This window comes from Macaca fascicularis, chromosome 7, assembly GCF_037993035.2.
Source record: "Macaca fascicularis isolate 582-1 chromosome 7, T2T-MFA8v1.1".
Classification (NCBI taxonomy): Eukaryota; Metazoa; Chordata; class Mammalia; order Primates; family Cercopithecidae; genus Macaca; species Macaca fascicularis.
The window spans coordinates 118,474,194-118,762,551 of NC_088381.1; the positions used below are offsets into that span (position 1 = coordinate 118,474,194).

Consider the following 288,358-nt stretch of genomic DNA (forward strand, 5'->3'; position numbering starts at 1 on the left):
TGACTGCCACCTTGTTCATATCACTTGGAACAACATAATGTACTACAGAAGGTCCAGACTATGATGCAACCTGCCCTGACACTTAGGCTTTAGGATTCAGCAGTCCCAGTGGTAAATAGGATACTGTATGGAGTCTCTTGCAAGCCCAGTAAGAGAATCCCAATGCAGACCCCTAGGATTTTGGGATAAGAATATGCCTTTATCTGCTGACAGCTATTGTCTGTTTGAAAGGCAACTCTTGATTTACTTCTAGGCCTTAGTAGATGCTAGACTCCTGACCATAGGATACTAAGTAACTATGTGACATGAACTGCTCTTTAGAAATTGGGTGTTACCCTGCATGTTCTCACTCATAAGTGGGAGTTGAACAATGGGAACACGTGGACACAAGGAGGGCAACATCACACACGGGGCCTGGCCTGTCAAGGGGGGAGGGGTTGGGGGCAAGGGGAGGGAGAGCACTAGGACAAATACCTAATGCATGTGGGGCTTAAAACCTAGATGACGGGTTGATAGGTGCAGCAAACTACCATGGCATGTGTATACCTATGTAATAAACTGCACATTCTGTACAGGTATCCCAGAACTTAAAGTAAAATAAAAAAAATAAAAAAGGAAATTGGGTGTTACCTAATTTACTGGGTCATAAGTTGAACATAGGCAGCAGAATTCCATTGTCAAATGGAAGAGTATACACTGAGGTGGCCTTAGATTATCTGGAAGACACAAGTAAATCACATGGAACAAATGTCCATTGGACCTGCCATTACTTCTTTGCTATGTGTGTTTTTTTTTTTTTTTTCAACCCGTTATCTATAGGCTCATAGCCATTTAGCAGAGGAAGAAAAAGTTTAGGCCTGGTTTATTAATGGTCTGCATATATGCTAGCACCAACTTGAAGCAGACAGCCACAGAATTCTGTGTCCACACCATAATGGGGTGGCCCTGAAAGATAGGGAGGAGGAGAAATTCTCCCAGTGGATATAACTTTGAATAGTACATCTGGTTGTCCTCTTTTTTAGGAAGAAGAGTTGATCTGAGGTATGGATCTGTACTGATTTATGCACAGTAGCTAATAGGTTGGTCAGTTACTTGGAAGGAAGAAGATTTGAGATAAGGAAGTCAGTGGGAGAAGTATTATGGATGGATTCTTAAAATTGCCCAGAATGTGAAAATATCTGTGAACTACAATACTGTCCAGCAGAGGGCATCCATCTCGATAGTTATACAAGAAGATCTGTCCTACAGGTGTCAATCAGTCTCTTTACCCAGTCACCCTAGTGCTTGCTCAGGGGGCCTACGTGACAATAGGAACGTAGGCTAAGAGTAGATTCAACAATGTGGACTTCTACTTGCCAAGGATAATTCAGTTACTGCCACTATGGAGTGATTAATCTGCTTATAGCAGAGGCCATTGCGGAGACCCCAGTATGATACTGTTCCCTTGACAGATTAGTCAACCATCTGGTGGCAGTTTAACTACACTAGATTCCTTTCATTATAGAGGGAAGAGTGATCTGTCATCATGGGAATAGATACATATTCCAGGTAGAAGTTTACCTTCCCTGCTTGGAAAGTTTCTGTTAGTGCCACAATTCATGGGCTTATGGAATGCCTTGTTTTATCACCATGTATCACAAATATCTTTGAGCAAGAAAGTAATTTTATTATGGGGGAAGTGTGGCAGCAGAGTCATGCCCATGGAATTAACTGATCTTACCCATCACTCAGGAAGAGCTAGTTTGATAGGATGGAGGAAAGTATGCAGAAGGATCAATCGTGGTGCTGGCTGAGAGAAAACCCCTGTAAGGATGTAGTATAGGACTCAACCCAGTCACCATTATATGTTGCCATCTACTCAATATTCAGAATGCATGGTTCTGTGAACCAAGAGGCAGAGGTAGGAGTGGCTCTTCTGTTATTCCTAATCTCTCTCCTGTATTTTTTTTTTCTCTACAACTTTGTCTTTATCATATTGTCCCTATAGCATTGGACTTGGTGAGTTTGGAGGCCCCAGTGCCCAAGGGATTGATACTTTCCCCAGATGACATGGTCACAATTCTATTTAATGGGAAGCTGAAACTACCACCTGGCTATTTTGGAGTCTTCAGATCACTAAATCAACAGTTAGAGAAGGGGGTCATTGTACTGGTTGGGGTGATTGATTCTAACGACCATGGAGAAATTGGTTACTGCTCCACAAAGGGAACAAGGAAGACTATGTCTGGAATCCCAGGTATTCACTATGGTGTCTCTTAGTATTCACATCTCTAATATTACTGGACAGTGGGAAACTGAAACAACACAATGAAGATGAGAGCACTAAGGACTTGGATCCTCTGAGACTAAGGTTGGGTGACCCCACCAGATGAGCTATGAGTCAAGGGTTATGGGAAAATGAAAGCCATGATGATCACTTTGGCCCTTAGGCCTAATAACTACCCTCTTTTCTCTGTCCTTACTATCAGAACCACAGTTTTGTTGACCTTTTCCAAGTGGCTATGTCCATCAGGGGAGACTGAGACACTCCCCCATCTTAGGGAATAAATCTTGATTGGTCTAGCCTCATTTTTCTTGTTAAAGGAATGGTTTAGGCTTGGATAATTCTGGACAATGACACGGGAGGAAAAGTCTGCTGGAGTGCTTCTAGGAAGGTTTTCCTTGCTTTTAACAGGGTACACAAGCCACAGACATGACTTTTTCTGTCTCTAGGCATGGATGTCTGCTTCTGATGTGACTAGAATGGCAACTGCCATTTTGAAAACATAAGACGAGCCAGCATTAGAAAATAAGTTGGCTGGGTGGTGGTGGCTCACACCTGTAATTTCAGCACTTTGGGAGGCTGAGGTGGGAGAATTGCTTGAGCTCAGGAGTTTGAGACCAGCCTGGGGAACATAATGAGACCTCATCTCTACTAAAAGTTGGGAAAAAATTAGCCAGGCATGGTGGCATGAGGCTATAAATGCAGCTACTCAGAAGGCTGAAGCAGGAGGATTGTATAAGCCCAGGAGATGGATGCTGCAGTGAGCTGTGATTGTACCACTGCACTCCAGCCTGAGTGACAGAGTGAGACCCACTCTCAAAAAACAGGCAGCCAACTATAATGTGACAGGTCCCTCATCAGATTACTGAAGGGTGTGTGTCCGTCCACTGCTTGAACTTGGAAGGCCGGACTCTGAGCCAAGGCCATGAGGCCCAGCCAAGGAACAGGTGTTTCTGAGAACCTAAACATCATGGAGAGTATCTCAGAACCTGCCAAGAAAAACAGTCTCATTGTTCAAACACAGTAGGCAAAGAGCCAGAAAATTAAAGGCAGTTTGGAGATGGAAAGTAGCACATATCTCTAGAGCTGTCCTGCTGCTGCTCAGGAGCACCCTGTATGTAAGTCCTAATAAATTCATCTACTTGCCAATCGGCACTGTCTGAGTCACTTTTTGGTCTCTCAGCTCCCTCCCAGTTTGGGAGACCATTTTTCTATACAATCCTGGGCTTTTCTTGTAACAGTTGGTATCACAAACAGGATCTAAAAGACCAAAGGAAGATTTAGGAAGGGTTGTCTGCAGTGGGAATCCCAGGGTGGTCGACAGCATCCATGTGGGGTGAAATTGTCCAACTGCTCGACCTTTGTGGGCTATTGCTTGAGTACAGGGATGCTTAGAAAATTCCAGTGGGGAATAAACATGTAGTGCAAGGACCTAAGATGTTAAAGTACAATAAGGATAGCAAATGTGCTGTTGCTGTGGTTAGACTGGCTACTGAGAAATTGTTAAAGCAGGAAAAATAGATACAAAAGTTAAGGGAGGAGCTACAGTTAGAAAGGGACATGCGAGTATGCATGTCAGCCCTGGTTGGGGATTTGGTGGAGAAGGTAGATAAAAGGGAGGAAGGGTTGGAACTCCTGTGGCTTATGTTTCCAAAAGCATGGGAAAGTTCAAAGGCATGCCAGGTTTTCTAGGACTCCAGCTGGTTACATATTATGACTCACCCTTGTGGACCTTTTTAAACTGATGGCCAAATTACAGCAAGAAAAATCCAGAGCTCAAATGTTTCACCTTCAATTACAGTTAATCAGATCTTCTGAAGCTCTCTATTTCTCTTTTCTTTTCTGCCTGCTTTGAATCTGTTGTTATTAAACTCCTGGTGTTGAAATAAAACTCACTGTTTATGGTACTGCTAATTCAAAGCCACTTGGGGATTTTGTTTTTCTTACACAGTTCAGACAAATCTAACTAAAATGTAAATGTTGGAAACTCATTTGAAACTGAAGAAAAAAAGGAGGTAAAAGAAGTTTTTTTTAAAAATCAAACTGCTATGAAAACTACTTTACCCAAAATTTTTGTCCACAGCCTTCATTGGATTACCTGTTAGGGTAAATAAAATTTAGCCATGTGAAGGGGTCCTAATTTTGTCAAAAATAATTTGGATCCAGGTATCTTTTATAGGCTGATGAGTTTATAATACTGTCTCATGGCTAAAGTTCTGAAGTAAAAGGTATTGGGTGTGTGCGTGTGTGTGCATATGTGTGCATGTATGAGTGTGTGAGAACATACATGTTTAAATATGTTTATATGTATGTACATGTGTTATATGTTATGTCTGACATGCTACCAACTTAGCTTATAAGTAAATGAATACTCATACATTAAGGTAAAGTCAAGTACCTTTTAAGGTTTTGTAAATTTAGTAATCTTTAATAAACAAGCTGGATTTAAATTTTTTTTTTTTTTTTTTTTTTTTTTTTTTTTTTTTTTTTTGAGACGGAGTCTCACGCTGTTGCCCAGGCTGGAGTGCAGTGGCGCGATCTCGGCTCACTGCAAGCTCCGCCTCCCGGGTTCCCGCCATTCTCCTGCCTCAGCCTCCTGAGTAGCTGGGACTACAGGCGCCCGCCACCGCGCCCGGCTAATTTTTTGTATTTTTAGTAGAGACGGGGTTTCACTGTGGTCTCGATCTCCTGACCTTGTGATCCGCCCGCCTCGGCCTCCCAAAGTGCTGGGATTACAGGCTTGAGCCACCGCGCCCGGCTGGATTTAAAATTATTCGTAAAATAAAATAGAAATGTCTTCAGAATTGTCAGCATACATTTTTGTCTGGGTTTACTGATTAGGTAAGTTTTATGTTTGCCTCTGCTAGATATTTTAAGATGTCAGAATTTGACATGAAAGTTATAAGACTGTAAACCCAGCCAAAACCAGAATGATCGTTGTGTGGGGTTTTTTTGACAAATTTAACATAGTTGGTTCAGTGAAAGTAGCAAAATCTTCTAAATTATCAGCAAAATGCCCATGTGTTTAAGGTGTTTTTTTTTTTAATTATTATACTTTAAGTTCCGGGGTACATGTGCAGAACATGCAGGTTTATTACATAGGTATACACGTGCCATAGTGGTTTGCTGTACCCATTAACCCGTCATCTACATTAGGTATTTCGCCTAATGCTATCCCTCCCCGACAGGCCCCGGTGTTTCTCACTTATAAGTGGGGGTTGAACAAAGAGAACACATGGACACAGGAGGAGGGGGGAGGGGGGAACTTTAAGGTTTTTACTTAGGTGAACATCTTATATTTACAGGCTATAAAAATGGTTAACAGGAAAATAAGTTACAATAGTGGTGAGGTTTGTCTAATAATCTGAGTTCTCGTGAGTCATCCAGATAAACTGCTAAAAACGAATGAATTGAATAAATGTGAATGAGATAAATGCTTATAGGTGAACTCTTGTGTAATTTAAAATCTTAAAATGATTTTAGTTACTCAGTGAATGTCTGAGGGATTTCCAGTTGAAAAAAAAATGTTATATAGAGGGCGTTGGTTGTACTTCTGTACCCACTAATGGGAAATAAAATCTGTTATGTGGGAGAAGCATTGGTGGACCTCTGTGAGTTGAATAAAAGTAAGGACGGAGTCTGAAAAGAAATCAAGGAACAAAAAGGGGATGGGCCAGATGGGTCCCTGTACACTTGCCTTAGCCCAGGCGGGCAATGAAGATGAAATAATACTGCCTACCAGGAGAATATTCTGAGATCACCCAAACAATCCAGAAGTTATATAAGGTACGGATAGGCTAGAACCCCTATAACAGCCCTGTGTGGCCTCTGAAAAAGCCAAATGGCATCTGGAGAATGATGGTAGACTACCATGAGCTAAATGAGGTGGTGCCGCTTGTATCTGCTGCTATACCCAATATTGCTCAACTGCTACAGCAAGTAGTCCTTAAGCTGGGAAGTGTCCATGCTATGATTAACTTGCATTATGCCTTTTCCAGTATTCTTTTAGCAGAAGATTTACAAGACCAGTTTGCCTTCACTTGGGAGGGCCAATAATGGACTTCCCAGGTACTACCAAAAAGATACCTGCACAACCCCACCATCTGTCACAGTATAGTTGCATAGTACCTATATAGACTCACTTTGCCTGCCTCAGTCTGTGTTTCACTGTATTAATGATATCATGCTAACCTCAGAGTCTCTTGCAGATCTGGAGACTACCCTACAAACCACCTCGGATGGCCTAAAGGACAGGGGATGGGAAGCCAACCCCAAAAAGATACAGAGGCCCAGGGTAGCCATCAAATTCCTGGGAGTTACCTGGTCTACTAAGATGTGAAACATACCTGGAGCTGTCATTGATAAGATAGTACAGCAGCTTGTTCCCCAGACAGTAAAGCAACTGTAGGTTTTCCTAGGTTTACTGGGCTACTGGAGGATATTCATTCCTCATTTGGCACAAACCCTCAGCTCATTATATACCCTAATAAAGAAGGGTAAAAAATGGGACTGAACACACATAGAGCAAGAGCCATTTGACAAAGCAAAAATATTGGTGAAACAAGCCCAAGCACTAGAGGTCCCACTGCCACAGGATCCTTTTGTATTAGAAGTCACTAGAGATGCCACAAGGATGGCTTAGGGTTTGTGGCAAAAGCAGCCAATGGGAATGGTAACTGTAGGGTTTTGGTCTCAATTATGTTTCTTTGTTTGTTTGTTTGTTTTGAGACGGAGTCTTGCTCTGTCACCCAGGCTGGAGTGCAGTGGCACACTCCCGGCTCACTGCAAGCTCCACCTCCCAGGTTCACGCCATTCTCCTGCCTCAGCCTCCCCAGAAGCTGGGACTACAGGCTCACGCTGCCACACCCAGCTAATTTTTTTTTGTATTTTTAGTAGAGACAGGGCTTCGCTGTGTTAGACAGGATGTGGTCTCCATCTCCTGACCTTGTGATCCGCCTGCCTCGGCCTCCCAAAATGCTGGGATTACAGGCGTGAGCCACCACCCGGCCTGGTCTCAATTATGAAAGGGGGCAGAATCCTACTATACAGTCCTAGAGCAACAGCTATTAGCCGTGTATAGAGCATTGCAACAAGCAGAGGCCATCACCACCAGAAAGAAGACCACACAATAAAAACTGCCTACCCCATAAAAGGTGGGTGGAAGGCTTTCTAACCAAGCCCACCTCTGGGGTGGCACAATTACATACCCTGCAGAAACGGCATGCCTGTCTACAACAAAGGGGTGTCCTGTCTACTAATCCTTTAAGTCAGCTTCTACAGGAGGTGCCTGGACCCATCCACTTTGAGCAAGTGGAGGGAGCCAAGATGGCAATAGAACCACCTACTGGGCCAACCATTGTATATAAGGGGACCCCACCAATACCCCCTAGGGCCTGGTACATTGATGAGTCTAGCAAAGGCACCTAACACCAATGGTCAGTGGTCATGGCACAAATGGATACTGACACCATATAACTGTATAGGTACATCATAAGAGCAGCCACAGGGTGGGCCACAGCAAAGGCAGCAGGCATCTCCATCCTCTTTGTAAATATTCTAGCAGCTGTTCAGAACTGTGAGACCTACTCACAGCTGAGACCTAGAAGGGTTCCTTCTGCACTAAGTCACATACCTAAAGCCATACGGACTGACAAGTCAATTTTATTGGTCCTCTGCCCTGGAATGGTGGGGAAAGGCATACCTTAACCTCTGTGGACACAATAGTGGGGCTACTACAGGCCTTCCCAATAAAACATGCCACCCAGCTGGAGACCGTTAAGTGTCTCACTGCTCTTAGTGTCATATATGGCATGCTATGAAGAATATATAATGATCAGGGCTCCCATTCGTGGGCCACACTATCCAACACTGGGCATCAGAGCAAAACATAGACTGGAGGTTCCACTACCATATATCCCAATAGGGGCAGGACTCAGAAAAAAAAAATGGCCTGTTAAAAACCCAATTACATGCACTGTCCCAGAATGGCTAAGTTTCTGGACTAAGAATCTCCCTGAAGCCATACAAATTTTAAATGAGTTACCCACTAACACACTTGGCATCACTCCCTATGAATGGGCCTGTAAAGTATGCCCCGCAAACTCTCAGCGTTACCTCTGAGACACTGAGTCATGCTTCTGAAGCAGAAGCCATGCTGTGCTTCTAAGAACACCAGTGGATCTGCCAACTGGCGATGGCTACATGGACCTGAAGTTGAGCTGGAAAGTGCCCCTATGCTGGACTGGTTTTATGATGCTGGAGGGTGAATGAAGACTGCCGGAGGATAGGTGATCCCAGCTGTATGTACTCTTAGAGGGAGGTCTGAGAGCCTTATGGTATCAACATCAGCAGCACTGATACCTGCTGGAGTGGTCATAGTGCAGAGTGCATAGGCAAGGCTGGAAGCTTACCAATTGGCTAATATGCCCACTCTTAGAGAGGGAAGCCATGTGTGGTACTGTAAGCCCGAACTGAAGCCTGTGGCAGCCTCACTAATAGGGCCAATGGGAGAAAATATAGCAGTAATAATGTTACAAGGAGTGGCTATACCCTTGAGGGTCTCTGTTGAAGACCTGTGTTTGCCTTGTTTCTGCTACCCATGGCAGCTGGTAATGTCTTCTGAACTAGGCTGTGACTACAACAGCAGCCAGCAACCAGTCCTATTGTGGAGTATGTGGATACCTCCCCCTATTAAGTGGTAATAGTATGCCTTGGGATATTCTGCCTTTTGCCTGACAGAACTGGAGTGACTGGTTCAATAGCACCAATAAGGCAACCCAGGCTCACTAAGGATTGTCTCTGCATGGAGGCCTGATTGCCAATGCAATGGAGACTCAGAGATATGTGCCATTAGGCCACAAAACAAGTCTCAATAAATTTAAGAAAATAAAAATCATATCAAGTACCTTCTCAGACTACAGTGAAATAAAACTGGAAAATAACTCCAAAAGGAACCCTCAAAATTATACAAATACATAGAAATTAAATAATCTGCTCTTGAATGATCTTTGGGTTAACAATGAAATCAAGATGGAAATTTAAAAATTCTTTGAACTGAACGACAGTGACACAACTTATCAAAACCTCTGGGATACAGCAAAAATGGTGCTAAGAGGAAAGTCATAGCATTAAATGCTTACATCAAAAAGTCTGAAAGAGCACAAATAGACAACCTAACATCATACCTCAAGAACTAGAGAAACAAGAAGCAAACCCAAACCCAGCAGAAAAAAAAAAATAACAAAGATCACAGCAGAAACTAAATGAAATTGAAACAAAAAAGTACAAAAGACAGATGAAACAAAAAGCTATTTATTTGAAAAGATAAAATTGATAGACCATTAGTGAGATTAACTAAGAAAAGAAGAAAAAAGATCCAATAAGCTCAATTAGAAACAAAACAGAAGATATTACAACCAATACTACAGAAATACGAAAGATCATTCAAGGCTACTATGAACACCTTTATGTACACAAACTAGAAAGTCTAAAGGAGATGGATAAATTCCTGGAAATGTACAACCCTCCTGATTAAATCAGGAAGAAATAGAAACGGAACAGACCAATAACAAGCTGTGAGTTTGAATCAGTGATTTTAAAATTGCCAAAAACTCCTTTCAGGACCAGATGGATTCATAGCCGAATTGTATCAGACATTCAAAGAAGAATTGGTACCAGTTCTGTTGAAACTATTTCAAAAGATAGAGAAAGATGGAATCCTCCCCAAATCATTCTATGAAGGCAGTGTTACCCCAATACCAAAACCAGGAAAGGCCATAACAAAAAAAGAAAACTACAGACCATTATCCCTGAGGAGTTACTGGGGTTATCCCTGAGGATAATGGTCTGCATTATCATCAAAGATGCAAAAAATCATAACAAAATACTAGCTCTCCAAATCTAACAGCTTATCAAAAAGATAATATATCATGATGAAGTGGATTTCATACCAGGGATTCAGGGATGGTTTAACATATGCAAATCAATAAATGTAATATGACACATAAACAAAAATCATATGATCATCTCAGTAGGCACAGGAAAAGCACTTGATAAAATCCAGCATTCTTTTATGATAAAAACCCTTAAAAAATTGTCATAGATGGGACATACCTCAAAGTAATAAAAGCCATCTATGACACATCAACAGACAACATAATATCGAACAAGGAAAAGTTGAAAGCATTCCCCCAGAGAACTGGAACAAGACAAGAATACCCACTTTCGCCACTTCTACTCAACATAGTACTGGAAATCCTAGCCAGAGCAGTCAGACAAAAGAAAAATAAAGAGTATTCAAATTGGAAAAGAGGAAGTCAAAATGTTGCTGTTCACCGTTAATATGATCATGTACCTAGAAAACCCTAAAGGCTCATCCAAAAATCTCCTAGACCTGATAAATGAATTCAGTAAAGTTTCAGGATACAAAATCAATGTACACAAATCAGCAGCGCTGCTCTACACCAATAATGACGAAAGTGAGAATCAAATCAAGTACTCAATCACTTTTACAACAGCTGCAAAAAAATTAATTAAATAAAATACTTATGAACATACTTAACCAAGGAAGTGAAAGATCTCTACAAGAAAAACTACAAAACACTGCTGAAAGAAATCATAAATGACACAAACAAATGGAAACACATCCCATGCTCATGAATAGGTAGGATCAATATTGTGAACATGACCATACGTCCAAAAGCAATCTACACATTCAATGCAATTCCCATCAAAATACCATCATCATTCTTCAAAGAACTAGAAAAATATCCTAAAATTCATATGGAATCAAAAAAGAGCCCATATAGCCAAAGCAGTACTAAGAAAAAGAACGTATCTGGAAGCATCATAGTACCTGACTTCAAATTTTACTGTGAGGCTATAGTTACCAAAACAACGTGGTACTGCTATAAAAATAGGCATGTAGACCAATGGAACAGAATAGAGAACCCAGAAATAAAGCCAAATACTTATAACTAACTGGTCTTCGACAAAGCAAACAAAAACATAAAGTGGGGAAAGGATACCCTATTCAATAAATGGTGCTGGGATAACTGGCAAGCCACATTTAGAAGAATGAAACTGGATCCTCATCTCTCACCTTATATCAAAATCAACTCAAGATGGATCAAAGACATAAATCTAAGAACTGAAACCATAAAGATTGTAGAAGATAACATCAGAAAAATTCTTCTAGACATTGGCTTAGGCAAAGAATTCATGACTAAGAATCTGAAAGCAAATGCAACGAAAACAAAAATAAATAAATGGGACCAGGCATGGTGGCTCATGCCTATAATCTCAGCACTTTGAGAGGCTGAGGCGGGTAGATTACTGGAGGTCAGGAGTTCAAGACCAGCCTGGACAACATGGCGAAACCCTGTCTCTACTAAAAATACAGAAAATTAGCTGGGCATGGTGGCGTGTGCCTGTAGTCACTGAATAGACAATTAGACAATTCTTGAAAAAATATATACAGACAGCCAACAAACATAGGAAAAAATGCTCAAAATCACTATAAGGGAAACACAAATCAAAACCACAGTGAGATACAACCTCATTCCTGCAGGAATGGTCATAATTTAAAATTTAAAAAAAAATAGATGTTGGCTTGGATGTGGTAAAAAGGGAGCTCTTTCACGCTGCTGGTGGGAATGTAAACTAGTACAACCACTATGGAAAACAGTATGAATACCCCTTAAAGAACTAAAAGTAGAACTACCATTTGACCCAGCAATCCCACTACTGGGTGTTTACCCAAAGGAAAATAAGTCATTATATGAAAAAGACAAATGCACACTCATGTTTATAGCAGCACAATACACAATTACAAAGATATGGAACCAAGCTAAATGCCCATCAATCAATGAGTGGATAAAGTAAATGTGGTATATATACACCATGGAATATTACTTGGCCATAAAACAGAACAAAATAATGGCCTTTGCAGCAACTTGGATGGAGTTGGAGGCCATTATTCCAAGTGAAGTAACTCAGCAATGGAAAACCAAATATTGTTATGTTCTCCCTTAAAAGTGAGAGTTAAGCAATGAGGATGCAAAGGCGTAAGAATGATATAATGGCCTTTGGGGACTCGGAGCAAATGGTCGGAAGGGTGAGCAATGAAAGGCTGCATGTTTGGTACAGTGTACTCTGCTCCAGTGACAGGTGCAGCAGAATCTCAGACATCACCACTAAAGAACTTATTCATGTAACAAAAAACCATCTGGTCCCCAAAAACTATTGAAATTTTTTTTTTTTTTTTTTTTTTTTTTTTGAGACGGAGTCTCGCTCTGTCGCCCAGCCCAGGCTGGAGTGCAGTGGCGCGATCTCGGCTCACTGCAAGCTCCGCCTCCCGGGTTCACGCCATTCTCCTGCCTCAGCCTCCCGAGTAGCTGGGACTACAGGCACCCACAACCGCGCCCGGCTAATTTTTTGTAATTTTTAGTAGAGACGGGGTTTCACCATGGTCTCGATCTCCTGACCTTGTGATCCGCCCGCCTCGGCCTCCCAAAGTGCTGGGATTACAGGCGTGAGCCACCGCACCCGGCAAACTATTGAAATTTTTAAAAAGTTTTTTTTAAGCCACAAAAACCAATATGTACCCTTACAGACACTACCTGTTGTGCCTATATGCCTGATGAAGAGAACAGTGTCACAAATGTTTTAAATCATTTGTCAACTCAAATCCATTATATAACCTAATTAGGCTTCTTTGACTCATTCTCAAATTGGTTACACACCTTACCTACTCATTGAAGTTACATTTTGCTAACAGGCATCATAATTGTAGTTAGTTTCTGCTTTTTATGATGTTTTGTATACTGTAGATGTGGCTTGTACACACAAGCCATGGCTATACATTATAGGTCTGTATAGTTCTTCCCCTCATACCCCACTCAAGAACTTTCATGCAAGATTGGTGGGAAGAATATGAGAGCTGGGGAATGGGGTGGATTGTAGTGTGATGTGTCCCCACCAGGTTACTTAGAGTGTACGTCCACTGCTTGAACGGGGAAGGCTGGGCAGTGAGCCAAGACCATGATGCCCACTGGAGGAGCAGGTGTCTTACCAAGGAAAACAGTCTCATTGCTCAAACGCAGTAGGCAAAGAAGTTACAGAAAAATTGTTTAAAAGCAGTTTAGAGATGGGAGGTGGCATGGATCTCTAGAGCTGTCCTGCTGCTGCCCAGAAGTGTCCTGTATAAGTCTCACAAACTCATCCACTCGCCGGGCTGGACTTATCTGAGTCATTCTTCGGTCTCTTGGTTCCCTCCCAGCTTGGGAGAACATTTTTCTATATAATCCTGGATTTTTTTCATAACATCAACACACTGAAGATGGTAGAGTGCACCTTTGTCTTTTTGGCAAAGTCTTCTGGTTATTTTCCAATGTGTATTTCCCTTCTTTGTTTAGTATTAGACCCCAAAATTTTTGTTGCATACATGGTATGCAACAAATTTTTCATTGATAAAAATATTTATCAATGAGGTGGGACATGGTAAGTCAATGGTATTTGAGTGGAGATGATACGTGCACCTTCTGGATTGTACTCTTAGAGAGAATGGATATATTCACTTCTTCCCTTTTACCCCTCTGTATGGCTAGAATGAAAATGTGAATGCCCACGCTAGAGCAGCCATCATGGAACATATGATGGAAGCCCCGAGTGAAAGATGGAAGAAGGCATGAAGAACTTCCGTTCCTTCATTTTGTTGTTGTTGTTGTTGTTTTGTTTTGTTTTGTTTGAGATGGAGTCTCGCTCAGGCTGAAGTGCAGTGGTGTGATCTCGGCTCACTGTAACCTCCGCCTCCTGGGTTCAAGCAGTTCTCCTGCCTCAGTCTCCTGAATAGCTGGGACTACAGGTGCACGCCGCCCAGCCCGGCTAATTTTTTTTGTATTTTTTAGTAGAGACGGGGTTTCACCGTGTTGCCCAGGCTGGTCTCGAACTCCTGAGCTCAGGCAATCTGCCCACCTTGGCCTCCCAAAGTGCTGGGATTACAGGTGTGAGCCACCATGGCCGGCCAGTTCCTTCATATTTTAAAGCCACAGTATTATCCCTGGATGACTTATGCTCAGGTTATTTTCGTAAGACCAAAATAAATATTTGTCTTATTTTAGCCATTGTAATTTTTATAGCAGCCAAAGCTATATCCTAACTAGTATAGTCCATGATACCACTGAGCTGATGAATTGACCACCATAGAACCAATCTATCTTTAAACAAATTGTTGTGTGAATGTAAATGTCATTTTTTGGTTAAGCCATTTTGAGTTACCACCAAAAGTATTCTAATTGACATAAATATTTTTCTAAGATTGCTATTTATAGAGGGAAGGAGCAAATTGAACCATCGACTATTGAGAAACTTCTGATTGAGGGACCCCTTTACTTATGATGGAGGAAAATGAGCATGGTGAAAGAACCAATGGAAGAAAAAAGAATTGAGGTTACAGGGGGAAGAGAATAGTTTGTGGAGTAACATCCCAGAAGAGTCAAGAAGAGAGAGGATTTAAAGTACTAAAGTTCAAATGGAGTAATACCTTTTCTTCTTTTATTCTGATTTAAAATGAACTTGACCTTTGACTTTTAAAAAACATTTGTATTGAGACATAATTCACATACCATACAATTTACCAGCTTAGATTTTACAATTCAGTGGAGTTTTTTGTTTTGTTTCATTTTTTGAGACAGAGTCTTGCTCTGTCATCTAGGCTAAAGTGCAGTGGCCTGAATCCTTGAACTCCTAGGCTCGAGGGATCCTCCCACCTCAGCCTCTTGAGTAGCTGGGACTACAGGTGCACATCACTGCACCTGGCTAGTTTTTCTATTTTTTTTTTTTTTTTAATAGAGATGGGGTCTTTCTATGTTATACAGGCTGGTCTCGAACTCCTGGCCTCAAGTGATCTTCCCACCTCAGCTTCCCAACGTGCTGGGATTACAGGCATGAGCCACTGCACTCAGCCTAATCCAGTGGCTTTTAGTATACCCAAAGAGTTGTGCAAAGTTGATTTCATGATGAATTCTAAAACATTTTCATTGCCCCCCAAAGAAACCTCATACTCATTAGCAGTCACTCTCCAATTTCTCCCCAACCTCCCACTCCTTTCCTCCATCCCTAAGAAACAATTAATGTACTTTCTGCCTCTTTAGATTTACCTATTCTATAAATTTCATATAAATGGAATCATATAATATGTAGTCTTTGTGGCTGGCTACTTTCATTTACTATAATGTTTTCAAGGTCCATCCATGTTGTAGCATATATTGGTACTCAGTAACTTTTTATGACCAAATAATGTTCTAGTATATGGACATACTACTTTTTGTTTATTCATTCACTAGTTATTTGGCACTGGGATTGTTTCCACCTTTTGGCTATTATGAATAATGCTGTTATGGATATTCCTGTACAAGTTTTTCTGTGAACATATATTGTAATTTCTTTAGAGTATATATCTGGGAGTGCTAATGTATATGGTAATTCTATGTTTAACTTTTTGAGGAACTGCCAGACTTTTTCCCAAAGTGGCTGCACCATCAGCAGTTTATGAGGGTGCCAATTTCTCCACATCTTCACCAACACTTGTTATTATCTTTTTGATTATAGTCATCATAGTAAGCATTTTTAAACATATTCTGGAGAAAGTGAAACATTACTGTTCTAAGACTCAGAGTTATATAAAAGCATTACACTTAGAGAAATATCAGTCCCCCTAGTCCCTACTAACCTCTTACCATTCTTCCATTATTTCTACCCTATTCCCACCCATCTCCCACAGGTGACAAATCTCATTGGTTTCTGGTTTATTCTTGCTGTAGTTATTTTTCACAGATGAATGGATACTTTGTTTCATATCCTTTTCTCTTTCCAGGACTGGTGTACTATTTGCACTTTTTCCTTCTCATTTAACATTGTAATCTGGAAATCACTCTGTATTAGCTTATAAAGATCTTCTATATTCTTTCTCACACCTATGTAACATTTTATTGCATATATATATTATAATGTATTCAACCACTCATCCATAGATGGGCATTTAGGTTGTTTCCAGCATTTTACAATAACAAAAAGTACTGTAATAAATAACCACATATGTTTATATTTTCATAGTATTGAAGGTATTTCTTCAGAGTAGATTAAACTTATGATTTAAAAAATGTGTTCTAGCAATGTCCACTGAAACGGTCTAGAAACAGTGATACTTCAGCCAGCAATGAGCACAACTAGCACCCACGTCTTGGTTTCTAAACACCTTTGGGAGTCAGAGCATCTTGGAGAAATGGCTATTTTAGTTCTAAGGGAAAATACAAAGGACTCCTGAAACATTTTCTTGTACCAGAATACAGGGAACTGCTCAAAGACAAAAAGGGACAATGTTAAAAGGACACACGAGCTGACCCTCGGCTAAATTTAGGGCAATTTAGGCATTAAAAAGAATGGTGATGCATAACACAATTTTTTAAAAAAGTTTCCACTAATTTATAGTGGGACTCAACAGAGAAAGGTTGGAGAGGGAATGCCAGCTACTTAATTTAAAAGACATGACATCAAGAGGCTGAGGTGGGCAGATCGCTTGAGCTCATGAGTTTGAGACCAGCCTGGGCAATGTGGAGAAACTCCGTCTCTACGTACAAAAACAGCCAGGCGTGCTGGCAACAGCCAGTAATCCCAGCTACTTGAGAGGCTGAGGCATGAGAGTCGCTTGAACCTGGGAGGCAGAGGTTATAGTGAGCTGAGGTCACGCCACTGCACTCCAGCCTGGGCGACAGAGGGAGACTCTGTCTGGAAAACAAACAAACAAACAAACAAACAAAATACAATTATTTTAAAGTCTCCATTTAAAAATCACTAATATGAAATTGATTCAGGCAAGGATCAATGAATGCTAAAATCAATGGATGAAAAGTTATTGGCCAACAGTACAAAAAGTCTTACACAGAGAGCTATTTATTTAAGCTTTTTTTTTTTTTTTTTTTTTTTTTTTTTTTTTTTTTTTTGTGATTCACACAGTCTCGAAGTATTCACCTGCAGATTACTTACTAATTATAAAGGCAACAGTTTCTTAAAAAATTAATTTCTTTTTCAATTAGGCATAGGTGTTGCATTGTATAAATTTTTCCTTTTTGTGTGTGTAATCTATTGTACTCTTAAAAATGGGATTCATATGAAAGGGATTTTCAGCTGAGAATATAAGCTGAGAATGATAGTAAAGGAATATAAGAAGAAAAGCAGACCACACTCACACTTCTTTTTTGTTCTATGAACTTGGTTTATAGGTACAGGGATGAGATAATGTCTTCCCATGTTGTTTCATTATTGTCATTTCAACTCTGTTGAGCACAGACCTCTTTAAAACCATGGTGTAAACTCGATTACGGTGTTCACAGCTCTGCGGTCCTAGAACCAGTAACTGAAATATAATGCATAAGATTTGGCAGTGATGGGGGAGTTTATTTTCAGATATGTTGATGTTGAAATGTCCGGAGGAAAACAATGTGAGGATAACCTTAGGCAGTTATAAACACACCTCTGGTATGATGTCCTCTCTTCTAGAGGGCAGAAGACTAGAAGTATAGATTTGGGAATCATCCGCATGGAGGTCCTGTCTGAAGCCATCAAAGTAAATTACATTGAGAGAGTGTAGCGTGAGGAGTTGCTTACGATTAGGAATTAGCAGAGATCGTGGATCTGGTAATTACGAGGCTGGCAGTGATCTCCTAAGAACCGATCAGTAGAGAGTGTGGGTAACAACCAAATGGCAGGAGGAAACTGTAAGGGACGGGATGATGGTATCTTACGGTTGAGGTAGTATAAAGGGAGAGTGTCTCCAGGTTACTGAAAACAACTAAGTTTGTAGCAGAGAGAAAGAAAGCAGTGAAAAGGGAAAGATTGAAAATATTTTTTTTTTTTCTTTTCCCTTCAAAATTGTCTGCAACCTTTATGGCTGCCAGGGCCCACCCAGACTATGTAGTATGATTTCAGCTCAAATAATTGCTACTGGACTATCAGTCTGGACCTTATCTTTGCAAATCTAGTGGGAAATTTTACCCATTGGATATTGAGTTACAGATTACAATGAATCTACAGCTTTCATTTATCTTGATCTTCTTGATATAAATTTTGCTATTCTAATTTTAAGACAAACTACTCAGTATACATATACAAAAATGCATGATACCCTCTTTACTAACATGACCTTGCTTTTAAAATGGAAAAAAAAAATGGATGCCTGGTAGATAAATGCACATTATTTTAGCTACTTTGGCTATACGAATGTTGCCAGCTTGTTTGTGCTAATGTATAACCGTGCTTGAAACAGGTATTTGAACATCCAGAATCATGCAATATATCGGTTTGTGTATTTCTGATAATGCTGTTAAATTCTTTGAGAGTGGGTGCGAGGGGGGTGCTGTTTATTTGTGTGCGTTTTCCGTTGAAAATGTTGCAGTACATGGTCTATCACTGTCTTCACGCTCTGGGGGTGGGCTGAGGTAGGGAGGGTGTGACGCTGGTATTTGTGTGAACTCGGGCTTGTGATGCTGAGCTTGGTTCATCTGCTTTCTCCTCCCTTTTCCTCCCCACTCCTTCCCACCAGCGCCACAGCAACATCCTCAGAGTCTGAGCGAACTGCGCCCAGCGCGGGCACGGAGCCTCCCACCGCCAGCAACCTGCGGCCCCGGAGAAGGCAGCGAGCGCAGTGACAGCGCCTCACCGCCACCAGGTCCTGGACCACCATGGCCAAGAACCGCAGGGACAGAAACAGTTGGGGTGAGTAGCAAATGAGAACTTCTGCAGCCAGCACGGGGTCTGGCCCTCCGCTTTCTGCTTCTGGAGACAGGGAGGGCCAAGGACTGCTCGGTGCCTGCGTCCACGGCTGGGAGACGGGCCGTAGCCGAGCTGCTCCCTGTTTGGGCGGAGGAACCATGGCCGAGCGGTACCCGCGTCACCGAATCGCGCTGTCGGGGCGAGGGCTGCAGCTTCGCGCAGGCCGGGCCTCCAGCTCCTTCTTCCCCACCCCCCTGCCGCCTCCTCCCAGCATTTGGACAGCACCCACCAGGCGCCTCCGGGGACTTGTGGTTCCGCCTTAGCGATCAGTTGGGAGGAAGGCTATGGGGGTGGGCAGGGGGCTGTTGTTACTCGGCCCCAGAGGGGCGATGGGTCGGGGATCTAGAGCAGGCCAAGCCCCAACCCCCTCCCCGGGAGCCGCCAACTCGCTGGCCCTGCAGGGCGCGGGCTCCCGGCGGCGGGCGGCGCGCTGGAACAATGAGGCGGAGCGCGCGGGGTTCCCGACGGACCGTAGCAGACCCGAGCAACGGGGAGAAGGGCCACCCTCTTGAGAATTCCTGAGCACTGCAGTACTCCTCTTAATTTGGGGGGTAGGTGGGGAAATTGGGGAAGAAGGGGAGCAAAGTTGTGGTTTCCAGCCTTCTGCCCCACCCCGACGCGGTACCCCATTCAGACCAGCCCCAAGGGTGGCTTTGTTCTTTGATTTTACCTTTTGGAGACATTGGGCTCATGATTCAGCACCAGGCCGAGGGGAGGGGAAAGGAGAGGCGAGACCCAGTATGTTCACACCGCGAGTGGGTGGGCGGTGCTCACGCAGGCGGAGAAGAACGGGCGCAGCGATGCGGGAGAAATCGCGGCCCCGCCCGCTTTGCTGCTCCAGACCTAGTTCTGGACGGTTAGTGTGGGCAGGCTGGGCGTCTTTTTGTCGTAGGTTCCCGATTTCTTGCAGTCACAGTGCTAAACTCACCAGCATCTTAGGAACGAAAGCTCTCTAAGGCATTTATTTTATTATCTGAACCAGAGAGTGTCTCAGGCTACTGTGGCTTGGTGGGTAAAGAAATATTTTGTTCATCAGCTTGTTATTTGGAAATTGTTATTTGGAAATAACAGTTGTTATTATTTGAAAAGTTCAGAGCTGCTTGATTCTCTTCCACATCTCAGTGAGAGCTCTTCTATAACTGTTTATTTGACCAAGAGGAACAAATGTAAATTTTAATTAGTTATTTCAGTTTACTTTAATGAAAAGACCGTGTATCTCCTTGCCTCTGATTGTTCTAATGGTCACAGGATCCGGTAGGCAAGGTTTACATTTGGGAGATTATCCAAGGTTTGTGGTAGGCATGGAGAGTTGGAGCAGAGAGGTCTGTCATGACTTGGCTGAGTTTAAGAGAAAGTGGTTCCATTTTCTGAGATCATGAAACTTCAGGTTTAACAGATCTGACTATTGCGATACGTTTTATTTGCTTCTTCTGAAATTTAAGTAAACATTTGCAGTGTATCCCCATTTCCACCCGTTCTCTTGGCCTCTAGAGTAGGAATTTATTGAACACACAGAGTTAGGGTGCATATATTCAAGTCACTTTTGTTCTCAATCTCCATGAGTTGTTGTCTCCACCCTATTAACAGAGGCGTGTGAAAATGTATTCTGAGGATTAAAATTTTTCTCCTTCATGAAGTTTTGGATCATTATTGCGCAGAATTTCCTTTGGTTATAAACTTTTCTTTTTTTTTTTTTTTTTCTGAGACGGAGTCTAGCTCTGTCGCCCAGGCTGGAGAGCAGTGATGCCATCTCAGCTCACTGCAAGCTCCACCTCCTGGGTTCACACCATTCTCCTGCCTCAGTCTCCGGAGTAGCTGGGACTACAGGTGCCCACCACCACGCCCGGCTAATGTTTTTGTATTTTTAGTAGAGAAGGGGTTTCACCATGTTAGCCAGGATGGTCTCGATCTCCTGACCTCATGATCCGCCCGCCTCAGCCTCCCAAAGTGCTGGGATTACAGGCGTGAGCCACCACGCCCGGTCTTATAAACTTCTTATGTAGTGGAAGTTTTTTCCTCTTGGGAACATGGTTCTCACATCGGGTTTTCATAAAAATCACACAGAGACTTATTAGAAATGCAGACTCTCCCATCTTCTAGCCAGAGCTTTGGAATCAACAGATCTGAAAGAGGGCCTAGGAATCTGCCTTTTAATTAGCATTTTAGGTGATTGGGAAGCAGATGGTCTTTAGGTGTTATTTTGAGAAATACTACCTTGGATTATTTACATTTGATAGAAACATCCCAGATAGTTTACCCAGAAATCATCAGGAAAGTTTCAACTGAAGGGATGGATTAAGAAAAGAAATACTAGAATCACTATAGTGTTCACTGGAAATTATTATAGAAAAGAAATAGTGGAATTCTGGACTCTTACCTTGATGTTCTGTGGAAATGCTTTACTACTCAGATTTTTCTTTGCTGTAAAGAATATATGACATAAATGACTTAGAAAATGTAGTAGATGGAGTAGGAGATAGAGGTTTTGGCAAAGATGTTAGCCCTGTCAGTCTTAATTCCATTTTATTACCAGTATCTAGTAGAATGACTAACACATAGTAGGCATTTAGTAACAGCAATAGTAGCCAACATCATTAAGCTAATATCATATGAAATAGATGCTGTAATCCTCATTTTACATGTTAAAAGGTATAGCTAGTAGATGATTGACCCAGGATTCCTGCTCTTCAGTTTGAATTCAGATTCCCTTATCTTCTATTCTATCTCTTTGTTGAATGGTTAATACCTTCTGTATTATATTATAGAACTACAGTTTCAGTGCATATTCATCTGCATTATTGCATTTGATCTTCAACCTCTTAAGTAATTATGTGTCTTAGGGCATATCACTATTTTGCAGATAAAAAAACTAACTCAGAGGTGAGTCAAATGATTTAGTGAAAGTCACATATTTGGTAAGTAAAAGGACTGAAATTAGAACCTGGGGTTTTTTCCTAATTTATTTTCTATAACATGATATTGTGGAATGTTTTTATGGAGAGAATGGGGTGGGGTGTGAAGATAATACAGAAAACAGATCCTCGTAGTAGACAGAGGTCTCATGAGAAAAATCTTATGAGAGCTTAAAAAATAAGCCAGTCGGCCGGGTATGGTGGCTCACGCTTGTAATCCCAGCACTTTGGGAGGCCAAGGCGGGTGGATCACAAGGTCAGGAGATCAAGACCATCCTGGCTAACACGGTGAAACCCCATCTCTACTGAAAAAAAAAAAAAAAAAAAATACAAAAAATCAGCCAGGCGTGGTGGCAGGCGCCTGTAGTCCCAGCTACTCAGGAGGCTGAGGCAGGAGAATGGCGTGATCCCGGGAGGCAGAGCTTGCAGTAAGCCGAGATCGTGCCACTGCACTCCAGCCTGGGCGACAACGAGACTCTGTCTCAAAAAAACAAAAAACAAAAAACAAAAAAACACAGCGAATTGGCCTTATCTAGCTAAGTAAGTATTTTTCAGACAAGTTAGAAAGAAAAAGGCATCAAGGTAGACAATCCAGAATGGGAAAATACGGTGATTTCCAAGAAAAGGGCAAGAAAGATATTTGCAAAATCAACCTGAGAGCTAAAATTTAGATAAGGAACCTAAGGACCATATAACAGGTGTTTTTATCTTAGTAGCTACAGACCTGTAGGTCTTACAGGGACCATGAAAGCTAGACAGCAGAAAAGCATCTCTGCTGACTACTAGAATTGAGGGTGATGTTTGAAGACCATACTCAGAGATAAAACCGGGAAGCAAGTCTGAGTAGAACTGAGCATCCTACCACCTGTACCTAAATCTACCCTTAAGATGTTTGAATAAATTTAAGCATATGCAAGTCAATTCTTCCAAAATAGGCATTAGTATTATTATGAATCATTTGAATGTATAAGGGATCTGAGATTCAGAGAGCGTAAGTGACTTGCCAGAGGTACCATAGTTTCTAGGTTATAAATCTAGTATTCAAATTCAGGGTTGTTTGCTTCTACAGTCCATGTGATGAGGGCAAGGACTAGTATGCCAAAAGGTACCACAACAAGCTTATCTAGGATTAAGCTGATATAAGAAATCGATGCTCTATAAATGTGATCACTTGGACTAGAGAAGTAGGCAAAGAATGTGCTAGTGTGGAAAATAAAGGGGACAGGTAAGTGTCAGAAACAGTAGCCCAGAAAGCAGTCTTTCACTGCTGGGTTAGAGCTTAAGTACTACCAGAAACAAAACAGAAATGCATACTTTGTTTGTTTGTTTTTGTCAAAGTTGCTTAAAAACTTGGGATACCACCTGGGAATTTGAGTTTTCTACAATGTGACAGAAACAGATAGTGCGAAATTGCTTTAGAAAAATAGTATTTGCGCTAGGCGGGGCGCGGTGGCTCACGCCTGTAATCCCAGCACTTTGGGAGACTGAGGCGGGCAGAATCAGGAGGTCAGGAGATGGAGACCATCCTGGTGAAACCCCATCTCTACTAAAAATACAAAAAATTAGCCAGGTGTGGTGGCATACACTTGTAATCCCAGCTACTTGGGAGGCTGAGGCAGGAGAATCACCTGAACCCTGGAGGCAGAGGTTGCAGTGAGCCAAGATCGCATCACTGCACGGGCGACAGAGCGAGATTCTGTCTCAAAAAAAAAAAAAAAAAAAGAAGAAGAAGAAGAAAAATAGTATTTGCACTAAAGTGCAGCTTTGACTGCCTTTAAAAATCACTATCTTGGCTTCATAGTAAGTGTAGGAAATGCCCAGTTGTTGAAAAGGCGTTTGTGGAAAATTAATTTTTAGGTTTCTGGTTTTGAGGAAAGATTTAAAACAATCTTGAGTGTGCTATAGTTACCTCATGATATTCTTTCTTTTCCAGTTGGCTACATTCTATTTTTCTTGAAATGAGACTGTTTGTCCCTTTTTACCTACCTCATCTTCTATATACCTAATTCTCTTAAAACAATATAAAATTTCTACTGGGTCTTGGCTGGACACAGTGGCTCATGCCTATAATCCCAGTACTTTGGGAGGCCAAGGTGGATGGATCACCTGAGGTCAGGAGTTTGAGACCAGCCTGGCTAACACGGTAAAACTCTGTCTTTACTAAAAATATTAAAAAATCGGCTGGGTGTGGTGGCGGGTGCCTGTAGTCCCAGCTACTCAAGAGGCTGAGGCAGGAGAATGGCGTGAACCCAGGAGACGGAGGTTGCAGTGAGCCGAGACTGCACTACTGCACTCCGGCCTGGGTCACAGAGTGAGACTCCGTCTCAAAATAAATAAATAAATCAAACAAAACCACCCCAAAATAGCTGGGCATGGTGGTGCACACCTGTAATCCCAGCTACTAGGGAGGCTGAGGCAGGAGGATCACTTGAACCCGGGAGGCGGAGGTTGCAGTGAACTGAGATTGCACCGCTGTACTCCAGCCTGGGTGACAGAACGAGACTTCATCTCAAAAAAAAAAAATAATTTTCTACTGGGTCATACATGTACTGTGTGATGTGTACTGTATATAAGACATGTACTGTACATTTTCCTTCCCTACATTTTTTAACTTAAGTTGCCTTCCCTGCATCTTTTAAATTTACTTTTCCTATAGTTATATATTTTTTATACTTAACATCTGCTTACCTTGTCTTGATGACTCATGGGTTACACCTTTGTTCCATTTCAGACTCTGCAGCCTTTATTATCTTTACAATCAGTGACTACACTGTAGGCAGAACCTATGATCACCAGGGAAATAATCCACCGTGTGGTACTTCCAGTAATAAAAAAAAGATTTTAGATTTAGAGGGTCTTCCTCTTTTACATAAAAATTCTTATGAAACATATGTATACAAAAGAACATATAAAACATATGTGTTCAGTTTTTTAAAAAGAATGAGCACCTGTGACCCCCAGCCAAAGAAATGGAACATTATCAATATTTTGTCACACCTTGTATGCCTCTCCTTAAGGACAACCTGTTTTGTTTTGGTTTTGAGACAGAGTCTTGCTCTGTCGCCCAGGCTGGAGTGCAATGGTGCAATGTCAGCTCACTGCAATCTCTGCCTCCCAGGTTCAAGCAATTCTCCTGCCTCAGCCTCCCGAGTAGCTGGGATTACAGGTGCCCACCACCATGCCCGGCTAATTTTTGTATTTTTAGTAGAGATGGGGTTTTCCCAGGTTGGTCAGGCTGGTCTCAAACTCCTGACCTCAGGTGATCCACCCACCTCAGCCCCAAAAAGTGCTGGGATTACAGGTGTGAGCCACTGCACCCGGCCAGCACAACCTGTTCTTATCCCTCTCCAAAAGTAAACACTTTCATTAAATTGAAGTTTCTAATTCGCTTGATAATTTTTACAGTTTAGCTAAAAATAAATATATATCCCTAAAAAATACACTATTTAGTTTTACATTTGAAGTGCCTATAATAAAGAGAATCTGGAGTGTGCAATTTTCCACAAGATATTTTGTTTACTCCACATCCTTACCCATAGTTGGTATTGATATATCTGAAATGATATCTCATTGTAGTTTCAGTCTGCATTTTACTGATTACCAGTGAGGCGTGAGCATATATTTATTGTCCATTCATATTCCCTCCTCAGTGTCTGTTTGCCCTTTGCCCATTTTAAAATTAGGTTATCTTTTCTTCTTGCTTTGTAGGAGTTGTATACATATTTTTCATGTAAGTCCTTTGCTGATTGTCTTATAGATATCTTTTACCATTTTGTGCATGACTTTGATCTCTACAGTGTATTTTAACAAATAGATATTATGTGTTTAAGTGTAGTCCATTTAAACAATATTTTCCTTTATGGCTTGTACTTTTTATATTTTTAAAAATATCTTCTCTTACCTCAAAGTTGTAAAATAGTCTTTTATATTATCTGGTTTAAAAATTTTACACTTCATTTTTTATCAGGTTTTAAAATTTGTGGTAAAGTACATATAACATAAATTTTACCATCATAACCATTTTTAAATGTACAGTTCCATGATACTAGTACACAAATAAAATATTGTTGTGTAGCTATCACCACTGTCTATTTCCCGAACTCTTCATCTTGCAAAACTGAAACTCTGTGCCCATTAAACAGTAACTCCTCATCCCTCCTTCTCATGGCTACTAGCAGCCACCATTCTACTTCCTTTAACTATGATTTTGACTACTCTGTGTAACTCACGTTAGTGGAATGATACAGTTTTCATTTTGTGACTGGCTTATTTCACATAGCAAAATGTCCTCAAGTTTCATCCATATTATAGAATATATCACAACTTCCTTCTTTTTTAAGGCTGAATAGCATTCCATTGTAAGTATATACCACATTTTTTAATCCATTCATCTGTTGACAGACACTGGGTTGCTTTCACATTTTAGCTATTGTGAATAATACTTCCATGAACATGGTGTACAAGTATCCCTTTGAGACCCTGCTGTCAATACTTTTGGGTATATACCCAGAAGTGGAATTGCTGGATCTTATTATGGTAATTCTATTTTTAATATTTTGAGGAACTGCCATACCGTTTTCCACAGAGGCTGTACTATTTTGTGTTCTTATCAACAGTGCACACATGTTTAAATTTTTTCACATCTTCGCCAACACTTGTTATGTTCTGTTTTTTAAAAAAATAGTTGTCATTCTAATGGATGTGATGTGATATCTCATTGTAGTTTTGATTTGCAATTAATATTATGATTTCTCTTGTGATTTTTTTCTTTGATCCTTTGTTGTTTAAGAGTGTGTTGTTTAATTGTCACAAATTTGTGAATTTTCTAATTTTCATTCTGTTGCTAATTTCCAACTTCATCTCATTGTGATTGAAGAAAATATCTAGTATTATATCTATCTTTTAAAAATGTATTGAGATTTAATATGTGACCTCCCTTATAGTCTATCTGGAGAATGTTCCAGGTACACATGAGAAAAATGTGTATTCTATTGTTGTTGGCTAGAGTGTCTGTATTTGACTGTTAGGTCTAGTTGGCATATTGTGTGGTTCAAGTTCTCTATTTCTTTGCACGTCTTTATTTCCTTTTTGTTTGTTTGTTTTATCCATTGTTGAGAATAGGATATTGAAGCCTCCAACTATTAGTAGAGAACCATTTCTTCTTTCAATTCTGTCAACTTTGCTTCACATATTTTGATACAGTGTTCCTAGGTACATAGATTTTTGTTATTGCTATATATTCAAATGCTGTATTAAAACTTTTATTAGTATATGACTTCCTAGCCAGGTATGGTGGTATGCGCCTGTAGTCCCAGCTATTCCAGAGGCTGAGGCAGGAGGATTGCTTGAGCCCAGGAGTTTGAGGCTGTAATGTGCTATGCTTTTGCCTGTGACTAGCCACTATACTCCAGCCTGGACAACATAACAAGATACTGTCTCTAAAGAAAAACCAGTTCTTGTTTTTTGTTAACTTTTTTGATTTTTTAAAGGCTATCTTTTCTGATATTAGTATTACCACCTCTACTCTCTTTTGGTTTATATTTACATGGAATATCTTTTTCCACCCTACCACTTTCAATCTGCTTGTGTCTTTGGATCTAAAGCAAAGCTCTTATAGACAGCATATAGTTGGATCATGTTTTTAAATTCATTATGCCAATCTCTATCTTTTGATTGGAGGGTTTATATCTGTTTACATTTAAAGTAATTACTAATAAGGTGTGACTTCTTTTGTTTGTTTTGCTGTTTGTTTTCTGTGTGTCTTACAGCTTTTTTGTCTCTCATTTCCTGCATTACTGCACATTACCCTCTGTTGTGTTCAGTTGATTTTTATAGTGTAATGTTTTAATTCCCTTATCATTTCCCTTCTAGCTTTTTTTATGGTTACCATGGAGATTATATTTAACATTCTAAAGTTGTAACACTCTAATTTGAATGTATATTAGTTTAATTTTAATAACATACAAAAATTCTTCTCCTTTACATGTCCATCCTCACCCCTTTCAGTTTTTGGTATCATAAAATTATACATATTAAGTGTCCAAAAAACATAAACTAGTAACTAGTTTCTCAACTGGACATGGTGACTCATGGCTATAATCCCAGCAGTTTGTGAGGATGAAGTGGGAGGACTGCTTGAGCCCTGGAGTTCAAGACCAGGAGTTCGGGTCAACATGGCAAAACCCTGTCTCCACACAAAAAAAAAAAAAAAGCAAAAATTATCGAGGCGTGGTGGTGCATGCCTGTAGCCCCAGCTGTTCAGGAGGCTGAAGCAGGAGAATCACTTGGGCCCAGGAAGTTGAGGCTGCATTGAACCATGATCATGCCACTGCATTCTAGCTTGGGAAACAGAGAAAGACTCTGTCGGAAAAAAAAAAAAAAAGAATACATTAGTTTCTTAAATTATATAGAAAAGAAAATGTGGAATTACAGACCAAAATTACAATTATTATTATAGTAGCTTTTAGACTTATAATTATTTTTTAAAAGTATTAGTCTCTTAAATCATATGGAATACCAAAGATGAAGCTACAAACTATTATTAAAATAATACTACCTTTAATAATTGCCCATATATTTACCTTTACTGAGATTTTTATTTTGTCATATGGCTTTAAGTTACTGTGTAGTGTCCTTTCATTTCAACATGCAGAACTCACTACCTTTAGCATTTCTTGAAGGGCAGGTCTAGTGGTAACAAACTCCAGCTTTTGTTTATCTGGGGATGTCTTAATTTCTTCCTCATTTTTGAGGGACAGAGCTGCTGGATATAGGATTTTTAGTTCACAGGTTTTTTTTCTTTCAGTGCTTAGACTATGTCTGCCCACTGCTCTTTTGCTTCCAAAGTTTCTGATGCGAAATTTGCTGACAAATCTTGTTAATAATCCCTTCTATGTGATGTGTCACTTCTCTCTTGTTGTTTTCAAATTTTTCTTTGTCTTTGGCTTTTGACAGTTTGATTATAATGGGTCTCAATGTGGGTCTCTGAGTTAATCCTACTTGGAATTTGTTGAACTTCTCAGATGTCTATCTTTCATCGAACTTGGGAAGTTTTCAGCTGTTATTCTACAAATAATCTCTCTGCCACTTTCTCTTTCTTTTCTTCTTCTGAAACTATTACAGTGTGTGTGTGTTGGTTCATTTGATGGTGTCCCACAGGTTCCTTAAGCTGTTTTCAGCTTTCTTCAATCTTTTTTCTTTCTATTCTTCAATGACTTGATAATTTCTATTTTCCTAATCTTCAAGTTTGCTGATTTTTTTTATCTGCTCAAATCTGTCTTTGACTCCCTCTAGTGAATTTTTCATTTCAATTATTATATTTTTAAGCTTCTTTTTTTCTTCTTTTAAAGATAGGGTCTCACTCTGTTGCCCAGGCTGGAGTATAGTGGTATGATCAAAACTCACTGCAGTCTGAAAATCCTGGCCACAAATGATCCTCTCACTTCACCTTCCCAAAGTGCTTAAGTTACAGGCATGAACCATCTTGCTCAGTGTGGAATTTATTTTTGGTTTACTTTTAGGTTTCCTATCTTTTTACTGAAATTTCTATTTTGTTTGTATGTCATTTTTCTTGACTTTCTGCATGTCTTCTGCTGGTTCTTTGAGTATTTATAAGACAGTGGTTTTAAAGTAATTATTGAGTAGGGCTGCCATGTTGTCTTTCTCTAGGACAGTTTCTGTTTTATTTTTTCCCGCTTAAATGGCTAGTACTTTCTTATTTCTTTGTATACTTTGTGATTTGTTGAAAACTAGACATTTGAAACTAATAATGTGGTAACTCTGGAAGTCAGAATTTCTCTCTTTCCCAGGGTTTGCTATTTTTTCTTTTTGTTTTAATTGTTGTAGGATGTCTCCATGTCAAGGATCAGCCTGACATGTAAACTTAAGATCTTCATGGTCTTTTCTGAGCCTATGCCTTTCCCTGGGCATATGCGGTAACTAATTTCCCCTGTGTATGCAGTTGCTTTTGAATGTCCTAGTCTTTAGTGTCTGGTTTCCAAAAGGGGGGAAAAAGAAAAATGAAGGGGTAGTTAAAGGAACCTGCCCTTTAAGTCCCCTGAAAGTCACTTGAGCTAGAGTGGGTGGGGCTTCCAACAATGAGAGGTGGGGTGTGCAACAAGGACAACTCACCTGTATCTGCACCTCCATGATCAGAAGCAGCAAATTATCAATCAGAATACAGATCTCCAAATTTTGGAAGACAGGGTTCTTTTTCCCACCTTGGGTCCCACAACCTGCATTCAAGCTGCTCCAGGAACACATGTATGGCTGCATATGCCATGAGACTGGGAGATATGGGATGTGTAGCTCCTGCTGAACTAAGAGCTAAAATTGACTGAAATTAACTGCAATTTATGTCCAAGCTTATCCCTGGAAGTTTCAAGTCTTCAATGGATTCCAGAGTTCTTCTCAGAACTCTTCCCAGTCTCACTTCATCAGATTAAGACTTCATCAGATTTCTCCTTTATTCATAATTATTAGTTTTTAAAAATCATCACTGGATATTGAATTTTAACAAATGCCTTTCCTGCATTCATTCAAATAATTATATGGTTTTTTTCTAGTTTGTTAATATGTTTAATTAGATTAATAGATCTTTTATGTTGAAGTGATCTTGCATTTCTAGAAATCCAGGATAGTCATGCTGTATTTCCTTTTTCAATACATTACTGGGTTTGCTAATCTTTAGATGACGATATTTGCAAGCATGTTTACAACTAAATTTCTTTTTTTGACTATTACAAAAGTTTATTTAACAAAAAGTCTAATAAGAAAATGTATATGACCTAATTTTTACATCATAGTGAAATAGGCCCTTTGGAGAGGCAACATGGATTTCTCTTCTAAATGGTCATTATTTATACTCATTTCAAGGCTTCTAACATGATGGTACTATTTCCTTGTATTACCACCATTCCAATATTGTTCTGCTGTCCACTAGTTGCCATCTCCACACATTTATCTATCACAAGATTCATAAAGGGATCAAATCCCCACAATATTCCTTGGACATGTCTGCCACCATTTAATTTCAGTTATAACTTCTTGTTCATACATTTTTTCAACTCCAGAGGGTGAGCTTTGCTCATGGTGTCTTTTCCATGGGCTTACAGGTCACTGAATTTCCTTTCTTGCACTTTCTTTGTCTAACTTTGATATCAAGGTATCAAGGCTATACTAATTTTATAAAATGAGTATGGACATTTCCTTTTTAAAAAAATTCTCTGTAAGAATTCTTGTAAGATTAGGATGATCTAGTTTGAGAAAACTAGTCTATTAAACCTCCTGGACCTGACATATAAGATTTTGAACTATTCATTCAATTTCTGTTTTGGTTATAGAATAATTAAAGTTTTCTATTTCTTCTTGAGTCAGTTTTAGTAATTTACATTTTTCTTGAAATCTATCCATTTCATCAAGCTGGCATAAGGTTGTTCTAAGTTTTCTGTTATTTTCTCTGCTTAATTTTGTTTACATGTACCTTCCTTAGTATATCTTTTATCATGTGATTTCTCCTTTTTTCTTTTCTATTTATTTAATTTCTGTGCATCTGTATTATTATACTTTCTTTTGGTTTATTCTATATTTTATTCTTTGTAACTTAAGAAGTTGGATTCTGAGCTCATATATTTTCAGCTTTTCTTCTTTTTCTGATCTATGCATTTAAGGCTATAAGTTTTTTCTACATAACAATTTTGCTGTATCCTATATATGTTGATATGTAGTAGATTTATTATTGTTCAGTTTTAAGTATTTTAATATGTAATTTTAGTCCATTCTCATCCTGTAATAAGGACATACCCTAGACTAGGTAATTTATAAAGGAATTATAGAGGTTTAATTATAGAGGTTTAATTGACTCACAGTTCTGCATGACTGGGGAGGCCTCAGAAAACTTAAAATCATGGCATACGGGGAAGCAAACACATACTTCTTCACGTAGCGGCGGGAGAGAGAAGCGCAGAGCTAATGGGGTAAAAGTGCCTTACAAAACCATTAGATCTCATGAGAACTCACTCACTATCATGAGAACAACATGGGGGAACCACCCCCATGATCTAATTACCTCCCACGAGGTCCCTCCCCTAACACATGGGAATTACAATTCGGATTACAATTCAAGGTGACATTTGGGTGGGGACACAGAGCCAGACCATATCATTGTTCATAATATATTTTTTTACTCATGAATGTGGTAAAAGTATGGTTTTTTCTAAATTAATGTTTTGTTATCAATTTCATACTTTATTTTATTATAGTCAGAATATATGTTGTATTGCACCACTTTCTATGGTGATGGAAATGTTTTTTGTCTGCACTGTCCAGTATGGTAGTCACTAATCATATGTGGCTATTGAGCACTTGAAATGTGGCTAATTAGAATGAGGACCAAATACACTTAATTTTTGATTGATTTAAATAGTCACATATGACTACTGGCTACAATATTGAGCAGTTCATGTTTATAGAACACCCATGCTTTGAACTTGGTTGAAATTTGATTTATGTACTAATGCATTTTTAATTTTTATGAATATCCCATGTGCATTTGAAAAGCATTTCATGTTTTCTGATTTTTGATGCAGTATGCAATATATGTCCATTAGCTCAAACCTACTAAATGTATTGTTCATATCTTCTATACTCTGATTTTGAACTGCTTGATCTACCAAATACTGATATCTGATAGATACTTTAAAGTTCTCAGATAAGTTTTTAAAAAAAACATGAAGTGCATTTGTCAATTTCCCCTTCTGTTCTGTTATTTTGCTCATAGACCTTTGAGCTATGTTAAGTGCACACAAATGTAGAATTGTTATATCTTCCTAATGAGTTTAACCTTTTATTTTTTATGCCACAAACCTCTTTATCTCTCATGATGCTTTTTGCCCCAAAGTCTATTTTATCTGATATTAATGTAGGTGCTTTATATTTCTTTTGCTGGGTTGGTTTCTGGTACTACTGAGCTGGGATAGCTAGGGAAGGAGATTGACTGATATCCATAAAATGAGTCACCTTGTGTACCTAATTACCTTGAGGGTCCTCAGCAGTGAATGCCCTTTGGAGGACATTCACCTGGGACTGAATATCCTTATACTCCATGCCTGTTCCAAAGCTCTATCACATACTTTTTCCAAGTGCCTGAGTATCTGGTGGACGTGTTAGCTACTGTCCACAAATTGGTGTAGTTCTGTGCCTTTGCCATGTGCTGCAAGTCTCATGGCTGCTGTCAGTTCACATATCTATTCTTTCTGTTAGAAGGCAATAATGGCTTTTCCTTCACCCTGTCTTCCAAATGTCATTAATGCTTTTCATTGGCAAAATCTAAACAAGAGCTCTCCAAGAATGGATTGTAAGAATTGTAGTGCCGTAGTTTCACAGTCTCTGCAGTATATTTCCAATCTTTGCAATGTAGAGAACAGCTTAGAATGATGGAGATAGAATTGAGCATGACACAGACAAAATTCAGCAAAAGAGTAATCATCCATTTTCAATATAGCTGACTCAAAGATGATTAAAGGACTAGGTATTTCTTTAGAAAACAACTGTGTCTAAAACTGACTTTTTTTCAGTGACTACAAAGGTATATGTATTTGTTTTTCTTAGTGGGAATTATGCCTTCCATCTGTTTTTCTTAAAACATGTGAACATATTTTCTTATGATGAGATTTTTTTCTATACCATGATTTTGAGTGGCTCCATATCTTGTATAATAGAACTGTGACATAATTTATTTACAGTATCCTACAGTTAGACATTTAGACTGTTTCCAATTTGTCACTATGTAAATAATGTTGTTATGAACCTCTATGTAAATAAATACACATGGAATTGTTTTATTAAAAGGTATGTGTATTTTTAAGTGTTTTTCATTGTTTTCAATACTGAGTGTGTGTGTGTGTGTGTGTATATATACATATATATATATATTTTTTTACTAGTTATGATAGCCAAAAAGGCTATCTCTTTTTCCCCTCTGTCTAGTCCTTGATTTAGGAAGGCTGTTTTAATTAGTTTGTCTTTAATTACTAGAAAGACTTAACTTTCCCCTCATGTCTATTATCCATTTCTATTTCTATTTTTATTAGTGACTTACTTTTCTACACACACACATACACACACACACACATGCACACTCACAGTGCCCTCATCATCATGTCATTGTTCTTCTAGAGACATCCATTGAATGGTTTATGGAATTCGTTTGTGTCCGATATAAATAAATAGCTTGTTATATAAATGACTGACTTAACCTCTTCCAAGGCCTTCATATTGCAGGATCTGCATTAATCCTTTTAACCCTCTTCTTCAAAGGCTATCATTAACAGCAGAACTACCTGAGAGTCTGTACGGAAGTGTTTTGAGATCTATTACATATAATCCCATATCTCTATTGTTGCTCTAACATTCTTAAGATTCACATTTATGAGTTAGTATTTTGTTTTTGTTTCCTTATCTCTGTTTGTCTCTGTATAAACTCTTTTGCTGTTACTTTGGAAGTCATTCTCAGTTTTTCATTCACACAATGTTTTTTATGTCATTCTCTTTGAGTTCTACTGCAAGGAAGAGATATAAATAGTTTAAGAAAAAGTAATAGTTCTTTTTAATTTTAGTTGCCAAGAGATAGTTTCCTTGGTGGTATGTTTTTTTTCTGTATAATGACTGCAATATGCCCAGAGTGTGTCATCTTACTTAGTTTATGCTGGAAAGATAGAATTGTTTTTTACAAAGTTTACAATTGAGAAAATTAGAAATATACTTCCACAGCATTTCTAGTATATAAATATGATTATTCTCCACATTTGACATTTTTGAAGATTCCCCTTCTACATGGCTAAATTCAGTAGTGAGTGCCAGCTTCCAGTAACTCAGAACAGCACACAGAATGAAAAAGTCCCCAAAGTCCCTATAGTGATTGACTATAACACCAAGTATATAAAAAGGTGAAATGATATACAGACTGTCTCAACTTATGATGGTTTGACCTATGGGTTTTCAATTTTACAATGGTATGAAAGCGATACCTATTCAGTAGAAATCATACTTCAAGTACCCATATAACCATTCTTTTTTCACTTTCAATATAGTATTCAATAAACTACATAAGATATTCAACACTTTATTATAATATAGGCTTTGTGTTAGATGATCTCACCCAATTGTAGGCTAATGTAAGTGTTTTGAGGATGTTTAAGGTAGGGTAGATTAAGCTGTAATGTTCAGTAGGTCAGGTGTATCAAATGCATTTTCAAAATATATTTTCAACTTACGATGGTTTTATCAGGATGTAACCCTATTGTAAGTTGAGGAGCATCTGCATAGTTGGTTCTTTCCTTCCTTGTGAGCTGTACATTTGTATTATTCATAGTAAAGTGCTAGTCTCCATCTGGTTTACTTCTGACCTGTTTCCTGCCCCGTCTCTTTTTAGGATTTGCATAGTATTCTGGGAATTGAAACTGAGTTTAATTTAGCAAAACATGTTTAAGAAAAAAGAAATCTGGTGCTGAGGAAACTTGTTATGCATTCCAAAGGATTTTTGAATTAAAAAAAATTTAGAGACAGGGTCTCATTCTGTTTCCCAGGTTGAAGTACAGTTGCATGATCATAGATCACTATAATCTGATATTTCTGGACCCAAATGATCCTTCTGCCTCAGCCTCCCGAGTAACTAGGACTACAGGCATGTGCCACCATGCTTGGCTAATATTTTAATTTTTGTGAAGATGGCAGCTTGCTATGTTGCCTAGGCTTGTCTCGAACTCCTGAGCTTAACCGATCCTCCTGCCTCACCTTCCCAAAGTGCTGGGATTACAGATATGAGCCACCATGCCCAGCCTATTTTAGATTAACAAGGATAATATTTATTGTGTAGATAATATATAGTTACGAATAATGAGTCAACTGCATAACATTTGTTCTTAGTAATACCCTGCAGTCCAATATTTTTCAGTTATTTATATTAAATATATGTAAATAAATATTTATTGAGCACCTACTGTGTGTGAACTTCTGTTATAAGTTTTCATTTGTTTGTTTTTGTTTTTGAGACGGAGTCTTGCTCTGTCGCCCAGGCTGGAGTGCAGTAGCGCAATCTCAGCTCACTGCAACCTCTGCCTCCCAGGTTCAAGCGATTCTCCTGCTTCAGCCTCCCAAGTAGCTGGGACTACAGGCCCATGCCACCATGCCTGGCTAATTTTTTGTATTTTTAGTAGAGAGAGTTTCACCGTGTTAGCCAGGATGGTCTTGATCTCCTGACCTCGTGAACCACCCCGACTTGGCCTCCCAAAGTGCTAGGATTACAGGCCTGAGCCACTGTGCCCAGGCTGTAAGTTTTTAAGAAATACAAAGATGAATAAGACGGTCTCTGCTCTCTAAATATTTTTAGTCTAGTTTTTTGGTTTTGTTATTTTACAGAAACTGAAGTTTTTCTAAATAGTTTTTTAACAGCTTTATTGAAATATATATTCCACATAATTCACCCATTTAAAGTGTACAATTCACTGGTTTTAGTATATTCAGAGTATATTTAGTATATATAATTCTGAAATTATTATAATTTTAAAACATTTTCATTAGCTCCCAAAAGAAACCTTATACCTGTTATACCCTCCATACCCTTCCTACTCCCCAGCTCTGGGTAACCACCAATCTACTTTCTGTTTCTATAAATTTGCCTAATTCTATACGTTTCTATGTAAATGGAATTACACAACATGTGGTCTTTTGTTACTGACTTTTTAACATAGTGTTTTCAGGATTCATCCTATTATAGTATATATTGGTACTGCATTTCTTTTTATTGCTGAATAATATTTCATTGTATGGATATACCACATTTTATCTGTCCATTTATTTGTTGATACACATTTAGATTGTAGCTTTTCTAAATACTTTTATATGTAAATGTTGATTACCATAATTATATGTATGGGCTGATGTTAATGATAGGTTTCTTTCTTAACTTTAAGTTACATACAAACTAATGGCTATATATTTATAAATATTCCACAAATTCATTCTATTCTATTATTTATTTTCTCATTTAATAACAAATTATTTTTGTATTTTTATAAGTCTCTACACCAAGAAGGAATATTTAATATGGTATTTTGCTTACATTCACAGAATGAGACTTCTTTGTATAAAGCATCTCAGTATTTGATACTGAGTGATAAAGAACTATCACAACTCAGGTATTTGTTTTATTTTGTAGCCTGTGTAAGTCATGATTAATAGACAATATCCCTCCTTTTCATTAATTCCATGTGTAACTCTTCAAGAGCCTTGAACATATAAACATAAAGTTCAGTTATCTACCTAACCCACACCTAGTATACAAAGGCAGAGAAGGAAAGGATAATCAGATACCAATATGCACTGAAGTCTTTTCCATTACTCTCACCCATAATATCTACTCTCTTCCAAATCCTTTCAGATTTGTGCTCTGTCTTATCTTCCTGACCTGGCCCCTTATAACCTTTTCAACCTGCTCCATGCATACTGTACTACTTGCTATTCTTAAACATGCCAAACAGACTCTCCCACATACTTTTTTTGAGTTATGCCATACTGTACACACTGTATTATACCTTGAGTTATTTCTTATGATATATATTGGGCAATTGTTCCAAATGAACTTCCTCATTCTTTACAATTATATTTAACAAGAGGATGAACCATAATTTATTAATCAGTCCCTCATTGATGGACATTTACATTGTTTCTGGTGTTTTGCATATGTATGAGTATATCTGCGAATGAATTCTTTGAAATAGCATTGCTGGGTCAAGAATACATGTATTTGTGCTTTTCATAGTTATCTGCCAAATTGCAGCCCAAAGATGCTGTATCCATTTTAATTCCCACCTGTAGTATCTGTGAGTACAAGTTTACATCTGAACTAATGAAAAGAATTATTACACTTTTGATCTTTGTAAATCCAATATGTGAAAAAGTTATCAATGTATTTTTTCATTTTTATTTGCATGACGGTAAATATCTTTTTATATTTATGGGGTCATTTAATATTGTGGGTTTTGTCAATTGCTTATTTGTATCTTTTGTCCACTTCTCCTCCTCCAGGCATAGGTCTATGATTTATTTGGAACTGGTTTTTGTGTATGCTGAGAGCTAAGGGTGATGGCTCATTTTCCCCACACATGAATATTCAATTGATTTAGCATCATTTATTGAAAAGATCTCCTTTTCTCATTTATTGCAGTGGCACCTTTGTTGTAAATCAGATGATTGTATATGTATGGGTCTGTAGTCTTTTCTATCGGTCTGTTTGTTTATACTTGTGATATCACTGTGTTTTAATTACTGTAGATTTTAATTATCTATTGGTGTCTGTTAGTGTAAGTCCCCCAATTTTGTTCCTTTTCAAGGTTTTCTTTGTTATTCTTGGCTTTCTGCCTTTCCATATAAGCTTATTAATTTGCATAATAAATATTTATGCAGCAGAGAAATAAGCTTGTTAATTTGTACAGGAAAGATTGCTGAGAATTTGATTTTGGTTATAATCAATCTATTGATCAATGGGGAGCATTGACACATTTACAATACAGAGTTTTCTAATCTGAGAACATGTATATCCCTCTTTCAGTAACGTTTTATATTTTTCTGCGGAAGTCTTCAGTGTCTTTCATTAGATTTCAGTGGTATGTTGGAGCCAGCTCCTACTAGTTCATGAGAGCCGATCGGGTACCTCTCTTCCTGGCTCCACATTCAGTAAATCACATTGTGAGATTGAAGTGGGCCATGGTGGTAGTATTTATATCACAGAAATTGGCAAATGTCACAAATCAGGACTTTTCCCCACCTACCCACTGCTAAGAACTGGTTGTTAAACATGTGCCAACACATCACTTAGACTGATTACTAGATGATCAGGTTTTATAATGCTACATAAATATTTTTTCTCACTAAAAATAATTAAGTTATAATCTGCATACAGCAAAATTCACTTTTTAAATCTACTGCTCTGTGACTTGTGAGAAATGTGTATAATCACATTATGACTACCACAATCAATATTTAAAACTGTTCCATTACCCCAGATAATTTTCTCTATCTCTTTAGAGTCAGCTCTAAAATTGAATGTATCACAGTTATTTATCCATTTGCTAGTTAAAGGAAATTTGGGTTGTTCACAGTTTTTAGCAAATATGAATAAAACAGATATAAACATATTTGTGCAGGTTTGTGTCTGAACATGGGTTTTCACTGACTTTGGGAGAAAGCCTTCAGTATTTTAACAATAAATGTAACATTAGCTGTATTTGTAGATACCATTTATTGAATTAAGGAATTTTTCTTCTATTCCTACTTTTTGAGAGGTGTTTTTGGTTTTGTTTTCTTTCTTTAATCAGGAATGACTATTACATTTTCATACCTACTTTTATGCATCTACTGAAATAATCATATATCTGTCTCTGTTATGCAATGTGGTGAATTACATTCATTGTCTCTGAATGTTAAATTAACCTTGAATTCCTATAATAGATACCATGTGTTTGTGATATTTTAAAAATTTATGTCTAGATTTTATTTGCTATATTTTGTTTAGAGCTTTTGAGTTTATGTTGATGAGAGATAATGGCTTATGACTTTCCTTTTTTATAATGTTCTTGTCAGTTATTGGTATCAGAGATAGTCTGACATTATAAAATAAGTTGAGAATGATCTCTTATTTTCTGTTTCTTAGAAGTTTAAGATTGCTCTTCGCTGTTTTCTAAATGTGTAGAAGAGATCACCAGGGAAGCTGAGCCTGGAGTTTCCTTTGCATGAAGGTTTTAAATTATGAATTAAGTTGTTTTCTAGGTATAACAGTATTCATAGTTATTTGTCTTATGTAGTTTTTTTGTTTGTTTGTTTTTTGTGTTTTTTTTGAGACGGAGTCTCGCTCTGTCGCCCAAGCTGGAGTGCAGAGATGCGATCTTGGCTCACTGCAAGCTCCGCCTCCTGGGCTCACGCCATTCTCCTGCCTCAGCCTCCCCAGCAGCTGGGACTGCGGGCGCACGCTGCCACGCCCGGCTAATTTTTTTGTATTTTTAGTAGAGAAGGGGTTTCACCGTGTTAGCCAGAATGGTCTCGATCTCCTGACCTCGTGATCCACCCGCCTCGGCCTCCCAAAGTGTTGGGACTAGGGGCGTCAACCACCGCACCCGGCTGGTTTTTTTATAAGTGATACTTTTAATTTGTTCATTTCATCAGTTATCAAATTTATTGTCATAAAATTACTCATATCTCCATATTATTTTTAAAATATCTGTAGGATCTATAGTATCTTTTTTTATATCTAATATGGGTAATTTGTGGGTTTTTTCTCTTATTTTCTTTGATCAGTCTTATAAGTTAATCTCACTGATCTCGATTTCTAGTTCATTTATTTTTGACCATTATTTCCTATCATTTCTTGTCTTTGAATCTAATTTGATATTCTTTTTATTGTTTCTTGACATAGATATTAGCTTATGATTTTTTTCAAACATCTTTACTACTTTATACATTTCAAAGTATAAGTTTCCTCTAAGCAAGTTTTGTATATGTCATCTTTTTAATATTTCAGTATAAATAAGATACTACAACCTAACATATTGATTCAATATTTATATGAAAAGGGTCAAAATAGCCAAGATTGATAGTAATTAGAAGATAAGAGGGCTTGTCCCATTAATATATAATGACTTTTCATAAAGCTATTTTGATGAATATAGTATTGTATTGGTGCTGTCAAAGACAAATTGACAAATAGATCAGAACATTCATCAGGTCATTTAGTTTACAATATTTTCTAGTTTTCAGTATACTTTCTTCTTTATTCCATAGGTTATTTAGATTTATTGCTTAATTTCCAAACACTTAGAGATTTTCTTAATATCTTTTTGTTACTGATTTCTAGTTTAATTCCTTTATGATGAGATAACATATTCTTTATTATTATAATTCTTTGAAGTTTGTTGAGATCTGATTTATAAACCAGTACATAGGCTATTTGGTAAATGTTCCATATGAACTTAAAAAGAATGTGTGGTCTATAATTACTAGATGTTAGATAGGTAAGGCTGGCTAATGATACTGTTCAAATCTGCATATTTACTGATTTTTGTCTGAATTTTAAGACAGTGGAAAGAAAATTCCTAGAAAGATAAAACGAACCAGAAGTATCTCAATAACTATCGAGCTTTATTGGTACTAATATAACAATAACAATCATAACTATTAAAGAAATTGAAGAGGGCAGGCACGGTGGTTCACGACTGTAATCCCAGCACTTTGGGAGGCCGAGGCAGGCAGATCGCTTGAGGTCAGGAGTTCGAGACCAGTATGGCCAACATGGTGAAACACCATCTCTACTAAAAATACAAAAAATTAGCTGGGCTTGGTGGCAAGTGCCTGTAGTCCCAGCTACTCGGGAGGCTGAGGCAGGAGAATTGCTTGAACCTGGGAGGCAGAGGTTGCAGTGAGCCGAGATCGCGCCACTGCACTCCAGCCTGGATGACAGAGCGAGACTCCGTCTCAAAAAAAAAAAAAAAAAAAAAATTGAAGTGACAGTTAAAAATCATCTCACAAATAAAACACCAGGTTCACAAAGTTTTACATGTGAGTTCTATCAAACTTTCAAAGAACTGTTCACTCCAATCTTTTATTACAAACTTTCTTTTCTTTTTTTTTTTTTTTTTGTAAGACGGAGTCTCACTCTGTCACCCAAGCTGGAGTGCAATGGTGTGATCTCAGCTCCCTGCAACATCCACCTCCTGGGTTCGAGTGATTCTCCTGCCTCAGCCCCCCAAGTAGTTGGGACTACAAGCATGCACCACCATGCCCAGATAATTTTTGTTTTCTTTTTTTTTTTTTTTTTAGTAGAGACGGAGTTTTACCATCCTGGCCAGGTTGGTCTCAAACTCTTGACCTCAAATGATCTGCCCACCTTGGCCTCCCAAAGTGCTGGGATTACAGGCGTGAGCCATCATGCCCAGCTGCTAATTCATTTTATAAAGCTTGCAAAACTTTTATAATAAAACCACCCAAGGACAAAATAAGAAAGTAAAGTTATAGGCAACTCATTTATGAATATATATGCACAGTTCCTAAACAAAATCTTAGCAAACTGAATCCAGCATTATACTATACCCTGAGACTATTAGGTTTATATAAAAAATGCAAATATATATTATTTGCTACATTGATATGTTGGATGTAAAAAGCTATATGATGACCTCAATAGATGCAGAAGAGATTATTTGATAAAATCCATTATTTGTTTGTGATTTTTAGAAACTCTTAGTAAACTATACATAGAATTTCCTTCATTTGATATGATAAAATGTATCTATCAAACCAAGCCCAATAAAACTGTAACAAAAGTAACCCCAATAGGAAAATATTGGAGACATTCCCTTTAAAATCATGAAGTTATGCCTACTGAAATCAAAAGTTATGCCCATTATGACCCTTTCTATTCAACATGGCATTGAATGTCTAATAATTTAAGAAAAAAAAACATACATAAAGATTAAAAAGTTGGAAACTGTCATTACTTGAAAATTGTATTTCTGTTTCTATATTTTTAAAAAAAACCCAAAAGTATCTACATAAATTTTACAGGAAATAATAAAGTTTAACAAATGCTTCAATGTGAGACCAATGCATTAAAGCTAATTACAGTTTGTTATCCAAGCAACAACTAGAAAATATAATTAAAACAACAAATAAACCAGTCATAGCAACAAAAACTACAGTGCACCTGGGACTAAATGTAATAAACCTCTTCCTACTCCCCCAAATTATAAAAACATTACTGAAGGAGTTTAAAGACCAAAAATAGATGGAGAGATAGATCATGTTAATGTATTGGAAGACTTAATACCATGAAGGTATTGATTCATTTCAAATTGATCTATAAATTTAATGTAACTTCAGTAAAGAGTTCAACTAACAGATTGATTTTAATATTTATATGGAAAGGGTTAAAATAGCCAAGACCAATAATAATTAGAAGGATAAGAGGTGCTTGCCATACTATATACGATAACTTTTTATAAAGCTATTTTGATTAGGATAGTGTAATATTGGTGCTGATATAGACAAATTGATGAATGGATCAGAATTGAGAGCTCAGAAATGAGTCTGTGTGTGTGTGTGTGTGTGTGTGTAAAACTCTTACTTATGACAGAGATCTCATGGCAGACCACTTGAAGAAAGAAGGGGCTTTGACAGAGCTCTGAAAAAATTTGTTTCTCATGTTTAAAAAAAGTGGCTTTCTGTCTTCCACCCTACAAATAACAACTTCTGATGGACTAGGAATTTAAATATCAAAAGCAAACTTTAAAATTTAGAAAAGGCTGGGCACAGTGGTTCATTTCTGTAATGCCAGCACTTTGGGAGGCCAAGGCAGGTGGATCACTTGAGTCCAGGAGTTTGAGACCAGCCTGAGCAACATGGTGAGACCCCATCTCTACAAAAAATACAGAAATTAGTGGGATTTGGTGGTGGCGTGTGCCTGTAGTCCCATCTACTCGGGAGGTTGAGGCAGGAGGATCGATAGAGCTCAGGGGGTGGAGGTTGCAGTGAGCTGAGATCACACCACTGCACTCCAGCCTGGGTAACAGAGTAAGACCCTATCTCAAAAACAAAAACAAATACACTTAGAAGAATATATGTGACTATTGGCTGGGCGCGGTGGCTCATGCCTGTAATCCCAGCACTTTAGGAGGCCGAGGCCGGTGGATCACGAGGTCAGGAGATCGAGACCATCCTGGCTGACACGGTGAAACCCTGTCTCTACTAAAAACACACAAAAAAATTAGCCGGGCATGGTGGCGGGCTCCTGTAGTCCCAGCTATTCAGGAGTCTGAGGCAGGAGAATGGCGTGAACCCAGGAGGCGGAGCTTGCAGTGAGCCAAGATCAGCTACTGCACTCCAGCCTGGGCGGCAGAGCAAGACTCTGTCTCAAAATAAAAAATAAAAAATAAAAATAAAATATATGTGACTATCTTTCAGATCTTGTATATGGAATCATTTCTTAAACATGGCATACAAAATGTTAACCATGAAAGAAAATATTAATAAAATCTATTACATTAAAATTAAGAATGCCTTTCATCAATTATAGCTTAAGGAAGGAAAATGAAAAGGCAAGCTCTTAGAAACTAGAAGACTTTTGCTACGCATATAACTAACAAAGGGCTAGCATTCAAAATACATAAAGAACTACAAATCAATGAGAAAGACAAACTACCTAATAGAAAAATGGATAAAAGGAGATGCTTACCTTATTAGCAATTAGAGAAATGTATATCAAGACCACAGTGAGATACCAATTTATACCTCTGCAATTGACAAAAACAAAGTCAGATAAAACCAAGTGTTAGAAAGGATATGGATCAATAGGATGTTAAACTGATGGTGGAAGCAAAGCATTTATATAGCCACTTAGAAAAAGACAATTTTGCATCATGTGTTAAAGTTGAATATTTGAAAAACTTGCAACCCAGAAATTCCATTTCTATGTGCATTCTCAAGTACCTTTTGCATATGTGTAGTTTGTTACAAACAATTATTTCAGTCTATAGAAAGTTATGATCTAGTTTTCTGCACCAAAGATGTTTGTCTATCCAAAATATTATGTCTAGCTTGGGTCCATGATTCACATTTGTGTGCTCAGGTCATAATTAAATCATAGGCAAGGAGCATCATCAAATAAAATGTGTATTTGCTATTCTCAAAAAGGGCCTTTGTACTGAGGCTGAAATTAGATGGTAGGTAGGACTGTAATCAAACATGAATAGATAATAGCATTAATAACCATCACCATTAATTAAGCATGTACTGTTTGTCAGATTCTTCAATTTTTATTGAATGGAAATTACTTTGTTTAGTCTTCACAAAGGCTTTCTAATATGGGTACCATTATTAATCTTTTTAAAATGGAGCATACTGAGCCATTGGGAAGCTAAATAATTTCCACAACTTTATGTTGTAAATTGTAAGGCTGGGGTTTAAACAAAGGCTCTCTGACTCCGGCACCTGTGATACGGCAATAGAGAAGCTATTATCTTTCAGATAAAAAGTCAACTTTTCTTAACTTTGCAGAGAGAACAACTCTGATTCGTGGCTATAGGCAAAGGTCTGTTGTCTCTAGATGCTTTGTACGATTGTTCAGAAAGTAGTGGTGTATGTTTATCTCTACTCATGCAAAACTAAAATTATATATTTTCAGTATTTCAATAGCATTATTTTATAGATGAACAGCAATAAAGTTATCAATGTGATATATATGTCAATGTGATCTGAAGACTTATTTAAAAGTATGCCAAGAGATATGATTGCCTTGCTTTTATCTAGTTATAAAACTTCTTATCAAATAGACATCATGAAGAATGTCTACCTAAAGATATTTTCAAAAATTTAGATAAAAGATTATTTAAAAGTCCAGTTTGTTTCAAAATTAGTATTATTGTCTTAGTCACCTTGGGCTGCTGTAACAGAAAATCATAGACTGGGTGGCTTAAACAACAAACTTTTATTTCTCACAGTTCTGGCAACTGGATGAGATCAGAATGCCAGCAGAGCTGGATTTTTTGTAAGGGTCTTCCTCCTGGTTCATAGACTGCTTTCTTCATGTATCCTCACAATTCAGAGAAAACAGGCTCTGGTTCCTTAGTTGCCTTATAAGGGAACTAACTCTATGATGGGAGACCCTCATTACTTAATCTAAGCCTAATCTAAGGCCTCCCAAAGGCCTCATCTCTAAATACTGTCACATTGTGGATTAAGGTTTCTACAATAGCAATTATTGAGGGTTTCTTTGAGGCTAGATCATATATCTGATCTGAGGAATTAATTGGTGTATGTATAGACTTTCTGTTCTTATGATACAAAGCAAACGAGCCTATGTATGTATTGTCCAAAAGTTATTGGATTGCTACCAAAGAGGCAGAATTTTTTTTTTATTTTTATTTTTTATCGTAGTAGGAAGATCTGGGATGAAAGTTTTGACTCTTGCAATCTAATCCCAGGTTGGCAGTTACTGTCCATGTGAACTTGGACCTGTAATCTGTCACTTTCTAATAGTTGTGCTCCTGGGAAATTTAATTAGATTCTTAATTTTCTCATGTGTCAAAAATACAGATAATAAATACCTTACTGGAACATTACAAGGATTAAATAAATAACATGAGAAAGATATAGAAATCCTATATGAGGATGTCTACCATTTCCTTCCTTCTAAATTCCATTTCCATCTCTTGGGCAAGGTCAGTCACGTCTTTGGCTTTAATTTCCTCATCTATAATAATGCCAATAGTATGCTTGAGAATCTGTGATTCCGAGCCCTTCTATGTATTTCTTCCTATGTATGTTCAGCTTTAAAAAGTATTGCAAGGATCCTTTATGTAAATAAGCTATTTCTGGGGGATAAAGAAAGTGTGAACTAAAATCATTTTATTCCTCTGCTCCAAAAGTAGAGTGCTTTGCTTTGATTTTCTTTCTGACTCAGCAAACAGAGACATCTGCACTGACTTAGAGTTTTCTTGAAAGTTTTTTTTGTTTCAGTCATATGATCAGAAAGAACAAATGTAAGTCCTTCTGGAATATAGTGTGAATGACATTAAAATATGTCACTAAAACAAACATTTCTTTTCTTTCTTTCTTTTTTCTTTTTTGAGACAGGGTCTCCCTCTGTTGCCCAGACTGGAGTGCAGTGGCACGATCACATCTCACTGTAGCCTTGACCTCCTGGGCTCAAGTGATCCTCCCACTCCTGCCTCCTGAGAGCTGGGACCACAGGCACGCACTACCACACCTGGCGAATTTTTAAATTTTTTATATAGACAGGATCTTGCTATGTTGCCCAGGGTGCTCTTGACTCCTGGGCTCAAGCGATCTTCCCACCTTAGCCTCCCAAGGTGCTAGGATTACAGGCATGAGCCATGGCACCCAGCATAAAGTGAGCATTTCTAATTCCAGTATGCTCCTGTGTCAGATGTTTGAGAGTTGAGAGATACATATACATTTCTTGGCACTTTGAATGATTAGCTGAACCAGTCACTGCTCTGTTCAACAGGTGGATTTTCGGAAAAGACATATGAATGGAGCTCAGAAGAGGAGGAGCCAGTGAAAAAGGCAGGACCAGTCCAAGTGCTCATTGTCAAAGATGACCATTCCTTTGAGTTAGATGAAACTGCATTAAATCGGATCCTTCTTTCGGAGGCTGTCAGAGACAAGGAGGTTGTTGCTGTATCTGTTGCTGGAGCATTTAGAAAAGGAAAATCATTCCTGATGGACTTCATGTTGAGATACATGTACAACCAGGTATGCAGGAAGTACTTCAAAAAGTTTTCTTTCTTCTGTGCTTCTGTCACTTCGTGTTTTTGTTTAATGGTGTTCAAAATGTTCATTTCTATTATTATGTACCCTATATATGAACCAGCTAAAGAAATGCTGTGGTGTAACCATTCCAACCTCAGTGCTTTGGGGGCCAAACTACACAGACCAATTTTCTCTGAAGCTGCTTTGTTGCATTTCCCTTAGAATATGACTTATATTTTTATTCTTTAAAAAATAGACACAGAATATCCTGATTATACTTAAATGTTATAGTGTTTAAAATGTCACATAACTTTTGTATTGTAATCACTTTTTTCCGACATTTAGTATGACATATTTCAAGCATACAGTGAAGTTAAAAGAGTTTTATACTAAACATCTTGGTATCCACCACCCAGATTCTACCGTTAACATTAGTATTCCTGCGTTATCACTTATGACTCCATCTATTCATCCCTCTTTCCAGCCATCACTCCAAGTTATTCTTTGATGCATTTGAAAATAAATTGCTGGCCGGGCACTGTGGCTCACGCCTGTAATCCTCAGCACTGTGGGAGGCCGAGGCGGGTGGATCATGAGGTCAAGAGATCAGTACCATCCTGGCCAACATGGTGAAACCCCATCTCTACTAAAAACAAAAACAAAAACAAAAATTAGCTGGGCATGTTTTCCTTGTCCTTCAAGGTTATTTTTCAGGCTTATGGTTTTTATGAATATCTCAATGTAGATCATTGACTCAGAGTGAATGTTATAGAAATATTATTATGCTAATTAATAATAATCACAATTTATTCATTGAAGTATGCATCCCAAGACATTTTTCCAGGTAATACCTTATTGGAAAAATTTCAATTTCCACCTCAATAGTAATTATTTATTGACTACCTGCTAAATGTCCTAGATTGTGCTAGGCACTATGGTGGATACCAAAGAAAACATACCATAGATTTTGCATTTAGGCATCTCACGGTTTGGCCAAGGAGACAGAATAACGATAGGTGAAATATTTAGAGTATCATTACATGGTGATATGGTGATTGATATATTTCTTTCTTTCTTTCTTTCTTTCTTTCTTTCTTTCTTTTTTTTTGAGATGGAGTTTCACTCTTGTCACCTAGGCTGGAGTGCAGTGGCACAATCTTGGTTCACTGCAACCTCTGCCTCCCGGGTTCAAGGATTCTCCTGCCTCAACCTCCCAAGTAGCTGGGATTACAAACATGCGCCACCACACCTTGCTAATCTTTTGTAGTTTTAGTAGAGACAGGGTTTCGCCATGTGGGCCAGGCTGGTCTTGAACTCCTGGCCTCAAGTGATCTGCCCGCCTCAGCCTCCCAAAGTGCTGGGATTATAGGCATGAGCCACCATGCCCGGCCTGATCGATATATTTCTAAGTGTAGTTCAGGGAAGGGCATATAGTGGGCAAAAGTAACTGGAGAAAACTTTATAGAGATATTGGGAGTTAGAATAGATTTTGAAGATGTGTGGATCTGGATCAGAAAAGGAAAAATGGACATTCTGGACTATGAGGAAAAAGTATGATATATGTATTAAACAGTGTACACCTTCTTCCCTCGAGTGGAAATTAAGTATTGGAGATGAAGAAGAAATAAGATTGAATAGGTTATTGAGGCAGATAATAGAACAAATTCATAGAAGAACCAAAGCGCTTGGTAAGGGTTTAAAATGCCTTTTAGAACAAGATAAGATATAATTAAATAAGTTTTTCTTTAAATTAGTTTATGTAGATATTTTATCAGTCCAAGTAGTCCTCTCCAAAATTCCTCTGCATTCGTTAATGTAAGGTTTTAGATTGGAGAATTATCTAATGAGATCTTCCAAAAAACTAATAACTTATTCTCTGTAACAAATATCAAAATGGGGGTAACTACTATCAACCAAGGTCACCAATTACTGACTTACTAAATCTATGGGATATTTTCCATTCCTTATCCAACTTGATCTTCAGCCTTTATACAATTGATAGTTTTTCCTATTCTCTCTTCCTTTGGCTTCTCAAACCCCACTTGTAGCAGTACTTGTCTACTCCTTCCTGCTGTCCCGGCCCTGGTCAGGCCCTCAATCATATTTTTGACCTTTATTATAGCACCCACCCCTTATCCCTTCTAGCTATCATTTCCCTTCCCTACTAACTACCCCTACCTACTTCTAGAATAGTATCTCTCTACCACAACTATGATGATAATTCATCTCTGCTTCTTCATAACTTTCCATTGCCTGCAGGATAAAATCTGACTCCCTTAAGCACCTTACAAGGCCTTTCAGAATCTGGCCATCTGTCCAGCCTTTTCCTGCTACTTGCTTCCTCCTCCCCCAAAACCAAAGCATAATATGCTCTCTACTTCCTTCCTTCCTTTCTGCCTGCCTGCCTTCCTTTCTGGAATGCCTTCTCCAAATTTGCTCCCCTGGAAAATTCCTAAATATTTTTCAAGTCTTAGCTCAAACATCCTATGTGGTCTTGCCTGACCAAGGGTTATTTCTTTTTTATGCTACCATTTATGCATTATATATACTTCCATTTTGGCATGCATTTATTGCATCATAATGGTTTGTTTGCATGTCTGTCTCACTGTTAGGCTGTGAATTTCCTCTGGTCTGCAATGATATCTTTTCATTTTTATATCCCCAGGACATATAAAAAATGTGGCAGATGGTTGCTCCTCTGTAATTATTTTTTGGATGAATAAAGTGATTGTATTGATGCATTAGATGTGCATATGTTGTTTCCTTTTAACTAGAATTGGAGAGGGATAAGAATCAGAATGGATGAATGGAAAAAAAAACTATACACACATATCAAGTTCCATATCACAGACTTTATTATTTTATAGGAATCAGTTGATTGGGTTGGAGATTACAATGAACCATTGACTGGTTTCTCATGGAGAGGTGGATCTGAACGAGAGACCACAGGAATTCAGATATGGAGTGAAGTCTTCCTTATCAATAAACCTGATGGTAAAAAGGTATGATGCTAACTTCCTAAATAAAATTGAGTTTTCACTTATAACAGTTACTACTTTTTAGAATCCTTGAAGATGCGCTTTTGAAAATTAATTTTGATCATTTGATATGAAGCTTAAAGTGGGGTAGCATCCTATAGCATGATCTTTGTTTCCCTTTCTTGTGATCAGGGTGGGCAAAATTATAAGGATGATAGAATAGCAGATCAGCAAGTAACATCTGTATTTTGTTTCACTGCTACATAAAGTTTCTGTAATGTTGGATTACTAGTAAAAATTACTTATAATAGTAATCAGCAGTTAATATTTTTATTTTCTGTGGCATTCATGGTATGTGTAAGAAATTATCTAAAATAGTATTCATTAACAATGGTTTGCTTTAGTTCTTATGATATTAATATTATGGTAACCCTAATGACCTAGATGTTCTATAAAATATCAGTAATGTACTCTTCTTGCCTGTAGGTTGCAGTGTTATTGATGGATACTCAGGGAACCTTTGATAGTCAGTCAACTTTGAGAGATTCAGCCACAGTATTTGCCCTTAGCACAATGATCAGCTCAATACAGGTATGAAATAAAATAAACCCATTTTGATGATGTTTCTTTAACTAAAAATTATGAATATATGTGTTTCTATATACATGTGATAATGAGATAAACAACAGAAATTGGGAATCATATATATTATTTGACTCAATTAGCATGCCAGTTCTTGTGATTTCTGTAAGAGTAGAATTGTTTTTGTTATTGTAGTCTAATTACTGACAAACTTTCAAATTGACTGCTTTGGTTAGAAAAGGTCATATTATCTTATTGGGATTTTTGTTGTTGTTGTTTAAAGCCTACAATAAACTCAGTAACATAAATTTTATATGAGTGTACATTGAGACCATCTATTATAAGTTACGTTTAATGAAACAGGATTTATAAATATAAATTTTGTTCTACATAGCCAGTAGAACTAAATGTAAAAACATTTACATGTGTTCATAGCTTTTAAAAACACCTTAATGTACATTTAGGAAAGCAAATATCTTGTATATAAAATTTATCTTTCTTTCCTTTCCTTTTTTCTTTCACTTTTTAAAAAGTTTTATTTTTGAGGTTATTGTGGGCTTTCTAAATTGTCCTGAAAATCCTTGTAGAGTTTTATTAGAACCATAGAACCCATAGCATAAAAGATTTTAAGACTATTTTTAGATATTTTCAATCCACTGGCAAAAGCAAAAAGAGAGAGTGGCCAAGGAACAGGGCAGATCAATAAAAAAAAGTAAGAGAGCTTAAAAATGCAGAAAAGGCAAAGTAATTAGGATGAGTGAGTCAAGGATGAAATTATAAGCAAGCATAGAGAATGGAACTAGTAAAGCAGCAACAAGGGCATCATATATGGTTAGGACAAACAAGACAGGGTAAACAGAAGGAGGAAGGAAAGACTGAATTTATTAAATAAAGGACTTTAAAGTAAAAGTCATAAAAAATGTTATGGTTATAACCTATTTAATCAACTTTTAAAAATTAACTTTTCTTTCAATTGACAAATAAAAATTATATATATTTATCATGTACAATATGATGTTTTGAATACATACATTGTATAAGCCTTTAAAATACCGACTTAATCTAATTTATTCATAATTTACAGTGTAAGCCATATTTATACAAGCCTATTTAAACCAGATTGAGTTTGCCTTTTCAGTATTACTCATTATTTATATTTGACCTGAATACATTGAATATTTTCATAGAAAAATCTGCTAACTCCTTATAATGACTATTTTTTATTATGTGAGAAATGATGTTATTTAAATAAGTATACAAAGTATTCTTTTTATATCACCATATAAACATATAAGCCTCCTTAACTTTTCTTTGAAGTTAATGATATTTATTCCCCTCAAAAAATGTCATCTTAATGCTGTGATCTGTTCATGAAGCAGCAATGCATATGTATAAGGCTGTGAGCATGATATTCAGAACCTAACTTCCATGTGATGAAACTCTGTTCAGACATAAATAAAATTATTAATTGTAAAGAAGTCAACATGATTTTTCTTTTCTTTTCTTTTCTTTTTTTGAGATGAGTCTCGCTCCGTCGCCCAGGCTGGAGTGCAGTGGCGCGGTCTCTGCTCACCGCAAGCTCAGCCTCCCAGGTTCATGCCATTCTCCTGCCTCAGCCTGCCGAGTAGCTGGGACTACAGGCGCCTGCCACCACGCCCAGCTAATTTTTTGTATTTTTAGTAGAGACGGGGTTTCACCATGTTAGCCAGGATGGTCTCGATCTGCTGACCTTGTGATCCGCCTGCCTCGGCCTCCCAAAGTGCTGGGATTACAGGCATGAGCCACTGCGCCCAGCCAACATGATTTTTCAAAACAAAATTTTCCATATGGCTTGCTGAGATTTAGATTGCTATTATTTTGTCTTGCTTGGAAGAATGAGTTTTTTTGACTCATTCTTTAGGTTCATAAAATAATTTAAATATTCTGTCTCCAGAGCAGATGGCTACTGTATTTGTAGAACCATTTTATAATCATTGTACATTCCTTATTGTCTCTCAACCTTCTTTTACTTCTCTCTCAAGGTCTTACAAATATCATCATGTAAGCAAGTATATAAGAAAGTTCATTTTTGTGATAACTGATATTTTTAAAAGTAGGGAATGATGAAGTAAGTGCTTAGGATGATGCCAATTATCTTATCATTGTGATTTTATTTCTTTATCAAGGTATATAACTTATCCCAAAATGTCCAGGAGGATGATCTTCAGCACCTCCAGGTAACAATATTTTCTTTTTTGTGTACCTGGTAGTCTTTGGAATATATATAGCAGAATTTTGGGGAATGATTTCAAAACATAATCAGATTCTGATTCTGCTGTTTACACAGGAACTATTGGCCCAATTAGGTGCCTGGTAATTACTGCCCCAGACTGGTTAATTTATAAAGGAAAGAAGTTTAATTGACTCACAGTTCAGCATGACTGGAAAGGCCTCAGGAAATTTACAATCATGGCCGAAGGCAAAGGGGAAGCAAGGCACTTTCTTCACAAGGCAGCAGGAAGAAGTGCTAAGCGAAGTGGGAGGAGCCCCTTATAAAACCATCAGATCTGTGAGAACTCATTCACTATCACAAGAACAGCCTCCATGTTTCACTTACCTTCACCTGGTCTCGCCCTTGACACGTGGGGATTATGGAGATTATAATTTAAGATGAGATTTGGGTGGGGACACAAAGCCTAACCATATCAATAAGTAACTACCTTTCTCCCTAGTTTGACATCAAATTTCATATATTTTTTAGAAAAAGAGTCACACTGCAAGTCACAGACATTTAAAAAAAAACACAACTGAGGTGGTAAGGCTCAATCTAGCCTCAGGAAAACTACAGAGCAATCACTGCTCCAAAAGGAGCAGAAACAAAGAAGCAGAGATTCGGTTTACAAATAGTGACAGTACTGAGAAAGTTCCCAGGATTAGCACTAAGGAGCACAACTCTTCAGGTTTTATTATGCTCTGGGCACAGTGTATGTTTCTTCTCCTCTTTCGAATTCATTTCAAGATTCTCCAGGGCCGGATGCAGTGGCTCACACCTGTAATCCCAGCAGTTTAGGAGGCTGAGGCAGGCAGATTGCTTGGGCCCAGGAGTTTGAGACCAGCCTGGGCCACATGGTGAAACCCTATCTCTACCAAAAATGCAAAAATTAGCCAGGCAGGCGTGGTGGCACATGCCTGTAGTCCCAGCTACTCAGTAGGCTGAAGTAGGAGGATCACTTGAGCCGGGGACATCAAGGCTGCAGTGAGCAGAGATCATGCCACTGCACTCCAGCCTGGGTGACAGAGTGAGACCCTGTCTCCAAAAAAAAAAAAAAAAAAAGAAAAGAAAAAAGACAAAGAAAAGGACTTTCCATTCTTAAACTAAATGCCTAATGTTTTTGTAGTAATCCAAGCCATTGTGCCATTAAATTTCCTCAGTCAACAGCTTTTGTAAATATATCCTACATACTTTACATCTCTCTGGTCTAATTTATATACGTTCTGCTTCTAAAGGTCATTTAGCATGTTTCCTTCTTCCCTTTTGTCTCCCACAAAAAATTAACCCACATTTTAGATATAAAAGGTGTTCATTTTAAAACATAAAAGGTGTTAATTTTAAAAATAAAATGTAAATTTTATTTTTAAATGTACTTTATGTCTTTTATTCTTAAATATCTAATTACCATGGCTCTGCTTTACCTATTCAATGCTTATTTCCTGAAAATGATTATTATAATCTTCTTAATATAATATTCTGTTATAGCTAGGGGAAAAAGTAAATGAAAGAAAGCCAAGAATTAAAACTTTGCAGATGCTAAAGTTCTCTCTGTCTCCTCTCTCTCTCTGTGTGTGTGTGTGTGTGTGTGTAATTTTTTTTCTAGCTTTTCACTGAGTATGGCAGACTGGCAATGGAGGAAACATTCCTGAAGCCATTTCAGGTGAGTGAGGGTTAAATGATGGTAAATTCTTACTAGATTTTCCTGAAGACTGTAACCAGGTATATTAATTAGGGTCATGTTTCCTTTTCTTTTTATTTCATTGAGAAAACATTTTTGACCTATTTTATGCTATTTGATGCAAGATAGAATGAGATAGAAATGAGGAAATAGAATTTTAAAGAATGATTTTTTATAAAAGAAATGTGGAAATGAAAGATGAATTAGGCATTCTGGTTCCCAGCAAAATGTCAGCTTTTTTTTCCTGAACTCAAAGTGACTGTCAAAGTGCTGGGATTAGAGATGTGAGCCCCTGGGCGCAGCCTCATTTATGTACAAAAATTAAACATCCAGCCATATCTTATGAGATATATTAAAACATAAGAACGTGTTAATTTGAAAATAAAAGGATGGAAAAAGATATATCAGGCACATACTAAGTAAAGGAAAACAAGTGTCTATATTTTGTCAGTAAGAATTATTTAGAATAGAGAAGTTCATAATAATAAAAGGTTATTTCACCAGGAAAACACAAGAATTCTAGTCAGGCATGGTAGCACATTCCTGTAATCCCAGCTACTCAGAAGGCAGTGGTGGGAGGACCACTTGACCCCAGGAGTTCGAATCCAACCTGGGCAATATGGTGAGAGACTCTGTCTCTTGGAAAAAAAAAATTCTAAATTTTTGTGACAAATAGCCTCAAAATATATAAAAATCAATAGAACCATAAGAAGAAATGAGTAAATCCACTGAAACACCGCTCTCCTAAGTATTGATAAGTCAAGTAAGCAGAAAATTAGTAACAGTAGAGAAGATGTGAAACCTAGGGCTAACAAGCTTGCTTTATGGTGCATGTATAGAATAGTGTAAGTAACAAAGAAAACACATTACTCTTAAGCATGCAAGGTGTATGTACAAAAATTTACCACGTATTAAGCCACAAAGCAGGTCTCCACAAATTTCGAAGCATTGAATTCATACTGACCTCATTTTGTAATCACAGGACAATTTAGTTAAAAGTTAATAAGAAAGTGCTAATTTTAAAAAGCATATTTTGGAAATTTAAGCACACAATTCAAAAATAATTCATGGGTTAAGTTAAACTCATAATAGATATAGGAAAATACTGCAAATTGAGTGCTTGAAAGAAAACATACATATTGAACATTAAATGCTATCATGAAAATGGTACTTAGAGGGAAAAAAATATAGCCATAAAAGTTTTCTATTAGAAAAAAAGAAAGGCAGAAAATTAGTGATAAGTACAAATTAAGAAGGAAAAATAGGCCAGGCGCACTGGCTCACACCTGTAATCCCAGCACCTTTGGAGGCTGAGGCGGGTGGATTGCTTGAGGTCACGAGTTCAAGACAAGCCTGACCAACATGGTGAAACCCCATCTCTACTAAAAATACAAAAATTAGCTGGGCGTGGTGGCGGGCACCTGTAATTACAGCTACTCCGGAGGCTGAGGCAGGAGAATCACTTGAACCTGGGAGGCGGAGGTTACAGTGAGCCAAGATCGCACCATTGTGCTCCAGCCTGGATGACAGAGCGAGACTGTCTCAAAAAAAAAAAAAAAAAAAAAAAAAAACAAAAAAAGAAAAAAGAAAAAATAACAGACAAAAACTAATGAAAATAAGAAAGAACATTTATAAAAGCTATATGTCTCAAGATGGATCAATTTTAAAAACATAATGTGGATTAGAAAAAAGCTAGTTGCCAAAGACTATTTACAGTAGGATAACATTTTTTATAAAGGTCCAAAATGAGCAAAACTAAACAATATGTTAAGAATATAAAGACGTGTGATAAAACTATTAAAAAAAAGCAAAAGTAAAGTAGTATTTACTACTGGAGAGGAGAAATGGGGATGTATCAGGAAGGGACACACAGGAAGCTTCAATATTATTGGTATTTTCAATTATTTAAGCAGGTTTGTGGGTTCACGAGTATTTATTAATCTGCTTAATAGCATACATATATGTTACATGCATTCTTTTGTAGGTATCATATTATGTAATAACATTTTTCAGTCTAAAAAATCAATAGCATTTCTTAAAACCAGCGATTACAACTAGCAAATATAAGTTTTAAAATATATATACCATTCATAATAGCAAAACAAAACAAAAATCTTTAGTAATTAGCCACCAAAATATAAAGACCTTTCTGGAGAAAAATTCAAAGGTCTGTTAAAGACCATAAAGAAAAAATTGTATAAACCAAAGAGATATAATATGATCACAGATGGTATGATTTAATGTTGTAGAGAATTTAATTCTCAACAAATTAGTCAAACTCAGTGCAATTATAATTGAAATTACAACAGGATTTTTTTTGTATATCTTCTACAACTCATATGGAAGAATTAAGCCTTGTTTTGATTTGTCAGGTTTTCTTTTTTTTTTTTCTTTTCTTTTTTTTTTTTTTCTTGAGACGGAGTCTTGCTCTTGTTGCCCAGGCTGGAATGCATGCAATGGTGTGATCTCATCTCACTGCAACCTCCGCCTCCCAGGTTCAAGCCATTCTCCTGCCTCAGCCTCCCAAGTAGCTGAGATTACAGGCGCCTGCCTCCATGCCTGGCTAATTTTTCTGTGTGTTTTTAGTAGAGATGGGGTTTCACCACGTTGGCCAGGATGGTCTCAAACTCCTGACCTCAGGTTATCTGTCCGCCTCAGCCTCCCAAAGTACTGGGATTACAGGTGTGAGCCACTGCACCTGGCCTTAAGTCAGTTTTTAAGAAGGAGATCTAAATTAGGGGGCTCAATACACACTGCAAAGCCATAGCAATGAAAATGGTGAGGTCCTACACAGATACAAGAGCAAAGCTCAACGGAACTAAACAGTTTAAATACACTCATATATATATGGGAGCCTGGTAGTCAATAGAGGTGGCAGGATAAACTGGTGGGAAATAAATGGGTTAATAGTTGGGTTTGGAAAAACGAGTTGACTATTTGGAGAAAGAGCTGGATTTTTACTAAATACCATAATAGAAGTAATCTCCAGATAGATCAAAGAAATAAATATGAAAGTTAAAACTATAAAGCTAATAGAAGAAAGTGCTGGAGAATATTTTTCTGAACTGAGGTGAAGAAACATTTATTAAACCCTCCAAAATAAACCATGTAGTAAAAAATTGATGCATATTACTACATCAAAATTAAGTATTTCTATTTATCAAACGACTTTATAATCAAAGTGAACAGATTTGTAGAAGATATTGACAATGTCAAAGTCAACAGAAGATTACTAGACAGAACATACAGGAAACCTGCAAGTAACCAAAACCTGGTTCCCAGTCAGAAAACAGGCAAAGAATATTAATAGCCAACTCACAGAAAGGAAACCTGAATGGCTAATACGTTTTTGAAGGGATGTCAAGTCTCACTGATAATGAGATAAATATTAAAACAACGATGAAATATCACTTTATACTCATTAAACAGGCAAAAAGTGGAATATGGAGATGATACCAAATGAAAGCTAGGATTTGGGCAAATGGGAACACCCAGGCCGTATCGTTGGAAGTGCAGATTGGAGCAGCCATTCCGTGGAGCAGAGGAAATATGTAAGGATATTTACTGATAGAGTAATAGTAGCAGGAATTTGGAGACAATTTAGGTGTCCATCACTAGAAGAACGGATACATTAAAATTTGGGGTAAACATGCTCTGGAATACTTTGCAACATCTGAAGGCAGTGAACCAAAAGTACATAGAGTAGCATGAATAGAGCGTTAAAATTTGTACTGAAGTAAGCAGGAAAAAGTATGAGATTTATAACATGATACTATTTATGAATATTTAAAATGCTATACATATACAAAATAATATATATTAAAGTGAGTGTGGATGGGAATGAATAGTTGAGGAATGGGAGTGAGATCTGGGAAAAATATGGTGAAGTGAAGTAGCACGGAGAGACGATGTATGCTGTGATGAAGGAGTATGAATTCTCCCCTGAGGGCTCGGGAACCTGGTGCAGGGAGGAGGTGAGGTAGAATAAAACCAGTCTTGCTTGCAGTCTTCTATATGTTTTACAATATCTACTAGACTCTGTTGTCTTTTTTATTTTTAATCATTTGTTAGGTTGATAGTCTAAGTGTTGTAAGGCTATTGTTTTGATTTTCTTCTTCTCTAACTTGTTACTGAGAACCACTGGCAAACCAGAGTAGGGAACTCCATTGTAAATTACCGAAAGGGACTGTAGGTCTAACCAGCAGATGTCACTGCTCCTTACATTTTGCCAGACACGCGAATACTGGAAAAGACCAATCAATGCTGTGATAAAACAGATGACAGATAGGTAAATATTGATAGAGTTACTGCTTTTGGTTAAAAAAAAATGAGTTGAAAACAAACAATGGAAAAAAACTTTAAGAGATTACCCTAGTTAGTAAACTGTTGGCATTATGAAATATCAGTGAAAAGAAAAAGATTTTGCTGACTGAGTCAACAATGACTCCTAAACATGTTTGGACTTGTAACTCTAACCATCTGAAATTGAAATGAGAAGCTCATTAAGTAGTAAAGGTGGCATCCAAAGCCATTTTATAATATTTTAGATTAAAGCAACCAAATCCAAAACAAAAAATACTATACATTATAAAATCAAAAGATAAAATGCAAATATATTCAAATCTCAAAACATACATGAGTTAAATAATTCACATTTCAATTAGAAAAAGCGTAGAGAAAAACTGCAAAGTAAAATAACTTTTAAATGAAATTTCAATTAGGCAATCTTTTTCAGCAGGTCACCACCTCCACCCTCTTCTCTTTGAGAAGTTAACAGCTTTATTCATTTGGGTAAAGGTGTGGGGAAATTTTAAACATTGCCCGAGACACTAAGGTGAGGGGTAATGAAATTTTAAAAATAATTTTGTATTAAAATTAAACTAAGGCCAGGTGCAGTGGCTCATGCCTGCAATTCCAACAGTTTGGGAGGTGGAGGCAGGAAAATTGCTTGGAGCCCAGAAGTTTGAGATGAGCCTGAGCGACATAGTGAGACTGTATCTCTACAAAAAGGGAAAAAAGAAGAAAAAAAAAACCTCCACAAAGAACTACAGCGCCTGTAGTCCCAGCTCTTTGGGGGTGGGGGCTGAAGTGGGAGGATGGCTTGAGCCCAGGGGTTTGAGGCTGCAGTGAGCTATGATTGCACCGCTGCACTCCAGCCTGGGCAACAGAGTGAGAACGTGTCTCAAAAAATAAATAAAATTAATTTAAACGAATTTAAAATAGAAGAATTCTTAACTCTGAAACAGAGTACAATTATAAATAATAAACAAGACCTATAATAAACAACAAACATGAAGGCAATTAGCTGGGGAAATGAATAGCTAAATTAACAGATTAACTTTATTCTTTAAAATACCAATTTATATCAAGCTGTAATCAAACACACAAAAATATGTTAGTGTATTTAAAAAACCATGGTTTAAAAGAGAGAATTAAAAGCTAAGCGATTCAGTTTAAAAGCAATATTGAAGTGCAAGTTTAACCAGTGGTGTGCTGGTAAAATGTTTAAAAGTGGCTGGGGAGAAGGGAAGAGGTGAGCCTGATATATATTATTTGCTAATTTTTATGGTGTAAATACTTTTACCATGGCCAATTTCAAGCTACCATGACATCAACCAACTTGCAAAAATTCCTCAAAATTTAACAAATGCTTTTTGCAAGCTCTAATGAACCAGTTCTAAACTATGTAGCATACCCTGGAAGTATAATTCATATTAACACACAGTATAGAGTTATCTAAGTGACATTAGTTATTTTCTCACCTGTTTTGCTCACTATGAGTATTTGAATTTAAAGTATAAAATCGGGCAGGAGCTACTTTATCAACATATCTATCTATAAAATAACTAGGTTCTTTATATTAGCTTCTCTACCTTAGGAATTCCAGTTTTTGTTGAGAATGACAATATTTTTTCATTAATTTAGACATGGCTGTATATAATAACTGTGCAAGTTTTATTTGAGTAATAACACCCAGTTTGCTGTAAGAACCTAGAGAAAATATCTTGTCATATGCAATAGATTTGTGTCTATATTGGTATGTTATGAGTGTTTTTTTCTTGGTCATTTAGACTTGCATAAGCCACACCTGGCCCCACGTTGCTCTGTACTGGGATGGTCACATCCTTGGGTCAGGATCCCTATGACTATTTCTGGATGTTTTTCATGTTGTCAGACATTATTTGAAGTTCATTCTAAATACAGGCTGCTTATCAACACCAAGCAAGGCTGCCTTCCTCTAATGCTTTGTTAAATGATCAGCCACCAGTTACTTGTTTCCCCAGGAAAGGCTCTTTTTCCACTTGTATGGCTCTGTGGCTCTCTCTGTGTGTGCTTGTCACTCTTGTCCTCTCAGTTCTGCTGGGCTGTGGTGGTGGAGAGGGTTTTCACTCTGTCATGTGGTAATACAGTAAGCTTGTTATAGGGCCTAGGCTAAAAACAGACCCCCCTTACTGGACCCTGCATTATACCTTTAAATGTACCCTTTGGCAATAGCAGCCCAGGAGTTTATGATTTAATCATTTCATGCCTTCTAATTATGTAGGCTATAAAGAAATAGAAACATTCCTTATTTGCTAAAGTGTATTATAGTCTCAAGATTCGCTTGAGTCAATGTTTTAGATGTCAATACATTTCTCAGTGGCATTTCTACATTGTGGGTCTGTTTCTAGTAGGCTAGTCTTCTAAAGCCCGTTTAATCTACAGCAGATTTAAATAGTGACCACGATGTTCCTGAGCCTTAGTTCCTTTAAGCCAGTCCTGAATATATCTGATGATTCCTGGATCTCTTTGAGGCCCAGAGCCCTGAGGTAGTTGGGAATTTTAGCAGGATTTAGGCTGCATGACTCACAGAGAAGAGATGGGGCTGCAGCAGCATATCTGTAGCCTTGGTGATTGATTCCTAATTAGGTGTTTTAGACACCTGGGTTAGAATCATTTCTGAGCCATACCACAGTTCTACTGAATTGGAATCCCTGTGTTTAGACCAGGGAATCTGCACTCTGTATGTCATTCTTGAGCACATATTTGAGGACAGATTTAGCCACTGGGCACACTCCAGCAGACAGCATCTATGGCAGAAGGTTCTGGTAGCAGAGAGATAGGGCACCATTTCTATGTACATTTCTGTGTACAGGTAGTTAGTAGATTAAGGTTGGCCTATAATAAGAAAGTAGGAAGCATAATCCCTAAAAAACTTTCCTTCTCACAAACTTGACTTCTCTTAGAAGCCTTATTTCTTTCTTGAGCGTATACTTTAGGACTATTTACATTTATTCTCTTTTCTTCCATCTCCTCAGTGTCAAGTACTTCACTTTCTGGAATTAATTCAGCCCAGTTTTCACCCATAGCATGTTTATTAACCATTTTCGTACACTTAAAAGCCCAGCAAGACCTTAAACTTTAGAAAGAGATTCAAATTCTCTTTGTGAGATAAAAGTAAAAACTCAATTCTTCACATTCCTTTCAGTGGAGATGTAATTATTAGTGAGCACATCAGCCTGTGCCAGTTTTAAGTTAAACTGAAGTTTGCTGAAAAATAATAGAAGGGGAAGCATATAATAATACTCTGTTACATTAAGACAGGTACTCTGTTTCTCACAATTTCTCATTCAAATGGGGCCTACACAGGGCAATTAGGAATTATTTTACTCTAGTTTGCTTAATTATGTTTGAGGACCATTTATTCCCATTATTTGAGAATATCCATTTGCACAAAATTATTTGATAGTGATTTAAGCTACTTTGAAAGAAAACATGTTTGGTCAAATATCTGTGATGATTATAACTGACAAGTCATACCTGATAAATGCATGACCTCACTGAGAAAATGAAAGGCTGATGTCTGTCAGCTTGGGCTGAAAATGAAAGGAAATGATGTGGAAAAAGACAGCTGAGGAAGTTATCTACCCTATCCCATGTTCTCTCGAGAGAGCAATTTAGGTGATCTGAGAGCTGTATGGATTAGAAGAAATACTTACCTGGCTACACAGAACTAGGTCAGTGGTGTAGACTAGGATTCTCCCAATTTCTACATTTAGGTACCTGAAATGTCTAGAAGAGCAATAACAGCAGTTTATTGCATGCTTATTCTGTGCCATGCACTGTGCTAAGCATTTTTCTTACATTGTTCAAATTAGTGATCATTACAGTTCTATAAAACAAGTAATGTTACCACTCCTTCTTTATTCTTATCTTTAATTTTTCTGTTCAATGAGAAGTACTGAGGCTGACAGTAGTTGAGAAACTTACTCCTGGTCACATGTATCTTTAAATTGTAGAACTGACCTCAACCTAGGCCACAACTCAGAGTGCTTGCACTTAATTACCATCTTTTAGTGCTTCTCTTTGCTATCTTAATCTGAGTCACTTACTGAGCTATATTTTATTATCTTACATTTTAATGTGCCTATCCCCTCTCACTAATTAAATTATAAATGCCTTATTAGCAAGAACTTTGTCGTTGACTTTTTGAAGTCTAGAGCATCTACCATGCTGTTAATAAAGCATGTGTTCAATAAATGTTCACTAAGGTGGTGGTATTTACATATTTGGGATTATAAATAGTCTGCATATACAACTCAAAATTGAAAGACCTGGATTCAAGATCTGGAGCAACTATTACATATCCAGCCCAGTATTGTCTCTTTATAATTTTAAGGTAAGAACTATAACCAAACAATATTAAGTCATAAGTTGACATGAGAGTGTCCAAAATATTTGTACTGGGCATGGTCCCTTCTTGAACTGGAAAAACACAATCATGAAATTCTCCTTCAATGGGTAAGGGTAGTAGAGTTGCTGCATTGAAAGTGTCACACTGATGGGTGGTAATACAAAAAGAAACTACCATATTTTGTTAGTTAAGACTAACAGAAAAATGTTGGGTGTTTTCAGTTAGCAATAGTGATTGTACTGTATGTGGTACCATCAAATTTAAAGGTGATCCTACAACGTGGTCTGCAGATACTTCAAGTAATTAGATGAAGCCGTAACTGCTCTGAGGCAAGAAAGATAAGCCTTGGTTACTGGATCAAGCAATGGGCCACAAAAGGCACTGAATCTTCACTGTTGTTGATTTAATACTTAGCATGGCTTTTCTTTTTAATAAATAGGAAAGAGTTATGATAATTTGGAAGGATTGATCTGCCCTCCTATTAGCTTGTCTCTAATTTTTCTGCCCATATCCTTGGAGAGTTTGTGCAAAGATTCTTCATTTTTTTTTTTTTAATTATACATGTTATAGGTATTCTTAGCTGCCTTGGGATACCAGTTCTTCCAGTGGATTTTCTGCCTGCAATATCCATAGACTTCCCTATCTATAGGTTCCTGATTCATAGAGAACAGAGGATATTTTGGTCTTGTTTTTATCTGAAGGGCCACAAATTTATTTTGATTTCTATTTTGCTAAATACCCAAGCCCTATGAAAAGTCAGTGATATACTGGAGATCTCCAAATTGGCAATTTCTCATTCAACCTTTTTTTTTTCTGAGTCTGTATTTTATATCTGAGCCTCATATGTTTTTTCTTCCATATTCATATTTGATGTCTGAAAGTTTCCTGAAGTCAATTTTTAAAGTTTCCTGTTGATTCATCTTTATTTTATTTATAATTTAGAATCTTTATCCAATTGATATTTAAGAGGAAGTCTTCCAAAATAGCCTTCTGTAATTTTTTTTATTTTTCTTGCCCCCTAAAGGCCACTTAATTGTTAAAATGTATTATCATTATGTTTTAATGAACAGCTGGATTACTTAAATATTCTCCTGGTCTTTCTTATCCCACTGTTTTTAACCTTTTTTTTTCCCACCTGAAGGTCTAACAATTAAGTGAACTAGTTGGAACAGAACTGATAGTTTAGGACAGTAAATATTTAACAAGACTGCAACAAATTTTTATCTTTCTGGGTTAAAAGAAATTCCTTAACACTCAGCTCAAGACCAGGGTTTAAATTCAACTTCCATAGAATAGCCTTGTGATCTAGCAGTTTTAAGTAGATTTGGGCAGTGTGCCCATTCCTTTCCTGTGAAAATTCCTGAGGAAAAAGTAGCTTGTTTAGAAGGTCAGGGGAAGGAGCAGAAGGAACTGAAGGGATGTACTGAGTGGTAAAAATAAAACTGAGTGAAAAGAAATGCAAGGAAGGCAGGTTTCAGAAGGTTACAGTGTCAAATGTAGAGACTGCATTTTGGAGTCAGCATTTGATTTTGAGGCCTCAGTTTATTATGTAAAGAAGCTAACTAATGAGTGTTGGTATTTGTCTCAATATTTAAAGAGCTCCTCTTAACTGTGTTGTTTATTTTTACATGTCCAAAGTTCACCATAATGGCTACAGTTATTCTCATTTTTTAAAAGTTTATTTACTATTATTGATACAAAAATTAGGGTTGTCATTTAATAGAAATAGGAAGCAGAAATTCTTCTAGGAGGAGGTTGTAGTTTTGATATAGAGAAACCTGTAACATAAAAGTTAATCAATAGTATGTGCTCATGAGAAGTGTTTTGGGTTCATTAAGCAAGCAGAGGCTAGGACAGAGTTGTATGATTAATAATCTGACAATTACTGATTTCGTATTATGTACTATACAAAGTGACTCATGCATGTATTGACAAGACAGAGAGTGTCCTCTTGAAGGTTTTGTAGGGAATCTAAGGCAAAATTTGATTAATTACTTTTGCATAAATTGGTTGCCAGCCTACCAGACTTCCAACCGTTAGTCTTTGGGGCAATGTGAATAGGACTGAAGACTTCTTAGGCCTATGCTTCCATCTGTTCTTTATAGAGCACTTTTGTATTCATTCAGTGATACAAAACAATTCAAGACAAAACAAAAACACATGAGACAAGACTCTGTACAAATTGTCAAATAAAAGAAAGCAAAGCAAGCAGCCAAAGAACAAGCAGGCTAATGGCAAAAATATTCATTGAATGGTGTGCCCCCAAACCAAAAGTTCTAAGAACTTTATACAAAAATTAGGTCTTATTATTGATCAGGTGAATGTACTTCCAAAACTAAAACTTGAGTTACTCTATGCAAAGACTTAGGACTAATGACCTTATGTAAAGACCTGTACGGTTACAAAATCCTAGGATAACAAATTAATTTAGCAACAAGAGCTCAATGAAGCAAATCAGAACTCAGATTGTTGTTGAGACAGACTCACCTGGAAGCAAACTGAAGGACAAATGGAATTTGGGAACAAGGCAGAAAGAGAATGCGCCTACTAGTCTAAGAGTCACAGAGAATGCTGCCAAGTGAGGGCGTTCAAAAATGGTACAATGAGACTTCCAGAATTGGCAAAGGATAAGACCATCACTCAAAATATGACTTAAAAAAACAAAGCTAAATTTATTGCTTAATGAAGTAGAGCTCTGCTGGTGAGGCATAGTCTCATTGAGCAAAGCAAACTGAAGACCACATGTAGGCGTCAGAGGCTTGTTTTGGAGTTTTGTGTGTTGTGGAAGCAAGATGGGTTGACATCAATCTGAGAATATGTCTTTTGTTCAATGTGTTGGATATAGAGGTGAAAACAGTAAGTTTTCTGGAGTGAGTCTTTGTCCACTTGACTGACTTTTAAAGCAATGAGGCTCTCTGTTGGCTTTTGGTATGGGTTGTTGATTGAAGTAATTGTTACTTACTTTGGGTTTAAAACCAGTTCTGGTGTTTACTTTTATCTGAAACTGAAATTAGAAACTGATTAAATGTATTAAAAACCAGTTCAGGTATTTACTGGCAGTTTTAGAAGATGTAGTCTTTTTCCGTGACTGTAGGAATAATTTCATGTATTTATAATGGATGTGCACATAAATTTACTGTTATTTTTCAAATAACATTTATTTCATACAAGCTTTTTATACTGACATGATCAACTCATGTATTGATATATTCCACATACTTATTAGTAGCTGTGTGTTATCATATTAATGTACCATAGTTTGTATAGCTATTTCTCAATTGTTGAGCATTTGGATTTATTTCAGTTTTTCATGGTTACCAAGTCATGCTGTAATACTCCTTTTGAATAATTTCCTGAAAGATATAGTCTCCAGAGGGAAGCTAATAAAATTAATCATGATTTTAAAAAGTTAGATGATTATTTCATTTGTAAGCTAAGTATAGTATAGGTCCATCACTTGACCCAGTTGCCTGACTGAATTTAATTTTAAAAAGTATTTGTGGTTTCATATGTTTTTATCTGAGCAAATTAGGCTAATTTGTATTCTTGGTTTTTATCTCTACTTATATGCATACATGAGCAAATCAAGATTCTACAGTGTAGAAAAAACTGATAGATTTTGACATAAAGACTGAATTTCATAGAAATCCATACATGATGAATGGAAAGCATATAAATTATCTAGGGAGGGATGGGGGATAGTAGGCATGCTCCTCCCTATTCATGAGAACCAATTATTAAATATACAGGAATTATATAAACCAGTTATTAAACTTTTAATAGCTTGGAATCAGCTATGATGGGTATATTTACACCACAGAAACTGGCAAATGCTACAAATCAAGGCTTTCATTTTTCTTTTTGTCAGAGAGCCAGTTTATCAGCACATCACTGGATGAGAACATCAGGCAGGAAACCTAGGAGTTGGAACATTGCCATTAATTTCATGATTACTTTATATATTGGTAATTTTAAAAAATGAAACTATATTTGCTTCTATACCACACATGGTCCTCATTATTTTGAATTGGGAAGATGCCAAGTGAAAAAGAAAGATTAAAAGCTCCCAAGAAATATGCAAAATACAGCCAAATCCACATACTTGGTTTCATTTATCCTGGTTCATGAAACTCTATTTTGCAAAAGTTACTTCCCAGCTAAATCTATTTCCAAAATACATGTTTTAGGAAGAAATATTCAAAATACAAATTATTATATTTTGACAAAAATTGTGGCAAAAAATGGACATCTATTTAAAGTTAGCAGGCTACTTAAAGAGGGTGGATGTGGGTATTTTTAATTCTTTTCTCTACAAGAATCCCTCCTCTCTCCCACAAGAATCTACAAAACAAAATAAGAGGGAGGAGAGGCTCCATCTTATGGAAACAAGAAAGATCCATAATCACACACCACTTAGAAGTGACCCTGTTTAAGGAAAAAAGATGTGATTCAAGGATTTTATGTCCAGCAAAATTGACTTTCAGGTATAAAGGGCCACAACTATTATCAACATGTAAAATTCCAAGGAATATTGTTCCCATGACCCTTAATGCAAAATCTACTAAAGAATGAATTTTAGATCAGCAAAGATGACATAAGGACTAGGAATGATCATTAAATGTGTATTTGTTTGTGGAACTTAGACTAAACGAGGGACAAAAGGGAGAGAACATCATATGTAATGTCTATTTTCTTCAAATAAATAAATGAATAGATAAACTAAAAAGTAGGAGAATGAGGAGAGCATGTGCCAAATTAAAAAAAAAAGAACTTTCATTAAGTATTCCTAGTAGTTGATGGTGGTATCGGTACTGCTACTCTGCGACTGTTGGGTATGTATTATAGCATTGAAAAAATGAGTAATTATGGGATATCATAATTCAGCCATCCCTGATGCATTAACAATCAAGACTCTTGATTCAAGATTATTGGATAAGGAGATCTGGATATAATATAGACATTCAGTGGAAACTCTATAGTCCTGAATTTGAATTGGGAGTGTCAGTATGAATTTATGAGATATTTTTTCACAGACACACACACAATTTTATCCTAGCTCTGCCCACTGAAAAGGTCTAGAAACACTGACCAATGCGGCAGCACTTTGAGCATTATAATCTTGAAGTACCATATTTCACTAAAAGAAACCAGTGCTTCTTAGAGAAATGCCCAATTCTAGGTCTAAGGCAGGAAATGAACTTGGAACAACTTTGGGGAAAATAAAACTGTTATAAAGTTATGTTAGTTTTTTTTTTTTGTTTGTGATACTTGCCAGTTTTTTGAATTTGTAATTTGTATTCCTCATTCTAAATAAATATTCACTTTCAAGCCTAATTCTGCATTCTTTTTCTCACAGAGGCTTTCCTCTGCCCCACACTACCCCACAGATTATGTAAGCTTCAGGCCCCATAAAACCTAGATTCCCACCTGCCTCTCTACCACATATGCATAATGAGAGCCCCTGAAGAAGAAAATGAAGCAAATGAGGAAACAATAAATGTAATAGAGGAAAAATATTTAAAGAGATGATAGAGGAAAACTTTTCTCGAATGAAACTTGAATCGTCATACTGTTTCCCTAGGGAAAACTGATACATTCCAGTCAATATGAGAATATACTTAGTAAAGTTATTGAACTTTTAAGAACAAAGGATCCACACAGAGTTTTCCATAGCAATATTCATGGAAAAAGATGAATGATAATTGACAAAGTTTTGAAAGAGTCACCCCAATAATTTTTATATCCTGCCAATTGTTCATTAACTATGAAAGCAACAGAAGATATTCTCAAAAATGTGAGTACTCAGGAAATACAGCAATCCTAATACTGCTTCTTGGAAAGCCACATGGCAAAATTTGGCCCACTTTTATTAAAAATAAGAGCTCAGATATGGAGAAGTTGACAGTGAAAGGATTTTTGATGCAGTGAATCCAATTAAATATAACACTAAAGCCAAACAACTTTGAATATTGTGAGTATAGAGCAGATTGTAAACATTTTAAACCCTGACATTCTGAAATTGATAATTAAAAAATGAGAAAATCATTTATTCAACAAATCTGTATTGAGCACTGATTCTGTGCCAAGCACTGTACTAGGTGTTAAGGATACTATAATGAGCAAGAAAGAGATTCAATGTTTGCCTCCAGAAGGCTTACAGTCTATAAATAATGCACCATAACATTATGGTTTGGAGTTATCTATTTCTTTTTCTGTCTAGTTCCCCTTCTAGCAATAGAACTCCTCTTTCCAATTCCCTTTGGTTCAGGTGAACCTGATGACATTCACCCCTTACATAGAGGTGACAATTCAGACCATCCCATCCCTCTGACCATAGTGATTATTTCTGGACTGGGATTATATGATCAAGTTGGGCCCATTCCTGGAATTTCCTGAGATTGCTGTCATGAAAAACTGACTTGCACTGGTGTTGCTAAGCTAGCAGGGTGTGAATCTGGATCTCAGTGGTCATCTTGGCCATTATGTAGAGAGGACTGTTCAGAGAGAGAAAGAGCCTTGATGTCATTTAAGTGTCCCAAATCCTTCTGAAATCACCTACACCACTGACCTTTCCAGTTGCAGAACCAATTATCTACTTTTTTGCTTAAACTTGTTGGAATTGGATTTCATTACTTACAATTGAAAGAAGTCCACCAGATTCTAGTAGAAGTGTTATAATAGGGGAAGTTCAGGATGATATGGGAACACATAGCAATAGTACGTATATAAATTGTCTTATAATTTCCATATGCATTTTGTAGTATCTTTCAATGTTTATTATATTTTAAACATTTTTACTCAAACTGCTTTTGGTTTTATTTCGAAGTTATGACATGTTAAAAGTAGAAGGAAGGGAGGAATGGTAATAGGAAATCTGAGAATGCTGATTTTCTCATGGCAGGGAGTTAAAGGTGAAACATATATTTAAAAAGCATGACTCCAAACAAATCAGTAAAGACAAAAGACCTGATCAGCCTCTTCACAAAAGAGAATAAACACAAAGGGCCAACAAACATAGGACAATGTGCTTAATTTCATTAATCATCAGGGAAATGCATATTGAACACAATGGGCTAGGCTACTAAACCACACCCTCCAGAATGTTTAAAATTAAAAAGACAGAGAATATCAAGCATTGGTGAGGACAACGTGTAGCATCAGGAACCCTCTAAGACTACTGGTAAGGTTATAAATTGGTACTTTGGAAAACGGACAATGTCAGCCAATCCTGAACATGTGCACACTCTCTACCCAGTAATTCTGCTTTAGTTATAAATGCAAAAGAAAGAAGACAGAAAGAAGACCAGAAGACACATGAATGTTTGTAGCAACACTATTCATACCAGTCAAGAACTAGAGACACTGAAATGCCCATCTACAGAATGAATTAATAATTATTCACATAATGGGAAATTGTGCAGTAATGACTATGAATGATAAACAATTATGCAATAATATAATCTCACAAATATAATGTTGAGTGACAGAAACTAGACCAAAAGAATATGTCATGTATCATGTATGATTCCACTTAATGCAAATTATAAAAACAGGCAAAACGAACCGATGCTGTTAAAAGTCAGGCCCGTGGTTACCCTTGAGCAAGGGGTCATGACTGGAGGGTGGCAGGAGCAGGGGCTTGTGGAGTGCTGGACATTCTCTGTTTCTTGATCTAGGTACTAGTTACACAATGTGTTCAGTTTGTGAAAATTCATTAAGTTATATACGTAATGTGCAGTTTTCTGTATGTGGACTATATTCCAATCAAAGGTATAAAAAGTTAAACACATGACTTCCAGCTCAATGTTTTCCAAAATCTTTGTTCTTAACTTCAAGTGAATTTATTAGAACTTCTAATGGTAAAAAATCATTTACTTGAAATTCAGCAGTATTTTAAATGTCGTCTTATCTTCCTTTTAGTCAGTTAATTTCAAGTGCATTTTAATACTTTTTATTTAAAATGCCACATACAAAACAGTTCCACATTTTATAAAACTGTTTTTCTCCTTTTTCTTCCTTTTAGCCCTCCTCCATTTGTGTATGTACCTAGGGAGATGACTGGATGATGTTCACCAAATGTTAATTATCGTTAAATCCAGGAGATGGGATTTGGGGTGCATTTTTTTTTTTTTTTTTTTTTATGAGACGGAGTCTCACTCTGTCGCCCAGGGTGGAGTGCAGTGGCACGATCTCGGCTCACTGCAAGCTCTGCCTCCCAGGTTCACGCCATTCTCCTGCCTCAGCCTCCCCAGTAGCTGGGACTACAGGCGCCCGCCACCACGCCCAGCTAATTTTTTGTATTTTTAGTAGAGACGGGGTTTCACAGTGTTGGCCAGGATGGTCTGGATCTTCTGACCTCGTGATCCGCCCGCCTCGGCCTCCCAAAGTGCTGGGGTTACAGGCGTGAGCCACCGTGCCCTGCCTGGGGTGCATTTTTAAATTTTCTCTCTGGACTTTGCTATCTAGTTTGAACTTTTTATGATGAGCATACATACATATCATTTCTATAAAAACATTAAAACAATTTCTTTATAAAAGAAAAGCTAATCTCATATCTTATGCCTGTATTCAGCCATAGCCATCAGAAAGGAAGATTCCTAGGAACGTATTCTACACAAAATCTGATTATAGTGACATAGCTCCATTCAGGCAGTTTGGGAGTCATCTCTGTCATCTCTCAGTGGGGTGCTTTCATGCTGGCATTTTGTAGGCAGCTTTCTGTTCACACTTAATGGAAATAGGTAGGATGATCTCATAGGGGAGAGACTGCCCAGACACTTTCAAAGGTTTTATGTTTGATTTTTAATTCAGCAATGTGGGAAAGAACGATATTCAAATGACAATGATATTATAATTGGTTTCTGTAAAAAGCAAAGGGAGGCACCTTAAAGTCCTCATATCTATCCTTTCTTATCATTTTTTAGAGTCTGATATTTCTTGTTCGAGACTGGAGTTTCCCATACGAATTTTCATATGGAGCTGATGGTGGTGCCAAATTCTTGGAAAAACGCCTCAAGGTTTGTTAGATATTTAGGTGCATGAAATTTCACTGACAATAATCTAGAATTATTTTTGTTGGATCATTTGGTGAATAGATACTTAGTAGCCACAATCTCATTTGTTATGATATTAATGACACAGGTAAAGAATTCTTTGTATATACCTATAAAACAAGAATTTACTCCTAAAGATAAAACTTTTACTTTGAAGAACTAAGTCACTTCAAGACTGATAGTGCAAATATCAAGATTCAGGTTTTAGTAGAAGTTTCAAAGCCAATGTAACATATATCTAATTTTGAAATCCCTAGAGTCAATCTTAGAACACAGAATGTAAAATTAGAAGGCCTTCCACTTTCTGCGTCATGCTAGTTCAATACTGTACAAATTGTTACACTGAGCAGATATCACCAAAAGTGCCTACTGGGAAATCAGGGAGAAAGATCAAAATTTACAAAAATGTTCCTTGAAAATTGAGATCTCTGAACCTATTAGGTTTACAGTCATAATAGTTTGTCTATATTAAAAACTATCAAATATGTATCTACATAAGGTGGGAGGTGAGGGTGATTTGGCTTGTAAGTAAACACCCAACTATTCAGATTCCATTCTAGAATTTAAATATACACTTACCAGGTGATAGGAGGCTGTCTTGAATATCTACTAAAAAGAAAGTAGAAATATCTTACTTTCTCTTTGTGGCTCCTATGAGTACTTTGAATTAAAATTTGAATTTGTAGAAACTAGCCAGAGTAAAGCCCTATTAATTTGTATTAAAAATGGGAAGGCCCATTTGAGTTAGTATAAGGGTAGACACTTGCTAATTATAACTATGCCATGTGTTTTCTATACTTAGACATGACTGTGTGTGGCAAACCACCCAAAACTTTCTTCTTTCTTTAGTAGCAGCCCTGTCGTGTCATTTTTATCATTGTGGGACCAAAAAGACATAGCAAATATAAGATGCCACAGAATTCCTTTGCAAAATTTATGACGAAAGTAGTTCAAACTTCAGAATGATTTATTGCAGGTCTCAGGGAACCAGCATGAAGAACTACAGAATGTCAGAAAACACATCCATTCCTGTTTCACCAACATTTCCTGTTTTCTGCTACCTCATCCTGGCTTAAAAGTAGCTACCAATCCAAACTTTGATGGAAAATTGAAAGGTTTGTGTCTTTTAGTGAATATGTTTGCATCACTTAGTCTGATTATAAAAATGTCATTTTATCTACTGGGCTTATGGCTGATAGTTTAGTTTATCTACTGATAGGAGGCTGATGATTAGAAATTGTCAGGAGAATAGGGCATCCTGGGCTGGTGCTCCTCCTTGGCGAACTGTGGGATTCTGTGGGCGCTGAATATATACGCGCCTGCAAAAACAGGCCAGATCCTGAGTTCACCTAGAAGGCAGTAACCGTCACCTTCTCATCTCTGTGCACTGAGAAGTGCTCCTTCATGTTTTTATGCTTCATTTTCCTTATCTACATGAAAAAGGAAAACAGATGTCTATAGTATTGGAATTCTGTATTAAGTTATATAATTAGAGATTGAGAGAAATGCTCTTTAAAACTGCTCCTAAATAATTTAATTATAAATTATAAAAACTTCACTAAAAATGGAATCTTGTGTGGAAGAGGACCAGTTTCTTAAAACAAAAAAAAAACCACTAGAGTGTTTTTCAAATAGTGTATACTTATAGGATGTAATTATGTCTTTAATAGAGGACTGATTGTTACATGATTCCAAAGCAGCTGGACTTGTTAAACAAACAAACAAACAAGAGCGGGAGGGGAGGTAGGAGTCTGGGAAAATGGAAGTTAATCTTTCCCAAAAGATATCCATCAGGGCTGTAGACATATGCTTTGTAGTTAATATGACATAGTTCAAAGACATGACTTTTTAACTTGAAAGCATGGTGTGGAATATACCACTGAATTCAGACATTTGTTTAATTTACTGTGGCCTTTGTGCGTCGTGCCAGGAGTGAGACAGTGACATTACAAGCTTTTCAGCACAATTGTTGTCAGAGGGATTTAAAATTACTTTAAAGAAAGGACAATACTGGCAGATTTGAAAAGCAAATGAATTATTTTTGTCCTTGCACCCATGACATTGACTCTCAGATACCTTATATTTAACTTTAGTAGTTAGTACCATAAATACAATACCAAATTTCTCAATCATTCATCAGCATGGGGCTTATACACATTTTGTCTTACTTTTATACAACAGACTAGATAGCAGTAAGCATATGGTACATATGGATGACAGGCTTCTATAATTTCACTGTCACATTTATGAATTCCAACCCACTAGTGGATGCACAGATCTCAGTATTGTGCAATTACCTAATGGCTTTAATGTGTTTTGAATAAATTACATAAAGAAAGGCTTCTTACATAAAGAGAAAGCTTCTCTTTCTCCTCTGGAGTTGGGAGACATAAACAGGCAGAGGAGGGGTGCGCCTTCAACAACAGTCCTTTATTGGAACTAAAAATTACCGTGGCTTGTTCCATTACTGCAGTATACAGCTACAGATCTTGGAATAACTGATACTTTTTGCAATGAAAGAGCTCAGGGAGAGAGTTTAAGACAAATCATGCAAATGTAGAATCCTACTTATCATTTGTATTTTTTATTTTTAGAGACAGGGTCTCACTCTGTGGCCCAGGCTGGAGTGCAGTGGTGCAATCCTAGCTCACTGCAACCTTGAACTCCTGGCCTCCAGCCATCGTTTTGCCTCAGCCTCCCAAGTAGCTAGGACTAAAGGCACACACCACCATGTGCAGCTAATTTTTTAAAAAATTTTTTGTAGAGATGAGGTCTTGCTGTGCTTCCAGGGCTGGTCTCAAACTTCTGGGTTCAATCAATCCTCCTATCTTGACCTCCCCAAGTATTGGGATTACAGGCATGAGGCATTGCACCCAGCCACTTATTTTATTTTAGAGACAGGGTCTCACTCTGTCTCTCAGGCTGGAGTGCAGTGGTGCGATCATAACTCACTGCAGCCTTGAACTATTGAGCTCACGCAATCCTCCTGCTTCAGCCTCCCAAATAGGACTACAGGAGTGTGCCAGCATGCCCGGTTATTTATTTATTTATTTATTTTGCAGAGATGGGGGTTTCACTATGTTGCCCAGGCTGGTCTTGAACTCCTGGCCTCAAGTGATGAATTACAGGAGCCACCATGCTTGGCCAGAATCCCACTTTTTAAGACATTTGTTCTCCATCAAATTTTATTCACTTCTATGCATATATTGACCTACACAATTGGTTTACAGCTAACTATAAGTTATGAGTTTACCAAAGTGGCTCACCTAGGAAAAAGAGAAGTGAAAGGTAGCTTCAATTTCCATAAAAGTTCCATTTTAATGAGACTTTTGTATCTTACAAGACTGCTGCTGTAAGCCCTCTTGTGGGCAGAAAGGTTGTACTTTGCCTCCGTGTTTCTTTGGGCAGTTTTGAAAGTCTGCTATCTACATTATTTTTCTGTCCCACCCTGAATCTTACAGTTTGGTGTGATTTCTATCCAGGGTGTCTTGTCAGCTGACCATGATGTTCTCCAGAGGGCTGGCATCTCAGTGGTTGCCTCTGGTGAAGAAAAGTCTCTGAATAAACAATTATGCAAAAGTTGTTCTTGCCGGGCGCGGTGGCTCAAGCCTGTAATCCCAGCACTTTGGGAGGCCGAGGCGGGTGGATCACGAGGTCAGGAGATGGAGACCATCCTGGCTAACATGGTGAAACCCCTTCTCTACTAAAAATACAAAAAACTAGCCGGGCGTGGTGGCGGGCGCCTGTAGTCCCAGCTACTCCGAGGCTGAGGCAGGAGAATGGCGTAAACCCGGGAGGCGGAGCTTGCAGTGAGCCGAGATCACGCCCCTGCACTCCAGCCTGGGTGACACAGCGAGACTCCGTCTCAAAAAAAAAAAAAAAAAAAAAAAAAAAAAAAAAAAAGTTGTTCTTTGATAATAGTTTCTCATATACTCTTTCACACACAGAAATAACTTTTAGCTCATTATCAATAGTAATCATTGTTATAATAACTATTTGTTCATGGTCGCTCAAAGTATTGCAATTATTATTATTTTACCTATGTCTAGTGTTATTAAAAACTGATAATACTATGATTAAATTTAACTACTATTAATTTAAGAGCTTCCCAAAAGGAAATGAAGAAGATTAAAGGCACTTAATCACATTCATTTATGCAACATTCAACCAGCTCTTATTGGGTGCTTACTGAATACCTACCCTAGCATTGCAAATACAATTTTTTAAATAACAAGGAGTTATCCTTTTTTTTTTTTTGAGGTTGCTCTGCATTATAGTACCATATGTAGAATGGGCAGATAGCCACATGATAAGATGTGGAGCTGCTTCCTTAGCAGCTGTGGTTAGACTTGAGAATGCATAGTCAAATGCGTGTTTCGAATCACTTATCAGAATCAGGAAATCCCGAGAAAATATCTTCCTTTGTTAATTTATACAGCAATACTATACTAGTGCATCTGCCCTGTGGAGTTCTTACAAAGCATGCATCATATTCTCAACTATTGTGGCAGATAACCACCACTTTGACCAAGCCACTAAAGTCCTTGGAAGATTTTACCATTGTGGAAGAAATAACCAAAGAAACTTACTGAACATAATTCTGAATCAGCTATTCATATATATTAATTGAACACTTGCAATGCCAAAGCTTATTAATACACCTCTGCAAATCAATTTGAACTGGTTTGCAGATTTTCTGGGTCATCTATTTACGGTGTTCAACTAACATTAGCAAGAGCTCACTACCTATGTATGTTATGAATATATTGTTCTTATTTTCTGAATCCAAAATTGGAATATGTAGCATTGGTTCCAGTGAGAACAAAGATGGCTACTGCCATCTTCAGACACATTTTTTAATCCAAATGTGTGGTTAGATTCTGGTTACTTTAATGATAATTAATTACCACACTTGCTGGTGCGTTAACACACAGTCATATCTTATTCCATTCCAATTGTATAAGGAATGTTTGGGGACAGAAATTTATATACATGTTTTGAAAGTGATTTTATAAGAAGAAAACTTTGTTTTATTCAGAAACTCAAGAATTGATACATTCTAGATGTATAGTAATACTCTACTAAAGATGAAAAAACATAAGATCATATAGCAAAAAAGAAACCTATTAGTATCAGTGAATACAGATACATGGCAGGCAATAAAACGAAACAGGAATGTGGTAACATAAATACAAATATCAGTATTGTATTCCAGTGAATACTGGTAACTAAAAAGCAAACCGCAATAATAAATCTATATATAGTATAAAGCAAAATTATCAGTGAAGATTGGTACAATGCAAACAACAAAGTAAGTTTGAATAAACTCCACTACAAGTACCCATAAATCATGGTCACTAGAATTTCAAAGTGGCACAAAACATGAAACAAAATAACTTTGAAAGATATCCAGCATCATGCTTGTGTGTGTCATAAAAGAAGTAAAGAAAACAAATTCTAACATAAAATAGTATTTCAGTGTAGCCACAATGTTATAACTGGGGTTATAACAACAGGAAAAATGCAAACACAGTCTTAAGGTTTGAATCTTTAAGGCCTTCAAAATCACCAGCCCCAAAGCCTGAAAACTCAGTAACTCTGCTAAAATTTAGATTTTTTAAAATTACAGGCAGTTACTGAATTTACTTAGGAACCAAGCAAGTCACTGGACAGATCATGCTTTTTTACATAGTATGTGTATTTTTCCATATATATATGTGTGTGTGTATGTGTATATATATATATGTATGTATGTATGTATGTATTTTTTTTTCTTTTTTTGGAGACAGGGTCTTGTTCTGTCACACAGGCTGGAGTGTGGTGGCACAATCTCAGCTCACTACAACCTCCATCTCCGGGTTCAAGTGATTCTCTTGCCTCAGCCTCCAGAGTAGCTGGGACTATAGGCATGTGCCCCCATGCCTGGCTAAGTTTTTTTGTTTGTTTGTTTTTTGTTTTGTATTTTTAGTAGAGGTGGGGTTTCACCATGTTAGCCAGGATGGTCTCGATCTCCTGACCTCATGATCCACCTGCCTCAGCCTTCCAAAGTGCTGGGATTATGGGCGCGAGCCACTGCGCCCAGCCATGTACAGCTAATTTTTATATTTTAATAGAGACAGGATTTCACCACGTTGGCCAGGCTGGTCTTGAACTCCTGACCTCAAATGATCCACCTGCCTCGGCCTCCCAAAGTGCTGGGATTACAGGCGGGAGCCACTCCACCCGGCCCCAATTTTTCCATATATTTGAAATAACAACTTAAGAAATTATCCCAGTGTTCAGAAGACTTCTCTGGTGATGATTTTCTATATTACTTTGCTAAGTCTGTAATGTTAAGCTTTAACCTACTGCTACAGCTTGGGTTATGTGTAATCAGTTATATCAAACATGACAGCTACATAACGCATACTACCTCTCATCTGCTTAAGTGGCCTTTTCTTGCTATTTTATTTTGTGTTGCTGAGTTCCACCACTAGAGGTAGCATCATTATCACTATCTTTTTGAACTCTGCAGTCCAGTTACCACAGCTTACCCAGTTTTGTACAATTCTTAGAAGATGGGCTCGCTATCTATGCATGGAGCAATTTTTGGATGCATTTTCTGGAGGGAATGCATTATAATAAGCCAGTAAAAATCTGGTCTCTTCCCCATTTATGAGCCTATGTATATAAAACCATAAATAAGACTTAAAACACGAACTGGTTATGGCTGGGCGTGGTGGCTCATGCCTGTAATCCCAGCACTTTGGGAGGCCGAGGCGGGCGGATCATGAGGTCAAGAGATCAAGACCATCATAGCCAACATGGTGAAACCCCACCTCTACTAAAAATACAAAAATTAGCTGGGCATAGTGGTGTGCACCTGTAGTCCCAGCTACTCAGGAGGCTAAGGCAGGAGAATCGCTTGAACCCAGGAGGTGGAGGTTGCAGTGAGCCAAGATGGCACCACTGCACTCCAGCCTGGGCGACAGAGCAAGATTCCATTTCAAAAACAAAACAAAACAAAAAAGCAAAACAAAACAAAAAAAACCTTCAACTGGTTATATGAATGGGCTACATACAAAGCATACATGTAAAACCAAGCAAGCTAACTTATAATATCAAGAAAGCTAATTTATTTATTTATTTATTTATTTATTTATTTATTTATTTTTGAGACAGAGTCTTGCTCTGTCGCCCAGGCTGGGGTGCAGTGGCCGGATCTCAGCTCACTGCAAGCTCCGCCTCCCGGGTTTAGACCATTCTCCTGCCTCAGCCTCCCGAGTAGCTGGGACTACAGGCGCCCGCCACCTCGCCCGGCTAGTTTTTTGTATTTTTTAGTAGAGACGGGGTTTCACCGTGTTAGCCAGGATGGTCTCGATCTCCTGACCTCGTGATCCGCCCGTCTCGGCCTCCCAAAGTGCTGGGATTACAGGCTTGAGCCACCGCGCCCGGCCAAGAAAGCTAATTTATAGGTGGAAGACAAGATACATATGAAACGGGAGTGGAAATTTGGGCAAGGAGAATCATTCACTGTGAGAAGAGCAGGTTTCAGGAGTTGCTTAAGTGATAGGGAAGTGCATGATGGCATTATCACTGGGGAGGAAATGCGGGAGATCAAAGGATGTTTTATTCTGTGGCATGGAAGACTGGGAAGGATTCCAAAAATAATAATGGATTTGCTTTTATTTGTAGAAATAGACGATGAATTCATCAAAAACTTGAAAATACTGATTCCTTGGCTACTTAGTCCTGAGAGCCTAGATATTAAAGAGATCAATGGGAATAAAATCACCTGTCGGGGTCTGGTGGAGTACTTCAAGGTATCACTCTCATTTCTAGAGCCTTTGTGAGTACTTAGATTTGACATATATTGGATCGCAATTCCTATAAACAAAAATTATGGACCCTATAATATGAGAGCAAAGGTACGAGGAATCTATAAAAAGGATTTTTAAAATCCCTTTAAAAAGCTTTTTCAAATCCTTTCAGAAACCTTACTTTCTGAAATTATTCTTTTGAGGAAACCACATAAAGGTAACTTTATTGTCCCCTTTTATACTGAGGGAACTGTATTTTGAAATATGAATGTAAGAGCTGGAAAAGTCTTTTGGGGGAATGGGGTGTTTCCCAGGGCCCATGATCTATTCTGAATTTTACCTTCATAATTCTGAAGATTTTCCCCAAGGGGATACCTTCCTACTGAAGAAAATACTTCCGCATTTCTTACTCTCTGCACCAAGAGCCAATATGAAGTGGAATTATTTTAAATTTGCATTTACCTGTTTGCCTTAGATAGCACTGAATACTTTTTAACAACCCATATATATCCTGGAGAATTTCAGTTAGCAACCCAATTGTGGACTGACACTCCAAGGACTAAAATATCAATTTTTAAAATTCATGCTTTGTCATTTAATATGCTGTCATATAAGTTCTGTACGATTTATTTACCTTCATGATTGTCAGCAATAAATGTCATGTTATTTATCTAAAATATGAATTTTTACTGCGTGTAACACTGTGGAGGTGCTTACAATTTGGTAGGAGATTCAGAACCCTCACAAGGGTCTGTTCCATAAAGCTTATGACATCAGCAGGGTACAGATTCCTGTGGGTAACTGAAAAAGGGCGGTTACTCCCGGCAGAGGGGTCTAAGAACATTTTAAAGGGAGTAGCATTCAGTTGAGCCTTTAAGAAGGGCCAGATTGGCAGACAGAGATGTTTGAAAAAGGCATTTCGGGAAAGGGAAACAACATGAACTAAGAAAAAAGGGAATTTAAGTATGAGAAAGATAAAATAGTTATAAGTTCCTGAAAATATTTTTGAAATGTCAAGAGCTTAGAATGCAATTTCATAGAATTAGAGGAAATATTGAATGGAATTGCTTGAACATGAATCTTTCTTTTTTTTTTTTTAGGCTTATATAAAGATCTATCAAGGTGAAGAATTACCACATCCCAAATCCATGTTACAGGTATTTATTAATGAGGAGGCATGTTTTAAGACACGTGACTAAGGCTAAGATTTCTGGCTGTCGGAAATTACCAGATAATAATATTAGACAGAATGACTTATTGGAAGATTATTTGCCTAATAACTTTACCTATTTATGTTTTCATCTAAACATTTTTCACATAAACGTATTGCAGCCTCACTTGTGTTGAGACACACACACTTTATACCAAAGGGTTTTCATTCTCTTCGCACTAAATTTGTTTAGAAAACAGTCTTATATTATGATTTAGATTCATACATGTAACACACAGTAGAAAAGCAGGTCCAAGTTTTAAACAACTGTTTCTCTACAAACTTTTTCTTTTTTTTTTAGACGGAGTCTCGCTCTCTCCCCCAGGCTGGAGTGCAGTGGCCGGATCTCAGCTCACTGCAAGCTCCGCCTCCCGGGTTCACGCCATTCTCCTGCCTCAGCCTCCCGAGTAGCTGGGACTACAGGTGCCCACCACCATGCCTGGCTAATTTTTTTGTATTTTTAGTAGAGACGGGGTTTCACCGTGTTAGCCAGGATGGTCTGAGTCTCCTGACCTCGTGATCCGCCTGCCTTGGCCTCCCAAAGTGCTGGGCTTACAGGCGTGAGCCACCGTGCCCGGCCTCCACAAACATTTTTGTTTTAAAAGGAGCCAGGCACGGTGGCATGTGCCTGTAGGCTCAGCTAGTCAGGAGGCTGAGGCAGGGGGATCACTTGAGCCCAGGAGTTTGAGTCCAGCCTGGGCAACATAGTGAGACCTCACGTATAAAAAATAAGTTAACATACTTTGGCTGGGAGTGGTGGTTTATGCCTGCAATCCCAGCACTTTGGGAGGCCGAGGTGGGCAGATCACGAGGTCAACAGATCGAGACCAGCCTGGCCAACATGGTGAAACCCCATCTCTACTAAAAATACAAAAATTAGCTGGGCGTGGTGGCGCGAGCCTGTAGTCCCAGCTACTCGGGAGGCTGAGGCAGCAGAATTGCTTGAGCCCGGGAGGTGGAGGTTGCAGTGAGCTGAGATCATGCCACTGCACTCCAGCCTGGGCAACAGAGCAAGGCTCAGTCTCAAAAAAAATAAGAATAAAAAAAATAAATTTTAAAAAGGGAGAAACTAGTTTCCTTATATATTTTTAAAATGTAAGTTCTTAATAGTTCCTTTTTGTTATCAGTGATACACTCTTCTATCAGCAGCAGTCCTTAGACATATTTGTGTATATTAGTATTTATAAAATGTACTGTGTATTATTCCCCATGAGTTTGGGTTTATAGATATTTTTACTTCCCAGCATTTAATGACAGGTTAAAAAATATTTTTTGAGAGGAAAACTCTTCCAAATGAAAATTCATTTTAGAACTATTGTGTATTGAGTAAAAATCTGTTTATGCATTTTTGAAACTTTTTTACTAATTTTTAAAATGTAGAAATATTGTAACCGTTTTAAATTACGTTGAGGACTTTGGTTTCTTGCACATTTCTTGCACATGATGCTCTGAAATGTGAACTGCCTGTGGAAGTTTAATCAATATGAACTGCATTTTACATCATATTTTGTACTTTGTCCAAAGGCCACAGCAGAAGCTAACAATTTAGCAGCCGTGGCAACTGCCAAGGACACATACAACAAAAAAATGGAAGAGGTAAGAATTAAATGTTTTAAATGCTGTCTTAAACCAGTATTCTTCGTGCAACTCATTCTCTTTTTTCTTCCATGTTACACTGTACACACATGCAATGAGGTGGCTTTGACTTTTTCCTCAGCCTGTATCATGTGTCTATTTATTATATTCCTGAAATATTTTTTAAAACATTACATGTGCAATTTTAAAGGCATTTTAAATGAATTGTCTCTCTCTGTAATATATTCCTATTCACATATTTGGGGGTGTGTCAGATCTTTCCACTATTTATAAAATCTAGTAGCTAAAATAGCATGTGATACCCTCACCACTACGCCTCCTTATATTCCACAATTTTGGTATTTCTCTTAAAGATGAAACCTTTTAGGAAAAAAAAAAAACCTTAAGGGCCAATATTTCTATTTATTACATTTCCTCATTTTAACACTCCAAATTAGGATGGATCTAATAATTATTGTGTATATGTACTACTGTGATAGATATTTTCTCTTGAAAATGTTATGAAATTAGGTTGGGTGCGGTGGCTCACGCCTGTAATCCCAACACTTTGGGAGGCCGAGGTACATGGATTGCCTGAGGTCAGGAGTTCGAGACCAGTCTGGCCAACATGGTGAAACCCTGTCTCTACTAAAAATACAAAAAAAATTAGCCAGGCATGGTGGCGTGTGCCTGTAATCCCAGCTACTTGGGAGGTTGAGGCAGGGTAATTGCTTGAACAAGGGAAGTGGAGGTTGCAGTGAGCCGAGATTGTGCCACTGCACTCCAGCCTGGGCAACAGAGCAAGACTCTGTCTCAAAAAACGTTATGAAATTAAAATTGCATCCAAAATTGAAGTCTTAGAATCAATGAAAATGTAGTATATGGAGTGGCATTGTTTATGACATAAGGACAATCAGAATGAAAGAATTCTCCGTAATAGTTAAATCTCAAATGCAGGTATACCTCATTTTATTGAGCTTCACTTTCTTGCACTTTTTACAAATTGGATGTTGCCAGCACTCCTATGTGGAACAAGTCTGTTGACACCCTTTCTCCAACAGCATGTGTATGTCTGTGTCACATTTTGGTAACTCTCACAATTTTTCAAACTTTTTCATGATTACTATATCTGTTACGGCGACCTGTGATCAGCGATTGCTGATGTTACTATTGTAATTGTAATTGTTTCGGAGTGCCATTAACTGTGCTGTTATAAGATGCTGAACTTAATCGATAAATGTGTTTTCTGACTGCTCTATCAACCAGCAGTTCCTCCATCCCTCCCTCTCTGCAGTCCTCTTTTACCTGAAGCACAATAATATTGAAATTAGGCCAATTAATAACCCTACAATGGCCTCTAAGTGTTGAAGTTCAAAGAGACACATCTCACTTTAAATCAAAAGCTAGAAATGACTAAGCTTAGTGAAGAAAGCATATGAAAAGCTGACATAGGCCAAAAGCTAGGCCTTTGCACCAAATAGTTAGCCAGGCTGTGGATGCAAAGGAGAAGTTCTTAAAGGAAATTAAAAATGCTACTCCAGGCTGGGTACAGTGACTTATACCTGTAATCCCAGCAATTTGGGAGGGTTTTACACCTGTAATCCCAGCACTTTGGGAGGCTGAGGCAGGTGGATCACTTGAGGTCAGGAGTTTGAGACCAGCCTGGCCAACATGGTGAAACCCTGTCTCTACTAAAAATACAAAAATCAGCCAGGCATGGTGGCACACGCCCGTAGTCCCAGTTACTCGGGAGGCTGAGGCAGGAGAATCGCTTGAACTCAGGAGGCAGAGGTTGCAGTGAGCCAAGATTACGCCACTGTACTCCAGCCTGGGTGACTGAGACTCTGTCTAAAAAAAAAAAAAAGCTACTCCAGTGAACACACAGATTATAAAAAAGTGAAACAGCTTTTTTTGCTGACACAGAGAAAGCTTTAGTTTGGATAGAAAATCAAACCAGCCACAACATGCCCTTAAGCCAAAGCCTAATCCAGAGCAAGGCCCCTAACTCTGTTCAATTCTATGAATGCTGAAAGAGTTGGTAAAGATGCAGAATAAAGTTGGAAGCTAGCAGAGGTTTTTGGTTCATGAGATTTAAGAAGCCATCTCCGTAACATAAAGTGCAAGGTGAAGTAGCAAATCTTGATGTAGAAGCTACAGCAAGTTATCCAGAAGATCTACCTGAAATCATTGATGACGGTGGCCACACCAAACAGAGATTTTCAATGTAGATGAAATAGTCTTCTATTGGAAGATGCCATCCAGGACTTTCCCAGCTAGAGAGGAGAAGTCAATGCCTGGCTGCAAAGCTTGGAAGAACAGGCTGCTTTTCTTGTAGCTGGTGACTTTAAGTTGAACGCAGTGTTCATTTACCATTCCCCAAATTCTAGGGCTCTTAAGAATCATGCTAAATCTACTCTTGCTTGTGCTCTATTAATGGAACAACAAAGCCTACGTAACAGTACAGCTGTTTACACCATGGATTACTGAATATTTTAAGCCCACTATTGAGACCTACTAAGAAAAAGATTCCTTTCAAAATATTACTGCTCATTGGCATGAACTTGTTCACCAAAGAGCGCTGATGGAGATGTATTTAAGGAAATTGAGGTTTTCAATGCCTGCTAACATAATATCCATTCTGCAGCCCAGGGATCAAGGAGTAATTTTGATTTTTCAAATGTTAATAAGAAATACATTTTGTAAGGCTATAGCTGTCATAGACAGTGATTCTTCTGATAGATCTGGGCTTTGTACATTGAAAACCTTCCAGGAAAGATTCACCATTCTAGATGCCATGAAGAGAATCTGTGGTTTATAGGAGGCAAAAGTATCAGCATCAACAAGAATGTGGAAAAAGTTGATACCAACTCTTCTGGATGACTTTGAGGGGGTTCAAGACTTCAGTGGAGGAAGGAAGTGCAGGTGTGGTGGAAACAGCAAGAGAACTTAAAAGTGGAGCCTGAAGATGTGACTCAATTGTGTAATCTCATTTAACGGATAAGGAGTTGCTTCCTATGGATAAGCAAAGACAGTGGTTTCTGGAGATGGAATCTACTCCTAGTGAAGATGCTGTGAACGGTGTTGAAATGACAACAAAGGGTTTAGAATATTTTTTATTGATACACAATAGATGTACATATTTTTGGAATACATATGATAAATTGATACATCCATATGTAAAGATCAAATCAGGGTAAGTGGGATATTTATCACCTTAAACATTTCTTTATGCTAGGAACATTTGAATTATTCTCTTCTGGCTATTTTGAATGTACAATATTGTTATTTACAGTCACCCTACTGAGCTATTGAACACTGTCTTACTTCTTCTAACTGTATATTTGTACCCATTAATCAACCTCTCTTCATTCCCTTCCCCCTGCCTTTTCCAGGGCTTTAAAATATTAAATAAAGTTAGTTGATAAAGCATTGACAGGGTTTGAGAGGATTGACTCCAATTTTTAAAGAAGTTCTGCTGTAATATGCTGTCAAACAGCATTCCAGGCTACAGAGAAATCTTTCATGAAAGGAAGTCTATCAATATGGCAAACTTTACTGTTGTCGTATTTTAAGAAATTGCCACAGCCACCTCAACCTTCAGCAACACCACCCTGATCAGTCAGCAGCCATCGACATCCAGGCGAGAGCCTCCACCAGCAGATTGATGTGCTGAAGCCTCAGATGATCCTTAGCATTTTTTTGCAATAAAGTGTTTTAAATTATGTACATGGTTTTTAGACATGCTATTGCACACTTTAATAGACTGCTATATAATTATAAACATAACTTTTATATGCATCAGGAAATAAAAAAATCATGTGATTCACTTTATTACAGTGGTCTGGAACCAAACACGTATTATCTCTGAGGCATGGCTATAACCAAAGTGAATGAATGGTATGGTTAACTGAGATCACCCTTGTAACTTTTCAAAAACTTGAAAATGTGATTCAAGAACATTTAATATACTCCTACTTAGTTTCTGGAAGAAAATACTCAATGGGCTCCATTCAAACAAAAATCAGTAAAACTGCTAAAGAATGTATTTCGCAGTTTACTTTGAGAGCTTTATAGCATTGATCATTGTTTATTAAACTTCATTGGTTAAAATGACTTTGGTGAAGATTTCCTAGAATTTGGATATATGTAGTTTTCTTAGATTTGGATTCATTCTGTGAATGAACTCAATTTTGTACTTCATGTTGTGTCACACATGTCTTTTCATCTTGAAGGACTTGAAGTGATGAATATTATTTTCCACAGCAAAAAGAGAAAAATGTAAAATGACTTTAAGCCACCTATAGAATACCAGTCCCATTTACAGTCATGCCTCATGGATAGAGGGTGGAAAGATGTGGGCTGAAAAAACATATATGCAGGCTCCTGATTATTCATGTATTCTAACAAACTCAACTAGCTAAGTGAAAAATTTTGATACAGTTGCCAATTTTACTCTACATTGCATAAACGAATACTTCTCTGCCTGATACAGATTTGTGGTGGTGACAAACCATTTCTGGCCCCAAATGACTTGCAGAGCAAACACCTGCAACTTAAGGAAGAATCTGTGAAGCTATTCCGAGGGGTGAAGAAGATGGGTGGGGAAGAATTTAGCCGGCGTTACCTGCAGCAGTTGGAGAGTGAAATAGATGAACTTTACATCCAATATATCAAGCACAATGATAGCAAAAATATCTTCCATGCAGCTCGTACCCCAGCCACACTGTTTGTAGTCATCTTTATCACGTATGTGATTGCTGGTGTGACTGGATTCATCGGTTTGGACATCATAGCTAGCCTATGCAATATGATAATGGGACTGACCCTTATCACCCTGTGCACCTGGGCATATATCCGGTACTCTGGAGAATACCGAGAGCTAGGAGCTGTAATAGACCAGGTGGCTGCGGCTCTGTGGGACCAGGTAAGAACACTTTTAATTCACAACTAACTTCAGCACACATTTGAATGTCATCTGTGTGCCAGCCACTGCATTAGATGTTGGAAATAACACAGATCAACATGAATTGGGCCCCAGTCATCAAGAATGTTATGACCTGCCCAGATACGAACAACTAGCTATATAATACTGTGTAAAATGTGAAGTCCTATTTTCCAGTTAACATTTCAGCATTTAAAAAAAATACATCAATTTAGTAGTATATACATATTTTTTTCTTTTTCTGGGGGGTGGGGACAGTCTTGCTCTGTTGTCTAGGCTGGAGTGCAGTAGCATGATCTCAGCTCACTGCAACCTCCACCTCCCCAGCTCAAGCAATTCTTGTGCCTCAGCCTCTGGAGTAGATGGGACTACAGGTGCACACCACCATTCCCGGTTAGGTTTTTGTATTTTTTGTAGAAACAGGGTTTCACCATGTTGGCCAGCCTGGTCTCAAACTCCTGACCTCAAGCAATCTGCCCGTCTCAGCCTCCCAAAGTGTTTGGATTACAGGCGTGAGCCACCCAGCCTACTTTTTATTATTCTAAAAATGTTAAATCTATTATAAGTTGTAAGAGAAAACAGCTTTTATTTAGCTAATTATGACTTGCATTAACATTATTTCATATTCACAACCTATGATTTGATTAGCATTAGCTTTGTTAGGAGCTATATGAACCACTATCGTAAGTTGTCATCTCATTCTCTTTAGTTAAAAACTTCTGAAAGCAGTATCAGATTACTTCCGATTGTCTCTGTACCTATAGGCAGCAGGTAATAGCTACAGTTCTTCCAGCATTAAGAACATACTTATGGCTGGGTGCGGTGGCTCATGCCTGTAATCTCAGCACTTTGGGAGGCCAAGTTGGGTGGATCACCTGAGGTCGGGAGTTCAAGACCAGCCTGGCCAACATAGAGAAACCCCATCTCTACTACAAATACAAAACTAGCCAGTCATAGTGGCGCATGCCTGTAATCCCAGCTACTAGGGAGGCTGAGGCAGGAGAATCGCTTGAACCCAGGAGGCGGAGGTTGCGTTGAGCCAAGATCTTGCCATAGCACTCTAGCCTGGGCAAGAGGGAAACTCTGTCTCAAAAACAAAACAAAACAAAACATACTTATATATACTTTATAACATAATTGTAACATGCCCTTTGAAGGATCTAGTTGAGATAAACGAATGGTAGCACAATGGGAAATGAATTAAAAACTGGATCCTCTGAGCCACTGTCTCAAATAGTGTCTCAACTGTAAGATTTAAGAGGGGTTACTTGAGGTCAATGTCAAAACCCTCCTAGATATGTTATGCTAAAACCTATGAGGAATACAGAATTGACTTCTTCAAAGATTCTGATAAAATATGTAATCTAAACTGAAAAATCTGCAGGAGTATCTCTTCTGTTCTTAAATGCTCACAAATTAATACTGTAAGCAAAGTTGAATATTATAATGCTGTTAATAAAGCAGGATATATACTTTTCTTTTTTCTTTTTAATCTGCCTTTGCCACAGGGAAGTACAAATGAGGTAAGTTAAATTTTTTAAAATTCAGAGTTATATATTTGTAAACATGATGATATTCTTATTTTATAAACTGACCAGCCATTAAAGGATGTCTTTGTGTAGATTAGAACAATCTTTGGTGACTTCTAACATTTAAATTTGTAATTGTGAATTTTTAACATGGTCTTAAAATATTTAACTTATTCTAGACATCATGTATGATTTGATCTACACACACACAAAATTGAATATCATGAGTATTTGTTCCATGAATGTGTAGACAATTTCAAAATTCTTAAGCTCTGAAAAGGTGGACTCTGCTCTACTGCAGAGTAAAGCAAGCAGTTATGAAACTTGAGGAAATGTAACTACTGGAGGGTATTTAAATGTAGCTACAACCTTTAGAAGTTGTTTTTAACTTTAGCTTTTGACTGACAGTAATACATACCACTTTAAGCAGGGCCCAGGCCAGTATGTATGCTAACTCTCTTGGCAGACCTCAGGCCTGACCTGTACAGTAAGTGTTCATTTCTCTTACTGCACATGTGCAGCAACACTACATATCTCAGAAAAGACTCTAGGCATCCAGGAAGGAATCAGCTGTTACACTAAGAAAAAGTATCACTCTGGAATCATTTAAGTCATTATCTTCAGGAAGCAAAGCTGATCTTGAATAACTAGAGATAATTCTTTCCTCAGTTTCTACTGTGGCATATAAGTGGATTATGTCCTCAAATCAAATACCCCTTAATATTTACAAGTCAATAAGAAGTTATTTCATGCAAAATTCAGTAAGCAAGCTCATTAAAAAAGCAAAAGCAAATTTCAACTTTGGAAATCAAAGCTTAAGAAAAAAATAAGTTAGAGAATTAGAATCGAATTGAATGCCTTAGAATCAGAATATAATGGAAGACAGTACTATGCTGCACAAATATAGATCTGAAGATGGTACCATTCAGACTTAATGCCGTAAGAAAATCAAGGCCAGGCGCGGTGGCTCACGCCTGTAATTCCAGCACTTGGGGAGACTGAGGTGGGCAGATCACTTTAGGTCAGGAGTTCGAGACCAGCCTAGCCAACATGGTGAAGCCCTATCTCTACTAAAAATACAAAAAATTAGCCAGGTGTGGTGGCGGGCACCTGTAGTCCCAGCCACTAGGGAGGCCGAGGCAAGAGAATAGCTTGAACCTGGGAGGCAGAGGTTGCAGTGAGGCAAGATCGCGCCACTGCACTCCAGCCTGAGCGACAAGAGGGAGACTCCAACTCAAAAAGAAAACAAGAAAATCAAAAGAAAGTAGGTATACAGACTCACAAATGATAAAAATTAATGGAATTTCCTGGGAACATATTACTATTTAAAGGATCTCAAGCTTTTATGCAGCTTTTAAAAATATTCAAAGACTCTTTACAAACTCCAGAACTAAATCAGACAAGTCATTTGTAACTGACTGTCAAGTATGTGAAAGTCAGAGCATGGGATGAACTCTTAGACACTAGCTGAGGGAGCCAGGAAACAAAGATATTTATGAACACTTACATAAAGCAATATACAATACACAGAAATTCCTATGATTCAAACATCATTAAAAGCCCACAGAGAACAATAAGAGGTAGTTTTAAATGAGGAAAGCTTGCTGAGGTAATGTTTTTGAATAGGGTTTGTAAGATATTAGCTAAGTCATGGAAACAAGGCAAGAGCATGTAAAGTGAAGGATCCTACTGTGCTGGGGGAAGGACACCATATGTGCTGAGCTGCATGGCTGTATCAGTAAATGATGGAGAATAAAATTGGTCCCACTCAGGAAAGCAAGTAGCCTAGCTATGCATAATAGTTACTGCCAATCAGAAGTTATGAGGTCTTACAATTCATCTAAAACTGCTAATAGTCACAATTTAAATTTTCAGCACACCCCTGGGGCAGAGTAGCAGCTCTCTGCTCCAAGAGGCATGCAAGGTAAAAGGAAACATAGTTTGAGAATAAAACATTTACCACAAAGGTCAACGCACGAAAGGATTAAGTTAATGCACACACTGAGGAGTTGAAAATACTTTTGAATTTTAAGGTATTAATTTATATATTGATAAAAAAAGATTTCAAATTCAACATGCTAAATTTTATACAGTATGATAAACTAAAAAGGAAAAAAATTTTACATCTGTGTGTTTAATAAAATATTTTATAATCTTGATGCTTTTATTCTAGGCTTTGTACAAGCTTTACAGTGCAGCAGCAACCCACAGACATCTGTATCATCAAGCTTTTCCTACACCAAAGTCGGAATCTACTGAACAATCAGAAAAGAAAAAAATGTAATCCAAATTTTAAGAAATACAGGTGCATGACCAATTGTCAATTAAATATTCAGTTTTATGTCTCCATGCAAACATTCAAAGTGCTTCCATCAGAACAGAGTAAAATACTAAACACCTCTGAAGACTGCAAACTGGATTAGTTCTTTTACTTCAGTGTTTAATAAGCAGATGTATGTATGCATGGTTATACTATTTTGTTAACATGTACAATTTCCTGATTTTTCTTCAAAAATGCTGTTATAAAGTATTTGTCTATTTATGATAACAGTACCTGTGTTCTGCTTGAATTTACTAAATTCTACTACTGGGTTATCATTAAACCATGTGATATTCCACGTTTGGATATGCTCATTTAATTTCTACAGAAAAAATGTTAAAATTATTTCACATAGCCATTTGTTAAAGCACAGCATCATAACTCAGCAGGCTTGATTTAATCTGTATCATCTTATATATATCACAATCTTATTTTTAAGCACATTTAAGAGTCCTTCAGTTGCTTTATCAAAAACTATTGCTTTTACATGATTTAATAGAATATAAACCTCTTGATAAAAAATGCACAAAAAAATCACTTTGTATATGTGAGTTTCACTGCATTGTATATTTTTTCATTTGGTACACAAAGAATGTATTCTTCATAGGTTTATTCTTTTAATATGTGAACTATTATTAAAGTTTACTCTGGTTCCTAAGATTAAAAAAAAATGCTTACTGAATTTGAAAATGAGAGGTGCTGATATAGAATGATGAAGGTTTATCTCTTTTTTTAGACTCAAGATGCATTTTATTTAATGTTGACATCAGTACAAACTTAAGTTTCTATTTTACAAAACATGCTAATTCCTTTAGGTAACTTCTAGTTCTTAATGACTAAAATCTCTAGTGGAGTTTCACTGAACAGACTTAGAGGAAGAAGGAAAGTGTGTTAATGAAAAAAGTAATATTTATCTAGGAGGTCCAAAACAGAGTAACTTCTAAGGACTGTCACAGAAATGGGTACAACTTAATTAAGTAGCAATATAAAGTAAGAAGTGACAGGAAAGAACAATTAAGTTAGAGGAGTGTGGGAGTTCATAAGATATATAAACTTACATCTTAGAAAAATCTGACCACAAGTTCAGCAAATTATCTTTTCCCAGTGATAAAATTCCACTAGCCATACTTTCATTTTTCAATACCCCTTTTCATTACCCCTTTGAATTAAATTGATTCCTTTGTCTATGGCCTTTTGAACAGAAAAATGAAATACCGCACTATGTCTAAAACATGGACTCAAAAACCACACGCTTAGTTTCCACAAAAATATATTTAATAAGCTTGTTATATAAAATCAAACACTCAACTTTGTCAACATTTCTTCAATAATTCAAACTCACTGATATGTAACTGGGAGCAGTTTGTATTCTGGAAGACTTCCTAAGCTAAAAGTATATTTACATATTTACAACACATGTAAATATAACGGAAGAACACTTCAAATAATGTTGAAATTCACAGAATTCTAGAGATTTACAGTTATAGTTTAGAAGTATCACCAAATTGTTTGCAATCAAATGTACAGCACTAATTATGAAAAATGTTTTAACTATCAAACCAAAAGGGGAGAAAAACTGGCAGGGAAATATATGGTGTTAAAGTCCTGTGATAAATACCTAGAAGATTAAAAAGTTATAATATACAATCGATTTAATGACCAAAAATTCTTTTTGAATCCCTGATTGTCATTTTTGGTAGCTTAACCCAGTCTTTCAGAAGGCAGTATACTATGCTGTCAGGAACTCTCCACTGTCTCATCAGAGCCATGCTAAATGCAGTAACAGCCCTGGCTGAAAATAAGGAAGATGATGTTAGCAACTTGGGAGTTTCACACACCTTCACCATACAGGCTAAGTACTTATGCTTGTATGTATTCCTGAAAGATTAAAAGGCCCGTCACCCATTCATACCAAAAAATACTTTCTCAACATGCTTTAAAAGGATTCCTTACTTTGTTTTCATTTTTTTATTTTTTGAGACAAGGTCTGGTTCTGTCTCCCAGGCTGCAGTGCAAATGGTGTGATCTTGACCCTGCAACCTCTGTGTCTCGGGTTCAAGCCATCCTCTGACCTCAGCCTCCCAAGTAGCTGGGACTAGAGGCACACATCATCATACCTGGCTCATTTTCTTGTATTTTTTGTAGAGATGGGGGTTCACCATGTTGCCCAGGCTGGTCTTAAACTCGTGAGCTCAAGTGATCCACCCACCTCAGCCTCCCAAAGTGCTGGGATTACAGGCATGAGCCACCACGCCCAGCTGGGTTCCTTACTTTGGAGGGGGAGACAAACATACATCATATATAAATATTTATCACAATAAGGTTCCAAATCCTATTTTATATTTAAACGGCATCATGGTAATATTTAAACCATCCCTTTCCAGACAATATTTCACACTAGAGCAGTAAACATTTTTTTTTTAAATACTGCAGATTCTTTTTTTTTTTAAAGAAGGTACTACTGCTATTAAGAAGTTAACAAGTGATAATTTCCTATTTAACATCTGTTCATAATGACATTTCCGCTGCATTCTTCCATCAGGAATACCAAAGCAGTTCCTAATATACAGCATCTGAAAGTGTTTGTCATATTGGCTCTTAAAATGATACACTCATTTTTCTTGTTCAATAAAAGAAAATTTCTAATAAAAAATACATGTAAAGTTAGAATTTTATAATCTCCACAAAGGAAGCTGCATTTATTAACCAAAGTACTTGTTTGTAATTTTTTATCTGTGAAAATATTTTAAAGCTCTTATAAAACTTAAATTTTATTTTTCAAAAATCAGCTCAAAAATTTTTTCCATGTTGTTGGGCATACCACTGCTGTCTCTGCTTTCGGTTTTCCAACTCTGTAAGGAGGGCTTGTCTGTATGCTTCATACATTTTAACAATCTGCTCCAATTCTTTCATGAAGAGCAACTTCAGCATTCCCTGGTACGTATCCAGGTCAGCCAGCTGAAAGAGTTCCCACTTCAGAATGTGGTCGTATCTGTTTTAAAACACAATCATATATATGTTCACAACACATACATAAACATGTATTTCTAGCAAGAAACTAGTCTGTTTTTTAAAATGTCAACCTTATTGATAACTAAACAAACCATAAGTTTTAATTAAAAAGAACTGAGTAGCTGGGCACAGTGGTGGCGCCTATAGTCCCAGCTACTTGGGAGGCTGAGGTGGGAGGACTGCTTGTGCCCAAGAGTTTGAGACCAGCTTGGGCAACATAGCAAGACCCTGTTTCTAAAAATAAATAAAACAGTTCTTTAAATATCTGAGTTATTAAATGCTGTTTACACATAATTCTCTTTATTTTTTATTTTTATTTATTTTTTTGAAACGGAGTCTCGCTGTGTCACCAGGCTGGAGTGCAGTGGCGTGATCTCGGCTCACTGCAATCTCCGCTTTCTGGGTTCAAGCAAATTCTCCTGCCTCTGCCTCCCGGGTAGCTGGGATTACAGGCACGTGCCACCACACCCAGCTAATTTTTGTATTTTGAGTAGAGATGGAGTTTCACCATGTTGGCCAGGATGGTCTCAATCTCCTGACCTTGTCATCTGCTGGCCTCAGCCTCCAACGTGCTGGGATTACAGGCTTAAGCCCACCACGCCTGTCCTACATATAATTCTTCTAGGGAAAGGAGAAAACTGCTAATATTACTTCATTTCAATGTAAGTTAAAGAATACCTATTTCTTTACCCATTATTCTAATATTAACAGCAGATAGCCATGAACACAGATTTCAAACTACAGTGGTTCTATAATTTCTGAAGAACATATTTTGTGCTATTGTAAGTTCATCAAAAGTTAATTGTCAGGAACTTAATATTTTAGACCATATTGTGCTTGCAAATGATAATGCACAAAAATGGATGGTCATTTGCATCATTCATGTTGATGGATCTTTTTGAGGAATGCTATTCACCACAGCCAACAAGGAACCAAACAGAAGGAGAAATGAAGAGGAACCCTCATTCGTGGATCTAAGTATTCCTGAGGCTGAGTACATAGCATCTAAAAAAACAAACAGGAAAACTAAAGAAGGAAAGAACTGTTTTTAAAATGAAAGAGTAAGTAGACCGTAGAAGGCTTCAGTGTGGTGAAGGATTCACAAAAGATTCTGTTTACACATATCATGGAAGACGGTTAGTAGTCTTTCAGTGGTAAGTAGATCCCTGCTTAGCAGTAGTACCTTTAGTAGTTGGCTACATAGTTCCATTTCAGTATCTGATGAAGACAGCACTCTAATATTCTCATTTTAAAGATGAAAAACACTAAAACCTAAAGAGGCTCTTTACCTCTTGCAAAAGTGTTTAGTGACTAGAAGTTCAGAAAGGAAGAGAACTATGGACCAAGATGCTTCAAAGTAGTGGTTTTGAATGTTAATATCCACTAAGACTAGATAAAGAACTTGAATTAGGGAAAGGCATCTTATACCTAAAATTATGCCTCTCAAATCATACTGCTGAGCAGACATAATAGGAAGCTCTGATTGCAAACTCTAGTATTATTTTTAATGATCGTTTATAGTTCTTCCTACCCAGTGGTTCTTTGATATTATACCATATTCTTTCAAAAGGACTAATATTTTAAAATGAGATTTTTAAAAAGGGAGACAGAAAACATACTGAGCAGTTGTGTGAGCTACTATACTTAGCATTTTGACACGTTTCTGTCCAACTTAAGCATGTGTAACAGAAATGTCAGTAACACAACATGCAAAAACTGGAAGGTATATATATTTAATTGGACTCCCAATTTTACTCAGTTACTTGAGAGTTGCAAATTGATTTTTTATTTTATTTTATTTTTTGTTTGAGACAGAGTCTTGCTCTTTTGCCCAGGCTGGAGTGCAGAGGCGCGATCTTGGCTCACTGCAAGCTCCGCCTCCTGGGTTCACGCCATTCTCCTGCCTCAGCCTCCCGAGTAGCTGGGACTACAGGCGCCCGCCACCACGCCTGGCTAATTTTTTGTATTTTTTAGTAGAGACGGGTTTCACCATGTTAGCCAGGATGGTCTCGATCTCCTGACCTAGTGATCCAACTGCCTCAGCCTCCCAAAGTGCTGGGATTACAGGCGTGAGCCACCGCACCAGGCAAGAGCTGCAAATTTATTAATAGATGCAGATTTCTTTGGTAGGAAGCTTTGTTCTTTTTAGTGGGAAACTCCAACTACTTGTGAACATAAATTAGAGTGATACTGTAAGAAATACTCAATAAGCCTCCATGAAGAAACAGTTATAAGGTCCTTAGAACGTCCACCTTAGAATGTCCACCTTAGAACGTCTTAGAACGTCCACCATTCACGTAACCATTCCCATAACTTAAGATTTTATGTGTTTCTTGGAAACAAATTCATAATTCCTAACAAAAAATCTTAATCTCCCAGAGTTAGCTATGAGGCAATTCAGCAATGTCTACTAATTCAAGATGGTTACATTTATACCAGGTGAACTACAACAATGTTAAACTAAACTAGCATCTGTGTACTTTCTAGCAAGGGAAACGAAGAACAAGAATAAACGTAAATATTATACTTATTTTTAAGACACGAATATTCTGTATAAGTATTTGAGTTATGTCTAAAGGAAGAAAACAACCCTTCAAACAATTTTGTGGCCTTTTTTTTTTTTTTTTTTTTTTTTAGAGATAAAGATCTACTGTTTCCCAGGCTGAAGTGCAGTGGCTAATCACAGGCACAATACCACTACTGATGAGCACAGTAGTATTAACCTGCTCCATTTCCAACCTGGGCCAGTTCGCCCCTCCTTAGGCAACCTGGTGGTCCCTGCTCCTGGGAGGTCACCATATTGATGCCAAAGAGTACAGACATCCGACTGGCATAGTGCACCACAGCCCAGAACCCCTAGGCTCAAGCAATCCTGACTTAGCCTCTCAAGTAGCTCGGATTACAGGCGCACCACCATGCCTGGCCAAGTTTCTGACTTGCCAATCAGCATTCAGCATCAAGAGTACGATCATGGGTAGAAGCAAAAAAATGAGATTAGAGAAAATCCTTTTTGGGGAAGAAAGTGCACTCCAAGAAGGGCACAGATGTGAAAAAAACTGCAAAGCATGGAATGGAAATCCTATTCCAAATTCTTTCTTCTGTAGCTTCTATATAGTTACTACCCTTCTGCCTATAATCACCTAAGTGTGCCTGCTTTTTCTGAAAAGTATAAACTCCCATTCTTTCCTTTTTAATTAGCCATGAAATCTGCTTCCACAAGTTTAACTTTTAGTCATTTATACTGTATATACACAGGTAAATCATTCAGAAAATTGGGTGTAAACCACTCCAGTAGTCTATGCTTTTAGCATCTCTTTTGCTCTGTTTTTCCTAGGGCAGTATTCTATTCAAACACTACTTATAAATAACCCATATATACAAAAGCCAGTTGCTATAATGCTACCAAAAACAACCTGTCCACATTGCATGCTGACTTCAAGATCAACAGTGCTGCCATCCTCAGCTCCAGGTATCGCCATGTAGCCTAAGTCTCCTGCACCCACCCGCCTAACACTGTGCCCACTCCTCCCTTTTTCACCTGTATCCAGAGCAGAGTCAATGGTGATACTGCAGGATTGCCAAGCCACTGGAATAAAAAATACCCCTGCCACACACTGCTGAGAACTAGTGTTTTGGTGTGCGTGTGAGAAATAACAGAAAGTATGTATGTTCTTGACAATGTTTTTGCTGTCAAATATTAAATTTTATTTTATTTTATTTTGAGGTGGAGTCTCACTCTGTTACCCAAGCTGGAGTGCAAAGGCGTGATCCTGGCTCACTGCAACCTCTGCCTCCCGGGTTCAAACAATTCTCCTGCCTCAGCCTCCCGTGTAGCTGGAACTACATACAGGTGCGTGCCATCATACCTGGCTAATTTTTTGTATTGTTAGTAGAGATAGGGTTTCACTGTGTTATCCAGGATGGTCTCGATCTCCTGCCTTTGTGATCCACCCGCCTTGGCCTCCCAAAGTGCTGGGATTACAGGCGTGAGCCACCACACCCGGCCTAAATTTAAAAATTTTATCCTATAGTTTAGCTTGAGTACAGTTATACTAACGATTATAGACTTTTGTGAGCAGACACAGGAACACAATTTTACAAAAATTAAAAAAAAATTGAAAACACAATCTGTTTCTAAATCAGGTTTTAGAAGTATATGCAAAAACTGTGTTGGTAAATTACTGCAAGAGATAGGATTAAAGAATTTCAGATTCTCAATTGTCTGAAAAAAGAGACAGGCACTTTTTTTTTTTTTTTGCAAAAAATGTCTCTTTTTGTTGTGATAATTGATTCTTCATTATCTAATTCATAGATAACCACTCACCCTTTGTTGACAGAATGTTAACCATTTCTCAAAAAATAAAATAAAATAAAATGAATAAAATTAGCCAGGTGTGGTGGCAGGCGCCTGTAGTCCCAGCTACTCAGGAGGCTGAGGCAGGAGAATGGTGTGAACACAGGAGGCGGAGCTTGCAGTGAGCCGAGATCGTGCCACTGCACTCCAGCCTGGGCAACAGAGTGAGACTCCATCTCAAAAACAAACAAACAAAACACAGAATATTAACCATTTCCATCCTCTTCAGAAACATTAATTAGAAGTAACTAGAAAGCAGCAGGCTTCTGGACCTCTTGTTTTAAGTTTTTAAGCAGTAAAGACGTATAGTACTTGCTCTCTTGTTGTCAGTCTGGCCCATTTTGGAAGAGTTACAACCTATTTGCTAGTTTTCTTGAGTTTTATAGTTAGCTTATAGAACCACAGAACTGAAAAAGACTATAATCTTCAGGAATCTGTTTCTTTCCGTAAGAAACCAGGAATTCCATTTAAGTACTATCTCTTCCACCCAAAAGGAAAGCTTATTATGCTATTTCTTATTAAACATGACGACAGAGTAGAAATAACATACAATAGAAAGAATAACTCTTCTCAACCATATCCACCCCCAGAAATACCAAGGCTAACAGCTGGGCACATATTCTTCCAGATTTAAGGAAAATAAAAACGCATGCAGATATTTCGTATGCTTTAGAATCAGCACACAAACATACAGTAGTAAGTCAGGTGGTATCAAGGGAGAAAAAAAAAAAGACGAAAATAGGAAAGAAAATGCCATCTGCTATCATTCCTCTTTTCGGCAGTAGTGGGGAGGCAGTCAGGGTCTCGCTCTCTGTCACCCAGGCTGGAATGCAGTGGCACAAGCATTGTTCATGGCAGCCTCGAACTCCTGGGCTCAAGCGGTCCTCCCACCTTAGCCTCCCAAGTAGCTGAGATCACAGGCATACACCACAGCATGCTGCTAATTTTTAAATTTTTTTGTAGAGACAGAGTCCTGCCATGTTGCTCAGGCTGAACTTGAACTCCTCAGATCAAGCTATCCTCCCACCTCAGCCTCCCAAGTACTTGGGACTACAGATCCATGCCAAAAAGCCTGGCTAATTTTTAAAAGTTTTTTGTGGAAATGGGGCTCTTGATACGTTGCCTAGGCTGCTCTCGAACTCCTGGACTTAAGAGATCCTCCTGCCTCAGCCTCCCATAGTGCTGGGATCACAGGTGTGAGCCACTGTGCCAAGCCCGGGTCCTTACTTTTATCACAAGTACTGTATCACTTATTTACAAATTAATCTTCCCCTATGAGAATGTAAGTTTCTTACTTGTATCCCTTATAGCAGACGTCTGCACACAAAGAAATGAAGATTCTATAAATGTTTGAAGAACTAATATTTCTAATTAATGATTTTCACACATTATAAACTATGATATCCTTTATTCAAGTGAAGTATTACTTAGAAGCCCAATATTATTAAGAGTAAAATATGGCACACTACTTGGATTAAGCAGCCCAGAGACTCCATTCAGCCCTTCACTCACTCCTCAAACAAATTTGTGCTGTAAATGTACTTACTTCACAGGGGCTCGAGCGTAAACCTGAAGCCAGTCAGGAATTTCTGCAGTATGATATGGATTTGCAGGTACCAGAAGGGACTGATTTCTTTCAGTTTGCTGTGGCTGGTATGTGACAGGAGGTGGTTGATCATACCGAGGTACACTAAGAAGAGAGGAGTGACATTCTTTAGGATAAACGTCCTAAAATCTAAACAAGAAATTATAAAGAACAAATAATACTTAGGCATTTTTCAGTGTACCTTCTGCCCAAACTGACTTATACCACCTAAAAGGTAATGTATTTTAAAGACATTTCTTCTGGCTGGTATTTAGTCTTTTCAAAAACAGGTTCAAAGGAGGATATGAAAAAGCTGGAACTAAGTTTTAACCTTTACACAAAGACTTAAAACTAGAATAGCAAATCCCCACAAGAAATAGTTATCAGCTGTAAATTCGTATCAGAAAGGTTGACAGTTTCTAAGAAAGGATGTTTCCTTCCTCCTGTAGGCTGAAAATGGGAGTTGGGATATGTAGTGAGGCAGCAGTGAGTATTGTGTTGGAAATATCTCTATCCAATGTAGATAACTTTTCAACTTTTGCCAAATCAAGAGAACATATGGGAGTCAGAGTTGATTAGAACCTATTTTAAGTCACAGAGATAAAAAATAAATAAATGCTTTAGTTCTAACAGCCTGTGTATGCTGTGGGAAGCGGACATATTATATGGGAAAGTGTAAGGAAAGCACTGAACCACCTGAAGGTTAATAACTGAACTCGAGGAGGCCAAAAGGGTCTATTTCAGACTGAAAGGGGTCTTCGCCTTCAAACACAAAGATTTATGTGTATATGTGGCCAACAAGCATATTAAAAAATGCTCATCATCACTGATTATTAGAGAAATGCAAATCAAAACCACAATGAAATAAATACAATTCCACATCAGTCAGAATGGCTATTATTAAAAAGTCAGAAAATAATAGATGCTGGTATGGTTGCAAAGAAAAGTGAATGCTTATACACTGCTGGTGGGAATATAAATTAGTTCAGTCACAGTGGAAAGCAATTGGGAGATTTTTCAAAGAACTTAGAACTACCATTCAGTCCAGCAGTCCCATTACTGGGACTATTTCTACAAAGGGATAGAAATCATTCTACCATAAAGAAATATGCACGCACATGTTAACTGCAGCACTATTCACAATAACAAAGATATGGTATCAACCTAAATGCCCATCAATGGTGGGCTGGATAAAGAAAATGTGGTACACAGACACCACGGAATACTACCCAGCCATAAAAAAGAACAAGAGCATGTCCTTTACAGCAACATTGATGGAACTGGAGGCCATTATCCTAAGTGCATTAATGCAGGAAAACTAAATACCACATGTTGATAGGTAGGAGCTAAACACTGAGTACACATGGACACAAAGAAGGGAACAATAGACATTGAGGTCTACTTGTGGGAAGAGGATCGGAGAAGCATGAGGACTGAAAAACTACCTATCAGGGACTGGGTGTGGTGGCTCACGCCTGTAATCCCAGCACTTTGGGAGGCCGAGGTGGGAGGAGCACCTCAGGTCGGGAGTTCGAGACCAGCCTGGCCGACATGGAGAAACCCCATCTCTACTAAAAATACAAAACTGAGCCAGGTGTGGTGATGCATGCCTGTAATCCCAGCTACTCAGAAGGCTGAAGCAGGAGAATTGCTTGAACCTGGGAGGCGGAGGTTGTGGTGAGCTGAGATTGCGCCATTGCACTCCAGCCTGGGCAAAAAGAGCAAAACTCCATCTCAGGAAAAAAAAAAAAAGAAAGAAAAGAAAAACTACTTATCAGGTACTATGCTTATTACCTGAATGATAAAATAATCTGTACCAAATCCCCAAGCCATGCAGTTTACCCATGTTAACGTGCACATGTACCCCTGAACCTAAAATAAAAGTTAGGGAGAAAAAAAAGAAAATGTGGTATATATAACAGTGGGGAGAAAAAAATGCACGTGTATATTAGAAAAGGTCACTGTTTATAAACTGGGATTAAAATAAGGTTAGATTATGCTGTGGTTAACGATTTTAAAAGATCAATGTGCAAATGGCACTGAATTCTATCTTCAACTCTTCTTTCCTAAATAGGTTCAAAGGAAAATATTCTTTGATAGTACAATTGGGGTGGGGAAGAATTGGGACTTTGAAGTCAGGTATACCTGGATTTGAACCTCAGTTTTAACACTTACAAACTATGCAAATATAGGCAAAACTCCTCCACTCTCTAAGCCTCAGCCTCCATACTTTTAAAGTGGAATAATAAATTCATACCACAGGTGGTTGTTCTCAGGATTAAATGACCTAACGTAAGTCAAGAATTCTGTATAAGGATTGGCCTAAGATAGACAACCAGACAGTTATTAATACTACATATGTGAGCTTAAGGGCAGCGTTTATTCTCTCATGTTCAACTTCTACCAAGTTGCCGAGAGAAGTAAATTAATTAATTATGAAATTGCTTTAAAAAAACTATTAAAGTTATGTAATAACATAAGGTTAATGATGATTGTTCAGTCTATTTTCACACTGCTATAAATAATTACCTCAAACTGGGTAATTTATAAACAAAAGAGGTTTAATCGACCCACAGTTCCATAACTGGGAGGCCTCAGGAAACTTACAATTATGGCAGAAGGTGAAAGGGAAGCAAGGGACATCTTACATGGCAGCAGGAGAGAGAAGGGGGAACTGCCACATGCTTTTAAACCATCAGATCTCGTGAGAACTCACTACCAGAACAACATGGGGGAAACGGCCCCCATGATTCAATCACCTCCCACCAGGTCCCTCCCTCAACACATGCGGATTACAATTTGAGATGAGATTTGGGAGACAACACAGAGCCAAACCATGTCAGTGATGAACAGAAAAGTAAACTCTCAAATCTGGTTATCTGGACTGCAACCATCATTGCCACCTGATGACCACACCACAAGTTTGATTCTTTCAAAGGACAACAACCTCAGTAGTTGAATAAACACTGATTGGGTGCCACTACATGGAATCATGGGAAAAAACAGATTTTCAAAGTTGAATTAATAAATCCAAATATGTAAAATAATTAAAACAACACAATAATGACAAAGCTTAGTTTTCCACTTGGTAATACTAAAACATATATTCATAACTATTTTAATGGTTCTAAGAAAATACAAATGTCCACTGTAACCAAAAAACTGTATTATGCCAGATGACACTAAGCAACATTTATCAAAATGCAGATGATATTTTACTCATTCTTAATCTTGTGGCTCAGCTTTTGAAGCTCACATGTGGTTAATTTGAAATATTTGCAACTTCATTACTAAACTAATACTAGTTTTTATGTACTTTGAAATCCAGTGTGTATTTACACTTACAGCACATCTCAATTTATATTAATCACATTCAAGTGCTCAACAGCCACATATGACAACTGGCTACAGTATCAGGCAGCAAAGAGCTAAAAGTCTGGCAACAAAGCAGATCTACCCGGCCCAGTATCAATCAAAATAGCACAAAGAATTACTGGCTATATTTATTAAACAGATATGGGATGTTTTGTTCAGTCCCAATTTTCACTTTCTTGTCTAGTAATAGCAAGAAACAGAACATACAATCATGTCTGAAATTGAATAAAAACAGCAAAATGTTGTAATTCAATTGTGCATTGTGACTTAGGGGGTAGGTCTGTATTATTTGTAAAAATTTAAGTGTAAGAAGGCAGAAGCCTTAATTATTTCATTTTCTGGACACCTATAACAAAAACATTCTGGCATTATTATAGCAGAATCTGATCATAAGAACAATGACCCTGATTTTGAGGTAGTTTAAAAAGTACTTTTTTAACTTATTAAAGTCATTTATTGCTAAACATATGTTCAGAGAAAAGTGTAAATTTTGAAATGTAAGGCTTTCAGGTCTCAAGCTTTAGGATGCTTTTCTCTTGGATGAAAATACCAGTCCAAAATCTAACATTAGACAATCCCGAAACTAAAAGTGGAAAATAAAGTTGATACTCTACCTAGGAGCACAGGGATGCCTGTACTGAGCCTTCTTATTTGTGTGATCTACATAATACGTTCCAAATTCCGATGACTCAACTCGTTCCCATCCAGGAGGAAGCCCTTCTCGCTCAAGAGGATGGCTCCAGTGAGTTGTATTTGTGTTATGATCTATATAGTATTTTCTCCCTCTCATTGTCCAGTCCACAGACCAGCCAGGAGGAAGGGGTAAATCTTCAGAACCATGGTTAGTCAAATTTCCTAAAGATGTAGCAGCAACTCTCCCAATACCTATGGGAAAAGAGAAAATGACAGAGAAGAAACAGAACAATTATTCAATGTAAAAAATGTGTCAGCTAGCAAAGTCATGACATTAACTATCCTGATTGTACTCTTCTATTTAAATTCATGATTATGTCCATTATGATGGTTTTCATAAAACTAATCAGTATTACTACTAATTAATTATAAAAATGGGGAGGAACTAGACTTTGAAATTGTGGAGGGTTTCTGGCTGATGCTTCCATCAACAGGCCATATAAACATTTAACTACAGGTTGAGCATCCCTAATCCAAAAATCTGATATTTGAAATGCTCCAAAATCCAAAACTTTTTGAGAGCTGACATGTTGCCACAAGTAGAAAATTCCACACCTGACTTTATGTGATGAGTCATAGTCAAAATTCAGTCCAAACTTTTATGCACAAAATTATTTAAAATATTATATAAAATTACCTTCAGGCTATGTGTAGAAGGTATATACGAAACATAAATGAATTTCATGTTCAGACTTGGGATTTCTTCCCATGATATCTCATTATATATATACAAATATTCCAAAATAAAAAAAAAATCCCAAATCTCAAACACTGCTGGTCTTAAGCATTTTGGGGTAAGGGATAATCAGCCTGTAGTAGTAAAGCTACTTAAGTATGTATTCTGCCAAAAGAAAAGTGGGAAAAAGAAAATTTCCCGATTAAAGATTTGACATTTCATCTTAAAAAAAAAAATGCAAAAATGAACTTGTAAAACCAGTTTCAGTTATAAATTCTTAAAAGTAATCTGGCTGTGCCCTAGAATTCTTAAGTAAGCTTAAGGTAGCAGGGTGTAAGGTCAACATACAAAAATTAATTAAATATTTATATATTAACAAGCAACTGGAAACAAGTTATTGAGATAATATCATTTATAATAGCTCCAAAAAATTGTGCAGGATCCATATGCTAAAAACTATAAAACACTGATGAAAGAAATAAAAAACCTATCACGTTAATAGACTGAAAAATTCAACATAAAGTTAAGATGTCAATTCTCCTGAAATCATCTTTACAGTAGTCCCCCCTTATCCATGGGGGGATCCATTCCAAGACTCCCCGTAGATGCCTGAAACTGGAGATAGTACATAACCCTGTGTATGCTATGTTTTTTCCTATACACACGTATCTATGATGAAGTTTAACCTATAAATTAGGCACAGTAAGGGATTAACAACAACAAAATCGAACAATTACTACATTATAATAAAAATTGGGTGAATGTGATCGCTCTCCCTCTCTCGAAAGATCTTATTGTACCATATTCATCTATTTTCAGACTGCAGTTGCAGAGATAACTGAAACTGTGGAAAGCAAAACCATGGATAAAGGGAGACTACTGTCATTCCAATAAAAATTCCGGCTGGGCATGGTGGCTCACACCTGTAATCCCAGCACTTTGGGAGCCTGAGGTGAGCGGATCACCAGAGGTCCAGAGTTTGAGACCAGGCTGACCAACATGGTGAAACCCTGTCTCTACTAAAAACACAAAAATTAGCCAGACGTGGTGGGGGGCACCTGTAATCCCAGCTACTCAGGAGGCTGGGGCAGGAGAATCGCTTGAACTCGGAAACAGAGGTTGCAGTGAGCTGAGGACGCGCCATTGCACTCCATCCTGGGCAATAAGAGTGAAACTCCATCTTAAAAAAAAAATAAAATAAAAAAATAAAAAATAAAAAAAATTCCATGGAGTTTTTGTAGATACAGATAGTTATTAGACAGATTTTAAAATGTATACTGAAAGGCAAAAGAACTAGAGAAGCCAAAACAATTTTTTTGAAAAAGGGATAAAGTTGAAGGACTCACACTACCCGATTTTTAAGGCTTACTATAAAGCTACAGTAGTCAAGACAGTGTGGTACTGTCAGAAGAACAGACAAATAGATAAATGGAACCGAACAGAGAATCCAGAAGCACACCCACACAGACATGGTCAACTGATTTTTGATAAAGGTGAAAGGGCAATAGTGGGGAATGACGTTGCAACAAATGACGTTGCAATAACTGGACATCCATATGCAAAAAAACCTCATCACAACCTATACCTCCCACCTTATATACAAATTAACTCAAAATAGATCATATATCTAAATGTAAAACTATAACACTTTTACAAGAAAAAAACAGAATAAAATTTCATGAGTTTAGTTTAGACAAAGAGTACTTTTTTTTACCATGATGCTGAAAGTTCAACTCATAAAGAAAAAATACTGATTAAATTGAACTCCGTCAAGATTAAAAACACTTGTGACACTATGAGAAAGAAAATCAAGCTGTAAACTGGGAGAAAACATTTGCAAATCACATTATTAGCCAAAGAACTTTGACATAGAATATACAAAGAACTCCCAAAACTCAACAGTAAGAAAACAACCCTGAGCCTGGTGCAGTGACGCGCACCTGTAGTTCAACCTACTCAGGAAGCTGAGTAGGAGGGTTACTTGAGCCCAAGACTTCAGGTCTGTAGCACACTATCATCATGCCTGTGAACAGCTACTACTCTCCGGTCTGTGCAACAGAGTGAAACCCCTTCTCTCAAAACAAAAACAGAAGAAGAAAAGAAAATGACCCAGTTAAAAAAAAAAAAGGGGGGGGGGTAAGAACTTTTAACAGGCACTTCACCGAAGACAACATATTGACAGTAAATAGCATATGAAAAAATGCTCAGGATCATAATTAGCCATGAGAGAAATGCAAATTAAAACCATAATGAAATGACAATACACATCTATGAAAATGGCCAAAAAACAAAACAAAACAAAACAAAAAAAACCCTGACAATACAAGTTGGATACAGAACAACTGCAGTGCCCATACACTGCTGGTGTGGACGCAAAATGCTACAGTCACTCTTAGTAATTTCTTATAATTTCTTAGTCAAGTTTAGTAATTTCTTATAAAGTTAAATATATGCTTTTCATATGCTACAGCAATCCCATTCTCAAATATTTACCTAGAGAAATGAGAAGTCATATTCACACAAAATCCTGTTTGTGGATATTTACAATGATTGCATTCATATTTGCCCCAAAGTGGAAACGATACACGTCCTTCAACAGAATGGATAAACAAACTTTGGTGCAACTGTACAGTGAAATCTACTCAGGAGTAAAATGGAACTAATTATTGGTACATGCAAGAATCTCAAAGATGAATCTCAGAAGTATCATGCTGAGGGAAAGCATCCAGTCTCAAGTGGCTACAGACTGTATGATTCCATTTTTATGACATTCTTGCAAAGGCAAAACTACTAGGACAGAAAACAGTGATTGCTAGGAACTGGGGGTGAGGAACAGGAGTTGACTACAAAAGGACAACATAAGGGAATTTTGGAGGGTGTTTGAAATGTTCTATATTCTCATTACACAGGCATTACATGAAATCTATACATATGTTAATACTAAGAACTGTGTAACTTGAAAAAAGTTAAATTTACTATACTTTTTAAAAGAATAATCTGGCTGCATAATTTTATTCTCACACAAGAATACTAATAGCATATGTATAAAACATCACCCCAAACTCAGTGGCTTAAAACAAGAAGTATTTATTTGGTTCACTACGGTTGGTGATACTGGCTGAGCTCAGTAAGTTTTTCCTTGACATTTGGTACAAGTTATCTTTACTGTCTCATTACTTGATGAAAGTTATCTCCTGTATAACTTTCAATATGAAGCCTTACTGATGATCAGACCTCCATTTCTTCTCTGACTTAAGCTGCTATTTTTTTTTAACCCCTAGATCACTCTGTTCCAGCCACACTCACCTCCTGGATGCTATTCTCAAACATGGCAGGCACTGGCTGTTTATTCTCCCTAGAATATTCTTCCTTCAGATATTCTCTTGGCTCACTCTCACCCTCTTCAAGCCTCTTCTCAAATGTCTCAATGAAGCTTATTCTTACTATGGCAATCTACATCTGCTGAGCTTCTACTTACCGTTTTACATTTTTTATAATTTTAGTTTGTTTGTTAACCTACAAGAATCCCACAAAGAAGATTCTTAGGACAGGAATCTTTGTTTTGTTCACAGATATATCTCCTGTCTCTATAACAGTGTCTACAGAATAAAGCACATAGTAAGTGTTAAATAAATAAGCTGCAGTAATAAAGACAGCGTGGTATTAGTGGAGGAGATACACACATCAATGAGACAGAAACTGCATAAATATTTTCCTTGATTTTTGGACTTATTTTGCCTCTTTCACTCCCACATTTTACTAGTTCTGAAACGAAGGTGTTTATCACAAGAGAGTAAATTTGTTAGCCACTAGGCAGCAAATATAGATATATTATCATTGCTGGATATGTTCTAACACAGTCTTAGGAAGACAGTATATGGTTCATGCTATTATTAATCCTCATTATTTGTAATGGTTGCACCCCAGACAAAATTTTAATGTAAATTTGAATCCCTGTCCCTTAAAGGTACAAGGATACAGCATTTAAGTGAAAAGTCAGTGTGTTAACAGAAGACTGCCAGTCAACCCAAGGCCCTAACTGCCAAATTTAGAATATCTCAGAATGGTCAAAATAAGAAAGACTGGGTGACCATTGAGGTGCGAAGGAGTACCATGCCAGAGCAAAACATCTACTAGTCAAAAGTTCCCAGCCGACTTTGAAGAGCTTTTAAAATTACAGTTGGCTGGAAACTAAGGCAAAATGAAAACATCAAGTTTACCTTTAAGGAAAGGCAAATGAAACAGACCCCCGTGACAAAAGGTAATTTAGAAGAAACTTTAAAATTAAGGTAAATGCTTCAATTCAAACTCAGATTCTAAAGAAGAATATGTAAGTGTATGGATAAATACAGGTTATTGGCATGTGGTTTAAGAAACAGTTTTTATTTAAATACAACATACAATGCATATGCATAAGGCTAGTCACTGCAGCAACATCTGTAGTAGCAAAAGGCTAGAAATCAACCAAATGTCCAATAGCAAACTGGATGATTACACTACTACACGCACAGAACAGAGTACTAGATTATATAGCTGTAAACATGAATGAAGATGATTTCTCTTTATTGCCCTGGAATAATATTCAGGATGTATTAACTGAAAAAAGAATCTGGACAGTACACCACTATATATATACATATATACACACACACACACATATATATACACACACACACACATATATATGTAGTAGCCAGCCAGTAAGGTGGCCCTGGGCCCCAATTATCCCTGTCCTCCTGGTATTCACACCCTTGTCTGTGTGACCAATAGTTCATGGCAGAAAGGATGGTGTGTGACTTCTGAGATGAGGATATAAACGACCCTGCAGCTTCTGCCCTGGTCAAGTGTACTTGCTCTCTCATCACTCACTCTGGGGGAAACCAGATACCATATCATGAGAAGCCCATGAGTGAGGAATTGAGGCCTCCAGCCAGAACTGAAGCCTCCTGCTAACAGCCTTGTGAGTGTACTTAGAAGTGGATCTTTTGGCCGGGTGCAATGGCTCACACCTGTAATACCAGCACTTTGGGAGGTCAAGGTGGGTGGACCACCTGATGTCAGAAGTTTGAGACCAGCCTGGCAAAGATGGCAAAACCCTATCTTTACTAAAATTACAAATAATTAGCGGGTGTGGTGGCACATGCCTGTAGTCCCAGCTACTCAGGAGGCTGAGGCAGGAGAACGCTTGAACCTGGGAGATGGAGGTTGCAGTGAGCCGAGAGCGCGTCACTGCACTCAAGCGTGAGTGACAGGGAGAGATTCCGTCTCCGAAAAAAGAAAGAAATGGATCTTTCAGCCTGAGCAAAGCCTTCAGATAACTGCAGCCTCAGCTGATATGTGTGTGGACTGCAACTTCATGAGAGATCCTGAAGGTCAGAATGACCTGGCTAAGCCACTTCCAAAATCCTGACCCACAGAAACTATGATAATAAATGTTTATTGTTTTATGCCAATGAGTTTGGGAGTAATGTGTTTTACAGCTACAGAAACCTAACACAATATACATGAAAGAGAAGAATATGAGTACATATTATATATATTTATATTTATTTTCATAAAATGTTGCAATGAAGTACGTAACAAAAATTAATAAAATTGGGTATTGGCCGGGCGCGGTGGCTCAAGCCTGTAATCCCAGCACTTTGGGAGGCCGAGACGGGCGGATCACGAGGTCAGGAGATCGAGACCATCCTGGCTAATACAGTGAAACCCTGTCTCTACTACAAAATACAAAAAAATAGCCGGGTGAGGTGGCGGGCGCCTGTAGTCGCAGCTACTCGGGAGGCTGAGGCAGGAGAATGGCATAAACCTGGGAGGCGGAGCTTGCAGTGAGCTGAGATCCGGCCACTGCACTCCAGCCTGGGCGACAGCATGAGACTCCATCTCAAAAAATAAAAAAAAATAAAATAAAATAAAATAAAATTGGGTATTTACAGGGGGAGGAAGAGGATAGGGATAGAATTAATTTTCTTTTTTTTTTTTTTTTTTTGAGACGGAGTCTCGCTGTGTCGCCCAGGCTGGAGTGCAGTGGCGCGATCTCGGCTCACTGCAAGCTCCGCCTCCCGGGTTCACGCCATTCTCCTGCCTCAGCCTCCGAGTAGCTGGGACTACAGGCGCCCGCCACCACGCCCAGCTAGTTTTTTGTATTTTTAGTAGAGACGGGGTTTCACCGTGTTAGCCAGGATGGTCTCGATCTCCTGACCTCGTGATCCACCCGCCTCGGCCTCCCAAAGTGCTGGGATTATAGGCTTGAGCCACCGCGCCCGGCCTAGAATTAATTTTCTAAATGTACTCTGTTTTATTGTTTTGATTTTGCAACCTTTTAAATATCCTATGTAACTTCCAAACAAAATTAAATCAAAATTTAGAAAAAGCAATCCCTAAAAGTGAAAACAAAATGAAGCAAATGAATCTAAGAGTGCATGAAGCAGCTAAAGCATACTTCAGAAAAATTATTCAAAGTGAATTTTATATATTTATTGTTATTTATTTTTGAGACAGGGTCTCACTCTGTCACCCAGGCTGGAATGCAGTGGCATAATTATGGCTCACTGCAGCCTCAACCTCCTGGGCTCAAGCAATCCTCCCACCTCAACCTCCCAAGTAGGTGTGACTATGGGCATGCACCACCAAACCTGGCTAACTTTTTTTTATTATTTTTTGTAAAGACAGGGTCTCGCTATGTCACCCAGACTGGTCTCAAAACCCTTAGACTCAAGCATTCCTCCCATCATGGTCTCCTAGTGTGCTGGGATTACAGGCATGCGCCCCTGTGCCTGGCCCAAAGAGAATTTTCAACACAATAAATTGTACTTCCTCATCAGGAAATATCCTAAATTTAAAAAATAAACTACAAAGAAATCTTCTGTTTTATTCAGTAATCACAATGTCGATGACAGTATTTTTAAAGCTAGTTATGCTACAGATAAAGCAAATGAATAGTTATATAATTGTCAACAGGAACCAAGATTTTCAGTATGAGAAAAAAATAAAAACCTAAGGCAAAAAGAAGGTAGCTCAATGTGAATGTACTTACTGCCACCAAACTGTACACTTAAAAATAGTTAAGATGGTAAATTTTGTTATGTGTATTTTATCACAATTAAACTTTTTAAAAAGCAGAAAGTAAAAACTTGGAAATCTTAAACTGCAAACAGTATGAACTCATAATGAATTTCTATTTCCAGAAAACAACAAAACATATTTCCTAGATATGTCCACTGAAAAGGTCTACAAGCATGAATCTATCAAATAGCAACGAGCACAAGCGTGCAATCCCTGAATACTACTTCCCCATTGAAAGGAACCAGGGATCCTTAGATAAATGGTTGAGTACAGGACTGAGGCAGAAAATGCACAAGATGAGCCTGGAATATCTAGTCACATTAGAAAGCAAAGAGAAATAAAAAGGAACCAACATTGAAGGGGCTCCTGCCATCAAAGAAACAGCAATTTAAACATCAAAAGGAATACCACACCAATAATTAAAACTAAGTCTTAAAAATCTTAAAATCCACCAGTTCATCTTGGAGAAATGACTTCTGGGTCAGAGGAAATACACAATAATATGGAACATGAGAAAAACATCAGACTTTTGAAATTGAAAAAAAAGGTGGGGCACAGTGGCTCACGCCTATAATCCCAACACTTTGGGAGGCCAAGGCGGGTGGATCACCTGAGGTCAAGAGTTCAAGACCAGCCTGGCAACATGGCGAAACCCCATTTCTACTCAATATACAGAAATTAGCCAGGTGTGGTGGCACGTGGCGGTGATCCCAGCTATTCAGGAGGAGAACTGCTTGAACCTGGGAGGTGGAAGTTGCAGTGAGCCAAGATTGCGTCACTGCACTCCAGCCTGGGTGACAGAGGCAGACAATGTCTAAAAGAAAGAAATTGAAAAAAAAAAAAAAAAGAATTGAAATTGAGGTACAATCTACAAAACATTTTGTACTCCTCAAAACTGTCAAAGTCATAAAAAACAAAAGACTGAGAAACTAGCATAGATTAAAGACTAAAGACATACGACAATTAAATGCAATGCAGTACATCTGGAATGAATCCTAGAACAGAAAATGAACATTAATTAAAAAATGATAAAATCCAAATAAAGCTTGGCGTTAAAAATCCATGAGTTCATGGTTACTTCTGTACGTGGCCAGGGTATCAACTCATTATTTTGAAATAGCAAACAAAGGAAAAGATCTAACATTTAACCCTTCTTTCCTATATGAACAGCAACCAAATAATTGATAAAGTCCTTAACTATAATATTCCAACTAATAAAGAAGAAATGACAGAATTCAAGTGTCACAATTTGCAACACTTAATGAAATACAGACATACTTTGGAGACATTTCAGGTTTGGTTCCAGATTACTGCAATAAAGTGAATATAGCAATAAAGTGAGTTATACGAATTTTTTTGTTTCCCAGTGAATGTAAGTTATCTTTACAGCTGGGCGCGGTCGCTCACACCTGTAATCCCAGCAGTCTGGGAGGCCAAGGCAGGTGGATCACGAGGTCAAGAGATCGAGACCATCCTGGCCAACATGGTGAAACCCTGTCTCTACTAAAAATACAAAAATTAGCTGGGCCTGGTGGCGCACACCTGTAGTCCCAGCTACTCGGGAGGCGGGGGCAGGAGAATCGCTTGAACCTGGGAAGTGGGGGTGGCAGTGAGCCGAGATTGCACCACTGCACTCCAACCTGGCAACAGAGCGAAACTCTGTCTCAAAAAAATAAAAAGTTATCTTTTACAATATACTGTAGTCTATTAAGGGTGCAATAGCATTATATCATTTAAAAAAGTACAGGTCTTAATAAAAAATTTTATTGCTAAAAACATGCAAATGATTGTCTGAGCCTTTAGTGAGTTCACAGCATCTTTTTGCCAGTGGAGGGTCTCGTCTCCATACTGATGGCTGCTGACAGATTAGGCTGGTGGTGTTTGAAGGCTGGGGTAGCTCTGGCAATTTCTTAAAGTAAGACAACAATGAAATTTGCTCCATCAATGGACTTTTCCTTTCGTGAAAGATTTTTCTGTAGCATGTGATGCTGTCTGATAGCATTTTACCCACAGTAGCATTTCTTTCAAATTGGCATAAATTCTCTCAAATTCCACTGCTACTTTATCAACTAAATTTATTTAATATCCTAAATCATTAGTCATTTCAACAATATTTACAGCTTCTTCACCAAGAGTATATTCTATTTCAAGAAACCACTTTCTTAGAAAGCTCATCCATAAGAAGCAACTCATCTGTTCAAGTTTTATCATGAGACCAGAACAATTTAGTCACATCATCAGGCTCCACTTATTTTAGTTTAGTTTGCACATGAGTGCAATTCCTTGTGATGCCCCAAAACAATTACAATCGTAACATCAGCAATCACTGATCACAGATCACCAAAACAGGCAGAAATGAAAAAGTCTGAAATATTGTGAGAATCACCAAGATGTGACAAAGACATGAAATGAGCATGTGCTGTTGGACTGCCACAAACCTTCAATCTGTAAAAAACACAGTTATCTGCAAAACACAATAGAGCAAAGCATAATAAAATGAAGTATGCCTGTAATAGTGCTAGCCACTTATCATTAATGGCTGCCAAAAACCAATAATAGATAAAAGGCTTATGGAGAACTCCATGATGGATGAATTAAGCTGACATCTGTACCCATGGCTGCATCTTAACATCACAGACAAATCCATCATTATACGTCACTGGAACCTATGCGATAGAAAGTACACAACATTATCTATGAAGCATTCTGGCAAAAAGGATGCAAGAACAAAAACAGACTAAAGATCACCCTTGTCCAGTACCCTATGAAAAAGAAAGCTAATATGTAATTTTTAAAAAGATGGTGACAATAAAACAGAACAAAACAAGCCTTTTGGTGAAACTGACCTTAGGCTTCTATTAAACTGCAACTGACGGTTTAATATATATAGTTTAAGCAACTTCAGTACTTAAAGAGAAAATAAACAGAAAAGCCAATGTATGAAACACATGTACACAGCAAATGACTAATATCACATCGTAGAAACACACAATTACTTTACACTCTAATATGTTCATTATGTTAAAAATGCTTTACAGCCAAAACCAAGCATAGCAATGTAACAATTTTTTTAATGCATAGTCAATTTAGTGTATTTATATTTATTTATAAAAGCCATAATATTTTAGCTAACAGAGCTTCCCTCAGGAACCACATAACAGAAATAAATTTCTAAATACTGCATTATTAAAAACAAAAGCTGCCTTTTTTTTTTTTTTTTTTTTTTTGAGACAGAGTCTAGCCTCGTCGCCCAGGCTAAAGTGCAATGGTGCAATCTCGGCTCACTGCAACCTCTACCTCCCAGGTTCAAGCAATTCTCCTGCCTCAGCCTCCCGAGTAGCTGGGATTACAGGCACCTGCCACCATGCCTGGCTACTTTTTGTATTTTTAGTAGAGACAGGGTTTCACCGTGTTGGTTAGGATTACAGGCGCTGCGCCCGGACTAAAAACAAAAGCTTTTACAGTAATTAAAAACAATACAGGGCCCGGGTGCGGTAGCTCACGTCTGTAATCCCAGCAGTGGGAGGCCGAGGTGGGCGGATCACCTGAGGTCAGGAGTTTGAGATCAGCCTGACCAACATGGAGAAACTCGGTCTCTACTAAAAATACAAAATTAGCCAGGCATGGTGGCGCATGCTTGTAATTCCACCTATTGGGGAGGCTGAGGCAGGAGAATCACTTGAACCTGGGAGGCGGAGGTTGCGGTGAGCCGAGATCGTGCCATTGCACTCCAGCCTGGGCAACAAGAGTGAAACTCCATCTCAAAAAGAAAAACAAAAACAAAAACTATACAGGTTTAGAGAGTATTAAAAGTTTGTGGCAACTTCATCTATTAAGAAAACCCATATTTCCACATACGTACTGAACTTGCCTAAATCTAGAACCACATGTACTTTTACATTTAAACAACATTAGGTACCAAAAGCCGTATCTGAACCATAAATTTGTAATTCATATTTAGAGGAAGCACAACGACCTCTCTGTAAAAACTCTCATTTTTAAAGCCTGACAATTTGTTAAAGGAGCCATGAAGTACCCAGAAAGTTGCAAATAGGCACATCAGCTTTACCAACGCTATTAAAAAACCCCAATGCCCTGTAAAGCCATGATTCCTAAACTTCTTTAGAGATATTAATAATTTCAAAACATACCCCAGCTGTACTTTTTGTTTTTCAGATAGTCTCGCTCTGTCGCCCAGACTGGAGTGCAGTGGTGTGATCTCCGCTCACCGCAAGTTCCACCTCCCGGGTTCACGCCATTCTCCTGCCTCAGCTCCGGAGTAGCTGGGACTACAGGCGCTGCCACCATGCCCGGCTAATTTTTTGTATTTTTAGTAGAGATGGGGTTTCACTGTGTTAGCCAGGATGGTCTCGATCTCCTGACCTCATGATCCGCCCATCTCAGCCTCCCAAAGTGCTGGGATTACAGGCGTGAGCCACTGCGCCCGGCCCCAGCTGTACTTTCTGAAAGCGCAATGTGTGATATATTTTTTTCAAATTATTATTTGGGATAATTTTATAAAATCTATTGAGATAAATGTATAGTACAAAATAATGCAAACCACTGTTCTAAAGCATAAAGCATTACTAGCAATAAACAGATCTAGCAGACTAAAAAATAAAAAATAAAAATAAAAAAGCTATGTCAAGCTCTAACACATCATTCCTCCAGTATGAGTTACACCAGAAAGCTCAAACTTCAATAACCAACATACCAAGTATGTGAGAAAAGAACAGAACACAAAACACTCACTTTTTCCTTTTTTTTTTTTGAGATGGAGTCTCGCTCTGTTGCCCAGGCTGGAGTGCAGTGGCGCAATCTTGGCTCACTGCACCCTCCACTCTGCGGGTTCCCGGGTTCAAGCGATTCTCCTGCCTCAACCTCCCGAGTAGCTGGGATTACAGGCACATGCCACCATGACCGGATAACTTTTGTATTTTTAGTAGAGACGTAGTTTCACCATATTGGTCAGACTGGTCTTGAACTCCTGACCTCGTGATCTGCCCGTGTCAGCCTCCTGAAGTGCTGGGAAACACTCACTCTTACAAAGGATATGTGCAAACAGTTATGGATGTGTATTCTATCCCCAGCCCTTTCCATATGTCTTATTTCATAGCCAAAACTACCTTAGGAGGTAGTACTATTACCACCAATTTACAGATGAGAAAACAGGTTCAAGTGAATTATTTTAGCAGTGGTCACACAAGTGGTGTAAGGTCAAATGACAAACCTATTACTAACCATGTAATCTTAGCAACAAAAGATCAACTGTTATTTATTCTTTAAAGAAAAATAGGACTGCCACAAAAGAAAAAGCAAGCCACCAATTTCGAACCAAATCAGTGAGAAAAAATGAGAACTTCAGTTTTTGAGTGACAAAAACAAAATTAGCTTTCCGTAATTTCAAGTAGTCCTTCAAAGTAATAAACTGGATTTATAATTAATCCTCAAAACAGCTTCTATTTGCAGGAATTAACTGCACAAACACCTTCTATTAATATAAAGTAAAACATTCATATACTCAACATATGACTTAGTCGAAGACACAGATAAAGTATTATTTTCTCTCTCTACCAAGCTCTCAGTAGATGTGCCAAAAAACTTAATCTCATACAACCAGGCAGATATTTATGAGAGCCACCATTATGAATAAAACTCAAATAGGCCGGTTTCCAAATGTTGTAGTGGCTACAGAGAATAAAATGGATCTAGAGGTCTAATACAGTTCCACAGGGTCCCTAGTAATGGATACTATACATTATTAGCGTGTTATAATCAAGATGTTGATAAAGAGATCTAAGTATTAAACCCAACCAAATGCTTTCTCTCTTCCTCTGCAAAATAAATGCAGAAAAGGTGGTGTCTCTAAAGATTATCAACCGCTCCTCAAAGGTTTCTGGTTACACAAATATTTACAACATTACCCGAGTAATTGCAAATCCAGTACTTCTTGATAAAGCCCACACTTTTCAGTTTGATGTTTGTATCCTGATTTCTTCAGTCATCTTTAAATGTTTAAAAATGTTTTCAAAACAGAACTAAAATTTAAGCGCAAAACAAAGGAATTCAATCTGCCTTTAGTATTCCAACTAAAGACTTCCTGTTAACAGCAGGATTCCTTCCTTTGGCACATACAGTAAGTGCGTGACTGGTATGTGGCCAAGAACATAAAAGGTCAAATTTTCTAATCTGAAAGTTCTAAAGCTAAACGTAGAACTTTCTAGGCTCTAAAACTTTCTGAGATTACACAACTTGTTTTTGTGCTTCTACTAAATACAATAAGCTGAATTTAACCCTTGACATAAGGTGTTTCCTGAAAATCTAATAACTAATTGACAGGAATTACTATTGCCATTAAGTCATTACAAAACAAATTTTCCAATCTTTTTATGCTTATGACAATCAAAATTGAATGTTTGTGAAAATAAATCTATCACACATCCCTATCCTATCCTCCTATAAAGTTACTTTCTCCTTTCTATTCATTCAAATTCCTTGAACCCTATTCAGCATAAATCCTAAAAGTATGTTTTAAGTCTTCGCAAGGTGAATTCAAGAAACTTTCAGCTACTGTCTCATATTCAGATTTTTGCCTTCTGGAAAAGGAAGCTTATTAGGCTTTTCTGTTTGGCATGTAATTAGTTATTCATCTTTCCCTGCAACTTAAGTGATTCCTTCAAAAAAAGTATTTTTTTCTACAAGGTAAAATATTAAATCTATATTGCCCTGATAAAAATTAATGTTATCAAATGAAGTATCTCAAGCAATGTATCAACTGCTGTAAAGAATTTTTTTTTTTTCTTGGTTGGGGGAGATACCTTATTACCAGAGAGATTCTTCAACTACCTGCAACCTGCTTTAAGCCTAACGCAATCTGATATAAAAGAGCCAGGGAGGAGATTTCGAATGCAGAAGTCTACTGTCTCATTAAAACAAGGTCTTGGCTATTCCACGAAATAAAATCTTATTTCACTGTATGTACGTTCCAATAAAACTTTATTTTATTGCAGGAGGCAAGTCTATTTGGCCTATGGGTGTAGCTTGCTGACTCCTGCTGAAACCTCCCTCATAAAATTAAAAACACCCTCAAGATTAAAATTACAGTAGGGGCCTGAATTTTAATAAAATATTTTCCTTCTTTTTCCACCTTCATGTATGACTGCTTGCAAATAGTCATTTCAACAAATGGCAGTCACTAATAATTATCTTCCTGTAGTAGCCCCAGGGCAGGCTGCCCATAAGATTAACAAACTTGCTTCTTTTAAAGAACAATAATCCAGACTGGGTGCTATGGCACATGCCTGTAATCCCAGCACTTTGGGAGGCCAAGGCAGGCAGATTGCTTGAGCTGGGGAGTTTGACCAGCCTGGGTAACATGGTGAAATTCAATCTCTACTAAAAACACAAAAATTTAGCCAGGTGTGGTGGTGCATGCCTGTAGTCCCAGCTACTCAGGAGGCTGAGGTGGGAGGATCGCTTGAGCCCGAGAGGTCGAGGCTGCAGTGAGCTGTGATCACACTACTGCACTACAGCCTGGGCAAGAGAGCAAGATTCTGCCTCAAAAAAGAAAAGAGAAGAGAAGAACAAGAAAACACTGATCCTAGATCACACAGACTCCCTTGATGGTTTCCAGAAGTTGGACTGGCCAAAGAGGCCAGGCCACTTTCATCACTGGTGATCTCACCTCCTGCAAACTTTTCTGCTAAGCTATAGGTTTAAATAGTAACCTGCCATTTTTTCCCCAGCTTTCTTTCCATAGTAACTGGCAGTCACAAACACTACTGTAAAACCTAAGACTGGTCCTTGAGATATTTTTCAGACTTTGCTTACAAGTGGACCAACTGACACCAACTGGACCAGTGTTCCATGAACTCAACCATGGAACTGACTTGGTCTTGCAACTCCCCAACTTACCAGCAATATCCCAGACCAGTCAACAGCCCCCATCCCCTAGCCCCCTGCTTACCAAATCGTGTTTAAAACCCTAGCTTCTGAAGTCTTGCAGTGATGACTCCGAGAAACATTTCCCATCCTCCTTACTCAGCTGCCTTGCAAAAATTAAACTGTTTCTCCTTTACATTATCTGCTGTCTCAGTGTTCAGCTCTATTTGGATAGCAGACAAGAGCCCAGTCAGGTGGTAATACTGTTTTATAGCATTTTTTGGATATATAATATTTGCACGTTTATGGGGTACATGTGATATTCTGTTACATGTACAGAGTATGAAATGATCAAATCAGGGTATTTAGGGTATCCATCACCTTGAGTATTTATCATTTCTATGTGTTGGGAACATTTCAAGTCCTTTCTTCTAGCTATTTCAAAATGTTAACTGTAGTCACCCTACTCTGCTATCAAACCTTGGAACTTATTCCATCTAACTGTATGTTTGGACCCATTAATCTACCTCTCTTTACCTCCCCTCCCATTCTTCCCAGCCTCTGCTATCATTCTACTTTCTATCTCATGAAATCAATGTGTTTCGCTTCCACATGTGAGTAAGAACATGAGACACCTGTCTTTCTGTGCCTGATTTCCCTTAACATAATGACCTCCAGTTCCATTCAAGTTGCTGCAAATGACATGATAAACATGGGAGTACAGGTATTCCTTTGATATACTGATTTCTTTTCCTTTAGATAGATACCTAGTAGTGGAATTGCTGGATCATATGGTAGTTCTGTTTTTAGTTTTCTCAGAAATTTCCAAACTGCTTTCCATAGTGCCTGTCCTAATTACAACATTCCCACCAACAGTCTGTAACAGTTGCCTTTTCTTCACACTCTAACCAGTAGTATATTTTTTGTCTTTTTAACAATAGCCATACTGACTGGGGTAAGATACCTCACTGTGGTTTTGACTTACATTTCCTTGATGATTAGTGATGTTGCACATTTTTTCACATACCTTTTGGCCATTTGTATGTCTTCTTTTGAGAAACGTCTATTCACGTCCTTTGCCCACTTTTTAATGGGATTGTTTTTCTGTTGGCTTCCTTGCATATTCTGGATATTAGTCCCTTGCTGGATGAATCTTTTGCAAACACTTTGTCCTATTCAATACGTTGTCTCTTCATTCTGTTGTTTCCTTTACTGTGCAGAGGTCTTTTGGTTTAACATAGTCCCCTATGTTTATTTCTCTTTTTGCTGCCTGTGCTTTTGAGGTCTTAGCCATAAAATCTTTGCTAGATTGATGTCCTGAAGTGTTTCCCCTACATTTCCTTCTAGCAGTTTTACAATTTCAGGTCTTAAGTCTTTAATCTATCTTGAGTTAAATTTGCATATGGTGAGACCAGGGTCAGATTTCATTCTTCTGCATGTGGATATCCAATTTTCCCTGCACTGTTTATTGAAGAGTGTCCTTTTCCCAATGCACATTCTTGGTGCTTTTGTAAAAAATCAGTTGGCTGCAAATATGTGGATTTATTTCTGCATTATCTATTTTGTTCCATGGGTCTATATGTCTCTTTCTATACCAATACCATGCTATTGTGGTTACTACAGCCTTATAATAGATTTTGAAGACAGGTAGTGTGATGTTTCTAGCTCTGTTCCATTTGCTCAGGACTACTTTGGGTATTTGGGCTCCTTGCTGATTCTGTGGAAATTTTAGGATTGTTTTCTTTTATTTCTGTGAAAAATGACTGGTACTTTAATAGGGATTGCACTGAATCTGCAGATTACTTTGAGCAATATGGTCATTTTAATGATGTTAATTCTTCTGATCCATGAGCACGGGATGTCTTTCCATTTGTTTTTGTGCTCTTCAATTTCTTTCATCAGTGTTTTGAAATCTTATTTATTTTTTTAAAATAGATTTATTTATATATTTTTTGAAATGGAGTCTCACTCTGTCACCCAGGCTGGAGTGCAGTGGCGCTATCCCGGCTCACTGCAAGCTCGGCCTCCTGGGTTCACGCCATTCTCCTGCCTCAGCCTCCCGAGTAGCTGGGACTACAGGCGCCTGCCACCATGCCCAGCTAATTTTTTGTATTTTTTTTTTCAGTTGAGAGGGGGTTTCACCGGTTAGCCAGGATGGTCTTGATCTCCTGACCTCGTGATCCGCCCACCTAGGCCTCCCAAAGAGCTGGGATTACAGGCGTGAGTCACCGTGCCCGGCCTGAAATCTTATTTTTTTAATGACATACTTGAATTTGAAAACGTATCCAATTAACTTGTACTTTACTTTGAAGTTGTGACTGGAAAGCTGTTTTAAAGTCTGTCTTTAAACTTACAAAAATTATGTCAAATTGTTCCTAAGAGAGGATCAGTAGAGATTTAGTTCTCATAGTATTTCCTCAATTATATGTTGCAAATCAGATTTTCAAAACAAGAGTTTAACTTGTTATCAATTCTTCATATTTACATACTTAAACCTCAGGTAGAAAAGTATTACAAGCTATGAGTGACATCTGCAATATAGATGGGAAAGGTGAATGCAAAGAATAACACATATTCTATATTAACAGTAAAAATAGCTATTTCTATTCTCCCTCAGCTACCAAAAACTGTCTTAAGTCTCCAGATTTATAACCGCTGGGTTCATTCACTCATTCAGCCATTTATTTTTGTGAGCATCTCTTAGGCAGTCATGTGCTGTGCTAATTCTATCTGACTCTCCCCTCTCCTTTGTCCTTCAAACCCCATTAGCGGCCAAGTCCCATTAATCTGGGCATGTCTCACTTCTTCCTCTTTCCAAATTTCTTAAGTATAGGTCAAGTCCTCATTAACCACTGAATATGCACCAAATGGAAGATTATGCAGTCATTAAAACCACTCGTAAAAAGTATACAACATGAAGAAAATCATTCAAGTAAAAAGAACAGAAAACTGTACAAAATATTGTATAATCACATCCATGTAAAAAAAGAATTTGGCATGGAAAAAGATGAAGAAAATAACATACTAAGAGGATCTCTGGTGGAGAGGTACTTTGCCTTTATGTTTCTGCATTTTGCAAATTTCCTATAATAAGCAGTTATTATTCTAGAAGAAAATATAAATGAAAAACTCACTATTAAACTTACTATTTTAGTTAGATAACAAATTATTCCTGAGGTTCAGAACTGTGTATCAGAAATAACCAAAATAAACACTCAAGCATGCAGCTAATTCTTTAACCTAATTTTTTAAAAACTAAAAGGTGCTTACCCATGCCTCTTACTGCATTTCCACATGCCTAGAAAACCTCTCCTCTTCAATGTTCCAGTGAGACTCTGATGTCAGCTTTCATAAAATAAGTTGTTCTTACCAACTATTCCACATTATTTTAAAAACTTCAGCGATTTGCTTTCTCCTAAACTCTACTTCTCATTTTTCCTTCAAGAGAGTCCTAGATTTGCCTTTTCCTATTACCACTGGTATCCACTGGTACCTGCAATCCTCTTTTCTCTAGGAATCTACCCTTAATTCTAGTACAAAACTAATCTTTAAACACTGCTTTCATAAAATCACTTGTCTTTCAAAATGTGCAAGAGCTTCCGTTTGACTCAAATCTAAGCCTACTGTTGAACCACAAATCTCCACTCGACCTTACATCTTATTTCTTCAAACCAGGCAGAACTATACTGTTCCTTAGATTTAAACCACGCCTACTCTGTTTTCATTGTGCTCTTCCCAATTTTCCACGTAAAATGTCCTTCTTCTCGCCCATGTTAATCTAAAGGCCAAGCTCAAGGCCCAGTCCAAGTCCTACCTCTTCCATGAATCATCTCTTTAAGTATTCCAGCCTATACCGATCTCTCTTCTGATTCCCTGTTGCACTTACAGTTAGCATCACAAAGTATAACAATTGTTCTGTGACCATTGTGTATAAATTGGTTTTGTTTCTCCAAATAAGGTACCAGACAAATAAGGTACCAGAAAGCAGAGACCAACAGACCCAAGGAAAACGCTAGGCACATAAACAGTTAATACTAAATGAATAAATTTTTTCTACAGTCAAAATACTAATGCTCCAAACCATTTTTAAGTCGCCTTTTGAAGTTATGTGAGCCAAAAAGTAAATCTGTCTCACATTTTATTTTTATCCTGCCAAAATTTAAAGTCTATAACTTGGTAGAAAAAAACAATCGGACAAAAAAGTTTAATTTTCATCTCGCTTCATTTTATCTAGTAAAACCAGGACTTTAGGAATAAAGTAGAACTGTACATTTCTCCAATCTCTTCTGCTCCTTTCAGAAGTATTTCCAAGTCAGGAGATACGGAAAGCACCTTCTTTTCCTAAATTAAAGGTAATATTTTTTGTCTGTTACAAAAAGAATAAAGACGTGCTCAACACACAATTAACCATGTGACAAGTCTTTCTGATCAACTCAGGAAATAATTCTTAAACTACTTTTTGTTCAGAGAAAAAGTGCAGGATCTAGTGAAGTAATGCGGTTGCTCAGGGTCTCACTGAGCATGCCCAGTTGTTCCTATTCTGCTTTCCTTTCCCAAGTTTGTCAAGTGTCTCTGAAGACTCACCCTTCCCATTATTCTACCAAACCTAAACCTAAATTCAGACCAACTGGAGACATTAAATTCTCTAGGTTTTCAAGGGTCACACACAGGATTAAGAGTCTAGACAGCCTTGAGATAAGTACCAGGTTTATATAACAGGAGTTAATAAAATAAATGGACACAAGGACTCTTCCATTCAGTGTAGATTAACAACTATTTGCACACAGGCTTAAGCAGAACTAGCAAAGTGGAAAAAATTTCGCTAGTAGTATTTGTTCGCGTCCCAAGAAAATCTAGAAAAGAACATCTTTTTAATTGACATGTCAATAAACTACTATATTATTTATAATGTTAAGCTACCTGAAGCATGCCTCCCCTGATTCTGTGGCATTCTTTGGAAGAGATCATGGTTGTATTCATAATATCTGTACTCTTCATGTGCACGATCTCCAAGTGGCCGCTTTCTCTGACCATCAAAAAAATTGTCTGAATAATAATATCGGGAACCAGAGTCTCCATTTTCAACAGCAAAACTAACTTCCGTTACAAACGACTGAGAAGAACCATACTCCCTAGGGACATCTGCTAGACTTCTGGCAAGATAAGAAGGTGCAGATAATCTGTTGCTTTCTCTTCTCATTATTTCATGAGGTGTTCTCTGAATTGGAGTTCTAAGGAAACTCTGGTTTCTTGAAACTACTCCATCTCCAGAAGTTGAAAAGGCATTAGGGCTTGAATCTGGAAGACAGATATCAGTTCGTCTTGGAATTGTTGGACCATGCCGGATGAAAGAAGGCATAAGATCTATAATAAAACAAAGAATAAAATTACCCTTTCATCAGTAAGTAACAAAAGTTTTCGAAAGTTGTTCATTTACATCTACCACCCCAAAATCAAATGTCAACTTAAAACACAATTTTAAATTTTGGTTTAGGATGGTACTTGGGCATTTTAAACTGAAGAAGGTTAATATTTTCCCAATCAAATGAATTTATATAACTTGCATTAATATGCTATGTGTAAAAGCTCAGCTAGAATGAAATGTATTCTGCATACTACCATACATAATATGATAAAATGCCAATAATCTTATCTGTGAACTACACATTAATGACATGGTCATGAATTAATGAATAATAGGAAACAATCTAACAAACTGATAGTTTCTAGTTAATTAAGCTAGTAGTTTATTTTGTTGTTCTCACTTCATTTTAGAAACTGCCAAAAATCCTTCTTGAAGCAAACACAATTTCAAAAATAAAATAGAACTTAATGCTACTCCCAAGTATGTAAAAGTGGATTCCTTTAAAGATTAAAAAATTAGTAGCTCTTTCTTCTCTTGGAATTACCTAGCACTAGCACAGTAATCAAAAGCTAGAAAGCCAAAAATTTACGTATGAAAATTGAAAAAAGCTCTCATTTCAAAGAGGCACACAAATGTTGAATTGGCTCAAAAAAACCAAGCCTGAAACTATGTAATTATAATTCAAAATAGTAGACAATAGAACAATGGCTTTTAGGATACTGTACTTTTAAACACGAAACTTGAAAACAGCTTAAGACATTTCTAGTTAGAAAGCAAATACCTTTAAAACAAGAAAAAACCTGAATATGGAGACCCTCTTATTATTCATTAAGTAAACAATATTGGAGACACTCATATTAATAAGCTTCAGAAACTAACACTGGACAGAAACAAATATCCGAATAAATAAGGCTCAACACTTGATGTAACGACAACAACACAAAGTATATCAAAAGTTATTTGCTTAATTGTGACAAACATGAATAAAACTGCATGTTCTGCATATGTACCCCAGAACTTAAAGTATAATAATAAAAAAAGTGTGACAAACATGATTCACGATTTCAAGTAATGTTTGATAAACTTTATTTGTAGCAAACAGCAAGCTATCACTTAAAAACAGCCAAAAACCTAACAGCATGTGTAACTGAAAATCAAGTTTAAAAAAAAAACTTAAAAATCAAGTTTCCAGTTACTGACATGCTCAACTGACATATATTTTGTTGAAAGTATTGCAAGTACTACTATAAATCTGGAAGGCTGACAATGTGGTTATAATGGAGAACATGCTCTCCCATCTGTGTGATCTTGGGCAAATACTAGAAACCTAGCATTCCCAATTACAGTATGAGGTAATACTTAAGTCACAAGGTTACTACCAGCTTCCAAGAAGGAAACTTACGCAAAGGGCCCGGGGCGCAGTATAAGCACCAAAATACCAGCTCCATGCCTCACAAATGTCCTGAACACACAATAATTAAAAATCCAAGAGATTCAACTCAAAAATCAAATACTTAAATTAAGAAGAAAAGTAGCGGGGGATCGGAGGTGGGGGTTGAGGGTGGGATATACCCTATCAAAAAAAAAACACTTTTCCGGGGGTGGGGCGGGGGACGGTGGAATTTCTCTAACACGATAGAAATAATTTTGAGTTGCCTTTTTGGAATCTCACGAATATAGCCAAATACAAAGGCTTTTGGCTCTCTGCTCTGGGATGTGCTTTGGGTGGCAGCCACAAGAACTATGGTGTGCTTTTCACCTTCTCAAGTCTGCATCCGGCAGCAGGACTAAGGAATTCTGCCCCAGAGTTTGCACAACTTGCAGCACGGTCGAGAGACACCAACAATGTTTGCAAACATGAGGCACATCTCGACGCACCCAGAAGAATAAAAAGTGTCCCTGTCTAATTACTCATTAGGTTATAAACAATTTAAGTGTTTTCTAGTCTCTCTTCCAGTACTCAAAACCAACAACTCTCTGCCAGGCGGGGTGAGGAAGTCTGTTATTTTTAGGGGGGTGCTCTTGGCGCGGTTAGGCGCGGGGGGACTAACCCAAGTTTCTTAGTCTTACGGGCTTTCAATCAACGAATACCACTTCAGGCACAAGAAAATCTCAAAACCAGTATTTCACAGCGACCAGCGACGAAGGAGAAGCCCTGGGGACCCGCCGGCGCCCCCGCCCAGGTCCCCGCAGCCCCCGGCCGCCTGGGCCAGGTGTGGGCGCGCCCCGCCTGACACTCACTCCGAAGCAGAGGCGACGTCTCCTTCTTCACGTACTTCCCCTGCACCTCGGCCGGCTTGGACACTTCGTTTTTGGTTTTCTTTCGGGACAGCATCCTTCTCGACGAGGCCCGAGGCCGCGCTGAGCTGCCTCCCTAGGGCTCCGCGCCGGGCGCCGGCCGTCTCCGCCGCCACCTCCGCCGGCGCCGGCGCCTCCTTCCCTCCTGAGCCGCCGCCTCCGCCGCCGCCTGTCCGGAGCCCGGGGTTGCCTGCAGGGACTGCCGCATGTTCAGGGCGCTAAGCGCGCCGGCCGCCGCTCAGTCGCTGGTCAGTTCCTTCCCGGAAGTCGGCCCGCTCTGCGACGCTGTTCGGGGACGCCGTGAGAAAAGCCCAGCGACGCCAGGCCAGGGCCATGGTTCGCCGCGGGCCGCCGGGCAACCGCTACCACTACCGCCGCCGCCGCCTACATCCCGTAAACTTTCCCCGCGGCCGCTGGGAATTCTGGGAAGCTCGACGCAGCGCGGGCCACCGCCGCCCCTCCCCCACCACAGTCCCGGCGCGGCTCCGGGGCGGGACTCGGGTGCGGGGGCTCTCGGCTAACGGGCGGGTCCCACCGAGCCGCGGCTGTCCTCACTCATCCTCAGCGAGAAGCAGGTCCTGCCGACTGAGAAGATGAAGGACGAACCCTGCCTCGCTGAGACCGGGAGCTCGTCGCATGCGCAAGTCGTGAAGCCACTCTCCACGACAGTTTTTTTTTGTTGTTGTTTTTGTGTCCTCCCAAGATTTCTAATGGAGGCAGTGACTCCCTTCTCCCAAGACGGGTGTTCTTCTTAGTGTTTCCAAGGCTGGTGAATTCAGTTCCGTAAAAAATGTGGAATGCTAACCATGACCCCCAGGGTAGTGCTATATCATACCATCTATTCTGCTGGAAGCGTTCATGCTGGTTAACTAGAAATAAGTTGATCCTCTACTGAGTATCAGGGAGTGCGTTTTTCTAATAACAGGAAAAAACGGAAGAATGCAAGATGGAATTTCCAGTACCTCTTTTTGAGATACATTTGGTGTTAGCATATTGCAATTATTTTATTGCATCATTATCATTAGTATGATTAATAGCCACGTATTTCCTCCTGACGTTATGTGTTACGATCTTAGAATTTTGAGGACTTTGACCACTGCAAGTCGGGACCGGGAATTTTCTATCTAAAATAATAGACTCTACTTCCTTCTATATAACTTAGCAAAACTGCCATATGTACAGGATAACATTTGGAAAATAAGATTGGATTCATCCCCTAGTGACCAAATTCAGGCTTTAATAATGAAGAATGCTTTCCCTGAGATCTAAAACATCTCACAAGAGATCTAAGACATGTCACAACAAAAGACATGGAATTTTTTTTACCACATAACATTAAAAAGATGGTCAAATTTTGTTTTACCATGAGCAAACAAATGAGACATTTAATCTAGGGTCTGTCTCCATATGTTCCCTTGATGCAGATCTCCCCCAATTCATTCATTTAGCAATAAATACTCATCACCCACTGTGCTAGGCACTGTGCTAGGTGTTTGTGATATAGCCATAAGCAAAACAGACAAAAATTCCTATGTCATGGGAAAGAAAAAAATGACGAAAAATAAGCAAAACATACTATGTTAGATAGTGGTAAGTGATGAAGTGAAAATAAGAGAGTACTCGCAATTTTAGAGAGGGTGATAGAGGGACCAGAGAAGGCTCAGGAGAAGGTGACATTGGAGTTAAGTGACAGAATGAGGAAACTGGCCATGCAGCTATCTGGAGGAACAGTATTCCAGGCAGAAAGAACAGCAAGTGCAAAGTCACTGCAAGTGGCCATGTTCCTGGCAGATTGGAGGAACAGTAAGAGGGTTTACTACTGGAAAAGAGGGGGAGACGAATGGGGAATGCAGTTAGAGAGTAACAATAGCCACTGCACCTTGGGCTTTGTAGGCCATTGTAAGGAGTGTTACTTTGAGCAGAAGAGTGACATGATCTGAGTTAATGTTTTCATAGGACTGCTTTGGGTGCTGGGTGGGGAGTAGACAATGGAGATAAGGGCAAAAGCAGGGAGATCAGTCAGAAGTTATTGCTGGCTTGGACCCAGGTAATAATAGGTGGAGATAAGTGGACACATTTTAGACATATTTTAAAGAAAGCCCGCCAAATTTGCTGACATTGAATATGGAGTGTGAGACTATCAGTCACTCCCATGGGTACGAAAATCTTAAGAAACAGAATTGGAACTCACTAGAAGCAGAGTGTACTCTGAGAGAAACATTAGAAAAACAGTTACTTGTTCCTGTGGTTCAGAAATAAGGACAAGTCCTAAAGCATTGATAGTGTGCAGGGAGAAGAAAGAGTGATGAAACTTAAGTGAAAACACAATGGGGTTTTTTTTACACATCAGAGTGTGAAGGCAGGAGCTGAAGGGGGAAGGGGGAGCCAAAGAAGTGCCAGGTTTCTGCCCAAGGCTTACCCCAGAGAAGGGCAAAAGGATATTAGTACCTTGTTAATAAAGGCAACTCTTCTCACTGCGAGTTTTCCCAGAGCCTGAAATACGGGACACCTTTCACGTGTGGAGGAAAGAATCCTAGAATTTTATAGTTGAAAAAGAATTCTGAGATTACCTGGGCTCACCTCATCAACATCAAAAAGGAACGAGAAAAATTAAGTGTTTTGCCTCAGATTATATTCCTGGTTAATGACAGAATAACATCAGAACTGGAGTTTTCGATTTCCTTTTTTTTTTTTTTTCTGAGGTAAAGTCTCGCTCTATCCCTCAGGCAGGAGTGCAGTGGCACTACCTCAGCTGACTGCAACCGTTGCCTCTCAGGTTCAAGCGATCCTCTCACCTTGGCCTCCCGAGTAGCTGGGATTACAGGCGCCCGCCACCACACCCAACTACGTTTTGTATATTTAGTAGAGACCGGATTTCATCATGTTGGCCAGGCTGGTCCCGAACTCCTGGCCTCAAGTGATCCGCCGGCCTCGGCCTCCCAAAATGCTGCAGTTATAGGCGTGAGCCACTATGCCAGCCTCAATTTCCATTTGGGGCTCTTTTCTGCTACAGAACATTCAGAATCCCACTAATGTGAGTCCAGACTGTTTCTAACACAGTTGTTTGGAAAGCCATCTATGTTCCTTACAAAGTACTCCCTTGTACAATACTATTTCATTTCTTTGAATTATAGCAGAGAGAAAGCCTTAATTAGATGCTCTATTTAAGACACCTAATTTGCCTTTTTATCAAGGAGGGTACATTCCAGAATCAACAATCTGCAGGCAGCATTAGCTATAGCAATGCACAACAAATACGTGAACTTTGAATTTGAATCCTTAAATCTAAAAGCTTTCAATTAACATCTGTTTTCTAGAAATTCCTTGACTTCTGAGAATTTTTATTAAGGAATTCAGATTTGCTATAGTTCCACAGAGCTGTAATTCTCCAGACATTGCCTTCAGTAATGCTAATACTGCATTCCATAGTAGAGATTTTTTTTTCCCCTTACAGTTACATTCTCAGTGGAGAAAACTGGCAATTAGGAAGCTTCTCGTGTTTTTAACAACTTTTTAAAAACATTAATTTAGCATCAACATTTATTTTAGTGGAGCCTCTGGGGTATGACCCTGGGCTCACCTCGTAGCATTCTGAGTTCTTGGTTGTCTCATCTGAAAATGAAGAAAGTGAACCATTTGATTTCTTTTCTTTCTTTCTTTCTTTTTTTCTTTTTTTTTTTTTTGAGACAGAGTCTCGCTCTGTCGCCCAGGCTGGAGTGCAGTGGCACGATCTCAGCTCACTGCAAGCTCCGCCTCCTGGGTTCACGCTCTTCTCCTGCTTCAGCCTCCTGAGTAGCTGGGACTACAGGCACCCGCCGCCACACCCAGCTAATTTTCTGTATTTTTAGTGGAGACGGGGTTTCACCTTGTTAGCCAGGATGGGCTCGATCTCCTCCTGACCTCGTGATCTGCCTGCCTTGGCCTCCCAAAGTGCTGGGATTACCGGCATGAGCCACTGTGCCCAGCTGAACTATTTGATTTCTGAAGTGTCTTGCAGTCCTGGAGTTTTCCACCATGTAGGCAGAAGGGAACAGGCAAAAATAAAAACTTACCTTCATAGGATAAGAGAAATGTTGGTGATTTTCTTTCTTTAAAAAGTTTGTTTTTTATTCAACTATTAAAATATTAAATTATCAGCATTATATAAAATCATCATTAGTATAAAAATAAAATTTCATGCCAGATTGTTACTTTCAAAGACAGCTAAGGGCTTTATGCTATGTTGATGTCCTCTTGTTAGAAGCATGTAAATTTTTAAAGGGTGAACTATTCAGTGAAAGATTATCCAAGAAAGACAACCAAAATGGAAATAAGGCCTACATATGGAGCCTCAAAAAAAAAAAAAAAAAAAAAGAAAAAGTAAAAAAGAAGAGGAACTTCTAGTCTACTCTCCAACTCACTCTTCTTGTTCACATAACAAGATAAACTTAATCTGTCTCAGGAAGAAGTAATAATTATGCCAATCATAGCTCTTCGAGTCTCTAAAATTTTGCTATTAAAATATGGGAGGGGGCTGGGCGCGATGGCTCACGTCTATAATCCCACCACTTTGGGAGGCCAAGGCGGGTGGATCACCTGAGGTCAGGAGTTTGAGACCAGCCTAGCCAACATGGTGAAACCCTGTCTCTACTAAAAATACAAAAATTAGCGGGACGTGGTGATATGTGCCTGTAATCCCATCTACTCTGGAGGCTGAGGCAGGAGATCCGTTTGAACTAGGGAGGTAGAGGTTGCAGTGAGCCAAGATTGCACCACTGTACTCCAGCTTGAGCAACAGAGACTCTGTCTCTAAAAGAAAAAAAAAGGGAGGGTAAATTCCTAAGTGTCCATTAGGCAGAACCTTTGGTTGTTTTCTATGAAGGATAAGGGTGTGTAATGTCTACACAGCTCTGAAGATATTATATAACTGCTTAATATTAGCAACTTAGTTGGGTTTCTAAACTCCTGTTATGTAAGATGAATCATCCCCCCAATAACATAAAGAATTACTAACACAATTCTAATAAAAAGGAGTCAAACTGGGAGATTCGGTGTCTCTGAGCTTAGCTTTTGTTCTTATGTACTGTGATTGCTTAGACTTAGAGGTTCTCTGAAAACTTGATAGAAAGCCAAAATGAGTCTTTTATTCTTGGCAACACTGGCCTTGGACTTCTGTTGTCTGTCCTTCTGGTTCTTTCTGTATCTTGACTTCTCTGACCCTAGAAACTTTTATCTTCCTTCCAGAATTGGGCCGTTATCTTCAGCCACTTTCAACTTTATTTTTAAACTATTCTTTGCAATTATCAGTTTTTACTTGGCTTCATGATATTGTGAAATATATATTTGGTCTTCATCTCTGTTTCCTGACAAAGAATTCTTAAACCCTCGTAATCTCCAGAAGAGTGTCTTCTGTATGCTAATGAGATGACTGGTGGCTGGATAGCTTCAGAATAAGGGCTGGTCAACTGAGAAAGACCAAGGTAGAATTAAAGGGTGGGGACTTCCAGCCCCACCACCAACCTTCTGGGACGGGAGAGGGGCTGAAGGTTAAGTTGCCTGTGAGATACTAAGTCATTTCTACATAACGGAGCTTCCATAAAACCACAAAGGACTGGGTTTTGAGTTTCTGGATGGCTAAACACACTGAGGTTCCTGGAGGCCGCCATTCCTAGGGAGGGCATGGAAGCCCTCCTTTATTCTATTATTTTTACTAAACTGGTAAACACAGTGTTTCCCTGAGTTCTGTGAGCTGCTCTAGCAAATTAATAAAACCCAAGAAGGGAGTTGCGGGAACCCCAACTTATAGCTGATGGGTTAGAAACACAGGTCACAGTGTGGGGCTTGCAATTGGTATCTGAAGTGGGGCAATCTTGTGGGACTAAGCCCTCAACTTATGGGATCCTATGAGGTAGATTGTGTTAAAATTGAATTTAAAGGACACCTGGCTGGTGTCCACTGTAGAATTGATTGCTTAGTGTGCGAAGAAACATCCCTACACATCAGGTGTCAGAAATTGTGTTGTGTGAGAGTACAAAAAAGCACTTTTGGTTTTTTTCCCGTAACAGGCTAAAGTAAAAACTTTTTTTTTTTAACTCAGTAAAAAGTGACTAAGGCTGTCATTATGGGTGTCTACTCCATCCATTCCGCACAACATAGGAGCCAGGCAATACTGCACCCCCTAAATAACCTGTACCACAATTTCTCATGTGCTGTGGCCACGTCGTGCTGATGCACAGGCCCTCTGCAAAGATGATCTCCAAGAGACCCAAATGGAAATCGATACAAAACACATCCTTCTGTCTTCAGCAGTCGTTGGGTATTTCACTTGCCTTCTTTTTTTTTTGAGATGGGGGTCTTGCTCTGTCACCCAGGCTGGAGTGCATTGGTGCGATCTTGACTCACTGCAACCTCTGCCTCCCAGGTTCAAGCGATTCTCCTGCCTTAGCCTCCTGAGTAGCCGGTATTACAGGTGCCCACCACCACACCTGGCTAAATTTTTGTATTTTTAGTAAAGACAGGGTTTCACCATGTTGGCCAGGCTGGTCTCAAACTCCTGACCTCAGGTCATCCACCCCCCTCAGCCTCCCAAAGTGCTGGGATTACAGGCGTGAGCCACCAGGCCTGGCTATTTATTTATTTATTTATTTAAGAGGTAGATATCTCACTATGTTGCCCAGGATGGCTTCGAACTCCTGGGCTTAAGTGATCCTCCTACCTCAGCCTCCCAATAGTTGGGACTACAGGCACAAGCTACTGTACCCAGCTTTCACGAACCTTTTAACATGACCATCTCTTATTCCAGCCTGCCGCCTGTTCTCTTTTCTCAGTCTTTCTTCTCCCTGCCAAAAGTGCTCTACTTCCATTTCATGTCTTGTAGAAAATTTCTCTGTATCATCTCTGCCCTATCTTGTGGGCTGCTTTGTTGAAGGGTCTAATGACCCTTTTTCGGGGGCAGTAAATTTAATCTTAGGGTGCAAAGCAAACATGATTTGGGAGAAAGGGGGGAGTGAAAAATACATCTGTTTGAAATAGTTTCAAGAAAGAAGTTTAAACAGAACTTCAGTAGAGCCAGAAGGTAAAAAATTAAGAAAAAAATGGAAATGTCCCATTCCATGTGGAGACTGGCCACATAAATATATCTCCTCTCCTTCCTGGAACCCCAGTTAACTGACAGTGAAAGAATATAAAGGGAATAAACTTATAATTATTACAAGAACACAAAATAGGCCATCAGATCAGTAAATGTGACATTAATAAATGTCTAGAAGATGAAGAGCGATAGGGTTGCAAGAGGTGGGGAGGAGATCGAGAGACAACGAAGCAGGATGAAGTATTTTAGTTCACAGCCTAAGATACTTATGGAAGCACATACTACCAGAGGCCGAGGCGAGGGTTGGGATCACATGCTCCTGATTTAATTAAGGAAGATAGGAAACTAATGTGGAGCTGAGAAGACGCACTAATTGAAAGTTAGACGTCTACCCCCATAGAATTTCAGGTGTCATGCACCTATTTCCTTGAAAAGGGATCTTCACATTCTGTTTTTGGATAAATTAAATGGCCCTATAATAAAGATTTTAGCATTCTGACCTTTGTATATCCTAACAATGAAAGAACTGAATCTCATAGAGCAGTCTTCCGGGTAGTGGGCCCTGATCCTCAAATAGCACAAGTGTTTGCTTTTTTGTTTTGTTTTTGTTTTTGTTTTTGAGACAGGGTTTTACTCTGTCACCCATGCTGGAGTGCAGTGGCACAATCACGGCTCACTGCAATCTCGACTTCAACTTCCTGGGCTCAATCCATCGTCCTACCTCAGCCTCCCAAATAGCTGGGACTACAGGTGCATGCCACCACACCTGGGTAATCTTTCCGTTTTTGTAGAGACCAGATTTTACCATGTTGCCCAGGCTGGTCCCAAACTGCTGGGCTCAAGCGATCCTCCCACTTCAACTTCCGAAAGTGCTGGAATTATTATAGGCATGGGCCACCATGCCTGTCTGTGTTTGCTTTTTTAATGTATCATTTTAAAATACAAGTACGCAATCAAGGATCACCAGAAATATTAGGAAAACTTGCAACATGAGTGATAACACTATAAACAAACAGAAAAATAAACTACAAATAAAACAGGTAATTCAGAGTATAAATGAGTAAGCAACAATGCTTTTTACTATCAACAGGAAGATTTGCAAGAAGATATTGTACTCATAAAACAACAGGAAGCTATGAAAAAGAAATCAGAACAATAAAGAGCTCTTGGAAATTAAAGATAGGGGTTGCCAAAGTAAAATTTTCAGAACAAAGTTAGGAAGATAAAGTTGAGCAAATCTTCCAGAAAACAGAACAAAAAGACTGAGATGAGAAATCTCAAAGAACAGAAAAGAGAAATAGGCTTTATACAAAAGGCCCAATATCCTGAAAAGGTAAGTTCCAGAAGGTTAACAGAGAAAATGGAGAGGTGTATGGCAGACTCACCTGACAGCAATAACTTAAACTTACCCTGAGAATGACCCTATGATCTCAGAAGAGTGTGTGTTCGAAATTCCAAGCTAAAGAATTTGGGAGTAGCCAACCCACAGATTCATTCCTTGTCTATGAGGAACATCTGAATCCCCAGCCCATCCCACAGAAGGCAGGCCTTCCAGGGGGATTGAGGTCCTTTGTTCTGGGTTAAATGAAGGTTGCCAGGTGGAGGTTGTTAGGAGGAGGGTGCTAAGTGAAAATGCAACATAAACTGCATGCTTTTTACAAACGGCAGTGTTTCTCCAGTCCAGCCCACTGCCACTGGACTACCCTGTACGTGAGTCCCCTCAATAAGTCCTATGTCTTGTTTGCTGGCTCTGGTTTCTTCTTCGGCCTCTCAAACATGGTGCCATTCCTACTGAAGTCAGTAGGGGTCTGGTAACAAGAAGCCATCATCAAAAATGAATACAAGATATTTTTTCAGAGAGGGAGGAATTTCCCAATTGATAGGGTATCCCAAGTGCCCTTCGAAATAAATGAAAAAAGATCCATGTCTCAATGTGTTATGAAATTTCAGAACATTAAGGATAAAAGGAAGACCCTGAAAGGTTCCAGTGAAAAGATCTTAGCATTCTGACATTTGTATATACTGCAAACAAAAGACAGAAGTATCAATTATGAAGGAATGAGAATCACACTAATGTCAGATTTTTCATCAGCAACAAGGATTTCTGTAAGACTATGGAACAATGCCCTCAAATAAATACGGGGAAATTAGTTTACAATTTTATATCCATCAAAATAGGTGAATCAAAATCCAAATGTCAATCAAAAATGAAAGAATAAAGACATTTTTGGAAATAAAGGGACTCAGAAAGTGTACTTCTCATATATCCTATTCTAGTAAGTTGCTTTAGAAGATAAGTTCTTAAAAAATGAGCGAATAAACTCACACAAAGGACAAAACAAAAACAGAAAAATAGGGATTCGAGAACTAGTGACTCTAACTCAGGAAAGTAATTTTAGTCTCAGTATCATGGTTGTATAGCAAGCCTGGAAGCCAATCAATCCAGAGTGAAATTGGACTTTAGAGGACTCCAAAAGGAAGCTACCTAGGAAAAGATGAGATTTAAGAAATCTGTGCAATTTAGAACAAATTACAAAGGTGATAAAGGCGGAAGATTCAGTGAAAAAAGAAAAGCAATGAGACATGAAAATTCAGGCAAATACAGCATTTTGGGCCCTTCTGAAAAGACCTACTTGAGTACAAAGAGATTAGATTTGATTTTGACAAACCAAGAGATTAGTCAAAATTTGAAACTCAGGATTGGAAAAGTAGCTGTAAGTGAACAGGTGGTAATCATTGAATACATTTAAACATAGAAAAGCCTAAACAATGATGAGAAATAGGGTTTTTAAAGAAACCAGGCCAGGCATGGTGGCTCATGCCAGTAATCCCAGCACTTTGGGAAGCTGAGGCAGGAGGCTTCCTTGAGCCCAGGAGTTTGAGGCCAGCCTGGCCAACATAATGAAAACTTCCATTTCTACAAAAAAAAAAAAAAAAAATTGCAAAAATTAACCAAGTGTGGTGGAACATGCCTGTAGTCCCAGCTACTCAGGAGGCTGAGGTAGGAGTATCAATTGAGCCCAGGAGGTTGAGGCTGTGATGAGCTGTGATCATGTCACTACATTCCAGGCTGGGTGACAGAGTGAGCCCCTGTTTCAAAAATAGAAAATAAGGAAACCAGACTTTGTCGTGCATTTTCCCATGTTACTGTATCTTAAAAAATTTAAGTTTAAAGAGCTCAGTATCTTTAAAAACAACCAAAATTATACATTCAGTCAAGACAGGTCTAAACAGGACATTGAATATCAAGATCCTGTGCCTTTGGCTGGCAATGCTGTTTATTTCGTGCTGATCAGAATCGAGGAACTAGAAATAACAATGTAGACAAAGAGCAGATTCAGTGGAGTGAGGAAATGGGAGGGGATGAACAGGAGGTTGTGGTCAGTGGGGAATTTCAGAGTTTTAAATAGCTATCAGGTGTGACCAAATTAACCGGTAGTTGGAGTAGAGGTGGAAGAAATGAAATTGAGAAAGTTACGGAATGTAAAGGTCGCATGTTGGAAAACATGGAATATGGTAAAACAAACAACAAACTGAGCCATTGAAACAGGATGAAGGGACTGTCCTGCAAGTAGTAGAGAAGGAAGAGGAAAGGCAGCAGAAATAAAAGGCATAAAAATAGATTTCTTTCTTATGATTCATGTATTACTCAGAGGCTTCCGAATTCCTGGAACTTCTATTGAGATTTCCAAATCAGTTAGTAATAATATTCAAATATTGTATTTCATTGATGTGCTTTACTGTTAATTTCACAGTGCTATTAGAAGCCTAATGTCTTCAGATACATTGATGTTCAGAGCTTTCACAATAGTCTCCTGAGAATTTAGAGCATGGGTAGCCTTGCATGTTAGGGCCAAATGATCTCAGATGTAATTAGTTAATAGAACTGTGGGTGATCAGAAGTTAAGGATCTTGAGATGGAGAGAATGAGCTTGAAGTATCCAGGTGGGCCCAATGCCCAAAGTAATCACAAGAGTCCTTATAAAAGGGAGTCGGGAAACTAGTGACGGGAGAATTGAGGATGGAAACAGGAGGTTGATGAGGTGAGCCAAGCAGGCAGCCAGCCTCTAGAGGCTGAAGAAGTCAGGCAGAATCAGCAGATTCTGCCCTCAGAGCCCCCAGAGGCAGCCACCCTGCCAACAACACCTGGGCTTTAGCCTCCTGAGACTGATTTTGTACTTCTCACCTCCAGAAGGGTAAGTTAATGAATTGGTGTTGTTTTATGCCAGTGTGTGGTAACTTGTTACAGTAGCAACAGCAAACTGATACAAAAAGTTTGCAAATGGTTTTAGGGTTTGCCAAATTTTATCAGCAGTGTATGCATGCCTGTCTTCTTAAATTTTTAATTGGCACATGCATATTATGGAGTACAGAGTGATATTTTGATGCATGTGTACAATGTGTAATCAAATCAGGGTAATTAGCATTATCTGTAACCTCAGATAGTTATAATTGCTTTGTGGTGGGAGCATACAAAGTCTTCTAGCTTATGAAAATATACAATGAATTACTAACTATAGTCACCCTACGGTGTCATAGAACATTACAATTTATTTTTCCTAACTGTAGTTTTGCATCCATTAACCAGCCTCTCCCTATCTTCCCCTCTCCCCTACCCTTCCCACCCTCTAGTAATCACTATACTTTTTTAGTGTCTGCATATGAGAACATGCATTACTTAATTTTCTATGCCTAGCTTGTTTCACTTAATATAATGTCCTCTAATTCCATCCATGTTGTTGTAAATAATATGATTTAATTCTTTTTATGGCCAAATAATATTCCATTGTGTATGTATACCACATTTTCCTTAGCCATTCATCTGTTAGTGGACACTTATGTTGATGCCATATTTTGGCTATTGTGACTGGCACTGCAATAAACTTGGGGGTGCAGATATCTCTTTGATACACTGATTTCCTTTTCTTTGGATAAATACCCAGTAGTAAGATTGCTGGATCATAGAACAGTTCTATATTTGGTTTTTGAGGAAACTCCATACTGTTTACCATAATGGCTATATTAATTTACATTCCCACCCACAGAGTGCAAGAGTTCCCTTTCCTCCACATCCTCACCAGCATTTGTCATGTTTGTTTTTGATAATAACCCTTCTAACTGGAGTGGTATGATATCTCATTGTGGGTTTTATTTGCATTTCCCTGATGATTGAATGTCTCTTTAATCTTCACCTTTTTTTAATGGGTATATTCTCTCTTAAATAACTTGTAAACTTTTCTAGGGTATGAAACATGTCTGGTACTTCTTTTTCTTCTCATACAGGTATCCTAAACCTGATAGATCCACAAAAGTATTAACGATGTTGATACATTTCAGTAGTGTTGATAAATTTCAAAAGAAACTTGACCTGAGTTTTTGAAAAGGAATTGCATGAGTTCTACTTTGAGCCTTCTGAGTTAGGTTGAGTATGATATTGCATGTTTTAGAGTTAAAAAAAAAAAAAAGTTCCTTCAATAGGATAGCATGTCAAAAAACAAAGTTTTTGAAAGTAAGCTTAGCAGTGCCATTTTGTTACCAAAATGAGAGACACAATTTGAAAACAATAGGAAAGAAATAGAAATACACAATACAGATTAATATGTAGAAATCGAACATAGATCATGCTTAACCTTTTACAATTGTACATTTTTCCTCATTCTTTTTCCACCTTTGTTGTTCTAACACATTATCAGATCTAAGAGTTTTTGAAGGTATTTTTAGTTTTTAAAAATATGATTATGTCATCTGCAAAGAAGAATAAGTTGATTTCCTCTTTCCCAACTTGGATGCCTTTTATTTATTTCTCTTGCCTGGTTGCTCTGGCTAGGATTTCCTGTACCATGTTTAATAGGAGTGGTGAAAGTGGACATCCTTGTTCCAGTTTTTAGAGTGAAGGCTTCCAGCTTTTCTTAGTTCAGTATGATTTTGGCTATGGGTAGTCATATATGACCTTTATTATGTTGAAATATGTTTTTTATACCTAGTTTGTTGAGAATTCTTATTAAGTATGTGGAATTTTATGAAATGCTCTTTCTGCATCTATTAAGATGATCAGATAGTTTTTTTTCCTTATTCTCTTGATGTGATGTACCATGTTTGATTTGTGTATGTTGAACCACACTTGCATTCCTGGGATAAATCCTACTTGATCATGGTGTTTGATGTGCTGGGGTTTTGTTTGCTAGTATTTTGTTGAGGATCATTGAATCTATGTTCCTTAAGGATACTAGCCTACAGTTTTCTTTTTTGTTGTTGTATCATTGTCTGTTTTTTTGTACTGGGGCAATGTTGGGCTTGTAAAATGAGTTGGGGAGAATTCCCTCTTCAATCTTTTAGAATAGTTTGAGAAGAATTAGTATTGGTTTTTTGTAAGTTTGGTAGAATTTGGTAGTGAAGACATCTGGTCCTAGACTTTTCTCTGTTGAGAGACTTTTTATTACTGTTCCAATCTTGGTTGGTTGTATGTCCAGGAATTCATTTCTTGTAGGTTTTCCAGTTTGTTGGTATATAGCTGTTCATCATAGTGTCTGATCTTTTTTATATCTGTGGTATCAGTTGTTGTTTTTTTTTTTTTCTACAAGTATGTTTAAGACATCTGGCCGGGCGCGGTGGCTCATGCCTGCACTACCAGCACTTTGGGAGGCCAAGGCGGGCAGATCACGAGGTGAGGATATCGAGACCATCCTGACCAACATGGTGAAAACCCGTCTCTACTAAAAAATACAAAAAAAAAAAAAAAGCCAGGCTTGCCCGCGGGCACCTGTAGTCCCAGTTACCCAGGAGGCTGAGGCAGGAGAATGGCGTGAACCCAGGAGGCGGAGCTTGCAGTGAGCCGAGACTGTACCACTGCACTCCATCCTGGGCAACACAGTGAGACTCCATCTAAAAAAAAAAGAGGAACAAGATGACCCAACTTCAAATTGTATTACAGAGATACAGTAACTAAAATGGCATGGTACTAGCATAAAAACAGATACACAGACCAGCCAGGCATGGTGGCTCAGGCCTGTAATCCCCACACTTTGAGAGGTGGAGGCAGGGAGATCACAAGGTCAGGAGATTGAGACCACCCTGGCTAACACAGTGAAACCCCATCTCTACTAAAAATACAAAAAATTAGCTGGGTGTGGTGGCGGGCGCCTTGTTTGTTGTTATTATCAAAAGAAACATGATAAATGCCCATGAGGATGTGGAGGAAAGGGACCAGAACAAGACTCCATCTCAAAAAAAGAAAAAAAAAGACAGCTTTATTCTAGTTTTAGGATGAAACTTGAAACAAGTATTTCTGTTAGAAAGGATAAATTGTGCAATATTCAGATGAGTGAATAACCATTACAATGAGTAAACAGTGTCTTAATGCAAACAATATGGATTAATCTTATAAGCATCATGTTACATAAAAGAAGCAATGCAAAATAATGCATTTCACAGTTGCTAACATGAAAAGTAAAGGAATTATAAAAACTAGGCTAATTACTTTCATTTTTAAAAATCTATTTTTATTTTTGTGGGCACATAGATATATTTATGGGGTACATAAGATATTTTGATACAGGCATGCAATGTGAAATAAGTATATCATGGAGAATGGGGTATCGATCCCCTCAAGCATTTATCTTTTGAGCAATCCAACTATACTCTTTAAGTTTTCTTAAAATGTACAATTAAGTTATTATTGGCTATAGTCACCCCATTGTGCTATCAAATAGTAGGTCTTATTCATTCTTTCAATGTTTTTGTACCTATTAACCATCCCTACCTTCCCCCAACCCCCACTTCCCTCCTAGCCTCTGGTAACCATCCTTCTCCTCTCTATCTCCATGAGTTCAATTGTTTTGTTTGTTGGATCCCACAAATAAGTGAGTATATGCAATGTTTGTCTTTCTGTGCCTGGTTTATTTTATTCAACATAATGATTTCCAGTTCCATCCAGGTTGTGGCAAATGACAGGGTCTCATTCTTTTTAAGACGTATATATTGTGTATATGTACTACATTTTCTTTATCTGTTTATCTGTTGATGGACACTGAGGTTGCTTCTAAATCTTGGCTATTGTAAACAGTGCTGCAACAAACATGGGAGTGCAGATATCTATTCGATATACTGATCTCCTTTCTTTTGGGTGTATATCAAAGAGTAAGATTGCTGGATCGTATGGCAGGTATATTATTAGTTTTTTTGAGGAACCTCCAAACTGTTCTCCATAGTGACCGTATTAATTTACATTCCTACCAACAGTGTACGCGGGTTTCCTTTTCTTTACATCCCCGTTAACATTTGTTATTGCCTCTCTTTTGGATATAAGCCATTTTAACTGGGGTGAGATGATATCACATAATAGTTTTGATTTGCATTTCTCTGATCAGTGATGTTGAGCACCTTTTTAATGCCTGTTTCCCATTTGCATATCTTTTTTTTTTTTTTTTAGATGGAGTTTTGCTCTTGTCTCCCAGGCTGGAGTGCAATGACGCGATCTCAGCTCGCTGCAACCTCTGCCTCCCGGGTTCAAGCAATCCTCCTGCCTCAGCCTCTCGAGTAGCTGGGGTTACAGGCATCCACCACAACACCCAGTTATTTTTTCTTTTCTTTTTCTGTTTTTTGGTAGAGACAGGGTTTCACCATGTTGGCCAGGCTGGTCTCGAACTCCTGACCTCAGGTGGTCCACCCGCCTTGGCCAAGTGCTGGGATTATGGTGAGCCACTGCTTTGGCCACCATTTGTAATCTTTTGAGAAATGTCTATCCAAATCTTTTGCCCATCTTCTGATTGGATTATTAGATTTTTTCCCCTATGGAGTTGTTTGAGCTTCTTAAATATTCTGGTTATTAATAGCTTGTCAGCTAGGTAGTTTGCAAATATTTTCTCCCATTCTGTGGGTTATCTCTTCACTTTGATTGTATCCTTTGCCGTGCAGAAGCTTTTCAACTTGATGTGATCCCATTTGTCTATTTTTGCTTTGGTTGCCTGTACCTGTGGGGTATTGTTCAATAAATTTTTGCCCAGATCAATGTCCTAGAGATTTTCCCCAATGTTTTCTTGTAGGAGTTTCATAGTTTGAGATCTTAGATTTAAGTCTTTGATCCATTTTGACTTTTTGTATATGGTGAGATATAGGGATCTAGTTTCATTATTCTGCATATGGATAATCAGTTTTTCTAGCACCATTTATTGAAGAGGCTGCCTTTTCCCTAATGTATGTTCTTAGCATGTTTTTAAAAAACAAGTTCACTGTATGTGTATGGATCTGTTTCTGGTTTCTCTATGCTGTTCCATTGGTCTATGTCTCTCTCCTTTTTTTTTTTTTTTTTTTTGCTATGGAGTCTGGCTCTGTTGCCCAGGATGGAGTGGAGTGGCACAATCTCAGTTCACTGCAACCTCTACCTCCCGGGTTCAAGCAATTCTCCTGCCTCAGCCTCCCTAGTTGCTGGGACTACAGGCGCCTGCCACCATGCCTGGCTAATTTTTTGTATTTTCACCGTGTTAGCCAGGGTGGTCTCAATCTCCTGACCTCGTGATCCGCCTGCCTCCGCCTCCCAAAGTGCGGGGATTACAGGCATGAGCCACCATGCCCCGGCTGGTCTATGTATCTGTTTTTATGCCAGTACCATGCCGTTTTAGTTACCATATCTCTGTAATACAATTTGAAGTTGGGTAATGTTGTTCCTCCAGTTCCTCACCCCTCCTCCATCTTAGGATAGGTATTGCATTAAATCTGTAGCTTTCTTTGGGTAGTATGGACATTTTAACAATATTGATTATTCCAATCCATCAACACAAAATATTTTTTCATTTTTTTGGTGTCCTCTTCAATTTTTTTCATGAGTGTTTTATAGTTTTCATTAGAGATTTTTCACCTCTTTTGGTTAATTCCTAGGTATTTACTTTTATGTGTAGCTATTGTAGATAGTTTCTTTCTTGATTTTTTTTCCACATTGTTTGCTGTTGTCACATAGAAATGCTACTGACTTTTGTATCCTATAACTTAACTGAATTTATCAGTTCTAGTAGTTTTCTTGTTTCTACTAGTTTTTTCCAAATATAAGATCATATCTGCAAACAAGGATAGTTTGATTTCTTTTCAATTTGGATGCACTTTATATGGTTCTCTTGTCTGATTGCTCTAGCTATGATTTTCAGTACTATGTTAAATAACAGTGGTGACAATGGGCATCATGTCATGTTCCAGATATTAAAGGAAAGTCTTTCAGTCTTTCTCCATTCAGTATGATTCTAGCTGTAGATCTATCATATATGGCTTTTATTATGTTGAGCTATGTTCTTTCCTCAGCTTTTTGGGGGTTCTTATGAAGGGATGTTGAATTTTATCAAATGCTCTTTCAGCATCAATGAAATGATCATATATGGTTTTTATCTTTCATTCTGTTATGATGTTTCACATCGATTTGCATATGTTGAGCCATCCTTGCATCCCAGGGATAAATCCCTGTGCCATGATGAATAATCTAATATATCATTGATTTCAGTTTGCTAGTATTTTGTTGAAGATTTTTGCATCAATATTCAGAGATATTGGTCTGTAGTTTTCTCTTTTTGATGTGTCTTCATCTGGTTTTGGCATCAGGTTAATACTGGCCGTGTAGTACTCCCTGTATTTTTTGGAATTGAGTAGGACTGGTCTTTAAATGTTTGATAGAATGCAGCAGTGAAGCTGTCGGTTCCCAGGTTTTCTTTGCTGGGAGACTTTATTATAGCTTCAAACTTGTTACTTGTTACTGGTCTGTTCAGGTTTTGGAGTTCTTCATGATTCAATCTTGGAAGGTTGTATGTGTCTAGGAATTTGTCTGTTGTAGATTTGCCAATTTATTGGCATATAGTTGCTCACAGTAGCCACTAATGATCCTTTGGATTTTTGCAGTATCAGTCTTAATGTCTCCATTTTCATTTCTGACTTTGTGTCTTCTCTTTTTTTTTTTTTTTTTTCCAGTCTGGCTAAGGTTTGTTTTTGTTTTACTTTTCAAAAAAAAACCCAACTTTTGTTGCATTTATCTTTTGTATTGTTTCGTTTCAATTTTATTTCTGCTTGATCTTTATTTTTCAAATTTTGGGTTTGGTTTGCTCTTGCTTTTCTGTTTCTTTAAGATACATTGTTAGATCGTCTGTTTGAAGTTTTCCCTCTTTTTTGATGTAGAACTTACAGCTATAAACTTCCCTCTTAGTACTGCTTTTGCTGTATCCCATAGGTTTTGGTATGTTGTTTCCATTATCATTTGTTTCAAGATTTTTTTCAATTTCCTTCTTAATTTCTTCATTGACCCACTGGTCATTTAGGATGATACTGTTTAATTTCCATATATTTGTATACTTTGCAAAATTCTTCTTGTTCTAGTCTTATTCCATTGCGGTCAGAGAAGATGTTTGATATTTCAATTTTTTGAATGTTTTCAGACTTGTGACCTAATAAATATATGGTCTATCCATGAGAATGATCCATGTGCTGAGGAAAAGCATGTATATTCTGCAGCCATTGGATGGCATGTTCTGTAAAGTTCTATTGGATCTATTTAGTCTATAGTGCAGATTAAGACTGTTTCTCTGATTTTTTTTTTTTTTTTTTTTTTCTGTCTGGATGATCTGTCCAAGGCTGAAAGGGGGGTGTTGATCTCCAACTATTATTATATTGGGCCCTATCTTCTCTAGCTTTAATGTTTGCTTTATATATCTGGGTGTTCCAGTGTTGGGTGTCTATATATTTAAAATTATTATATCCTCTAGTTGAATTCACCCCTCTATCGTTATACAGTGACCTTCTTTATCTCTTCTTGTGGTTTTGGTCTCTCTCTCTCTCTCTTTTTTTTTTTTTTCCTTTAAGACAGTCTCGCTCTGTGGCCCAGGCTGGAGTGCAGTGGCGCAGTCTCGGCTCACTGTAAGCTCCGCCTTCTGAGTTCACGCCATTCTCCTGCCTCAGCCTCCCGAGTAGCTGGAACTACAGGCACCCGTCACCACGCCCGGCTAATTTTTTTTCTATTTTTATTAGAGACACGGTTACACTGTGTTAACCAGGATGGTCTTGATCTCCTGACCGCTTGATCCACCCACCTTGGCCTCCCAAAGTGCTGGGATTACAGGCGTGATGCACTGCGCTCGGCCCTAGTTTTGGTCTTAAAATCTACTTTGTCTGATAAGTATGGCAACTCCTGCTCTTTTTAAGGTTCCATTAACATGGAATATCTTTCTCCATCCCTTTATTTTTCAGTCTATGTGTATCTTTATAGGTGAAGTGTTTCCTGTAGGCAACAGATTTGTTTTTTCATCCATTCAGCCATTCTACATATTTTGATTGGAGAGTTTAATCCAATTGCATTCAATGCTACTATTGATAAGTAAACACTTACTCCTGCCATTTTATTTGTTTTCTGGTTATTTTGTGATCTTATTTTCCTTCCTCTTTCCTTCCTTTCTTCCTTTAGTGAAGGTGATTTTCTCTGGTGATATGGTTTAGTTTCTTGCTTTATTTTTATTTTTCTTTTTTAATTTATTTAAAAATATATATAGCTTATTGCTTTCTGCTCCTGTCAGACATAACTTACCTGAAGTTTCTTGCTTTTTATATTTTGTGTATCCATTATATATTTTTTGGTTTGAGATTACCATGAGGCTTGCAAATAGTATCTTATAACCCATTATTTTAACCTGATAACAACAACACTGCACAAACAAGCATGCAAAAATAAAACTAATAGAAATTCTACACCTTAACTCCATTCCCTGCTTTTTAACTTTTTGTTTCTATGTATCTTATTGTACTGACTATGTCTTGAAGAGTTGTTCTACTTATTTTCAATTGGTTCATTGTTTAATCTTCCTACTTAGGATAAGAGTAGTTTACACACCAGTTACAGTATATAATCTGTGTTTTTTTTTTCTGTCTACTTACTATTATGAGTGAGTTTTATGCCTTCAGGTGATTACTTATTGCTCATTAATATCTTTTACTTTCTGGTTGAAGTACTCCCTTTAGCATTTCTTGTAGGGCAGATCTGGTGTTGATGAAATCCCTCAGCTTTTGTTTGTCTGTGAAAGTCTTTTTTCCTTCATGTTTGAAAGATGTTTTCACTGGATATAGTATTCCAGGGTAAACGTTTTTTTCCTTCAGCACTTTAGCTGTCATGCCACACTCTCCTGGCCTGTAATGTTTCCACTGAAGACTCTGCTGCCAGATGTGCTGGAGCTCCATTGTATATTATTTGTTTCTTTTCTCTCACTGCTTTTAGGATCCTTTCTTTATCCTTGACCTTTGGGAGTTTGATTATTACATACCTTGAGGTAGTTGTCTTTAGACACTAAGTCTGCTTGGTGTTCTATAACCTTCTTGTACTTGGATATTGATATTTTTAGGTTTGGGAAGTTCTGTTATCACGTCGAATCAATTTTCTACCCATATATTTTTCTCTACATCTTTAAAGTCAATAACTAGATTTGCCCTTTTTAAGGCTGTTTTCTAGATCCTGTAGGCATGCTTCATTGTTTTTTATTCTTACTTTTGTCTCCTGTATATTTTCAAATAGGCTGTATTCAAGCTCATTAATTCTCTCTTCTGCTTAATCAATTCTGCTATTAAAAGGACTCTAGGCTGGGTGCAGTGGCTCATGCCTGTAATCCCAGCACTTTGGGAGTCCAAGGCAGGTGGATCACATGAGGGCAAGAGTTCGAGACCAGCCTGGCCATCATGGTGAAACCCTGTCTCTACTAAAAATACTAAAGTTAGCTGGGTGTGGTAGTGCACGCCTATAGTCCTAGCTACTTGGGAGGCTGAGGAGGGAGAATCGCTTGAACCTCGAAGCAGAGGTTGCATTGAGCCAAGATCATACCACAGCATTTTAGCCTGGGCAACAGAGCAAGACTCTGTCTTAAAAAAAATCTAAAGTATTCTTCAGTATGCCAATTGCATTTTTCAGCTCCAGAATTTCTGCTTTTCTTTTTAATTGTTTCAATCTCTTTATTAAATTTATCTGAGAATTCTGAATTCCTTCTGTGTTGCCTTGAATTTGTTTCCTCAACACAGCTATTTTGAATTCTATTTGAAAGGTCACATATCCCCTTCTCCAGGATTGGTTCCTGGTGCCTTATTTAGCTCATTTGGTAAGGTGATGTTTTCCTGGATGGTATTGCTACCTATTAGATGTTCTTTGGTGGCCAGGCATTGAAGAGTTCAGTGTTTATTGTAGTCTTCATTGGTCTGGGCTTATTTGTACCTGCCCTTCTTGGGAAGGCTTTCCAGATATTTGAAAGGACTTGGGTGTTGGGATCTAAGCTGTGTCTGCTTTAAAGGGCACCCCAAGCCCAGTAACACTGATTCTTGAAGACTTATAGAAATATCACCTTTATGGTCTTGGACAAGATCCAGGACAATTCTCTGGATTACCAGGCAGAGGCTCTTGTTCTCTTCCTTTACTTTTTCCCAAACGGAGTCTCTGTCTGTTCTGAGCCACCTTAATCTGAAGGTAGAATGGCACAAGCATTCCTGTGGCCACCACCACTTTGACTGTGCCAGGTCAGACCCAAAGCCAGGATAGCACTGGGTCTTGCCCAAGGCCTGCTGTAACCCACTCCCTGGCTACTGCCTATGTTTGCTCAAGGCCCTGGGGCTCTATAATCAGCCAGTGGTAAAGCCAGCCAGGCCTGTGTCCTTCCCTTCAGGGAAGCAATGTTGCCTGGGCCCTGAGTGGGTCCAGTGATACCATCTGGGAGTTGGGGACTAGAGTCACAACTTATTCTACCTGGTGTTCTATTGCACTGAGCTTAGCTGGATAATAGTCTTTCCCACTCTTTCCTCCCCTTTCAAACATAGAAGAGCCTCTCCCCATGGCCCCCACCACAGGTCCATGAGGAATACTGCCAGACTATAGCTGGGAGTCTTCAGTTAGCTTGTGGTGAATGCTGCCTGGCCTGGGACCCACCCGTCAGGGCAATGGACTCCCTTCTGGCCCAGGGCAGGACCAGAAATGCTGTCCAAGAGTCAAGTTCTAGAATCGGGGACCCCAAGAGCCTACTTGGTGCTCTGCCCCTCTGTGGCCATGCTGGTATTTAAGGTACAAAACCAAGTCCCTCTTACTTTTCCCTCTACTTTTCTCAAGCAGAAGTTTTGTCCCATAGCCACCACAGCCGGGAATGTGCTGAGTTTCATCTCAAGCCAGAGAGTTTCAGGGGTTCACCCAAGGCCTCATCATAGTACCTGGGTAGTACTGCTGGTTATTCAGGCCCAAGGGCTCTTCAGTTAGCAGGTGATGAATGCTGTCAGGACTGGGTCCTTTCCTTCAAGGCAGTGTGTTCCCTTCTTGCCTGGGTTGTGTCTAGAAATGTCCTCTAGGAGCTAGAGCCTAGAACGGGGGCCTCACAACTCTGCCTAGTGCCTTGTCCTGCCGTGGCTGAGATGGTATCCAAGATGCAAGACAAAATTCTCCCCTACTTTTCCCCTCTCCTGTCCTTAAGTGGAAGGAAGGAGCCTCTTTTGGAGCCACAAGCTGTGTAGCCTGGGGATGAGAGGGGGTGATACCAGCATTCCATTAGCCATCCTAGCTGGTCTTCTAATATGTCACATGTCCCCCCAGTTCACTGTCCCTGGGCCTAGTTCATCACTAGGACTCACCTAAGAGTTGCAGTCCTTATGTCCTCAACTGCCTTTCAAGTTCGCCTGGAGACAGAGCACTATAGCCCTCGTGGCAAGGTTTGCAGGAACTCAAGTTCCTACCACTGGGATCAGTGATTCCCTCCCCTGGCTAGGGGTATTTAAATGCTCCCTCTGTGGGCAGGTGTCAGCTGAGTTTGGTCCAATTTTCCTTTCTGCTCTAACAGGACAGCACTGAGTTCAATGCCTCACAATTGCTGTGTTCTCCTTCCCGACTTGCCCAGAAGTGCTCTCTGCACCACACCAGCTGCCAGGGTTGGAGGGAAGGGTGGCATCGGCTATTTGGGACTGCTTTTTCTGTCTCTTCAGAGCCTCTTGCAGTGATGAAGTTAGAACTAGGTATTATGAGGGCTAACCTGATTTTTGGTTCTTATGAAGGTGGTTTTTTTTTTTCTGTGTAGATAGTTGTTAAATTGGTGTCTTTGTTGTGGAATGATTGGAGCCTTCTATTCTGCCATCTTGCTCTGCCCTTCTGTGATCTAGGCTAATACTTTTAGCAGGAAAAGAGTTTTGAATCAAGAGAAGTGAGATGGAACCTGGTAGTACTCCTACCTCCTTAAAAAAAACTGGGGTGATTAATTTTATACTATTTGTTAAATCTTATGCTTAAGTTTTATGTACTTTTTCTGTGTGAATATTACATTTTACAAAGAAAAAGTTAAAGGAAAACATCTATCTGCTGCATTATTTAGCCCGTCAGAGTTAACCATTAAGTCTCATTGTGATGCTCTCAAGGGAAGAAACTATATCCCTCATTATCCCTTTTCTCTCTCTCCCTTTCTCCCTCTCTCCTTGAACATATTTTATTTACAGAACATATTTTATTTAAATACAGAACATATTTTATTACTGTACAGTTAATGTACAGATTAAACTCTATACACTGTCCTGTAATCTAATTCCCACTTGTAGGTCTCTTGAGGCACATTCCATATCAGTACATACAAATCTACTTTTTGAAAATTATTACTATATTAAATTTTTACATAGAGATAGCATGATTTAACCACTTCTGCATATGGGCATTTTAGTTGTACCGGGTATTTTTATATCAAATAATGTTGCCATTAATATAGTTTTAAATAAAGTTTGATGCTTTACCAATGTATTTAAAGGGTTTGCACACAAAGTGTACTAATTTTATATTGTGACAAATGTCAATTTGGTGTCTGAAAAGGTGGTACCAATACACTTTCCTGACAAGAAAGGATAAAACCTATGAGATTTTTCAGAAAATTTCCTTGAAACTTTTCATGTTTATAAATACCAAACATTTTAGATTTTCAAACTGATTAATCCATTTTAAAATCAAAATATTTTTATAAAACACTTTTTGCATTAACTATGAAAGCAATACAAAAACATTTCTTAAAATACAGTAAGACAGTTATCTCACAATATCCAATTACAGAGAACCATTGTAAAGCTTAGGAGAATACCACAGGCAGAATCTCTCTGAGAGTAAATAAATAAATATAATAGCGCCTAAGGAGAGACAGCTAGGTAAGAATATTATAGTGAAATGGGATGGTGTGCTGTTTTTAATGATTAAATCTAGACTGTTGTCTTTGAACCCAATAGAAGATAAAAATTTGAGTAGAAATTAAAGGATTTAAGGTACAGATGAAGGTGTTATTTTTCTCACCTAAGATACACTAGTTCCTAAAAGATGCTCAGATTTATAATATTATTAAAATATTAAGGTAATTAAGTAATATTTAACTAGTTTTCAATACTCAACAAGATCTATGATTCCTTTAGGTGAAAGATGAGAATAATGGTATTCTAATGCTTTTCCTAGATCTCTGCTATCCATAACCTATGTTCTTATTAGGAATTGACAAGGTTCAAACCATTTTTGTTATACTTTTTTTTTGTTTTTGAGACAGAGTTTTGCTCTTGTCGCCCAAGCTGGAATGCAGTGGTGCGATCTCGGCTCACTGCAACTTCCACCTCCCGGGTTCAAGTGATTCTCCTACCTCAGCCTCCTGAGTAGCTGGGATTACAGCCAAGTGCCACCACACCCAGCTAGTTTTTGTATTTTTAGTAGAGATAGGGTTTCACAATGTTGGCCAGGATGATTTCAATCTCTTGACCTCATGATATGCCTGCCTCGGCCTCCCAAAGTGCTGGGGTTACAGGCATAGGCCACTGCGCCTGGCCCCTACTTTATACTTATGATAAAGACTTTGAGGGGACTTTACTATCTGATTAAATAATTTTGTACATACCACTAATCTTTTTTACCATGGTGTCTTCATTCTTTAGGCCCTTGTTTGAATTCATCTTTTGGATGCTTGTATTTTATTGTTAAGCGGTGTTTTGCAATATTTTACTGTAAATAATCCTACTTGTATTTAAGGGAATATTAAAAGCTGCAGCACATATGGGCCAACAGAATCTAACATTATAGTTGTAAATTTCTCAATAGCAAGAGAAAACTGCAACGAAAATAACTTGGGCTGGGCACGGTGGCTCACACCTGGAATCCCAGCACTCTGGGAGGCCAAGACAAGCAGATCATGAGGTCAGGAGATTGAGACCATTCTGGCTAACAAGGTGAAACCCTGTCTCTACTAAAAATACAAAAAACTAGCCAGGCGTGGTGGCAGGTGCCTATAGTCGCAGCTACTCGGGAGGCTGAGGCAGGAGAATTGCCTGAACCTGGGAGGCAGAGGTTACAGTGAGCGGAGATCGTGCCACTGCATTCCGGCCTGGGAGACAGAGCAAGACTTGAAACGTTTAAGGTTGATCATTCTATCTATATTTGCAAGAGTTAAAAATATCTTTTTAATAGGCAGAATATTCACTTTTATACATATTTGGGTTCCTGGCTTGTCCATTAAAAGAAATAAAACCAAAATTATATGTATTGAAGCATAACATAAAACTGTCATACTATTTGTTGACATTATTATGTATACAGAATATCCAAAAGCATCTGTGGGTAATTATTTTAGAACAAATCAGTGTTGTAAGTTTTGTTGGGGACAACTGTGGTATCAGTTTTAATGTCTCTGTTTTCATTTCTGATTTTATTTGTGTCTTCTGTTTCTTTCTTGGTTGATTTAGTTAACAGCTTGGTTGACTTTATCTTTTCAAAAAAACCAAGTTTTCATTTTGTCCTTTTTGTATTGGTTTTTAAGTTTTTTCATTTCGTTCTCCTCTGACCTTGTTTCTTTTCTAATTTGGGGTTTGGTTTTTCCTGCTTTTCTAGTTCTATGGAGTGTATATTGTTTATTTGAAATCATCTTTCTACTTTTTTGACATAGGGGTTTACTGCTATAATCTTTCCTCTTAACACTGCTTTTGGTGTACCCTATAGGTTATGGTATATTGTGTTTCAACTTTCACTTGATTCAATAAGCTTTATTTCCTACTTAATTTCTTTCTTGACCCAATGGTCATTCAGGAGCATGTTTTAATTTTCATGTGTGTGTATAGTTTCCAAAGTTTCCCTTGTATTTTTTTTCTCATAGAGACAAGGTCTCACTCTATCACCCAGGCTAGAGTACAGAAGCCCTATCGTAGCTCACTCTAGCTTCAAACTCCTAGACTCAAGCAATCCTCCCACCACAGCCTCCCAAAATGCTGGAATTGTAGGAGTGAACCACTGTGTCTGGCTTGATGACAACTTTTTTTTTTTAATTAGTTGACTTGTTTCATGTTGTAACATATGACCTATCCTGGAGAATGTACTACATGCTGATATATTCTATATCTGTTAGATGAAATGTTTTGTAATTGTTAGTTTGGGCTAATGTGCAGTTTAAATGTAATGTTTCTCTGTTAATCTTCTGTCTAGATCTAATACTGAGAGTGGGGCATTGAAGTCCCCAACTACTGAGTCAGAGTCTCTCTCTCCCTTTAGACTTAATATATTTACAAATCTGGGTGCTCCAGTGCTGGGTGCATATATGGTTAGAATTGTATCTTCTTGTTGACTTGATCCCTTTATCATATAATGGTCTCCTTTATCTTTTTTTACTGTTTTTAATTTAGTCTGTTTTACTTAAGTATACTGGTCCTACCCACTTTGGGTTTCTATTTGCACGGAATACTTTTTTCCATTCCTTCACTTTCAGTGTACATTTGTCTTTATATGTGAGATGTATCTTTTGTGGGCAGCATATAATTGGGTCATTTAAAGTCCATTTATCCCATCTTTATCTTTTTTGTTGTGTTGTTTCTGAGACAGTGTTTTGCTCTGTCACCCAGGCTGGAGTGTAGTGCCATGATCTCAGCTCACTGCAGCCTTGACCTCCTGGACTCAAGGAATCCTCACACCTCAGTCTCCCAAGTAACTGGGATTACAGGTGCATGCCACTATACCCAGCTAACTTATTAAATAATTTTTATTTTTTGTAGAGACAAAGTCTCACTATGTTGCCCAGGTTGGTCTTGAACTCCTGAGCTGAAGGGATCCTCCCACATTGGCCTCCCAAAGTACTAGGATAATGGGTGTGAGGTCCTGCAGCTGGCCTCCCTCTATATTTAAGTAGAAAGTTTAATTTGTTTACCTTCAAGGTCGTTATTTATACATGAAGATTATTCCTATCATTTTCTTTATTTTTTTGCATAGCTTTTGTTCCTTTCTTTCTCTTATTTATCATTGTGGTTTGGTGGCTGTGTATAGTGGCAACATTTGAGTCCTCACTTTTCCTTACTTATGTGTTTGTTCTACTAGCGGGTTTTCTACTTTTGTGTCTTAATGATAGTAGATATTGTCCTTTTGCTTCCAGGTGTTAGGACTACCTTAAGTACTTCCTCTAGGACTACTCTAGGGGTGATGAATTCACTTAGCTTTTGCTTGTCTGAGAAATACTTTATTTCTCCAACTATGAAGGATAACTCTTCAGGGTATATTATCTTTGGCTGGCAATTTTCTTTCAGCACATCGAATATCTTATCCCATTCTCTCATGGCCTGTAAGGTTTCTGTTGAGAAATCTGCTGTTAGTCTGATTGGAGTTCTAAGTCACTAGATGCTTTTTTCCCCCTTTCTAAGAATTATCTTTTTATTTGGCTTTCTTTAGACAGTTTGACTAAAATGTGCCATGAGGACAACTGTTTTGAATTCTATTTGCAGATCTCTGAGCTTCTTATATCTGGATATCTAAATCTTTTACTAACCTTGGAAGCTTTCAGCTGTTATTTCATTAAATAGGCTTTCTATCTCCACCTTCTGAAATACCAACAATTTGAATATTTGGTTGCTTTATGGTGTCACATATATCATGTAGGCTTTGTTTTACTTTGCCTGCCTGGATTATCTTAAGATATCTGTCTGCAAGTTTTGAAATTCTTTCATCTGCTTGATCTAGTCTATTGTTGGAGCTTTCAAATTTTTTTTTATTTCATTCAATGAATTCTTCTGTTCCATAATTTGTTTGGTTCTTCTTAATGATATCTCTCTTCAGTAGATTTCTCACTCATATCCTGAATTGTTTTCCTTATTCCTTTGCATTGTTTAATCTGTGTTCTCTTGTATCTCACTGAACTTTTTTTTTTTTTTTTTTTTTTTTTTTTTTTTTTTTTTGTGAGACGGAGTCTTGCTCTGTGCCCCAGGCTGGAGTGCAGTGGCGCGATCTCGGCTCACTGCAAGCTCCGCCTCCCGGGTTCACGCCATTCTCCTGCCTCAGCCTCCCGAGTAGCTGGGACTACAGGCGCCCGCCACCTCGCCCGGCTAATTTTCTTGTATTTTTAGTAGAGACGGGGTTTCACCGTGTTAGCCAGGATGGTCTCGATCTCCTGACCTCGTGATCCGCCCGTCTCGGCCTCCCAAAGTGCTGGGATTACAGGCTTGAGCCACCACGCCCGGCCTGAACTTTTAATTCTTTTAAAATGTTTATCTGGTATTCATAAATATCTTTCTCACTAGAATCTGTTACTGGATGTATTAGTTGATTTTCCTGCTATTGATGAAGACATACCTGGTACTGTGTAATTTATACAGGAAAAAGGGTTTAATGGTCTTAGAGTTCCACGTGGCTGGGGAAGCCTCACAATCATGGCAAAAGGCAAGGAAGAACAAGTCACTTCTTACATGCATGGCAACAGGTAAAGAGAGAGGTTGTACGGGGAAACTTTGCCTTATAAAGCTATCAGATCTCGTGAGATTTATTCACTATCACAAGAACAGCACGGGAAAGACCTGTTCCCACCATTCAGTTACCTCCCACTGGGTCCTTCCCATAACATGTGAGAATTCAGGATGAGATTTGGGTGGGGACTCGGCCAAACCATATCATTCCACCCCTGGCCCCTCCCAAATCTAATGTCCTCACATTCAAAACCAATCATACCTTCCCAACAGCCTCCCAAAGTCTTAACTCATTTCAGCATTAACTCAGAAGTCCACAGTTGAAAGTCCCATCCAAGACAAGGCAAGTCTCTTCTGCCTATGACTCTCTAAAATCAAAATCAAATTAGTTACTTCCTATACACAATGGGGGTACAGGCATTGGGTAAATACAGTCATTCCAAATGGGAAAAATTGGCCAAAGCAAAGGGGCAACAGGCCCCATGCAAGTCTGAAATCCAGTGGGGCAGTAAAGTTTTAAAGCTCCAAAATGTTGATTCCATGTCTCACGTCCAGGTCATGCTGATGCAAGAGGTAGATTCCCATAGTCTTGGGCAGCTCCCTTCTGGCTACTTTCATTGGCGGCATTGAATGTCTGCACTTTTCCAGGCACATGGTGCAAGCTGTCAGTGGATCTACCATTCTGGGGTCTGGAGGATGGTGGCCCTCTTTTTACAGCTCCACTTGATGGTACCCTAGTAGGGACTCTGTGTGGGGACTCTGACCCCATGTAGCCATTCCATACCGCCCTAGTGGTAGCAGAGATTCTCCATGAGAGCCCTGCCCCTGCAGCAAACTTCTGCCTGGACATCCAGGCATTTCCATACATCCTCTGAAATCTAGGCAAAGGTTCCCCTACCCCAATTCTTGACTTTTGTGCACTTGCAGCCTCAACACCATGTGGCAGCTGCCAAGGCTTGAGGCTTGCACCCTCTGAAGCCATATCCCAAGCTCTACATTGGCCCCTTTCAGCCACAGCAGGAGCAGCTGGATGCAGGGCGCCAAGTCCCTAGGCTGCACATAGCATGGGGACCCTGGGCCTGGGCCACTAAACCACTTTTTCTTCCTGGGCCTCCAGGCCTGTGATGGGAGGGGCTGCCATGAAGTCCTCTGACATGCCCTGGAGACATTTTCCCCATTGTCTTGGGGATTAACATCCAGCTCCTCGTTATGCAAATTTCTACAGCCAGCTTGGATTTCTCCTCAGAAAATTAAATTTTCTTTTCTATTGCATTGTCAGACTGAAATTTTCCAAACTTTTATGCTCTGCTTCCCTTCTAAAACTGATTGCCTTTAACAGCACCCAAGTCACCTCTTGAATGCCTTGCTGCTTAGAAATTTATTTTGCCAGATACCCTAAATTATCTCAATTCAAAGCTCCACAAATCTCTAGGGCAGGGGCAAAATGCCACCAGTCTCTTTGCTAAAACATAGCAAGAGTCACCGGCCGGGCACGGTGGCTCATAACTGTAATCCCAGCACTTTGGGAGGCCGAGGAAGGCAGGTCATATGAGGTTGGGAGTTCAAGACCAGCCTGACCAACATGGAGAAACCCTGTCTCTACTAAAGGAAAAAAAAAAAAATACAAAATTAGCCAGGCGTGGTGGTGCATGCCTGTAATCCCAGCTACTTGGGAGGCTGAGGTAGGAGAATCTCTTGAACCCAGGAGGCAGAGATTGCGGTGAGCCAAGATCACGCCATTGCGTTCCAGCCTGGGCAACAAGAGTGAAACTCCATCTCAAAAAAAAAAAAAGGTCACTTTTGCTCCGGTTCCCAGCAAGTTCCTCATTTCTATCTGAGACCACTTCAGCCTGGAACTTATTGTTCATATTGATGTCAGCATTTTTGTCAAAGTCATTCAACAAGTCTCTAGGAAGTTTGAAATTTTCCCACTTCTTCCTGTCTTCTTCTTGAGCCCTCTAAACTGTTCCAACCTCTGCCTGTTGCCCAGTTCCAAAGTTGCTTCCACATTTTTGGATATCTTTTCTGCAGTCCTCCACTCTACTGGTACCAATTTACTGTATTAGTTCATTTTCATGCTGCTGATAAAGACATACCCGACACTGGGTAATCTATACAGGAGAAAGGGCGTAATGGACTTACAGTTCCATGTGGCTGGGGAAGCCTCACAATCATGGGGAAAGGCAAGGAGGAACAAGTCACATCTTACATGGATGGCAGCAGGCAAAGAGCTTGTACAGGGAAACTCCACCTTATAGAGCCATCAGATCTTGTGAGACTTATTCACTATCACGAGAACAGCATGAGAAAGACCTGCCCTCAGGATTCAGTTACCTCCCACAGGGTCCCTCCCACAACATGTAGGAATTCAGGATGAGATTTGAGTGGGGACACAGCCTAAACCATAACACTGGAGAATTTTTTTTTTTTAATTTTCTTAAAAATTTAGGTTCAGGGGTTACATGTGCAAGAATTATTGTGTTGCTTTGGAGGTATCATATTTCCTTTTTCATATTTTTTGTCTTTATGTTGATATCTGTGCATCTTATACAATGGTCACATCTTCCAATTTTTTGAATTTGTTTTTGGAGGAGAGAACTTTCTTCTGAAGATGTATCTATGGTGTTGGTGGGATAAAGCACTTTGGTTTTGATTCTAGGTGCATGCGGTAGCGTGGTCTCTGTATGAGTTCTTCAGCTGTAAATAGCACTGGTTTCCAATTTCCTCAGTGGAGGTTATGGTGATTTTTGCTAGGAATAGGAATGCCAGGTAGGCCAGTCCACAGGCCTCGATGGTGGCAGTGGTGGACTGAACATGCCTGTTTTTGGGCCTCAGGGTCCAAACATTGGCATTGGTATTAGTGGATACAGGTAAGTTGATTCTTGGGTCTCCATGTGGCCTGCTCAGGTGCCACTAGTGGTAGTGGTAGGCTGGGCAGGTAGGTAGGTAGACAGATTCCTGGGTAACAGGTGTGACATGGGCAATGACAGTAACAGTAGTGGGATTACCTCTCTGGTTCCCAAGTGGTTCGTGCTGGTGTTGGTGATGGCTAGGTGGGCTAGTTTCCAGGCCTGCAGGTGGCATGTGTGTGTGAGTACCAGCTGTGGTGGTAACAGAAGATTGGATGGGCCAAGTCTGTGGCCCCTGGGAAGAGTACTTATTTGCCAATGGTGATGGATAGGGCTGGGTGATGTCCTAGACTTCTGCACAGAGTGTTTGGTCCTGGGGATATGGAGCAGAGCCAGTCTAAGCAGACCTGCCCTCTGGCTTCTGTGTGGTATGTGTGAGCACTGGCTGTGGTAGGCAGATGTGGGGTGATCCCCAGGTTCCTAGCAAAATGCCTGAGTTGGGGCAGCAGCAGATGTACTGCAGTCCTGTTACAGGGCAAGGGGAGGGCAGGGTTGCTTTCAAGGGCAGCAGCTGTAGGCAGGTGGCTGAGGAGTGTTTCCACCCCAAGTGGCAGTCTCAGGTGAGGTATCCTATATTCAGAGTGCTTGCAAATGTGTTGCAGCTCTGCTGCTCAGGGAAATGAGGTCACTACCAGTAGCTTGCACTTCATGCTTCACCCCACAGTGGCAGGCAGAAGCTGTGGGTAGTGGGGAGACTATCCTCAGGACGTATGAATATGCTGTATCCCCACTGATGGGGGCCATGGGGTCACTGCCAGTGGCTCATTTTTAGTCCCGGCAGCAGCAGCCAGCTACAGTGGGGTGGCAACTGCAGGTGGGGGGATATAGGTGGGGCTCCAGGGATGTGGAGATGCAGGGGCTGTTAGACCTTAAGGCAGAATGCAGTCTGGGGTCTGGGCTCCCAAAATGGCACTGTGCTGTAGCTACTTAGGACTGCAGGGTGGGTGGTGTGTGGAACCCAGCATTAGCTCCCTCGCTGCAGCAATGCCATCTCAGTCTCCAGGCAGCTTTCTACATTAGTCCTTGGTTCCATGCAGAGTTAGAAGAGGCTCTCCCATGGTCAGGAATGCAGGAGTCTGAAGTGGGAATGTGGACTGCTGAGGGTCCCTCATTTTCCCTTTCCCTGCACTGAGGAGTCTTTGCAGGCTCCCAGCCATCCTGGCTGAGCAGGCTGTCTTGCTTTATCTCTCTCTCTCTCTCTCTCTCTTTTTTTTTTTTTTTTTTTTTTTTGATGGAGTCTGGCTCTGTTGCCCAGGCTGGAGTGCAGTGGCGCGATCTCGGCTCACTGCAACTTCCGCCTCCCGGGTTCACACCATTCTCTTGCCTCAGCCTCCCGAGTAGCTGGGACTACAGGCGCCCGCCGCCACACCCGGCTAATTTTTTGTATTTAGTGGAGACGGGGTTTCACTGTGTTAGCCAGGATGATCTCGATCTGACCTCGTGATCCACCCGCCTCGGCCTCCGAAAGTGCTGCGATTACAGGTGTGAGCCACCGCGCCTGGCCTTCTTTTTCTCCTTTCTTAAGGTAAAGCCTGTGGTTATTGGTTTGAGACCTTTCTTCTTTTCTAATATAGATGCTTAGTGGTATAAATTGTTCTATAAGTAATACTTTAAAAGCATATTGATTTTGAAATGCTTTTGATTCAGTTCAACATAGTTTAGTTTCCCTTTAGGGTTTTTTTTTTTCCTGAACCAATGAGATTTGAAATGTCTTCATTAGTTTTTAAATCCTTGTGGGTATTTTCTTTTTTTTTTTTTTTTTGTTGAGACGGAGTCTCGCTCTGTCGCCCGGGCTGGAGTGCAGTGGCCGGATCTCAGCTCACTGCAAGCTCCGCCTCCCGGGTTTACGCCATTCTCCTGCCTCAGCCTCCCGTGTAGCTGGGACTACAGGCGCCTGCCACCTCGCCCGGCTAATTTTTTGTATTTTTAGTAGAGACGGGGTTTCACCGTGTTAGCCAGAATGGTCTCGATCTCCTGACCTCGTGATCCGCCCGTCTCGGCCTCCCAAAGTGCTAGGATTACAGGCTTGAGCCACCGCGCCCGGCCCCTTGTGGGTATTTTCTAGCAATATTCTTGTTCATGAATTTTAATTTGATTTAATAGTGGTCAGAGAATGTACTTTGTATGACTTGAATCCTTCTATTTTTAACTTTAGGTTTGGCGGTACATATGAAGGTTTTTTGCTGTTGCTGTTGTTTTTTTTTTTTTTGAGATGGAGTCTCACTCTGTCACCCAGTATAGAGTGCAGTGGCACAATCATCTCAGCTCCATATGAAGGTTTTTTACACAAGTAAACTCATGTCACACGGGTTTGTTGTACAGATTATTTCATCACCCAGGAATTAAGCCCAGTACCCAATAATTATCTTTTCTGTTCCTCTCCCTCTTCCCACCTTCCACTCTCAAGGAGACCCCAGTGTCTGTTTTCTTCTTTCTGTCCGTGTGTTCTCATCATTTAGCTCCCACTTATAAGGGAAGAAATGTGGGATTTTGTTTTCTGTTCCTGAGTTAGTTTGCTGAGGATAATGGTCTGCAGCTCCATCCATGTTCCCATAAAAGACATGATCTTGTTCTTTTATGGTTGCATAGTATTCCATAGTATGTATATATACTGCATTTTCTTTTTTGTTGTTGTTTTGTTTTGAGATGGAGTTATGCTCTTGTTGCCCAGGCTGGGGTGCAGTGGTATGATATCGGCTCACTGCAACCTCTGCCTCCTGGGTTCAAGCAATTCTCCTGCCTCAGCCTCCTGAGTAGCTGGGATTATAGGTGCCTGCCACCATCCTGGCTAATTTTTGTATTTTTAATAGAGATGGGGTTTCACCATGCTGGTCAGGCTGGTCTTGAACTCCTGACCTCAGGTGATTCACCTGCCTCGGCCTCCCAAAGTGCTGGGATTACACATATGAGCCACCATGCCAGGCCTGTACTACATTTTCTTTATCCAATCTGACATTGATAGGCATTTAGGTTGTGTATTAGTCTGCTCTCATTCTGCTATATAGAACATATCCGAAATTGGGTGATTTTTAAAGGAAAGAAGTTTAATTGACTCGGTTCCACATGGCTGTGGAGGCCTCAGGAAACTTATAATCATTGCAGAAGGGGAAGCAAGCACATCCTCCTTCACATGGTGGCAGGACAGAGAAGTGCAGCACGAAGAGGGGAAAACTCCTCATAAAACCATCAGATCTCATGAGAACTCACTATCACGAGAGCAGCATGGAGTAACTGCCCCTATGGTTCAATTACCTCTCACCGGGTCCCTCCCACGACATGTGGGGATTTTGGGAACTATAACCCAAAATGAGATTTGGGTGGGAACACAGCCAAACCATACCAGATTGATTCCATGTCTTTGCTATTGTGAGTAGTGCTGCAGTGAACATTTGCGTGCACATGTCTTTATGGTAGAATGATTTATATTCCTCTGGGTATATACCCAGGAATGGGTCTGCTGGGTCAAATGGTAGTTCCACTTTTAGCTCTTTGAGGAACCACCATACTGCTTTACACAACGGGTGAACTAATTTGCCCTCCCACCAACAGTGTATAAGTGTTGCCTTTTCTCTGTAACTTTGCCAGCATCTTATATTTTTTGACTTTTAATAATAGCCATTCTGACTGATGTAAGATGGTATCTCATTGTGGTTTTGATTTGCATTTCTGTAATGATCAGTGATAGTGAGCTTTCTTTCATATGCATGTTGGCCACATGTATGTCCTCTTTTGAAGAGCATCTGTTCATATTCTTTGCCCACTTTTTAATGAAGTTATTTCTCTTGTAATTTAAGTTCTTTATAGAGGCTGGATATTTAGACCTTTGTCAGATGCACAGTTTGCAAATGCCTTCTCCTATTCTGTAAGTTAGCTGTTTGTTCTGTTTATTCTGCTGGGCAGAAGCTCTTAAGTTTAATTAATCCCACTTGACAACTTTTGCTTTTGTTGCAATTGCTTTTGTTTTTGTCATAAAATCTTTGCCCATTCCTGTGTCTGGGATGGCATTGCCTAGGTTGCCTTCCAGGTTTTTTTTTTTTTAAATAGTTTTGAGTTTTACATTAAAGTCTTTAGTTCATCTTGAGTTAATATTTGTATATGGTGTAAGGAAGGGGTGCAGCTTTGGTCTTCTGCATATGGCCAGCCAGTTATCCCAGCACCATTTATTGAATAGGGAGTCTTTTCCCTCATTGCTTGTTTTTGTCAGCTTTGTCAAAAATCAGGTGGTTGTAGGTGTGCGACCTTGCTTCTGGGCTTTCTATTCTGTTCCATTGATCTATGTGCTTTTTTTTTTTTTTTTTTTTGGTACCAGCACCATGTTTTGGTTACTGTAGCCGTTTATTATAGTTTGAAGTTAGTGATGTGATTCCTCCAGGTTTGTTCTTTTTCCTTAGGATTGCCTTGGTTATTTGGGCTCTCTTTTGGTTTCATATGAATTTTAAAATGGTTTTTCCTAGTTCTGTGAAGAATGTTATTGGTAGTTTGATAGGAATAGCATTGAATCTGTAAGTTGCTTTGAGCAATATGGCCATTTACATGATATTCTTCCTATCTATGAGCATGGGATGTTTTTACATTCACCTGACTTCTATGAGCAGTGTTTTATAATTCTCATTGTAGAGACCTTTCAAACCTCCCTGGTTAGCTGCATTCCTAGGTATTTTATCTTTTGTGGCAATTGTGAGTGGAATTGCCTTTCTGGTTTGGTTCTTGGCTTGGCTTTTGTTGGTGTATAGGAATGCTAGTGATTTTTATACATTGATTTTTTTTTTTCTTTTGTATCCTGAAACTGTGAAGTCATTTATCAGCTAAAGGAGCTTTTGGGCTGAGATGATGCAGTTCTCTAGTTATTGAATCATGTTGTCTGCAACAGAGATAGTTTGACTTCCTCTCTTCCTATTTGGATGCCCTCTATTACTTTCTCTAGCCTGATTGCTCTGACTAGGACTTCCAATACTATGTTGAATAGGAGGGGTGAAGGAGGGCATCCTTGTCTTGTGCAGGTTTTTAAGAGGAATGCTTCCAGCTTTTGTCTATTCAGTACAATGTTGGCTGTGGGTTTTTCATAGATGGCTCTTATTATTTTGAGGTATGCTCCTTGAATACCTGGTTTATTGAGAGTTTTTAATATGAAGAGGTGTCGAATTTTATCAAAAGCCTTTTACGTGTCTATTGAGATGATCATGTGGGTTTTGTCGTTAGTTCTATTTATGTGATGAGTCACATTCATTGATTTGTGCATTTTGAACCAAACTTGCATCCTGAGGATGAAGCCTATGTGATCATGATGTATTTGCTTTTTGATGTGCTGCTGGATTTGGTTTGCCAGTATTTCATTGAGGATTTTTGCATCAATGTTCATCAAGGATATTGGCCTGAAGTTTTCTTTCTTTGTTGTTGTTGTGTCTGTGCCTGTTTTTGTATCAGGATGATGCTGGCCTCATAGAATGAGCTGGGGAAGAGAACCCCCTCCTGAATTTTTTGAAATCGTTTTCTGTAGGAATGCTACCAGCTCTTTCTACATCTGGTAGAATTCAGTTATGAGTCTATCAGGTCCTGGGCTTTGGTTGGTAGGCTATTTATTGCTGATGCCATTTCAGAGCTCATGATTGGTCTGTTCAGGAAATCGGTTTCTTCCTGGTTCAGTCTTAGAGGCTGTATGTGTACAGGAATGTATCCATCTCTTCCAGGTTTTCTAGTTTGTGTGTATAGAGGTGTTTATAGTAGTTTCTGATGGTTATTTCTATTTCTGTGAGGTCAGTGGTAACATTCCCTTCATCATTTCTAATTGCATTTATTCAGATCTTCTCTCTTTTCTTTATTAATATAGCAAGTGGTCTATCCGTCTTACTAACTTGTTAAAAAACCACCTCCTGGATTCATTAATTGATCTTTTGGATTTTTTTTGTTTTGTTTTTGTATCTTGATTTCCTACAGTTCAGCTCTGATTTTGGTTATTTCTTGTCTCCTGCTAGCTTTGGGGTTGATTTCTTCTTCTCTTAGTCTGTCAGTTGTAATGTTAGATTGTTAATTTGAGATGTTTCTAATTTTTTTTTTTTTTTTGAGACAGTTTCGTTCTTGTTGCCCAGGCTGGAGTGCAAACAGCATGATCTCGGCTCACTGCAACCTCTGCTTCCGGGGTTCAAGTGATTCTCCTACCTCAGCCTCCCAAGTAGCTAGGATTACAGGCATGCCCCACCACACCCAGCTAATTTTGTATTTTTAGTAGAGACAGGGTTTCTCCATGTTGCTCAGGCTGGTCTGGAACTCCTGACCTTAGGTGATCTGCCTGCCTCAGCCTCCCAAAGTGCTGGGATTACAGGCATGAGCCACTGCGCCCAGTCATGTATATGTATTTCAAAATACATTGTACAGGATATATATGCACAATTTTTATTTGTCAATTTAAAAAAGAATGGAGACTTGAGGACACGGGGTGTTCTTAAAGAGGGGTGTGACATTCAGTGTTGTTTTAGAAGAATCCTGTTTGGAGGCTGTGTGGAGAGCAGGTTGGAGTGGGGCAACTTTAAGAGGTTCATGGTGACCTTGGCAAGTGCAGATTTGATGAAATGATGGGGCAGGGGCAGGGAAAGGCAATCCCAAATCTTGAACTTTCAGGTCATTGACTTTTTTTTCTAATGTCTTGTGATCTTTTTCCTTTACCCACTTCACCATTATGTGAACTACCTCAGAATTGCTTATTTTAAATATCCTACTTTTTGACCATCATTTAAGAAAAAATATTTCCAACAAACCTACTTTAGCATCTCCACTTCAAAAAATCTTTACTCCCAAACACTGACCCTACCACTTTTCATACACGTCAAGCACCTGCCCACATCCAACTCTGGTTCTTGCTGCCTTCTTTGTTGAGCTTAATCTGTGCTCTTCCCCTAAACCTCTACCCAATGTACCCCCAATCCTCTTGCCATTTTCTCCTTTTATTGTGAATATCGTATATGTCATTCCCCCTTTCCATTGGTACCTTCTCACAGCATTTAAACTAAAGTCTCTCCTATCTTCAACAATAGTCAGCCGGGTGTGGTGGTTCATGCCTGTAATCCTAGTGCTTTGGGAGGCTGACGCGGGAGGATTACTGGAGGCCAGGAGTTTGAGACCAGGCTGGGCAACATAGCAAGACCCTGCTTCTACAAAAGTGCTTAACTTATTTATATATTTTTGAGACAGTCTCACTCTGTTGCCCAGGCTGGAGTGCAGTGGTGCAGTCTTTGCTCTTTGCAGCCTCTGCCTCCCAGGTTCTGGTGATTATCTTGCCTCAGCCTCCTGAGTAGCTGGGACTACAGGCACACGCCACCATGACTGGCTAATTTATTTTTGTATTTTTACTAGAGATGGGGTTTTGCCATGTTGGTCAGGCTGGTCTCGAAATCCTAACCTCAAATGATCCTCCTGCCTCAGCCTCCCAACTTGCTGGAATTACAGGTGTGAGCCACTGCTCCTGGCTCAAAAACTTATTTGGATGTTGTAGTGGGTACCTATAGTTACAGATACTTGGGAGGCTGAGGTGGCAGACTCATTTGAGCCTGGGAGTTTGAGCCTGCAGTGAGCTGTGATTATGCCACTATACTCCAGCCTGGGTAACAGAGTGAGACTCCATCTCTAAAACAAAACACAACCATTACATAACCCCAGTCTTCCTTTCAGGCCATACTCCCCCTATCTCCCACCCTTCCTCCTTCCTTTCACAGCCCTGCTTCTCAAAAGAATTGTCAACCTTTGCTGCCTCAACTCTGTTTTTTTTTTTTGAGACAGAGTCTTGCTCTGTTGCCTAGGCTGGAGTACAGTGGTGCGATCTCCACTCACTGCAACCCTGCCTCCTGGGTTCAAGAGATTCTCCTGCTTCAGCCTCCCGTGTAGCTGGGACTATAGGCACCTGCCACCATGCCCTGCTAATTTTTGTATTTTTAGTAGAGACGGGGTTTCACCGTATTGGCCAGGCTGGTATTGAACTCCTGACCTAATGATTCACCCGCCTTGGCCTCCCAAAGTGCTGGGATTACAGGCATGAGCCTCTGCGCCTCGTCTGCTGCCTCAACTCTTTACCTCCTCTGGACTCTTGTTTATGTAGAGACTGAAGTCGCCGATTATAATGACAAATAGTTGTTGAAGATGATTTAGGTGCTAAACTCTTCAACAAATAGGGTAAAATGTGGCAGTAGCTAAAAGGTCAGTAGTTGGGGACACTTTACAATCTTTAAGAGGAGGACCGTTCAATCATGATGAGTATTGGACAGCTCATTGACACCAGCGTGAAGATCTCAAAGCCAGATTTATATTGATTTAAGAAAACTAATGTGGGCCAGGCGCAGTGGCTCACGCCTGTAATCCCAGCACTTTGGGAAGGCAAGGCGTGTGGATCATGAGGTCAGGAGATCGAGACTACCCTGGCCAACATGGTGAAACCCCGTCTCTACTAAAAATACAAAAATTAGCTGTGTATAGTGGCATGCACCTGTAGTCCCAGCTACTCAGGAGGCTGAGGCAGAAGAGTCACTTGAATCCAGGAGGCAGAGGTTGCAGTGAGCCAAGATCATGCCACTGCACTCCAGCCTGGTGACAGAGCAAGACTCCATCTCCAAAACAAAACCCCAAACTAGTGTGATATTTCTTCTACGAGAGTTGTGGAGCAAACCATATGTATGTGTGCATATATGTGCATACTATCACTTCTATAACATTGTGTGTATATGTTGTAAGCATAAAACTATGTCTAGAAAGGAGTTCGCAAGTGTTAACAGTGATTACCACTAGGGCCTAGGATTTGAGTAATCTTTACTTTTTTTTTTTTTTTTTTTTAGAAAAAAGCTTCAATATTCTTTGAAAATGTATATCATTCTTGAATTCAGGAAGATGTAAAATGATTTTACATTTTTGGGGAAGCTTTTAATGGATTGTTTTAAAGTGACCCTAGTTCTTACCTTGCCTCCATTTTAAACTGCATGTCTAGTAAGAGGGAGAATAGAAATAAAGAAGGGTCAGTGGCTCATGCCTGTAATCCCAGCACTTTGGGAGGCTGAAGTGGGTGGATCATGGGGTCAAGAGATTGAGACCATCCTGGCCAACATTGTGAAACTGTCTCTACTAAAAAATTAAAAAATTAGCCAGGCATGGTGGCGCGCGCCTGTAGTGCCAGCTACTCAGAAGGCTGAGGCAGGAGAATCGCGTGAACCCAGGAGGAGGAGGTTGTAGTGAGCCAAGATTGCACCACTGTACTCCTGCCTGGGTGACAGTGCGAGACTGTTTCAAAAAAAAAAAAAAAAAAAAAAGGGTGATGGGAAGTGACTTAATCTTCACGTATGGTTGGATCCTTAGGTTCAAGCAGGTAGCTGAAAATCAATTGTAGGAAGACACATCACAGCTAGGCACAAACCCAAGTGCAGAGACCCCTCCTACTGCATGCAGTCAGAACATGAACCTGCTTTTAAGTTTTTGCTTCTCCTAGAAAAAGTGAGAATATTGCAATTTGTTGAATAGCAAAAATTAAACAATTGTAGCAATATGTCAGATAACTTAAGCTTCTCCAGCAAAAAAAAAAAAAAAAAATTGTAAAAGCAATGTCTAATTTGTTACATTGTCTTTACAAACCATTCATTAGTTTATGTCATGAGCTTGCATCTGTTATGGTCAGAGTTTAGTTAGATTGTGAATTATAGGCTTGAAATAGAGATGTATTCTTTTAATTGCTGGAATCCAGCACTTGACTTTTCTCATGCTGAAAGATGATTTTTCCTTATTTAGAAAATTTCCTCAGGCCTTTGCTAAAATATTTTTAAAGCTTTGGTCCTTTAATAAAGAATAAAGAAAAGAGGCCAGGTGCAGTGGCTCATGCCTGTAATCTTGGTGCTTTGGGAGGCCAAGGCAGGAGGATTGCTTGAGGCCAGGAGTTTGAGACCAGCCTGGGTAACATAGTGAGAGTCTGTCTCTACAAAAATTTTAAAAATTAGCTGGGCATGGTGGTGCATGCTACTGGAGGCTTAGTGGGAGAATTGCTCAAGTCTGGGAGTTTGAGGCTGAAGTTAGCTGCAATTGTACCACCGTACCCCAGCCTGGGTGACAGAGTGAGACACTGTCTCAAAAAAAAAAAAAAAAAAAAAAAAAAGACTGAGAAGAACACTATTAAATCATATACAGAAAACAATTAGCATACATATTCTCCTATGAGTGTTACTTCAGGAAGACAAACTTAAAATAGAAATCTACAGTCTTCCGTTCACATAATGAATATTTGAGCACCAATTTTGTTTCCAGCATCAAGTTGGGAACTGGGAATAATACCATGCTGAATAAGACATCAGTTCTCATCTTGAGAAAATCTTAGTCTAGTGGAGGTCAGAATGGTCAGTAGGCAGTTACTTATAGAGTAGTACCTGTTTCAACTGGGAATTCACAGGGTGCTTCCATGAGCACAGAGGGGCTGCCACACCAGTATTTGAGGGTAAGGAAGACAACTTGGAAAAGTTCCATAGAACTTCTTTTTTTTTTTTTTTTTTTTTTTTTTTGAGACGGAGTCTCGCTCTGTCGCCCAGGCTGGAGTGCAGTGGCCGGATCTCAGCTCACTGCAAGCTCCGCCTCCCGGGTTCCTGCCATTCTCCTGCCTCAGCCTCCCGAGTAGCTGGGACTACAGGCGCCCGCCACCTCGCCCGGCTAGTTTTTTGTATTTTTTTAGTAGAGACGGGGTTTCACCGTGTTAGCCAGGATGGTCTCGATCTCCTGACCTCGTGATCCGCCCGTCTCAGCCTCCCAAAGTGCTGGGATTACAGGCTTGAGCCACGGCGCCCGGCTAGAACTTCTTTAATTTATGCATAACCTTAGTATAAAATTTAAATCCTTACTTTGACCTTCACTGGCAATATTTTAAGTAAGTTGCTACCAGGTCGTGTCACTTAAGTAAGATATGGTGGGTGGCATTTATTATACCTACTGTGACTTGCATGGACACTGTTGAACCTTTACATGTGGTATCTGGAGAATACATAGGAATCAGGACAAAGGGGTGGGGAGACAGCAAGGACAAAAGAAGGAATGATATGAGAAATAGTGCTGAGTGACCACACTTATCACTAGACAGCACTGAATATGGTGCTTATTTTCTTTTTCTTTTCTTTTCTTTTTTTTTTTTTGCAGATGAAGTCTCATTCTGTCACCCAGGCTGGAGTGCAATGGTGCGATCTTGGCTCACTGCAACTTCCGCCTCCCGGGTTCAAGCGATTCTCCTGACTCAGCCTCCTGAGTAGCTGGGATTACAGGCACGTGCCACCATGCCTGGCTAATTTTTGTATTTTTAGTAGAGATGGGGTTTCACTGTGTTAGTCAGGATGGTCTCAAATCTCCTAACCTTGTCATCCACCTGCCTTGGCCTCCCAAAGTGCTGGGATTACAGGCATGAGCCACTGTACCCGGCCAGTGCTGAACTTTTCATAATAAACTATAGGTGTATGGTTAGGCTAGCATAAATGGTTTCTAGTGAGTTTTTGCTCGGAATACCATCTATTCTTCAGAGTAGCTACGAGGGCAAGGAAGGTTAAGGTGCTTGATACCACACAGTATATTTTTTTATCCGTAACACTTCAAACATTTTAATTGGAAATCATTTCAAACTTACAAATAGGGTTACAATGATAATACAAATAATCTTTGCTTCATTGTCTTATTTCTCTCACATTCTCCCTCACACATGTGTGCACATGCCTGGGCAATTTTGTTTCTGAATCATTTAAGAATAATTTGCGTACATCGGCCGGGCACGGTGGCTCACGCCTGTAATCCTAGCACTTTGGGAGGCTGAGATGGGTGGATCACGAGGTCAGGAGATCGAGACCATTCTGGCTAACAGAGTGAAATCCCGTCTCTACTAAAAATACAAAAAAAAATAGCCGGGCGTGGTGGCGGGCACCTGTAGTCCCAGCTACTCAGGAGGCTGAGGCAGGAGAATGGCGTGAACCCAGGAGGCAGAGCTTGCAGTGAGCCCAGATCATGCCACTGCCCTCCAGCCTGGGGGACAGAGCGAGACTCCTCTCAAAAAAGAATAAGTTGCATATATCGTAGTCTCTATTCCTAAATACACCAGTGTATACTTTTGTAGAAGATACTTTTACATAAACGCAGTAACTAACTTCAGTAATTTAATATTGATAAAATATTCTTTTCTAAGCTACTATCCATACTCCAATTTTGTCAGTTAATTCAATGTCCTTTAGAGCAGTGGTCCCCAACCTCTTTGGCACCAGGGACTGGTTCTGTGGAAGACAATTTCCCACGGACCAGGGTTGAAAGGGGACGGATGGTTTTGGGATGATTCAAATGCATTATGTTTATTGTGCACCTTATTTCTATTATTACATTGTAATATATAATGAAATAATTATATAATTCACCACAATGTAGACTTAGAGGGAGCTCTGAGCTTGTTTTCCTGCAACTAGACGGTCCCATCTGGGGGTTATGGGAGACAGTGACAGATCATCAGGCATTAATTAGATTCTACTAAGGAGTGCGCAACCTAGATCCCTTGCATGTGCAGTTCACAATAAGGTTTGCATTCCTATGAGAATCTAATGCCACGGCTGATCTGACAGGAGGCAGAGCTCAGGCGGTAATGGGAGATATGGGGAATGGCTGTAAATACAGATGAAGTTTTGCTTGGTCACCGGCTGCTCACCTCCTGCTGTGTGGCCTGGTTCCTAATGCCCAGGAGGCTGGGGACCACCTGCTTTACATTTTCTTCTCTGACACAGAATCTAGTCTAAGATTAGGTACTACATTTAGTTATCATGTCTACTTAGACTCCTTTAATTTGGAACATTGCCACATTTTTTTTTTTGACATTGACAGTTTTAAAGAGTCCCTTTTATTATTCATAGTACTTTAATACTAGATAACCTCTTAGTACCTGGCACAGGGTCAGTACTTACTTATTGCTTGATCTTGAAGACAGATATGCCTTCAAACAGGAAAGAAAAAGGATTGGTAAATGTTCATCTGGGCTGTAAGCACTGTTAAGAGCTGCCTACTTTGCCTTAACTAGTAAAGCATATCTCATGTAATCATTTTTCAGAATTAAATATTATTTTAACGTAAGGATATTCTGCTCTATTTTACATTGTTGCCTACTCACTACAACATTTCACTGATTTAGTTATACAGTTCTCTGCTTTGGAATTTTAACTTTATTTGGAATTTTAAAAAGTCTTTGTCAAAACTAGCCATGTCTCCTGTTTTGCAAGTGAAGCAACCAAACAAAGAATAGAAAGCTCTTCTGGGTGAAATTTAACCTTTTGATCAGGAGATTATATAATAGACGTTTCAAAATTTAGGTGAGAATTCCAGTCTTATGGCCAAAACATAACATTATGGGGAAAATGGGTATCAAGTACATATTAGAAAATTACTGTTTGTGATTTTGCACAGTAAATAAGACTACAAAACACACAGACTGCACAAATCTCAGTGAAGTGCAGAATTATGTTGAATTCTAGGTTTAGGACCTTACACATTTGACACTAATCCTATCTCGGTGCTCATAGCACAGAGTCCGTCAACACTTGATTGTCTTCCGTATGGATGCAGATTTTCTGATCTTCTTTTCTGTGTAAATCTTATCACTTTACCGCAAACAGATGGCAGGAATGTTTTACACAGTACCTTTCAGAGTGCAGTGTACATGGCTGCCATTGAACTAATACTGATAAAATGTTCTGCCAGAAGTAGGAATTGATACAAGTATTGCAACTCAGACAAACCTGAGCCCCTAGTCCCAAGTCCCCTACTTACCTGGCAGTGTGGCCTTGAGTGTGCTAAGCTCTATTTTTCTCATCCATAAAATGGGAATACTGGTAGTTTCTGCCATGAAAAGGCAGTGTGAGGTTGGTATAAAAGCTTTGAAATTCAATACAACAGGGCTCACGAGATGGGTCTAGTTTGGGCAACATTTCCAATTCTACATTTCGGTGTTCAGCATATTAACATGCTTTTAAGTTGTTTATGAGTTTCCAACTATGTATATCTCATCATTCATGAGCTGCTCAATTAAAGTCTGAGCCATCCATAAAGATGGCAAGGTGAAATAAAGCCACCTTTGAAGCACCCAAAATCACAAATGGGGCCTTGCCAAGGTTAAGTCATGATTCTGCAGGTAAACTATGCACCGCCACAGTATACAGGGACCCCAAGCTGGCTGGTGTGAAAGTCATCCTTCTAGAATAGAAATGGAATCTCAGTGCTCTAAGTCCTACACAAATCACTTGAGGAATCTCTTTAAAATGAAGATTCTGATTTAGTAGGTCTGGAGTGCGGGCTGAGATTCTGCATTTGTAGAATGTGTTTGGTGAAATATTTTATCATTCTAAAGACCAATGAAAAATACACTGAAACTTCATTTAAAAAGTCAGGGTATATAGAAAACAAAAGGCATGTTTGCAAAATTATTTATTTACATTTTAAGCTCACATTAAAATCTTTCTAGGATAGAATGGCTAAGATGAAATATACAAAGCTGATATAAACACAACTCATTAATCTTTATCTGAACAGAAATATAGAGATGGCTTTAGATAATCTGTTTTCTTCACAAAACCAATGTTCCCTTAAGTCATGCCATGATAATATCTCCCCATTAAGAACTTGTATTGTCCAAAACAGCTGAGAAGCAAAAAGCTAACTTTGATTTGTTAAACAGCTATTCATATGCCATGAAACCAAAACTACTTCACAGTACTGACAGGTCCAAATAGGTCCAAACTGATGCTTTTTAAATGAGTGCTTTGGTTAATTAGGCTTTGACTTGGTTTTTGGCATTACTTGTATAATTATATCATTCCAATGCATCATTACAGGTAATCCATTCAAAACATGACTTGCTTAATACTATCACAAAGCACTTAGCCTTGCCTTGATTGGAAATACCTTTAAGATGCTGACAATAGCAACAATTTCTCTTTTCCTTCACTCAGCAAAAAAAAGAAATCACATAAATCACAAAATAAAAAATTCATTTCTCACATGTTAAAAAAGCAAAGTCTGCCATAAACCCTTATTCTTGAGAGAAGAAATAGTTTCTCATATCTGCCCTGGGTATTAGTGCATTATTAAAATACTAGACCTGTAATATCGCTTCCTATGCCTTGAAAGTCTATGACTTCATGATCTACTTATGTAAAATATGCAATGCATTGAAGTTTCTGGGAAGAATTCACATTTAAAACAGTTTCAAAACTCTGGATTTAGTAAGAATTTTAGAAAAATAAATAAAACACTGTGGTTCTACCTCTCCCCTTCTACTCTCCCTTCACAAATCTGAGCTTAAGTGCAGGCTTCTAAAGAACAGATGAGAGCAAGATAGGATGAGAAGTGGGTTTTACTATCCACATTTTCCTTTTCTTAGTGTAACGTGTTATCACAAAGGCAAACTTGATTCCCTTTCCTTGAAACGAAGATCCTATCTTCTAAGACGATCTTAAATAATTGTTCTTAAATAAAAAGGCTTAAAAATCAGTGCTTTTAATAAGCAACTAAATGCCTATAATACATATAACTTAATATTTTGAAGAGTGCTATTGTAAAGTTTGAAACAACATCTAAATGTAACTTTAAGTTTACATTTAATTCTTTAAAAGGTCTTTTAAAAGCTATAAGCTGTATTACAAATTGCCAACTAAATTATAAATTGCCACTCACCTTCTCAAAAAATGTTGCACAAATGTATACATTTAAGGTATCTGTATGGGAAAAACCTCAATATGAGAAATAACAATCTCATAAGTGGGGTAAAACGAGAAATTAAGCACCTAGATGTTGGTTAAATTCACTTTCATTTGAGCAGCATTTTGATTTTGAATAGAGATTCTAAATGTAGTCTAAACTTTCCAGAAAGTCATATTTACATTCATTGTACATTTTATATACACATAAATACAAATTTATAGGAAATACACAAATTAACCTACACCTCTCATCGTGTAAAAGACAAAAATTAAAAATACAACAACTGTGATCACATGCTAAGGCCAGCTATCTGGGAAATATTATTGTTCAGTTCCGACAGCAAAAACCTTGAGTAACTTGGCGCATATCACAAATACACTACAGATACTTAGTTTATGTCTGTCCTTAGCCTAGGCCAATCCATAGTTTTAAGTGAAACAATTTTCTGTGAAAGCTAATGCCATACAAGTAGTTAAACACCTACTAGAAATGTTTGCCCGGCAGAAGAAAGATCTAAAGAATGCATGATAGCAGATGTCAAATATTTTGAAGTATAATAATAGGGAAGGATTAAAATTAACTCTATATCCAGGGGGAAGTCAGGGCTTTCTGACAAGAGCTGTGCAAAAATTCAAAGGTCTGCTTCATCAGTGTGAACTCCCAGTCCCACAAAAAACAGTGCCTTGTCAAGGCTCTTGTAGTGAGGCCTCCTGGGTTGACTGGTGAGACTCATAAGCCCCAAGAAACCCTGAAATTCCCTGATGGAAATTATTTTGTTGAGATTGAGTTTCTGACACGATGACTTCTTGGGCAGTTTGCTGTCTCTTGTGTTCCTGCCCATAAAGCAGTGCTTGATTTTGCTGTTACACCTTTTGTAAATAGATGGGCTTGGCCCTCCAGGAATATATCAAAGCGAACTTTTTGGATTATTGTCTCATGAAAACAAGCAGGTTGTTGTGATGAGCTTGGATAGTGCCCTGCACCTAGTAAGTATTCCACCAACTGCTGGCGGAAGTGGCTAGAAGCAGAGATTATAATTGGAAGAAAAAAAAGGTTACCGAATCTAAAATGTGTAACTGTTCTATAAAGTTTTGATCTTGAGCATGAGTGGAAAGTCCTATTTGGCACTCCTTGACCTCAGGTGGCATGCCAATGATTATCACAGTAAAATTCTTAGAATCTGATTTGAGGTATAGAAGGAATAAGAAACACGGAAAATTTTGACCTATATTAAATAAACTCTTCTGTAAGTCAGGTTTTATAACCCTAAAATCAAGGCCTTTTTTCCCCCAGAATATTAAATTTACTAAAAACGTAGAAATAAAAATTCTACTATGGCTGTAAATATATAAGACAAATAAATGAGGTCACATGGTTTATACATTTCAGATTCTTAGAGAGGCCCTACAGTAGTTCAGGAAGACAGTTTACAGTATTGTTCCCTGAGTTCTTGAGGCAACCTCAAGTAAGTTCATGAACTCCAAGACTTGAGAGACAGAAAACCTACATGGTCTGCTTATCCCTCTTTTCTAAGAGTAGCTATTTACTGCAAAGTGGTTTGTTCAGTGCTTTCCCTATAGTTCAACTGCTTTAATTATGTGGCTTTATCCATTTCTTAGAAGACCAGCTCCCCAAATGAAACCTCTAAGAGAAAGAAGAAAAGGCTGTTTAAAGCAAGTAAGCTTTAACATTAGTTAAGAGTGCAATTGAGTAAATCAGTTCTAAATCTATAATACAAAAAGAGTGGTAATACTGCCACAGGTGTTAGAAGGTTAGAATTCTACAGATTTGGGTTTGTCTGACCTCAGTGGTTAACAAGTCCTGCCTCCTAACCAAACAATGACACTCTACCAATTAATTGTCTACCAATTAAAAGAACCAAAACTATTACAATAACTTTCCAGTATTTAAATATGTAAGAACACCTACATTTGGTTTTAAAATACAGTTTATAACAACCATTCTCATCAGATCTCAAACTTCAAATATCTAGACTTTACACATAGATTCGTAGTAATGATTTAAAAAAAAAAAAAAAACCCAAACCACAAAAACTCATTCAAAACTGGTATTTTTTAGGTTCTTGAATTGTTTTCATACGTCCACATTCTTGGTGGCTATTAGAATTTTAAAATAAACTCAAATCTTGGGAATAATTTAAGTAGTGAAATATGTGAGTATTTATTTTCAAACTCCCGTAAGTGTCTATTTAGAAAAACTAATTATGATAAATGGAAACTCCAGTTCTGTTGCTTAATTTTAACTTTAAGCCAATAAAGTTTAAAAAAGTTGAGAACCTACTGAAATGTTCCATCTATTTCAGTAAAGTGCACAAATATGAGTGTACCCTTTGGTTTGGCTATGACCTCAAAGGAGGTGTAGAAGTCAGTGGCGCTGGTGTCAGATTCCTAACTATATTACTGAGGCTGGCAATCTTCTCCTCCAGGAGGTAATTTTTCTTCTCTGCTGTTTTCTGTCGCTGTTCAGTCATTTCCAGAGCTTTCAACAACTGGGCATTTTCAACATACAAGTCCTTCACCATTGCGTCTGCCTTAGTGTTCTTGCAGAGCTAGAAACAGAACCAGAAACATCTTGACTCCATTTCTGTAACTCTTCTTAAACCTTCAGTTTAAGGTCGGACATAAGGACTGTTGTTTTATAAAGGCAAATCACTTCTTCTAATTATTTTATTTTACAATATAGCTTCAACATCAGACTTGGCATCACGGATACCATTGGAGCAAATCCACTTTTTCCAAGCTATTTCTTTGCATAAGATGTTGATGTAGGTTACTAATAGAACAGATTGATATTAGAGGGCACCAAAACAAAAGGTTTTTTTCTACCTAAATGGGCATTATTTCTTTATTTATTCTTTAAAAACATAAAATACTTTTAAAACTTAAATTCCTGAGGTGTCAGCTGTGGACTGTTTAACTCTGCTTGTAACAGATGCTTGAACTTCCCATTCATAACTACAACTCACTGATTATCTAAAAATATAGCTCACGTATTATAACAGAGATAAGATTTGGGCAGTTACTTTTCCTGAAATGTCTTTGTTTTGTTTTGTTTTGCATGGGGCTTTGTCTAGTCTAATCTTTATAGTTAGAATATATGGTCTAGGTTGGGGTGGGAAAACTTGTTAGCAGCCTTGGGATACTTTCATTGTTGTTCTGGTTAATATTTTCCATACCCCCTTCCCATGTTACCTTTTAAGTGTTCATTTTATACCCAATTTCAAATAAGGCATCTAAAAGCATAAAGGTTTATGAGAATAAAGAGTAGTTAAAGAGTAACTTAACCACCCATTAGGGCAGGGAGAAGGATGACAGCACTCTCAAGCTCAGAACCTAGATGTTTGGCAGGCATCACATAACATTTCAGAAACTATTCTCTGTTGAACTTCCCAAATACGACTTTTTTTTTCCTCCCTCCCTCCCTTCCTTTCCTTAAAAAAACACTTCGATATTTCTTCATCACCAATAGAATAAAAATCAAGCTCCGTGGCTCAGCACTGGAGGCCTACTGTCCTGTTCCCCCTTCCTCTCCAGTCTCTCCTCCTGCCTCTCCCAGGACAGTGTGAACTGGCAATGCTGAAGTGTTCATACGTGTCCACACCCCACATGTGGTCATAACTCCATGACGTTCCCACAGCCTAGGATGCCCTTCCCCACACTTTCTTAACTGGGTGAAATCTTAACTCTCAAGATGCAGATTACGAGGTCTTCAGGAAGCTTTCTTTAAACTCCCGGGTTGGATCAAATATCTCTTCTCTTGTGTTCCCCTCTACTGAAAACAGGATGGATCCCACTTACTTCTGAACCTACCATTTGGCCAAATGTTTGGCACCTTGTAAGTGCATTCTATATGGGCAGCGACTGTTGTATCCATGTGCCCACGGCAGGACCTGGCCCGCAGTAACTATGTGCTGAATGCTTGAATACGTAAAGAACTGAGTGGATAAATGCTTACTAAATGGGACTTTTTCTTCCCTGTGTATTAAGACACAGAGCAACAGAAAGTTCCTGTCTACAGCTGAATTCAGACCCTCTCTTGGGGTTATTCTTAGGTTTTAAGTATCTAAAGAACTAGGTTGGGCAATTTCTGCCCCCCACCCAACATGTTCATCTCAATTTCCAGAGAGGCTATAACACTGTCCCAGAGGGTAGTACTTTCTGCTTGTCTCTTCAGTGGAAGCACAACTAATTTCTAAACACCAAAGCCATATCTGCCACCAGCAGGTGAAAAGGAGCAGGCTGTTTAGTGGTCCTGGAATCTGGGGTCTAGACTCTAATTCAAACTACATCTTTTTGGAGTCACTGTAGCAATAAGATACTTTTTGAGGTTTTCATAAGCTGTTGGGAACAGGAAAGCTAAAGTTCCATTGATTACCCCCCTATTTTTTTTTTTTTTAACCAATATCATTTTTCAATTTAAACAGGAGTATTTCCTGTCTCGGGCAGAGAAAAATCTATTGATTCACATGGACCTAAAGCATGTGAATGGATATGCTTTAGGTCCATGTGAATCAATATGTATTTTTTGATCTTTAAAATCTTAGGTCCATGTGAATCATGTTAGCAAAGATTTACACTTTTAAATTGTGGACAAACATGCCTTAAACAGAGCTTTGGGAAAAATACACAGTTCACATGTTGGGGCGGTATGAGGGACAGGAAATCCTAAGTTCTTGTAGACATTTATAATAGAATTTGCCTTTATTAGACAACGTAAGTTAATGAGTTAATGGCAATAAAGGGATGTAAAACTGGCATTAAAGCTGGAATGTGAGGTGGGTGAACAGAGATGACCAGGGAGGCTCACTTGTTCCTTGAGCTGATTCACTTTCTCTTGAAGAAGCCTTTTCACTAGTTTCAGTTTCTGTTCAACTTCTATCATTCGTTCTTCCATGACAGTTACCAGTTGTTCCTGGTTTCCCTGAAGGGAAGAAAAGTATATTATTCGAAAATCATGTCACACTGAAAACAAAACATTGGTTTATTTTCCCCACAAGATGCCTAAAGAAAAGACAGCAAATGTTTTGCCTTTGTAACAGGAAGGATGGATTCTCATGAAATGAGAGTTTTGAGCCCTGCATGGATTGCACAGGTCAGAAAAGTAACTCTATCAGAGAAAGAATCAGATTTAAAATACAAAAGAATCTTACCTGTGTTACCATCATCCCCCTGATATAAAGCAAAATTCTTAAAACCCAGAATTTAATACCTGTGTGTACTTCTAGTAAAATGGAAATCCAAAGTAACTTAAAAGACAGTTATCAACTTCCCATCTGTGATTTGGGACTTTGCAATGTTGTGGGCCTCTCAATACCAAAACAAGCACGGAATAGATTCAGGGTTTCCCAACATTTCCAATAGCTTGCAATATGCATGTCTGTTTTTCCTTTGGTGTGGCTGATAACTGTGAGGGTGGTTTTCTTTCTTCATAATAATCAGCCTCTTCCTGCCAATTTTTCTAGTCATCTGTTTCCCACTTGTAAACATGAAGCACACACCTGGATTGGAGGATGAGTTTACTACCAGAGCAGACTGAAAATTAAAAATCTCCTCACACAACAGTGATGGGTTAAGGAGTAAGTGGGTTTTGGAGAGGAGAGAGGCCTAGAATGCAACCCCCATCCCTCTGCAGTCCACCCAAATGTCCCTATAAGGAATTGCAAATTTCATAAAGGTGTTAACAGCTGATGGTAGTTAAGAAATACTTTAAAAGACATGCAGAATGACCAAACATGAGTGAAAGGCTACCATCTGTTTGGATACTAAGTAATAACACTTAATCATAAAAGAAACCCTAAATCATTGTAGTAACTATCCTGAGGATAAAAACTGTAATAGGCAAAGGTCTAATGCAGGAAGTAAGTTACAAAAAATTGGGCCTGGAGGAAATCTAGCTTTTAAAAAGGCCTATATTTTAAAAAATAGCTTTTTAAAGTTCAAACATATAAATATAAAATGTCTGATGTCTATTTGCCCAACAACAAAGCAAAACAAAAAAACTTAAGAGATAATTCAAAGAGTTGGCAAAAGAGTAGAAAAACAGGAAAAACAAAGGCAGTCATATACTTAAAATTTATTTTATTGTTTCATCAAAAATTTCCTGTCAAAAACATTTATACATCTTATATAAAACAGTATAAATACCCCTGATTTTCTTCAAATTCCATATATAAAAGTAGTACCTTTTGTTAAAAATAGTTACAACATATGGAATGAGAAAATATATAGACTACATCCTTTCAAGAATCTTAAATCCACACTCTTTAAAGGGTATAAATAAAATGATTTGTAACAAGTTGATGTTTGTGAATTTGATTCACAAGATCTGTCATTTCTACATAAATAAGAGACATAATACTGCAAAGGTTTAACAGTAAAAATAATAATTTAAAAGAGCACTTAATTCCAACACAGCTTATGTCTCTGTGTGTGGTGTGTGTGCATGGGTGGGTGTGTGCATCTGTCTGCCATGGTAAGAAATGCCATCGATAGCAGCCCAGTTTTCACAGGTGCCCAATCCTTCTGTAGGAATCTGCATGCACTGCTCGCTGCTCCGGTAGCAAGGCCTAGAGAAAGAAGGCAAGTGGTACACTTCACCCTCATGTCAGGAGGAGTTTTTAGGGGGAGTCTAAATTCACACATTTCTAATGCAAACAATGGTTAAAAGCATACACATTAACACTACACAGGCAAGCAAAGCAACACAAAATGCAGAAGAGATCACATCACTCCACACACAGAAACGTGCAGATTTAACAATATTCTGTATTCTTAAAATTAGTGTCAGCTCAGCAGCGGGAAGTGAGCCTGCAGTAGCATTCTGGTGGGAGTAATAAGCAGTCCACCCTGTCATCTGGTTGGAGGATTTTTTTTTCTTTCAAAAATCTTAGTGTTTGTCTAATCCTGAAGGAATTGGAGGAAAAGGATATTTTTTTAACATTGGTGGGTGGATTGGAAACAGCAGGCTTTGAAAATAGTGTGTACGAGAGCAATGAGTAGAATCCTGGAGGATCATTTGGTCAGAAGGTCCACTAAAAACCAAGATCAAAGTTTTGTAGTTCAATTATATACTGGAGAGTTAAAGCATCTAACACTCTACCATCACAATTTAAGAACTTTAATATTGGGAAGTTGAAGAAGTGTGTATAAAGCTTCCAAAAACAGATTTTAAAGCTCATAAGACAAAGACCTTCTGAAGTGTATTAGAAATACAGCATAGGTATGGATGTAGAGGGAAAAGTTTATTAGAACTGACAAGTGGTAGGAGTACTTAGTAATTAAGCATAGATGGATACTAGTAGAAGAAACAGAACTGTTCCTATGTAGAGTTCCAGGGCTAATGTGACTTTGCAAAGTCACGCTGAGGGGATTCAAATAAGAGATGGGAAATTCCTTATCAAGCAAGGTATCTGAGAGGCAAGGTATCTGAACACACAAGCACATGCAAACCAGGAAGCATTAACGCAGAATTCCACAAAGAAGGACTTTCTGTTTCATTGCTAATTCTGAATTAACTAAATGGGCAAGCCCCAAGAGTTAAGAAACTTCTGAGAAAGGATGACGAATGAGGCACTACAGAGAAATAACTATGAATACTTGAAAATCTAAGTAATATAAGATTGGATGTGGTGGTGAGCTGGGATCATGCTAATGCAAACAATGAGAAGACTTTTATTTTCTTAAATAGTTTTATGAACTATGTCAACTAGAAAGATGTCACTGACTACATACTCTATTTGTTGTGAAAAGTCCTCACTTGTGATTTTCATGGGATGCAGCAGGCTGCAGGGCTCCGGCACAGGGAAGCTCAGTATACTTTGTTAGTAGGGCATATCCTAGCCACATTTAAATTTTGTAATATTTTTGGCATGGGATGGGAACCTTAGGCCAATTGCACACTATGTTTAAGTGATCCTGATACTTCATTGTCTATTACAAATGGGCAAAGGAGACCCAGAACACTAAATGACTCAGCTTAGAAGCTGAGAATTCAAAAGTAGCACTGCACAGCCCAAAAAACAGCACTGCAGTTCTGTGGATTTGTCATACAGGTGAAATATAACTCTCTGAAAGAAGATTTAGGGTTGTGATTTTGTTTTGTTTTTTAAATTTAAGAGATGGAGTCTTGCTATGATGCCCAGGCTGGAGGACAGTGGCTATTCACAGGCATGATCGTAGCTCACTGCAGCCTTAAACCTCTGGCCTCAAGCGATCCTCCCGTCTCAGCCTCCCAAGTAGCTGGGACTACAGGTGTGTGCCATCAGATTTAGGTTCTTTCTCTCCACCTTTGAACTGGTATAACTTTCAAATAAACAGGTAAAATGAACAGGTGATTAACAGGTGATCTACTACTAGAGAAGAGAGCGCTTCACACCTGTGGTGTGTTGGTTTCGGAGGTCCTGTTTTCAAGTTCCTCCTGCAGGTGCTGGTTTATCCTTTCTGCCTGCAGCAGCTGGTGTTGAAGCTGCAGAAACTGCTCCCTGGGTACCATCGGACAGGCTTGCTGCTGGAGCAGCTGCAAATCCCAAGCATGAGGGGACGGGCTAGGCGTCGCAGTGAACCTCAGGTGCTGCATCTGAAGGACAAGGGCAAAATCCTGGTCAGTTGAGTCCCTTCAATCCCAGAGCTGCCCTTGATGGTGTCAGGCAGTGAGGAATGAAGACTATGAATTCATTAATAACCTCAGATCCACTGAAACTTGGAAACAGGACAGTATATGGGCCTGAGGAAATGAGAAAAGCTATTTCACTTAGCAGAGAATATGCTTAATAAGTAGCCTTTCTTAAAAGTTTTAGGTTTAAAAAAAAAGCCCTTCCCAACTCTGGAGTGATATTAAGGGCATGATGTACATAATGCATCTGAATTCTATTTCATTCTTTCTTACACTGGAAAAATTACCTCCCCCCTTTTAAAAACTGGGGTTGGAGAAAGTGGTTATGCTTTAGGGTTTTACCGCTTTACTTACCATTCATAAAGATTCTTAAATGTTCAATGACTACATTTTTTTCCAACCCCAAGTTAGCAATTTTTTTTGAAGAACCTCATCTTGCATCTAAAATTATTTTAACCTACCTTTAGTTTATCAATATGTAGTTATACCCTTAGATTAAACAGCACAAGACAGACAATTCTGGGGCATAAAGCAATAATATCCTAGAACATCTGGGAACTGGGGAACATGGAGTGGAAGAATTCAAGACAATGAGGAAATGTGTACCAACATGCCAGTCAAAGTGGGGGAGAGGAAAGGGAGGAGGATGCACGGCATTTTGGCCAGTGAGGCAGGCCACCTCACATCTATAAATATGCAGAGCATGCAACAAACATGACCAAGTACTAAATTCAAGAAGCGGCACCTCCAGGCTTGTGAGAAAGGTGGAAGAGAACCTCTAAGACTCAGCTATAACTAAATGTTACCATGAAATGTCAGAGCCACTATCCATTTCCTTATATCTAAATTTCTAGGTGGGGACAGGGGCACTGCCCACTTTGAGATACTTCTAGTTGTAGATTCAGAAAATCACTTTATTTTTATGATTAAAATTATGGAGAATTATCCCATAATTTTATATCAGTGGGATAATTTTCTTCATACATAATGCTTTAAATACTGAGGAAAAGTTTGATGTAAACAGACACACCATTAAAACAAAATGAATACTGGCTCTTAGCTTAAGTACTTATTAACTGTTATAATCAATAGAAATGATAACATGAGCAAGGGGTTTAATGAGATGGCTCCATGCTACGAAAGTTCATTGTAAGAGAATGTTCTACCTTCACACACTATCTCAGGCAGAGAACTGCACCCTTCTCTGCTACTTCCAACCACTGAGTTCTAGGTACAGGTTAGCCACAGACAAAACAAAAAGAAGAGAAAATTACAGGAGTTATAAAAAGAGAAAAGTATGAGTTATAAAAAGAGAAAGAACAGTCCTAATTAGGTCTATTATACATGAATAAGAGCATATGAAAGACCAACATTTACATTTTTCTGTATATAAATTTTACAGATATTAAAATGTCCTACAATTCTAATTCTGCAAGTGCATCTTCACTTACTTTATCCTATTTGTGCCCCTCCCAATATAATGATGTAGAAGATTCCAGGTCCGGGCCAGGTGCAGTGGTCCACACCTGTAATCCCAACACTTTGGGAGGCCAAGGTGGGTGGATCACTTGAGGTCAGGAGTTCAAGACCAGCCTGGCCAACATGGTGAAACCCCATCTCTACTAAAAGTATGAAAATTAGCCAGGCGTGGTGGCACATTGCCTTTGGTCCCAGCTACTCGGGAGGCTGAGACAGGAGAATTGCTTGAACCTGGGAGGCAGAGATTGCAGTGAGCCAAGATCACACGAATGTACTTCAGCCTAGGTGACAGAGTGAGATTCCGTCTCAAAAAAAAAAAAAAAAAAAAAAAAAAATGCCGGGTGTGGTGGCTCACGCCTGTAATCCCAGCACGTTGTGGGGCCAAGGTGGGTGGATCATGAGGTCAGGAGATGGAGACCATCCTGGCAACTTGGTAAAACCCTGTCTCTACTAAAAATACAACCGGGAATGGTGGTGGGCGCCTATAATCCCAGCTACTTGGGAGGCTGAGGCAGGAAAATTGCTTGAATCTGGGAAGCGTAGGTTGCAATGAGCTGAAATCGTGCCACTGCATTCCCACCTGGTGACAGAGCCAGATTCTGTTTAAAAATAAATAAAAAAGATTATTCCAGGTCCAGTATGGAACGGATCTGACGTTAAAATCTCTTGCCACTTCGAGATGCAGAAAGAAGTATAAACTATAAACCATTTTTGTTAAGTGTCTGAAATGTTGGCTATCAGAGAGGTACACAACAGACTCGAGAACTGCTGATACATTCTGTAACCCTTCTGTTGAATGTTCAAAGCGAATTTATTGAACCGCTCACATTGAAAAAGTCCTGAAGTAGGAGTCAAATTCTAGCCCTAATTTTCCCTTTTCCTAGTCTAGTGACCTGTGATCTTCAATTACAGTGGGGGGATGTGTTATATTAGAACCGTGACTGTTAAACTAGTATATAGAGATGAGGAGCGACTACTTCCCTCAAGGGAGTGAACATGTCAGATCAGAACCATGAAGACAGCTTTGCTCAAATCCCGATTCCAGAGATTCTGATGCAGAAACCTGTCCCTGCCCAGCCCAGCCCACCACGTGGTGCATTGCTCCAATCAGGTGAGAATCCCTGCCAGAGTGAGAAGGAATGTACCTATCCCTCAGGTGAGCTGGGACACACTGTACACCCCCCAAATTAACCTGCTCTATAGATATCACACTATAAATAAAAATCCAATTTGTAGGGCTGGAGAGGGGGAATGGTTAATGCTTAATAGCTACAGCTTCTGTTTGGTGTGATGAACAGGTTTTGGAAGTAGTGGTAATGGTTGTAGGATGTTGTGAATTTAATGAATGCCACTGAATTGTACATTTTTAAATGGTTAAAATGGCAAATTCTATGTTAGTTATGTTTATCACAGGTTAAAAATTAATATACTAAAAACCATTGAATTGTACACCTGAAATATGTGAACTACATAGTATGTGAATTATACCTAAATGACACTGTTTTTGTTTGTTTTGAGATGGAGTCTTGCTCTGTCACCCAGGCTGGAATGCAGTGGTGTGATCTCGGCTCACTGCAACCTCTACCTCCTGGGTTCAAGCGATTCTCCTACCTCAGCCTCCCGAGTAGATGGGACTACAGGTGCCCGCCACCGCACCCGGCCAATAACACTGTTTTTAAAAACTCCAATCTGGAGTAATATAGGAGAGATCAGGGAACTCCCAACACTTTGGGAGGCTGAGGTGGGAGGATTGCTTGAGCCCAAGAATTAAAGGCTGCAGTGAGCTGTGATCACACCACTGTACTCTAGCCTGGGTGACAGAATCTCAAAAAAATATCCCATTTGTATAAATCTATAGTGTTTTTTTGAGATGGAGTCTTGCTCTGTCACCCAGGCTGGAGTGCGGTGGCGTGATCTTGGCTCATTGCAACCTCTGCCTCCCAGGTTCAAGCAATTCTCCTGCCTCAGCCTCCTGAGTAGCTGGGACTACAGGCGCGTGCCCCCACACCCAGCTAATTTTTGTATTTTTAGTAGAGATGGGGTTTCACCATGTTAGCCAGGTTGGTCTCGAACTCCTGACCTTGTGATCCACCTGCCTCAGCCTCCCAAAGTGCTGGAATTACAGGCATGAACCACCGCACCCAGCCAATAATTTGGTTCCATTTCCTAATGAAAGCTTCATTTGAATAAACAGGTATGAGATGTTCTTTTCAGTGTTCAAATAGAAAAATCCATGCTTTTTCCTTAGCTATTTGGCTCCAGTGTCAAGACCACTTAATTTTCCTCCTCTGTTAGCAAATATTTACTACTAGGTCAGAAAAAAACATGGGAAAATTGCTTATGATGGCTAATACTGTCAACGGGTGCCTGGTAAGACAGGGGAACAGGCGGGAGAACTGGCCTCTTGGCAGAGCCTCTGGAAAGGCTCTCCGGTGACTAAGTACACACTGCTACTTTTCAGTTTGATACTAGACAATATGGGCTTAGTTTTAGACATCTTATTCCTCAGAGTATATAATTATATTTCATGAGAAAAGCACATCCACATCTAAGTACAGCCCACAGCTCAGTTTTGAATGCATTCATTTTATTGCTGTTAAAAAAAAGAAAAAATGGTTTAGATTTCACTAAAGTTTCATGAATTTCCCCTTTAGCTGACAGATCAGAGAACACAAAATTGACAAACTTCACCGGTGATTTAAATGTTAGTGCTATATGTATGCCCATATTTCACATTAAAAATCAGTGCTTGGTGCTTGGTTTTTAAAAGCTACCTTTGCATGTGGCCAGCTTCATAAAAGAAAAAAATAGCTCCATTTCTTCTTTTTCCTCTTCTTTTTTTGAGATGGAGTCCGGCTTTGTTGCCCAGGCTGGAGTGCAGTGGCGTGATCTCGGCTCACTGCAACCTCTGCCTCCCCGGTTCAAGCAGTTCTCCTGCCTCAGCCTCCTGAGTAGTTAGGATCACAGGCGCCCACCACCATGCCCAGCTAATTTTTTTGTATTTTTAGTGGAGATGGGGTTTCACCATGTTGGCCAGGCTGGTCTCGAACTCCTGACCTCAGGTGATCCACCTGCCTCAGCCTCCCAAAGTGCTGGGATTATATGCGTGAGCCTCTGTGCCTGGCCCCATTTCTTCTTATAATTCTGGATTTAAAAATATGTGTATACATAGTACTTTTTAAGAGCACAAAAAGAATTTCTACATGTTCTTCTCTGCCTTACGTAAGTCTTATAGTTCACTAAATGTTAGATTGACTAATTTCATCTACCCAAGGTATATCAATGAAATCCTTAAGAAGGATTTATACATAAGTTTGTTTTCTGAATACTTAGTTTAATTATAGGATATAACAATCTAGAAGACTGGAACCCAAAGTCCAAGCTGACAAGTTAGTTTTACAAATCCAGTTTTTTCTTTTTCTTTCTTTTTGAGACAGGGTCTCTCTCTGTTGCTCAGGCTGGAGTGCAGTGGCGTGATCTCGGCTCACTGCTACCTCCAACTCCTGTGCTCAAGCAATCCTCCTGCCTCAGCCTCTCAAGTAGCTGGGACTACAGGTATATACCACCACACCTGGCTAATTTTTGTATTTTTGTATTTTTTTTTGTAGAGACAGGGTTTCGCCATGTTGCCCAGGCTGGTCTTGAACTTCTGGACTTAAGCCATTTGACTGCCTCAGCCTCCCAAAGTGCTGAGATTACAGGTGTGAGCTACCATGCCTGGCCACAAATACATTTTCATAGTTATTAGATGTACCTCTCACAAGGCACTGCTGAGTTCTAAATGTAGTAATGAAGAATAGCAGCACTTGAAATTAAAACTTCCAAATGTTAATGCTCTCAAATTTCCCGCATAGATTTCCCAACTGAAGAGGGTGCTAGAGACCAATCATGTCTATAAAATACTGCAATATAGGAGGGATCAGGGGAACTGGCATAAACACGGTGATGGCAAGAGTGCTCAGGGCCCCGTGGCTAATCAGAGTCCCTGCAACCTGGATTTGCAGAGGTACAGGTCTTTGCATTTTAGGTCATCATTATTACTTCCTCTGAAAAGCAGTATGGCTTCCTATGACAGTATAATTAAGCAAAGTTGTCTATAAAACTTGGTAAGACAGACCAAAGAATTCAACTTGGCAGGGTACTTAGATTTTCACAACGGGAATTCAATGCCATGTCTAGTCTCTCCCAACAAATGGCTCATTCATGGATTAAAATATTCTTCATAGCTAAGGCCATCTGCTGAGAAACTTACCTCCATGAGCTGCTCATCCAGTTTTACTTGTTTCTTTTTCAGGCCTTCATTTTCCAAATGAATTGTTTCCAATTCTTGTTCAAGGGAATTCATCTGACTGACCTATTTAAAAAAACAAAATATTCCCTTTAAACAAAAACAAAAACACTTGAGTTGCTCTATTTTGACAAATCTGTGGTTGTCAGAAATCTCAACTCTTGGAAGAAATCCAAGTTAATTCAGTGACAGAAAACAAATAATACAATTCAGTTGTACTGCTTACATTTAAGTGATCTAGTTTTAATCACCTGTCCTCACAGAGAATAGATTCCTTAAGGCAGCTGGCTTTTAAACTTGGATGTCACCCACTGTAAGAAATACATTTTATCTTACAGCACAGTACACACCCCCACACATATGCACAGTACATAGGTACATATCACGGAAATATCCTTACCATGGACCATGTACTCTGATATTTTGTATATTTTATTAATAAAAAATGCTGGTTTCCATTAAGTTGATTTCATAATCCTCTACTATGGATCTGCAGTGGGAAAAATACTGTCTTAAGGCAAAGTTAAAGGCTTAAAATTGAGAGTACATAAAACCTGATTTATATAACTTTTCAATTTTAAAGATTTCATGAGTGCTTTTTATTTTTATTTTTTTTTGAGATGGAGTTCACTCTGTTACCCAGGCTGGAGTGCAGTGGCACAATCTCAGCTCACTGCAACCTTCGCTTCCCAGGTTCAAGCGATTCTCCTACCTCAGCCTCCCGAGTAGCTGGGACTGCAAGTGTGCACCACTGTGCGCTGCTAATTTTTGTGTTTTTTTTAAGAGATGGGGTTTCACCATGTTGGTGAGGCTGGTCTCGAACTCCTGACCTCATGATCCGCCCACCTTGGCCTCCCAAAGTGCTGGGATAACAGGCGTGAGCCACTGCATCCAGCCTCACTTTTATAACTCTTACTACAGGAAGAACCTAGTGAGCTACAGGACACTAAGTCAGAATATTGCTCAGTAAAAAACATACAACACTATCTTAGAAAGCTGATTTTGCTTCTATCAAAAGGAGCTGAAGAGAACAGCAAGAATTGTGAAGCAGAAGTGTAGTCTTCCAGGTCCGTTTTAAAATTCAATATAAATTAAAAGCCTATCACAGACTTTTTTCTCCCTAATGAGCAGCTAAATGAAACCCATTTTCTTTCTGCAAAGTTTCCTTGAATGTACCTGAAATTAAATGACATTTCGGCTTTAGAGCACAACCAGACCTTCTTACTGCAAATGGTCATAACTTTCACAAAAAACAAATTTTATGAATATTTTATAATGAAGTATTTTTCTCAGATTTCTAAACAAACCATATTTTTTTAATAAAGAGGTAATAGTGAAAACTGAGTTTCAGTTTAGAAAAAGAAAACAACTCTGAGAAGTCTGGTCTAGAACTCTAACTTCATGGGACAAATTACAGAAAGCAAACTAAGTGGCACTACAGAGGGTGTGACCATGGGGTAGCCAGCCTCCAAGAGCCCCAAAGAGCCCCACCTCCGGGTATTCACACCCTTATACAGTCCCCTCCCACACTATACTAGGGTTAGTCTGCGTGACAAATACAATGCAGCAGAAATGTTGGTATGTCACTTGCAGGCTTAGATCATACAAGGGACCACAGCTTCTGTCTTGGTCTTTTGGTCTCAGTGTCTGTTGCATCACTTCTTCTGGGGGAAGCCAGATGCTATGCCCTAAGAAAAGGCCCAGGTAGTGAAGAGCTGAGGTCTCAGGCAAGCAGCCAGCAAAGTACAGGAGCCTCTTGCTAACAGTTGCATGAATGAGCTTGGAAAGTAGATCCTCTAGCCCCAGTGAAGCCTTCAGGCAACTGCAGGCCTGGCCAACATCTAGACTGCATCCTCATGACAGCCTTGAGTTGGACCACCCAGCTAAGCTGCTTCTGAATTCCTAACTTGTAGATAAAGACAACAAACGTTGTTTTAATTTGTTACATAACAATAAAATGTACAGCCCATATTAAGATGTTTCTAATATTCGGGTGATAAATATTTTGCCAACTTATAAAGCTTCTAATACTAATAAAGATGATTAACTGCCTTCTTTAAGAAAAGTTAAATTGTTTTTCTTTTCTTTTCTTTTTTTTTTTTTTGAGACAGTCTCGCTCTGTCACCCAGGCTGGAGTGCACTGGTGCAATCTTGGCTCACTGCAACCTCTGCCTCCCCGGTTCCAGCAATTCTTCTGCCTCAGCCTCCCGAGTAGCTAGGACTACAGGCACGTGCCACCACGCCCGGCGAATTTTTGTATTTTTTAGTAGAGATGGGTTTTACCATGTTGGCCAGGCTGGTCTCAAACTTCTGACCTCGTGATCTGCCCACATCGGCCTCCCAAAGTGCTGAGATTATAGGTGTGAGCCACTGCACCCAGCCAAATTGTTGTTTTTTTCAACCATTATTCAATCAAAAAGAACTATGATGCTATTTTGACAAGAGAACATCAGCATAAAGGGATATATGCCAAAATATGCCATCATAATCATTTCCTTAGAAGTACACCTGAGAAGAAACACACTTAGGAACATATTATAGTGAGAACACAGACGCACGCCATATATTCTCAAAAACTCACCTTCCTGTTAGTAGGAGATCGTTCTTTCTGAAACTGATCACACTCTCTCTTTAAGCTCAATTTTTCTTGCTCTGTGGGTTTCATGGTACCTGATGGGTTTAGATGTTTTTGGTGCTTGGGAAGATTGGATTCCAGTTGACGGACCTAAAAAGAACAAATGTAAGAGGAAGAAATGCTAATACAATCACCCAGCCAGCAAAAACAAACATAGGGAAAGTTTTAATTCAGTACGTGAGTCCTGTTATAACTTTCTTTTTCAGTCAAGCCTGTAAATACTCGAAGCTAGCTTTTCTGGATTTCAAAAGACCCTTTCTAGGTAAGTCTGCTTAGGTCTACAAACCCAACACTGTAGGAACAAGACAGGGAAGAGGAGACTTCTGGGTCTACTAACTCTCCAGGAGTCAACAGTGTATGTGATGTGGCTGCCAGGAAAGCAGGCACAGCAGTCCCAGGCCCGTTTTTTTCTGACATGAACACTACTTTTAGGAGAGAATGGGCTGACAGTCCCATCTGCTCTTATTGGACTGTTCACATCTAAAACAGTTCTATGAGGACATGAACCATGTCTGTCCTGCTCACCACTGCAGCGTCAGTGATAGCAGTTTCTGGCATGGAGTAGATGTTCTAAATAAATATCTGCGACTCTTCAGAGTTCCTCCTCAAAAGAGGTGTTAAGCATAGGTTAAATATCATTGGGAGACTATGCACCAGAGGTAAGGAATTCCAGCACCAAGTTGGTGGTTGGAAAAGACCTTTAAAGATGATTTTAACCTTGAAATGCTGTCTTTTAAAGGAGGCACCTTTTTCTCTCGTGAGGAGTTATTTAGACCTGCAAGATCTGAGTCTGGTTTTACCATTTTTGTACACTAGTCTTGGTGGCTGGCCAATGTGAAGAATACATGGTTCACATAATTTCCATGAGTCTACATTTTGGATATGAAGATTAAAGTCAAATATATTTTAATATAAAACTGCTGTAATATTTTATAAACATCAGGATAAAATTATATGTGAGTAAATGATAAATTACACATTCTTAATAAGTCTGCTATAGCAAGATACTCAAATCCGTACCTTAGAACCATTCCAATCATATCCAACATTCATTTTCATATCAAACTAGTCATTTTCAAACATATGCCATGATGTGCAGCTTCTCAAGTTACCTTCTCCCGGGAGTGCGTAAGCTCTGCTTTGGTGTTCTGTACCACGGTCTGGAGCCTCTCATTCTCTTGCCAAAGCAGCTGCTGTTCCTCATTCATCAGATGATCCAACTTGTCCCAGGACAGCCTTTTCTGCTGGTTATGGAGCCCTGATGGATGAGTAGCTGTTTCTGGGGCCCAGCTCTTAAGAGAATTGTAGAGTGTAAGCCTTAAAAACAAGCTATTGGGTAATTTCTGTTTTGAGACAGGTGTCATATTTACCCAATGACAGTGACTCCTAGTAAGTACCTTTCAATTGTCCCCTCAGTCTTCTAATGAAAGTATGTGTATGTATATATAAATATGAATAAAACAATATTCTTGAAGTTTGATTTTAAAAAAAAGGTTTGGAGAGTCTCTGTTTAAAATGGTCTTTGTCAAAACAGCCATGCCATTTCCAATAGTGAATATGACTGAAGGGCAAGGTCCAGTTCCATAAAGGACTCAAGTGTATCGAGATTGGTGGCTTAAAAGTTGCTTCATTCTGGCCGAGCGCGGTGGCTCACGCCTGTAATCCCAGCACTTTGGGAGGCTGAGGTGGGCAGATCACAAGGTCAGGAGATCGAGACCATCCTGGCTAATAGCGTGAAACCCCATCTCTACTAAAAATACAAAAAAATTAGCCGGGCATGGTGGCGGGCACCTATTGTCCCAGCTACTCGGGAGGCTGAGGCAGCAGAATGGCGTGAACCCGGGAGGCGGAGGTTGCAGTGAGCCGAGATCGCGCCACTGCACTTCACCCTGGGCAACAGAGTGAGACTCTGTCTCAAAAAAATAAATAAATAAAAATAAAAAAAGTTGCTTCATTCTTATGAAGTTATCTTTGAGCCCAGAAGATATTCATTTGATTCACAGAGGACATAAAGAGAAAGCTGAGATGCACTGCTAACTCGAAAGCTTTCACAAGCTAAACTCTACTTTCATTTTCACATATGCAATCATATCCTTTTTTTAGAATTCAAAGCACATATTGTCCATGTAATTAACATCTGAATTCAGAAATGTGCTTTCAGCTACCAAAGTGATTTTTTGGATCTTGAAAATGATTTAAAAAATAAAAAAGATAACACAAATAGATAAGCCTCTTGCCTTTTAAACCAAACATGAAAAAAAAAAAAAAGGGTACAATCTCATTTTGAGAAAGTCAACCCAGAAGTAATTTCAAAAATGGAAACTTTTTTGAGACGGAGTCTCACTCTGTCACCCAGGCTGGAGTGTAGTGGCGCAATCTCAGCTCACTGCAACCTCCACCTGCCGGGCTCAAGCAATTCTTATGCCTCAGCCTTCCCAGCAGCTGGGATTGGGGGGGCGTGTACTACCACACCTGGCTAATTTTTTTTTTTTTTTTTGAGACAAAGTCTAGCTCTGTTGCTTAGGCTTGAGTGCACTGGCACGATCTTGGCTCACTGTAACCTCTGCCTTCCAGGTTCAAGCGATTCTCCTGCCTTAGCCTCCCAAGTAGCTGGGATTACAGGCACCTGCCACCATGCCCAGCTAATTTTTGTATTTTTAGTAGAGATGGGGTTGGGCAGGCTGGTCTTGAACTCCTGACCTTGTGATCCGTCCGCCTAGGCCTCCCAAAGTGCTGGGATTACAAGCATGAGCCACCACGCCCCGGCCATTTTTGTATTTGTAGCAGAGACAGGATTTTGCCATGTTGGTCAGGCTGGTCTTGAACTCCTGGCCTCAAGTGGTCTGCCTGCCTCGGCCTCCCAAAGTGCTGGAATTACAGGCATGAGCCACCACGCCCAGCCCAAAACAACTATCTTAATTTTTTACAAAAATTTCACCAAGAGAATTAGTGTCTACTTTTTTTGTGGGACAAAATCTTGACATCTACCCCAAAACTGATATCTATAACATTGTTCTTAATTTATTTGCACACAGATTAGGCAGCATTGTGACTTACTAAAATGAGACACTTTCTACCACACCACCATAATGTGTCAGCCAGCTAACGCTTTAATCAGTTCTTCCTGGACTTTCTCGTGCCACAGCAACCTATCTGTAGCAATGAATTATCTCCTGAAATAATTCTAATACTATTGTTTTATGCCTTTTTAGCAGAAGTTGTACTTTTTTGCAAGTCTGCGTATATGTTCCAGATTGATTTCTTTCAATGTTTTTCTTCACTTGATTTTAAGGTCACACAAATACTTTTATCTACCATTTAACAAAATGTTTTAGTTTTGTTATTACAAAACTCAATTCAGTCATGGTCTTCTGACTTGCTCAATACAAAAAAAGACCTGTTTTATATCATTATGGTTTCATCTATATGAAGTTTAGAAAAAAGCATCCCTAAACTACAGTGGCAGAGGGTACAAAAGTGGTTCCCTTGGGGTTACCAACTAGAGGGAACGAGAGAGAGCCTGTTGGGTGCTGGAAATGTTCTGCCTTTTTATCTAAGTGATGGTTATACAAACACATACATACAGATACATAAAATATGCATATTTATATATACATGCATATACATATAATAACCAAGTTGTAGACTTAAGATGTGTATGCTTTACTGTAAATAACTTATACCTAAATAAAAAAAGAACAAATCACCTTGCCACCAGCATTCTGAAGTTGCTTATGCAAAGACATCAGTTCTTGTTTTAAAGCCTCCTTTTCCTGCTGAGTCACTCGCAGGTCAGATTTCATCTGGGACATTTGCAGGTTTACATTCTGCAGGGTGTCTTCTAAATTCTGAACCTGTATCATGAGAATGATCTTTTACCACTACACAAACTTGTGGTTTCACCTCTAGCATGTTCAGGAATGAATAAGGACAAAAGAACTTTCAGGTCCCTTTGTTTCTCTTTACTAAATCAGTAGCTCAGGGGAAACCTAGGATAGTATGTATATTTACAGGATGTTAAATTATATTTAGGACAATGATGAACTATGTCTGGAGCAAGGTATTGCTGATAGTCATCTGGTAGATTACTAAATGGTATCTTACAGAACCAATGGGTACCAACTGGTATCACAAAAGATGGTTTCACTGAATTTTGTAGAAATTATGTTTTAGCCTGAGATGTTGGACTATAAAGGGCCCTCTTAGTTGAAAATAAAAATGTATACTTGCAGACTCCTATTCTAGGCTAGGCATGGTGGCTCACACCTGGAATGCCAGCACTTTGGGAGGCCAAGGCAGGAGGATCGCTTGAGCCCAGGAGTTTGAAACTAGTCTAGGCAAGATGGCAAGATCCCCATCTCTACAAAAATAAGAAGCCGAGTGTGGTGGCGTGCGCCTGTAGTCCCAGCTACCTGGAAGGCTGAGGTGGGAGAATCCTTTGAGCCCAGGAGTTTGAGGTGGCAGTGAGCGGTGATCCGGCCTGGGATACAAAGGGAGACCTCATCTCTTTTTTTTTTTTTGGAGACAAAGTCTTGCTCTGTTGCCCGGGCTGGATGGAGTGCAGTGGCGTGATCTCGGCTCACTGCAACCTCCACCTCCCGGGAGCCATTCTCCTGCCTCAGCCTCCCAAGTAGCTGGGACTACAGGCGCCCACCACCACGCCTGGCTAATTCTGTGTATTTTTAGTAGAGACGGGGTTTCACTGTGTTAGCCAGGATGGTCTCGATCTCCTGACCTCATGATCCTCCTGCCTCAGCCTCCCAAAGTGCTGGGATGACAGGCATGAGCCACTGCGCCCGGCTGAGACATCACCTCTTAAAGAAGAATCCTATTTTACGCTAATATTGCATATAAATTCCAATTTGAAAAATTTAAATTCATAAAAGGAATGTTGATACAGATCTTTAAAATAGGGTATACACTGCCTTAGAAGTCCTATTTATAAATTAGGAACAAGCAGTCACTTTTACGCACTATTCTGAAGCCTTCATAATTAATAAACTTTGAGGGAAATATTATTTAAATTATGCCACAATATATTTGAAATATTTAAATCATTTTGTCACACTACATTTACTTTTTTTTTTTTTGAGATGGAGTCTCGCTCTGTTGTCTAGGCTGAAGTGTAGTAGTGTGATCTCAGCTCACTGCAGCCTCCGCCTCCTAGGTTCAAACAATTCTCCTGCCTCAGCCTTCAGAGTAGCTGGGACTACAGGCACGTGACACCACAACTGGCTTTTAAAAAAATTTTTTAGTAGAGATGAGGTTTCACCATGTTGGTCAGGCTAGTCTCAAACTCCTGACCTCAAGTGATCTCCCCACCTCGGCCTCCCAAAGTGCTGGGATAACAGGTGTGAGCCACCACGCCCAGCCTTGCCACGCTATAAACACACATCAAACATTGGTCAAATTGAATCATTTGGAACCCTCTTACGCTACTTGCACCTGGAGCATTCTTTTTCCTGGGATTTTTGGTGGAAGATCTAGGAGAATACTAACTGTGAAGATGAAACAAGAATTGTCCACATACCTTTTCCTGAGAAGCCACCAGCTGTGACTTTAAGCTCGCACTCTCACGTTCCCAGGATTTCTGTTCCTGCTTCATCGTCTCAATTCTGTGCTCTAAAAGACTTGATTTTGCCAACTGTTTCAGGAAGGGGAAAAGAGGTAAGAGGGCATTTTTGCAAACATAGCTAGCCTTAATTTATATGCCTGCACTTACACTGTCAAGAATAAGCACCATCTATTTATGTGGGGGAGCAGGGCAAGGTCAAAGGAAATGGTCTTCCTGGCTCCAAATCAAGACAAACCAAAGACTGTTTTACACGTCTAATTTTGAGGAGTTGCTTCTTTTTGGAAATTTCCTATTTTTCTTTTCTATTGCTTCATGGTTTGAGGGTGGAAGATGGTAAGCTGGAAGGCTATTAAAAATCTCAAGAGCACACCACAGGAAGAAAACACAGAATATCTATTAAGGTAAGTGGGGGAAAAAGGTGGTGGTTTTGGATTTGCTAAGGAAGATACAAGAGAAAAAAAGTGTTTGTCTATAAAATTGACCTCAGATTATTAAACACATATTTATATTACAACAAAATAGTATAAAGTAGCACTGTGATATGATAATGAGACAAATTTTATATTATCGAGTTTAATAATATAATTAGTAAACAACTAATTTAGACTCCATCAGTCTTGGCTGCAGGAAGTCTAGGGTCACAGAATGCCAAAGAAATGTTGCTCCAGGACACTCTGGAACAACAGACTACCACAGAAGGCCCCTGTGCCACTGTTCACAGAGCAAGGTTCATTATGGTGTGTATTGTACACGATGATGGCAAAGTCTTATTATTTTTACTACCTTATCAATACAGCTATTTAATTCCTCACTCAGAGCTTCCTTTTCTTTCAGCAGTTTTTCATTGTAGCTCAGAACACTAGAGACTTTTTGCTGGAAGTCAGAGAGATCGGGACATCTGTGCAGCTGTAAGAGATAAACAAATGAGCCATCCCATCATATCTCATGGCTGTAAGTACAAAGGGGTGCTTCTCAATAAGGCATTTTCACAGCTGCTGCTATTTGCCTATCTGTAGATATTTCAGAGGACATAAACTCTAGCAGAGACTATAATAAACTTCAAGGATTCCCTTCTGGCTTCTCTCTGCTCCCCAGCTGACTGTTGAAATGTCTGCTTAGGTAGATTCAACCAGACAGACATTGTTAAATAATGATCCTAGCTCTCCATTTTACCTTCAGGGTAAAATAACATACTGCCATTCTGTCATCAATTTAACACATGTAGCATATTACATTTTCCTCATGCTTTTAACTAGAAAAATGTTTTTCAAAAAATCAGTCAAGACTATAGAATTGGGCTGTGGGGGTGGCTCACACCTGTAATCCCAGCACTTTGGGAAGCCAAGGTGGGGAGGATCACTTGACGTCAAGAGTTTGAGGTCAGCCTGGTGAACATGGTGAAACCTCGTCTTTATTAAAAATACAAAAATTAGCCAGACATGGTGGTGCACGCCTGTAATCCCAGCCACTTGGGAGGCTGAGGCAGGAGAATTGCTTGAACCTGGGAGGTGGAGGCTGCAGTGAGCCGAGATGACTGCACTCCAGGCTGCGCGACAGAGACCTGTCTCCAAAACAAAAGCACCCTAGAATTGGCACGGACCACATACAGGGTATGTGGCAAAACCCAAAGGCAAGTTTAAAGATAAAACCGTGTTTTCAGCTTGTTTCCTGTACTCTTCCTTTCAGAAGATGCCTACGCTGACTGGCCAGTAAAATGTTGTTGTTGTGAACACACTGGCTTTTCCTCTCTACTTCATGAAATCAAGACAAACCAAATACTGTTTTTATTCCTTTTCAACATCAATGCTGGTACTAATCTCATTTTGGGCTGGATACTTCTTCGTCAGGAGTTGGGGGTCAGGGGACATTCTGGACATTGTAGGATGTTTCACAGCGTCTCTGGCTTTATTCACAAGATGCCAGTAACCCCCCAGCTTCCAGTTGTGAAAATAAAAAATGTGCCCAGACGCTGATAAATGTTCTGGGGTGGGAGAGCAATCCTCACCCCCTCACCCTGTTGAGAACTCATGCTTTAAAGAAGCTGTTTCTTATACTTAACCCTTTCCCATAGTTCATAGGTTTTTAACTTTCCTCTATTTCACTTGGCTGTTCAATTCTTTATTATTATGATTTTACGACCATCTTTCTACTTCCTGAACCTGAAATTCTTTCACATTTAGCTGTAGGAATAGACCTTCAGGGATGAATCTTGTCTTCAACTGGCGACAAATCCAGCACAGCTTACAAATCTGAACAAGTCAGAAGGATATAGGAAAATGTATTCTGAAATGCCTGGGCACTGGTTTAATAAAGGACCTTCTACTTTATCCACTGCCTTGCCTCCCCACCCTCCAGACACCCATAAAGCTTGATACCACTTTGGATGTCTGTAGACTGGCATGTGACTTCTGCTAATGCTATTTGTGTTTCCTTTCAGTGCAACAAATAACACACATAGATGTGCTTTGTGAACTCTGAATCACAGTAGCATACACAGTGACACATGCCTTCTAGGTCCACGTTGTATAACAGCAATGATAGGCTGATACTACCCTATTCTTGGCATCCAAAAGGATCCAGGTGCCTGATAAAACAGCTTTCTACCAAAAGCAGACCAGGCTATTTCTTCATCTCACTATACCAATGCCTCTGTTTAAAAAAATAAAATACATAAATAAATGAAAAGATGCTGATGACGTCCTCATCATGTTATTTTTCTCCTAGCTCTGCTCCTTTCCTTCTGTTCTCCAGCTTAGCAAAGCCACAAAGCACACATTTCCCATACTATGAATTTGAAACCAATCATTATCATCTAAAGGCTGAACAACAGATAGGCTTTCAAAAAGTCAAGGAAAAAAGGATGCTCAAGTTAATTAGGATAAAGTTGGTAATAACAGCCTTGGAATACTTCATCCCACAGAAAGGCCCTATGAGTTTTAACTTCTGTTATGTTTATCTGGACAGGCAACTTCTCTAGTCACAGCAGAACATGCATTTTGCATAGCAGTAGTTGACTTGAAAAGGTTCTTATAAAGCATTTATTGAGTACCAGTACTGTACTAGGCATTATGAAAGACACACATACCCCGAGGGTTTATAATGCTATTAAGAAAGCCAGACTCATAGGAGTCAATCAGATCCACATAAACATAACACCAGATGGTACAGACTCAATGTTTCCACATTCAGGAAAGGACAACTTTGTGCTTACAGGCTGAAGAGACAGATGTAAGACAGAAAATTTTATATGAGTGCCATCATCTGATGCTGAAGTAAACAAATGGAACAACTAAATTTTCCTACTATAAATCAGTATTGTTCCAATTGAAAGACTCCTGTAAATACTGAAAATTAGGACAATGTTTAGGACACAATTTTTTTTTCCAACAATGCATTTCTCCATGGGAGGACATAATTTTTAAGTTGAGATCTCTTTCATATTTTCATATTTAAAAATAAGCCTTTTTTCTTATTTATTTTTTTTGAGACAGAGTGTTCTGTCGCCCAGGCTGGAGTGCAGGGGCACAGCAGCGCAATCTCAGCTCACTGGAGGCTTGACTTCCTGACTTCAGGTGATCCTCCCATCTCAGCCTCCTGAGTAGCTGGGACTACAGGTGCACACCACTACGCCCAGCTAATTTTTTGTAGAGATGTGGTTTTGTCCTGTTGCCCAGGCTGGTCTCAAATTCCTGGCCTCAAGTGATCTGCCCACCTTGGCCTCCCAAAGTATTGGGGTGACAGGCATGAGCCACTGTGCCTGGTCTAAAGTTAAGCCTTTGAAACTTTGAAATAGGCTTCTGAAAGCCAAATTCATAAGTGAGACTGCATGCCATCATGCTCTAGAACTGATGCCTCAGTTGCTAGAGAAAAAGGCAGAAGGACCGGCTTCATCAGTGTCTCACAAATCAGTGTGAACAGAATTAGAAAAGTTATAAGCAAGATAGTCCCCCTCCTTTTAGACAAACACGTTACTTTATCTATAACCTGAGTGAAAGAACAATTTCTTAAACTGAAGTGGTTGGGATTCATTCATGATAATAGAATTTTAGAGTGGGCCGGATACAGTGGCTCACACCTGTAATCCCAGCACTTTAGGGGCTGACGTGGATGGATTGCTTGAGCCCAGGAGTTCGAGACCAGTCTGGCCAACATGGCAAAACCCCACCTCTACTAAAAACACAGAAATTATCTGGGTGTGGTGGCGGGCACCTGTAATCCCAGCTGCTCGGGAGGCTGAGGCACGAGAATTGCTTGAGCCTGGGAGCCAGAGGTTGCAGTGAGCTGAGATTGCACCACTGCACTCCACCCTAGGCAACAGAGGGAAGAAGGAAACTGTCTTAAAAAAAGGGGGGGGGGATTTTAGAGTGTACAACATATATAAGTTAGATGCATGGATAATTAGCAATAGCCTTTACAAATCTGATTTTGCCCTTTAGGTCCTCAACTTTGCCAAGCAGCAAGTCCTCAGCTACCAACTAGTTGATAGGACTCGGTACAAAAGACAACTGGTGGCTAGAAATACCAGCCCACCAGGAGCCCACCAGGTACATATTGTTCTGTGAACCCCCCTAAGCTGCACACAGCCTTACCTGTTTCATTTTCTCCAGTTCATCTTTGAGAAGGAGGTTTTCCTGTTCCACAATATGGGTCTGTATTTTAATTTCAGAGAGTTCTGCCTCTAGAGAAGACACTAAAGTGGAGGACTAAGAGAAAAATAAAAAAGTCAAATAACAGACATACATATTTAGACTGGGGAAACTTACTAAGTTCATTAAAGGCCATAGGAAGGAAATAATAATATGAACTCAATGACACTGTTTTATGACCATTTTTTATCCTTATACGTAAAAGACTTTCCACTTAAACGGCATGGAAAATTCAACACCACTTCATGCTAAAAACTCTCAATAAACTACGTACTGATGGAATGTATCTCCAAATAATAAGAGCTATTTATGACAAACCCACAGCCAATATCATACTGAATGGGTAAAAGCTGGAAGCATTCCCTTTGAAAACTGGCACAAGACAAGGATGCCCTCTCTCACCACTCCTATTCAACACAGTGTTGGAAGTTCTGGCCAGGAATTTCTTTCTCAGTCAGGCAAGAGAAAGAAATGAAGGGTATTCAAATAGGAAGAGAGGAAGTCAAATTGTCTGTTTGCAGATGACATGATTGTATATTTAGAAAACCCCATTGTCTCAGCTCAAATCTCCTTAAGCTGATAAGCGACTTCAGCAAAGTCTCAGGATACAAAATCAATGTGCAAAAATCACAAGCATTCCTATATGCCAATAATAGTCAAATCATGAGTGAACTTCCATTCACAATTGCTACCAAGAGAATAAAAATACCTAGGAATCCAACTTACAAGGGACATGAAGGTCCTCTTCAATGAGAACTACAAACCACTGCTCAAGGAAATAAAAGAGGACACAAACAAATGGAAAAACATTCCATGCTCATGGATAGGAAGAAACAATATCATGAAAATGGTCATACTGCCCAAAGTAATTTATAGATTCAATGCTGTTTCTATCAAGCTACCATAGACTTTCTTCACAGAATTAGAAAAAACTACTTTAAATTTCATATGGAACCAAAAAGCCCATATAGCCACAACAATCCTAAGCAAAAAGAACAAAGCTGGGGGCATCACGCTACCTGACTTCAAACTCTACTACAAGGCTACAGTAACCAAAACAGCATGGTACTGGTACCAAAACAGATATATAGACCAATGGAACAGAATAGAGACCTCAGAAATAACGCCACACATCTACCACCATCTGATCTTTGACAAACCTGACAAAAGCAATGGGGAAAGGATTCCCTATTTAATAAATGGTGTTGGGAAAACTGGCTAGCCATATGCAGAAAACTGAAACTGGAACGCTTCTTTATACCTTATACAAAAATCAACTCAAGATGGATTAAAGACTTAAACAAAAGACCTAAAACCCTAACAACCCTAGAAGAAAACCTAGGCAATACCATTCAGGACATAGGTATGGACAAAGACTTCATGATTTCTAAGGTAAGTTTTGCATGTTTCTACACTGTAAAGTTACTGTCTTTTTCTTGGAGGAGATACTTTGAGGCTATACAAATCCTGTTTCTCCTCAAACTTCTGCTTATTAATTCTAGCATCTATCAATGCATGTTGTCTACAACTTTTATTACTGGGGTGTTTGCCTAATGATGGTTTTCTATTTTCTTCATTTATTGGAATTAGAGCTGTTGTCTTCCCTCCCCGGTTAACTTTTTTATATCGATATGGACTCATATTTATTTATTCAGTTTTTTTGGTGGCTATACAAGGTCTCACTCTGCTGCCCAGGCTGAAGTGCAGTGGTGCAGTCTTGGCTCACTGCAGCCTCAACCTCCCGGGCTCAAGCAATTCTCCCGCCTCAGCCTCCTGAATAGCTGGGACTATAGGGGCATGCCACCATGCCCCGCTAATTTTTTTTTTATTCTTTGTAGAGATGGGGTTTCACCATGTTGGCCAGGCTGGCTGCAAACTCCTGGGCTCAAGTGATCCACCTGCCTTGACCCCACAAAGTGCTGGGACTACAGGCATGAGCCACTATACCCTGGCTGGTATTTATTGTAGTCTATGTTTATTTCATAATTATTTTATTGTATACTATCATTTATTTTGGTGATCAAATTGTTCCAGCTTTGGCCATTAGGAGCCCCTTCAGCTAGGGGCCTGTGCCCTTTTGACATGTCCTGTCTTTTTTTCAAAGAAACACCTTTTTCCTTCTGGCCCCATGAGATGTTCCAGGCTTATCCTGTATTTTCTCTGCCCCAGCCCTAGAATCATTTTTCCAAGGAACCCTGGTTCCTTTTATAAGAGAATGGTGCTTACTTAGTAACCAAGATCTGGGCAATCCATGCATATATACACATCTATGTTTCTGTATCTATCTAGCTTTTTATATATGTTAGAAACCATGAATTTATACAAATAGATCTCAATCTAACATCAGAGGGCTCATCTTAGCATTCCCCATTGCCCCCCTTGCAACTTCTTCTCCAACAGTGAGAAATCTAGTTCTCATTGCTCACAACCTATTTACTTATTTGTTCAATTCTAGTAATACATATAGTTTCAGAATTACTAACCCATACCTCTCATGAGAATCCTGTTTACTGACTAGATTATCATAGCATGTAGGTACAGTTCATCTTGTCTTTAGCCCGGATAGTATCCAGTCAAGATACTAATTTCTGAATTACTTAAGATGATTGTTTTCTTCCCCAGTGTGGTTATATTATCCATTTATAATACAGTTAGGCTCATCTGTTCATGTATGTGCTCCCTTTGGGTTTCTTCCTCCACCACTACCATATTGATTAGTTTTACTTGTGTACTTATTTTGGGGGTATGTGAAACATCATTGTGGTTCTAAGTCAGAGCTATATGAAAAGATAAACTCAGAGAAGTGTCACTGGCCTTTCTTGTCCCTTCTAGCGCATTCTCATTCCTCTGTTCCATCCCTTTCCCATCCGTCCTTTTTAGTTTCTGGTTTATCATTCTTATGTTTCTTTTGCACAAATGAGCAGACATGTATTTTTAATATCCCTTTCTAATACACACAAAGGCATTCTATAGATAACTTTTTTGCACTTTTTTTTTCACTTAACAGTATGTCTTGGAAATCATTTCATATAAATAGGGATTTCTTTTCTTCCTTTAACAGCTACACAGTATTACTTCATGGTATGGACATACCCCCCACATTTATTCACCTCTTCTCCTACATATCAGCATCTATGTTGTTTCCACAATTTTGCAATTGGAAACAGTGCTGCGGTGAGTAACCCTCTGCGTACGAGTTTTCATATTGTTGGGATAGATTCCTAGAAGTGAGATTTCCAGGGCAAAAGCTAGGTACACATGTAATTTTGTTAGGTATTGTCAAATTCACCTACAAAAAGGCAGATCAGTTTGCATTCTCCCAGCAAAGTATGAAAGAGTATGTTTCCCCACAGCCTTGCCCACAGAGCATGCTGTCATATTTTAAAACTGATGCCGGTCTTACAGGTGAGAAATTATACAACAGTGTTGTTTTAATTTGCGTTTCTCTACTTATGAGTGATTCTGAACATTTTTCCATAGATTTGAGGGCCATTTTAATCATTTTATTTTATTATTTAGAGATAGGGTCTCACCCAGGCTAGAGTGTAGTGGTGCAGCCTCAAGCTCCTGGGCTCAAGGGATCCTCCGGCCTTAGCTTCCTGAGTAGCTAGGACCACAGGTGTGCGCCACTGCACCTAGCCAATTTTTAAACTTTTTTTAGAGATGGAGTCTTGCTATGTTGTCAAGGCTGGTATTGAACTCCTAGGCTCAAGCTATTCTCCTGCCTTGGCCTCCCAAAGTGCTGGGATGACAGGTGTGAGCCACCACGCCTGGCCCATTTTTATCTTCTGTGTGTGATTTATTTGTTCGTATGTTTCTCCCATTTTGCTATCAAATTTTTGGTCCCATGTCCCTCTATTTTTAAGAGTTCTTTACTAATAGGGATATTAGGCCTTTTTACTGTGGTATATGTTGTGAATATTTTCTCCTAGTTTGTCAGTTGTCTTCTAACTTTGTTTATGGTATTTTATTGCCATGTAAATATTTTTTAACATATAGGTAATTTTTTCTTTTATTGCCTCTGGTTTTTGAGTTACAGTTAAATAGCCTTTCTTTACACCAGGGTTAAAGACAAATTCACCTATATTTTCTTCAAGTATTTGTATAGTTTAATTTTTTTATATTTAGTCTCCCAATCCAATTAAGTTTATCCTTGTGCATGGAATGAAATACAGGTCTAATTTTATCTGCTTCCAAATGTCTACTCAGTTGTTCGGGCACCATTAATGAAAAAGTCCATCTTTACCCCAGTGGGTTGAGAAGCGGCCTTGGCTATATACTATGTTTCCATTTGTATTTGGGTCTAATTCTAGCCTTTCTATTCCACTTATCTACTTGTCTGTTCATGTGCCAGGACCATACTGTTTTAATTACTAAGGCTTTATGTTTAAGGAAGTTTAATACAAACATTTCTTCTATTTCTTGGGATTTCCTCAAAAAAAAAAAAAAAAAAAAAAAAAAAAAAGCTGCCGGATGGCTACAGACCATACCTGCACTTTACAACGTTCCAGTTCTTCTTTCAGATTAAACTTCTCTTGTTCCTGTTCCTCCAATGCACTGTTTCCTGGCTCTTTTTCCTTCTGGCATAGCATTTCTGTTAGACGTTGATTAAGTTCTTGCAGTTTTTCCTGGTTTTGAGAGTTCTTTTGGCTAAGTTCTGTATTTTCCAAATCCAACTGTTGGTTTTTGATTTCTAATTCTGAAATCTAATTAAAATTAAAATAAGTTTTTAAAACTTGTTACCCTACTTGTGCTAAAAAAAAAAAAAACAGATCTAGAGACATAATTGTCTTTTCCCTCTCTATGTAAAGTTTAAAATATATATAATTTCAAAACAGAAATAATACACACTCATTATTACAAATTCAATCCATTCAGAAGTGTATGAAGAAGTGAGACACTCAGTCTAACCCCACTCCACAGGGGAGCCCATTGTCCACAGCTGGATACGTGTCCCTCCAGATCATTTTCTATGCATATACAGAACCCATACACACATACAGATTCTTTTCTTCTCTTTAGCAAAAATTTGGAAATTTTATGTTTGGACAGCTTTCTTTTTCTACTTATAATATCTTAAAGACTCTTTCCAGGCCAGGCACGGTGGCTCACGCCTGTAATCCCAGCACTTCAGGACGCCGAGGCAGGCGATCACCTGAGGTGTCAGGAGTTTAAGACCAGCCTGGACAATATGATGAAACCCCATCTCTACAAAAATACAAAAATTAGCCGGGCGTGGTGGCGTGTGCCTGTAATCCCAGCTACTTAGGAGGCTGAGACAAGAGAATCGCTTGAACCCAGGGGGCAGAAGTTGCAGTGGGCTGAGATCGCGCCATTGCACTCCAGCCTGGGCAACAAGAGTGAAACTCCGTCTCAAAAAAAAAGACTCTTTCCAAGTCAGTGTGCTCAGCAGCCACCACATACTCTACTTTTGATTGGCTACAGGATATTCCATGTAGTAAGATATTCCATAATGCATTTATCTGTTCCCACATTGATAAAGTTTTTAAAATCATTATTTCTTTTAAATGGATCTTTTAGAAAATCCATTTATACATGGTAGCATTTTGTATTTAGAATTATTTTTTAGAAGTAGGATTGCTAGGTTAGAAGATCTGTATACATACATATGTTCATTACTGTTTCAACAGATACCTCCAATATGTCTTCCTCACAGTGCTACCACCTTATAATCCTAACAACAATGCATGGGCACAGTCATTTCCTCACATCCTTTTAAATACTAGATTACTTTTTGCTAATTCAATAGGTTAAAAAAGAAACACACTGAATTTGCACTTCTCTAATCACTAATAAGGCTAACCATCTTTTGTATTCTTTTTTTTTCCTGTGACTTGACCATTCACATAGACTGCCTATATTTCAACTGGATTTTCCCATTTATTTGTAAGAGTCCAAAATACATTTTGGATGTTAACACCTTGTCTATTTCAAGTGCTGAAAATACTCTTTCCCAATATGTCCTTGTCTTTTGACTGCTTCAGACAGATTAAACGGCCTTCCCTTTTTATAACTGCATGTTGTAAGATTACACAAATTGAGCACTGAATGGCACCAGCTATCTAAATAAATTGTAATTCTGTGAAATGATATGCTGATTAGCTGGCATTCTGTATATGTGAAATTCTGTCCCTTAACTTTCTGCTTTCAATCATGAAGAAAAAGGGAGGGCTAACATTAACTGAAACTGCACAAAGGCTAGAGCTAATATTTCGTAGGTATGGTTTTAGAGGTATCACCTCCCCAACTCTGCTGATTATAAAGCTTTATTAAGCACTTAGGGCCTAGAATAATATATACATTATTTAACATAAAACAGGAAGCTAAGTTTAGAGTTAGTATGAGGTAAGTTTCCATTTTCAAATTCAGAATTTACAACCTTCCCATCATTAGCTATACGTTATTCATTACTGTGTGCTGTAAATTTATAAATTTCAAAAAAAGGGAAAATTTTGGAGTCAAAAAACATTGAGAAATATTAAGTATTCCTTACCTGTTTCTTTAAATTTTCAACTATCTTCTGAACTGCAGCATTTTCTTGTTTTACAGTTTCCGTCTTTTGCCTAAAGGAATGATGAAAATAAAATTTAACGGTTAGACTTTAAAAGTTGATGTAAAAGAATTTTAGTCTTTGCAAAAATGTCTTAGGAAAATGTAAGTATATGTCTTACCACATTTCTTCCTGAGATCCATTTAATTTCCCTAATTTCAGGTTAGAAATGCTATCTTCTTCATTTAAAGTAGTAATTTCATTTCTCAAAATAGAATTTTCCTGTTGAAGCTTTTCAGATTCATATCTGAAGCACAGAGATTGAAAAAAATAGTTACAAGGCAGTCATCTGGCATCTTTGGAAAATATTTTCTAGTAACTTCCAAAAGGATGAGTATTCAATGCCAGTTAAAGAGAAAAGTCTAAATTAGTAGTCTCTTAGTACTTGGAAATCAAGTTATGACATATTGACACATTTCTTTTGGGAAGTAAGAATTTCACTAAAAGATGTTAGAGAAGTGTAACTAAAAAAACCTTAAGCCTGGAGAAATGAATCGAGACTCAATGCTCATTCTGGTTGTTGATTTTTCTCAATGGCAAGCATATTGCTTTGAGCAAATGACTTCATTTATCTCAGTCTCAAGTCCTACCTGTTCTGAATACACATAAGCCACGTTACAAAGCTATATTAGCTTAGTTTTAGGCCCCTGGGTACCTAGGGAAAGAAAATTCTCTATGTAAATCAAAGGGCCATAATGAAATATGTACACTGTTTACTTCGTGATTTTATTCATCTCATTATATTCTGATTTTTAGGACTAAAAATGGTCTGAAGAAGAGGAAAAACTATATTCAGAATTAAATTATTCCAGAGACATTTCAAACATCCTTTAATAGTTTACAAGTTTTTTGTTTTTTTTTAAACAAATTTGCTGGAAGACTATGCAATTATATTTTACAATGTCAAGTGGACAGTGGTTCAAATTAGTTCTACCTTTATCTCTGCTTTTCAAGCATATTTATTAGAATCTGGAGGCTCCTCAAATTATATGTTCTAAGATAAATTTCCACTGTTTTGTTTTGTCTCTCTTTTTTTTTTTTTTTTTTTTTAAGAGACAGGGTCTTACTCTGTCACCCAGTCTGGAACGCAATGGCATGATCATGGTTCACTGCAGCTTTGACCTCTCAAGCTCAAGCAACCCACCCGCCCACCTCAGCCTCCCAAGTAGCCAGGACCACAGGTGTGCACCACCACACCCAGCAAACATTTATTTTATTTTTCTGTGGAGGCAGTCTTGCTATGTTCCCTAGGCTCATCTGGAAACTCCTGGCCTCAAGAAATCCTCTTGCCTTGGCCTCCCAAAGAGTTGAGATTGCAGACGTAAGCCGTGGTGCCTGGCCATTTGCACTGTTTATGGGTTATCAGCATGTGCTTCAAGTGATATGAGTACAAAACTATAAAGACAGAACATTTTTTCTATATTAGCATAAGAAATGAGTTCTTATCTACTAAGTTAATAATACACAAAAAGTCATTCATTTGTATATAATGTGTTTCCTCAAAATGAGGAAAGTAACACTTAGCCAAATGAAGTAAGTGCTAGAAAAAGTTAAAGAGGTACATTGAGGATGCATGTGGTTAAATAGCAAACACTGGCCATTGTGAACTTTCACACCCCATATGAACATTTGTTTGCTACAGAGGAAGGGAATGCCTCCTAAACAAGGTTATTTTATTTGTTAATACGGCACAGAAGCAGAAGGAAGTCTAGAGAGTACTGCTCTCTTCTTGAAGACTAATAGGTTAGTTTCTCTAGACACAGCAAGCAACGGAAGTTAGATCTGGTGAGGCTCTGTGGGATTCGTGACGTCTAGAAGGTACATACATTACCTCAGAAGTTCAACTTTTTGCTGCATCTCACTGCAGGTGATCTGCAAGTCATGCATCATGGCCTTCAGCTCTTCCTCCTTTTCTCCTTGAGAAAGTACATCTTTTTGCTTAACTAAAATAGTGACTCTCTCCTTCAACTTCCTAGTCAGCTCCTGTAGCTTTGTTTTCTCCAGTTCTAACTCTGCTATTGTGGCCTGACGCTGAAAATGTTTGTCTTGAAAGCCTAGGAGAGTAGTGTTTTCCTCCAGTATAACTTGATTCTGTACTCTTGGCCTTTCTTGATGTGTCTGAATTGTTCCATGTAACCAGGCAATTTCATGTGCTTTTACTTTTTCCAAGAGCTGTGTATTCCCCTGCTCAAGGTACTGGTTTTCTTGCTTACATTCTTCTATGACATGATGTACACTCCTAACCCTGGGCACACACTCTTCCAGTGTCTGATTGAGCTGGAGTATATTTGCATCAGGTTCGACTTCCAGGTTCTCTAAACTGGCTTCCCATAAGCAGCAGTCACACTGCTGGACCATGCTTTCCTGCAGCTTCTCAATCTTTCCTTGAAGTCTCAAAACCAGAACATTCAGCTCCTCATTTTCTATTTTGACCTCATCGTAACTCTTTTCCAGGCTAAGGAATGTTTCAGTGACCTCCTCCATTTTCTTCAGCTCATCCTGCAACCTGAAAACCTCCGCAGTGAGTTCTTTGTTATTTTCTAGTGCCTCATCATAGCGTGTCTCCATCATTCTCAGCTCTTCCTGAAGGCAGTCATTTTCTTGGCTCACATCTTCATACAACAGCTTATATTTGGGAGAAGCCTCAGGGATTCTCTCAAGCATCTTTAGTTTCTTTTTTAGCACAGAAACATCAAAAAGTAGGTCCTGTTTCTTTTCAGAAGCTCGATCACAGTCCGCACATAACATCATTAGCTGTTCCTGAAGCTGACTAATCTGATTCTTCAGCTCCCAGGATTCAGTCCTCGTCTCTTCACTGTTTTCAAGCTCGGAAAAACCCTCTACTGAAGCTTCAGACTCCTCTATTTTGACTTCCTTCCTCTGAACAGAGCTCGTCCCTGTACTTCCCAGGTCCCGGACCTCATCATCTTCCAGGTCACTTAGGACATGCCGCCTGGTCACACCTTCTACTTGCTTCGTTCGATTTTGCTGCAAAAACGGCTCTGTTTGTTCCGCAGTATCTCCAAAAAACTCAGTAGCTGGTTCATCCAAACAAGACATTACTAACCCTGGCTCTAACTTTTGTAGCCTCTGTTGCAATCTGGAAATTTCAGTAGCCATTTTCACATTTTCCTTTACTGCCTGTTCATGAGCTCTCTGTAGACTTAAGAGGACGTCCCCATTTTCTTCCAACAGCTGCTCCCCTTGCTGAAGCAGGGACAGGGCTCCATCTCCTTCCACCTCCTCCTCTCCTATCACCTGGGAACCACTCTGAAGCGTGGAGAGAGGAGATGCTGCCTGCTGCATTTCCTTTATTTTACTCTTAAGTCTGGAGATTTCTGTGCTCATCTCAGCTCTTTCTCGATCTGCTTTCTCACAGGTTGTTTTGTGAATGTTCTCCATGGCCAGAAGCTTAGACATCATTTCCTGCCTTTCCTGGTCATGTTCCATTTCTAGTCTTTCCAGCCGCTGGCTGGCCAACTGCTCCGAGGCCCCTGCCTGGCACAGGGCCTCCTCGCGCTCCCTCAGTTCTCGCTCGTGACTGCTCTTCAGCTCGAGAATCTGGTCGGACAGCAGGCTTTGCTGGGTTTCAGATACATTCCTTAGGTCTTCCAGGTCTTGGAGTAGCTGCTCTCTTTCGACAACCATGCTGTTCAAATGTTCTTCGTATGTTTTCTCCAGCATCTCTCTCTCCTGCGTTAGGACCAGAGAAGTTGCTTTCTCTCTCTTAAGAGTCTCTTTCAGCAGCTCCTGGGCTTCCGCACACTCCTGGGTGAGCTCGTCCTTCTCAAACTCCCACTGGGATTTCTCCTCGCGCTGCTGTTCCCGGAGGTCCTTCAGCTCTTGGCGGTAGCGCCCTTCCAGGCTTTGCAGAGCGCTTTCACACCTCTCAGTGACTTTCTGACAATCAGACTGAAACTGGGCTTCTATCTGAGAGGTTCTTCTATTACACTCTGTTTCCATTTTTTCCCTAAATATAGTCAACATACAGCATTATTGAAACTGCCGCCAACTCCAGAAGCAAACAAAAACCATTTTCCCATGCACTGAGAAAGCTGCTAAGCAAACAACTGACATACTCCCTAAAAATGGTCTTAACTTACTCCTGTGTGATTCATTTATACTGGAAAGGGATCTCATTTCTGAAAGCTAAGACTGGCAGCCATAATTCATTTAAAAGACTTACCTCTCTCTGGAGCTAGGGGGAAATCTTAGAAACTAATTTCTCTGGCATACTCCCGGATGTATTTGTTTATGGATTTTTAAACCAAAGACAAAAGACCAAATGCATATTAATCTAATCCGTAACTTGGGAACTATATACCATTCCTTCATGTTAATTAAGCATGCATTATAGGATATCAGTCACATAAATGACACATATTAACAAATTCATTCTGCTTTTGCTTCTTATTTAACAAAGTAGCACCAAGTCAATCAGGATGTGATGAAACAAAGTCCTCAAACAAACCTGGGACTTCACATGAGGAAGGTAAGCACGAAGTGCTGTTTCTTAACTCTGGTAGGAAATGTAATCTTGCCTGGGGTCCAGTTTAGCTTTTCTCAGAAAGCAACATGATTGAACTAGGAAGGAGCCACTTTGGGGATAATCTTATCCTCCTCTTGAGCCTTATAAGATACAATAAATCTGAATACAAGGAATACTTTCCTCTTTTACAAACATAACAAAATAAAAACAGTTCCAATCATCCCAAGGTAGGTTCACATCAAAACAATGGCAAAAGTAGTAAAAAATATTTAAAAGAATCTACTCAATCAATGGGCTACTATGCCTTCTGATTTCTCCAAGTCTCTTAAGCGACTGGCACTTTTTTTTTTTTGACACGGAGTCTCGCTTTGTCACCCAGGCTGGAGTGTAGTGGCACCATCTCAGCTCACTGCAAGCTCCGCCTCCTGGGTTCATGCCATTCTCCTGCCTCAGCCTCCCAAGTAGGTAGGACTACAGGTGCCCGCCACCACGCCCAGCTAATTTTTTTTGTATCTTTAGTAAAGACGGGGTTTCACCGTGCTAGCCAGGATGGTCTTGATCTCCTGACCTCATGATCCCCCCACCTCGGCCTCCCAAAGTGCTGGGATTACAGGCGTGAGCCACTGCGCCCAGCTGCAACTGGCACTTCTTATGCCCTGAGGGATGGCAGCACAGGTAGCTCCGTTTCCCTTCACTTTCTTACCTTCCCTCCTGAAGCTCCTTTTGGTGCTTTTCCAAGAGCTCTTTTCTTAACTCCTCTTTCTCAAGAGTGTGCTTCTCTACCAGGCTCGTCAGCTGCTCCTGGTGAAACCGCTCTAGTTCCTGAGTCAAGCCTCTCACCTTCTCTTCTGTCCAGGCGCGACTCTGAAGGCCTTCCCTCTCCTGCTCAAAGCTTGCTTGAGCCTGCGCCAGTCTAGCCTTGAGCTCCATCTCATGTTCCAGCCTCAGCTTCTCCTGCAGGTGAGTCTTTTCCTCCTCAAGCTTCGCTTGCAGTTGTTTCTTCTCCTCCTCATGCCTGCAAGTGGCCTTATGATGTGCCTCCTTGAGTACTGCTGCTTGCCCCTGAAGTTCAGCAATTTCATTTTTAAGGTCACTTATTTGTTTTTCCAAGGTGTGCATTTCATTCTCGTGCCTTTGCTTCATGTTCTCCTGTGCCTTCTTGCAGCTGACAATGGTTTCATCCAGCTGCTTTTCATAATGGTGCACCTGAAGGCAGAGAGTGACAGCACCACAAGATTACTCAGCTCAAGGCCACTGAAAGCACAGTGATGGAGCAGCAAGTACTTTTTTTTTTTTTCCCTACAAGACATTTCTCATTTCCTGATCTTGTTTTAAAGTAACTGAATTCAACGCTTTAAGCAAGATATTTAAGTCAGGCATGGTTTACATATCTCTTTGAATTGGCTGAATTTTATTAGTCTCTGAACAGCTCTATTAAGAACTGAGCAGCCGTTACACATAGCTACCCTCTGTCTTCCCGTGCATCCTTTCCAACTGTAAACTTAAGTCTTGAAACACATATTTTTTGAGACAGGTTCTCACTGTGTCACCCAAGCTAGAGTACAATGGCATGATTATGGCTCACTGCAACCTTCCATCTCCTGGGCTCAAGCAATGCTCCCACCTCAGCCTCCTGAGTAGCTGGGACTACAGGCACACACCACCTTGACCTGCTAATTTTTTTTTTTTTTTGTAGAGATGGGGTCTCACCATGTTGCCCAGACTGGCCTTGAACTCCTAGGCTCAAGTGGTCTGCCCACCTCGATCTCCCAAAATGTTGGGATTACAGGCGTGAGCCACTGTATCCAGCTGTGTCTTAAAATATTTAATTAAATTCAAATATTTATTGAACACCTATCAGGTACTTGCAGGCCTCAGAACATAATACTCTGGGTAAGACATGGTCCCTGCTATCCAGGAGAAACCAGTCTAGACATGGATATGACAACTATAAGTATAGTAGGCGGCAGAAAATAAAAGGTATAGAAAAAACAGCTACCATGTAACCCAGGGATTCAGTGGAGGGAAAAATCACATTTTAGTTGGAGAAATTCAAGAATGGCTTCATGCAAGAGGCAGCATTAGATATAAATCCTGAAGGGTAAGTAGACTTTCAAGAGGCAGAAAGAAACTAATGTCAGCATAGTTTGTAACAGCACAAGCAAAAGAGGACAGAGTTTTATGGACAACTGGGAATTACCCAGTTCAGCTGGAGGATAAGGTAACTCAAAAGAATGGTGTAAGAGAAAACTGGAAACGTAAGTTGAAGCCTCATGGTAAAGAGTTTAGAGGCCAAGGTTCAGAACTTGTACCTAATTTAGTAGGCAATGCAACATCAAAGGGCTGTTTTTGGTTTCATTGAGATGTTTTTACAAAATAAATTGAGAGATAATATAATGGGTTTCAAGCTTCAAGTTCCACGATTGCCAGGGCTGAAGATATTACATTTTGGAGAAACTCTCCAGAAAAAAAAGGGCCTGGCTATCACCCTACAAAACCATCCTGAGCATGTGGGTTCCCAACATAGAATGTGCTGCTCTATGAGAAAAAGGAATTGGAAATGCCCTACACACATAAGGCTGTCAGAGCCAAAAGAAATTAGAGAAGTGGATTGGTGGGAAGGACTTACTTTATCTTCGAGTTCCAGTCTGAGGCAGCATATGTCCCTGTGATGTTGTTCTTTCATCTGTTCAATGACCAGCTCTGCCTCAATGCTCATATTCAATGGATTGCATTCTTCAGAACCGAGCCCTGAAAACACATGGGACGCATTGATCCTGCAGCAGGTTCTTTCAACAACACAATGTGCATCTGAGGAGGGACATCCAGTTTAACTAAGGAATTGTTTTCAGCCTGAACTGCCACAGATGTGAACTAATAGGAAATCAGGAAAGTAGGAAATTAACAGAGGCCAAGAGAAGTCTTTTCTCTTTTCAAGCATTAGGGCAAACAAGAAGAAATGAAGGTGAACAGATTCTTTCAGCTACAGGCAGTGGAAAAAACCTTAATAGAATCCATCTCTTAGAACAGTAGGTGGTGGTGGGGGTGGAAATTGTTGCTTAAAGGTGGCTACCTCCTAATGAAACTGCTGCAAATTGAGGTAATAGCATGAGGTAGTTTGATCAAACCAACCAGACTCCTACCCATCCAACAAATACTGAATGACGATGTGGCAGGAAAATGAATGGCCAGCATACTAGTTGTTATGCCCTGAGGAGTTAGCTTCATGGGTTACACTATCCACAACCTATCACCCAAAATTACAGAAGACTGGCTATTTCCTATGAATTTCCTGGAGTGTGGGTAGATCCCCATTTTAAATTATCAGCTAAATTTTTAAAAAATAGGGCATAGGTTAGGAACCAGGATACAGGCAGTTGTGGGTAGAAATTCTTAACTCACGCATAAGCTCATCTCTGCAACTGCCCATGATGATGACTAAGAATGACACTAAAAATGCGAAGCATAAGTTGGGGGCTGAGCTTGTATATAGAAGAAAAGATTATGACTAATCTCTTAAGGCAGTGGGACCCAAAATAGCTTTGCATGTGGGGACACACAGGCAGATGGGAGAAAGGAACTTTCTTGGGTATAGGTCTAGCAGCTGCAACTGGCAGTCTTGCTTTGGGTCTTCCCTTCATATTTGATGGCATATTCCCAACTGAGAAGTAACACTCAGGGTGTGAGCCACACCACGATGGTACAGCTTCTTGTCCCCATGAGGAACAACCCCAACACTTGGCCATCTATGGAAAAGTCCATAACAGCTGCCGAGATACATCATATTGTGAGATCCTCAGACTAGAATGAGCTAAGAATCAGAAGGGAGGTATTAAGGCCTCTTCGTCTCCTCCCTCCCCAATCTGTTAATTATTCTGCAGTAAGAGGAGGAAAAACAACGTGTGTAAGAATGACACTCCTATCCCAAGTAGCACTGGGGAAAGTTATTTATAACAGAATGACTGATTATGAGCTTTCTTTGAAATTTAAACTCAACATCCCCAAGAAAAGAGGCAGGCTATCGGGAGAGAGGAAAGGAACTCATTGTTAATGTGGGAGGCTCCCAAACTCTGCCTTCCAAACTTGCCACTCAAAATCTTCCTCAAAGGCCCAGGAGGCCAGTCTGTAATTTATCTTCTTCGTTCTGCTGAGGTAATACAGACATTCAACACAGCCAGTATAAGAAAACCAGCTTTGGATTCTGTAGTTTCTGGCTGGCCTGCTCTCCAAAGCCGTCTTCATACGAGTGAGGCACTCTCCTCGAAGGGGACAGCAATAGCTCAGTGTCTGAATTCTAATACTCCCAAGGCCTGGATTCCCAGATTTGCAGCCAGTTTTTTGTTTGTTTTGTTAAACAAAGCAAATACCCTTGTGGTTTGATTCTTCCATTCCTTTGTTGATGCATATCAAAATCAGATGGAAATGTTCTCATAAAAACTTCAAGGACAAATGAAAAACCAGACCACAAGTGAAACAGCTCAAGAAAAAAGTATGGCCAAATTCTTTTTTTTTTTTTTCTTCTTTTTTCAAGTTGCCAAAGTTTTGCACTTTTATATTGAACCATGGTTCTAAAAACAAGGGTAAAGTCTTTATCTACAGCCTGTCTGAATGTGTTTACCCTGGTCGGGCTCAATGCCACCGCTGTTAGCATCAAGTTCTTCTGACAGTGAGTTCTTCAAGGGAAGCCTGAGCACTCTGCCTTGTGCACGATATTCTTCCAGCTCAGACTGGAGTTCGTCTACTTGGTCTTGTAATACCTAGGGTTTATAAACCAACACAGGTCTTAGATGTGACACCAAAAGCAAGCAACAACAACAACAAAAACGATAAATTGGATATCATCAAAACAAAATATTTTGTGCTTCAAAGGACACCATCAAGAAAGTAGAAATGTTTTGCAAATTACGTATCTGATAAGGGACTTGTAACTAGAATACACAAAAACTATTATAACTCAATAATAAGAGACAATTTTAAAAATGAGCAAATGATCTGAATTGATATTTCTCCAATGATGATATACAGATGACTAATAAATACATGTAAAAGATACTCAATATCATTACCTATCAGGGAAATACAAATCAAAGCCACAATAAGATAATATTTCACACTCACTAGGGTGGTGAGAATAAAAAAGACATACAATAATGACTGCTGGTGAAGAAGTGGAGAAATTGGAACTATCATACTAGTGGGAATATAAAATAGTGGAAGAAGAAGTTTAGCAGTTCCTCAAAAGGTTAAACATCGGGTTACCATATAACCTAGCAATTCTCCTCCTAGGTATATGCCCACACAAAAACTTGCACACAAATTTTCATAGCTGTGTTATTCCTAATAGCCAAAACCCACCAAATGTCCATTAACCGGTGAATGAATAAACAAAATGTGGTATATCTACACAATGGAATATTATTCAAGAAATGAAGAACTGATACATGCTACAACATGGATGAACTTTAAAAACATTATGTTAAATGAAGGAAGCGGTCACAAGGGCTAATATTGTAAGATTCCATTTATATGAAATGTATGGAATATGCAAATCTGTAGAGACAGAAAGTACACTAATAATTGCCTAGGGCTGGGGGACTTGGGAGAGATTATGGCTAAGTGGAGCAGGGGTTTCTTCCTGAGGAGATGAAAATGTTCTAAAATTGAATGTGGTGATGTTTGCACAATTCTGTCCATACAGTAAAAGACTGAATTTATACTTTCAATGGGTAAAACATATAGTGTACAAAGTTGTTAAGAAAACAAGTGGATGAGGCTGGGCACGGTGGCTCATGCCTGAATCCCAGCCCTTTGGGAGGCTGAAATGGGTGAATCATTTGAGGTCAGGAGTTCAAGACCAGCCTGGCCAACATGGTGAAACCCTGTCTCTACTAAAAAAAAAAAAAAAAAAAAAAAAAAAAAAAAATTAGCCAGGTGTTGTGGCAGGCGCCTGTAATCCCAGCTACTTGGGAGGCTGAGGCAGGAGAATCACTTGAACCCAGGAGGTGGAGGTTACAGTGAGACGAGATCACACCACTGTACTCCAGCCTGGGTGACAGAGCTAGATTCCGTCTTTAAAGAAAAAAGAAAGAAAGAAAACAAGTGGATGAACTGGGAGAATTTCTGAAGGTAGAGCTGACAGATTTTACTGATTAATTCATTATAGTTAAAGACATTTAGAAAATACCTCTATTTAATTAGAACCAAGAGCTAAAATTTAATTATAAAAGCAGCAGAAATGTTTCTTTCCTTAAACGTGTACATATATTTCCTGAAAAGGAGTAACTTCATAATATGATTGTTTTCCTCATCTCTGCATAATTAAACTTTTTATCTAAGTAGCCGGAACTCAGTTATATTTGTCTCATTAAAATAAACACGTATTGCTGGTTTAAGAAAAAAATTCAAATTTCTAACTTTAAGGGAATTTTTTTTAAGTCAGAGATTCTTGCTATTTGTAAAAATGTTTCCGTCCCTCCTGGCAGAAATTGGGAATGATTTACTAGCTAAGACTTGAGATGTTTCTGCTTCATTTGCATTTTATAAATAAATGGAGTAAAAAAATGTATTACGGAAAAAAAAAAACCCACAGGACAAAACCAAATCACATCAGATTAGGTCTGCAATGATCAATCAGGAAAGGCTAATTTTTGAATAATAATATTAATAGCTAACATATGTAAGTGCTTACTCTATCCTTGGCTCTGCTCTAAGCACTTTACATATACTCACTTATGGAATTTTTGCTACAACCTTTTGTGGTGGGTACTTTTATTTTTACCATTTTATGCATGAGGAATTGAAGTACCCACAGATTAAGTGACTTGCTTAGGGTGACAAAGCTAGGGAACGGTGAAGCTGGGGTCTGAACCCAGGCACTCCTGCACTTACTCGATTCTCTTTGTCTACCTACCCTGCACTGCTGCTCATATTCATTTCTCATCTGTGTCAGTCTCTCTTCTTGCAGGAAGAACTCAGCACTGCTGGGATCGAGGTCACCAAACTAGAAGGGGAAAAGGGCAGAGCTGTCATTTTTCCCGAGTGCCCTTCTTTGACCCAACACAGCAAAGGCCCAGTTTCTGGTATTCACCCAGTCTCTTGAGTATGATAGGAATGCGACATTTAAACACAAACACCACCAACTGGGTGATGGGGAGAACGCACTAGAGTGACGTGTTCAATGAACACAGGGATCATTTCTCAGTGCCAGGCATGTTCTCCTTCATAACCAACTTAGTAAATTATATCCTTGCAAAAGTTAGAGCATCCTTTAGCTATCCCAGTAATTCCCTAATAAAAATGTTCTGGTGGCATTGCTTCTGTTCTTTTGAGTAAACTACATAAAGTAGGCTGCCTATCAGGAAATAAGATTTGAACAGGTTTACCTTTTCTGCTAACACATTTTCCAAATTTCGCTGAAGTTTGTTCGTCAGATTCTCATATTCTCCCAACTTCTCTGCATTTTCCAGAAGCTCACTTTCCAGACGACTGTTTTCCTGAACAAGCATGGGGAAATTAAATGTGGCACAGATTAAGAAATTAGCAAACTGTGGTACCATTCTATATACAGCATAAATCAGCACTGTAGATTAAAGATGTTTATCCATCTTAAGAGTTGTAGTAGACTACAGGAGGCAAAAGTAAATATAAAAAGGTTGATATCTATTTTATAACAACAAAATAAGTTTGCCCTTTTGTTTTTGACCACATAGAACTGTGCTGTCCAAAACAAACAGGTAGCTGCTAGCAGCCACACTGGGTACTGAGCCCTTGAAGTGTGTCTAGTACAAACTGTAAGTTTAAAATAGACACCAGACTTTGAATAGCCCCAAAATGTAAACTAGCTCAGTAATATTTTTTGTATACTGATTGTGTATCAAAATGATAATGTTTTAGAGATAACTGGATTAAACAAGATTATTTGAAATTAGTTTCACCTGTTTCTTTTCACGTTTCAATGTGGTTACTTGCAAACTGAAGTTATAATGTAAGCCACATATGTGTATCTATTGGACAGCATTGCAGTAGGATATGAAAATATTCTCAATATATAGTAATGACAAATGAAAGAAAATGATTACAAAATACCTTGTTCAGCTGCCAGCAAAAGAGAACTCAGAAAAAGTACAAAAAGTAGAGTAACTCTAGGCCAGGCATGGTGGCTCACGCCTGTAATCCCAGCACTTTGGGAGGCAGAGGCGGGCGGATCACGAGGTCAGGAGATCAAGACCATCCTGGTTAACACGGTTAAACCCCGTCTCTACTAAAAATACAAAAAATTAGCTGGGTGTAGTGGCGGGAGCCTGTAGTCCCAGCTACTTGGGAGGCTGTGGCAGAAGAATGGCGTGAACATGGGAGGCGGACCTTGCAGTGAGCGGAGATCACGCCACTGCACTCCAGCCTGGGTGACAGAGCAAGACTCCATCTCAAAAAAAACAAAAAACAAAAAACAAAAAACAGTAGAGTAACTCTATAATCAATTTATTGATATTATGATTTGGTATATATTTAATGTATAAATTTATTTTGGTTTAAAGATGTAAAAACTGTACATATACATTGCTCATAATTTGTATATGTTTATATTATAATAAAATAACACATCGACTAAAACCCACAAAAGTTTTTTTTTTAAACTTAAAAGGATCTGTATATATAGTATTTTTAAGGAAGATTTCCAACCACATTTGCTAACACACACAGACAGACATGCCATTTGACATTTTTCTTTTCCCGTGTTAAAGGCTGATTGGAAGAACATCATTTTTTAAGTACATTTTGCCAAAAGAATACAGAGCCAGTATATTTTTAGTATATTCTAGTTCATACCCTCATACAGCAATATAAGTAAAAAATAATGTACTTGGAGCATTTAAAAAATACCACCTTCCCCTAAAATGCCAGTTCTATAACATTAATCTTTCAAAGTACGTCTAAATGGAGAGGCTAGAACAATACGGAGTAATCTCTGTGTATCAGGAAGTGCTGGTGCTCTGGAGATTGACAAATCAGATACTATTGCTATCTTGGGGAGGGAGGCAGATGTGGATACAACTCCGTATGACCCAATAGGAAATGTGCTATCTCTTGGCAAGAAACAAGTAAATGTAATGGGAATGAAAAGGTGATTTGGCCTGCAGTGTTGGGGAAAGCCATGAAGGAGCATAAATGTGCTCTGCCCTCTGGGGCACAGAGAAAACTGAGGTAGGGGCAGTGGGGTGGAGGAGGGCATGGCACTGGGACTTGCTGGCAGCAGCTCAAGTTTGAAAGGTATGAGGACGAGCTGCCTTTCAGGAGCCTTGACTGTTAACACATTGTTTTTGTTGCTTTTTTGCAAAGGGTGGTAACAGCGTGATTGTAACTGATCTTTATTTGAGTAACTGGTAGCCATATGGAGGTGGAAGAAATGGAAGAAAGAACTGTTCAGGATACACATTAATTAGCTGAGACATCATGATGAATTCTGAACCTAATCAGAGGCTGGGGAAATGCAGAGGAAGGAGATAAATCTGAGAGTCACTTCAGAGCATCAATGTAACTTACAGACTGATGAGTAATGATGAGGGAAGATGACGAAGAATTTTAGCTTCTGAGACTTACACCTCATGGTGTTGATGTTGATTAGGGAGAAATTCACGAGATGAAATAGTTGGATGGCTAGGGAGTGATAATTAGCTCAGTTTTTGATGTATGGAGTTTCAAGAACCTTTCATGATAGCAGTAACAGCAAACATTTCGTACGTACTTATTATTTCCCAGACACTGTATGTGCATCATCTCATTTAGTCCCCACATCAATGCGATAGGGTAGGTATTATTATGGTGCCCATCAGGCTGAGGAACCTGATCTAAGTTTTCAGTAAGTGGTGGTACCCAGATCTGAACCAGGCAGCCTGACTCCAGAGCCCTTGCACCTTATTATCTGGTGTAAGAGTCCAGTAAAGAGAAGGATCACTTCTTTCACTGAGGCACAGGAAAGAGGGGAGGATGTTTGAGCGACAAGGCACATTTGGAGGCCAAGGTGGGAGGATCACTTTAGGCCAGGGTTCGATACCAGCCTAGGCATCATAATGAGACCCCGTTTCTATAAATTTTTTTTTTTTTTGGATGTAGTCTTGCTGTGTCGCCCAGGCTGGAGTCCAGTGGCACAATCTCCGCTCACTGCAACCTCTGCCACCCAGGTTCAAGCAATTCTCCTGCCTCAGCCTCCCGAGTAGCTGTGATTACAGGCATGCACCACCACGCCCTGCTAATTTTTTGTATTTTTAGTAGAGACAGGATTTCACAATGTTGGCCAGGCTGGTCTCGAATTCCTGACCTCAAGTGATCCACCCGCCTAGACCTCCCAAAGTGCTGGGGTTACAAAACACATTTTTAATTAGCTGAGCATAATAACATGAGCCTATAGTCCCAGCGACTTGGCAGGCTGAGGCTGGAGGATCACTTGGGGCCAGGAGTTTGAGGCTGTGGTAAGCTATAACTGCACCACCGCGCTCCAGTCTGGGTGACAGAGTGAGACCCCATCTCAAAACAGAGAGAAGAAAAGGCACATTTGGAGGCCGGGAGAAACAGGCATCCATGCAGCAGGAGGCAAGACCATCTGCTGAGAATGAGGGGGGCGGGCAGGCGAGGAGACAGGAATCTGAGGGTGAGGGCCAGGTTTGGAGTAGCAGCGGGAGGAACAAAGGGGTCAGCCAGGTGCCAAACAGCCCTGAAGACCTAGTGAACCCGCAGTGGGAGAGAAGAACAAGATATGCTAATCAATACCGTGAGCAAAGCAGCAGCCTGGGTAGCCCTGCTGAAATCCAGATTTTAGCAGCGCCCTGCCAAGTCTGGGTGAAGACTCAGCTGGGCAAACTTAGAGGATTTTTGGACTGAACCCTGTGCAAACATGCCACTTCCAAAGCTGTAGTTTTCCACGTGGTGTTCCCAGCAGGGATGCAGACCACAGAACTAATAAGATGATTACCTTTAAAGAGAGGGCAAGGCGGTCCCGGATATAGTTCTCTTCTGTTTTTGCCTTTTCAATTTCCTGTTCAAGTTCTAAACGCTGCTTGCCTGCCTGCTGCAGGATTTGCTCTCTCTCTTTTCGGAGTTCATTTTTTAAGGCTGCTATTCGCTCCTTGTACTCTTCATCCAGTTTCCTGTAAGGAAGAAAAATGGACAAGCTGCCATCACGTCTTTCAGAGGTCCCAGTATCGATCTACCAAAAATGGAAACACAGAGGCACAGAGATGAAAAGCACCTGGATAAAATGTCTAGTGTACCCAGCTTTCCCTTAGGGCTTGACACATCTGAGTCACTCCAGCCAGGTGTGGCCAACAGGCTGGCCAGCAGAGTCCCCAGTGCACTGTTCTGCCCCTGCAGCTGCAGGCGCCACTGCGCTGGGCTAGGGTGGTGGGTGAGGAGGAGCCTCACTGCTGGCCTCACCTGAGGTTGTACTCATTCCGCCGCTCTATGGCCGCATGGTGATCATCCACCTCCGAGGCCATTAAAGACTTGAGCTTCTCGGCCTTGTCCAGATCTGATCGTAGCTTCTCTTTTTCTCTGACCACCTGATCAACTCGTTCCCTAGGATCATAAGTACACTGAGTTAATGGGAAACTGTTTCTAAGCAACAAGTAGACCCAGAAAAGCTCTCATCTGGCTTGCATCAATGCAGAAGCAAAACCAAGACAACCAAAACCCTCCCAAAGCAAAAAGGCATTCCACCTTTCCCTTCAAAAGCCCACACGTCAATCTAAGTTCTCCTTAATTTTTCTATAGTTTAAGGAAGATGTGTGCAACAGTTGGATAGAAGATGAGCGCCATTTGCATACAGAATAGAAGGATGTCTATCCAAGGCATCTGAATGACATGCTGGACAAGTAGGAAAGGGAATGGGGCAGGCGAACCTTCTGCTCAACTCACAACAAATGCCGGATTTCAGCCTTAAAGCTGGCCAGAGCCGCCTGGTGAATGCTGTTCTTGGTGACCAAAAGTTCATTTTCAAGGGCCAGTGTTAATTCTGTCAAGTTGATGTTTCCATCGAGGCTGAAATCCAAGGCCTAGAAATCAGAGCAAGGCATAAATTCAAAAACGAATCACTTATTCCATCCTCTGAAAGCAGAAAACGTGAAGGCTATACAAACTCTGAGAGCTGACAATGATCCAGAAACTAGACAATTCCATTGCTTTAGTGATTGCTTAGGAACAGCCATCAGTCTAGAACATAGTTAAGTTTTCTCTAAGGAAAGCATAACATGGTTATTTGTGCTAAAAAGAAAATTATCTTGGCCAGGTGCAGTGGCTCACACCCATAATCCCAGCTCTTTGGGAGGCCGAGGCATGTGGATCATTTGAGGTCAGGAGTTCAAGAGCATCCTGGCCAACATGGTGAAACCCCGTTTCTACTAAAAATACAAAAATTAGCCAGGCATGGTGGTGTGCGCTTGTAGTCCCAGCTACTTGGGAGGCTGAGGCAGGGGAATCGCTTGAACCCCAGGACGTAGAGGTTGCAGTGAGCTGAGATCACGCCATTACACTCCAGCCCAGGTGACAAAGCAAGACTCCATCTCAAAAAAACAAAACAAAACAAACAACAACAAAACCATCTGGCCCTGTAAATAAACGCAATTGTAAGAGTATTTCTCATGTCAATAATCTGGGGATTAAAAACATGGAAAATACTTAACAAAAGGCTCCTAGTTAAAAGGGCTAAAAAAAGTTACCTCTTATCTTTGAGACCTTGTGAACAGATGTACCATTAGGGAGAAATAAAATCAAATCACAGTTTTCCAAAAAAAAATTGAAAATTTTCAACCCTTCTTCGGTTTGTCATTTTTCTCAATTTTAGCTGCCACACCTTCAGGATCTCCTGGCTGTTCTCAATGCCCTCTTCTTGCCAGGTGTCGAGTATTCTCTCCACAGATGCATGGCCCATCCCATCATCCAGGCAGGAGAAGACCCGAAAGCCAATGGTACTCGTCATTGCTGATGGGGTTGTGGTACGTCGTCCACTCTCATCAAAAGACTGGAAGGAGGAAGAGACTTAAGTAAGCCTGGCTTGATTCCAGGTATTTCAACAAGATATTGGTCAGTCCTGACCACGATGGGTAGAAGGCATGTTCCTCTAATTTACCGTGCCAGGAAAAAGTCGTGCAGCGTCTCTGATCTCTGTTCCCAAGTGAGTCAAGCCTACAGAGCTTAGCAAGACCAACTGTTTTGGTAGAGAGTTCTATGACATAGACGAGATACATCCCTAATTAACACCAGGTTTCTTCTGACCCAGAGCTGACATGACAAGGCATAATTAGTGGTCTTCCCATTGTAATTTATGGTCATTTCTCAAACCCAACCTTCCCTTCCTAATGGTTAAGGCTTTCTAATTCTTCTTTTGCTTCCCTCTCTTTCTTTAGTATTTTGTTTCAGACAACAGATTAATTTATTAGACATTACTCAAATGGGTTCTAACTTTTATTCACAAAGAAAGCACTTTTGCTTATTTTTTTACCTGCATGGAAAGGTGCCTTTTTAGTTGTCTATATGGAGTAGATGCTGATGGTGTAAGGGATTTTCCATTTTTAAACAAACCATAGAAAAAATCTTCTACACTCATTGTACCGTCAGGATCCAGATTATGGAATACTTCCTCGAGCATCTAGAAAAGAGTCACCACATATTTTAAATACTTCGTTGAAAACAACACAAGACCCAAAGTATACTTCTGGCCAATAGTAATCAGCACCATGGTTGGTCCCAGGACTCCAGAAATATAATTATGCCCCTTTATCCTCATTTTACTGATTTCCATTTCGAGTAATGATATGCCCTCGTCCTTCACACAAACTAAATAAAAGTCAATTTCCAACATCTTCATAATCTTATGCAGTTTAGCAATGAACTATATTCTCTTTTACTCACACTCCTACAATAGGCAGTCTTTAATGTTGTTACACATTATTCTTACAAATTTAAAAAAATTACCTAAATAATACAAAGATACGGCTTTCTGGCTAGGCATGGTGGCTCATGCCTGTAATCCCAGCACTTTGGGAGGCCGAGGCAGGTGGATCACGAGGTCAGGAGATCGAGACCATCCTGGCTAACATGGTGAAACCCTGTCTCTACTAAAAATACAAAAATTAGCTGGGCGTGGTGGCGGGTGCCTATAGTCCCAGCTGCTTGGGAGGCTGAGGCAGGAGAATGGCGTGAACCCGTGAGGCGGAGTTTTCAATGAGCCGAGATCACGCCACTGCACTCCAGCCTGAGCAACAGAGTGAGACTGTCTTAAAAACAAAACAAAAAAAATAGATACAGCTTCCCAGTGTCATAACAGCAGAAAGTGGTTAGACATCTGTTACACCTTTACACTGTGGTGACCCTCGGTGATATTTTCTTTATGTTGAATTTTTGAAACTGGTATGCTAACACAGCAGAATTTGGTCTGGGACAGATTACAATGATCTGATTACAATTCAGATTTGGGTTCTGAAATCCATAACCTGGAGTTTAGAACCTTACTTGTAACCATACTGAGTGTGTTGGCTTTTTGCTTTAATGTTTTAGCGCAGGAGAAACAAAGATTTTATGTGTGTGCAATAGATGGGTTCCAAGAGATGTAAAGGCAAGGGAGTTTTGACTGGCTAGTCTGCACTCTCAAATGGTAATCAAATAGCCCCTATCCTGTAATAGGGAAGGGAAGATTGGGCTACAGCCCCATCTAGAAGTTTGCCTGGGAATGGCTGGTTCCCTAGCTCCACAGAGGAATGGGAAGGTGAACAGAGAAACGTGAATCATTGAAGGCACAGAACGAGGAGAAAAGGCAAAACCCTCCCACTAGCAGTCAGATTCTTCTTTATTCTGGGGGCTAAAATGTTTCTACAGGAACATGCCTCCAATGTACAAAACGGAAATCTCTTGGAGAGCTTGTTAAAATGAAGACTCTAATATAGTAAGTCTGGTGGTGGGGATTCAGATGCAGCATTTTTAACAAGCTTGCAGTTGAGGCCCACGCCACTGAGCAGTAAGGAGACAGAATAAGCAACAAATTGCTCTTGTTGCATTTGAGCCTATAACTGGACTCATTCTAACACAGACCTAAATTCTCTGCAACACATTCTCAAAATTTTAATATTCATTTTGTAAATCTGGACTACTGCTAGGATTTACACAATCTCATTATTGTTGATTTCATTCTTCGTGTAAGGGCTTGAGGCAATTCTTTTATCTCAAATGTTTTTTCCCCCCAATTCATATCCAATAGGAAACATCAGTTTCCATTCTTGCTTTCCTACTACTTCCTCTGGAGGGAACTCTAAAACAAGAAAACCATTCTAAGGAGTGGAAACGTTTGCAAGAAGCAACAATCCTAAAAGAGGATCAAATCAATGGAGAGATATTTGGGGCAAGATTCTGAGGTTGCCAAGATCCCTTAACTTTTCTATCCTATTCTTATCAACCAAAATAATACTCTCCTAGAGGACAAGGCTTTCGGGACCATCATACCAGAAATTACAGTCAAGTCCAGGTGTGTTCACTGAAGTTAACAAGGTTAAAAGTTTGGCTCTAACCTTAGATCCACACTGCTTGACCTGTGACATTAGCCAAATCAGTGCACCACTTCCAGACTGCCTAAAGACCTTGCACCTGGGAAGTCCTTCCAGTTATTTTAGGTGGTGGAGTGGGCAAGTGATGAATAAAACAGTGTGGATTCAGAAGACTGGGGGGGCTAGGCAGAAAACAATGCTGGTTAAATGGGCAACTGGGGCACGCTCTACACGTCGAGCAGGAGCTGTCTCTGGAACTGTGAGGACATTCTAATTCCCCAGGATACATGGACCAGGTCTTTGGATGGTTGGTTTATGGAAGTGTAAGTTGGAAAATAATCACAAACCCACACACTCAAAGAGGGCCGGAAAATGATGTCAATGAATGAGGCGAGATGGGTTTAAGACATCAGAAAGTAGTGAGTGCTGGGAAACTGAACACAGGCGTGCATGTTCTCTCCAAAGGAGCTGGCTGCATCTTACTGTCCACAAAATGGAGCCAAATCTTTGGATTTTGAGAAAAATCTCCTGATTTTTTTTTTCAATGTAGCAAAAAGTTCAATTTTAAGAACACTGGGCATGACAAATAAAATAGGATTGGGGCCAGATTTGGCATCAAGCATGCTAGTTTGCATCTCTGCCCCGTCACTGTTCTTGCTTTTGGAAAAGAGTGTGCTAGTTACAGGCATAAGACAGTGACTCTACTTCCCCTTCATCAAAGCAGGGAACAGCCATGATTTCACTCTCTCTACCTATAAAATGAGAGGTGACTAAATCTAAAATGGCTTTCAGTTGTAAAATTTTAGGATTCCAAGTAAATGAGATCATCTTGAACTTCCAGCTCCTCTGTGGTTTAGAGCTAGTAATACTAAGTACTACAGTATTTCACTATTTTTCTTTAGCAGGAAAAACACTAAGCAAAAGCTGTATTCACACTGCTTGTCCTCAGGCCAGAGGAAAATAACTAAATGTGCTATTTCTTTTCCTGAGCTTTGGAAACTCCACCACAGAAGAAAATGCAGCTTTCCACAAATGGCTACAATTTATTCCAAGAATTGGTTTTAGATAAATAATCCAAGTTTGTGCAATATTTTTTGGCAAAAACAACCCAAGATTCTGCATACTGCACTGATTTACAATTCAGGAGAATAAATTTAATTTTATGACTCAATAGTCACCAATGAAAAATAAATGACCACTGAGCCATTAAAAAGGTAAACAAAGGGTATATAATGGTCAAATACACACGGAAGAAGGGGAAAGCAACAACAAAAAATTTCTGTAAGTCAGGCTACTTGGAAGCTTTTGATAATAAAGCAAAAGCTATTATTTGTTTAGAAAAATACCACTAAACAAATATTTCTATTATTTGTTTAGAAAAATAATACCACTTACCTCCTGAGCAAGCAGAAAGCATGGTTTCAAATATCATCATAATCAAAGATTCCCAAAGCGACAACTGTAGCCCTAACCTAACTCTCTCCAGGCCTTATTTTCAGCTCGTTGAAAGGCACATCTTAGAATTATTTCTGTTCTTATGTTTCACGGCTATTCATGCACCCAGTCCTACCAGTTCCTCTCTTAATTTTTTAGAAAACATAAAGCTCAGAGTTTTCCCAAAGAAGAGTCTTTTGGGGGCTCCTTCAAAACTCTTCTTAGTACTTTCAAAACAACCAATCTACCCTTTACCATTTTCTCATTACTAGAATATTGTGATGGCTGCTGGCTGCTCTCACCCAAGGCTCTCTTCATGCCAATATGTAAAAGCAGTTTAGCTCCTCGTCAGCAAGCAAGATTTTTCTCTATATTGCTCAATCTGCTTAAGAACTCAGGGATGATATTGAGATGTTCTTTCCAAAAACTTAAATTTATCCTTCTGGCCTACAAAATACTCCCCCAACTCAAATCTACTGAAATCCTTGCTTAATTCTTCCTCCACATGTTTCCCACATTTTACTCTGCGAATGGCACCTCTACAAATACATGTGACATCATGGCTACACAGAGCTAGTGCCTGACAGTTTCACATGGGGTGACCTGCCTAGCACAGTGAGTTTGCAATAGCTGGGTAAGTGTCAGCCCTTGTCAGTTTTTCTTTTCCACAACACAACAAGAGCTCTTCAATGACAGAATCTGTATGAATGACTTCTTAGGAAAAATGACTTCTTAGGAAAAAAATCTTTATGAATGACTTCTTAGGAAAAAGATCTTTATGAATGACTTCATAGGAAAAAACAAGCTGCAGAGAGCCACACCACAGCTGTTCCTAGCCTGTGGCCAGCTACGCTTTTACCATCACTATTATTCCTGAATTACACTGCAAGGCTCACCTCTCCATCCACACTCTGTAAACCGTACTGCTCACAGATGGAGACCAGCTTCTTCCGGTTCAGGTGACCATCACGGGTAATCCCCAAATCTTCACAAACTTCTTGCAGTTTCTCTTCTATCCAGTCTTGGGGAGGCGAAGATCCACTCTGTGAAGCATTCAAGTCATCTGGGTTCCAAAACCTTAACTGGCCTGAGAGAGAAGCAAATGTTGCACGGTTTCCAAAGGAATTACAAAGAGAGAGTGCCTATTCTTAAAGAAAACTGTGCTTTCTGAAAATCAATATTATATGAAAAAGACAATAAATGTCAATTCCATTTTGATTTGGTCCTGAAGCTCCCATGAAACAGAATCAATGGTTCTAAGGCTGCAACTAGAGTAAATGGGTACTTTTTGGCTCCCTGACAGTCATTACTGTGTAATAAATATAATCTCCTGTGCACTATTGCAAAGTTCTAGGTTTTTATTTCAATACTGAGCACATCACAAGCTTAGGCTACAGTGATCATAAGAGAAGGCTGGTTGAGGGCCATTATCGAGAACTCTATAAGCTCGATCTCAGCTATAGCTACCAGAATGTATTACCTCCACTTTCTTTCCAGTCTAAGTACTACAGCATCTTTTACTGAAAAGAAAATAATCTCATGATAAAAGTCTCAAGATGGCCTGGCGCGGTGGCTCACACCTGTAATCCCAGCACTTGGGAGGCCAAGGGGGGTGGATCATGAGGTCAGGAGATGGAGACCATCCTGGCTACGGTGAAACACCGTCTCTACTAAAAATACAAAAAAATTAGCCGGGTGTGGTGGCGGGTGCCTGTAGTCCCAGCTACTTGGGAGGCTGAGGCAGGAGAATGGCGTGAACCTGGGAGGCAGAGCTTGCAGTGAGCCGAGATCCGGCCACTGCACTCCACCTGGGCGACAGAGCGAGACTCCATCTCAAAAAAAAAAAAGTGTCAAGATTAGCCTGTTTCCAAATCTTTACATATGAATATTCTGACATACAGAAACCAACAGTTCAACTGAAAAAAAAAAAAAAAATCAATGGTTGCAAGCTGTAAGTTCCCAGTTATCTATACATTAAGGCAAATTTCATTTGAAGACTTAAGGATCAAACTACTTATTTAAAAATCAAAACTGCTTATTTATTCTCTATTAAAAGCCCTCACTTGTAAATTTTGCTTTACACATTAGAGATTCTGTAAAGTCATTACTTAAACATGAGATAATTACTGGCACAATTTTGTGTGCTTGGAAGAACCTCAGAGGGTTGAAAGGCATATTTAGTGCTACTCCCACTCTTTACTGACAGGAATTAAGCCCATTACTGCTGTGGCGTTTCAACCTAGAGAACAGGTTGTAATTAATTACACTTAAGTACAGTTAATCCACAGAGGGTTGTGAAGTGGGCTGAGGTTCTGTTAGCTGAACCACAGTGCCATCTTGTGGCCACAGGATCAACGTGTTCTGATGCTTCTGAAACACATTTGAAACTTGTCAAAGGATGCATTTTTAAATTAACTAATTAATTTACATTGTTATTTTTATTTTTTGAGACAGAGTCTCTTCTACCTCAGCCTTCTGAGTAGCTGGGATGACAGGCACGTGCTAACCACACCTGGCTATTTTTAGTAGAGACGGGGTTCGCCATGTTGCCCAGGCTGGTCATGAACTCCTGGGCTCAAGTGATCCTCCTGTCTTAGCCTCCCAAAGTGCTAGGATTACAGGCGTGAGCCACTGTGCCTGGCCAAAGGATGCATTTTAATAGGTCACTATTTAGGACTGTTATAAAATTAATCTGAAAGTCTGTGTAACAGAGAAATTAGCCCGTAAGTGAAATTATGTATCTCAGTTACCATCTCTTGCACGATATTAAATGCTAGGATTTTAAAACTAAAAGCTATCAATTGTGAATACATTTTTTTGTTGCTGTTTTTCTTAATGTTAATTCCCAGCTGGCCTCCAGCACAAGAGATCAGAAAGACAGGGTGTGGAGAGCACCTGGCAGCCCTTCCCTTCCAGGCACGTCCTGACACACTCGGCTCTTACCTTCCGCTTCATACTCCTCACTGCGTTGCGTCTTCCAGTGCTAGAGGAGGCAAGAGAAGATTAGTGTGCTTTATAACTTATTCAGAAAGAACTATCCTAGCTTTTCCTAGAGCAGATCACTCTCTGGCTCTGAAATCATCATCTAAGTGAGTCACATAATTTCAGGACTCTCTAGTGTATCCATCTAGATGAGTTCTCTTCAGTTAACCAGCCAGTCAGGATGAGACTCCTAAGAAACACCACACAGCCTTCTGCAGCATTTCACCAATGATTTGTCCTCATTTACTAGGTCACTTATTCAACAGCAAATCCTATCAAAACCAATTAAACCCAGCCAAAGCAAATATCCAGTATCATCAACCAACAAGTATCTGTACACATGCATTTATGAATTTATTCTTCAATAAATGTGTACTGAGTGCTTCTTTTTGTGCTAGGTACTGTGCTAAGTCTTGGTAATACAACCACAAACAACCATGAACAGGACAAACATATTTCCTGCCTCAAGAAGTTTATATGCTAATGAAGACAAGCAGACAAGAAAACAGGAAATACAACAGGGTAGTATTTTAAGCGCTTTGACAAGGAAGTTCAGGATGCTATGTGGCTACACAGATGGGATACTTTAGACTTGGTAGATCGGGAAGAAGCAATGTCTAAACTGAGACCTGAAGGATAAACTGCAGAGAGCCAAATGAAAAGAAGGGGACAGTTGTTATTTGCTGAAGCAAGAAGGCAAGAATGAGCCTGGTTTATCTGTGGCATAGTGAGGAGAGAGATGCAACTTAAAATAAGTAGGCTAGAGAAAGTGTAAGTAAAATGTACATTATCAGTAAATTACATTAAAGGCAGTTCAATTTATCTGAATTGGACCATTTTGCCACCTTATCATGCTTCATTACTCCTGCCTCTTCTCCAAAGTCACAGCATACAGTTGTAATTTGTGTACTGCACAAAAGTGACCTGCTAAGGGCACAGGTCAGGACCAAAATTCAGCCCTTGCTCCACTGGCTGGGGACGGTACAGGTCGTCTTTTGACCAGTTGCAACAAGTAGGTCCACGGTGGCTGTGGCTTCCAGCAAATGGCTTTATCCTCTCCAGCAAACTGCCTAAGACTCATCACTGTTACGGGGGGTTACTACAACCATCAAAGAAAACCCTGCTAGAAAAGGTGAATCGCCCTTTCCAAATGCGGCTGCTGTCATAGCAGTGATCCAGCTTTATGAATGAAGCTGCCTTTGATAACAAATAACCAGCACATTTTCTGGGTAGCTGACCTGTACAAGATTACTTGATTTCTTCGCATCCGAAAATAAACTCGACAGGAAAGTCAGCCTAATTAATACCTGTCTCTAGAACTTGGATTCCTCATGACAGACGGTATGCCACGTAAAATTTTTAGATGAAATGTTGTTTTCCAGTAGTTCATTCAAGTTAATATGAGTCGAAATTCTTCTTTCAGGCAATCTACCCTCATCTACTTTATTCTCCACACTCAATAGTGGTAGTTCTCTCCTCTTAAATGAGGTCCAACCACCTATCATGGTTTCACAGGTCCATGCTTTACTTAGATACTTAAGATAGTACCAATTCAGAGAGTTCATTTAATTTGACCATACCAAACTGACAATGCTGAGATGGGTTACTGCTGACAAACGGAAGACATCAAAAGGCCATAACTGAAAATGCTGAAGTTCACTACAATTCATGCAGATTACAATGGAAAGTCACTAATAAACACAGTATCAATGAAAAATGAATTAGGAATTAGGACACGGTGTGATTTTTGCTTGTGATAACGATTTCATCAGCTCACTGAGCCTACATTTCTACATAAAGGCGTCTCTCCAATCCAGTGGGTGTCTGAGGCATGGTGGGGATGGGGAGTGAATGGTAACGTCAACAGTCCTTCATAAATTTTCTTATATTCTCATTTCTGGTCAGAATTAAATTGTTTTTGCATAAGAAAATTTAAAAGAACAAAATCATCCTGCCTGTCTGTCCCTCCACATTTATTTCCCTGTTCAACACAGCAGACAATTTAAATGCTCATACTACTCTGGCATCCAAAATTATGAAAATTCATTATTTAGCATACCAGTTGGAAACACCCCAGAACTGAATCCACTAATTCCACCTATGACTAATAAAATAGGGTTTTATGGTCTCAGAACCATTGGTCAAAACCTACCAAATCTCAAACGGGATGATTTCTAACAGCAGAAACAAATGGGAGAAATGGCAGGAGAATGTTATCACTGGCCCCAAAACATAAAGAGAGTCCCAGTTGGAATATACAGCTGTAAAAATGCAACATACACACCTTCGAAAAATCCTTGTCATTACTAAAGCATTGGCTCATTTACTTCTCAGTTCATCTGAAAATAGTGAGCACAGAATTCAGAGATTCAGAAAAGATGCTCCAATATACTGTTTCCAACATCTTATGAGTCTATGGGACTGGGTGCCTATGTCTGATTCACTCTCTGGGACAGCACTTCCCTGCTGCCTTCTTCCCTGGATTCTTACTCCTAACTAATAAGGGATCGAGTACAGGGGCCACTGCGTAGACTTAGAAGCCAGAGTGCCTGGTGCTGAATCATGGCTTCCCTATCAGGTTGGCCTTAGGCAAGCTTCTGACGACTTCTGCCTCAGGTTCTCTGTCTCTAAAATGGGAACGAAGTAGTATGTATTTCATGGAGTTATGGTAAAGTGCTTAGAATTGTGCCTGGCACATAGTAAGCTCTATACAATTTTGTTATTTTTATTGGACATATGTTTATATGATACATGCAGAATTTATTTTAATTTCCATTTTTAAACTTAACGTATTCAATTGGGCCGGCCTGGGGAGGTATCTGTCATTCATATACATTTGTAAGAAAAATGCTAAGTCTTCCCAGCAGAGAAGCAAGAAACACAGACAATTCACATAAGAGGCTACATAATTAAAAAAAAAAAACAAAAAAAAACGTGTGGGAAGGTTCATCTCAACAGCAATCAAAGAAAGATTAAAACCAAGAAGTCATTTTGTTCCCACAAAAAGGTCATTTTGTTCCCATTAAATTAGCAAAGTATTTAAGATATGACTTCTACTGTCATCAAGGTTATGATTTAAAATAGGTCTGTTTATATGTCATGGGTAGCACTGTAAATGGTTATTACTTTTAGTAACGTAATGGCTTTATGTATCAAAAGCAATAAAAATGTTCATACTTTTTGGTCCAATAATTTCACTTGGTATTCAAAGACAATAAAATCGAGGAAGAAAAGCCATATGTGTAAATATGTACATCACAGCACTTTTTGTAATAAGAAAGTGTTAAAAACAATTTAAATATTCAACAACAGCCTAAAGTGTAATGATACATTATAATGTAGCCATTAAAAGCCTAATTAAAAAACCATATACGAACATGGAAAAGCATCTTATGAAACGTTAAATGAAAGACCATTACAAAAATGCTATCTATACAATGAAAAAATATTTATACAATTAGACAAAGGCTGGGAGGAAACGGAGATAATAAAAACAGATGCATCTTGGTTGAAGGATCATGGGAAACAATTTCCTTTTATTCTTTTACTGTTATAAATGTTGTTTATGCAACAGAAACAGGTACAACTCTCACTATTTATTTGCCCACTAAGTTTTCACTACATTCATTTCCTGTGACTTGGGGGTGGGATAAAGGGAAGCTCCCTCCTTTGGGTAAATATTGCTCTGCAGCATCTGCAACATCTCCCCATATTATGACAGATGAGGGGTTTGGTGGGAAGCCCAGGTGCTGCTCAGGCTGGTGAATGTTGGATGCCAAAGCCTCCTAAATTTAGCAGACTGCGGCAAGATCAGAGACACTCAACTGTGACCTGCCTTGTGCACTGAGACCATCCCAAAGAGACATTCTTGAGGAGGTCCAACCCAAAAGTGTCAGATATGGCACAGCCTTCAAAAGCCCAGACAGCATCCTCATCTTCAATGATTTCACACGAAATCTTAAGGCAAGTGGGGGTGGAGGTTGGGGGAAAAGGATAAACATGGTTTTTGTTTGGTTTTGTTTTTAAGACAGAGTCTCACTCTGTACTGCAGCTTCAACCTCCCAAGATCAGGTGATCCTCTGGCCCTCCCCGCCGACCCACCTACAGGTGTCTGCTACCACACCAGGCTCATTTTTGTACTTTTTTTTGTAGAGATGGGGTTCTGCCATGTTGCCCAGGCTGGTCTTGAATTCCTGGACTCAAGTGATCCAGCCACCTCAGCCTCCCAAAGTGTTGGGATTACAAGTGTGAGTCACCGCACCGAGTCACTTTAAACATGTTTTAAAGTCTTCTGGGAGTAGCGGTATCCCAAGAATTCCTTTGTAAGAAACACAGATCCAGCCAGGACCACCCTGCTAAAAGGAGAAACAGGCTTATACTAATGGCTACATTTTCATTCCAAGACCACCTCAGTTGGAGATGGGGCTTACCACACAGATATGAGGAATTCTGTGCTTCTTCCTACCTAGTCTCCACCAAGGATCTGTTCCCTTAATCAGAGGGAGAAAAGCACAGGGTGGTTGAGCATTTGTTATTAAATTGCTATTTCAGGGGGGTGGGTGGGGGAAGATTCAATTCATTCACAGCTCATTTATTTTCATTCTCACTGCCTGGAGCCAGTAGTTCCAATTAAAACGCAGGGAGAGAAGGAGGTTAGAAGGCTGGGAGGTATTAAATCATTCGGTTACTGGAACACCACCAGTAAAGGGAAGCATCATTCTGGAAGAGGGTCCTTCAATTGCTGATGGCTTTCGCAGCACAGTGGAAGCCTGGCAGGTGGCCTGTAGACACAGATCTGCCATGAGCACTAGAAGGACGATTATCACAAAAATCTTTGGAAAAGTAGAGGGGAAAGCAAGGGACAATGGCTGAGATGTGTTCACAAGACTGAATTCATAAGATTTATTTATTCCCTTGAAATGTATGTAGCCTCTCACTGAAGAATGGCTATTAATACACATGAAAATCATCCTGTGGGACTTCACTTTCTCCCTACTCTGGAGGCACAGTTGTGGACAAAGAAGCAAAAGGTTTGGCAGAGACACTGTCTGGGTTGTTTGGCTCTACCACTTTCCGTGACCCCTCAGTACCTTACAAAGGGAGGGGGACACTCCAGTGCATCCAAAGGGACATGCAGCCATATGCTTGGCACTTAGGAAACCTTAGCTATTATTATTATTTCAGTCAGAAAAAATGATGTGTTTAGGGGTTTAGACTGCAGAGCCACACTTGAGTTCAATTTCAGCTCTACCACTTACTCGTGGTGTGACCTTGGCCAAGTTACTTAACCTCTGTATGCCTCAGTTTCCTCATGAGTACATGAATAACAACACGTACCTCTGACGGTGTGCTTCACATTTGGAAAGCACTTACAACAGTTCCCGGTAAGTGCCAAGCATTTGTTAATAAATATTACAATTACTATTCTTACTACTTGGATGTGTAAAACTAGGACAAGGGCAGAAGAAACAGCAGACAGACCAGTGCCGGCTTTAAAGAACAAACCCAGAAGAGACTCTCTTTAAAAGCTAGAGCCTTGATATGTTAATTGGTTTGATTTAGTTATTTCACAATATATCCATATATCAAAACATCATGTTGTACACTGTATACGTACATAACTTTTATAATCATCCTTTAATAAAGTTAAGGAAATCCCCCAGAACTATAGCTTTGAGCATGATGATTGTGATGAGGCGATGAATTTCCAATTCAACTTAGGATCAGGGCTTCCCCTGGGGCCCCTCCCTGCAGACAGTGTCCCCTAGGCAGCCACGGCTGGCAGGGGCTGCCTTGTCCTTCCTCATTACCATGCCAGTGTACTGGCCAACAGACCCATTGAGAGTAGGCAGAGAGGAGAAGGTCAGAGGTTGTCCAGCCCCAAAATGGCTGCTCACAAGACAGTCCCCACGCCCTCAGGCAGACAAAGGGAGTCCCCCCAAACCCACTTTGTGGGCCATGCATCTCAATGTCATGCTGGCCATTGTAGCCAGCTCTTGCGTTGTCCTACAGCTGGACAAGGGTGCTCTGCACACGGCGGCTGCACAGGCGGCACCGATTTTTGGAATGCTTTCTTTGGAGGGACATCTGCTTTGCTGGACTGCAGAGCAGATGGCCCGAGCCTCCTGGATCTCCAGCTTCCAGTCCCAAGGCCGGGCCAGCATCTGCAGCCTGTGGTCCTGGTGTGGCCCCTGCCCACAATAGCCCAGCCGCCACCCCCACCAGCCATCTGCTCCAGCGCAGACCTTTGCATCCCGCAGAATGTACGGCTAATTAAAACCATTACGGGGGCAGACGTGGGCCATTCTTTCCCAGCAGAGGTTGCCGAGCTGATCTCAGCAGCCTCAGAGCCTGGGGTAGAGTTTTTTTTTCCTTTGGAAAGGAGAAAGCCCTGTAAACCCGGACAGAAGAGGAAGGAAATGTACTAGAGTAACACAGCTCCCCAAACAAACTGAGCTGTAGTGTGCATTTAGAAGAGCAGCACATTTAGCTAAGCACAGGAAGTCTCTGAAAAAAACCAGAAATCAGTTTAAGAAGAGTGCTCATTAAAGAAACTTCAAGACTTTTTAAAAAATACAGCATCTATGGCGTATTTCACTGACAGTCCTAAGTATTTACAAAGCCTGTGCTCTGAGCTGGGTAGTGGAAGCTGAGTGTGCCTGGCAGGGCTGGCTATTGTTTCTGCAGGGACACACTTCCTGGGACTGTGGTTCATTTTCCACTATGCCACCTTTGAAGGCAAAGGCAATGGAGAGCCTGACAGCCCAGCTCCCAATCTCTCCATTCTGAACTCCGGGACAAGCTCCTAAGGCCAGGGTTGTCACGACTAGAATGCAAATCAGTGCCTTTATCTTTTAAGGCAATTAACTGCTACAAGTGCATGCAGGGGATAACAGGAATTAATACGATTTTTAAATGCACATACATTTAGATGAGTCCTATTACAAATTCACACACATTTAGATAAGTCCTGCCACACTGAAGGCTAAAAGGCCTTTGGTACCGCTGGTTCAAGGAAATGCTGAATTTAAGAGTTTGGGCCTTAAGCCTCTTCTCCTACCAAGCAAGGTTGGGGACTAGTTTTGGTTCACTGGATTTTAAAGTCCTTAAAGGAAAGAGATTAAAAAAATACCTTTCCTGCTCCTCAGAGCTGCTCAGTAAGTAACGAATACTACTTTTCTGTTGGAAAATATTTAATGATATGTAGGACAGAAAATGTTACTGTCATCATGAAAATTAATTCCTGATTTCTTGCCTATTTTAGTTTCTAGTTAGAAAATAAGTACTAGAAATTTTTGATTTGGAAGGAGGTGGGGCTGGGGTCTGGTCTCCAAGAGAATTGCGCTGGGATCAAGTCAGCAAGGCTTACCAGGACACCAAAGCCTAAAAGTGTGTGTCAGAAAAAAAGACATTTTATAAGCTTTGAAGGGGCTTCTATCACTTTCAAATGATCTACAATTGCATCTTGAATGAATGTTTCATCTCTGGGAATAGCCATATGATCTGATAAGACTTAAGACAATGAAGGAAAAGACTGGAATTCCATTAAAAAAAAAAAAAAGTCTATCCTGAAGACATCATAGCCTTTGGTAGAATAAATGGCATCAGCAATAAAACTGCTTGCTTTGTCAAAGACCGGAACAGAAAATTTAACAAGGGAGTAATAGGAAAATAGGTGCATTTCAGCTACAAAAGGTCTTAGCAGAACTTCTCTTGGTTATTAAGTTTACTCCAGAATTAAATATTGACTCTGTACGATGTAAATGAATAATTCATAAACTGCCAAGTTATGCATACATGAAAATGAACATAAGGGAAAAGATAAGTCAGTTTCACACTTCTTGAAGAAGTTTCATTTTATGTAGGGTAGTAAAATCAGTTTGTCTTTTTTTAAGCTTTTTAACAACCACCTCCCCATCCTCCTACCCTCATAGTCCCAACACAAAGACTGGATTTGCTTGTAGTGCAGTAATCAGCTTTAACTTTTCTCTCAGGTCCTCACTTAAACCACACTGTGCAAGCCAATGGTTTTGGCTTACACTACTATTGTCTACAGTTGGAAAAATGACTGTATAACACCCCTTGCTGTTGATAAGAATCTTACTAGACCCGATTTATTCCCTGTGGAGGAAAACAGTTAACAAGGTGTACCCTGTTTTCAACCAGGGCAGAAAGCAAAGTGGCCCTGCCCCAATTGTATTAATTGCACAACCTTTTCTACCAGGTCTGAGTAATCGAGAACAGAACTGAGAATTAGTTTAGTTTAGTTTTGTTTTCCCTTCCACCTACCCTCAGAAGAAGCATGAGCATAAAATTCAAGGACAGTTCAGTAGCTATTAATATACAAGGCAAAAAATGTACTCTTCTGACTCTCATTTGTTTCTTAACGAAGTAAAGCAAAAACAGTGACAACCAAAATCTTCTCATTAATCACACCATAGGTTGGAATCAAGAAGGTACCCTTTGTTAGTCTGGATTAATTCAGAATAGAAATGGCCAACTGAATTGACTTGAGCAAAAATGATCCCATAAAAAAAGAAAAATCACCACTTTCTTTTCAATGTCACCCAAGATGAGAGGTCAGACTCCCAAGGGATCCATTTGCCAGATAAACACGTGAAATTGGAAGTCGAACCCTCATGGTAGCCTGATGGTGGGACCTACCTGTCACTTATGAATTAGCACATTCTGCTTCGGGATTTCCAAATGAAATTCTGAAATGCGTATTTTAGTGCTGAAAATCTGGCTATGTTACAGCAGCCTTTCCCTACAGAGTAGCTTTATTGCCTTGTAAACTAAACTTGGTAGAAGAGATATGCTTAATAGCTAGGTTATATATTTTCTGTTTCAGCAGGAAAGAATCAAAGTGCCCAATAGAAGCATGGGGTGGGGGAAGGGACGGAAACTACTAAAATGTTTACAATTTATGTTGGGGCTGTAACGTATACAAACTAAAACAAAAGTAAAACATTGATCAAAAGCAACTTGTAACAAGATGTATTTTCATACATTCTACTCAGGAGAGGAGGCCAAGGTGGCAGAACATTTGCTACCCCCTAGTGCCAACATGGGCTCTCCCACCCGTGCTACCACATCACAGTGGGCACTCTGAATAGGCACCAGATGAGCTCCAAGTCCCTGGTAAGTAATGAAGCCTGAAGCTTCACAGTGGACTTACATTAAATATAAACTTAGTTGCTTCAAAGCAATCTCTATAATAGCCTCCCTCTCACATGCCTGTATTTCTAGATGCTTTCTTGAGTGGGAGATGAAGGGTGGAGTTGTAAGTAGACTGCAGTGAATGATTCTCAGTAATCACTGAGGATGACCTGTAATTTGGATTATGCTTATGGGCAACAGGAGAAGGCCCTCCAAATAAGGACACAGAGAAAACATTGTGAACCACTAACCCAAGAGCCTAGGAAGGAATTCTGGCTGACCTGTAGCAACCTCCCCTACTATGAAATCACCTTAGAGGGCAAAAAAGGAGAAATTATTATTTTATCTTTTCAGATGACTGTCTGCTCACTAATTCCTATAGGATGAGTTCCTAGAAGGAAGCCAGCCCCTTTGGGGACAGTTTTCATAGGAATTGTGACACTGTTCCATTCCACTGCCCACCCCTCCACAATCCTCAGAAAAATAAAATTATTCTTTGATGCAACCTAGAGCTAAAATTAGTCTTCTCTTGAGTAGCAACAGTCAGATTTCCCTCTCTTTAACTTCGGATGATGGGTTTAGGCCCTTTTATTGTCTTCATCACAAACAGAAAAAGTCATTTTAGGAAAAATGAGGCATATCTGAGAGCAGGGGAAACTGAAGTCCAAAAGTGAGCTGAGAATCCCTCCTTTCCCTAAGCTGGGATCCCAAAGTCAAAGGAAAATTGCAATCAAAACAAAGAAGGCCTGGCTCCAACTCCCCATCTTATTACTCCTTATGAAATAGTCACATCAAAGGAGACTCGACCCCAGTCCCTCCTTCCACATTGCCCAGTAGCCCCAAGATTAAGTATGAGCCCAAGTTGGGAGCCCAAATTCCCAACAGCCTCAAAGAGGGGAGACAGAAGGGCTTTCAGCAACCAAAAGGGAGAAAAAAGCAGCCAGTAGTAAAATAAAGAACTGTCAGAGGCCGGGCGTGGTGGCTCACACCTATAATCCCAGCACTTTGGGAGGCGAGGCAGGTGGATCATGAGGTCACGAGTTCAAGACCAGCCTGGCCAAGATGGTGAAACCCCGTCTCTACTACAAATACAAAAATTAGCCAGGTGTGGTGGCACGTGCCTGTAACCCCAGCTACTAGGGAGGCTGAGGCGGAGAATTGCTTGAACCTGGGAGGCGGAGGTTGCAGTGAGCCGAGATTGTGCCACTGCACTCCAGCTTGGGCGACAGAGTGAGACTCCATCTCAAGAAAAAAACAAAACAAAACAAAAACAAGAACTGTCAGATTCAGAACTCATTATAAGAGGAGGAAATCGATTCCACACATCATTGAGAACTTTTTTCCTCCCTACACTCTGCAGCTGGGGGCCACTCTAGAACAGGGAAGATCACTGGGTCTCCTAAGAGACCTGCACAGCTTCTGTAGAAGGAACAGAGGTTTCTAGAGCAATCTTGTGCTGCCCGTTGCATGAACTTCTGAAGGCCAACAGAATGGCCCTCAACTGCTAAGCCTAATATGGAAAGTGGCCAGAAACAGGAATGCTGTCTTGCCATAATAGTAAGTAGCAAGACTGACGCATTGACAAGGCTGTACCACAAGATTCCTGCACACACGGCAGTGAAGGCAGCGAGTGTGACCCATAACCATAGCTGCTGGGCAAAGCTGGGCTTTGCCCTTGTAACTGCCAACAGGAACATCGAAAATGTCTTGTGTGAAGCTATTAACTTTTTTTTTTTTTTTTGAGACAGGGTCTTGCTCTGTCACCCAGGCTGGAGTGCAGTGGCATGATCTCGGCTCACTGCAACCTCTGTCTCCTGGGTTCAAGCGATCCTTCCACCTCAGCCTCCCCAGTAGCTAGGACCAAAGGGCATGCACCACCATGCTCAGCTAACTTTTTTAAGTTTCGTAGATACAAGGTTTCTTTATGTTGCCCAGGCTGGTCTTGAACGCCTGGGCTCAAGTGATCCTCCTGCCTCAGCCTCCCAAAGTGCTGGTAGGCATGAGCCACCATGCCCAGCACTGAAACTTAATTTTTTAAAGAGATGAAGTGATTTGAAAACTGACAGGCACAATTCAGCTTACAAAACACTTTATTTTTAGGCAAGAAAGCAGCTGGATGGGCTTTGGTTTGAGTTTACTTTTGGTAACAAAAAAAGGTGTGATACAAAGGTATTATCTTGTATTCCTACAGGCATTGCTCTGGTGTGGGATATAACAGAATAGCAAAGTTGAGTCAGTTGGAGTCCTTGCTGAGAACAGAAATCCAGAGAAATGACCAGCTCTAGGCCTCTATTTGCAGTTCTGTTGATGGAGGGTGGTGAACGCTACAGCTACTGTGTATAGCATCAAGAGGTCATATCTAAGAGGTTTCTGGAGGAGTTAAGGGAAGTTGTAAGTACATCAAGGGTGACATGATTGTCCCAAAATACCCTTTAACTGAGACATAAGCCACAAGATTTTGCCCAGGCTCAGACCTCAACTCTTATCTTTATTTATACATGAAACCAAAGTCTCACTTTAAAAATAGTAAATCTCCCTGGGCACCAGTAGATAACATATAACAAGGATATAAGAAATATGTTGCCAGCAACAAAGCTCTGCCCAACAGCTTTCTGGGTATTCCTAGATGAGGACTAGAAACTCATGTCAAAAAATAAGTAAGCATTTACTTTCTTAGTACCAAATAATAATACCTTGGGGACTGAAATAGTTGGGGAAATGAGATATTAAACTTGAAAGTGATTTCCAAATAACAAAAATCTACCCCCTAAAGGACTGAGACATTTGAACCATTTTTTTCATAAAGATGTACATTCCACACCACTCAGGGTTATAGAACAGACTTTATGATACTTTTCCTGACAATAAGAAAATTATTACGAATGCTGTACTAACTGAAGTATGTAAATTACTTGCATCCCTGAGATTCTATATGTAAAATTTTTGTGCGTATGAGTATATGTGTTTTACTGGGGAAAGACCCCATCTCAATTCGCAAAGAGACCCAAGAAAGCAGAAGGACTCCTGAAACTGTTCTCAGCTTTTTCTGCTTTTGGCTTTTTCTATTTTCAGCTGTCACTTCTCATCCACACTACTCTTATACCACTTTTGTGGGGTTTTTTTCCCCTCTTCTCTCTTCTAGTTGCTTTTCTCCCTCTCTTCTCAATAACATTTCTGCCACTGCTGCTTCACTTATGGTGAAGGACAAGTGTCATTTGTTTTTTAAAAAAATGATGCAGGCCTCTGATCAGCAGACTGGTCATGTGTCCTTACAAATATCCATATTTTTTGCCAACATTTTGGCTCAACACTTGGACTCTTTTTAGTTACTTTTGGATTTTGGGGTATTCTGGAAAGTTGAGGAGGACACCGGATGTCTGATTGCTGGGGCCATTGTTGGGAGCAAGCTTCCTGTAGATTTCAGTAAGCTGAACATAGATGTTAGACTGCAGTGAACACACAGGTGTGCATGCACAAACACACACACACACAGACACACACACACATACACACACAGAGTCCACTGTCAATCTACAGACCACTTTCAGAAAGTTAAGGTGCTTTGTTTCTTTTCCAATTTATATTAGTATCTGAAATATCTGCAGCCCCAGTCTGAGCTGGGATTTGCAAGAAATATTTACAGCTTGCTCAGCATGGCATTTTCAATCACGTTCTATAAATGGGATGCTGGTAAATGAGCCATAAAGAAAGAATAAAGAAAATGTTACTGAACCTCCTTTATTGGTAGATTATGGCAATATGCAAAATGAAAAGATGGAGAATGAGGGAGGCTGGCAACTCTCCGCATGCTGGAGAACGAGACAGGCCTGGGTGCAAGGAAACCAGCAGGAAGAACCATGGCAACTGCTGGGCACTGGAAAGCACCCCTGGCTCAGTATCTTGAGGCAGAAACCAAGTGTTCGAGCTGCTTTATCACACTACGAAAGATAAGATGCAGGCTCTCAAAATGCCTGAACACATTGCTTTCATTTCCTGCTATAGATGCTGTTTTATAGTTTGGGGCAAGGGTAGGGGAGGAGCTGGTTCACCTTTTAAATAGCTAAAAATGATCATGCTATAGAGGAGAGAGATATTCAAGAACTAGAAGTGGGAGACCCCAGATGATGTGGACATACCTGAACTCTAAATGTATACATGACGCATGCACAGAAATGTCAGCTCTCCAAAAGCTGAAACGAGGTAAAAACATTCAAAAGATAGAAACATTATATGTGTCCAAAAGGCAAGTAATAAGATTAGCAAGGAGTTGGTAACTGAGAAAAGCCCACATCGAGCCATCAACCCCCTCAGCTCTCCTGTCTCTGTCCTGCACTGACGTGGGGCTCCACACTCGTGATCCAGATGAACGTGCACGCCCAGCTCCTTACCTCACTGCAGTCACTGGCTGGGATGTGTGAAGGCCGCGCTTCTTCATCCAGTGGCTCAATCACTGTCACTTCGGCAAACTCCTCCACGGACTCTTGGAACTCGGGCAAGGACCTTCGTCCATAACGCTTCCCACCTCTAACATATTTGGGCTGAGCTTCTAGTGAGCAGTCTGAGTGAGGAGACAAGAGTTGAGGCCACATGACATCAGAATCTCAGTTCTTAGCTGCCACTCACAGCCATTGGACACAGCCTCTTATACCAGCCTCAAAACAGACCACCACTGTTTGCCAGTTGTGGTGGCTGTGGGTGTATATGAACCATCAGGTCAGATGCAGAACACGCCTTCTAATTCTGAATGATTTATGGGACCATGAGTATATATCTGCACATGATGGGAGCCATCCAACAATGGCAGCAAGGGATCTGACTTAATAGTAGAGGATTAAGGTCAGGAAAAGGTGAGGGGTCACATTTGTTCTTCTGTTTATTAAGCTGGGTTTTCCAGCAGGGTGGGGAGACATCATATTAACAAAGAATCACCTTGGAGGAAGTCTTAGAAAATGGTAATACAACGACACCAAATCAGCACTGTAAACTTAGTATCCACATCAATTAGTCTGAAACACCCTCCCTTACCTTAGTGATTCCGCTGTTAACCATTCCACTCTCTGATCTATTAGACAAGCAGGATAACAGAACAAAGAAACGGACACAGCACATTCTAAGTAATTAATGACAGCTAGTTACTTATATGATACCCGGCATCAAGATCTCATTGTAAAATTAAAAGCAGTGAAATAAAATAGCAAATGTGAAACCACGGTAAAAAAAAAAAAAACCTGTATTGTTTTATCTCTTTGTAAGCATCGGTGTTGTACAAAATAAAAAGGAATGTGCATGAGGAGCGAGTCATCTCTTGACCTTAAAGAAGGACTTCAGCATTTTGACATCACAGGTCTCAGGTTCAACATTCACCACCTTCCCTGTCACCATCACCACCACTGCTGGATCACCACTGCTGGATCATCACTGCCATCACTGCCATCACCACCACCACCACCACCACCACCACCACCACCACCACCACCACCACCACCTCCACCGCCACAACTACAAGCTAAGCTTTTTCCACAATTGGAGCTTTAAAGCAATAAAATAAATACTTCACTCTATTCAAATGCTATCTTGGATATAGATTTTTTAGCACCTTGTACAGCATTAGAATAAAATGTTTCATTAAAGTACAAAAGATGGCAATGCTTTGATTTCTGTTGTCTGATTGTCCACACAGACATACTCTCTTGAGAACAGATATGTATTCTGTTTGAACATGAGTCTTAGCAAGGTATGTCTGAACTCAGACATGTAGACTTTTAAATGAGATTATGTACACATATTATAAAAACGACAACAGTTGATTAGATAAGAACTAAAAGAATGACTGTTCCTTTACCACCATTGAAACCATGTTGGGGTTCAGCCATTACTTTACAGTTTCCCAGGGAGGACTGGCGACCCTCTTTGACTAACCACCTCCCCGCCATGTCCTTCCACTGGGACAAGCTCAGATTTCACTAACTTCACAAATGTGGCCAGACACATCCTGAAAATGCTCAGCAAAGCTCAGAGTGAAGTATTTATGCTAGCTGTATCATTTCCAGTGATATTTATATCCAGCTTTTAAAAAGTCCCAGTCAAGTCATTTTATTAGGTCGAGTGATTCTCTTACAGGAAGTGTTTAAGCATACAAAATTTATACTGAAAATTGCATGCATATTTGAAGGTACCTTTTATCAGAAGACAGTGTGTCAGCTTGTGACCATTCAGGAGCGGCCCAGGCACCCGAGCTACTTGTTGGCAGCTGACACCCACAGATGCTAGTCAGATAAGAGGCAATGCAGAACCATCCTTAATTTATTACCTATTCTTAAATTTTGGTGGCAGACAACAAGATACACCATTAGTGACCATAGGGTTTGGCAAAGATTAAAAGAAACACTTAGAACCTTGGATAATGAACCACGGTATTTTCCCAGTGTAAGAACAAAGTCGTATCCTGGGGATGGAAGTGGTGAAGGAGCTCTTACTGCATGCTGCACTTCATCAGCGGTAAAAAAAAAAAAAAAAAAAAAAAGCAGTGGGACAACACAACTATCTTTTAAAAATCCATCGTGATCTAATCCCAAACCTACCAGTGGATGAAATGGTTCCCTAGTTGTTTACTATTCACTACCCCATGTAGTGCATAGTGTAGATGCAGTGGCGGATTCAAAACAGCTCTTTTTCTAAGCAATAAAAGGTAATAGATTGTGAGCCAACAGGGACCCTATGGAGTTTTGGTTTATTTACTCATTTATTTTTGCATTGCCAGGCATTAAAACGTTTATTTCATTATCTTATTTAATATAATAACCAATTTGAGCAAACTTTAAGTTAATATCCTTCATAGAATACACAAACATGATAAAGTCAATTTCTACAGACATCTACTAAACTGTGTAACCTTTCTGGAATAAAGACATTAGCACACACAAAGAAAAATGGGTTAAAGTTTCTCATTACCACACATGTGACCAATAACGAAGTGGATTAATCACACCATTTAAAAAATAGTCACCTCGTAGAATGACACACTCACACATCCCTCTCCCATTTAGAGCATCCACCTCACTGCACTTAACATGATACGAAGGGAACAGAGATGGCAAAGGTAAGGATGTCCAGAGAGAACATTCATGGTCCCATGAATGTTCTTTCCCATTTTCCATTTCTCCTATTAGCCCTTCCTGGGTTAAGCATTGAAAACACTGTTTCTCCTTATCAGTCTCAACCAGAGATTTAGAACTGAAAAGCAACAGTTCACGGAACCATGCGGACTCTAAGACACGCTTACCCACTCAAGTTAAAGAATGCCTTGAGCCTTTCTGACCATGCCTAATGGAAGAGATCCAAAACTGCAACCCTGGGGCTAAGTTTACTTACTTTATGAGCACATCCAGATGGAACCTTTATTTTTCAGGGTGTCATTCTGGAACAATCTTACCTATGTCAGATAACATGGAGGTTTTGGTTTATTAAGAAATGAAATTATCGACATCACAGAGCTTCCTTTAACACAGGTGAGAGTAACTGCTCCAATCACCACCTCCAAGAAGGGACATGAAATGCCTGGCCAGTATGGCGAAACTCCGACTCTACTAAAAATACAAAAATTAGCCAGGTGTGGTGGCTTGTGCCTGTAGTCCCAGATATTTGGGAGGCTGAGGCAGGAGAATCGGTTGAACCTAGGAGGCAGAGGCTGCAGTGAGCTGAGATTGTGCCACTGCACTCCAGCCTGGGCAACAGGGCGAGACTCCATCTCAATAACAGAAACAAAACAAAACAAAAAGAAATGCTACCAAAGCAAAGTATAAAGGACTGCCATGCTTTCAGTGTTTCAGTGTTTGAGTTCCTTGAAAGTATATTTATGATTCTCCCTGGACTGTCAAAATTCTGAGCCATTTTCCCTTCTTTCCCATTTTCCATTTCTCCTATTTGGCATCACTACAAAAATTAAAATGGGCTTCAAAGGAAAGCAGACAAGCCCGGCTTGCCTAGAGCTGTCTCAGACCCCATCCCTGGAAAGCTTATTATGAGACACACCAATCAGAAGAAGGTGGCTTTGAGGCAGTCCAACCTGACCTAGTTTAATGGTCTAGGTTTTATTCCACAAACCAAATGTTTGGTTATGAGCAGGGGACAACAGAGAAACCTTGTTTCAGTCCTCTGCTGGAGTAATGTGGAAGTGAGTGACGGTCTCTACAGAGCATGTAGGAAAAACATCTGATCCAGGAGTTAAAAAGATGAAGAAAATACTATTCCTTCTGCCCTTGGAAACGACAATTGGGATGCTCACATGCCACATTTGTTATCTCACATCTCATCTGTCCCGAGAAGGGAAACTCCAGAGCTGTGATAATGTTCCCCTTCCAAATCAGGATAAACCACCATGCACATGTATGATGCTTGACCAGAGGTCTTGCACTCATAATAAAAAGAAAGTTAAAATGTGGTGTCAGGGAAAATGACCACTCTGAGTAGATAAGCCAGCTGAAGCCAGGGGAAATAACCAACAGCCGCCTCATTCCTCGCCCAATTCCTTTCCCACTAGCAGTGTGGAGGGGAGAAACACAGCCTCCCCTACTCCAGGTTTCAAGCAACACAGAGTACACTTTTTAAAGCTCTCCCCTAAAACTGACCACTGCATCAGATCACCACATCTGCATCAGATGTGATACAGGTCACTGCTTAAAATGCTCAGCTCTCCTGAAACCACTGCATGGACGGCCAAAGACAAAGCAATGAGGAGCTAAGAGAAGCTAAAATCATTATGCAAAACCTGAACACTAGATATCCAATTGAATGCTTTCTTTGCAAAAAACACAAGCTCAGGACCTGGAATGAAGCAACCATAGCTGCTTCCTGGAAGTTAAAGGAGATTTTTCAAAGATGCTCCCCAGTGTTAGGCAGATTCGTTTAACGCATAAGCGTATTTACCAAACACCTGCCATAGGCAAAACATTATGTTGTCCCTGTTGAGGAATAAGATGGATATTTTATCACTTTTTTGGAATAAAAAAAATTCCCTGTTCCCAAAATGACCTGAGGCCATTTCCAAGGTTGAAGAAGAAAACCCTGTCCTTAGGGTGCTGGTATTCTCATTTTGGAATTGCTCGCATAGGACTTTGCTTTCTATGTCCCTTCCTGACCCATTTAGCGAGCCTGGGAAATCATTCCCAGAGACACCACCCCCATCCAAAGAACCTCAGCACAGGAGGCCCATGTTCATGTTACATTGCTGCTGAGCTCACAGGAGTGCTGAAATCGTTTGAAAAGGAAAGGTAAAAAATGAAGCATGCGCAAACCTCAAGGACAGCATCCCCAAGAAGCTTTCTCGGGAAAAGGCAGTCATGCAGCAAATGAGCCTCACCCAGCCCCATTCTGCATCCCACCTCCTTGCCTTTGCTGAATGCACCATCACACAGGGATTACACAGTGAAAACGCAAACCCACGCCTGATTCTAAATAAGAGAAGGGAAGAGAATCCAAGGCAAGACTAAGACCAAGAAAAACACAGACAGAGACCAATGGAGACTGACAGAGAGAGACAGATATGGAGAGAGAATGAGACAGAGACTGAGACCAAGAGAGGGAAAGAAGTGGGTGGGGAAACAGGAGATAATAGGGACCTAGAGGCCTAAGGAGGGGTAGGGAAGGGGAGCGAGAGATATAGATGTGGGAGGACCACCAGGAAGGGAAAGGGTGGAGTAGGAGACTGAGGAGGAGGAGGGGAGAGGTGAGCTGGAGTGGAACAAGAGAAACAAGTAGAAACAAGGGAGTGGGGAGGGGAATGTCTCAAGGATGGGAAGGGAGAAGAGGAGGCCAAGAAAGGTTAAACATTAAAAAGCCATCAGCAAAAGCTTTCTGACATGATCTGCCATTCCTTTTGCTTCCCAGTGCACTCCCTGCCTCTAGGGCCATCACCAGTAAGCAGCCTCACCACACTTCTGTGTGCACTAAGCCCTTTCCAAGGTAGCTGCTTGGAAGGGCATTAGCACCTCCCTCCCCAACTACTCTCTCCTGGAAACTCCACACAAGATACACACACACACACACACACACACACACACACACACACACACACACACACACATATCTCAGACACAACTCCCAAGTAAACTGTTTCATTATCAAAATTCTCACCAGTCCTATTTAATTTTAAATGATATGAGCATTTCTTGCACATATACAATATTTTTAAGTTGCCTTTTACCCTTAGTAAATTTACCACATAAATAAGTATTCTTTCATAGCACAGTTTAATAGCTACTTAGTCACTGATTACATAGATTGATCATGATTTGCATATGAATACACTGTCCAATTTCTTCACTCGCTTTATACAGGCTGAGTATCCACTATCTGAAAGGCTTGCGATCAGAAAGAAGTGTTTCAGATTTCAGACTTTTTCAGATTTTAGAAAATCTCAAGTGTATCAGTTGAACATCCCAAATCTCAAACTCTGAAATCTGAAATGCTCCAATGAGCATTTCTTTTGAGTATCACGTTGGTGCTTAAAGTTTTGGATTTTGGAGCATTTCATATTTTTGGATTAGGGATGCCCGACATATATATTTTGTCACTATTTTAAATGACTAACCTTATACACACATTTTTATGTACATCTATAATTATGTACATAGCATAAAATCTGAGAGTAGCATGGATTAGCCAAAAGCGTTATTATAGTTCTTGGTGCCTATTATCTTATGTAATCCTAGAAAGGTTCTATCATTTTACAAAACATCAGTAGGCATAGGTGTTTCCAATTTCAGGATTATAAACACAATCCTAATATCCTCTTTTGTTGTTGTTGTTGGCACTGGTGGTGGTAATGGTTTGCTTTTGGTTTTTTTTGAAATGGAGTTTCGTTCTTGTTGCCTAAGCTGGAGTGCATTGGTGCAATCTCAGCTCACTGCAACCTCCGCCTCCTGGGTTCAAGCGATTCTCCTGCCTCAGCCTCCTGAGTAGCTGGGATTACAAGTGTGCACCACCACTCCCAGCTAATTTTTGTATTCTTTAGTGGAGACGGGGTTTCATCATGTTGGTCACCCTGGTCTTGAACTTCTGACCTCGTGATCCGCCCGCCTCGACCTCCCAAAGTGCTGGGATTACAGGCGTCAGCCACTGCACCCAGTCTTTTTTTTTTTTTTTTTTTGAGACAGTCTCACTCTGTCACCCAGGCTGGAGTGCAGTGGCACCATCTCAGCTCACTGCAACCTCTGCCTTCCGGGTTCAAGTGATTCTCCTGCCTCAGCCTCCCGAGTAGCTGAGATTGCATGCCCCTGCCACCATGTCCAGCTAATTTTTGTATTTTTAGTAGAGACGGGGTTTCACCATGTTGGTCAGGCTGATTTCGAACTCCTGACCACAGGTGATCCACCTATCTCAGCCTCTCAAAGTGCTGGGATTATAGGTGTGAGCCAACGTGCCCAGCCTGTTTTGCTTTTAATTCTTGGAGAAAACTTCTGGTCCTCACTGTTAGCATTTCATTGACGCCAACAGAACAGGGACTAAGTTATTACTTATCTTACTTAACCAAGAGAGGACAACAGAACAAGCCTTTGGGCCATCTGTGTGTAATACCGCCTAAAATCAGGGACTTCAGCCCGACTTCAGTGCCTACCCCAAGGCCTCTGAACATAGTTATAAACACGACTCTTCAATCACCGAAATCAACAGCTAGCCCAGTGACAGGCTATAAGACCTGATTCAAGGCACAATTGCTGAGTAAGTGAAAAAATGTCTGTTAACTGTATGTATCACTTCTTCAAAATATAAAGAAAATAATTACAATTGTGGCAGTCCTTGAAATTAGGAAGGTCTGTTACAATAAAACAATCATCTGCACCAAAACAATGCCTGGTCCTATTTTTTAATGAGTTGGCTTTTTCAAACCTGAGTTTTTGCCACAAATAAACAAAGAGACGTTTCCAATGAATCACATCAAGGAAGAAAGGGCTTCCTGCATTATGCTAACATCTACTAAAGAACAGAAATCTAATGCAAGATGCATCAAACGAGGACAAAATCTCTGGAGACAGGATCCAGCTGGCATGTTGATGCCATGTAGCTTGGAGCTTCTGCCAGCATTTCCATTACAAAAATCCTATAATCCAAAGCCACGGCAAATTGAATAAAAAGCTAATAATTAAGTTGTTGCCCCTCTCCTATTCCAGAAAAACAATTTAAAAATTAAATTGTACACATAGATATGAGAGAATTATGCCACTGGCAATGCTAATCAGTTTGGAATTTACAAAAGACTCCCTACATCCCAATTCATTTTTCTGCCTTTATTTGAATTTCAATATTTTTCACTGTGTTGTTGTTATTATAAAAATTGCTTTTTAGGGGAAAAACTCTAAGAGTCTTAGAATTATAAATATCTGAGTTAAAAAGATGCTGAAAATAATCTAGTCCATATCTCCTGATTCTAAAAATAAAGAACTGTACCTTGGAGGAGTTACAAATGGCAGAGCCCAAGACTATGGAAATAACAACTTCATTTCATCTCCTCTCAAATCCCATGGAGCTTTGTTTCCATAGAATTTGTATACAATTGCCTTTTATTAGGAGGCTATAAAAACATGAGATATACTATGCACTTGTCCTTAGGAAGAAGAACTTTATAGTTTCAATGAATGTTAAGTAAAATCTTACAGAAACACAAGGCTAGCATTTTTCACAGATATGGATAATGCCATTTAGATATTAGGAGGCGACACAATCAAATCTTGGAGCTGAAAGGGATTTTATGTATTTTTTCAGCACAACCACTTTCACATACGAGGTGACCAAAGACCACTAAGGTCACGATATATAAGATCATCTGATTAGAGGGACAGAACCAGCATTTCCTAACTCCTCACTCAAGGGTGGCTCTATTAAATCAAGCTGACTTTTCTATATTAGAGTCTGGTACAATATCTGATATTTATAAAAAGCTTTGGTGTTATAAAATATCAATTCATGACCCTCTTGGTTTCCAAGGCTGTGCACTATGGCCCCCCTATTATTTTCAGTCTCCTTCTATAGTGTAAAGGTAACCTTTTATCTCAAAGACTACCATCTCCATTGATTTCAAAAAGGCAAGACAAAAATAACACAGACCTGCCCGGGCGCAGTGACTCACACCTGTAATCCCATCACTTTGGGAGGCCGAGGCGGGTGGATCACAAGGTCAGGAGTTCAAGACCAGCATGGCCAAAATGGTGAAACCCCATCTCTACTAAAAATACAAAAAAATTAGCCGGGCGTGGTGGTGGGCGCTTGTAATCCCAGCTACCCAGGAGGCTGAGGCACAGAATTGCTTGAACCCGGGAGGCGGAGGTTACAGTGAGCCAAGATCGCACCACTGCACTCCAGCCTGGGCGATAGAAAAACAAAAACACAGACCTGGTCCCTTCTAAGATGAGCTAAGCATGACCAGCCAAATAATGCAGAGGACACACGCATCCCTGTCATCCCTAACGATCAGGTGAAACTTGCTTTTTGTGCATTCCTCCTTGCTGCCTCTGGCCACTTGTCAGACCCTTTTGGCCAGGTTGCACTGACTGAGGACTGGCTCACCCATCTGAAAGCTAAAATCCTCAACCTAAAGCCTCCTTGAATCACATCCCTTGGTGATATAGTGTAAGCACCCTCCTCGCCACTAGCTGTAAGACTTCAATTAAGCTACGTACCTCTTTGGGCCTCTATTTTGCTCATGGATGAAATGGCAGGGTTCTCTCCAGCCCTAAACATGCTATGATCTATGATTTAAGGGATAGTTACTTCCATAAAGGGAGAGGGAGACGTAAATGAAGGTGGCCTCTTGATGTACTGCATTCAAATCCCGACCCTACTTCCTCTGTCTCTGCCCAGCCAAACCAGTCTGCCTGCAGCAGGGCAGAGTCACATTTTTTTTTTTTTTTTTTTTTTTGAGATGGAGTCTCACTCTGTCACCCAGGATGAAGTGCAGAGGTGTGATTTTGGTTCACTGCAACCTCTGCCTCCTGGGTTCACGCAATTCTCCTGCATCAGCCTTCTGAGTAGCTGGTACTACAGGTGCCTGCCACCACACCTGGCTAATTTTTTGTATTTTCAGTAGAGATGGGGTTTCATCATGTTAGCCAGGCTGGTCTCGAACTTCTGACCTCAAATGATCTGCCCGCCTCGGCTTCCTAAAGTGCTGGGATTAGAGGCGTGAGCCACCATGCCTGGCTAAGAGTCACATTTTAGAGTGGGTGGAAGAATGTCTGAGTGGAAAGAATTGCATGATCCCCACGAACAACTGGAGGGGCCAAGGAGAAATTGGCAAAAGACAGAAAAAGCAGAGATGCTCAGGAACAAAGCAGGGAATGTGGGAGGAAAAGCTGACTCATGTCTCAAAGCGCAGGCTCAATCCTAGATTTTATCCTGCCAGGACAAATGTTAGGGAAGTCATAAATGCTACAAGAAATGCTATCAATAAGTACTTTTCTGCTGCATTACATTGACGTGGGGCAGTTTTGAGACGAAGACTTACTGCCTACTCAAAGGATGGAGCACACAGCAAAACTAGAAAAATCCCTTCCATGTGTCGTCCTGGAAGACTTGTCCAAATTATGATCTTTGCCTGCATAGCAGTGAGGCAGACACATAACTATGAAACCACCATCTGGAGCTAGATTTATCAATTTTACTTCCTGGCTGTGACCAAGCTCAACCAGCCATTGTCTAGCTCAAGGATGTCCAATCTTTTGGCTTCCCTGGGCCACAATGGAAGAATAATTGTCTTGGGCCACACATAAAATACACTAACACTAACGATAGCTGATGAGCTAGAAAAAAAAATAAAGGTCCATGCATAAATGTATAATGTTTTAAGAAAGTTTACAAATTTGTGTTGGGCCGCATTCAAAACTGTCCCGGGCCACATGCAGCCCGTGGGCTGTGGGTTGGACAAGCTTGGTCTAGCCTATCCTACTGCTTGGATCCCAGCAATGTACAACTCTGGGTGAGGACTCTTCACATCTGTAGTCACTATAAATCTGTATATTTATTATGATAAGTTTCTTGCAGGTGACAGCGACAGTACGGGTTTTGAAGAAATGGCAGCAGGAGGATCATGTGGATTAGCAGCAGGATGGCTGGTTCCAAATCCACATAAAAGCACATTATCAGGACACAGAATCCTGAATTTATGCTTATATGACCTATGCTCATGTTAGCTAATATCTACCCTGGTGGTGATATCACCATAGTTCTATTCAGGCCCCCCAGATGTCTCAGGCCCCCCAGATGTTGCACCATTGTTATCAACATGACAGACAACCTTAAAAAAGTGAAAACACTAATAAAATGAGACCACATGAAAAAACAAAAGTCCATGTTCTAGCAGTGGTCACCTGTGGAAACGCCAATGTTTGTCTGGAAAATTTCAAGAATGCAATAACCTCCCTGAGGCTCACTGGGGGCTTCTAAAGAGCTCTATCAAGGGTCAGAGTTAAGAATAACATTGCTAGGGGTGTCACCATTACCGAAAAAGGGGGACACTCAATCCAGAATCTAAAACATTGCTAAAGGTAGGGTCCATCCACACAACACAAATCTAGAGCACTTCAGAGGGCAGGATGAAGAACTAGATCACCCAGTAAGGGTGAGAAATGAGTTTCCATCTGTGCCTCACCTAAATAGGTCACACCGAATGACTCCTTGTAGTGACAAAATGTTAACGATTTATCCTCAGTTTCAAAACTGGACATATTTTTGATGTTCTCTTTTTTAAAGTAGGGTTTATTGAGGCATAATTTACACAGAGTAAATTTAATCCTTTTATTGCACAAGTCTCTGGGTTGGAAAAACTCACACAATCCTGTAACTACTAGCACCATCAAGATATAAAAGTTTCATTGTCCCCCAGATTCCTTCATGCCCCTTTGTAGTCAACTCCTATCCCTACCCCGGCAACCACTAATTTGTATTACAGACTGTACTGTAATACAAATTTCCACAGTGTTTAGACTCCCCTTTATACATCTACCATATTTCATTGATTTGAAGACACCCCCCTACACACACACCAGAAACTCTGAAATGAAAATTTACCATTAATGTCATTTTACATTACAATTGGCAACAATTTTTGTTTTTAGATACAGGAAATAACAATGTGTCTTACAACCTATGGTGCTTAGAAGAAAATCAGTGAAATACAATATTAGTCTTTTATTTTGAAACGTTCATTGAATACTTACTACATGCTAAGCATTCTTCTAGGCACTGGGAATACAAAAATGAACAGCATGGTCCTCAAGGAATTATCACTTGAGAGGAGGAGACAGATAATTATAATGTAATATGATAATGTCTATAGTAGAGCATTATCCACTCACTACGACTAAGTAAAATTATCTCTACACTGGCCACTCTTCTACCTTCGGGAAAAAATTTCCCCAAATCATATCCTTCCACTTAAAAGGAAATAAGGATGAAAGCAGTTACCATTCAGCTTCACTCTACTCATTCCAAGAATGAGTTATTGCCACACCATCTGACATATTGCCTAGAAACAATCCAATTATTTTCTCCATAATACTATGCTGCTGTAGTAGAGAAGTCTCATTTTAGTGTTCAACAGCTGCAAAGCTTTTGATAATATTGAAGAGAAGTCACTGAAAATAACTGCTCAATCTGTGAAAGGCAGATGTCCCCAATCCTTCATAGACATGCTTCAAGGTCCCCAGATTCTTCCCTGGATAACTTTTAAAGGGGAATGCAGAGAAGAAGAGTGAGTGCCCTTACCTGGTTCTTGAAAGTGTTCTTCATTTGATAGAGTTCTGGACAAGATTAGTATTAATGCTTCTTTAAATTGGTCAAAATGTACCTAAAAAAATAAAAATAGATTTAAAGTAATTTCCACAGCTCTAAGCATGCAAACCTATCTACAAGGTACCAGAACTGTTTTCTTCCCATCCTGACAGCCTTGAAATGAGTCAGAACCCAATTTGTTGCCTTTTTCATTTCTCTAAAGACAGAAGGGAAAATAGGCTGATCATTTTGACACCTAGTGCCATAAACACTCATATCAATATGTATTCACCCCCAAGGAAAAAAGTTATATAGCAAAATCCTCTTTATACACTCAGAAAAAGATATATTTTAAACTCTTAGTTCCTTTTATTTTTCTGAACAAGACCAGAAGAGAAAGATGTTAGGCTAGACATTAGAAAAGCCTTCCCAAGCAAATGATCCAATGTAATGGTGTCCCAAAGACGCGGCCATATCTTGAGATATTCTAGAAGGGAGTAAGCTGTCTTTTGAGGATGACTTGAATACAGTCTTCCTTGGGGGAAGGTATATAATATTTATTTCCCAAGACCCCTATGACTCCATAAATAAGCAAAAATCAATAGCAGATGCACAAAGGATAACAGAATCTTAAGAAGCATTTCCCTGAATTCTTAAAAAATAGAGTTATCTTGATTGAAGTTGGAAAGAACCTGAGTTTTATTTAAGTAAATAGTCAGAACTAGGATATGACTTTGTTGAAAAGGTAAAAGCATTTTCTTTATGGCCAAGGATATTCTATAACTTAAATGTATGTAATCTCACCTTGGGTCTTCTCATCACAATTCTAGTTTGATAATGTGGCACCTATTGACACAGAACCCCCATGTAAATGCAAAATTGGTAAATTTGTAATTTGTACTGTTACAGGACGGGTCTCTTTGGATGTCATGACAAAACACTGCCCAGAGGTTTAATATAGGTGACAGATAAACTTCCAAATCAAATTTACAAAAGCAGCAAATTTCATTAGTTATTGAAACAGTGGACAAAAAATCATATCATGTCTTATCTGTGCAAATCAAAACAAGAGAGGAATCCATTGAGATTTATATGTCATGAAATTGTATCTGCTTGCAATTTACCACATTCTCCCCAAAATATATGTGATTTCTCTACTATGTTAGTTTTGATTGATTGGAATTACTGAAATCATTAGATTATATTGCATATATTTAAGGTGTACAACTTGATGGCATGATATATGTATACAATGTGAAATAATTACCACATTCAAGCTAATTAAAATATACATCACCTCACATAGTTACCTTTATACAGACTTAAAAAATCTACATAACCTAAGGAGCCAGAGCAGAAGCCTGTCAAGGAAAACCAGGCACCTGCTAAAGATCCAGGGAGGTACAATCCTTGAAAGGGTAAAAGATTGCGGAAAGGCAGGCTACATTAATTAGGTTTCACATTCAAACAGCCTGGGGGATGGAGGGGAGGTCAGGTCCTGCTACTGTCCCAGAGTCAAAAATAGGCTCCAGTTAACATGGGCAAGGCCAGCTTCCCAATCAGCCAGTTCACAAACATCACACACTCAAGAGCTCTGGCACTCAGGGCCACTTGACAGGCATCTATCAATTTCCACAGAATCATTCATTCTTCTCAGAGCAGCCAGAAGCAGGGTTAGGAGGACACACAAAGGCTCTACAGCCAGGTGGGTCTAGGCTCTAACCCTAGCTCTTCCTTCACTGCCTGATGTGAATTGGCGATGTTACAAAGCCTCTCCAAGCTTTAGTTTGTCTGTCTGGAAAACTGGGGACATCTAACAACTGATATTTATTATTCATTCAATAAATATTTATTGAGCAGCTGCTCTATGCCAGGCACTGTACTTGGCCCTGGTGACACAGTAGTGAATGAGAGTGACAAGTTCCTGTGCCACGATGCTCACAGTCTCAGGAAATGTCACAGAGAGTCCAGGCAGCTGCTAAGAGCACTGCACGTATTTTATGGTATTTATAATACTGCCTCCCTGTGTTAGGAAGATAAAATGAGAATTGGGTAAAGTATCAAGAATGTCCTGGGACTGTAAGATACCCAGCAAGTGGTAGTTAATAGTACCAATAGGTATAGTAATAAGGGTGATTGACTCTTCCCATCACTTTTATAAAGAATCAGGGCCATGGCCGGGCACAGTGGCTCACACCTGTAATCCCAGCATTTTGGGAGGCCAAGACAGGTGGATCACTTGAGGCCAGGAGTTTGAGACCCGCCTGGCCAACATGGTGAAACCCTGTCTCCACTAAAAATACAAAAATTAGCTGGGCATGGTGGCGCACACCTGTAATCTCAGCTACTTGTGAGGCTGAGGCAGGAGAATCGCTTGAACTCAGGAGGCGTAGGTTGCTGTGAGCCGAGGTCGAGCCACTGCACTCCAGTCTGGGTGACAAGAGCAAAACTATCTCAAAAGAAAAAAAAAAAAGAAAGAATCAGGGTCATATTTTCAAGCAAAGCTAATGGCTATGAGAGAGACCGAGATAGCCAAGGGTGAGTTGTTGGGGCAGCAGCAGGGAGGTCCGAGGGCCTGCCTTCTCCTCCGGGATCTGTGGAGTTGCCCAGCATCAGAGAAACTGATCCAGTTTGCTATATTTAGGGACCTGTAACTCTAGGTTTCTTCTCTCTTTTAAGGATATTAATGGAGGGGACTGAATGAAATGTAAGTCTCTCCTTGCTAGAGTTACAAGTTGAACATAAAGAAGGTTCTCTTTCAAAAGGAAGGTGTTTGGAGGATTTCAGATCCTTTACACTTGACTCTGTGGGTCTCCCCGGGTCTTCTAAAGGTGTAAGTTTTGATGGAGGCCGTTGGAAATCACCTTCCTGAATTTGGTCCTGACATAGTTCAACTCATTGTTCGAAGGTCACTCAGTAGTCCATGTACCTCAATTTTACTTTCCCTGACAAATGACAAAGACATCTATAATCTGGAATTGATTCTAATACACTTCCAGCTTTACATGAGGCCTAAGTACACCTTAAATATGGTATGACAAATACACAAGCTTTTGAGACAGTAAAACCTTCATTTATGTGGAGTTTATTTCACAGCCTCACCTATCTAGAGTACAGCAGACAACCAGGAAAGAAACACAGGGGGTCAAAAGCTGAGGGAGGTGCCATAAAGCCCAGGCACTCTTCCCATAGAAAATGCCACAGGACCAGCTCAGTATTTCTACATTCCTACTCTACCTGATTATTATAAACTGCATAATCCTGCTTCCCAACTCACTAGATTGGAAGCAGCAAATAAAAGACAGGGGCACTCCAAGCTAAAAGTACAAGGAGTAATTATTAACATATTAGCCAGGTATGGTGGTGTGCACCTGTCATCCCAGCTACTTGGGAGGCTGAAATCGGAGAACTGCTTGAGGCCAGGAGTTTGAGACCAGCCTGATAACATAGCAAGACTCCATCTCAAAACATAAAAAATAAAAAGAAGCAATTATTGACATATTGAGATTGAAGAAAGACATTAACTATCCTCCTTCAAACAAAAATAAAGTATAATACTTCTTATACTTTACAAACATATTTTTAAAACTCTATTAAAAACTACATAAACTATAAAAAAAGACAACATGTGTATTCAAAAACTTATTAGGGCTGGGGTTGTTTGGTGTTGGGGCATGTATCCATGCTTAGTGTTGAGGCAAGGATTCATTAAGTGAATCCTGAAGCTATTACTTTTTTTTTTTTTTTCAGATGGAGTCTTGCTCTTGTTGCTTAGGCTGGAGTGCAGTGGCGCAATCTTGGCTCACTGCAACCTCCGCCTCCTGGGTTCAAGCAATTCTCCTGCCTCAGCCTCCGGAGTAGCTGGGATTACAGGTGCCCGCCACTACACCTGGCTAATTTTTTGTATTTTCACTAGAGACAGGGTTTCACCATGTTATCCAGGCTGGTCTCGAACTCCTGACCTCAGATGACCCACCCGCCACGGCCTCCCACAGTGTTGGGATTACAGGCGTGAGCCAACGCGCTCAGCCTTGAGGGTATTACTCTTATAACACAGAAGAAAAACTCATGGGTCAGGAGATTCGAAATGATCATGAACAATCTAATTGTGTTTAATACACTCTTGTATATGATAAAACTAAAATTTTGAATCCCCAGTGGTCAACCTTTTTTGTTTTTGGTCTACCATTAAATGGGGTAAAAGATCCAGCTATTAAACAATTTTATGGGCTTTTGCGGTGGTTCACACCTGTAATCCCAGCACTTTGGGAGGCTGAAGTGGGCAGGTTGCCTGAGCTCAGGAGTTTGAGACCAGCCTTAGCAACACGGTGAAATTCTATCTCTACTAAAAAAAAATTGAAAAAAAAAAAAAATAGCTGGGCGTGGTGGCAGGTGCCTGTAGTCCCAGCTACTCGGGAGGCTGAGGCAGGAGAATCGCTTAAACCCAGGAGGTGGAGATTGCAGTGAGCTGAGATAGCACCACTGCACTCCAGCTTGGGTGAAAGAGCGAGACTCTGTCTCTGAAAAAAAAAAAAGTTTTTTTTTTTATGAATGTGGGTCATGGATAATGCTAGATGAATGACAGTATTATCATAGGTTCAGTCTTTCCTAGACATTTTGTCATTTGAATCTCACCATATCCATGTGACACAGTCAAGGCAGAGACCCTACCTCAAAATTGAAAGGTGAGAGGTAGAGAAGGCATGCACCAGGCCTCTGACCGGACTCATCAGAGCCCAGCAAGCCTGCCTGGCTCAGGCCCACTTCCCTCTTGGTCTGACCCCTCAGGGAAATCCCTTGCTGCTGGAAGTCAAATCCTCAACTTCACACGAAGCCACCAGGTGTAAAGCACACACCAGGTATAAGGCAGGATCAGGAGATACATGATCAAGAAGACATATAACCTCTGCCCTCAAGGAGTTTATCAGTTACCCCATAGATTCCAGAAAGTAGAAGGGTAGAATGGGGAAAAAGAGAGGAAGGTTTATTAGTAACTACAAGATAGAAGCTGGTATATGCCTGAGAGAGACAAAAGCTGGTAGTGGCCTCTGATAAACAAGCATGTCCTACTTGGCCAATACGGAGGAAAAGAGGGACAGTTTTGCAACGCTTGAATTCTCTAAAATCTTCACAGACAGAGATTAAAGGTTTCCAAAATTTACTTATGATGTAGTAAATCGGCCTCATTTTAGATGAAAAGGTGCTCTACAAAAGATTAAACAGGATTATTAACTCAGAGGCTCTTCATAGCCCAATAACGTCTACTTGGTTGAATTCCTCTTTTCCCAACAAAAAGTCCGAAAATTCACACACCACACAGCAGCTGGTCCAAACCATTAGAGCAGCTTAAGTCTTGCATTGATCTTTATTTTCCTTCTTGCAAGTGTAGACACTGGGCCCTTGGATTTAAATAGCAGTAAATGCCTCATCTTTCAAAGAGATAGTTCTGTTGTGGAGGAGGCTACTGCTATTTTCCATCAATGCTCATGAACACTGATGTGGTGGAAAAGCCCCTTAGGGCACAACCCAGAACTGAAATGTTGATGAACGCCCCCCACCGGTGGGCTAACTATGTTCAGTAACTGCAAAGTTTTAAGTACCATTTTTCTCCTCCAAGGCAGCTTTACTACTGCATTTTGTTAAAAATTAGAAATCTTCACACATATACAATACAATTAAGTCTCACAAGGTAACAAGTTTCCGAGTTGTGTATACACTGGTTGGTACCTCTTCATTTGAATAATAATTGCTGCCATTCATTTTGCAAGCATTCCTCTACCTTGTATGCCTCAAAGGGCAGTTTGCAGCAATGGGGAAACTACATGACTGATGAAAACCACACATGACATTTAAACTAAATTAAGAGGAAGACCGGTCAAGTCTGATATTTTCTGTCATGTGTCACCACCTCTTGGGAGAAATTTACCTCATCACTTTTCCTCTCCACATTTCACAGGAATGCTTTTTTTAGAAATGCAGTTTGCTTTTTTTAAAAAAAGAACTTAAGCATCACACAAGAAACAACTTCAAACCATACACACAAACCCTGTAACAGGAAGTGGAACAAGGAAACTAATGTTGCATAAACCCATCTCGTGCAATCGTGGAGATCAAATGCAGTTTCCTCATGTGTGCAGGCACTACTGGAAATAGACCCCAGGTGGGAGAACTCAAGCTAGCTCTAAACCAGGTGAGTTTATGAAATGACACAAAGGTCTATGTAACTAATACAAACTTAGTAGGTTTGTCTTTACTAATATAAAGAGAAATTAATGAAAGAAGATTCAAAACATTGTGTTAATTGAAATGGCTACAGAAATATGGACTTATCAGAAGTCAATGCACAGGAAAGTGCTTACAGTATTATGCAAAGAGAAATGACATAGACTAAAAAAGAGGCAGTTTCGTAATGAAAGATACACTTCTATTTTATTCTAAATCAAGTATTCAGGTTATTGTAACTTGAATTGTTAACTTAATTTTACTGTATTTAATATTCATCTATTAAATTATAATATTATAACAATATTCATTTACTGCAGATAATGTAGAAAGAGGCAAAGGCTATTTTAAAAGGTAGGTTTATAAAACCTAAAGCAACTATATGAAGCTGTACTCCAAGACTGATCCAAGGAATCCTATTTACAGATGGAAATGAATTCAAACCACCACCATGCAAGAGGAACTTCTAGCAAATCTACTTTTCACTCTAACCATGTTTCCCGGTAAATCATTACTAGGGAGTCACTATTTATCAAAGAGTCATTCTAGGTGTGTAGAGGGTAGGAGAAAGGAGCATACAGCCAGATACAGCAAGTTAACTGTGTCCTTGGCTCTATGATAAGCCTTTGATACACACAAATCTCAGTCCACCTTCATCACATTCTTGTAAGAGAAATAGTCTTCCCATTATACTGATGAAAAAACTGAGGCTCAGAGTATTTAAGATAACATGTTCATATGGTTAAAAAGTGGCAAGAGCCAAATAGCCAAGACAATCCTAAGCAAAAAGAACAAACCTGGAGGCATCATGCTACCCACTTCAAACTGTACTACGAAGTTTCAGTAACCAAAACAGCATGGTTCTGATAGAAAAACAGACACATAGACCAATGGAACAGAATAGAAAACTCAGAAATAAGACTGCACACCTACAACCATCTGATTTTTGACAAACCTGACAAAAAAAGCAGTGGGGAAATGATTCCCTATTTAACAAATGGTGCTAGGAGAACTGGCTAGCTATATGCAAAAAATTGAAACTGGACCCCTTCCTTACACGTTATACAAAAATTAACTCAAGGTAGATTAAAGATTTAAATGTAAAACCCAAAACTATAAAAACCCTAGAAGAAAATCTAGGCAACACCATTCAGGACATAGGCATGGGCAAAGATTTCATGACAAAAACGCCAAAAGCAATTGCAACTAAGCAAAAATTGACAAATGAGATCTAATTAAACTAAAGAGCTTCTGCATAGCGAAATAATCTATCATCAGAGTGAACAGACAACCTACAGAATGGGAGAAAATTTTTGTAATCTATCCATCTGACAAAAGTCTAATATCCAGAGTTTACAAAGAACTTAAACACATTTACAAGAAAAAAACAAACAACCCCATTAAAAAGTGGGCAAAGGACATGAACAGGCACTTCTCAAATGTAGACATTCACACAGCCAACAAACATGAAAAAAAGCTCAACATCACTGATCATTAGAGAAATGCAATGAGATGCCATCTTACACCAGTCAGAATGGCAATCAATAAATAGTCCAGAAACAATAGATGCTGGTGAGGTTGTGGAGAAAAAGGAACACTTTCATGTTGCTGGTGGGAGCGTAAATTAGTTCAACCATTGTGGAAGATAGTGTGGTGATTCCTCAAAGATCTAGAGGCAGGAATACCATTAGACCCAGGAATCCCATTACTAAGTATATACCCAAAGGAATATAAGTCATTATATTATAAAGATATATGCATGCATATGTTCATTGCAGCACTATTCACAGCAGTAAAGACATTGAATCAACCCAAATGCCCATCAGTGATAGACTGGATAAAGAAAATATGGTACATATATACCATGGAATACTATGCAGCCACAAAAAGGGACAAAATCGGCCTGGCATAGTGGCTGAGGCCTGTAATCCCAGCACTTTGGGAGGCCAAGGTGGGCGGATCATGAGGAGATCGAGACCAGCCTGGCCAACATGGAGAAAGCCCATCTCTACTAACGACACAAAAAATTAGCTGGGCGTGGTGGCATGCACCTGTAATCCCAGCTACTCAGGAGGATGAAGCAGAATCGCTGGAACCCAGGAGGTAGAGGCTGCAGTGAGCTGAGATCGCACTATTGCACTACAGTCTGGGGCGACAGGGCAAGACACCATGTCAAAAAAACAAAACAAAACAAAAACGCACAAAATCATGTCCTTTGCAAGATATGGATGGAGCTGGGAGCCGTTATCCTCAGCAAACTAAAGCAGGAACAGAAAACCAAACATCGCATATTCTCACTAATAAGTGGGAGGTGAACAATGAAAACACAGGGACTAATTGGTAGGGGTTGGGGGGCAGGCGGGGAACAGCACACACTGGACCTGTGAGGTGTGGGGGAGGGAGAGCATCAGGAAAAATTGCTAATGGATGCCAGGCTTAATACGTGGGCGATGGGTTGATCTGTGCAGCAAACCACCATGGCACACATTTACCTATGTAACAAACCTGCACATCCTGCACATGTACCCCAGAGCTTAAAAGTTAAAGGGAAAGCAAATGTGACAAGAAGGGGAACCTGAATCCAGGACTGACTTCAAAGCCTGTGCTCTAATGATATACTATCCTCATGTGGTGTTGGTAGTGTTTGGGGAGCAGGGTGAGGGAATGGAGATTCACTTTTGCAAATTTGGAGTTTGAGGAAATTGTGGAGATACATATTCAAATGCAGGGGCTGGGAAATCTAGGATCCTATCCTGGTACTGACTCAAATGAGTCATCTGACCTTGGAAAAGCCAAGGTTTCTCTGTCAGACAGATGAACTCTGAGGTCTAAAATCTGAGGCAGATACTGAAGAACTTTAAGTCCCCTCTGTCCAGACAGGAAGCTACTCATAAAAGTATCCATGAAATAATGATGAAATCTAATGAGCGTCCCTAATCGTAGAAATAAGACATTCTGAAACCAGGTCGGTAGAAGAGAATGGTCATTTAGCACTTGTTCCTGCCGTTCTGAGTCCAGGCCTTCCCAGCAGTTCTCCCTTTTGATCTCTGTCACACTAAACATCTCTGACAGACACAGCGACGTACTGTACACAAACACACACTTAATGCTGCAATGAGTTTGATGAGAAAGCATTAATACAGAGTCAAAGCAAGTTGAGCAGTCTCCTAATCAGGTCTTCTTGTCTATAAATGGGAAACCACAGACCCTTAGGAGTTCAAAGTTAGAGATTAGATCCAAGTCTACATATGCAAAAAACCTCCTCCTAGCTATCTTTTCTCTCCCACAGCATAGGCCATTTCCCTCTGCGGGTTTAAGTCTCCCTAGCCTCCCTTCCACAAGTCAGAGACAACCAGTCTGACTTTTGTTTGAGTTATATAATGACAACCCCATCAGCAGGACCACTATTACAAACTAATGGCAGTTAATATTGAATGTAATTTTGCATACAGAGAACAAGTCCAAAGAAGCACTACAAGAAAGTTCTTCTCCATTTTCGATTTACACTTCAAATGATTAAAATGTATATAAGAAAAAGAAATCTTAAAAAGCTTTCGAGTTGGAAACAAATCCACCACCTGAAATTAATCAAGAAATTTATCAAAGAACTTCAAACCCTTTCAGAAATGTAAGAGAATTGAGTTATATATATTTGTACAGCTATTAAATTTTAATACTAAAAATTTCAACACGTCTTTGATTACCAAAGTCGATATATCTATGGTACTCTAGAAACCAATGGTGATTTCTGCTGCCTGGAGGCTTATTCTCACTTTAAAGTGTGCCAGGGACATAACGTATTTCAGCATCCAAATTCATTTTAAGAATATAGCAATGAAACTCTTCAGAACTTCAGGGGGCTGTTTTGTCTCAAAGTTGGTATATTGTGTAAGGAAAGAATGTTTTTTTTGAAACGGAGTCTCGCTCTGTCGCCAGGCTGGAGAATAATGGCACCATCTCGGTTCACTGCAACCTTCGCCTCCCAAGCAAGCGATTCTCCTGCCTCAGCCTCCCGAGTAGCTGGGATTACCAGCGCCCACTGCCACGCTGGCTAATTTTTTGTATTTTTAGTAGAGACGGGGCTTCACTGTGTTGCCCAGGCTGCTCTCGAACTCCTGAGCTCAGGCAATCCACCCGCCTCAGCCTTCCAAAGTGCTAGGATTACAGGCGTGAGTCACCGTGCCTGGCCAAGAATGCATTTTTAAAACTGGATATGGCCAGGCGCGGTGGCTCATGCCTGTAATCCCAGCACTTTGGGAGGCCGAGACGGGCGGATCACGAGGTCAGGAGATCGAGACCATCCTGGCTAACACGGTGAAACCCCGTCTCTACTAAAAATATTAGCCGGGTGTGGTGGCAGGTGCCTGTAGTCCCAGCTATTCAGGAGGCTGAGGCAGGAGAATGACATGAACCCGGGAGGCGGAGCTGGCAGTGAGCCAAGATTGCGCCACTGCACGGTGGCCGGGGTGGCCTGGGTGACAGCGAGACTGTCTATAAAAAACAACAACAACAACAAAAAAAAAAAAACAAAAACAAAGAAAAACACTGGATATAACTAAATATTTCAACAAAACCAAGGCAAATTAGCTTCATGTCCTGATTTCTAATAAAGGAGATACAGAGGTATGCAGAAACACTTCATTTAAGCATCTACAACTAATATGATTGCTTGGATAAAACTTGGTTCATGGTTCCCTTAGATTTTCGTAGTATTTGCTCCCCATGCTACTCATTTGTCATATATATTACCCGACTAGATTGTAAGTTTTTCAGTGTCTTGAGGAGCCCCTTGGGATGAGGCCTCACCTAGCTGACAGGTGCTTAACTGATGACAGAGATATGATGGAACTCTTTTCATAATCTAGTGGTAAACACATATTGGCAATATCCCTTTTCCTTCAAATCAGGGATCCACAAGCTTTAAGCATTTCAAACACCTGTACAGTAACCACCTTGCTCAGGTGAATATGGTTTCAAGCTATAAAGCAAGACAAATGAATCGAAACATAATTTGGAGGGAAATGACCTATCAGTAAAAAACATAGAAATGGCAAGTTGATTTAAGAGTGAGACTTTCATTAACAACTGTTAAACATTAGGCCTTAAAAAAAACCAAGTTCTTGAAGATGGGTTGTAAAATGTAAAAATAAATACACAATGTTTGTATTCCTGGTTGAGCGAGACAATGCTTTTCATCGTACTTCTTTTTCAAGAAAAAAAGGAGTAATTTAGCCCAAGTCCAATAGAGGTAAGGTGGATTTGTATTTGATTTAAAAATTATATTCATTAAGATAATTCAGCCTAAGTCCCATAGAGGAAACTTGGAAGTTGTATTTGATTTAAAAATTATATTCATTAAGATTTAAAAGACAAAATTAAAGCCAGAAGCATCCAGGAAGTTGATGGATACTAATGCAGCCAAAAGCCAACTTAATGGAAAACTGTAGTTTACGGTAAATGTAAATATAAATAACTTAGACCCTGATATCGTTTGGCTGTGTCCCCACCCAAAGGTCATCTTGAATTATAGCTCCCGTAATTCCCATGTGTTGTGGGAGGGAGCTGGGGGGAGATCATTGAACCGTGGGGGTGGTCTCCCCCATGCTGTTCTTGGGGTAGTGAATAAGTCTCACGAGAGCTGATGGTTTTATAAGGGGTTTTCCCTTTTGCTCGGCTCTCATTCTCTCTTGCCTGCCACCACATTAGGTGTTTCTCTCCTCCTCTCATTCTCTCTCACCTTCCCCCATGATTGTGAGTCCTCCCCAGCCACATGGAACTGGAAATCCCTTAAACCTCTTTTTCTTTATAAATTACCCAGTCTCGGGTATGTGTTTATCAGCAGTGTGAAAATGGGCTAATACAGACCCCATGCCATAAGACTACAGGAATGCCTCACAGGCAGGACATACACAATACATATTTGTTGAATTAATGAATAGATTAATATATACAGATTTGTTATGCTACCATTTCTTTCTTTCTTTTTAATTAAACCAAGCTGCTAACCCTTATAAATTTTTCTAAAGAAATATCTTCTAAAGAGAAGAAAGATGACTGGCAGTAAAAAACACTTATAATTTTACAACTATAATCCCTACTGTATGCATCATGAAAATGATAATACTTGGATGACTCCAGTGAATCCTATGGTATTTTATCTTATAATTTAAAATTATAGACCATATAGAGTATCTTAATAGCATATGGCCAAGTTTGTGTGATCATCTGAGGAGAATAATTTGGTTTCATTAAAAAATGCAAATTTAACAGTAGTGCATTAACTCATGCCAACCCCCGACTCTCAAGACCATCACCAGGGACCTCCCGCATGAAATCAATATGCATCCATCTATTTAACTTTTATCACTGGCTCACTAAGTAAATATCACACTATAGGCCACTTAAGTTTTCATTATTCAGGCAAATAGCAAGCGTCAAAAGCAGGCTGGTAGTGTCAAGTTGTTAACAAATCAATCGATAACTATTCCCTGTTTGAGTCTACCAAATGAAGGTAAAGATGTGCAACATCTGGAGAGCAAACTGTTGACCTGCTGCCAAGGTGCAGTCTGTTTACGGCGTGGCATTCCATACTTATGCAGACTCTAAGAACACCACTCAAGGAAACCTTAGTTGTATCATGCCTTTTCAGGCTTCAATGAGCATTAAAACAGATCAGCCCATTGATACTATCCTTTAGACATCAAAAGTACTGAGATCCCCAAGGACCATACCGGGAGATGCCATTTTTTTTGCTCCCCACAGGGTCTAAGACTGAGGCAGAACTGGAAACTATGTGACTGCATGACATGCGGAGGAGCAAATGGTTCAATCTTCAAAGCTTCATTTTAAGATTATTAAAGGAAGATTTTTAGCTTTTTATGGGGACCACATGTATTTATAGACAGCTAACCCTCCCTCCCCCATGAGAGGCCAAGAATGGCTCCAGTTTTTGCAAAGAATTCACATTTTTTTCCAAGTGTGAGTCCCATTTAACATCACATTCATGTGCCAAGTGCCTGAGAATATCATCTTTTGCACATTAATTTCAGGATGATGGCTACTCCTGTCTGTCTTAGCTTACAGAAAGCCAATATACGGTACTATATCTGAAGTCACTTACCTCCCTTGTCAGCTAAAAGACAGCGAAAATGAAATGAAGAAAAGGAAGTTCAGTCATTAGAATAAAGTTAAGCCTCACGACTGCTTCCTCAATTTATACGTGATAAAAACCAGAATGAAGCAACAGAGTGTAAAAAGTGTTGTCCATCTTTCTCTCTAATCATTCTAAAATCCAACAGCAAGAGATCTGACTCAAAGCCATATAAACAAAGCTATTGATACTAAATAGCTATTAATTATAAACAAGGCAAAAAATAAAAGCTATTAGTTATAATTATGAGAATGGAAGGCAATCTCAGGTCATGGCAGATCAAATATCCACCACTGGCAAGAGGAAAAAAAAGACCCTCTCTCGCTCCTTACTCATATCTGTGACTTGATCTATGGTAATAACATGACTATTTGTCGTCAAACACAGAGGCTAACACTGGCATGCACACACACATCCCTGCTGGAAGCAAGTCATGCTGGGTTTTAAAGGAACCTGCACTGCATTTATTTACCCTGCTGTCTTATTTCCTGAGTAGAAGGTTTAATTAATGCTTCACCCAGAAATAATCCACAGAAGAAATAGCTTCATTGGGAGTAAAAGTCATAACAATAGCTTTCTTACTGCATTTTCTTTCTCTTCAATGGAAATCTCACCCTCCTCCTTTCTGTCCCAGTGATGAATGTGGAGTCAATAAAATAAACTACAAAGAACAAGACAAAAGTTGGAAAACATCCTTTCATTATCTGTTTTTCTTTATCTAAGATGCTCACTGTACACCATAACTCCAGAGCACAAATTAAAGCAGGCCCTTGTCACCCTAGCAAACTGGGCTGTGATGCCACATCCATTACATTCTTCTTTTTATCATGTAACAGCCAGGATGCTAGAAACAAGTTGCAACATGTGTGGTCTGCCCCACCCCCAGCACCCTGGCAGAAACCGCACCCCACTTCCCACAGCCCATGTTCTTCCCCAGACCTTACCCTTCCCAAGAGGTTGTCCTGAAGTAACGTCTGCTGCAGCACTGGGGCCACCTCCTCCAAGCTCAACATGTGGCAAAGGTCGGTGAGTTCTTCCTGCCCCAGGGACCCTGTGCCCGTCGTGTCAAAACTGTCAAACAGCTCCTTGAGTCGGGCCTCATGCTGGTCCTGCTCCACCTCATCCATCCCATAGCCCACAGCGCTCACCTGTGCAGGACAGAGACAAGGACAGGTTGTGGCAGCCTCTCCAGTCCTGCTGTGGTCACCCCCTGGCACATTCCCCTTCTCTGTACCCCACCAGTCCCCAGGGAATGCTCAGGAATACCCAGTTTCTGATGCACCCCACAGCAAGACCTCTGGTCTCTGCAGGACCAGCCCTAGCCAGTGACACTCCCACATGCACTCACACCAGGGCCACATACACAGGGCTAGATGGCACTGGGAGCAACATTACCAGAATGATGGGGTCATGTACAGTAGGAGACACCCTCCTCTCTTGCCTGGTTCTCAGGCGGACAGCCAGACTGCCAAACTCAAGGCTGAAGGTAGTTCTCTCCCAGCTCTTCTAGCCCAGGATTTTAAGAAGGTGAAAAGCCACTTAGACCACAAGACTATTCAAGTGAACTAACTGTTAGCAACAGCAGACTGTATGGTCAGAACTTCCATGCTAGCTGGCAAGCTTTAGATAACCTGCCCCAATGTTGCAACTGATCAGCGTGGCCAAGCTGATTTGTTCTACTTCATTCAGCGTAGATGGCCCCCGTCATAGCTAGACTGGAGGGCTGCAGCAAGAGGCTATGCTACAAAACCACCTCCCTGTTTACATGAAACCAAATGCCTTTTACACGAGTTCCTCAAAAAGCAACTCAATTAACTTCACTGGTGCAATTACATGAGGTGTGACGGGAAGAATATTCCCTGAAGATTGCTTTAGTCCCAGCGAGTTTTAGGTAATGCTTAGTTGCCTAGAAAAAAGGGAAGACACTATTTCAACCTTTCAGACAGTGAGGTTTAAAGGAGCCACAGACTGGTTTATATGAATCATACAGCATCTCAGGGAACCTCCACTCACTAGAGCATCTCACCTCTTTATGCCTGGTTAACCTGTCTTCCGTCTCTCTCTCACCTACCCATACTCCAGGCTTTCCACTTTGCCACCTTCCTTAGGATCAGTAAAAAATTGGAGACATCAAAAACTGAGTCATTTTTGTTAAAAATATACATCATAAAATTCCAAGGAGCTCGTATTTTACAAATGAAATCTTTTTTTATTTTTCTTTGCATGACAATTCATTTTTAATGTGCTGGATTTTCCGATGAAAGCCTGAAACCTGCACATCTGAAGGTGCCTTCACCATGACGCAATGGATGCCAAACACAAAACACACCCTTGGGACGGTGACCTCAGCCATCTGCAACAAGGCTCTCCGAACCAGTCCCTTGACTATAAAAAAGCAGCAGCTTTCACTAACCAAGCGTCTTTAATCCAAGTCAACTTAGAGAAAACTAACTTAGAGGTGATCATCCGTACAGCAGATCATTACAACACGAAAAACGTAAGCTAAGATGTTGAACACAGCCAGAACTGAAAATAAAAGAGCTTTCTAAAACAAATCAGCGTTGCTCTAGGTTGTATTTGCTTTCTTTCCATAGACAGCTGTTCAAAACTTGACAAGCTAGAACAGAGCCATGATCTTGCCAGAGGTTTCAGCAGAACTGGGTGGACACAGAAGATAAATGTGAACAGCTCTGCCACACAGCTCAGTTTTTACTGGGGCCACTCATTAAAGTAAAGCAACATGGCACAATTTTGGTCCAGGTTCCTGGTCTTGGACAGGTCTCTTCTAATTATCAGTTTTTCTGTTACTAAGGTGCTGCAAGCTCTGGCTGTCTTCCCAGGATTGGTCTGCTGGGTTAACTAATCACTATGTAAATGTTTTCAAAATAAGTTGAGAGTGTTATATAAACATCAAAGCCTCAGAAAAGAAATACCAAGTTGTTATGCAAAGCCACAGGAGTTAAGAATTTAGACAAGGCCAACACTTGGCTAACGAGATTCACTTAGAGTTCACCAGTTAATTGTCAACTAAGAGCTGCTGAGAATCCCCAAGGTGCTCGGGATTTTCAGTGTTGGTAGCTCTCAGTCTCACTCTGAGTTTTACAGTCCCCTGGGCTGTTATCTGACCGATTTCATAAAAGCAAGACTCTTCTTTTGCTTGATTTTGCATATATGTTTAAAAACTCAAAAGTGAAAGGATTCTAACACTTCCCTTTTTAAAAATTACTTTTAAGGGGCGGGGATTTGTCCAACGAAAGAGAGGAATAAAACACTTATGTACTGAGAAGTCCTGATCTTATCCACAGTGTCGAATTTGATATACTATCATGACCGACTCTTTGGGAGGTCATTGGATTTTCACTAAATCAAACCTCTTTCATTTTATGGCAGCTTTCTTTTCTTTATCTCTTCATTTCATCTCCTTCCTTCTCAAAACACTGTGCTTGACTGAAGGGGAGAAAAGCACCACTCCTGTGGAACAAATGCTCACGCTGAAACATCCAGGAGATGTTACTCATGGTGAAAAGTTGTCAGTGGTACAGAAGGCATTTTTACTGGTTGATATTATTTCCCAAATGTTCATCAGTAATTTCATGTGCAAGAATTTTTTTTTCTCCCCACTTGGCAGAAAGTTCTTTAATGATAAGCTCCACGTTCCTATTTCTTTTACATCTTCCCCCAAATGCATAGTAAAGTCAGTCTGTTCTTCACGCCAGGGATTCAGCAAATATCATGGATTGACTTCCTGTATGGATCACTCCTTGAGAGGAAACGTACCCTTAATAAGGTCTACAGAAGTGGGCATATGAAAACTTTGGAATGTCTATTTCTTCCACCAACACACCTCCACTTCCTCCACCCTATCCTTTCTCAAAGGCATTTTCAGCCTTAGACATAAGCAAGAAGTAGAAAGCCAACACCAACTGCCAATCTGTACCGTGCAGCGCTGTCTGAAGTTTAATTCCATAGGCTAGTAATTAAGTAAATGGATTCACAAACTTTGGCTGCATTGTCTTGCTATGGGATGGAACTTTGGAGGAGAATCTATACTAAAACTTTTCTCAGGTCCCCTCGATTACAGCATGAGAATAACAATGTGCATCTGGAAGGTTTGTTCTGAGAGTTAAATGTGGCAAGCAAGCGAGAGTGGCTAATCCCAGAGAAAGCTGATACAAGAGGGAATTTAAGATAACCAAGAGAATATCTGCAGCTGCAAAGGAGTGGTAAACTGAAGAGGAGGTAACAAGTGAATCATCTACAGATCTACCTCCAAAGAAGCAAAGCAGGAGATGTGAAATGCTGTAGAACAGACTGAGAATGGGCAGGGAGTGTACTATGTACATAAACATCATTATATTACTAAATGATAACGGCAGCAGGTAATGTTCAGAGCTTCCTCTATCTTTAAAAGCAGGTTATTGATAAATTTAACATCAAATAAAAGCAGAAAGTTGAACTGTAATTCGGAATTACTTCTGAACATTTACTATGAGTCTGGCCTAAACTAAGTACTTTATGTATATTATCTCATTTAATCCTCCCAATTCTTAGAAGTAGATATTCTCATTTTCTCCTGCAAGATGTAGAAATTGGGGCTTGACAAAATTAAGCAACTGTCCAAGGATACAGCACTAATCTCCTTGAACAAAATGGAGGTGGAGCCAAGATTTGAACTCTAGTGCGACGCTCAATTATATTATCCCTCAATCCTACACATGCACACAGAACACATGAATGAGACCTCTGAAATGATGCCATTGGCAAACCACTCATCTCCACCTTTATGTGTCAGCCGGTTGAACAGTACTAAGCAGCAGAAATCCCCACAGAACACTCCATGGCCACAAACTCTTCCAAATTGGAATTGAGAAGCAGAGTTCCTTCCTCCCCACCTCCCTCGATCCATTTATTGAATAATTATAGCCTACAAGGCACCAGGGATATACAAATAGAACACATATCCCCTTTTTTTCTAAAGCAGCTTTGGGATTTAGGGCATGAAAGAAATAAATTCTTATATAAAAATGATCATGAAGCGTCCCATATCTTCAATAATGGGCATTGTCTAGGAATTGATAATTTGTAAATTACTTCCCCTAAATAAATACTTAAGTATGTATAATCTGTGCAATCCAATGCTTTTCAGAGTCAAACCCTAACTGGTACCCACCAGAAGCAGGAATCTTACTCAGAGATTAAGAAAGTTACATTTTGAGTGAGAAATTCTCCAAATTGCAAAGAAGAACTCCAGTGTTATGAAGCCTGCCATAATAAACCTGGGCCTCTCCTCAACATCTACCTTTCCAATCAAATTGTTAGAAGGCTTTATGACTCTTTTGGAATGAAAAAACCAGTATGGGCAATATTTTGGAGTTCTAACTGGGGATGGTTAAATACGAAGCAGATGCACAGAACCATTAATCAAAACATTTACCACTCAATAACCACCCATCATGACAATTATTCTGAGCATTTTCCTTCCAAATAACTCAAAATAAGGCTGCCAAAATGCTGCCGACTCTGACAGTAGTGTTCATTACCCCAGCTGATGAAATCACAGTGCCAAATAGGACTGCAAACGAAATAGGTGGAGGTGTGACCAGAATCATGAGTGGATATGTGGATTTATGAACTTTTCAGTGTTCAACCAAGCTCCTTCTCACAAGAAAGGAGCTTGTGAGAATGACACCCCAGCTAAAGGGGACGTCTGTTCTGGGCCAGAGGAAGTAAAAAGGGGACAAAGTCTTGCAAGTGAAAACCAAATAATGAATATGCACAATGCCAGAGCCCCTAGCCCAGGCCTTTTATTTCCCCTCCAGATGGTTCAGCAGCTGAGGAGCTCTGTGGAATGTCTGCATGTCCCCTCGGCTCAGCTGCTTTCCTTGAGAGGGCATCATAATAGATGCTTTTGGACCTGTGTGCAGACATAGCTGTTGGGGGTCCACAGACCAGGCAGTGACAACCAGCGACTCATTTACTTACTCTACAGCTGATGTGATGAACACCAACAAACCCCACTTGGGCAAAACTCTCCATTTATGCCTCTAGCTTTCACCATTTGGCAACTCGGAGCCTAATAACGCCAATGATCAAATTAAAGTGTTTCTTTTTATTCTCTCTTTTCCGCAAATACTTTAATTGGCTGCAAAGATTTTCAGGCTCACCATATTGGACTAATTTCAGTATAAAGGAAAGAGTGACAAGGATAAATTCAAGTTTAGTAAAAGCTCAATAGAAAAAGCAGTTGCAGCCATTTATGAGTTTATATAGGAGAATACTTCTGCCAAAAACTAGTGCTGCTTAGCAGCAAACTGATTACTGTCAGAATGCCTCCTCTCTGCTCAGACGGTGTCTCACTCCTAACTGGATACCAAAAGCACAACAATATCACTCTGAATGAAATCATGGTATAAAAATATAACACAAAAGCTTAAATGCACAGGAAAAAAGTCACATTAAATAAATTTGAAAAAATGCCCAGGAATGGTGGCTCACGCCTGTAATCCCAGCAATTTGGGAGGCTCAGGCGGGTGGATCACGAGGTCAGGAGATCGGGGCCATCCTGCCTAACATGGTGAAACCCCATCTCTACTAAAAATACAAAAAAAAAAAAAAAAAAAAAAAAAGCCAGGTGCGGTGGCACGTGCCTGTAATTCCAGCTACTCAGGAGGCTGAGGCGCGAGAGTCGCTTGAACCCAGGAGGCGGAGGTTACAGTGAGCTGAGATCCCACCATTGCACTCCAGCCCAGGAGACAGTGAGAGACTCCATGTCAAAAAAAAAAGAAAAAGAAAAATAACAATCTTTGTCAACTACACTATAATATTTAACTAAGGGAATCCTACTAGCATTTATTCAAAAATGTAAGCAAGCTTTATTATTTTGCTATTCTGAAGGATGTAATAAACCCATGCTTTTGTTCAAGCTAATAACTGGTAGATTACCCCATCAAATAACTCAGGTTAGCTGCAGGAAAAAAAACCCATTAGCCTCGCACAATGTGCATTCAATAACCTGTAATCAACTACTAAGTAAATTACAGAAGCAGAAAACAGAGCTTTGTTACTTTAAAAATAAAAAAAAAGAGTTTGTTACTTAAAAAACAAAAAGAGAAAGCTTATAACAACTTCCACTTCTTGAGCCATATTGACTCACGTTAATTTAGGATGCCTGAGGCTATGAGTATGGTACCCTGAGGTGTAACTGAAGGTGATCTCTTCTCACGTCTATGAACAATATTTTCCCAACTTTGTTTTTAAAGTGAGCATTAGGGTATAGATAGATGCTTTGTAATTTTTCCATCCAAAAGCTTGAATAAATGGTTAATTGCTGACTTAAATTGCAATAAAGAAGTGTCCTAATTTCAAACAAGGATGCTCACTTTCAGAATCTCATAATCTTTTCAAAATTCTATTTTATTCATAAATAGGATAAAAATCTTCTTGCAAGCTTCACTAAGTCTCTCCATAAGCCCCTGCCCAACAGATGCAAGTTCAATAGCCAGAATTCAACCCAGATAATTTATTGGCTTACAAATGAATTGGCATCTATAAAAATAAGCTTTCTAAAAAGGCTTTACGCTGTTTAAATCCTTCGAAAATGCTCTAAGCTTGCCCACCCTTTATCAATGTAAGACTGATAAAATGTATGTTCCTTATCATAAAATGGAAGCATCAAGATTGTTGAAATGTTAGTTTAGAAAGTCATTTGCAGTGACATTTAAAACAATTTATTTAAACATTTGACTCATGATAAGAATACTGCCTATTAAATTAAGATTGGCTGTTCAGAATTCACTGGAGCCCTATTCTCCCCCTCTGTGACAGTTAACATCTTTTGATATTAAGGGTCATTACACATCTAAAATTAAAAAGAAATAAGAAAAAAGAACCCCACGCCATTCTGAGCAAGTGCCTGTTAAAATGACTGATCCTCGACATTTTAATGCAAAGACTGTGAGTATGATGGCTTCCTCTCTGTTGCCCCCTGTGAAGCCTTTCTCTGTATTGGCAATAACTTTGCCGATGTCCAACCCTGTGGAACGTTCATATGACCTACCTTTTCCCCACTCTGCAGAATGCTTCGCTCTAAAGAATCACCAGAGAATAGGGAAAATAAACAAATCTGCAAACAAATTCCCAGGCAGTCCACATCACCTCCCAAAGGACACTGACAACAGCTGAAGAGACCACAACACACAAACTCGTTTTTCAGCCAGCCTGTAATGTTCCTCCTATACACACTCTGGAAATCCTCACAGCTCCCTTCAACTCCAGAGCAGCAGCCACCAATATTCCAGGTCAGCCACCTGTATAATAAGCTCACCACGAGAGAAGACTCAAGGTAAAATTAAACTGACAGAAAAAAGCAATGTTCCTTGTTAGATCATCAAGCCTCCGGAAGCATGCAAACATATGTGTACGTTACGGTGTTTAAGGCGACCCAACTGAGAAACGTCGTGGTTCCAGGGGCTTCCCTCATGTGTCAGGATGGACTTTATCAGGATTCTCATCCTACAAAGCTACCACGTCAGTCACAAAAGACAACTACGCAATCTGTTTCGATGCAATAAATTCAGGAGTTGAGCTGTATGGCAAGCCCATCTTAGAAGTCCTCAATGCCAGGAGAGGATCTGTTCTAGTTAGGTGCAAAAAGCAGATCTCATAATATCCAAGTTGTCTGGAAACATGATATATGGCAGGGTAGTCTTTCCAGCTCCCATTTTGTTGGTGCCTTCACCTCGGGTTGTCAGGGCTGGGGTTAGGGAAAATGCCTCTTTCCGTCTCTATCTCTTAACTTCGCAGCGAGAGCTGCAAGCAGAGACTGTTCTCATCACCTAGTGTCCTGTCAGGGGCCGCTTCGGTAGCTGCAGAAGCCTAGCCGCTGGAAGCTTCCTTCCCGGACACTCCACACCTCCAGGCCACACCTTTCAGGCAATAACCAAACGTCATTTTGTTCTTTCCCCTTCTCCTAGGCATTACACCGGGAAACTGTTTACGCGCATCGACCCCACACACCTTCCAAAATCTCCACTTTCCGGGCTCCAAGCAGCTCTCTGCTACCCAGACAGCCCAGGCTAACACCTCGGGTTTCCCCACGCAGCTTCCTCTTCAGCGTCTCAATCACAAGACTGTGCGGGCGGCACATGCCAACGGAACCACCACCCCTTCTGCTCCCTCCGGGACTCAAGTCTGCTCTCGGACAGCGCACAGAAGCGGCTTTCAGCTCCGGGCAGGCGGCCGGGGCTTCAGGGGTACTGGGGGTGCCCAAACTCAGGGGTGCCGCCGGACGGGGAAGCGGAGGTGCGGCCACAGGACGGGCGCGCCTCCCAAGTCCCTAGCCACCTGCGATGCGTCCTCAACTCGCCTGCCCATCGCCACCACCAGAAACCTCAGACACCCTATTGTGTGGACAGGCAGCGCACTCCCCCCCGGCCCCGCCGCCCTCGCCTACCTTCTGTCGGTCTCTCCGGAGCGCCAGCACAGCCGGCCGCCCGCCTCCAGCGCTCTGCAAAGCGAAGGAGGACGCTTTGTTAGGGCTGGAGAAGCGGGACAATACTTCGCAGCCGGCGCCGCGGTTCCGGGCGGGTGTCCTTCAAAAGGACGCGAATGGGGACCCGCGCGAGCGTCATTTCCATATGTAAGGGGCCAGGGCTTACAAAAGCGCTGCTCTCGGGGGCCGCGGGCTGCAGCGCGCATCCTCCCCGCCCCCGCCGGCCCGCCCCCCGCCCGCGCCTCCGGGACCGGCCCCTCCTCCCGCCTCCGGAGCCGCCCCGTCCCCGCCTAGTCCTCCCGCCTGGCCGCCGCTTCCTCCCGGCCCGCAGGGATTGCGCTCGCCCAGGCCCCGGACCCCAAATGGGAAGCCCCCGCGTGATCTGGTGCCCAGTTCGCTCCGGGCGCTCAGGGCCTCGCCGACGGCGCGGGGGCAGCGCGAGGCCTCCGTGCACCCCCAGGCCGTGGGTCCGGGTCCCCGGGGTTGCGCCACTTACTGCTTCCCGGTGCTCAGGCGCCCCGCGCCGCCGCGGGAACCATGGCCGCTGGCGCACTCCGGGCTCGGCGGCGGCGGCGGCGGGACGGCCGCGCCCAGCGCGCTCGGCTGCCGGCTCGGCCGCGGCCACCCGGAGCTCTGGACGCTGGGGAGGAAGGGCCCGGCCCGCGCGGGGAGGAGGAGTCAGGGCGACGCCGGTCCCGGCGCTGCTCCTCCTCTGCGGCCCGCGCGGCTCCGGCAGCTGAGGGAGGAGCAGGCGGCGCCGCCTGGGCCCTCGCGGACGCGCCCTCCCTCTCCGAGTGCCCGCCTCCAGATCTGAAGTTAGAAACGCCGGGGCTCCTGGTGCGGGTGGAGGAGGCTGGCGCCCCGAGGTCGCCGCCGAGCTGGGGCTGGCGCTGCCACCCTCGCCTCCTGCCTGTCCGCCTCCCTTTCTTTCCCAACACGCCTGCACTCACCCGCACCGCTGACACTCGGGCAGCAACGTCTCAGCGCAGAGGAAGGGCCCCCGCCTTCAGCCAGCGGGACTTTAAGGGGGGGATCCCTGTGCCTCTTTTGCTCTCGGGCGGCCCTGGATTTCCCAGCCCTCGGGTGTCCACTGGCCGTCAACATTGGAAAGGGTGTTCAGGAGGCGGAAGGGCTCTAGAAGTGACTCGGTGTCCTGTAGAGCGAGCGCGACCCTCCTGCCGGGTCTACACTGGCTTCCGCACCTGCCCACCACGTCCTCACAGGCTGCCACCCCTGTGCAGACTTCTCCGGGTGAAGCTAACCCTCGGTCGCAAGCCACACAGGACGGAAACTCCTTAGAGTTGATGGTTCGCAGCCCAACAGTTGCTCGATATTTACCGCCTCCTACCCCTACCCCAGAGTCTCCGTTCTCACTCCCTCATCCCTACACTTCTGATCTCATTGCAGTCAAATAGGATCCCAAGTTCAGGCCATGGTTCTCTTTGAGTTGCAGTGTTAAATGTATTGCCCTTGAAGGATCCGCCTGATGGATTACAACCCTCAAGTGTGGTTATTTTAGCAAGAAACTGGTGAAAGCTCCGAGAGAGCAAGCAATAGACAAGAGGAAACCAGCATTCCTTGAGAATCCAGTGTGCTAGAAACTCGACAGAAATTATCTTACCTAATTCTCACATCACCCTTAGGAGGCAGACATTATTTTGCAGATGAGGAAAATGGATCTCGCAGAAGTCAAAGAGCTTCCTCAGGATCACACAGCAGGAACTCCACAGAATTGAGATTCAAAACCAGATCACATATGTGGCAAAATTGCATAGAACTGAATATATACTCACAAATGAGAGCACGTGAAACTCTCATGAAATTTGAATAAGACATTTGGACTACACTAATGTCCATTTCCTGGTTGTAATATTGTTCTACAGTTATGCAAAATGATACCATTGAGAAAAATTGAGTGAAGCGTCTATAGGGGATCTCTATTATTTCTTACAACTTCATGCGAATTTACAGTTATCTCAAAAAAATTTTTTTAAATTTTAAACAGATCAATCTTATTCAAAAGACCAGGCTCACTTCTTTCAACACGGCATGTAAGTGTGCCTGCAGAATAAGAGAGAGTTATGCTCCTCTCTCCTTTTTAAACACTCTTGAATAAGTACACACACACACAAACACACACACTCATATACTGTATGCATGGTTGTTCAGTCATCCAGTAATAATTATACAACACACACACACACACGCACGCACGCACGCAGTTCATTAAGAGGATAGCTAACCTGTTACCAGAATACTTACATAGAGATCATCTTGTAAGACAGACAATAATGCTCACTGGGCACTAAAAGAGCCAACAATCTTGGAAGGTAAGAATGAAGAAGTGTCTTTTTTGTTTCACCTAATCTCTGCCATGGAATCGTCATCCTACTGGTTACCTCTCCAAGCATCACTTTTTAACTGGCAAGAATCCTTAAGGATGATATTGCTCATTAGTTTAAAGCAGTGATTCTTGGGGGTCGGGGGATATTGGAAGTGGCATTCACTCCCTGTGCAGGAAGATCAGAATTGCTGGGGATTGTATAATTTGAAAAACACAAGATGCGCTTTCTTGAGAGGAGTAAGTGGGGTGGAGTTAGCGCTGGGACTGGGAACTGGGATCACCTCCAGCCTTGCTACAAAGGAGGGAAAGCATGGAACATGGTTACTGCATGGTGTGGGTTAGCAAGAGCAACCCTACCAAGAAAGATCATTTATTCAACACAATGGGCCTGCAATTTGGTTTGCGTTGAGCAAATGGTTAGTCTTAGTCCAGACTGGAGTCACAGGGAAAAAAACCAGAAACTTCCTTTAGAGCCCATCACTTGATCTTTTCTCTATTAAACACAAAATGACAGCAGAAGTAGCAACCAGGCTCCAATTCTACATTATAACCAATATAAGATTTTTAAAAAGTAAATGTTTATTCAGAGTTATTACCCTTTACAAACAAAACTTCACTCTTATCTGTTGCAGCTTATCTGCCTCTGATTTTTACTCTCACTTTACAAAGAAACTTGTTCAAGGACCCAGGATCCTTGAAGTATTTGAACATGAAGTTTTTGAAGGGTTTTCTGCCATATTTCACAGGACTGAACTGGCTTTCTTAGATGGTTAAAGCTCTAAAACGTTAACTAAAGAATAATCCAGGGAAGAGAAAGTTACTCTTTGTCTCTTTTCTTTCTTTTTATTTATGTATTTTATTTATTTATTTATTTATTTATTTGAGACAAAATCTCACTGTGTCGCCCAGGCTGGAGTGCAGTGGTGCAATCTTGTCTCACTGCAACCTCTACCTCCTGGGTTCAAGCGATTCTCCTGATTCATCCTCCCAAGTAGCTGGGATTACAGGTGTGCACAGTCACATCTGGCTAATTTTTGAATTTTTAGTAGAGACAAGGTTTCACTATGTTGGTCAAGCTGGTCTTGAACTCCTGACCTCAAGTGATCCTGCCTCGACCTCCCAAAGTGCTGGGATTACAGGCGTGAGCCACTGCGCCTGGCCTACTCTTTGTTTCTTCTTGAAGTAATTTTGAAATTAGCAGTTTAGAGTCAAGACGACAAATGAGAGAGAGAGAGAGAGAGAGTCAGGCTTTGTAAACTTACTGGAACCTGAAAAGTTATTTTTTTTTTCTTAGTCAAAAAAAGGCTCTAACCAAACATGGTCTACCCTCTTCCAAGTCACAGTTGGGTATAAACTATTTTTCATTCACAGAGTAGTCAAACAGCCTGTCACTCATGTAGCAGCTCCTGGCTCCTTTCAAACTTCTTTAATCGATATCTTTCTTATTTCTGTGACCATTTGAACTCAGCAGGACAGTTTTCAGGCAAGTTGCAGAGCTGTGTCAAGGACAGCCAAATTGTTAAAGTAGATGATCAGTTATAGTCTAGTCCAGGAACTCACTGCGTGAAAGAAAGGGACATCAGTGATCCCCCCAAGGCCCTAAGAAAGATGAATGAGGAAAGGAAAAAGGGAGAAATTTGAGTTCCAGACATACAAGTCAAGGACTAAGAGTTCCAGCAGCAAAATGTTGGTGGTTAAGAACCCAGGAAGAAAGAAGGAAAGTATAGAAAAGGGAAGGGAAGGTGACAGAAGGCAAACTGATTTACACTTTTGCCCTTGGGGGACACTTATTAGAAATTAGGATTATCTCTTCATTTTCCTTATGAAGAAAATGAAAGAAGAGGAAAGCAGGATTCCATACAATTTATTTTTTTAAAGTAAGCATTGATTGCCTACCCTGTGCCTAATACTGTCCTGAAAGTCACACGATGTTCAAAATAAACATCAGGTTGGGCGTGACAGCTCACACCTGTAATCCCAACATTTCTGGAGGCTGAGGTGGGTGGATGCCTTGAGCCCTGGAGTTCAAGACCAGCCTGGGCAACACGGTGAGACCCCCCTTCTCTACTCTCCTTTTTTTTTATTAGCCAGGCTGGGTAGCACATGCCTCTGGTCCCAACTTCTCAAGAGGCTGATATAGGAGGATCAATTGAGCCCAGGAGGTCAAGGCTGCAGTGAACAATGATTATACCACTGCACTTTAGCCTGGTGACAGAGAGAGACCCTGTCTCAAACAAAACAAAATGAAGCAAAAGTCAACCCTGGTTCTTGCCCTTGAGGAATGTATTCTCCTTTTGGAAGGTAAAAATATGCACTCATGAGACAGTAAGGGAATGATGTTAGGTGGCATTGGAGTCTAATTACGTTCTCCATTTGGGGGACATACACACGCTACAGCAAGGCAGAGAAGAGAGCAATGATTTCCCTAAAACATGGCTTCTATTTGAGCATTCTGAACATTGCTTTTCACATCAGGTCCTAGATCTTTTTCCCGATATTGAAGGTCCTTCCTGATCAATGCATATGTATGTATCCTCAGTGTCTGCAGGAAACCTACCCTCCCTCCACTCTGCTCATGTGGACCTTCTAATCTTCCCTCTGCTGCTCTTTCAGCCCAGATCATCAGTCCTAATGTGTATTGAATGCCTTGTGTCTGTTCATTATTTGGCCCAGCAATTGAAGCATAGCAGGAAGTGGTTTTTGCACGTGTCTTTTGGATCCCATGGGCTGAGCACTTAGGTACTTTCCAAATACTTGGCATTCATGTAGAGAAGAGATGTTGCATATGTATACATGGGATGGGCGGGTGGGGGCTTAATCTTTACTTTTGGAATTATCCCTTTTCATGTAGCTGGATGCAGGCAATGGTGTACTGTTCTGAAGACTGTAAGTGCCAAAGGACTGCCACTCTAGCTTCATTTGAAGGGGGGAGGAAATGAAATGTTAGTTTAAGAAGCATTCGCATTCCCTCCCTCTACACTCTTTTTTTTAAATTTTATTTTTATTTATTTTTGTTTTATTTTTGAGGATGGAGTCTTACTCTGTCACCCAGGCGGGAGGGCAGTGGTGGCATAATCTCAGCCCCTCCACTGCAACCTCTGCCTCCCGGGTTCAAGCAATTCTCCTGTCAGCCTACGGGATAGCTGGGACTACAAGCACGCGCCACCATGCCCAGCTAATTTTTGTGTTTTTAGTAGACATGAGGTTTCACCATGTTGGCTAGGTTGGTCTTGAACTCCTGACCTCAGCTGATTGGCCCACCTCGGCATCCCAAAGTGCTGAGATTACAGGAGTGAACCACCATGCCCGGCCCCTCCCTCATACACTCTTAAACACTAAACCAATATGACATAAAATCTTTATGCTTTTATTAGAAGAGTTTTGA

General features: G+C 39.7%; 3 protein-coding genes and 1 pseudogene across 37 annotated transcripts; 1 reads left to right on the forward strand and 3 right to left on the reverse strand.

Annotated features, from left to right (window-relative positions):
- The first annotated feature begins 18,878 nt into the window (after positions 1-18,878).
- ATL1 (atlastin GTPase 1) lies at positions 18,879-92,205 on the forward strand. Of its 2 annotated transcripts, XM_045396388.2 has the most exons (14): positions 18,879-19,033; positions 47,072-47,319; positions 50,184-50,318; positions 50,781-50,885; positions 53,042-53,092; positions 54,731-54,787; positions 72,404-72,496; positions 73,509-73,647; positions 80,207-80,334; positions 81,432-81,488; positions 83,066-83,137; positions 87,609-88,040; positions 89,567-89,581; positions 91,761-92,205. In XM_045396388.2, the coding sequence occupies exons 1-14, from the start codon at positions 19,000-19,002 to the stop codon at positions 91,869-91,871; spliced, it is 1,677 nt and encodes a 558-aa protein (XP_045252323.1). In that variant the 5' UTR covers positions 18,879-18,999; the 3' UTR covers positions 91,872-92,205. The 2 variants fall into 2 exon arrangements, with proteins under 2 accessions (XP_045252323.1, XP_015308754.1); XM_015453268.3 differs by lacking the exon at positions 89,567-89,581.
- On the reverse strand, positions 30,867-31,091 carry LOC123574521 (small nuclear ribonucleoprotein G pseudogene; annotated as a pseudogene).
- Positions 92,206-93,164: 959 nt separating the features above from the next.
- On the reverse strand, positions 93,165-128,581 carry SAV1 (salvador family WW domain containing protein 1). Of its 2 annotated transcripts, none has more exons than XM_015453233.3 (5): positions 128,155-128,581; positions 125,469-125,912; positions 104,848-105,118; positions 100,820-100,963; positions 93,165-94,899 (listed from the first exon to the last, which is right to left on the reverse strand). In XM_015453233.3, the coding sequence occupies exons 1-5, from the start codon at positions 128,246-128,248 to the stop codon at positions 94,698-94,700; spliced, it is 1,155 nt and encodes a 384-aa protein (XP_015308719.1). In that variant the 5' UTR covers positions 128,249-128,581; the 3' UTR covers positions 93,165-94,697. The 2 variants fall into 2 exon arrangements, with proteins under 2 accessions (XP_015308719.1, XP_073853460.1); XM_073997359.1 differs by lacking the exons at positions 125,469-125,912; positions 128,155-128,581 and adding exons at positions 116,819-117,130; positions 121,576-122,004.
- A 45,722-nt stretch (positions 128,582-174,303) lies between these two features.
- Positions 174,304-283,285, reverse strand: NIN (ninein). 33 transcript variants are annotated; one of them, XR_012415781.1, is made up of 33 exons: positions 283,126-283,285; positions 282,591-282,644; positions 274,084-274,287; positions 259,762-259,843; positions 249,183-249,272; positions 247,395-247,564; positions 233,809-233,848; positions 231,762-231,952; positions 227,397-227,543; positions 226,749-226,916; positions 225,815-225,951; positions 225,335-225,475; positions 224,874-225,048; positions 221,290-221,400; positions 220,818-220,907; positions 218,526-218,664; positions 216,537-216,658; positions 214,611-215,113; positions 211,250-213,388; positions 209,540-209,665; positions 209,362-209,431; positions 207,338-207,553; positions 202,791-202,904; positions 198,985-199,107; positions 198,157-198,270; positions 196,334-196,480; positions 193,739-193,918; positions 192,573-192,716; positions 189,956-190,057; positions 185,391-185,451; positions 183,988-184,188; positions 180,421-180,534; positions 174,304-178,162 (listed from the first exon to the last, which is right to left on the reverse strand). XR_012415781.1 is itself a non-coding variant. In XM_005561225.4 (32 exons), exons 3-32 carry the CDS (start codon positions 274,264-274,266, stop codon positions 177,953-177,955), a joined length of 6,489 nt encoding a protein of 2,162 aa, XP_005561282.3. In that variant the 5' UTR covers positions 274,267-274,287; positions 282,591-282,644; positions 283,126-283,285; the 3' UTR covers positions 174,304-177,952. The 33 variants fall into 33 exon arrangements, 27 of the variants coding, with proteins under 27 accessions (XP_005561282.3, XP_065404868.1, XP_045252330.2 ...); XR_012415783.1 differs by lacking the exon at positions 249,183-249,272; XR_012415784.1 differs by lacking the exon at positions 211,250-213,388.
- Positions 283,286-288,358: the final 5,073 nt, after the last annotated feature.

Bases quoted from the DNA above. Each gene is read 5' to 3' on its own strand.
- ATL1 (XM_045396388.2), top strand. From the start codon at position 19,000: ATGGCCAAGAACCGCAGGGACAGAAACAGTTGGG. The intron at 50,886-53,041 runs GTATGAAATAAA...TTCTTTATCAAG, and splicing joins CAATGATCAGCTCAATACAG to GTATATAACTTATCCCAAAA. The intron at 81,489-83,065 runs GTATTTATTAAT...CTTTGTCCAAAG, and splicing joins ATCCCAAATCCATGTTACAG to GCCACAGCAGAAGCTAACAA.
- SAV1 (XM_015453233.3), bottom strand. From the start codon at position 128,248: ATGCTGTCCCGAAAGAAAACCAAAAACGAAGTGTCCAAGCCGGCCGAG. The intron at 125,913-128,154 runs GTGAGTGTCAGG...GTTTTATTATAG, and splicing joins GACGTCGCCTCTGCTTCGGA to ATCTTATGCCTTCTTTCATC. The intron at 94,900-100,819 runs GTAAGTACATTT...GTTTTAAAACAG, and splicing joins TACGCTCGAGCCCCTGTGAA to ATACGACCACATTCTGAAGT.
- NIN (XM_065548796.1), bottom strand. From the start codon at position 274,266: ATGGATGAGGTGGAGCAGGACCAGCATGAGGCCCGACTCAAGGAGCTG. The intron at 259,844-274,083 runs GTAAGGTCTGGG...TTATTTTTTTAG, and splicing joins AGGACAACCTCTTGGGAAGG to GTACATTTTGACCAATTTAA. The intron at 213,389-214,610 runs GTAAGAAAGTGA...GACTATATTTAG, and splicing joins AAGGAGCTTCAGGAGGGAAG to GGAAAAAATGGAAACAGAGT.